The following is a 280,083-nucleotide window of genomic DNA, read 5'->3' on the forward strand; positions in this document are numbered from 1 at the left end:
GTGAGAGGAGGTTTTTGCTGACTCAGTCAGCCTCGTGATCATCTTAACGCCTACTACATCTGAGTCAGAAAGCAGCCTTCCCACATTCAGATAAAAAATAAATAACACTGCAGTGGAGAAACATGGGAGCAGATTAAACTTGCTGCCCCGGCACTTGCCAGACTATGGATCTCACACAGACACGATAAATTTTATTTTATTTACTTAAAACAGGCTTTCCTGGAACAGAACACAATAATAATAATAATATTAGAAATAATAGGCCCCTCTTACACTGAGGGAACCACAGGAGTCTGTATGTTAAGCAGAATATTAGTAACACATACAGACTATGAATTTACAGATAAAACTGAAGATTTTATGCTTCATGCATTCACAACTACTAAAACCGGCTCCATTAAGAAAAACAAGGTAGATAAGAGAGCGTGACCAGTATTTGTACACTGTTCTTCTTCAAGTAAACATCAAATGCACTACAGAAGAATTTTCTTTGTTTTATTTTTGTCTCTGTCCATTTTCTCAATTCTTTCTCATCTTATTAACAACAAAAACAATGTATAATTGCAACTTTGTAGCTGTAACTCTGGAATTTAGCCAATATTTCAAACAATATTTCTTGTGCTTGTAAATTTAGGGTCATCACAGCAGATCATCTGCTTCAAGCTGATCCTATCCTTTGCATCCTTCTAGGTCACACCAACCCTCTATGTGCTCTTCTTCATTACATCCATGAATCTTCTCTGTGGTCTTCCTCTTTTCCTCCTCCCTGACGGTTCTGTCTTGTCTCTCCAAGGTGGAAAAACTGATCAGTCCCTGTGATATGTTAATTTTTAATCCTGTCCATTCTGGTCACTCCCCAACAAAAATCTTAACATTGTCGAAAAATAAATTTCTAGGCCTAATCTTTTAAGGACACAAACAAACAAGGAAACTGGCTCCACAGAAGAGAGACCTGACAGCTGAAACATGTTTCCTATTCCACTTTTATAACATCTAGGAACCTCAGGTAAGCCTGCAGCCTAAGAGGGAAGTGCTCTGTTAGAATAAGGTACTATGGGATGTTTAAGACAAGACAAGGCCTGATTGTTCGTTTTAAAAAAAAGAAGAAAAAAAAAGAAAAAAAAAAAACCTTTTCCAGACCAGAGAAAGATCTTCTAAATCAGGGGCGTCGAACTCCAGGCCTCGAGGGCTGGAGTCGTGCACGGTTTTAGATATCACCCTTTTTCAACACACCTGATTCAAATGATTAGTTCATTACCATTACTTCTGAAGAACTTCAAGACATGTTGGGAAGGTAATTTAGCCATTTAAATCAGCTGTGTTGGATCAAGGACACATCTAAAACCTGCAGGACAGCGGCCCTCAAGGCCTGGAGTTCGACACCACATACACATTTTATAAATTTAAACGCTTTATGATCTCAGTAAATACTTCTCTCATCTTTAATTACATCTAGCTACCCAATTGAATTTGGAGTAGCTGTTTTTTTTTTTTTTAATGGCTACTGGAAAACAGCATTGTATCAGTGAGTCTAGGAGAAACCAAACTGTTGTCCTTAACACTTACCTCGAGTACAAACACCTCAGTGTGGATTTTCTCAATACTCTACCTCTTGAACTCAAAACTGAACACATCCTCTTCATTTTCCCACAGCTTGGCTGAAAACACTTACATATAAACACATGTATGTTCAGAACGCTGCTGGAGATTAGAAACATTTGTGAAACCCAAGTTTTTAATTTTGTTTTTAGACGCTTGTTTGGTTTATAGACACCATTTGTCCTGAAGGTCTCCCATGAGGTCTGTGTCGCAACCTGCTGTATTCATCACAAAAAACAAAGACAATTCTATTTCTATTTTTTTTTTTTTAAATCCCTTAGGGGCTTTATGAGCACCTCCAAGTTTTATGAATAAATATCAGCAATCTGACTTTACAGTTATTCTCAGCTGTACGCAGCATTGATGACTAATTAGCAATTGCTAGCATACTAGCACCAGGATGGTCGTGACAGAAAGATTACCTGTGGTGTCCCGCTGAGTTCGTGGGCCGAGTCGCTTATTTGGTGTCAGTGAATAAAAAAGTCTGTTTTGTAAATGGAGGATTTCCTGTGGTATTAAACTACAAGCTCATTGGCTAATGACTCAATCAAGCGATGCACCTTCACAGTTAGACCCACCCTTCTTCACGTATGATTTTGTACACACTCGACTGCAAAGGTGGAAATATCGAGGCCTTTATAAACCAGTGATTGACATGACAGCTACGTTTTTAACACCCACAGACAATATAAATGTTTAAAATACCTTAACCAATTAGAGTCCCCCCCATTATTTCCCTTTTTCCAGAAAACAAGTCTTTTGTAAATAATACTCATCATGGACAAATAAGCATTTCCTTTGCCAATTATCATCAATCAGGACCAATAATATTCAGCTTTCGCTCAACCACTTTCAGACCACAGTATCAGCAGATACCATTGGACATACCTCGAAGTTGTCTTCAGCATTACCTCCTGACCCCTTTTCTAATTAAGTAGCAGTGACATTGCCTGTTTTTAAACAGGGAAATTATGAAGATGGAGCCATATCAGTAATCTTATGGTTGTTCCTGTAAGCAAGCCAAAATAAACTTTTTATCATCAGTTACTTTTTATATTCTATTCTGTTACCCATTTCCCTTGGATATTAGTCGTTTCCATGCGTTGCTCCTTAACAGATGCCTCATGCCGTCATCTAAAGGTTTAAAAGGTGCTTACTGTGACATCAGTGACTACTGTACCCATAAAACAGGAATCACTTAGCAGTCTTAAGCACAGTGGCTTCTTTTAACTGTGTCTGGAGCAGACAAGTCAATGTCAGACAGTGAGAAAGGTGTTATTACTAGTTGGTGAACACACAAATGAGAGAACATGACAGTGAGTCTTCCTCGTACACTTCCATGGTCAAAGTGGATGCCACTATTTGACTACACAGAGCAATGAATCCATGACAGAAGAGACACGATGGCTATAGAGTAGCTACAACATGGTAAACATCTGTTGTATCCACAGTCTATTTAACAAAGTAGAAGGTAACAAATTAAAGTACTACAACACCTGACTCCAGGATGGTTTTGAAACATTTTCACAACATTTAATTTGCGCTTTTTTCCTTGTTTGCTTTTTTTGTGAAATAAAGAAAAAAAATATCAAGAAAACAAAAAAGGTTATTCCTACAAACAGACATTTTTCCCCCCTCAGCACTCCTACTAACTCAAATTCCAATAGTTGTGACACTGGAAGCAATGCATAAATGTGTCAGTCTTTCTTTCCTTGACTGATAAAAAGGGGGTGTGGGCAGGGGTGTGTGTGTTGGGGCAATGATATGTTGGAGGTCATATACATTGAACAGACGAGGAGAGAGGCGTACCGGCCCCTTCTCCCTCGCCTCGTCATTGAAGTCTACTTGTGACAATCTCACAGTCTCAAAGGGAGGTTTGGAGGAGCGACAGGCAAAGGAAACAAAGATGTAAACTAGGACGTTGCCGGTCCGGCACAGCTTTTCTTCTCCCGCTAGCCAGCTGGCTGCATCCTGGGTCATTGGTCTTTACTGGTTCATTCTCCAAATCTTCCTCCAACTGCACCGAAGCAATCTGGCTCAACAAATGCCTGACTGGCAAGAAGCTGCTGCAATTTATTCTGATTTAAAAAAAAATAAAAAAATAAACCTTCTGGGTGCAGAAAACATGAGGAGCAGCAGAAAGTGCATTTTGTATTTTAGGCCGACAGGGCTGAAATGTTCTAGCTTCTCTCAGACTGTGCGATCAGTCACCTTCCATGTTGGGTATGAGAAACAATCAAATCATCCACGAGTCCCTAAAGAGACATGGCAAGCAGCTAGCAGCTATTTAGCAACCACAGACCAACAAATGCCAAAATTTGGCGGCAGCCAAAAATAACTCTGTGCTGTAAAGTGGCCAACAATAAGTTAAACTATCCACAATTCTGAAGCAAGCCGAGAATAAGCTGACTACTATGACAGAGTAGTAATTACAGATCGATGTGGATGAGTGAATTGCTGTATCTCTGTAAGCTTATCATCTCCTGACCGTCTATTACTACTACCACCACTTTAAGTGTCGTACAGTTCATGCACTGATCAGAAACCCTTTCATATCGAGCTGAAGTCGTTTACAATGGTGAAAAACGTGTTCATCTGGAATGTGAAGAACCCTACAGGATCAAACAGGTCATCAGCTCAAATACAGGTTTGACTTAAAACCTCTGATTTAAAAACCCAAAATTTAAAAAAATTTCAATGTGTGAACTCCATGCTAAATTCAGTTGTATAACACGAAATAAAGACTGGACAAAAAAAATCTTCCTCCAACTCCTCTAATGGTGTCTTGTTGAATTTTTGTATTCACTTTGGACGATGCTCAAACCCGGCAATGCCACAATGAGGACAGAACTGGAGATGTCCTGTGCAGACACAGCATCCTACTGCTGCTCGTCAAAACATCCAATTCCTCAAGTTTTATTTTCCTGTGCTAAAGATATTAAATTCATCTAAGACACCTACTGTTTTTCAAAGGTGTGAGTTGGTAATCTGAACAGTTCTACTACTTCTTAATATGAAAACCAGGAAGTAGTAGTAGAACAAAGTGGATTATGCAAAGATGAGGTAAGTTAGCATGCCAACTTTAGTCTGCAACACCAATATTTCAGCTACTCATTCTTTCAGAGTCCGTGGGTAAGTAGGACTAACCCTAACAGCACGCTCAGCCACAAGGTTAGCAATGAATGGTAGCAATCATGCTAGCACTGAGAAGCAGCGCACAAAGGAGCATTTACTGAAAAGCCCCAACCATTCATTCGCTCTTTTCCATTAACCTGAGGGCATCTTCAAGTTTCCTGTTCAGATATTAACCACAGTGAGTCATCTTCTAATGCCTAGTAACATTTACGCATCACTTACATCATCACACAAGTCTCAGTGTAGTCACATTTACTGATAGAAACACACAAGGTTACAACTCTTAACGTCCATCTTTCAACGTCCTAAACAGCAGCGCGCACATAAAAAGGAGACTCTCTTCTGACTGACAACAGCAGAGAGACCTAAACATTTAGAAATGGGGTCAAATTCCACCAGAATCCGTGCAGGCTCCACATACGGACAACGCTGTGCACATAGAGTCTGAATGTCTGAATGAGACGCTGAACAACATTAATGGAAAGGTGACCTGTTTGAATTGGAGAATGTCGTCATTTTAAAAGACTGGTGATGTCAACAAACAGCAACTTATAGCAGACACCGAGACACTTCTTTATCATGACTCAACATGGAAGGTGATAGAGCAACACCAATGCTTCCAAGCAGAACACGGAGGGTCAGCCTGTCCATGCCACTAAAAAAACAAAAAAAGAAAACAACAACAAAACAAAACAACAAAACACAAAAAAAAATATTTCTACAAGCTCCTCTGGGTGCCAAGACTTGTAGATGGCTTCAGTTTGTGATCCATCCTCCTCCGCCTAAACCCAAACTGCATGAGTAGGAGTAAGCAAGATGCCGTTTGTTTAATGATTTGAGGGGGCTGTTTCATTCGGCACGGCTCAGTCTCTGGGGAAGTGTGGAGGGAACATGGCTGGATCCAGTATGAAAAGCTAAGATGACACCTGTAGAGACGCAGTGATGATGATCATGATAACAGTGTCCTACTGCACAAGTGAAAAGCTTCAGCATCACTCTGGTGTGGAGGTGTGGAGAACCACGGGAACGGACCGATGCTGGTATCTGACAACAAGCGGATTCTTGAGGAAGGACAAACAGTCGGAGGGTCATGACATCTAAATAATGAGCTATAAAGAGAAAATAAGGGAAGTGGAGGGATTGAAATACATATTGAAGGAGGGTGGAAACCCAGTGAGGTCAGATGATAAACTGCTGAGCATCTCAGATGATACAGTCCCAGTGAGGGAGGGGGGAAAGGAAGGCTTCGGCTTTTGGAAAGACAAGAGTCTGGACGGAAACGAGAGTTTTCAACCGTTCATCTAGTGATGATTCAACAGAGCAGAAAGATGGTGGCAAACAAAAAGGAATCTCCAGCACAGAGCTGGTTTTGGTATACTGGTTTTGGCTGCAGTTGGTGATCAATCTGGGTTGGGGAGGGGAAGGGGGGGAGGGGGATTCTTCTCATGCGGGGGCATAGGAGGTCTTTGCGAGGTCTTCGTCTTAACTGCCATAATGCATGGTGTTGCTAGGGATGACCATAGGTGAGGCCATGGAGATGGCAGCGCCCCCCATGGTGAACTGGTTGGTGACAGGATAGTAAGTACCGCTGCTACTGGGGCCGGACTGACCCGTAGTGGCTCCTAAATTGGAAACAAAACATAACAGTCAACATTCACACCGAGAAGACTTGGACAGTAAACGTGTGTTTGTGGACCAGCGGGCTTACCCTGGACAATTCCTGTGCTCATGATTGAGCCCATCCTGGAGTGGGTATGATTTACAATCCCTGTGTTCACTGTGACCAATCAGAGAGGAAAGCACCGTTAAAACCAAGTAGCATCGGGAGTGACAAACCATTTCACCAGCGTCATAAATGCATGCCTTTTCTGTGAAAGAGCCACATCAGCTGCTTTACAAAAATCTGCATATGCCCCAAAACAGACTAAAAGCTGTATTCTGATGTAAATATCAGAAATATCACTAAAACCAAAAGCTCAACTAAAACTGAGTACTTTCAAACGCTTTCAAACTAAAAGCCCTTTGATGTTGCTCAGAGAGGAGCCGAAACAACAGAGTGGGGTTATAAGAGTTAAGGGTGGTTTGATGAACTGGAATGTCAATGTTTTGAGGACTAAAGATGCACTCCAGTAACAGTAAAACGATGCTTTTCAGATGTGATTCATACCCAGGGGGATGAGGTTGTTGTGAGACACTGACGGGCCGCTGCCGATGACTGTGCTGAGGTCATAAGCTGCGGGCATCCCTGAAGAAAGAGGCAGCAAAGAAACCCAAAAAACAACATTTACTATAAACTGTCAAAACCACTCTTTGGGGTTGGTTCCTGAACAAATCCAATGTGGAAGTGATCTTAAAATGTAATGCCAGAGTTGGTAAGTAGTTAGTGATGCACCATGGCAGGAAGTCCTTCTATTGCAGGGGCGGGCAAATAATGACAAACTGGGACTGTTATGGAGGGCTGCACTGTACATTTGGAAGTTTAAAGATTCAGACACGATGTTGTTGCTGTTCATTCCTCATAAATATTTTAGAACAAACTGTTTTAAACTAACCATTCAACCTTTAAAAAAAAACAAAACAAACAAACAGTCTATTAGCATATGTTGCTAGTTTAGCTGTAACCTAGCATTGCTTTCCTCTTGTATCTGCACAGTTACAGCTGGAAAAAGCTGGTGCTGACTACAAGACGCAACTCTGGACTTCAATCTAGCTCCAGGGCAAAGAGGGTCACACCTGGCTATGTCCATCATTATATACAGTCTGCTTCCCAGGTTCTCAGAAACTTGAGCTAATGAAGCTATAGAATAGATGTGCATGAAATTTCAGGCATGTTTACTATAATAAATTCATGCAGACTAGTTTTTACACTGGCTCATGTTTGACACTCATTTTGTCTTTCCTCTGTTTCTACATTGGAGTTTTGCTACTAAAGCAGACTTTTGTGGAACCGCTTCACTTACTCCCAAGAAGCCCAGAGAAGAGGGCAAATCTGAAGAACCACTGCAGCTACACTACTATACAGAACAACTTCATCGCTTGACCAACGTGTTTCAGCTCCTGGTCTTCATCGGGGTCATCATGATTAGTGAGCACCATCCAATGCATTTAATTCTCGGTCCTGCTTTGTTCTAACAGGTAACTATATTTCTTGTTCTTTGGTCTCTGTGTGGCAGCACGGTGGTTTTTCTGTGTGCAGTTTGTTCTCCCCGTGTTTGCATGGTTTCTCTCTGGCTTCCTCCCACAGTCCAAAGATATGCAGTTAATGGGGTTAGGCTAATTGGCCTAAATTGCCCAGGTGTGCATGTGAGTGCGAATGGTTGTCTGTCTCTCTGTGTTAGCCCTGCGACAGACTGGCTACCTGTCCAGGGTGTACTCTGCCTCTGCTCTAAGACAGCTGGGATATGGAGAATGGACATACCAAAGCCATGTCTGAAGTATTTACTTAATCTAGCAGTGTCTGAGTGTGTTCACCTGATACAGCCATCCCCTGACTCATGCTGTAGGCTGCCCCTGTGTTCCACATGTTCTCAGACGGGGAGGTGTAGTGTGAGCCAGGAGGGGGGTTGGGGGTAGTGCCTGTGTACCTGCACAGATAAAAATTCATATAGGAAGTTAGAGAAGACTGTTCACCGACACCAGACATTGTGTCAGTGGTGCAAAGCAGATCAGCTGTGTTTGCTGTGGTCAGGATAAACTCACCTGAAAAAGGGGTTCTTCAAGTCCAGGAGGTTGCTGGACTTTGATCCTGTCTGGTCCACCTGGGCAACAATACTGATGTCGTAGCTTTGTCTGTTAAGAAGTAAATATTGAGACTAATTATCATCATAATAACATGATTAGCATGCAAGCAAGGTTCCTGGAGTGGCCACTTAAGGGACGCTCCCATGTTGATGCCCAACTTCAGCTAGGAAATGAACAGGTTTCCAAAACATGACAACAGGGTTTGCTGTGACGTCAAAGCTTATTCTACAGTTCTTGGTGAATGAAACTCTAGTTTTCATGCATTAATGCAAACATACCTCTTGTTGGCCACCAGCAGCGCAGTGCCGGACAAAGTGTCCCCAGCCTTGGTGAAAAGAGGAGACTGCAAGAGACAGCGCACCTGGTACCAGTGAGTGAGAGGCTCTGTGGGTGCTGTGGATAGCCACACTGTCATCCTACAGGAACACAAATAGATTGATGTTTAAGGAGAAATCTGGCGCACGTCAAAACTTCTTTAGCTTCAACACACTCACGCAGACGTCCTGACTTACACTGATCCAATAAAAGCCACGTCAAACCAGAAAGCCAGGCCGTGCACCAGGCCCGAATGCATCATGTGGAACTTAAAGGGAATCTCTATCCTGAAAGCAAAACCATTTATCATTTATTAGTAGACATTCCTAATGTAATCACAAACACACATTAAACTGGACACACACCTATAAAGATCCTCTTCTTTGGCCTCCAGGAAGTTGACTGTGTATTTGACTGACTTGGCCATCAGAATACGGATATCAAAAGTGTCCTGTGGGGGGAAAGAAATCTGCTTTCATACAACTCTGTTTTCAACAAAACACTGTGCCCACAAAAAGCCAATCAAGAAGTCGATATTACCGTCAGATCGCTTTGCTCATTTGTTTAATTCTGATTTTAAAAATCCTGCACATGCATGTGAAATACATTACTTACCACAATTGGCTGGCGGAAATACTCGTCCACTGCTGCCCCCCGCAGGGCAGAGAGGTCTACACCGTGGAAGGAGGGCTGGTACCTGAGGGGACAGGAAGAAGTGTAGATTCCCACTTTTAGATTGCTTGATTCCTGCCTCAGCAGGGGAATAAAAATGGCTCATCAACACTCTTGACCCTGCAGGAGTCTTAGTGTATTTTAAGATGAACCTGAATTCTGAGTCATAAAAAGCACACGCACCAATGCACATGCCAACGAATGTAACAAAACAAAAGTAATAAAAATCAAATCATTAGCTCATTTCGGGTAGCGAGTACTCCTGCAGGACCAACAAGACCTCATCATTTAAAAAACAAAATCAACAACAAAAACCAAGTGCATTTTGTATTTAGGGACACACCTGTCCAAGGCTCTACTGCTTCTTAAACAGCCTAAACCGGTTTGACGTTAACTCAACAACATTAGCATCGACTCTGCGTCCTACACTCATTCGTGCCTACTGTTATCACACTCGTTTGCATGACTCATACCTCTGAATGTGATAAACACCTTTGCACGCTGCTGAGGCACCAACTCCCTCGCTGATGCAAACAGTCAAACTTCCCGGAAAAGATGATTAAGATTTCAAACGCAATGACAAACATTTTAAGCAATACTCCGCTCTCATAACAGAAACAAATGAATAGTTAAACTCCCAGCAGAGAAGAAAGAAGAAAACTTGGAGCTTAGATGCATGAAGGAGAGTTTCTCAATATGATAAGGCATTAAAAACACATTCATGCATAGAAAAGATTTCTAACCAAATGACTCTGTTTTAGGGAAATGAATCCAACGTTTGTACAGTGGAAACAATGACGCTGACCCAGAGAACCTCCTTCGTTCCCTCCCTCTTTCTGTTCTTACCAGAAGTTGGCTTTGGTGAACTGCTCCATGTACAGCTGCTCATCTGTGAAGGGGGCCAGGTGGACATCTCCAATAGTGGGGAACATTTTACCTGAAACACCCGCACAGATGAAGACAGTAAGCAAAACTCATGTTCATGTACCTTCCACCACAGTGCAAGATTCGTCTAAACTGACATCAAATGATTTGGAACGCCAAAGCCTCTGGATATCTGACAACATGCAAAACTCGCCAGAGGCAGCTACTGTCACTAATCTGTGGCTGTCTGCAGTCTTAGCCTCCATTCTAACTTTTCAAGTACATCTCTTGTTTTTCCAAGACTCACCATTAGGTTTGAGGAACTTCTTAGCATGCAGGTAGCTCTCCAGCATGCGCTCATTGAACAGCATGTAACCCATGGGCTCTGAAATGATGATGTCAACTTGCTCCGGCAGCGTCACCTCCTCCACTTTGCCCGGAATGACGACCACACGCTCCCCCAGACGATTGCTGTTCACCAGCACCTGCAGCACAACACATCAAATTTAGCTTGTCTGATCTTAAGTTAATGTGAACTGTCCAGACAGCCAGAGCTCATAGCTGTTAGCATTTTCAGCAACAGCGAGATTCCCCCAGCTCAAACAACCTCACCTGAATTTAAAACATTTAGTATAGTGAATGCATAGGTCACTGATCTCAGCATGAATCTGTGTGTGTACCTCAGCGTGCTGTGCCATGGTGCTGGCCTCTACAGCATACACCTTCCTAGCTCCAGCTTGAGCTGCAAAGAAAGAGAGGATTCCCGAGCCACAACCCACATCCAGCACCACCTGGAGAAAAGAGAGCAGACAGTACACAGTCACAGCTAGCAGGACAACACTTTAGTCTGTACTTAATGTAAACCAGCTGATTTCAAACATCTGTCAGCCTTATTAAATACCACATATTCAGCTCGCTACCTTGTCCTTAAAGTCAGTGTGGTTCTGGAGAATAGCCCGCTGGTAAGTCCCTGTCCGAACATAGTCCTGCATCATGTTCTGTTGCTGGGAGAGGTAGCCATAAAACTGCAGAAACACAAACACAAGCAAGCTCATGAGTTTGGACTTTTGGCACTTTGACTTGAGCTCAATTTGCAGTTTAGAAAAAAGAAAAACAAATTTAATCTTCTTTAAGTTTCTTTAAAAAAAAAGATAAATAAATAACAGGACCAGCTCAGAAAAATAAAGCACCCACGTTTGTGCTGGGATCTGTAAACAACCAAACCAAGTGGCTTCTCAACAGATGGATGCTTGCAGGTAGCAGTGCTACAGAGCCCTTTTAACTCCTCCTGGAGCTGACTTGCAGCTACTTTTAAACACAAAGTAGTTCAGATGGTGCCCAAAAAAAAGAAGCAGGCTTCATTCTGACTGAATATTCCTGTAATGAGCAGTCTATAAATACTCAGCCAAGAACAAAGTAAGCGTCATTACTGCAGTGTGTTTAAAAGGCAATGTGGATTCAAATTAGTCAGGAGATAACTCAAGAGTCACAAAATTTGTGTGAGAGTGTGAGTGTGTGTGTGACAGTCACCTGGAAATACTGTACAGCAGAGGACTCCTCTGTTCTTTCACTGAAGACAGACTGCTCTCCAACATGCCCACGACAGTTCTTCAGCACGTTATAAAAAGACTGAAAGTCTGAAGCGAAGCACAAACACACTGTAAGTTGGTTTTGTTGAGCTACACTGCAGTTTAATCTTTTTTCACTTCATGTGCTGTCAGCTGTAAACGGTTTGGTTTTCAGTCCTCTCGTGCTGGGAAACAATATTAAATCATGTGCAACACCTGCAGCTTAGGTGTAACAAATAAATGACTAAATAATTAAGTAATTCAATATCACAGTTTTAAGATTTAAGTTAGCATTTCACAAGCATAGAGCATTTTTTAAAACTGCCATATCTCACATACTTTGGTGAGTGTCTGCATTAATCACGAGTGGGTCTACCTCCTCCTCAGTGCACACAGTATTAGCATTTTTAACACACATCATGGAAAATGCACCAATACTGATGCATCCAACAATCACGACATTTCCTTCTTTGTCTGCTTCATTCGTGCATTTATTCCACTTTTTGTTCAAGGTGAACACAGAAATCTCAATTTATTCCGAAATAAAATAAAATAAATAAATAAATAAAAACCACTTCATTGTTTCAGGTTCTCTCAGCTTGATGGCAGTGGCTGGTATTTTTCCAATGTCATCAGATTTGTGGCAGTAGTGAGACGGGGCATATGCACAAGCACACGTGAGCATGTGTGCATGCAAAAGGAGGTATAGAAATACAGTACATATAATCTTTGCCAACAGCACCCCGTTCATCTGAACATGTATCTGTCAGAGTATAGCCAATCACAAGCACAGATGAGTGTACTGCCTGTGGGAAAAATATGAAGCTGTTAAATCCATAAAGCAGCCTGAAAGTAACAGCTGCTGTAGACAAGCCCTGTGTGAGTGTGTGTGTGTGTACATGTTTAGACAGCTTTGTGAGGACAGAAAACTGGCATGCAGCTATATTTGTGGGGACCAACAGTCACTTATGGGGACAAAATGCCCTTCCCTACGAGTCTGGAGACACTTTTGAGGCTCAAAATGTGGTTTTAGTGTCAGGGTCACAGTTAGGTTATGGTTACGTTTAGGCTGAGGGTTAGGATTAGGCATTCATTTTTGATGGTTAGGGTTAAAGTAAGCAGCCAGGGAAAGCATTGTGTAAATGAGATGTCCTCACTGAGATATGAAAACAGATGTGTGTGTGTGTGTGTGTGTGTGTGTGTGTGTGTGTGTGTGTGTGTGTGTGTGTGTGTGTGTGTGTGTGTGTGTGTGTGTGTGTGTGTGTCTATAGTAATATTGTAAAAATGTGTGTTTTAAGCGCTTTGACTAAGACTGAAAAAGACCTCCAATATCAACAAAGATTAGCCTGTTTGAAGCGTGGAAAGAAACCTGGCAAAAATACTGACTAATTAAGTTAACTCAATATGAATATCACAACGCTATGAATGAAATATGGGAGAATCTGATGTAATGAGTATTTCATTAAAAGGCATCTTTAGTTTTTATTCTTTCAGTTGCAGACTGGGAGGTGTTTAAGGGTTTGAGTAATCAATAAAAATAAAGACAGAATTCAAACCAAGGCTTTGTCTATGTACACATCTGATAAGAGGTCAGCAAGTACACCATAGGATCATATATCAATGTTTAAAGAAAAAAATACTTGTTGTAAAACTGTTTGCAGAAGAAATAAATAAAACAGGGAATAAATTTGGGTTTAAGAATCTACACTTATTACTGATGCTCATCGGAGAAACAGACACTCTCCTACACTCCCTGCAGAGGTACGTTTTCCAGGAATGGTGACACAATTTTCATTTGACAACAGATAAACAAACACTATTTTAACTAATACCACTCAATCACTGCACTGTTCCTGAACACACCGTTGACTCACAGTGCAAACTGTAAACATTGTCCTGCAGGTAATAAAAGCAGGTAGTCATGAGATGAATATTTGACTTTGTTGTTAACAAGCTGCACCACGCCCCAGAAACACAGCTCACCATCATCAGCTCCATAAAACTCCACAGACACAAAAAAAAAAAAAACCTTTCAGAGAGTAGACATATTCTTGAGTCCAAACTTGCATAAAATGCAATGTGTAACAGTCTTATTTTGATGGGGTGAATGGTACTTATATTGCACTTTTCTACTCTACTACAAGCTTCATTCACTTACTCACACTCACGCACTTTTTTTCTATTACTAAGCATTAATGCAGTGGGGACAGCTCAGGGTTCAGTATTGCGCCCGAGGACATTTTCACATGCCAACTGGAGTGGCCTGGGATCACCCTACCAACTTTCCAACTGGTAGACAACCCGCTGTACCTCCTGAGCCACAGCTGCCTGTGTGTTTACCTGTAGGTGAGGAGAACTGCAGCAGCACGCTGTTACAGCCCAATGTGATGATGAATGACTGCTTCCCCACGCGACTGCACTCGGTCTCCCTGGAAACCGAACATTTGAACACACTTGCCTCGTCTCCTAGAAAGAAAGGGAGAGAGAACAGAAAGAGTTTATACTCATCTTTACCAAAATATAAACAAGCAGCGAGGTGATGCTGCTTAAATTCTGCTGGTGCTTAAAATCAGCGAGGGCTGAGATCACAGCATGTGAGTGCCAGAGTGCTGAAGGAGGGTAGCAGAAGAAAACACAATGACCACAGCTGATATCCCAAATGTCTCATGTTATTAATGACCAGTAGGCCTGTACCACCTATCATCTGGGATAATACCAGTATAGATTTTTACGCTCTATAAAAATGTCAGATATGATTGCTATAACAATGGCGTATATTTATGTTCCCTACTGTGGCAATCCCAGGCACGTCTGACAGCAAGAGACACGTCAGTCTCTGACAATTTAGGAAGGTTATGAAGGAGGAGATCCTAGTAGTTGGTTATGTGCCACCTAAATGTAAACAATGACTCCACCGAGTGTCTATGACATTTATATACACGACATAAAAACAATCACAACAACATGCAGCACAATATGCAGACAGCTAGCATCTCAGGGATGATTTCGGGGACACCAATTTGTCAACCTGTGTGCTGCTCATGTTCACAAATTTGAAATAAAGGATTGTTCATCAAAAACAGGTCCAAACTAAGGGGGACAATAGTCCTTGTTGTATTTAGGACAAGATTTGCTCTCTCACGCCATTTAATGAAATATTCAAGAACTGGACAGTCCTCATCCTATTTATCGTATAAGAAGCTCACTAAAGCCAATCGAGAGCGCAGTAAAAATTCTTCTGCCACAACTGATGAAAAGTCAACAAAGAAATAAATAAATCTTAGCACAAGTCTTTGCTTTCTCCTAGAGCTGGGCGATAGAACGATAATGATACGTATTGCGAAATAACTTTTTCTCGATAGAAAAATTTAACTATTGCAATAGGCCTCATCTCTCTCTTCCTCTCTTAAAAAAAAGAAAAAAAGAACAGCCAATCCAAATCCAAAAAGCAGCGCAGAGCTGAACCAATCACAGCCGCAGCGTCACATCACGTGACTTGTTACGTACAGCACAAGTGCCAAGCCGCACATGTGTATTTGTTTGGGAAGCAGCCAGCCGCCGTGCAGGCCGGGTAATGGAGGAAATGAGTGTGCCGACTAGAGGAAGGGCCAGAGAAGTTCCGTAGTCTGGAGGTATTTCGGCTATTTGAAGTCTGACAAAAAACAGAGTAGCGCGTCTTTTCCCAAGAGTTAGCTGCCTGGCAAAGCGCTACCTGTGCACCCCCGCAACTTAGTACAGGGGGTAATATTGTGACTTGCCACAGGGCCGCTTTAAAGCCTGAAGCAGTGGATAGACTTGTCTTCCTGTCCCGCAACCTGTAGGCTTTTGTCAGACTAAAGTTTATTTTATATATATATATATATATATATATATATATATATATATATACATATATATATATATATATATATATATATATATATATATATATATATATATATATATATATATATATATATATATATATATATATATATATACACACATATATGTAATTTTGTCTGTTCTTCTGTAAAACAAACTAAGATTTATTTTTAGAATTAAAATTTTGTTTCTAAGTGGAATTGACAATTTAGTGGTCTGTTTTGTTTGTTCTTTTTTGAAACTTAAACGCTTTATCGGCTGCCTTTTGTGTAGTTTGCAATATTTGCCTTTATTCACCTGAAACTGAAGTCTCATGTTCCTTAAGTACATCTACCCTGTTGAACTTATTATGGGAAATAAATATTTAAATCAAAACAAGCTGCTGATTATTTCACATTTTACTTGTGAGCAGCGGCACATTTAAATCTTACAAATATAATTATTTGGCTTATATCGTGATATATATCGTTATCGCCTGAAATGAAAAAACATATCATGATATGAAAAAATCTTATATCGCCCAGCTCTACTTTCTCCTGATGAGTATGTACTACATGCAGCAAAGTTAATATAGCATCTTCCACCCCATGCTGTGTCACTGCTATTGCACTACAATGCTGGTGTCTCAGTAGATTCACACTTAAAATGATTGGAAAAGGAGGATAGAAGAGACCTGGATACAGTGCAGTCTTAGTTTCTTTAGTCTGGTCCACACAGGCTGCAGGAAGATCTCTGCAAGAGCTGAAATTTACTGATTTGCATATATTTGTATGTGTACACAAAACAACCTGAACACAAGTCTGAACTACCTTGTTGACATCATTGTTAAAATGCAACGTTTTACCTGTATCCAACACTTTATTGACAATATCTAAAGAGACTAGAAAAAAAACAAAACTGAGACTAACACTCCTGGTTGCATGTAGCCATCTGTGGGCTGATAAGGGATGAAGTGTGAGCTTGAGCCGCCTTTGGTTTTGTTAACTTTAGCCAGAGCTCTTAGGATGTGCTCTTAGGATGCACCAGTTAAATTAACTGGTGCATCCTAAGAGCACCTATCCCAATGACTTCTATTTAGAAATTCCTTCTGAGCTTTTGTTTCAGTTGTCAAAAAGTTGATTTTACTTACTCTTTACCACTGAGGTCAGAGTGGACGATAAAGACGATAAAGCTAGAATACTGCTTTCTTGTTGCTGGGCTGGCATTCTGCCTCAGTCCATTTATAGTCTGTCTTTTAGAGTTTATTAGGACTAAAAGTGTCTGGTAAAGGTGTGAAGACTCCTGTAATGTGTTTACTGTCACAGAGGAAATACACAACCAAGATGAAAAGCTATTTTAAAAATCAGAACGTACTCCATCAATATAGCAACATAACATGCTCATACTCTACTGTATCTGACTAAAGTTCATTAAGGCCATTTTTCATTTCATTTATTCCATGCTGAGAGCGCTTAGTCTTTTATTTTATGAGTGCCTCAGGGTACAGTCAGCCTGCACCCTCGTGGGACTCGAGTCAAAACATCAGACTGGAAGAGCCCAATACATTTCTTTCAGTTTCTCAGTCGTCTATCCTGTCAGGTAACTGAGCAGAATGAAAAGAAACTGCTTTGCAATGAAAAAGTGGTTTAGTGCAATGGTATATTTTGCTCTTTGCAAGAATGAATGATTGCATGCTGACAACAGCAGAAAGGATACCAGGACACCGAAGCATCAACTTCTATTTTCTGAGGTTTCATTATGAAAAACAGGCCATGTAATAAAAGTCAGGAGGAAGGGAAAAACTGTATAGGGAAGTTTCACAGAATCGCTTCTGTAAAAGTGCCCGATGCAAATATTCCTCCAGGGCCAAACAGCAGGCCCAGTGTGAACTCGTAAAGCAGGCTGAGCTAATCCAGCATCTATTAAAGGATTGAGACCAACACTTCAGATTTAGAGACATGCATCTTCTGGGAGAAAAGCCAGCCAAGCATGTTGGTGAGTTCTCTTCTCAACCACTTAGACTACAGAACAAATGATAGGATACTTTTTTTTAAAAAAAATGTGAGAAGTTACCCATCTCAGTACAAAGACAGATGATCCAGGCAGTCCACTGACCAACTGTAGGGGATCAATGGATCACACAGTTCTTATATTGTTAACAAAAGTGTAGATTCTGATCATTTTTGAAATGTCACACATTCAGTCACCTCAAGTTGAGGTGACCCAGCGCACTTGTGATGTCATTAATGCCTTTTTTTTTTACGAGCTGGCTTCTGCTAGCCATGACCTACATCTTTATGATCCATGCAACTTCCTATTAAATGACAACATGAGATACCAAAGCCCATTTTCTACTAGTACCTGCTCAATAGGGCTGCCACGATTAGTCGACTAGTCACGATTACGTCGACTATCAAAATCGTCGACGACTGATTTAATAGTCGACGCATCGTTTGAAGCTTTGTAAGATCACAAAAGACGCAGGAATAAGTAGTAGGATTTAAGAGTGTAATAACGGACTGAAACAGAAGATGGCAGCACTGCATGTACAAGGATGCCAGCTGCCGTTACACTCGAAGAAGAAGAAGCAGCAGTGTCCCAGAATTCATAGCGCGCGCCCTGCTCAGTTTTCAACAATGGCGGCAGCTAGTTAGTTTTAATATTACTCTTATTAATCTTTCTGGGTCACAAAATAAACGTTTAACATATTTTCAGGCGAGAATGTAGCTGTGTAAACCTCAAATATTTGCTCAGTTTATCAAGACACTGCATATTTTCAAAAGCGCCCGACGTTTTCGGAGACGTCTGTTACCCACTAGCTCGATAGCTAGCCGGGGCAAGGCTCACTAGAGCCCGTGAGAACACCGGACCCGGCAAATCGTTTTCAAACCCACCACTGTCTTTCGCTACTCAGGTTAAACATATATAAGTCAGTTAGATAACTTAAAAATGTTATTGTTTGGCCTTTTTTTTTTGAGTATTTTATTTGTTCCTGAGTAAATCGGTTTGGCTGAGATTAAAGTTATAGTTTATACACGACTGAATAAACGTCAAGCAGACAACTGATTATCAGAAGTGTGAGATGTTCGAGAATATACTCCGGTGTCCCGTTATATTTTAGATAGCAAGGAGTTTATTAAACTTTACCGAAACAATCTGTAAATCTCATTAAATTTAATAAACTATCATCTTGTCTTTATTTTTAGTTAGCACATACCCTAAACACTTAAAACTGTAAGCTAATGTTATATAAGAGCAGATGCTGCTGGTGCAATAAGCTGTACGTTTTACGTCCAATGGATGCATGATCCGATTAGTCGACTAATCGCAAAAATAATCGGTGACTAGTCGACTATCAAAATAATCGTTTGTGGCAGCCCTACTGCTCAACTACTGTCATTTTCTAGTACCACCTAATGAGTTTGGGGTCATTACAGCAACGTGACTGAAATTCCCGTGAAATCATTTGTATGTGACACAAACAAAGCAACAATGGACCACACCGAGGCGATGGTACACCTGCTGCTCAGTCTATAGCTTTGTGTCAGACCACAGTGTTGGTTGTTGTCCAGCCGTTTCCCTCATTGCCAGGTTTCAAAAATGGCGGTTTGATTTTTGTGAAGGAGTTACTCTCATGATGCCATTGACTGGCCAATCGGTTGACCCCGGCCGTGCAGGTAGTTGAAAGACAAAAAAAGTAACTGCTACCCAATGTAAAAGTCGAGCCATGTAGGTACTAGTGGAAAAAGGCTACATGTTTTACAGTGACAGCAATTTCAATAAGGCGGCCTCTGTTAAATAAACATATGAAGGAGCTCAAGTTCTATAACTTTCACACCGTCCTGCTAACATTTCTCCACTGTTCCCTTCATCAATTCAGTGAAAGAAATGAGCATTCTGTTCTGACAATATCTGGAACTCGCACAAAATGATTGTGTGCAGCTGTCGCCTGTGAGCAGAATTAACATTGCTTAGTTTTCACTAAGCTGCTTCCTCTCTAGGTCTCCTCTTACTGTCCACAGTGAGACTGCACCTGCTCAGCTGTGATAAGTGTGATGATTGTTTATGGGGCTTTACGTCATGGATACATGAACCTGACTGGACAGGAAATGACATCACTGCATGGTGAGCCAGTCAGACTACACATCCAGTGTCTATATCAATATCTATCTATCTAGCTATATTTTTTTTTTCATCTATATGGACTTTCAGACTAGAATGAAAGTTAAAGGTTTCTAATTATGACATTTTAAATATATCATTTGAGACAGTAGTCTAAAAAAAGTACAATATTCTTATGTATTTCAGTAAAGCATGAACATTCAACACAGACCTTCTCTCCCTTTAAAACATCTTACAGGGATTGTAAGGCTTACCGCAGCACAAGAAACTTCACTAACAAGTCCTCTGAAAAGTCTTTGGTTGTTCCTGTGTAATGGTGCATTCATGTGGTGCTAAAATTACAGGGAAAAATCTGCTTCACATCTCCAAAAACTGGCATAAATTCCTACTTAAGTCCAAAAAAACCACCATCTTAGTAAGATTGTGGGAGTTTTGGTACAGGAGCTCCCGAGCTGTTACACACAAAGAGACAACAGATGTTTTATTAATGGTACTAATTTGTGTATCAAATATCATTTTTCTAACAATTAAGTTGTTATATTTCATTAGGCTTTTTCCATTATTTACTAATATTTATTATTTCCACGTAGTGACCTGAATTAGTTATAAGAGTTTGTTTTTGTAACGCTTTCCAAGTCAAAGACAAACAAAGACAACATCTTTGTTACATCGAGTGCTTTACACTTAATCTTAAATCATGTGAACCCAACGAAGAGGGCAGAAGACTTCACCATACAGGAAATCCAAGTATCGGAGGAGCACATGAATGCAGGGTCTCCAGCAGAGACGAGCCTGCTGGAGAGGGTTGGTAAAGCACCCTTCTTTCCAACCAAACCCCCAGATGTCGTTCTTTCAAAGCTGGTAGACTTCAGACCTGGCCCATTAGTAATGTAAGTGACATCACTTGTGGAAATTTACTAGACTACACACAGCTCCGGAAAGGTCTGCGTTACCCACACAGCAATACTGCCCAACAATTTGAAACAGACTGTGTGTAAAATCAATGACATAAGTTACTTGCGGCAAACCTCGTTAGTTAGTATTACTTGAGTCCGCATGCAGGCGTGGGGGGATTCTCTGAAAAGCATTTTTAGAAGAAAGAAGCTCTACGGTCTGATATTATACACTGAAACCTGGACGCAGAGTTGTGTTTCTCTTGAACTTGAGCATGTGAAGCAGAAGGCGAGTCCAGCGCAGCCGTTTCTTTTCAGCGGGACATCCCATTCAATAGAAAAGCCGCGGAGGAGTGGAGCGGGTCCGCTGCTGGCTCCACACGGGAGGGAAGGAGGCGGCGGGACCCGGCTATTGTTCCAGCGAGAACAAAGATAAACGCATAAGTAATGAGGGCCCGGTTTCGTCTTGGCACCTTAAATATTACGAACTTATACCAGCACACAGAGTGCAAGTTTTACAAGGGAACGTGCTGATGGCTAAAATAAAGAGCAGCGATGACGGCGAGTCGCCCCAAGGATTACAGCACACCGTAGCGGGTCAGGAGTGATGCCCTCTGCTCTGGGCTCCAAAACAATCGGGGAAGCTAGTCCACGAGCTAAACACTCGAACCCGTCCATCGGGTGTCTCTGGACAACACAAAGTCTATTCGTTTACATAGGAAAATATTGAACATATTTGTGAGACAAAATACACGTTGATGAGACATGAGGGAGAAAAACAGGGAGAAAACACAAAAAGCAAACGTGCGGGACGTTGGCGCATCACCGCTGAGGCCAGGCTAGTGGCATTGTTTAACTAGCATTAAAGTACACATTACTTAGCTACCCTGCTTACTGATGCGCTTAAGCTACGTTGTATGTGTTGCGTTATACGTTTCGCGTGGTCTTCAAAGCACTGAACTCGTGCGAATGGCGAGAGCTTAAAGTTAGCAACATTAAAACACCTACGGGGCGGTGATAAAACTGAGTTTTAAGAGCTTCCTCGTGACAAGCAGGAGGTGGCGACGTGGTCTCTCAAGATGCGTTAGCTTCTCGGCTACTAACGCTGGCAGATTAGCCTGTAAGCATTAACGCTGCAATAGCATTAGCGGCGCGGCAGTTGAGTCAGGCCGACCATCTGCGGCAACTGCGGAAAAGGGTCAACTCACCATTGGAGAGATTGAGGAGGGCAGCATCTTGTGATGTCTTGACTTCTAACCGCAGCGGCTGCTGCTCCGAGTGTCGCTGTATATCTCCGTTCGCGTCTCCAATGGAGAGAAGCCGCACGCCACGGAATACCGAGACCGCCATCTTCGCTCTGGAAGTAGAGACAGATCTGTGGCGCTCACATCCAACCAAGCACTGCTCTCTGCTGGAGGCACACTGGGCACCAACGTGATAAGCCTTTGCAACAGTGCCACCTGGCGGCTAAAAATGGGTATTGCGTAAACACCATCGCGCAATACGGCATGTGAAATAAAATTTTAACATGGAGATTAAAATATATCTAAAATTGACAATTTTTTAAACACTTAAAATCCAAACGAAAACTGTACTTCTGCCCGAAACCCACAGGTGGCTATTTGTTTTTAGGGTCTCTTTATCGCCATGTTACACAAGAGCAAACACAGCATCTCACCCCCTCCCCTAAGCATCGTCACCACCTGCACCCCCCTCTCACTCACACACAGACACACGCCGTAATAGTAAAAAAGCCTTTGATCAGCACCACAGAGATTAACCACAGACAGTAACTCATTTTTCTAGCTGAGGTTATAAACTTACCAGCTTCTTCAACTAGACTAGCACAAGCTCAACACAGATTCAGCCCTACTAAAATAACATAAAGACAACTGTAATGTCTGTAAGCAGGCAACAGGGAGAAGCTTATTACCTGCAGGTGCTCTCCGACTGCATGGGGTCAGCGCACCACAAAACCACTCAGAGAATCACTTCTAGTGGACCAGCTTCTAGATATATTTATGTGAGTGCATATTTTCAAAATATAAGTGGTAACAGTGTTTCATAATCAAATAACCCATCAGAAATTTTTTTGCTTGTTTGTTTTTTGGCTTTGCTCGAGACCAAAGTCCTGGCCTTGTACTTTATTTGAGCATCACTTTTTTGCTTTGGCTTTCTAAACATGATGAACTCCCTGAAAAACAAATTGTTGCATTGTTGAGTTTAACCAATTCATGGGTATTTTCCAAAAATGACCAAGAGCAGGGGCAGGAATTACAAGTAACATACGTATTTCCCAGCATGCATCAGCACTGCAGCATTAACACTTCTCAGAAAAGGCACTTATTTTTAATCAATGGAGCATAAACTGATTGCTCGAACATCTGATATGCAGATTCTCAAGAAGAGCCTGCATCAAGAAAAATAAAGTTGGACTTTAGTTCAAAAGATAGAAGCGCAGCTTAAACATACAGTGGAACTCTTACAATCTGCTCAACTTGAATGTAAAGAAGGGAATATTTACATGTTGCAAACATGAAGGTACTCATATGTTATCTTGATGCATGCTCAATAATCCAGGTAAGTAAAACCCAGAGAGTTGATTCAGCTCATCTGGGCATGTTTTCAGTGAGAGAAACGTGTCATCACTCATCCGAGTTTCAGCTTACTGCAGGTTTCCCCAACCTTCTAAGCACTGCAGATGCACAGTGAGTGAAACAGACATCACAGGCATTGAGTACTATTTATGATAGTGATTCATTACGCTTGCGTCCACCTCCCCATTTCCACGATAGCCGTTCGCTTTTCACATCCTAAACACTGACCGCTACATTATTAATAACGTATAAAAACAGTACATCTTCATTTTTTGAAGATATCTTTTGTACATTTTGTATTACATTTTTAAAAAACGGAGAAAGCAAACAGAAAAAAACAAAGGAGATACAGATTGTTAGGGTAATAATTTAATGTGATACATGCATAGTAGCAATTACATGACAGTGCAAGCAACAGTAGGTGTAAAAAACACAAGGGCCCATATCTGGCACATTTCATTACACTGTAAATAAAGTCAATGTAAAACATTTGCTGTTCTATATGTTATGATATGAATTCAAATACATTTTAGAGAAAGCTTCCTGACACAAACTGATTGCTGGTCATTTGTGTAGTCCGCTCCGTGTCCAATGAGCTTCATTTATGCTCAGTTAGTTCCTTCATATCTGAATTAACTCATGGTCATTTTCAGTGGTAAAAATCGATGATTACAGACATTTCAGTCAGCTTCTGACTGATGATGGGAATACATGCGTCACACTCAGTTGTTTAGAAATGGAGTTATATTGAATGTTTTCATATAGTGCTTAAAAGAGTTGACAAAAATTAATATATAAATAAAAAAATAAAGATTAAAACGATTGTTTTACACCTGTTCTGGACACAGACTAAAGATAAATGTAGCCACTGTGATGTTGCTCAGTGGGTTTGTTAGTTTATGAGAAACAGAAGTTATATTTGGATGAGAGTGTGCCAAGTTATCTACTAACACTAGCAGTTAGCTGCTCGTAGTGTTAAGAAACATAAAAAATGTTTGAATAGTCTGAGTAAACGTTTATTTGTTTATTTCTGTTTTAAATCAAACTAAATGACATTTGGAGCCAAGTGGCCATTAGAGGAACTTCTGTTTCTTAATTTTTAAAGTGTAGAGGTTGCTGCTTGATTCTGGGAAACATCTATAAATGGGAATAATCTCCTATGGTTTGTATTTTACAATGTAATTTTCATGGGAATTGTTCTAGTCATGTTGTTTTCAGCTGTGTGAGTTTTCATCCGCTTCAATTCAGTTGTATTTTATTTATATAGTGACAAATACAATGGCACATCCACTGATAATGACTGTTAAAAATGTTATTCCACAGGTCTTCAAAACAGAAATGCAGAAAGCAGAAACACACATATAATTAAAATAAGATTGGCTAAATGTTTCACCTGAAATCATTATAATTTAATCAATTCCTTCACTGACTAGGCTCTGGTCTTCCTTATCTTCAACAGTGGTGCCGCACATGACAGAAATCCACATTAGAACAATGAGGAGTCTGCCTGAATATCATGCACTCTACAGCTCTACAAAGAGAACAAGTAGATTTAGCTTAGAGGGATACATCTTGTGCTCTAATAAATAACAAGCTTGTTTAGCGTTTCCAAAATTAAAAGAGCACAAATATATATATAAAAAGCTCATACCTCAGAGGAGGACACATGACTTGGGAGGCCTGAAAGGATTATCACTGGAGGGCACCCCGGTGAGGAGAGGGTCTTTGTGGGCATTTTGCAAACAGAAGTTTTTCAGTTCTGCAGCAGCCTGAGAAACCTGAAAGCAAGTGTTAGTGTTAACTAATATTGTTACAATTACCCTAACTAAAAGAAGAGTCCTACAATAACTCGATGTGGAGTTTTGGTTGTTTTGTTTTGTTGGCATGTCCCAAATCACACAGTAAACACAGTGGAGGCCATGTCATAGTCTGGGGCTGGATTTCATCTAATTGTGTTGAGAGTCGTATCAAAACTAACAGAATTATGGACACAGAAAAGTAACATCAGACTTTGATTTATTATGTAGTACCATTTGTAAAGTGACTGATCAATGAGCCCAAACACACTGCCAACGTAGTAAAAGGATAGCTGAATAAAACACACACACTGAAGCTATGTGGGATCATCCTAACAGAGAATGGAATAAAAACCAGCAAACATCCAAAGAAGAACTGTTTTTAGAAAATCTTGGAGAACTTTTCCTGAAGATTACTAATAAAAAAAAAAAGTACAGACTATGTTGAAGAATAAATGTGATCACATAAAAAATTGATTTTGAAGCTTGTCAGAATTTTACAAACTCTGATTTTGCATTATATAAAGGTAAAGTCCTAGCCAAATACAAATAAGTGAGAAGTGGCTAAGGGCTTCTGCACAGTACTGTACATTGCTGACAAGTCAATAGACATGGAATTGTCATTTCCTTTTCCAATAAATAGGTATTGCACACTTTACTAAGCATACCTGTTCAACTGCTTGTTAATGCAAATATCTAATCAGCCAATCACATGGCACCTCAAGTGCCATGTGATTGCAAAAAGCATGTGTAATGCACTTTGGATGTTACACTTTGTGATTTTCCCCACATTTGTTTTGCTTATCAAAATATTTAAAGTAAAAAAACAATGATGCCAGTTTCCATTGCATGAGCTTGAAAATCATCCGCAAGTTGTTTCTGACACAGCGTAAGGTCCTGTTTCATGTGGATTTCCTGTGGGCCCCTCAGCCTCGTGCTTGGTCCCCAATACCCCAGTTTAACACAGAAACCATAAGAAAACGTTACAAAACTAACATCAGGAATTAAATTCTTCTGTGTGTGTTTTGGTCTTCGGACTGTAAGAAATTACAAGAACTTGTCGGCTGAATGAAACTGTTGTGTGATTTTTTTTTAATTCACCAAACACAGACACACTTGAAACTGGTCTGACTTCTGTTCTAAAATAAGTAGCCACCCAACAATCAGACCAGTCACGCAGCACCACAATTAACAAAGCTGCCACTGTGCTTGCTCCTACAGAAAAGTCTGTTTTGCTACCATTTCCACTGCACACCAAGAAATGACACTGTGAATGGCTTTCCACACGCTAACATGGGAATGAATAAAATATAGGTTATTGCAGTGGTGTGCATATCAGGTCATTTGATGTCCTTTGTCAATGCAGGAATAAATAATTCAATAATTCATTTTAGTGAGTGTATAGGCTGTATACCTTTAACAAGAGCAAACAGAGTTTAGTTTTACGCACAGAACACTTATTGAAACACTGAAATAACTTTTGAATTTTAATGTTCCCACTTTGACGCTAATTGACAGATTAATTAGCTGCGTCGGGCGCCACGTTAAGCTTAGGCTGTGCTTCAGGGCGGGAGTCACGCGCAGACAGCGGAGTAATAGTGTTGAGTTCAGCTGCGAAGCGAGGTGTGCTTACCTTTATCCGGCGGACGCTGGCCTCCAGACGAAGCTGTTTCACTGCCTTCTGAGCGATGACTAAACTGCTGTTGGCGGCGCTGTTGTTCGACATGATTGAATCCAAGTAACAGAGTGAGGGGGCAAGTAGACAACTGCACTTATGTTCCAAGTTTGGGCTGTAGGAAAGTACATCTTCCGGTCCAAGCTTTCAAAATAAAAAGCCTGTTCGTGTTCATGACTGAAAAAGTATTTAGACCATTCAGTTTAAAATATGTATATAAAATACTCCATTATAACACAGTAATAAACTTTCTTTTTATGACAGTGATACAAAGTTGCTGCTTCCATGACTAAATAAAACCAAAAGAGTGCAATAAAATAAAAATAAAATGACTTTAGGCACATGCAGGAAGTACAGACAACACATATCACAGAAATTGTAATACAAATTGTATAGAAAAGGTTTAATCTTTAAAAACACACTGTCATGGTCCTGTGTTGGTGACCCAGCTTTTGCGTTTGGATCTTTGGTTCTGTGTCTTCAGCAGGACATAATCAAAGTGCCACCTGAAGCTTCCCTGGGACACTGACAGAATGTGCTGGAGACTTCCCGTTCGGCGAGTCTTTTTCCTTACCCAACCAGCAGGTGGGATAGAGGGGGGTGTGGAGCTTACTCTGTGACATCCTCCAGATATCTGCACAGCTGAAGCACCTGTTCACTTTCGGAGACTCCATGGGTTGACTTCCTTTCTGCTTATTTACAGTCAAGAAATGGTGCTTTATGGGGCTTCAGGTAGCTAGTGGGTAAGTTGAATAGAAACCCACTTCTGTTGCAGTCTTTCCTGCTGGCAGATGGCCTTTCCTAGTCATCCACCAGCCTTTCCCAGTTGTCACCTGTCCTTTTGAAGAGGTAACTGGTTTCCAAGAGTGCTCAGATTCTTTTACAGGTTTGATGTTTCTCCTGCTCTGACACTAAACCTGTGCCAGCGGCAGAAGGGTCAGCTGCACGGTCATCAGCCGGAGGCTACAAACGTTGGATGGTTCGCTCCCTGTCTCAGTACATCTCCCAGTGGCGAGGCAGGCATACAGTTTGACAACCATAAAATTGTATTTCTGCACTCAGAAGGGGATTTCCAGTGAAAGTCACAGGCAACAGTCTTATGTAGCGATGAATCCAAATTTGAAAATTTTGGTGCAAATCATCCCAGTATTTGTACAGGGGACATTAGTAGAGAGGTTCAGTAGTGATTGTCTTCTGTGGAAAACACAATGGATGCTATGTCATAGTTTGGGGCTGAATTTCATCTATTGGTGTTGGGGATCTTATCAAAATAGATGGAATTATGGTCACAGAAAACTGGCATCAGATTATGAGCCAACATCCATTACCATTTGGAAAGCATCTGATTAGTGACAGCGTAATTTTTAAACATGACAATAATTTCAAACACACTCCCAGAGCAGTAAAAGCATACCCCAAAACACAAAGTGCAACACTCAGTCTTCCTCAGAACCCCGATATAAACATTACTGAAGCAGTGTATGATCATCTTCATAGAGAACAAAAGAAAAGCTAGACAACATCCAAAGAAGGGCTTTGGAATGTCTTTCAGTGAGCCTGCAAAACTCCCAGAAAGTTGAGTCTGCTTATACACATGTAGTGTTTTCAGTGGGAGAAACATTTTGTCACTCATCCAAGTGACTTATTCAGTCTCAGCTGACTGCAGGTCAGGTCATATTGACATTAGACTGCTTAAAGAGAGAGCATGCATTGAAAAATAACTGAAAATCAGCATTTACATTTGCTCATTAGAATTCTGCAAACTCTGTTTTTACCTTATATACTGTACTTCTATATAAGCTGACACATTATCAATACATCACAGAACCTGGGGCTCGGGTTCTAGAGTGGGTGTAGCAATGTTTTGAATGCATCCATCAGAGTTTGAGTGTATTTGTGTGGGAATATTAGATAAAAGTGCTTATGTATAGATAAAAATACTGAATGAATGCGTGTGTCAAAGTACTAAAAGAGATTTGCAGTAGAATCCTATTTGAGTGCTAAAATTGAGTAGAAAGGAGCTATGTAAGTACCAGTCCATTCACCTCTATCCTATTATCCTAGCAAAATATGACTCAAGACTTTTCTACAATACTGTACAACAAAACACAAACTAATTTCAAACTAAGGCTCTTAAATGTCTGGTGCTTGATTATTTCACTAATTTGCCTTTTACTAATCCTCAGCATTATTATTTAACACGTGCTTCCTCTTCATACTATATAGATTTGTAGCTGGACTAAGTGCGTCTTCATTTTTAGGCGCTCAAGAAGTTTGAGGAAACAGCATTAACCGGGTTAAATGCATCATTGCGTGGTTTCCCAACTGACAGACGAAGAAAGCCAGCAAGATTAAGTCAGCAGGTGGCGGTATAGCACCTCCAAACTCATTGGATAAGCGCCAACAAGCCCAAAGGAAGAAGAAGTTGAAATTGGTTCCGGAGGAGCTCGGGGGTCACACAGGAGGGGAGTGAAAGCTAAACCCTAAAATCCTTCAAAATGCTGTTACGAGTGAGTACTGAAAACCTTTCCAGTAAGCTTGACTGTCCGCAGACGACACATCACAAACTGGTTATATGTGTACTCGGTGGTTTGTGTTGTTATTCTGTCATGTTGAGGATGTTAGCTAACAGCTTGTGTGACATAAGTCTGATGGCATCACCTTTAGAGCTGCCAGCTCTGTACGCTAACAGCAGAGGATCACAGAGAGCCCGATCAGCAGACAGAACTAGCTTCAAAGCAGTTTGTGGGGCTTTCTCCCCACGCGGTGCGTCTTTAGTTTCTTAGTTTGTATTATTGTTATTATTATTTGATTGTACAAAGAGTGTTCAAAATAGTCGTATGAAAAAAAGTTTCAAATATCACATGATCAGAATTCTAATAGCAAAAAATTTCTCTGGATTTTTTTTTTTTTATCCGAGGACAGCTGTGAAGTTATGAGAATGTTTGCTCCTTAAACAATTTTAGTCTGTGACTTAAAAACAAACTAGTGCTGAAAACATCCCTTAGAGATGTTGGCCTTTATTAACATGATGCATATAGTCACACATGGTGTCATGCACTTGCTGCAGATTTGACAGCTGCACTTTCATGATATGAATCTCTGCTACGTTCCGAAGTGCTCTGTTGGACTGAGATCTAGCGACTCTTGGGGCCATTTGAGTGCAGTGAATCCTTTGTGTTCAAGAAACCAGTCTGAGATCATGCTAGAAGCAGCCATTAAGATGGGCAGATCATAAAAGGCTGTACATAGTCATTTCTGCCCTATAAATGATGCTTAGTTAGTATTAAAGTGCCAAAAATGTCCAGTGAAAGTATCCTCCACACCATTATACCAGCTTGAACAGTTGATACAAAGCAGGATGGAGATATGCTTTTATGTTGTTTACACCAAATTCAGACTCTACCATCTAAATGTCGCAGCAGAAATGAAGACCCATCAAACCGGGCAAAGTTTTTTCCAAACTTCTATTATCTAGTTTTGGTGAGCGTGTGTCAATTAGAGTCTCAGTTTCCTATTGACAGGAGTGGCACTTAGTGTGGTCTTTGCTGTCGTAGCCCCTCTCCTTGAAGGCTACAGAGTATATGGAAGAGCATTCAGAGATGCTGTCCTGAATACCTTGATTATAAAAAGTGATTTATTGAGTTAACGTTCTTATCAGCTGTCCAGTTAACTTAAAGGAGTCCATCCATTCTCCTCTGATCTCTGGCAGGTTTGCTCAGTTGATCATTCTCACTAAACCCTACACATGGTTGTGGGAAAATCCCTCTAGATCTGCAAATTTACAGCAGATCAGTAGATCTGCTGTTTATTTAACTATTGCCATAGTGAAATCGGGTTTTGATAATTGATGATAATGACTGATGGTAGCTTTCTTTCTCTACTCATGCATGTGCTTAACTTACTCTTATCAGTGGTTCTGAAAAGCTCAGGATTCTTGCAACAGGGCCCTGGAGACTAAAAGCTCTCGGCTTTAGTTTTAATTCTTAATTAATGATCAAAACATGATGTTCACTTTGTACTTTATTGTAGCAATTAGTGTCAAAATGGACAATTAGGCAGGTTAGGCTTTCTGTTGGTGTCTACATTTGATTGACGGGTTGCTAACTAATGAGCATCCAGTGTCCTTAGATTGTCAGGTTGGGTATGTGTTCATCATCATCATCATCATCATCTGGATTTAATGTTTAAAAATGGGGTCCATCTTTTTTATACTTCTATACATTGAACACAAAAAACATTAAATATTTAAATTGAGAAAATGTAATATTTTAGGAAAAATATTTATAAAGCTAGGACTGGGCCATGCTTGACACTAGGTGGCAACAACAGTCTGTAAATGTCTGGGAACTGAGGAGACCAGTTACTGAACTTTTGGGAGTGTTGTTGATCCTATATCTTGGTTTGTTTGTGGGGGGTTTTGTCTGTCTTTCAGCGGGTGTTGCGTATCGGTTCTTTGACATTGAAACACAGCAGATCCATCCACCACAGTTCGATATGCCGGACTCCACTCATACCCATAGTTGTGGAGCAAACGGTGAGTGTGATCATTTGAACGGCTGAAGCAGGACTTTCTGTGTTTAGTAGAAGTGTATATAGAGTCAGTATAGAGGTGTATATACAATATGAATACATGATTGTTTCCTTTCTCTTGCAAAATGTTGCAGAAAAGAATTGAAACAGGTGTGAGTCATGAAGATTTAGGATGAGAATTTTTGTTTGCTTGGTAAAGGAAAGACAGACATCTGTATAAGTGGCTTTATTCCTGCTAATATTGATGTAAAAACATGAATTTGTGTTCCTGCAGCATATTTGTGAACTTTCTACATGTATTTGAGATACTGTGCTGTCCAGACCTGTCATCCACAGAGAACAGCTTTGTCATTTGATTCAAAATCCTCTCCTTTTGTTTTGTTTTTTGTTTGTTTTGTTTCAGGGGAGAGGAGAACGAGCATATGACATCTACTCTCGCCTCCTCAGAGAGAGAATCATTTGTGTAATGGGTCCTGTGAGTGTCTTCCTGAAGATTTTTGGAAAAATGTTTTCAGAGTGATTTATATTCAAGCTCTTTCTCTTCCCCGTCTGCTCAGATCGATGACTCCATAGCCAGTCTGGTTATTGCCCAGCTGCTCTTCCTACAGTCAGAAAGCAACAACAAGCCCATCCACATGTACATCAACAGTCCTGGTATGACATAATCAGAACGAGGAGTTCCAATCTGAGAATTTCACTGTGAAGTTTATTGATAAACTTTATGAAAAGAAGGATGAAGGAATGAGACATTTCACCGTCATAAAAATGAAACCAGCAAAGAACTTGTTGAGCACTACTGGTTTTCATTTCTGACCCACGGAGAAAGGCTGAGCTGCGTCAGTGTTACAGTAAACCACTGCTGAGAGTACTCACACTAACTATCAATATTGTGTCGTATATTTGTGTCATTGTCCCAAGGCTCAGTCAGCGCCTACAAGAGTTTGTATTTTGATTACAATCCTTTTGCCAAAAAGTAGTGCAGTTAAAACATTTAAAATTAACTATTATTTTCTATTGCTTATTCAAAATATTGATGTTTTTAATCACAGTATTTATAAAGTAACGGTTTCTTGATTTGTAGTAACTGAAACAAAACTAGCTGGTTCACTGGGGCTTTCACAGGCTGCTGTCATTTTGTTTGTGACTGAAGCTTGCCTGTGTTTGTGGCCATGCTTCAGCTTTGGTCATTGCATGTATGCTTATGGTACAGTTTGTATTAAGTGCCGTAACACTGTTTGTAGGTGTGATAGTTGCACTAGCATTGTATTGAAGTCAAAGTGGACCTCCTATATTCATTGTCAGCTCCATGTTTTACTTTAGAGCAGCTTTGCATGATTCACAATACAAAGTAATCTTTATTTATCTTATACTGGGCTTTGGTGCAGCCAGTTTGTCAATCAACTGTCAAAGCAGCTGTTTTAGCCCCGCCCCTTTAAGCCACCTTTCTTCTGATTGGCTCCCAAACAAACGGTTTGAACAGCAGATGGGCAGAGCTTCCTTTTAGGGATAGCCTCTCTCTTTGACAGCATGCATTCACGGCAATGGAGCTCAAAGGGATTAATATACATAAGGTGGCCTGATTTTTATTTTTATTTTTTATTTGTCTTTTTTAACTTTATCCATGTTTAAAATGAGCATAAATTGCTTTTATTGTGATGAAACTTGAGGAAAAGCATAATAGGTCCACATAAAAGGGCAGCAGCAGATGATCTTGTGTTGTTGGTATCACACAGTCCAAATACTTTGTGATCTGGATCTCACAGATGAAATTTTATGTCTGACATAATTAACGTCTTTGTTGAATGTAGTGTATTTAAGTAAATGAGTAAATTCATGCAAAGGCAGCTCCCATTCTGTCTCTTTTTAAGGTGGTGTGGTGACAGCAGGACTGGCCATTTATGACACCATGCAGTACATTCTGAATCCCATCTCCACCTGGTGTGTTGGCCAAGCGGCAAGCATGGGCAGCTTGCTCCTGGCAGCAGGAACAACAGGCATGAGGCATTCACTGCCCAATGCTCGCATCATGGTTCACCAGCCTTCAGGAGGGGCCAGAGTAAGTTAGTCTCTCTGTGAGTACTGGTCAGTTGGTGTAAAGGAGGGAATAACATTCAGTGTGCTGTGTGTCCAGGGTCAGGCCACTGACATTGCTATCCAGGCTGAAGAGATCCTGAAGCTGAAAAGACAGATCAACAACATCTACGCCAAACACACGGGCCAGTCACTGGAGACCATTGGTATGTTTGTGCAGCTCATTACTGCAACACAGTACAAACTTAGAAGTAGAACAAAAGCAGCACAACGATTTTACCCCTTTGCATGTTTCCTGGCGAAAAAAACATTAGGATTTCAGACAAAGAAGGCTAATCCAGGCCTTGAGTGCATGTCTCAAGTTCGTGGCAATGTGTGACATACAAATAACCAACCGTATGTTATATGTGGATGAGGGTGGCCATAATGTTTTATTCTGAAGAGTGTAGGACTTGCAGGTGTGATGAACATTAATATTTGGAATTCACGGAGGTGTTAGACATCATCTCAAAGAAACTGATTTTCACGTGTTTAAGGAGAGGAGGAAAGTTAGTTTAAATGGTAAATGGTAAATGGACTGATTCTTATATAGCGCTTTTCTACTCTCCTGGAGTACTCAAAGCGCTCTATACAACATATCGCATTCACCCAATCACACCCATTCATACAAGCACTTTATCTGTACTTAGTGCTTTTTCTAACTACATTCACACACATTCATACTCCGATGGATGCATCGGAGAGCAACTTGGGGTTAGTATCTTGCCCAAGGATACTTGACATGCAGACTGGAGGAGCCAAGGATCGAACCACCAACCTTCCGATTAATAGGTGACCTGCTCTACCTCCTGAGCTACAGCCACCCCAGCAAAAACGTTTAAACTATAAAACGCTAACTTCTGTTCGACTTACAGAGAGTGTGATGGAAAGGGATCGCTACATGAGTCCCATGGAGGCACAGGACTTTGGCCTCATCGACCGGGTCCTGGTCCACCCACCACAGGCAGGGCAGGATGAGCCAGAGCTGGTGCAGAAAGAGCCGGCGGCAGCAGCAGCAGCAGCGAGCCCCTCGCCACAGCCAGAGTCCACAGATCCTGAGAAGGCCTCCCCTGGGACAAATCCACCCTCCTCATACAAACCAGAGCCATGAACGCACCACAGTAGAGCTGCTTGCCATCTGTAAGATCATCTTCAGGAGTCAAGAGAGCAAGACCCAGCTTCCCCGTGTTTCTCCTCCACTCAGCAGTAGCTTACACATGAGCAGGACCCAAGCCGGCCTCATGTACAGTCATCACAGTCACATCTTTTTATGATGGTGCTGTTTCGTTTGTTTTTTTACGTAATTTCTGTGAAAGAAATCTTCAAAGTGATATTAAAACATCGTTGGTTTTTATAATTTATACTACAGGAAGGAAAGCAGTGTTTCATCTGGGTGGACTTTGGTCCTTTCTCTCTGATGGCTGAGCTGTACTGTACATGAGCTTGTTTAGGGGGAAAGCTTATTAAGAGTACAGAGACATCTGTTTCTCTCTCCTGGCCGATGTCCACTCGAGACCGGAGAGAACCTGATTTGATGACCTGATGGTGAATATTTGTAATAAATATGATCAGTTAAACATGACTCACAAAATGTACCACTTCTTGATCCAGTAGTGCACCATTAAGTTTTCAGCTGTAGGTAGCTGTGTTTGAAACTTTGTATTTTTATTTTTTATTAATTTTGTCACACAGTGAAACAAAGTAACATTATTAGATGAATTCATGAAAAAACAATGACAGAAACCATCTGCCTGAAACTGTAAAGTTGTTAAAACAGCAACACTGTAAGAAAATGACATAACTTAAGACTGCAGCACAGGAACACGAAGACAGACATCGTTGACATTTAAGATGCGCAGCCATTTAACGCCACAGGATGTCGTCTATAACAACTTACCACACAGTATCATCTTTGTATTTCCATTAAGAAGTTAGAGAAAAATGAATATGTGCACAATAACACAACCAACCTCTAAAAAAATTTTTTTAATTACACTTCTACATGAAATAGTACAAGTTTTATCAGTTGATAGGTCAGAAAGGCAATTTTAGAAAGCTTATGAAAATATAGTGTAACAATTACTCCTATTATCATAAATTATGCTTAACATGTAACACCAAGTGTGTCACATTTGATAGATGAGCTTTTGAGATTTTGAGACCTGAACTGTTAGTGTACTTTTGGTTTCCCACCCAAAAAAGTAAATAAATAGGACAATGCATTTTTAAGCAATGAGTTGTACAAGTGTAGCAAAGATGTAGAAAGACTGATACAAATTAAAACTCATATTCTAATTAGTATTTTTTTTTTTTTTGTAAATGTCAGAAGATTGAATAAACAAAATTAATAACAAAATATATAATTTCCTGGCACTTATAATATGGTTTCGACTTACAGGAGTAAGATACTCAGGAGCATTATTGGTTTAAAGTTGTTAAAATTCCTTGTGTAATTGCATTACTAATACAACTAGAAAGTGCATTTTCTGAAGAAACTGCAGTGTGAATGCTTGGATCTGAATGTATGCACTGAAATAAATTGATTGCTGAATTTTAAGTTAAAAATGTTGAATGAGATGAAAAATACAGAAATTTTCACCTGAAAACAAAAGTGCTGAACTGCTAAAAGCTGACATCCACAGATAAGTTGCCAAGTAGCTGAAAATGTTTTAATTGTAAATTAGAAAAACATAAGAAATAAGAAAAGACAATTTAGAGTCAGAAAACATCTGAATGAATATTAAAAGTTCATATTCTTTGAATCACTGAATGACTAAAATGTGATCCCTCCACTTGAATCCACACAGATTTAAAAGTCTAAATGTCTGAGCTTTAAAAGACACGGTGTTGGAAAGAGAACAACGATGGCGACTGTTCTGTCATCACTAGATGTGGGTGTGATTTAGCTTATCCAGTTTGACAGACAGTGAACAGAATGAGAAGAAGAGAATGCTTTGAACTGAGATTCTTCTTTACTTCGGACTGCATCTCCAGTTTACATGCCATGTTACTAAGGCTTCTCATACATGGTATCCCTTATCCATTTTCATTGTCTCTCCTTTCTCTTTTCTTTTTTCTTTTTTGTAAAACTAAATAAACACAAAACAGATAATTACCTTCTCATTCACTGAGCATACATAATGTACTAATTGAAACTTAGTTTTCATGACAACCAGCAAAAACATAAATCTTAAGGTTGCCTGAATTAAACATAAACATCACCTTCAGTTAACTAGCATTAGTGATCATAGCAAGTTAGCAAACACAAGTAGCTTTACAAATGAGTAATGACCACACAGCTGAAATAGTAACTCAGTATACTCACATTACATATGCATCACAAATCAGATAGTTAAGGTTATAGTACGTAATGGAAACTTACAGGCATGCGTGGGCAAAGGTTTCACCTCCACTGAGCACTTGTAGCAAACTAGCTGGGCATAACAACTTCCCAAGTACCAACTGTGGCCACAAGAGGGTGCCAAATCATACACACAAAAGCATATTACCACATTAAAGTTATACCAACACACTCCCCGCCTGGTATAAATTATTTTATACCACTACTTCTTTTACTTTACTGTTTAGTTTCCTGTATACCTCAGTCTTTCTTTGTAGTTTCCTTGGGGAACAGAAGGATGAGCTGAGAAACTGGGCGTAGGTAAATCCGTGGAGCACCTTGTTTCACAACCCTAACCTCCACCTTTCTGATTTTATTATCTTGACTAGGGATGTTCTTAACAATGAGACCAATAGGCCATTCATTTCGTTTGGTTTGGTCATCCTTCAGTAAGACAATGTCTCCGACTTGCATGTCCCGTTTGTCATTGATCCACTTCTTTCTGGACTGCAGTGTTGTCAAATATTCTTGTCGCCATCGTTTCCAAAAGATGTCAGCTAGACATTGGACATGCCGCCACTGTTTCTTGTATAGGTCTTTCAAGTCAAACACCCCTTCGGGAGCAGACACAACGTTTGCCTTCTGAGTAAGAAGCATTGCTGGTGTCAAGACTGTCGGTGACTCTGGATCTGTACTCACTGGAACCAATGGACGAGCATTCATAATCGCCATCACTTCTGCCATCAAGGTGACAAGGACTTCATGAGAAAGACGGGTAGGCCCCGACTGCAGCAGCATGGCATCTAAGATCCGACGAGCAACACCAATCATTCTTTCCCATGAGCCTCCCATATGGGATGAGTGTGGTGCATTAAAGGTCCATGAGCACCCTTCATTACTAAGGTAATTTCGGACCTCTGAGTCATCTGTAAAGATCCTTAACTCTCTACAGGCACCGACGAAGTTGGTTCCACGGTCAGACCTGAGGACCTTGGAAGGTCCTCGTATGGCAAAAAACCTTCTTAAGGCGTTAATAAAGCTTGAGGTGGACATGGATTCAATCACCTCTATATGCACTGCTCGTGTTCCTAGGCACGTAAACAACACTGCCCATCGCTTGTTGTCTGCTGTGCCTCCTCTCATTCGTCGTGACACTACGCTCCATGGTCCAAAGACATCTAGACCAACTCTGGTGAACGGGGGTTCTATGGAAAGCCTATCCTCAGGCAAGTCAGACATCTTTTGCCCTTGAGGCTTTCCTCTGAGTTTGCGGCATATGACACATTCATAGATCAAGCTAGAAACCAGCTTTCTTGCGCCAATTATCCACAAACCGGCTGAGCGAAGTGCCCCCTCAGTTAAGTGGCGACCTTGGTGGGCAACTTCCTGGTGATGATGTCTCACTAACAAAGTTGTCACGTGGTGTCTCTTTGGGAGTATGACTGGGTGTTTTCATCATATGGAAGGTCAGCTGAAGAGAGCCGTCCACCTACTCTAAGCACTCCATCCTGATCAATAAAGGGGTTCAACCTCCACAGAGGACTTGTTTTGGAAATCTGTTTCCCTCTCTCCAATTGTTTCACTTCTTCCGTGAATGCTAACTGTTGAACACTCCAGATCACTCTAAATTTTGCCTGTGTTTGTGGATTTTGAGGGTCTTGTTTTGAAAGCCTGGACCTGTCTCTTGCCACGCTGATGAGCTTCGCCATTCCCTTTATCAGAGTTTTCCAAGAGGAGAACCGTTCAAATCTCTGTGGACTGAGAGGTCTATCAGTAGCCTTAGTTGTCAGGGCGCTGACTTCTGGGCGAATCTCTGCATCGTGCTGTGGTTCAACAAGGTCAAACTTACTTAATGTCACTGATGGGGATACTTGTTGTTGGACCTGCTTTAGGAACTGAGGACCAGTGAACCAGCTTGTTTTGTGCAGGAGACTTGCTGCAATTGGCCTTGTTGCGATGTCAGCTGGGTTGTTCTCTGTTGCAACATAATTCCACTGCGTGCATGTAGTGGACTTCCTAATTCTGGAGACTCTGTTGGACACATAGATGTAAAACCTTCGCGAAGCATTATAGATGTAGCCTAACACAATCTTGCTGTCTGTGTAATACCTTACAGCATGCAGCTCAAGGTCCATCTCCTGACAAATGAGCTCTGCCACCTCTACAGCAAGAACTGCCGCACACAGCTCCAATCGGGGGATGGTATGTGCAGGCTTGGGTGCTAGCTTGGATTTACCCATGACAAACCCGGTGAAGCACTGTCCTTGTTTATCAATAGCTCGTATGTAGGCAACTGCTGCAATAGCCATTGACGAGGCATCTGAGAAGACACAAAGTTCTTGGTGCTGCATGGAGGACAGAGAAGATGGAATATAAGGCCTGTGTATGTGCAGAAGTTCTACCTCTGACAGGGAGTCTTTCCATGCATTCCATTGTCTTTCTTTGGCAGGTGGAAGAGGATCATCCCATTCACATGGTTCTGTGGTAAGTTCTCTGATGAGGGCTTTGCCTTGGACAGTGATGGGAGCAATAAACCCTAACGGGTCATACAAGCTGTTGACTATAGAGAGTATGCCTCGCTTGGTGAAGGGTCTTTCTTCCTTGGAAACTTGGAAGGTGAAAGAATCTGATTCAAGACTCCAGCTCAGTCCAAGGCTACGCTGAACAGGAAGAGGATCTGTCCCTAGGTCGAGGTTTTTCAGGTCCTTAGCCAGATCATCAGCTGGAAATGCATCCATCACCTTGCTACTGTTTGAGGCAATTTTGTGTAGCCGTAAATTGGACTCAGCTAACATCTTCTGTGTTCTTTGAAGAAGACTGATGGCTTCTGTTTCTGTAGGGAGTGAAGTCAGACCGTCGTCGACATAAAAGTTCCTGGTGACAAACTCCCTTGCATCTTTGCCGTGCTCTGCCTCTCCTGCTTGAGCTGCTTTTCTCAGCCCATAGATTGCCACAGCTGGTGAGGGGCTATTGCCGAACACATGCACTGTCATGCGGAACTCTGTCACATCTTTTGTGAGGTCATTGTCTCGGTACCAGAGAAAACGTAGGTAGTTCCGGTGATCTTGCCTTACAGTAAAGCAGTAGAACATCTGTTCCACATCTGCAGTTATTGCTATAAGCTCTTTTCGAAACCGCAGTAGCACTCCAACCAAAGTGTTGTTCAAGTCTGGACCACTTAAAGGACATCATTTAGCGACACCCCTCGTGTTTGGCGCCGAGTCAAAAACTACCCGTATTTGTCCAGGCTTTTGCGGATGGTATACTCCAAACAATGGAAGATACCAGCACTCTTCCTCAGGCTTCAAAACAGGTGCTAACTCTGCTTGCTGACTGTCAAACATCTTCTGCATGAACTTAACAAAGTGATCTCTCATGTCTGCCTTCCTGTCGAGACTCCGCTTGAGAGTGTGCAGTCGTTTGAGAGCCTGCTGGCGGTTATTTGGCAGTCGCTGCCTATGTGTTACAAAGGGCAGAGGCGCGACCCAACTATTAGACTTGTCTTGGTACATCTCGCTTTGCATGATCTTGAGGAAACATTCATCTTCCAGTGAAAGTCCGGGTCTCTCATCGTCTTCGCTCTTGATGAACACTGTATCACCGAGGTTGTCTGTTTTGACCCCATGATAAGTATCCATGTGGCTTTGAGTAGTGCATCTCTGCTGGACTGCTAACAGCTTTTCCTTTGCATTCACACTGTTGAAGCACGGGCTGAGATATGATGGTCTCCCATTGAGCAGCACGTTAGTTTTATAGGTTCTCACAGCAGAGGTCGGCTTATGTGTGCGTCCCAAACAGACATCTCCTATGACTACCCAGCCGAGGTCGAGCCGTTGAGCAAATGGAGCATCTGCTGGTCCATTGTGTTGTTCTCTCACCTTATGTAAATTCAACACATCCCTTCCTAGGAGCAGAAGGATTTGTGCGTCTGAATCGATGGGAGGGATTTTGTGTGCAATGTCCTTCAAGTGAGGAAAATGTTGTGCAACTTCAGGAGAGGGTATCTCAGACCGGTCCTCTGGAATCATATCACATTCCAGCAGTGGAGGAAGAGGTACCTTGGTGTTGCCATCAATCGACTCTATGATGAAGTGTTTGGCTCGCTTTCCACTCGTTTCCATTATGCCTGAGCACGTCTTGAGTGTGTATGTCTCTGTGTTCCCGTCCACCTTGAAGATGTCGAAAAACATGGATCGTGCGAGAGAGCGGTTGCTCTGATCATCTAAGACTGCATATAGTTTGATTGCTCTCTCTCTTGCCAGAAGGATAAACCAGAGCTAGACAGATTTTGGCACAAGACCTAGGGCTATGCCAATCTCCACAGACCTCAGTGCACATGGCTTTTGCTGAGGTCGACACTGGCATGGTTTGAGGCTCCCCGCCATGCGTTTCTGTCTCTAGTGGCAGTCTGAAGTCGTGAGGTGGTGGGCCTGGATGCAACGCCGAAATGTGCTTGTCGCTTTCACACTCCTTACAAGTAATTTTGGCTGTGCAGTTCTTTGCCAGATGCTTGGTGGATCCACAACATCTAAAACATATGTTTTTCTCCTTTAGGTAAGCTTTTCTTTCTTCAAGAGACTTACTACGAAAACTGCGACATTTCCTAAGAGGGTGTGGTTTCCTATGGAGAGGGCACTGCTTGTCTGGGTCATCCCACTTATCCAGTTCACTTACCCCCTGTTCACATGACACATCTGTCTTTCTTACTGATATCTGTGTTCTGTTGTACCTTATAGGTCGTTCAGCTTTTCCTACGCCTGTTGAGAGAAAAAGAAGCTGGGATCATTCCTGATTCTCGCTTGTTCTCGTACAAACTGGGAAAAGACAGAGAAAGGTGGGAAAGCAACGTTGTGGTTTGTTTTGAACTTAGATGCACATGAAATCCACTTCTCTTGCAATGTGTGTGGTAGTTTCTCTACAATAGGATTGACACCACGTGCCGTGTCGAGGAAAGCGAGCCCAGGTGAGTGTCCTTCTGCTTTGGCTAGTTCCAGTTCAAGTAAGAGGTCACCAAGTTCCCTCAGCCTGCTATTCTCCTTGGCAGATATTTTTGTAAAGTCTTCTATTTTCTTAAAGAGGGCATGTTCAATCACCTCCGGAGCTCCATATGACTCCTCCAAGCGCTGCCAAACCATTTCAAGGCTTGCAGCAACATTATAAATTTGCGCAGCGCTGACTCTCCTTGCTTGCTCAGACGAATGTGGTCCTAACCATTTTATAAGGAGGTCAAGTTCCTCTCTAGGTGACAAAGACAAGTCTTTGATTACATTTAAGAAGGAGGATTTCCATGCGCGGTAGTTTTGGGGTTCATCATCAAATTTCTGTATAGTAGTTGACACAAGCTCTCGTCTCATTAAATATTTTGCCACATCTGTTATAGCAGATGAGTTATTGTGGGTAGGTGGTATTGGTGTGAGTGGTTCAAACTGATGTGCTGGACTTGTGTATGTCCCATGATCGTGGTGATCGCTGGGTGGATGTTGCTGTCTCACCTCCTGATGTGTGAGGTCTTCCTCTTTCCACAAGGGTGCTTTGGGTACAGCCACAGATGAGCTTGGATATCCTTTTTTAAGGTATGGTGATGGCTGTGTGTTATCTTCAGCAGGAGTATTTTCTTGAATATTTTGCACATATGACTGACTGTCAATGTAATCTTGAACTCTTTGCTTACAGTCTGCAGGGATGACTGGGAGTTGCCCGCTTTTCTGGGAATTTTGTTCCTCAAGCTGAACAGCTGCCTCTAAGACCTGTGCTTCAGCTGATGCAGCAGCAGCCATTTTCTTCACCTGGAGAATATGCAGCTGTGCTTGGATTTGAGCTTGTTGTTTCATAGCTTCCGCTTCTTGTTCCGCATAAGCCAACTGCGCTTGTGCAGCCTCTGCTTTGGCACGTGCCCTGAGCGCTGCAACGCTTGCTGTTGACCTGTTGGAAAGTTTTGAGCTGGAACAGTATGATCTTGTCTCCAGAGATCCAAGTGTCTCTACCTGCTCGGCTTGGTTAGCTGATGGCTCAGACATTGTGAATACAGTAGCTGCCTTGAATGGTGAAATCTGCTGAGTTGTATGCCTTTTTACTGTTCTGTCCTCACTAGATGTGGGTGTGATTTAGCTTATCCAGTTTGACAGACAGTGAACAGAATGAGAAGAAGAGAATGCTTTGAACTGAGATTCTTCTTTACTTCGAACTGCATCTCCAGTTTACATGCCATGTTACTAAGGCTTCTCATACATGGTATCCCTTATCCATTTTCATTGTCTCTCCTTTCTCTTTTCTTTTTTGTAAAACTAAATAAACACAAAACAGATAATTACCTTCTCATTCACTAAGCATACATAATGTACTAATTGAAACTTAGTTTTCATGACAACCAGCAAAAACATAAATCTTAAGGTTGCCTGAATTAAACATAAATATCACCTTCAGTTAACTAGCATTAGTGATCATAGCAAGTTAGCAAACACATGCTAATATACAGTCGCTAGCACACAAGTAGCTTTACAAATGAGTAATGACCACACAGCTGAAATAGTAACTCAGTATACTCACATTACACATGCATCACAAATCAGATAGTTAAGGTTATAGTACGTAATGGAAACTTACAGGCATGCGTGGGCAAAGGTTTCACCTCCACTGAGCACTTGTAGCAAACTAGCTGGGCATAACAACTTCCCAAGTACCAACTGTGGCCACAAGAGGGTGCCAAATCATACACACAAAAGCATATTACCACATTAAAGTTATACCAACACAGCGACGTTTTGAGGGTCAAATGATGTCTGTAGAGCAAACACTGTGGACACAGCAGCAGTTGAAAGAGAAGTGTTTAAGATGAATCTTGGCACAGTGAGAGACAGAGCTCGTTAAGCAGGCAGGTGTGAGCCTGGTTGCTATAGTGACTGCACCCAATGGCTCCATACACACGCTCACAGACATGCACCTCACTTTTGCTGCTTAAAATGAACAGAAAAGTCAGCCCGAAACAAATCGCTCCCAAATGAAAAGTACATGTCGTATTGACAAAATTCTTTCACCGTGAGCGGCAGCAATGTCTAGTCTATGGAATTCTCAGTTTTCATGCCTGTGGAGTTTATTATATGGATGTGGTGACAGTGTAAAGACACCATGCTCTTTTGATTTTCAAACGAACCTTCTGAGCCATTTTAACATTAGAGTCTATGGAAGAGTTGGAGAGAGGAGGCTGTGCATTGGTGACATTTATGAAAGAACCATAACATCTAGTACAATAGTAAACACATTGGATGAAAGAGGACACCGATGGCTACGTTTTGAGGGTAAAATCATACCTGTAGACCAAATGCTGCGGACACAGCAGCAGTTTTAAAAAAGATTTTAAGATTAATTTTTTTGCTCCTCTCACTCTAGCAGTTGAGCTGTCTCACTCTAGCCCCAACATTCCGTCCCATACACACCCATTATAAACTCTGAAACGGCTGAAAAAACAGCATGAAACTTAAACTGGAACTGAAGAAAAAGTATAATAGATATTGAAAAGATAAATACAAGTTGAATAGTTGAATGTCTTGGCTTCGTTTTAAAGTTTGAATGGTGGCTCTACGTCAATGTATGTGGAAGTAGATACAGTTTGAAGAGGAGTAAGTTGAATGAGAATTTGAAGGGTCTCCCCATTGAAATACATGGGAAATTTTTGTTGAAAAAAGTTGAACAATTTTAAAAATATAAATGTTATAAATGAAAAAAAATACAAGCAGTCATGTCCAAAAGATTGTGGAATCTAACGGTGTTTGAATGGTTTTTCTAAGTTGAACGGTTTTGAAGGAGTAGCAGTACAAAAAACGTACGGAATATATAATAAAATAGAAAAATAAAGATTAGAAGAACAATACTGTGAATGCTTTTACAAGCATTCACACTAATAACTAGAAAGTGCATTTTCTGAAGAAACTGCAGTGTGAATGCTTGGATCTGAATGTATGCACTGAAATGAATTAATTGCTGAATATTAAGTTAAAAAGTTTGAATGAGATAAAAAAAACAAACAAAAAAAAAAACAGAATTTAACCTGAAAACAAAAGTGCTGAACTGCTAAAAGCTGAAGGTTACACAGAGGAAGAAGTTGGAAAAAAGCTGAAAATGTTTTAATTGTAAATTAGAAAAACCTAAGAAGTGAGAAAAGAACATTTAGAGTCAGAAAACATCTGAATGAATATTAAAAGTTCATATTCTTTGAATCACTGAATGACTAAAATGTGATCCCTCCACTTGAATCCACAGATTTAAAAGTTTAAATGTCTGAGCTTTAAAAGACACGGTGTTGGAAAGAGAACAACGATGGCGACGTTTTGAGGGTCAAATGATGTCTGTAGAGCAAACACTGTGGACACAGCAGCAGTTGAAAGAGAAGTGTTTAAGATGAATCTTGGCACAGTGAGAGACAGAGCTCGTTAAGCAGGCAGGTGTGAGCCTGGTTGCTATAGTGACTGCACCCAATGGCTCCATACACACGCTCACAGACATGCACCTCACTTTTGCTGCTTAAAATGAACAGAAAAGTCAGCCCGAAACAAATCGCTCCCAAATTTCTACATGTCGTATTGACAAAATTCTTTCACCGTGAGAGAGAAAAGTTTGTACTCATGTCTGCCACATCATGAATTTAACCCCAACAACTCTGTGCGTGTGTAGCTACAGGTGACTCCTGTGATTTTAAAAATACTTAAAGCAGAATAGAAGTGTGTGTATAGGCCTCTCTAGCTGTGAGTTCTTGTCTCAATCACTAGTTGCAAGTCTTACTGAAGATGATGTTCACTTTTAATAATGTTCCCTATTTGGAGAGTATTATTACATATGCTCATTGTCAATGCAATGACATTAGTCATTGTACAGTATTACAATTCTGATACATTTCTAACATACAAACACACAGCAAACATCATTTTGAACAAAAAAAAGTCACTTTTATAAAACATTCAGAAAAAGCTCTATCAGATAAACATGGCCAACACCGATTTGGTCTCTGATACATTCTCCCTTCATAATATAAAGATTATGAGAGACAATAATTGTAATTTTTTTTCTTTCCTTTTTTTTTGTTTTTTAAGGCTGTTTGACACGTTTTGTTTTTTTTAAACATTAACCTGACATGTCAGATGTTTTTCAAAACTGTTAGAAAGGCAGGAACTTTTCAAAAAGTACTTGGCACGTGACTTCAAGAACCTCAGTCTGGTACAGTCTAACAGGCCAAGTTAAACCACAGGACTAATACAGCACAGTTTGTAGAGGTAGGACAACAAAGAGGGGAAAAAAGGCAACAAGAAGCATCTTTGATTCCTCGCTTTGAAAGCTGGTAAGTCAGTAATGCAGTTAACATTTCAGCAAATAGTTTGTGCAGAAAATGAGCACTTTGGGAAAAGCCCTTACAAAAGGAAACAATCATACGTTTATCATGTGCATCATCACACCTAAGACATGCCTGATACTGCCACAGGCATAAGAATCCAGTGAGGTAAATAAAACGTCCTCTTTGTTGGGTAACAAAATAAATTTAGAAGAGCTGACTATTTCTTTTTCTGCTTCAATACTAAAATGATTTATTTAAATGCAACTTTATTCATTTTTGAATGAACCTTGACAACATGCAGTGCTCAGTCCAGATGGAGGATCTGTAAAAGCAACAGAAATATTATGAGTATAGCAATAGAGTCATGAACCTTAATAAGAAAATTGTCTATTTAGAGCCATTATTAACAAAAATGAGTTATTTAATAAAAACAGCATAAAAGTAAGTAAGCTGATGTAATTTCTGTACATCTTAGCAGACTGGTGGATGCAAAAAATATAATCGAAGCTTAAGCCTTTGGGACTGACTCCTTCATGGATAAGTCAAACCACAATGAATTTTGATGTCATTACAAATAACTAAGAAACTCAAAGCAACTTCTTAAACATCTAAACTGTTATTAAGTTAGATACAAATGTCTTAACATCTAAATAAACTTATTTACTAAGGCTTATTACAAAAACCTTAATGTGAACCGTTACTCATCATCTCTCACTCTCACTCACACTCTTTCTGCCGGTTATCACATGATTGAGCAGCTCTTGGGCGAGGTGGTCCAGCGCAGCCAGCTCAACTTTTCATCGCTATATGGTGGGTAGCGCAGGGCGTTAAGTTTTTCCAAAGCCCAACCACGCAGCATGACTGCTCGCCGGTGACTGAATGCCTCAAAGCCCCAGTGACCATGGTAGTGACCAAATCCACTGTTTCCTGGATGGACGAAGTGAACACTGGTTATGCATATGACTGCATCTCTTACATCTCTTTCTTAGCAGGCCAGCCTGACACATACCTACACCTCCAAAGGGCAGGCCTGGCAGGGCCATGTGGACAATTCCATCATTAGAGCAGAATCCTCCACTGCTTGAATTTTCCAGCACCTTCTTCACCACCTTAAAGAAATAATGACAATGTTAGCTAAAAGACTAAATGTTATAAATGTTAAGGCAGAAAGTGGAGGTTGCCAAGTTCTGTGTTCTTACAGAGGATTCATCTGAGAAAACATAAAAGGCCAGAGGCTTCTCTTTTCTTTTGGTTAATTTGATGCTTTCCTCCAGAGACTCAATTGTGAGGATCGGCAGGATGGGGCCAAAGATCTCCTCCTCCATTAGAGCATCATCTTCAGCTACATCCACCACTACTGTAGGAGCTGTGGAAAGATTAGGACAAAATATTTTTTTATATATTCATTGTTTTCAGTCAAGGAAATTCAGACTCAAGCTACTTTATAGAAAAGTGTGACAAAAAAGGATCCAAGGAATGAGATGAGATGGAGGCAGTGATGACCTGTAAAGGATGCAGTCAAAAGAAGAACAACATAATGATCTCACTGACAAAAATAATGAAGTGTGTTACCCATGTAACCTGGTTTCTGTTAGTAACTTGGGTACTAAAATACACATGAATCCATTTGTTTGGTTTTTGTTTGTGCTTTTCCCCCTTTCATTCAGATTTTACTAAAATTTTTATATGTAGTTATGTTTGAGTCTTTACTAAGCTAACTACAATGCAGTTTAAAAATAATCATGTTTTATTGCCCAACTCTGCTCAGATCTGCTGGTTGTTGTTTGTTCCATGTTGCCAGCAGGAAAGTTGTAGAGCACCCTCTGGTGGACAAACTTTGCAAAATCAACATGCATAACTTGGTTGAAGGGTGTTTCTCCTGTCTGTTTACTTTTTACATTCTCATTTAATCACTCATCATGGTAATAACGGCGTTACTTTTTCCAGTAATGAGTAATCTAACTAATTAGTATTTCTACCATTACAACGCCGTTACCGTTACTAACAAGAAAATGCAGTGCGGTCCTGTTACTATTTTTCAACAGACGGCTGAAGCTGTGTTCAGCTTACCGCATGCAAGTAATCTGGGCGCTACAGCTTTAAGCAGCTGCACGCGCTCCCGCGGACGGCAATCACTTTCTGGCACACGATCATTTTTTTGGCACAACACCTGGAGCTGAGGGGGCAAAACAATCGCATGTGTGCTGCTGTTTGACTGAGGAACAATAAAGTAGTAGTGGTAAGCCAATCACATGACCAATGATAAAGCAACAAGGTGATATATACCAGTTTTTAAATTGTGTTGATAGGCCACGTAAAACCAGAGTCATGATAAACAATATATACGTGTGTTTTTCCCTGAGTGGTTTTATCACATTTACTGTCTAAGGACAGCGCTAGCAAGCACTCTCTGCGTATGAGCAAAAAAAAACAAAAACAAAAACAAAAAACAGCCCGTTCGTGTTGGTGGAAAAATGCACCATGTCGACCAATCAAAAAATGATATGGCAACATGACATTTGGTTGTTTAGGAGTGACGGCGAGAGAGAGAGAGCGAGAGAGAGCGAGAGAAAGACAGCAGGAAGAGAGAGAGAGAGAGAGAGAGAGAGAGAGAGAGAGAGTTTTGAGATGTGAGACATTTGTGACATTTAGCGTGTTTGGAGTGTGTAGTTAATGTGTTGTCTTGTGTAGTTAGTGTGTGGTGTTGTGGATAGTTTTGTGCTGTGTGTCAGAACAATGAGGTGACTGCTGTCTCCAGGTAGAAACAGGAGCAGTGATACACCTGCTGTTGTCAGGCCTGCAGGTATCAGGCTGTGATGTTCTCCTTAATAATGGACAGAAATTATTTTTTGAGAGTGGCACAAATAATTTGTGTGGCATCTTATTGAATGCAGAACACCTGATTGTTCTGTAAATAGTTTGAAATGGTTATTAATGGTTATTGGTTAAAAGGTAAAATGGCTCCAAATAACTTGATTTGCAAAACTTGTGCATATGATTTTAAAATTGACAATTTATATTTGCATTTAAAGTTATGAAATATGATTCAGTAAACATGTTTGTGGTTGTTACAGTAAAAAATATAACTTTTTCTACTCCGATTTTGTGTTTTTGTTTTTTTGTTTTTTTAGATCAATTGTGTCAATACAGTATGTCAACATGAAAACATAACTGTAAATTCAGACACGTGAGGTTGTGCTGAAAAGAATGATACCAAACAAGGCAAAGAAATAGTTTTTAAAGGTGAAACGTAGAGGGAAAATCAAAAGTGGTTAAAAATGGCCAATTATAACCTGGACCCCACAGGGTTAAACTTTTTTTTTTTTTTTTTAGTAACGCAATAGCTACGCAATAACGCAATAACTCAGTTACTTTTTTGAAGAAGTAACTAGTAACTATAATTAATTACTTTTTCAAAGTAACTTGCCCAACACTGCTCATCATACCAATACATCTCCAAATAGCTAATGTCAGCCAATATATCAGCCCCATCAATACACTGGTCACACTAATATAAAGAGTGCTTTAAGAAAAAGTGAGACTATTGAAACACTACATTACCAAAAGTATTCACTGTCCCATCCAAGTCATTTAATTCAGGTGTTCCAATCACTTTCATGGCAAGGTGGATAAAATCAAGCACTTTTACTTCATTTGTGAAAGAATGAGTCGCTCTCAGGAGCTCAGGGAATTGCAGTGTGTTACCATGATAGGATGCCACCTTTGCAACAAGTCCAGTCATGAAATTTCCTCACTACTAAAAATATTCCACAGTCAACTGTGGCATTATAACCAAGTTGGAGCTAATAGGAACAACAGCAAGTCAGCCCCAAAGTGGTAGGCCATAAAAAATAACAACTGAGGTCCATAGTGCAGAGGTCACCACGTTTCTACAGAGTCAACCGTTACAGAGCCCCAAACTTCATGTGGTGTTCACCACCCTGCCGCTGGACTCTAAAGCAGTGGAGATTTGTTCTCTGGAGAGACGAATCACACTTCTCTGTCACTAGGAGAATGGTACTGGTCTGATTGCACTGTGCCAAGTGTAAAGTTTGGTGGAGGGGGAATTATGGTGTAGTGTTTTTCAGAACTTGGATTCAGTCCCTTAGTTCTAGTGAAAGGAACTCTTAATGCTTCAGCAGAACAAGATATTTTGAACAATTTCATGCTCTAGTTTTGTGGGAACAGTTTTGGGATGGCCCCTTCCTGTTACAACATCACTAAAAGAGCACAAAGCAATTTCCATAAAGATATGGATGACTCCGTTTGGTGTCTAAGAACTGCACAGAGTCCTGACCTCAACCCAAAAGAACACCTTTGAGAAGAATTATGTAGAGCGGAGACTGCGAGTCAGGCCTTCTCACGCAACATCAGTCTCTGACCTCACAAATGTGCTTCTGAGAGAATGGTCAAAAATTCCCAGAAACACACTGCTAAACTTGTGGAAGTTAGATCTGCAAAGGTTAGGCTGATGTCATTTTCAACCATATGGATTGAAATTGGGATGTCACTCAAGTTCATATGCATGTGAAAGCAGACAAGCAAATACTTCTGGCAATATAGTACAGGTCTCAAAGCTGAAAGGCAATTTCTTTTTCTAGGTAAAAGCAGTGCAATGCTAACTCTGGGCTCGGAGAGCGACTTTTTCACAACAAGAATTTCACATGAGAAAATGCTGAATAAACCTTCCCTACATCAATAGTCAAGAAGACTGTTGATTTCCTCTTTTTGTTTTTCCTTGAAACATTAAGTAAAAGTGTGATCTACACACCGATCAGCCACAACAATGAACAAAAACTAGGAAAAGGTAATGTTCTGTGGAGAAATCCTGGGTCCTGACATTGATGTTTATTTACTTTGACTTGTACCACCTACCTAAACATTTTTGTAGACCCAACAGACCTTGCCATGGTAATGGCACTCCCCGATGGCAGCAGTCTCCCCCAGTAGGACAATGTGTCCCATCACACCAGAGAAACTGTTCAAGACCGGTTCAACATGACAAAGAATTTAAGTGTTGACCTGGCCTCCTCACTTTCCAGATCCGAATCCAACTGTGCACCAATGGGAAAGGCTGGAACAAGCCCGATCCACAGGCCCTACCCTGCAACCGCCAGGACCCAAAGGATCGGCTACCAATGTCCCGATACCAGACAGAGATTACTTGTCCACGCCCCAACGGGTCAGAGCTGGTGGAAAGAGAGGACCTACACAATATTAGGCAGGTATTCTTAATGTTGTGGCCGACTGGTGTAACATTTTTTGTATTGTTTATTTAAAAGTAAATGTATACCAGCTAATATACGGTCTTATTCGAAACACCAAATCCTCAAAATACTTTTTAACCCACCTATGTACCTATCCTTCTCATCGTGCTCTCCTCCCACAACGACCTTGCCCTTGGTCCTGTTGAGCAGTCCCATCAGACGAGTCCAGTGTTTAGGTGTTACAATGCGTGACATATCAGGGCTCTTCTGAATGTCACTGCCGTAGAAGTCCTCCAGGACCTGGCGCAACGCAGGCACCAGGGCATCACGAGTGGCTTTCGAGCACAGAACGTAATCCGGTGCCACACAGCTCTGGCCAGCATTGAAAAACTTAGCCCACACCAAGCGGTGAGCAGCAGCAGTGGCATTCACCCGACCATATATTAAGCAGGGGCACTTGCCTCCCAGCTCCAAGGTCACTGGGGTCAAGTGGACTGCAGCAGCCTGGAGGACGACACGTGCCACAGCCTGAGAACCTAACAAAGACGGGTGAAGAGTCAGTTCCCAGAACGGAAAAGGATAATCTACATTTCAGTGTTACTAAGCCAACCAGGGAAAAGAGGAGAGAATTGTGTGTCACTTTACAATTGGAGGACACTATTGTCATGCCGTATTAGACAGTTCATAATTAACTAATAATCATTTAAACCTCTAAACAGTACAGTGAAGCTTTGGGTTTTGGCTATGTACAATTCCTGACATTTGATCCATACGTGTGTTCTCTGAGGTTTTTACCCGTGTAGAAAATGTGGTCAAATCGATTCTTCAGAAGGGCTTGGGTCTCCTTTGGTCCACCACGAACAACTGCATAACAGTCCTGTCAACAGTCATATTGTCACTGTCACATTCACTGTGCCAATCTCTAATCATAACAATTGTGAAAAACTCATTTGTCTGTGACTTCTGGCTGATATTATCATTTATTTTCTAACAGTTATTTCACCTTAGACAGATATTTGGGCATGAGCTCTGTTATCAGATTATCTGTGGCGGCGCTGACTTCGGAGGGCTTGATGACCACACAGTTTCCTAATCAAAGACATCAATAACAGGCAGCATGTAAAGGCACATGAAGTCACAGCAGTTACATTTTCATGTTTATAAAATCATTCGAGGACTCTAGGACTCGTTGCCATGTTTGCAAATTCTATCAGCTCACTTTAAATCTACGGTTCGCTCTTACTTTTAGAAATATTACCAAGTTGAGTTCCACTGTGTCTATGAATTGTAAACTGTTAGTCATCCCTTTATTTCATCACATTTGAATTATTGTACTTCAAAACATCCCTAAGACGTCTGCAGATCGTTCAGAGCGCTCCTGTGAGGTATTCACATGTCACACACGCACACCACCACACCCCTCCCCTTTACATTTTTCCTGAGCTAGCATTAAATCTCTGAAGTTAACTCACTCCAGGTACCTGCTTTTACGTTATTGTCACCAATTTTAATGTTGCCTTTAGGATTTAGTTTTGCTAAAAGCATGTTTGTGGAACTACCTGCAGCAATGGCTCCAATCATGGGTAAGATGAGAAGTTGCATGGGGTAGTTCCATGGCCCGATGATCAAAACAACTCCTAAAGGTTCCCTCCGTACAAAACAGTCATCAAGCTTTGTGGCCTGAGCAACAGAAAACATTACAAAATCAATTATGCAGCAAGAAAAGGCTTTTTAAAATGCAGGAATGCACAGATATATGAAGATATTCTGGATTGCTGTCAATTAATGCTAGACATGTACATTTTATATATTTAACATTAAAAACAGTCTGAAAACTATATGTGCCAATGAGGCACTGGCCATAAATTTCATCTTGCAAAAAATAGAAAGTAGTATGAAGAAAGCACAGCACATGTCAGTCTTACTTTATGTTGTGCCATTTTAAGAGTCTCCTTTCATGGTATCCTTGAAAACAAATATTTATTTTCTAGAGAGGAGTGGGAATTTATTTGGAGACCAGTGAGGGTCAGTGTCTTCACCTACATCTAGCTACATGGATATGAGGCCCAGCCAAAACAATGCAGCTTAGCTGGCTTATCCAGTGCCAGCCTTGTGTAGAAATAAAGCCGCTGTGCGTGTTCAAGTGGTTGACTGGTGGAAGTCAAGCACGTCGCATTTCAGTCTGTGCTCTCTTTGTTTAACAGTGATTTACTAATAAACACGTTTAGAGTGGAGTTGCTACATTTATTCTCATTATTCTGCAATGGTGAATTTCCTTTGGCACTGGCTGAAATCTCTCTGGGAGGTGCCAGGAATTTCTCTCTGCAGGAAAAAGACTGCTAGGACACAAGAGGTTCAACTTGTTTGACATGAGGAGTATTACTTGGGGAATGAAAACAGTTGTGTAATGTTTCCTTTTTTTGTTTAATTTGATCACACACACACACACACTATTAATAAGTTGTTTGTTTTAACTTACCAGGTTTTTGCTCACATACTCCGGCTGCATCCAGCTTGTGAGGTTACTGAGGGCGTAATGGAGCTCATTCATCACTATATCAACCTCAGAGAGGATGGCCTCAAATTTTGGCTATTGTGCAACAACAGCAAGAAGATTAGTGTTTATTTAAGAACAGCAGACAATGCATAAACTACTAATAAAACCATTAGTGAATTTAATCGCTAAATCCAAACTATTCTCACTGTAATGTTTTTTAAAGGAGATGTTAACCACTTCCGTACAGTTGTATTACAGGCTTTAAAATAAACTGTCATGATTGCAAAATCATCATGACAGCAAGACAAGCAAAAGCCTGAGGCTTTAGATTGCGTAATTATGTCTTGGAGAATTACAGTCATGTGTTCATGCTTTGTGTGGAACACGTGAGCACAGTCCTGTACCTTTGTGAGGTCTTTGTGCAGCGCATTTACAATCTGCTCCTCGTTGTCTTTGATCATGGACATTAGGTTGGTCAGCTGTGTCCTGCGAAACTTCTCCGGTATTGTGACACCCGATTCAAACGCTGTGCGCAACCTTTCCAAAACCTGACTCTGGCTCTCCATTTTTTCAAGCTTCACAAAAAGAAAAGAAAGAAAACAAGGATTGATTCCCTAGAAGCTGTAACGGGCAAATGCTTTGTGAAAGGTGGACATTAACTTCTCACATCTTCAACTCAGTGCACGTCGATTACTTATTCCTACTCAGAAACGTTAAACGTAATGAGAAACGTTACAAAAACTGTATTAGGTAAATGATGAATTATAGCAAATGTATGATGTGTATAAAATTTGCATTTTGAAAAGCCAACCATTGGACAGCTCTTCACATATTGTTCCTGTCAGTCTTCTGACAGAATAGTTGACAACGATATTTAAATTTGTGTAATTACTCTGACAGCGTTTGCATGGCTACTGATGTGACAGCCCGTAATAAGGGCAGATGACTCATTAAAAAAGAGATTATGGAGCCCTGTGAGTAACAAGACCAGCGAGTCTGAGAAATTACTGTCACACACAGCTTTTAAACCCACTATTATGGATTTCGCAACATTTCACAGCGGAAATATCAAATATTTGTGTGGCGAAATGACCAGAACACTGATTTTGCGGAATTGGGAAGAAATATTAACTGTGATCATTTCCAACGGACATTCGCACGCTACTGTAGACAATGGCACGCGGACACTAACTGATAAATGCAGTCAAACAGCGCGTGCACACAAACGACGAATTATCAAACAAGAAAATGTCACATAAATATTACAGACTGGCAGATGTCCCACGCGGGATCTGTTTGTGGTTAGGCCGAAAAAAAACTTTGGCGTGGGAAGTAATTCCCGGGAGAGATGAATAATAGGTTCCAGTGTAACCATTTCTTTCAGGGTGGGAGTCAGGATTTTCTCACGATGGTTCAAACTGCTCTAACATTCATTTGCGTGAAGTAGCTAGCATTTTGCAAACAGCAGAAATAAAGCGAACACACTGCTGTGTTTAGCCTACCTGCTACTGGGCTTATCGTCTCTCCAGCTGGCAGACCTGCGAGCAGACACCGTGCCGACGAAATGTTGAAGACTGTTGACGTTTCCGGGCTTCACTCCTTTTTTTCGGAAGTACAGCCACCGGCTTTCTTTGGGAGGGGAAACGCTTTGGTCGAGCTAGAAAAACTAGCCTTAAAACTTGTCAAGCGGCAGAGGTGGCTGTTTTTAGTATACATTTCCGTGTGCGAAGCATTGACTGTATGCGAGTTAAGTGTCGCATTTATTTGGCTCAGTGGTCCCCCGCGGAGGGGTACCTTTGACGTTTTTACGGGTACAGCGGTTATTCCTGTTTTAGCTTGAATAAGACAAATTCTTGTTTAAACCTTATTTACCAAAGCCAGCCTTATGTGCCCAAGGACAACAAAATAAAGGTGTCCACTCTTATACTTTCACACATTTTTCATTGTCTAAACCAACAATGATGTTATTTTGACAATTAGTGTATGCTTGGATTTTGACAACGGGACTAACATCTTAGACAATGGAAGTAAGAGGATTTTTTTAGTCTGCTTTCAGTAACAAGCTGACAACTGTGGATTTATAGCAATCTTTCATAAGGAGGTGCAACTGAATTGATATATCAGCATAGATACAAAACCTTTATTTTCACAATATCAAAATTGACACACCTACAGAGAAGTGTAGATTAAAAGAAATTAAGAGGGCAATGGTTAATACATGACTCGTGTTGGGAGTCGTTACATTTCTGGTGCTAAGATGTGAGGGTGTGGAGCAGCAGCACTTGAGAAGCTCTTGTTAAAAGGAGCACATGTGGCGGGAGACAGTTAAACAGCAAATAAAGAGAAGAGAGGGCATTTTGTTTAATCCTGGCAGCAACAATTATACAAAAATCAAAAACAGAGACAACATATGCATTGAAGGAATTTCTAAAATGATAAAACTGAAGCTTCCTACGGCTGCATACTTTAGAAAAATCATGAAAAAGGAAAAAAAAACAAACAAACAAACAAAAAAAAAAAAACAGCACTCCTTCCAAATACTTCTAAAACTAAATGACAGTGTCTGTCACAGCAGGGGGACAAAAAAAGAGAAAAAAAACAAAAAAAAACAACAACAACTACTACAATTGTAGTGAAAGTTGAGCCAGGAAAGGAGAAATTCATATCTACAGTGAGGAGCAGGAGAACAAATGGAAATGGAAGGAGAGCAGAAAGAAATAGCCACCTTTATGTAGCTGAAGAGAAATGACAACAGTCATGGGCCCATTAACCACCTCGCCCTTACACCTTCCACAGTGACTGCTCTGTCAGGCTTGGGCAGTAGGGCAAAAAAATCCAGCTCTTCAAGCTGAAGCTGTGCAGGAGCTTGGCAGGGTTTGGCAGGTTTTCTGTCTCACTGCTTTGAGTTCACACTGACAGAACGGTCCAGCGGCAGGATGGAGGGCGGCTGATGTGAAACGGTACTGGAAATTTGGATGTGTCATGGCTGTCTGCTCAAAGACTTCACAGGAAATAGTCGGCTACTGGTTTCTTGGAAGGTATGCCTCTGGTCTCTTGTGGTGCGGCTTCAAATATGATGAACTCCCGCTGTAGATGCTCATCCAACTCCAAGATGGCTGCCACATTGCCACATCTGTTAGGAGAGGAACAAACAACGGATTGGTTATACTCTTCATTGGCTTCCTGTTAAATCCAGAATTGAATTCAAAATCCTGCTCCTCACATACAAGGTCTTAAATAATCAGGCCCCATCTTATCTTAATGACCTTGTAGTACCATATCACCCTATTAGAGCACTTTGCTTTCACACTGCAGGCCTACTTGCTGTCCCTAGAGTATTTAAAAGTAGAATGGGAGGGAGAGCCTTCAGTTTTCAGGCCCCTCTTCTGTGGAACCAGCTTCCAGTTTGGATTCGGGAGACAGACACTATCTCTACTTTTAAGATTAGGCTTAAAACTTTCCTTTTTGCTAAAGCATATAGTTAGGGCTGGACCAGGTGACCCTGAATCCTCCCTTAGTTATGCTGCAATAGACGCAGGCTGCCGGGGATTCCCATGATGCATTGAGTTTTTCCTTTCCAGTCACCTTTCTCACTCAGTATGTGTTAATAGACCTCTCTGCATTGAATCATATCTGTTATTAACCTCTGTCTCTCTTCCACAGCATGTCTTTCATCCTGTTTTCCTTCTTTCACCCCAACCAGTCGCAGCAGATGGCCCCGCCCCTCCCTGAGCCTGGTTCTGCCGGAGGTTTCTTCCTGTTAAAAGGGAGTTTTTCCTTCCCACTGTCGCCAAAGTGCTTGCTCATAGGGGGTCATATGATTGTTGGGTTTTTCTCTGTACCTATGAAGCGCCTTGAGGCGACTTTTGTTGTGATTTGGCGCTATATAAATAAAATTGAATTGAATTATACACAAAAAGAGCCTTGTGTATATTTAATTAGCACAGTTTCAAACATTTCTTTGGTAAGAAACAAGACCGAGATGGCCTCACCAGGCCTGAGCACTGGAAACTTTTCCTTTTATCAGTCATGTAATGTATGTAATCCCATCTATTCTGATTGTCAGTGGCCTTTCATACTGCCTGTCAAAAATAGAATGAGTTATATCAACTTTATATAGACCGTGTCTCATATTTAGATCGAGGAATACTTATTTCACTGTAATTATCTTTAGTGTTTTATCACCCAAACATAGCACGATGGTATAAACTGCTCTATAGACACAAGTTTCCTTACTGCTATGCTCGTTAAAATGCATTCCCCAAAGTGAGTGTTGTTTTGCATCTATGCCAATTGGGTCAAAGCAGCAGACTGACGTGTATGAAGCATTATGGGAAATCAAAATGTTACACAACGGCTTTTAATGCTTACTTGTCACAGGGGCAACCATCTCATATTTCAACAGTAGTAAGGTAAACAGAATAAATAGTCTGTTTATAAAGTAATCCGCCATGAATGGAGGCTTGACTGGCCAATTCAGCTGACGTCAGTTGATGCTAGAACAAAACTGGAACATGGTTCAACTTGTTGTACAGCAAGTCTCTACACAGCAGTAGGTATGCCTTTCCAAACATTTGCGATCTTAACATTGCCCTGCATAAGCTGTAGATTTCAATTTATAGTGCTGGAATGTCGCTGGTAATTGCTGCTAATACTGAGATAATATGATCCACCTTTGGAATATTTCAGGGACCAAATCAGTATTTACACAAGGACATCTTTCCCCACTCAATACATCTGAGATTAATGTAGCTATGTACCTGTAGCAGTAATTGGGTGCTGACCACACAGTGAGCACCGTCTCATTGAAGTGCCACTTGTAGCCTTCCATAACTAGCTGATGAGCTCGACAAATCATGTGGATGTCGTTGGCGGCATTGAACTGAGCCACTACGTCACTCCCAAATAAGTAGCCGGCACCTCTAGGACTCACCCCCCAGCCTGTGGTGTCTGAGAGCAGAGAGAATCTGGTCACAAAAACACATCCGTCATACAGTCCTTGAATTCTCCACTGCTGTTTCTTGTTAATGTCAATTTTATTTTATTTTTTTAGATGTCCAAGTGAACAGTCTGTACCTTCAGGGTCTGACCACAGGAGGTCACACATTGGTCCATCATGGGGCACTTCCTGTTTTCTATCAATGGTCCGGATCTGGTCCAGTGTCTGTATGGAGGGAGACAAGCCCCCGTGCACACAGAAAATCTACAGACACAGAATTGTATCAAAAACAAATGAAACAGCTAAGTTACACAGGGAGTTTTAAAAGCAGCAACATGTTCAGGAGAAAACACTACATATGAAGTAAGTGCTGGATGACGTATCTAACCTTCCCATCGATGATAGCAGAGAGGGACAGGTAGTCGAAAATCTCTGTGCAGTATCTCCAGACAGTGACTGAGCCATATTTGCGGAGGCACTCGTCGTAGAAGCCGTAGACCTGGGTGATCTGCCGGGACTCGTGGTTTCCCCGGATCAAGGTAATCCGGTCTGGATAGCGTACCTGGAGAGTACAACAGAGATAAAAGATGAAGAAAAGGGAGTTCTGACAACCCATGGGAAAGTAAATGTAAAAACTGTGACTGGTGCAGCTCAGCAGTGGACAGACAAACTACCTTAAGAGCTAGCAACAGAAGAAAAGTCTCCACACTGTAGAAACCTCTGTCCACAAAGTCACCCATGAACAGATAATTTGTCTCCGGGACATCTCCTCCCACCTGTCAAGCAGAAAAATGAAAAAGAAACTCTTTAACAGATGCATACTGGTAATTTTATGTGCACAAGTCTCTACATCAACAATAAAGAAACTGTGACAACCACTATTAGTGCGACAGGACTGTATCAAACTAAACCTCAATCAGCTCCCCAACTCACAAACAGGTGCCGTTTCTCAATATGCGTACTTGTGCGTACTTGCGTTCTCGTGTACTCGTGATACGTCATCAGTCGGAGACCAAGTACTGTTCCAATTCGAAGTACGCATCAAACCGAGAACGCGAAAAAGTCCCGGATGTGTTCTCGCTCCGCCCGTTTTATCGAGCATGCATCGCTGGTGACTTGTGTGGACTTGGTACAGCTAAATATCCCAGAATGCATTTCGTCCGAAACTCAGACAAAGGCCGTTTCTCAATTCTCAAGTACGTGAGTACATACTCGCGTTCTCGGTGAGTCCGTACTCCCGTGCGTTCTCGGCCAGTACGTACTCGCTGAGAACGCGAGTATGTACTCACGTACTTGAGAATTGAGAAACGGCAATAGCTTCCAAGACTGCAATGCACCAAGATTGAACTGTACCTTATCTCAAAATATCACCTCACATGAGATTAGTAAAAGAAACTAGCATCAATTCAATATTTGGACCACAAATCGGTCCAATACTGACTCAGAAAGCAATACTGGGTATCGATACATAGGAGCAGCAGTGTACTGCTTGCACAGTGTGGAGGGAAGCTGACAGTAAAGAATTAGTTATTTGCAGGTGTTTCATGCCTTTGACACCAACAGGTGTTTGTGCGTTTCCAATAGTTTTTCAGGTAACCCCCAACAGCAGATCTGAACTGAAAAGTTCCAATAATGCTTTCCTTGTTGGCTTCTCTCTTTCACCCACTCTAACTCTTCATTACGTCTGCTGTAATTCTTATTAAAGCCTCTACTGGAGGATTTATGGCAACATAAAATGATGCCAAGTTTCCCGTCAGCTCCACTGTGAGTGGGTGAGGTGGTGTACTCACAGGAAGAGCCATGAAAGGAGAAACTAGGATGTCCATAAATAACAGCAGTATGAAATGAGACTCATGCATATTTTAGCTAAAAAAATAAAAATGTGCTTAGTAGTGCTGTGCAGGATTGCAAATCAGCAACAGAAAAGCATCTCTGTCCAGTATCATACTTAAACATTGAAATATAACCCAATGACAACCAAAAGAGATTTTAAAAACAAACAAAAAGAAAAAAAAAACTTACTCTAAAAAGTTCTTTCAAGTCATAGAACTGACCATGTATATCTCCACAAACCTGTAAGAAATAACAGGAGAAACATTATTACCACATTTAACTGACATTCAGGCAAATTCGGAGACAACAGTGAGTAGATGTTACTTACCGTAACAGGAGAATCTACTCTCTGGACATTGCTTTCTTCAACCAAAATCTCTCTAAAGGAATAAAAATATGTGTATTTATTAAGAAACAAATAATGCACAATAATACAGCACAAGAATAGCAGCAGAACATAAAACAATCCTTGAGTTACAGACAAGCACCCCCTAGTGGCCACATCGACTGTTTCCTAGTGTGACTCCAGAAACACAGCTGATGGGTGATGTAACAACCCAGACCAACAGGACTGTCACATTATCACAAACAAAATTTGACTGCAACTTGAAAAATATCCAACCTAAACAGATTGATTTTTTGCCATCACCTCTGAAGCCCAGTGACAGCTTCTGGCGTGGCCCATCAACTAAGCTCCTCCACCAACCACAATAATCTTTTCAAATTAAGATCAGATTGATCAAATTGTGTCTCCATCATCCTTATCTGAGTTACTTGATTATTTAATAATATCCAGGAGCAACTGATTGGCTAACAAAGGTCAGTCAGGATAAGGCTCCATTTAATGAGCCCGTATGGCAGTTTGCATCCAGTAGACTTATCCCAGTTCTTCCTAGCTCACAATGGGCCTGTGATTGGTCTTGCCTTATCCTATAATGATCGTAGCCCAAATATGTGTTTCTATTTTTTTCCCGGACCCCTCCAAGATCTTCAATCTTGATTAAACTTAGCCTATAAACTACCTAGAGTCCTAAAATTCAATTCTATTATATTTGTATAGCACCAAATAACAACAACACTGCCCTTAAAGTGCTTGATACAGTAAAGATCCTGTCAGATCCCCAGAGAAAACAATCAAATGGGCCTCTATGAGCAAGCACTTGACAGTGGTATTCGTAACATTTATATGGTGATTGATTAAAATATTAACTTTAAATAAAAAATATTGTGTTGTTTACTGTGCATTTGTGTATAGAAACCGCATGATCAAGGCCTACCCAACATACCCAGTAGCATGTTCATATGCACAGTGCACAGACATTTAACAGTCACCAGAGGATTTAGGTTTTAACAACTCGTAAACTATTCCTGTTATATAGTGTTAGTAGATAAATATATTTTCTTTAAAATTCTCAGCTGTAACTGTTCAGAGTCTGATGCAGGTCTTGCTAGTCTAGTTAATCAATTTTTGGCATCTGTAAAACTCTGCCAAATCAAACATGCGGTGCTTGCCCATGTAGTGACCCCTTTGCCGAAGTAGCCATTGGTCTGCATATAGTCAAGACAAAGAGGCTGCCCCATTACTTTTGAACATTACATATAAATATATTTAGGCTCCACTAAATTTCACCCCTCTGAAAGTATGTTTTAATTCGCAATCCTGAAGATTTTCCTTCCCGTTCTTTAAGTATGCAAATACAAGACAACAGCTAAACAGTTTTCTGCCTTGAATCAAGAGTGTATAATTGATGAAATAAAAGTACTGTTGGTCCAAGCACACCGATTCTTACCTAGCTTTGGCACACAGTGCTTTGACTTCATTTTCCTTGATGAGCTCACAGCGTCTGAGCTGCTCTATCTGTCGGTCCAGATCACTAATGTCCCCCATTGTCACACACATAGGGAGAGCTGCTCACACACCAGGCACACACTCCTCTTCTCACACACTGGGCTCGCTTAAATATGTGGCTCCGAGAGCGAACAGCCAAAACAATAACTTCCTCGAAAGCAGCCGGGGGGCTTCAGCTCTTAAACGTCAGGGTATTGCTACGACGATGCTCGGAGTGACGAACTGCAGACAGAAAACATAAATGAGGTTATTCAACCGAAGTAATTCCGAGCTAAACATCGCAATAACAACCTGGTAGGCGGATAATCCAGTTTAGTTAACGTCTGCTGTGTGATAAATAAGACCCGATCGTACATAGAAATTCCTAACTAAACGCCAATTTAACACACCACTATGAAAGTCATAACACTAGTTTGTACACACCTAACATAAAAGTAGTCTTCCACAGAAAACTGATGTTATTCGTTAGGGAATGTAAGGCCTCGGGGCGTAGCAGTAAGCTAATATTAGCACGCTAGCTTACATCACAGCTAACGACGTCAGCGAACAACTGATTCTTTGATAACTTAGCCAACCATTTTGTTTGGGAAATTGAACAGATGCTTCACAAAAATGTCTGACAGTCGATACCAACAAACTACACATAATCTATGTGCTGGAAAAAAACAATGAGTTAAGCGTAGTTGAAATGTTGCATGTTAGCGGGCTAATCGATGCCGACCTGGGCTAACTTACTTGGTTTTCGGCGTCAACGCTGGTTACTGCTAATGTCGCCAGTAAGCTAGCTAATGCGAACAACACAATTTAAAAACGACTCAACTCGAATAACCAAAAACAGCGAGCAAACGAAATGTTAAAGAACCAACGTTAATATGTTTCAGTCCATAGATAGTCGGCTCACTCGCTGTTCACTGGCCCTTCTTCCCCCGGTCTCGTCTTTGCCGGTTTACGCCTGCCGTGCTCATGAACACTTGCAGGTCGGCTGTAACTTCCGGTATAGGAAGCGCACTACCCAGTCTACTCAACCCGACATTCACTGTAGTGGTAATTTACAGATCGCTTACTAGTCCATCCCAAATACAGAATATCATGAAAAAGTTTACTTTTGGTTTCTTTTTTTAAGTGATTATTTTTTAAAATAAACTCTAAATTCATTGTATGTAAAGTATTTCAAAACCCTTTCTTAGAATTTTGGTCAAGTTTAAGGACACGATATAAAGTCAGAAATACAGTATTTAATTTCGAGCCATCCTATGGCCCCACAATAAGCAAGCAGGTTCATGTGGGTCTGGTGCAGTGTGGACTGAGCAGAGGTCAAAAGCAGGCCTTGGCTGTCTGATCCCCTCTTGCTGATGGTGAAACTGGAAAAGAAATATTCTAATATTTTAATACAGGATTTCTGATTACCCTCACCTATAAACCATTATCATTGAAAGCAAACAAATATTGAAATACTGAAATATTTGACTTGTAATGAAGGTATCATATACCCTTTTAATTTAATTATAAAGAATTAAAGTTTTTGTGTGATGGTCTGTGCTCCACTATGAAATGTAATGTAGTTCAAGTAGAAGTTTAACATGAAACGTGTGTTATGCAACAGTAACCTACATTATACATTTTAATTCATTTTGGCTTAGAAACGTCACCTATAGCTTTGGGATACTGCCGTATAAATTCTCCACTCTACAACCATTTATCTGATATATTAGGCACAAAAAGTGGACAGCAGAGAAAATACTGCAGATTGCTGACTATAGCAACCTTACTTTTTCCCCCAAATGATTTTGAATGAAATATTAGGTCAATAAATGGTTTAGGAACCACCCCAGTTAAACACCAACCTATGTTATCTTATATCACTAGAAGTAATAAAGCACAACACATTCCAGTTTCTTACACATACACTTTATATCAAAGAAAAAATAAGTACAATTAGAAATGTCATTGCTCTCTGTGCAAGAAAGGACAACCACATGTTTATAGCTAACTGGCAGTCTAGCAAAGTCAGTGAACCTCATTTCTGATTTCCTGTAAAATTTGATTTGAAGCAAGCTGAAGATTAAAAAACAATATGACGTTGTAACAAGGTTCTTCCAGTTAAGCTTTAGCATTAGCTTTATGTGGTCATTAGAATGTCAGTAGGACTGTGCCTGTCGGTCTGCGTTTGAGTGTTCAGAAGAAAACAGGACACATGAATCAAGTATTTAAGGACATAAATTGCATTCCAAGAAAAGAAAACAAATTCAACAGTCCACAATGTTACAAGAAAAATAACAAAAGTGCTTCCAAGAATTTTAGCAAAATACATGTCAGCATGACGGCATGAGCAACCTCTATTTTCTTTATTTTACAACAAAAATATTAAAATCAACTTTGTTTCACATCTCAGCCATTCCCAGGTGTTCTGTGCTCCACCTGCAGTGACGAACTGTGCCACAGTTTAACAAGCAGTCTTTCATTAGAATCAAAAAAGTCACAGCTAAGCAAAATGATGTCAAGCTGCAAATCTGAAACAAGTGGCATTTTAAAGCTCTGAATGCTCTCCTGGTATTAAAACCTATAAAAGAAGGCATTTTTGCTCACTTTGTTACATATACTCATTATGGACATGAATGTGATGGTAATTTTGGACTTTTAATCATTTCTTTGAATTGTTCTCTTCCCAGAGAGGAATGATTTTACAGCATCCATCTGCAAAAAAAGACTTTAAAAATGAGAATTGGGTGCACATGGTTGAATTTATTTTGGAAAAATTTGCACCTCAATCAGGCATAATTCTGACGTTATATTTGACCATTATTCTTCTCTTGGTTTCCTGGTACCAACCTGGATTTTAAGCATAGTCCACAATTTTTCAGTAAGATTGAAGTCACCTATGTCAAAAAAATAATGAAAATCCCAAATTTCAGATTCATTTCCATGATGAGTGTTTGCAAACGTTTGACTACAACTGAAATAGGAAAGTAATCTCTGCTATTTATGTATTAACATGAATGAAACTCTTAACTATAGAACTAATAATTATAGAAGACACTTACTGAGAGCCCTCAGGCTTCAGCATTATATTTACTCACAGGTTCTTCAAATAATAATAATAATAATAATAATAATAATGTATACCTTATTGATCACCGTGGGGAAATTCCTCTCATTTAACCCATTCACTCAGTGAAGCAGTGGGCAGCCACCAATCTAGTGCCCGGAGAGCAGTACCTTGCTCAGGGTAGCTGGTCAGTGGATTCAAACCCCCGACCTTGCGATCATGGGGCGACAACTCTACCTACTGAGCTATCCTTGCCCCCTGAAATCAATAGTTTTATAATTTCACCTCCCAAAAATATAATTGCAGCATTCAATGACTGAGCTCCCTGACTTTTAAAATAGTTTGAAAATAGTAATGGCACATCCTAGCTGAGTAGTCATTCATAGCACTGTTTCTGAGCCCAGAGCTCAGTTTGAGGAATTAATTTTAAAATGAAGGTCAGTAAAATAACAGTTTAGATTTTAAGGTAAATGTTAGTGTTGAAGGTTGGTGTGCAGTGATTTCCTACACAATACTGGCTGCCTGGTCGCAGCTCAGAGATACTTAATACTTTAAGATGACTCTTTAGTTACAACAATTAAAACAAAGTAAAATTACTCTGATTACATCTCCTGTTCTGTGACTTTAAAATGTGTTGCATTTATATTTCTTTTATTCATTATGTCAAATTGAAATATATCCCGATCTTGTTTCACATTGAAAGCTTTTGTTCTGTGAACCACTGGAAGGTTTTTCATGAAGGAAAGCCACAAAGAAACTGGTCATCAAAACAACACATGAATATTTTCTGTCCTATCGGTTTCGTTGATCTGTGTTTCAGGTTTACCTTCTGTGATCGTAGGTAGGATGTTACTGATATTATTTGATCTCTGGCTGAAGGTAAAAAAAAAATAATCCTTTTTTGGACTCTGGGCTTTCTATAAAGTTCACTTGCTGGTATCTATAAATGCAGCAAGTACAGGATGTGGAGTCAATGACTTCATATTGACATTTTTATGTAATGTCTGCTTTTTGTCTCCAACCCAGTTCCGATTTAAAAATCGAACGCACCCACGTTTTGCTTACTCATCGTGCTGGTCAGTGTGTGGGCTTGGTTATAATGAACAGAAGTAAGTGTGGACAGGAAGAGATATGAGTCCAGCCACAGTTATGCCCAGGCTGTCTCCAACGCTGGCAGCAGCCATGGAGAACTCCCTGTGTCTGTCTTCAGTCTGTAGGAGAAAAGAGAAGACACTCTGAGATGGATGCATACTTACTGTAGGATGAAAACAGCTCAACAGTGCACAGCTGCTTCTGTAATGACCTCCTGAATCTCCTAAAATAATCAAGCTGACATTTGCCGAGTGTGTATGCATCCGTGAATAGATTGAAAATGAAATGCAGCTGTGCACAGAGGTCGAAGAACAGAAAATATGCAATTGTCCAGGTTCCTAAAAATCGAGACTGTCTAGAATACTCTAGATTCTAAACTATATGAATGGGCCTCTGAAGCTGTCCTTTACCTCCTTGCTGATGAAATGGAAGGTGTTGACATATGCTGCTCCACCCAGCAGACCCTCATAGAGGATAAAAGCGAACACCAACCAAACAGTGGGCAGGAACAGGTAACGTACAGCTAACAGAAGAAACACAGCGTTCAGGAACTGAGGAGAGGAGAGAGAAGCAGCTCTGAGAAACAGCAGTGTTTGTAAAGTATACATTTAACAACCCCATATGCATGTGCTGTAGTTATCTGCATCACAAAGCAACACAAATTATTCAATCACCTGAAAACAAACCATAAACTATGTAATGTTTGATGATGTAATGGAAAAAAAAATCATTTATTGAGCTCTCCTATTATTTCAGCCTGGGTGTCACTTTTTCCTAAACAGTTGTTGAAACACTCTGCAAAGCCGCACCTCTCCTGGCTTCTTTCTTTTTCTACAGTCAAATTTTCTCCTTATTTCTTCCTTTAGAGGTGCAGGCTTCTCTCTTATACAACATCATCAGCACTTTCTCTGTTTCACCTGGAAATGGGGCTGGGTCACTGTGTAAATAGTACGAACGTTTCCTTGTAAATATTACTAGATGAGGATCATTGTGTGTGCTGTTGATTTTTTTGAGGACAGCTGCTACACCGTTTTGTTATTGGCTGCTCCTACCAATGCAGCTTCGTCTACTCCCTCATGACTGATTATGGATTTGTACACAACATTCTATATGCACTACATACACACAGATTTGTGTACACACTTTGAGCACAGCAGCCACAAATACCGATGTTCAAATCTATTGTGTGTAATGAGCAGCCAGTCAGAAGAAAGTTGCAGGTTAAGCTCCTCTACCTTGTCCAAAAAAAGGGAGCTGAGCTTAACCCTGACATCCCTCTGGTGCTGATTTGTATTTTATTCTCATTTCTCACCTGCAGAACACTGAGAATCCACACTTTCCTGATCTTCAGCCAGCGCAGAGAGGATCGAGAAAGCAGTACACCAAGCTGGTACAGAGTCTGATACCTGAGGATGCAAACAAGAAACAAGTAGAGCTGCACACCCCAAACAATCTGCATGAAGTCATTCATACTGAATATTCTCTGTAATGGATCACTGACCAGCGATACTGAGCTGCATGGGTCAGGAAAATATTGTGGAAGAACAGGAGTTCCATCTTACAGAGGGGAAAAAATATTCTTGGTTCAATATTCTCACATCGTCACACAAAATCAGAGCCAAGTTTCACTTAATAGCATGCAGTGAGCTGAGTGTGCTGCTAGAGGGCACCAGAGGACTCACCAAACCCTGGTTGATGAAATACTCGGTTAAGTAGACCACTCCCAGTGGAAGCACAAACCTCCACAAGCCCTGCTCACAGAAATCAAGTTCAGTATCAGTTTGACTGAATACAGTTTGAGATCAAACAAGTAAAAAGTGTACTTACTCTGATGACACTCAGTCTCTCTCTGAAACTGAGAGGCCCGGTGGGTTGGTCTTCTGTTACATTCAAGAGGAAGAGAACATGGCCTGTTTAATTTTCCACAACAAGCAGCAGATCTTTAAAATGACAGTTCATTCATATAAACTGTGAAGTCCCACAGAGGGAGATGAAGGCAGTAGCCTAATGTTCTCTGTCTTTGTTAAGCGTTAACAAACACTGCAGTTTCTCCTCAGTTTGCAAAATGAAAGCTGTGATAGCGTGGTCAGAAATTACAAATCAGTGAATCAACGGCTTGTACTTTATGCCGATTTTATTTCTGGGTACTAAATGATACGTATGCACATAGCAGCCTTTCACTGAGGCCACTGTAAAAGGTGACAACTATACAAACTGTTGAGCAGCAATAGGAAGCAATTGCCAATACACTGAGTATCAGTATCAGTCACATGAGTGAGAAAAGAGAGGAACATGTGATCCGTTTAGCTTAGCACGCAAATTTGTGTTCCAAAGGGTGGTCAGAAACTGAGACAGCTACTGCAGAGCCTGTGAGCGCTCGTATGTTACTATGGCTAAAATGTGGCCTCATGGATAAATGTAAAGCTCCTAGAATGCGCAGAGCAACGCACTGCTACTTTCTTCTGTCCTGAGGAAAAAGAAGATTTGGTATCAGCTTTCAATCACATGAAAGAGCCAAGAAAGAATCTGAATGGTCAAAACTGTCAATTGTCAAACTATGTAGAGCCAGATTTACTACAGAGGCCCAGCGTCAGCTGAGCAACCCAAAAGCCTGGACAGTTATTCCACAGATGGTTTTATTGTGTATATATTTTCCTTTCAGAGGACATGAGAGGAGAGAATTTAAATGAGTGACGCAGCAATGAGACACTCATGTTGGCAGAGAAATAAACTGCAAATTGCATCAAATTTAACACTGAAGTCATTCTGTCCTGATGTGGTCGTGACAGCTGCTAGAGGCATCAGTTCATCTGGAACGAGAGAGGGAGATGTTATCATGACGAGTACGAGCGCAGCGGTGGATTGCTCAAATCCGGGAGAGTAGTGAGCGTGCAGCGTAGCTCCTCAGCAACACACATTTCTGGGCCTCATTAATAATACAGATATTTTATTGTAACAGTACTGAAGTGAATTTAGCGTGAAGCAGTGAAGAGACGGAGATACACATTAACATGTTATCGTCTTGTGTTCATCACACAGCTTACACATTGAATTCATCTTCATACTGCAAACTCTAAATAACATAAGCAGCCTCTCCCAGTTAACCCTGCTCTCTTAATAAGATGTCAAATTATTCCAGGAAACAGTAGCCTCAGCTAAAACCTGTCATAACACTGTATTTGTTTTGTTGGTGCATTACCCGCTCCCTCATGGAAACCGTTCATTATCCACTGCTCTTAGCCCTCCTCAAGTTTGAAGTGAACTGGCTACACTGTTGCTCAAAAATGAGCACATTAGAGTAAATTATCTGCTCCTATAAATGCAGTTTTGTAGTAGTGTATTAATGCTAACTTGCTCAGCTTGAAGTGTTCATTGATTCACAGCGTGCACTGTTGCAGTAAACTAGGCTATTTATTTAGCTCAAATACTTAAGATAAATGGACTTTTCTTATGTGGTCCGTTTGCTATAATCAGTCAGTGATGTTGTGGTTCATCGGTCTTTCAGCTGAACCTTTGATGCTTTGCATTATATAAACTCACAGATCGCAATACTTTACAACGGATAGTGAGAAGAGCACACACACACACACACACACACACACGTCACTACCTCAAGCACTTATCTGCACAATGTCATACACACAACCATGCATCAAGCAACATTTTGCACAATGCTCAAGAGTCTTTTGCACAACCAACTGTCATTGTTGCACATTTCTATAGCACTGTTGTGTCTGTATCATTCTGTTCTGTCTGGTGCTGCAATGTTTTTGCAGTTTTTGCACACTTGCACTTTATGTAGTCCTGTGTTGATTGTCTGTTATATGTTGCACCATGGTCCTGGAAGAACATTGTCTCGCTTCACTGTGTACTGTAGCACCGAACATGGTTGAAATGACATTAGAGCCACTTGACTTGACTTAACCTCAGCTTTTCCTGTAAGCGTTTCAAATTAAAAGCACTTTGGTGCTTCACTGGATAGAAACACTTAATTTCTTAACTAGGTTCTTATTCTAAAATATTTATAGGAATCTGTTGTGGAAAACACAAACACCTTTTACTTACCTGTTAAGAACTACAGTAAGTGAGAGAGAGAGGGGAACATGCATAGTTAAAATGGAGGCAGTAAGAGAGTGAGGATGAAGCTGTGCGAAGGACGACTTTCTGCAAGTGAAACTAATGTTTGATGCCCCTGCAGGTATATGTCATTTGATACATGCAAAAACTCAGGTAATCTGCATGCACATGTGCCCTACACCTCTGCCAATGACAGTGACACTTTGCGAAGGTCAAATGCTGATTGGTTAAAGAGGAAACAACATGTTCACCTTGAAGACAGAGAGGCATTAAGAAAAATCAAAGACCAAAAAAGCACACAAGACAAACATGAACAATACTGCAGCAGACAGTTTTCAGGCAGTTTCACTTCCCCACTTCACCAGAGTCTATTATGGCTCTTCTGTGAAACAGAGGCTAAGCTAAAGAACCAACTGAAGGCCAAACATAATCCACAGTAGCCCACATTATTGGCTCTTTCGAGACACTGCACTTAGTGACAATAGACAGCTACAACACATACCTGCAAAACTCATAGCTCCTATGGACTACCAGCACACATCCATCCATTAAAAAAAGACCTTTTAAGAGGTCTGTTGTTTATACTTTAAATGATAAAATAATAAAATTAGCCTTGTTTTGCAATTTGAAAATTTCAAATATGGGCTATAAACCTGCTGACTGACAGATTAATAACATTACATCTACCTTCTTAGCTGAGGTAAATATAAACTAATGTTGTGCTTTAAATCCAATTCTACATCAGTCTTCTCTGTTGAATAAACGTATACATGTGGATTAGTTCAACTGCAGGAATGTCTTAAAGACCTTTAATTTCCTGACCCGGAGTCCTCCCTGAGTTATGCTGAAACAGGCTCATTTTCATCAGCTGAATTCTCCCCTAATGTTGAAACATTTCTCCCACTGAAAGGGCCACGTCCAGATGAACAGAGTCAACATTCTGGGATTTCCTTATCTGGATGTTCAAGCATGCATCCAGACATATACCTTTGAATTATTGTTTTCTTTCTGAACGACACATCTTCCCCTAAGTGATGACCTCCTTTTGTCAATTTCAATAAAAATGTAGAATAGTGCGTTTCCTCTCACCATGTCAAACAGATAAACTGACACGTGTTAATGATCATCTGATTAGATAACAGCAAAGCAACGCTCTCGGATGTTTCAGACGTGTCTATTGGGCAACAGTGTAAAGTCATCATTGTGAGAAAATGGAGTCTCTGTAGACAAACTTCAAACTCAAATGATTTTAAATCTTTATCATATTTGTTACATCTGCCTTTTTTGTGCAAATTGTTGCTTAAAACATTTATGCAGTTTATGTATTCTTGGGGAAAAACAAAACCGATGCCATGGAGGACTCAGAAACTTGCAGGAACTCATGTGTTAGTGTTCAGTTAGTAGATATATCAACCAATGAAACAGGGTTTGTCTTTACGGGATCTGGTCGCTGATCTTTATTTACATTTCAGTTTATTGCTGATTCCATGCTACACCCTTCTAATGTGACATTTACCTGTGGTGGAGCTCTCGGGCTCCTCGTCATCTGAACTGTCCAGAAGTTGCTGTCTGTCCTCAGAGACCAAAGCTGCATACTCAGTCTCCTTGGTCCTCCACTGAGGTAATGAAGGTGGACAAACCAGCAGGAAGAAATAGCTGGTAAAATTATTGGGATGAAGAAGAAGAAAATTCATTTTATGTGTGAGTTTCAGCTTCATTTATACACAGTTTACAGGGAAAAAGTCTCAACAGGAAATACAAACTGCATCCAGTCAATGTCTCGTATGACTGAAATGAACTGGAGTCAACTGAGCTCAATTAAAGTGATTATATGGCCACCACCTCATCTCCACAGATGAAAGCATTGGGCTACCTACACCTTAGACCAGGGGTCGGCAACCTTTCTGATGATGAGTGCCATCTAAAGTTTCCTCAGGAGTCAATGTGCCATATGATTGCATTAGCAATAAATTTAATAACGCTCTATATGAACAGTTACACACTATAAAGAACAACTTTCTAGAATTATATTTGTTCGCAGATGTTGGCAGCTATCAGCGAATAGTTATCAGCTATTTTCAAACTAGAGATGGCACGATACCACTTTTTAATGTCCGATACCGATATCATAAATTTGGATATCGGCCGATACCGATATGAATCCGATATAGTGTTTTTTAATCAATAAAACAGTTTTTTTAATATCTTGCCGCATTTTGTATAAGTTCATACTCAAGTTTAAATAAACAACAACACTAAAGCTATTCTGTTATACCTGTATGTAAAAAATACACTGCACCCAAAATATTTCATAGTTCAGCAACACTGATCAATCTAATAAACTTAAACCTGCTCCATCCTCCCTATTCTGGTATTTTAAAGAGTACTTAGCAGAAATATTAAGCAACCTAACTAATAGGGTTGCAAACTCCCAGCAAAAAAAAAAAAAAAAAAAAAAAAATAGGGAACCACCCCCCACCCTCCACCTCATGATGCTTAATCGACGTAATCAACTTTAATTTGATGTAGCGTGAAAAAAAATGCACAGAAATCAATTATTTTTCAAGAATAATTGAATAGATTCAACATCTTTCATCAACAGAATTGCAGAATTCACAGATGGTACCTTCCCAAAGGAAAAAGTAGTATAGCTTACTAGGGTATATTAGACTTAACAGTTACTATGTACAGTAATGGACTTCTATAGATTTTACATCAGATTAAAACTTTGGGTGTAAGATTCAGATAATTATTTATTAAAAGCTAGACATTTTAAATGAGAATAAGAAAGAAAAGTATGTCTTTGTGCCCCCTTTTCCCTGTTAATACCCTATCGGCCCCCCTGGCTACACTTTGCTAGATCCGCCCCTGCACAGTTACCGGCTGTCAGCTACGTAGAAAAGGATCCTGGTGTAGAAAGTAATATTAAATAAATTCCAACAACAGATTATCAAGCTTAAACGTGCTGCTGTTGTTCAGCCGCTGGTTTCCTCTTTCTGGTGCGAAGTGGGCCAAATACAAAGAAGAGAGACTCGCGACAGAAAAGCCGATCAGCTGATCATTGATCAGTTTCATGATTGAAGTAGCAGCAGGAGAGGGAGGGAGAGAGAAGAGGCAGTCGCTCCATATATCGGTTGTTAAGCTTAACGTGGGAACGCTTTACAAACATTCAGAGATGAACTTACACACTTGCTTTACTTCTCTCTGGGATAACTTCCTCAGAGATGAAATGCTGGTTTGGTAGCGAGGCTAAAAAATACAGCACAGCCGCTCCTATGTGCTACGGTTATGAGCCGAGTTATGCCATGTCGCAAGTTTTGTGAGGTGCTTTTTTGATATATAATGGATCGGATTACATTTTTTATTTCTCTCCGATATCCGATCCAGTAATTTAGGTCAGTATCGGACCCATACCGATAAGTAATATCGGATCAGTCCATCTCTATTTCAAACCAAAAAAAAAAAGACACAAGAACTCCATAACAGCAAATGAACTGTACAACAGAAAATGCAAATGCTATTTATGGTCTCCTCACAACAATGATAAGAAAAATAAGCTGTGCCAACATGGCATGTTTGTTAATACAGAGATACACATGTTAATGTGATCTCTGATCTCCCACTCAGAGACACAGGTCTCCGAGTGTCCAGCATTCAGACGGCTACCTGAGGACTCTCTTCGTGTGAGAGAATTCTCTCACAGATATGTAGAGCCAAATACTGTCAATAACGCCTCTGCAATGTTCTGACGACAGTTAAACTTGTCAGGTAGTGATGTCCAGCAGGTGAAAATGCAGCTCTATGAACACGCACAGCTGTGGATTCCAGCGGCGTTCATAGTTCTGCAAACTTTGACCCCCACAGAGTCGAGGTTTTTATTTCAATCAGCTGCATTTCAATGTCCTCTGTGTCCAGCCAGTTAATGCGAGACAAATCCAGCTGCTCATTAAAGCTTTCTGGTTTGATCAGAAAAGAAAACATTGGTCCATACACCTGAAAGTCCCGAAAACACATCGTGAATTCTGTCTCGAGTCTACGGATGTATCCGTGTATTTCCGTGGTGCTGATGCTGCGCTGAGCGGGCAGCTCCTGAAGCATTTGAAGAGTCGGAATGTGGAAATTTCAACATCGCTTGAAAAAACTGCCAGCTAGCAACGTCCCTCTCACCGGTAGGCTAAGTTATTTTTAGCCAATTACAAGTTGAATCTGGTAGTTGGGGTTGTTAGCTAAGATACCGTCATTAAGAAGCGGCACAACTAATGTGTCTATGCGAGCTAATTTGCGATGTGCACCGCTGGCCCGGCCATTTATTTTTAATGCACCTTCTCAGATTGATTCACTGCATGTCGTGCCATCAGTTAACCTTTCGCGTGCCAGCTGTAGCACGAGTGCCCAGGGTTGCCGACCCCTGCCTTAGACCTACAGGAGCTTAACTGGACCCTTGTTTAGTCTCACTGTGGCATGCAAAACTCTAAAAATGATGGACTAACTGTCTGATCTCTACAAATGTTAAAAACTAATGGCTGCATCACAGAACAATATGTGAAGCGTTGTCCACAAATAAGAAAGCACAAAGAACAAACTAACTAATGTGAGTGAGCGATGAGTCACAACACAAAAATCCAGATTTGTAAGAGAATCTTTGTCCTTGCACACTTACCTTATAAACATAATGATTGGGACCACCAGCATGATAAGCAGTGTAATCCGTGGTGAAAGGCCAGCTTGGATGAGGCCTGAGTAAAGGAAGGCTCCAATAAGACCAGCAGCACCAGTGCCTGAGCCCCAGCCTTCCAGTACACTCCTGAAGCAGGCAGAAAACCACCGTTAATGTTCCAGAGTAAAAATAAAAACACAGTTGGAAGACCATTCACAGCTTCTTAAACTCATTTCTGACCGGGACTTTATCTGCTGTGAGTCTGAGCTGTAGGCAGGATCACTGCTAGAAGGAAACTTGGAGTTACTGTTAAAAAGCTCTGTCATCGTGGATCTTGACATTTAAAGTCAAGCGCCCAAACTACCCAACTTAGTGGAAAATGTCTGATATCAAGAATATCAGAGTGACAACTCCTTCATAACTTTTTTTTTTGCAACCCTGTAGCAGTCCATCTGTTCTCTGCTAGGCGTCAGCACAGCTAGTCACTGATGCCAGCTGATTTGTGCTGTTGAGGTCTTTAAATTATCTGAAAGATCATATAACCTACTCTGTGGTGCAGACTGTCCAAGAAGTCTGGGAATTCTGGTGTTTTTTATTAGTGTGTAATTTATTAATGAGCAGGTGTGTGTGTGTGTGTGTGTGTGTGTGTGTGTGTGTGTGTGTGTGTGTGTGTGTGTGTGTGTGTGTGTGTGTGTGTGTGTGTGTGTGTGTGTGTGTGTGTGTGTACAGCTTATGGAGATCATCTGTAATTCATTTCACTATTTAGTTATTTTAGATAGAATTGTCAACAATCCCAACCCCTCTAAAGTTTTGTTTTTATAAAACAACCCAATACCCTTACTCTCAACTTACATTTAAAGTACTGTAAAATTACTGCAAACCTCCATTAGTACTGTACACTTGGTATTGTTCATTTAATACTTACACATATAATTTGTTTGTTTTTTTCTTCCATTTCTCTTTGTACATAGCAGTTAATTCACTGGGACTCTGTTATATTGACTTAAGAAATTATTATTATATTTATTATTTTTTATCTTTTTACAATTTCTTACTGAGCAAGTGTAACAAAGTAATTTCCTTTCACTGATTCTGCTTTCAAGCTATTCTTACTTCAGTCCTGGCAGAAACAGGATTCCACACAGCAAATAAAATACAAATAAAAGTTTGTTTTTATGCAGGAATTCAAAGACTGCACTGTTTAAACTCTGCCTTGTTCACAAACTTTACCCTACACTTTGGGCATAGACCCAAGTTCTGTCATCTGGACGATCTCTGTTTGAATCTGTTTGAAGCAGCAACTTAATTCAAAATTTGCAAACAAAGGGGAGAGTGAGTGTTTACCTGCTGAAAAAAACTGTTAGAGAGAGGAAGGACAACTCTCCCAGTCCTGAGCTGATACTGGCAAAGATCACTCCTACAAACACAGCGACAGAACGTGATCTGAGTGAGTGATGTGGAAGAATTTATTCTTTTGTTTGAAAGGACAAACTTTAATAAAAAGAGCTCATTTTTCTTACTGGACCTGTGTGGGCAGTCACAATGGTTACATCTCACTTACTCATAATTGAATCAAATTTAGTTGCTCTTTATTGACTCACTTTACTCACATAAAGGCCTGCTTGATTCTAACAGTAATATCTGAAATAGGGTTGTCTATTAAAAAAAGAAAAAAAAAACAACACAATTTCCATCCACTGCTAATGATATTTTGCTGCACAAGCCATTTACAGCGTATTAGGACATTTCTAGGAAGCAGGAGCCATCTTTGCATCTGGTATCCAGTTCTTCCAGTACATCGGTCTACTGCTTTAAAGGTGGCAGCCTTTAGTTTGGGGCTGGTACATTGAGTGTCTTGGAGGGGTGGACTTGACACAAGCGTGAACTGTTACAATAAATTATTATTTATAGCAGCAGTAAAGCTCTATCAAGCTTCTGTGGAACAACCACAGATGCTCACAGTAGATAAGAGGAAATTAAACTGATTAGATTTAGATTTAAACTAAATCTAATCCACCTTCTAAAATCTCATCAGAGCCATATCAGACACCCTTAATGATAAAAGATCTGATCTGAATTATTAACAGATTGCGTTACCGAGAATACTCATCCACACAGCTGAGGAGAAGGACACCAGGAGGAAACTCGTTGCCGCCATGATGGCACAGAACAGCACTCGAACACTGGGATAAAAGAACAGGAATTAACCAGGAAAGCTGGAATGCACCATGGCAGCGATGTTTTTATGCAGACAGCAAGGAGCACTTGGTCTGTTAACAACCGACTTCCTGACTACATACTAAACATATAATGTTGTATTTTTCTTTTCTTTTTGAGCTCTGACTAGTCAGCTGGGGCCACTGAAACCAGGCACAGCCATTAACCAAGTAGGTTTGTTTATTGCTCCTCCAGTTACATATGTTTGGTCACTGCTAAGCTCTCATTAATAAAATTTAACATATTATATTCATTAAAAAATTAAAGTCAGACAAAAACAAATGGAGATCATTATGGCCAAAAAACATCACAGCAGCTTAGCAGCAGTACAAAAAGAGCACCAAGGGTGGGATTGAGTGGAAATAATATGCAAAAAGACAAAGTTCTTGCTGTTTTCTTCTTTCTCTTTTTTTTTTTTTTTTTTTTTTTTTTTTTTTTTAAACCAACCTCAAACCTCATTTTGCCAGTGGGGCTAAAATCCTGAAATCTGATACAAACACATTACTGTAAATCAGGAAGGACGTCACTGTTTTTGTCATTTGCAAGTTTGTCAAAGAAACATCTAATTTTTTTTTTTTTTTTAATCAGTGCGGTGAAATCAGCTCGTACCAATAATGTGAGTGATGATTGTTAGTTACTGTAAAAACACAGCAAGTGCAAACAAAGAACAGCAATCAAAGTAATAATTACCCATAAGGCATTTTATGGATCACGAAGGGAGCAAACAGTTTGATGAAGAGTGTTGGTAGAATGTCAGCTAACAGCACAGCCTGCCAAGAAAAATGTAACAACTGAACATCTGTGGACAAATGATAGGATTAAACCCATCTGTCACTCCTACCACACACCTCACCACTGCTGCCTCATACATCTGTCAATAGTTCTAATGAAGCTGGGAAACAGCCAGAAATAAAACTCAGCATTAATTTTTGGTTTTGTGGATTAAACTAAGAACACATGTTAGACCTTTTTCTTTTCCACACTTTCAAATGTACCAACAAACAGAAGGCATTATTTATGTGGAGTGTGCTATTAGAATGATGGTGTTTGGCTGGTCCACCATAATGTAATGGCCATGACAACTAAATCATATAACAGATAAATGTAGGCGCTCAGTAATGTCTCTATAATGATAATAACATTTTAGGAGTTTTTCACAACCTCCAGGAACCTGAAATATTTATGATCCTCTAAATACTGTTGACTACAAACACACAGCCTAATGAACACGTTTCCTAACTTACTATCTAAGATACAATCTACAGTATATCTGTTATTATACCAAATATTGGATTGTATTGATTGATTGAATATGCTTCTGTTAATATGTACACATTAGTCTTATTAGCGTGGGAAGTTTTCCTGCTGTTATCCTCCTTTGGTTAAATGTACTAGTTTCAGTACCTCATTAATGATGTGACGTTTGTCTTTTTTTAAAAGAAACATTTAAAAGGAAGTCACCGCTTCTAAACGAGAGCACAAACTGTGAACCAGTCAAAAGTTTACAAACAACAAAGTTTACAACAAACGTTTTACTGCATCAGTGCAGTGAACCTTTATTTACCGCAGTAGAGACGGGGTTGCAGTCATAGATGCTACTGTTGCTACTGTTCCCAACTTGGAAGTCCACGTGCAGCGAGGCTGAAGTCTGGGAAACAATAACAGAAATATACAGCTGAGAAGTTCACTTAACCCTAAACATAGAACGACTTTGAAACGTGACCACTGCCAAACTACACTGCTCAAAAAATAAAGGGAACACTTGAATCACACATCACATCACAATGAATGAGATTTTTAACTTGAGAATCTGAACTGCTAAAGTACATCATGCAGTTTATTGTGAAAAAATAAGATGTAACGATGGAAATGGAATCACAGGAAAAGTCATCCTCTGCCTGGGACACGAGTATATGAGCTCTGGCAGCGCTCCTCCTTACATGACAGTCCTGCTGCTGGGTTAGAGCTGTGCACTCTGAATAGACTGCAGGTACCTTCTCTTACTATGAGCAGTGACATAGAAATAATTGTTGTTACTCCTCCAGTGCACCTTACGCCTCTTTCATTTGCACCTAAGCAGGTGAAATGCATTTACAACAGTTTCTGTTTCCTGATTGGACAGATCAACATCCCTAAAGACTTTGTGCCAGAATCCAATGATCAAGTATTCCTTTCATTTGTTTGAGCAGTCCATATTTAAATACACATTTGCTTTCTTACAGACGCCGTTTCATTTCGTGACTCTTGTTTCTCGAGAATGTCATGTGCGGCACTCAGCATCACCACGTAAGCAAAGTTGTTGCACAAACCGAGGAGCCTGTATAGATGTGGAAAGATAAAAACGAGATACGGAGATGTATCAAAAAATAACAACTTCATCAACGGCTGCAAAATTTCTCTTAACAAACCCCCCCCCCAAAAATATCGTACACTCATTATTGTGCACTTTCAAACCTTTTGCATTAGCAAGCATTTATCAGCTACTCATACTTTAGTTTTTAAAATTCATTTAAGGCGTAATTTTTTAAAATACTATTAAAACTGGTTCAACTTAAGTCTTATTCACTCACATGAATAAGACTTTTTCACGGTCTTTGTGCTTTCATGTCGTTAACCTTTGTTCTTTCACGCTTCTTCAAAGTCTTCCTTTTCCAACCTGCCTTCCATCTTCCTCCTGTCCATCCTTTCAGTTTACTTCCTCATTATTTTCTAGCTTTCGTCTTTTTATAGCTTTGTGTATTTTCCCTCCCTCCTTTCTTCTTTGTTTGTTTTCCAGTAGCAGCTACAGTGCATTTTCATTCCACTACCTGCTATGCCACCCTGGTCTTTCCATCTGTGTTCCAGTTTACTTCATGAACGTGAATTATCAGTGTGACAGAATTCTATGACAACTTTTCTTTTGTGACTTATTTGTGGATTTTTGTTTTTACTAGAAGGTTGAATGGCAATAAAGTAAAGAGAGAGATTGAGAGAGAGACATGCAGCAAATGCAAACACAACAGAACTCAGGTCTCTGCAGTGAGTATGCAGGCCTCAGTACTTGGAGCACGAGTACTCGGTCCTTGGCCTTTCCCCTTCGCTCCCTTTCTGTCGTACATGCTCAAGACCTTTGCTCATGTGTGAGTCGCTCTTGTGTGCGTTGAGCGGTGAGGAGGCGAGGAAGAGATGTGATATATGACACTGTGCTTCAGATAAAGTGATTCTCATGCTCAGTCCTGATCTTTGCTTTCTAGTGCCGATTCAAGTCTGTCGTTTTTTCACACAAAGACCTGACTGCACTCTCTCCACACACAGTGAATAGCCAGTCTCAGTGTACCACCTTGCATCTGGTCTTAGGAAGGCTTGCTGGAGGTCCTAAAACATTTCGCAGATCTGTTTTAACCCAAAACACTCAAAAGGGGCGGGGCCCACAGCTGGAAGGTCCGATCCATGGTGAGAGGAGGACTCTACAAATAAAACCTAAAAGCACTTCATCATTTTTGCGCGATTAACATAACAATGACGTGTATCTATAGGTTCTTACCACACTGTGGCATGCTCTGAATTCCATTAAAAGAAGGGAGGAAATGAGAGATGAGGAAGCTGTGGACTTCACTTTCACAGTCAGCAATTCTTGTGATTCATATAAGAAGTGCTTACGAGCGAACATCTTTAACTATAGATAGGACACAATGTATATTTAGATGAAATAAGAGGGATCTTTGTTATCGGTGATTTGTTGAAAATATCGGGACACTCACCAAAATCCAATCCAGTTGCGGATTTGTACGCAACGACCTATAATTGAGAGGATAAAGCAAACGTTAGGGACTCACGGAGCAATAATGCTGATAGTTACACGAGTCCGCTGCTGACACACTCACCGGTACCGTCAAGTCTCTGAAGAGGATCTGAGTTGACACTGGCTGCCTGCTCCATGTTTACAAACCAGTCCAGGCTAAATGAAAGAGAAACTGAGTTGGTCTCAAACCGCTGAAAAGCACACCGCTCTCATTCTAACAGGCTCGTGAGCTCCCAGCAACACTGGCGGGAAGCTGTCACTAAGAACGCGCTGTAGCTGCTTTTACGGTCCTCAGCTCGGCAACTTTCACAAACTTCACCGACGAAGCACCAGAGACGGCGCGTCTACCTAAAACCTCCCCGCGGAAACAATGTCAGCTCTGAACCGACTGACTGTTCCGCCTGACATCTTCTTCATCTATATAGGGTTTATTGGCGGTTGGCAAACAGCAAAATGGTGCATTACCGCCACCAACTGGTGTGGGGTGTGGACCGAAATGATAAAAAATAAATAATTAAACAAATAAATAAATAAATTAAAAGAAAAGAAAATATTCAAATTCTTCCGAACAAATGGGTCTGTCTTAAAAACCAAAATACAGCCTGATAACTTTCACTCAAAGAGCTCACGCGAAATAAATCAAACAAGTCCAACTTCACTTTCATATCGTCGAGCTTTTTGATCAGCTGTCTCCTAAATTTCAATATTATTTTAAACTCTTCTCTGACAATCCTTTTCCGGATAACACTCCCATCATCCGAACTATTCCCCTCCAAACTTCGTTTGCTGCCCTGAGTTCCTATGACACTTTGATCCTCCCTACCTCTTCTCCCTCTCCTCGCCCCTTTCCCACTAACCGGTGTCCAATCTCCTAAATCCATGTCATCATCGTCATCTACTTGAGTTGCCATTCCAGTCCAGTCACACACCAGTTTATGCCAACCGCCAAAATCCGTAATCCAATCCGCAAATCAGAGTCAAAACCAAGCCTTCTCCAAAGTTCAAAATCAGCGCCGCTCCTTGCTTTGACCCCCCTTCCTCCTGACATATTAAGTTTGCTCAGATATAATGTCTTCGTGTCAACCATAAAGTCAAGAACACAGTTGGATTTTAATCTGTCAAAAATATGTCAAACAGATGAGTAAAGAAACATTATTCCTATCAGCAGGTAGAAGCTGCAATCAGTTTGGGCAAAGTGATCGTTATGTTTATTTCATTTATCTGATAAAAAAAAAGTCTACATCAAAAAATGCCTTCTTTAGAGATCGTAACAAATACAAAATCACAGTTCTGTAAACCAAAAAAAGGACTTCTAAAAAGAGGGTTGATTATAATATAGGTACAATAACACATCATAAAGATACTTGCAAAACACGTTATTTTATATTTTAATATAAAATATATTAATAAATCGTGTTCACAACAGTCTGTTTACCAATATAAGTAAAGATATTAGACATAAAAAATTATCGTACATCGTTTTTTAGAATAACATCAATATGACATCATTTCAGTGGAGAATAGGAGAGAGCAATCCCATAGTTGATCTGGTTTAACCTTTTATGCCTTTCACTTTAACTCCATCACCGCCCAGTTCATTATAATTTAAGTGGAAATTAAACATAACAGGTAACCTTTCAAGCACAATGTGTCACACTAACAGGTCTGGAGTGCAGATAAATCGAACAAAAGAGTTAAACTTTTTCGTTAAAGATGGCATTCGATATTTAACATTTATAACCTTGTTCAATATATTATTTTTTTTACACGTTGCAAAAAGGTTCAACCAAAGTCTTCAGTTATTTTTCCACTGTATGTAAAAACGCATGTACATTTTTAGGTGTGGTTTGAGATGTAAAGGGCGGGACTAATGATAGTCATCTCTCCAGCAGTGCATATAAAGCTGCACTTGTTCCCCCCTCACCATGCAGAGATACTGCTACACTGGTCTTCATCACAGCCATGGCTTTCTGCAAACTTCTGCTAACGGTGTTGGTACTGCTCCACAACAGTGGTGGTGAGATAGAAAAATGCTGAACCTTAATTTCATAACTCCAGAGCCCAGATTCCAGAGCGCAGGCTCAATAGACTGATGCTCTTATGTTTATCATCCATTCTGAGCAAAATAGCAAACAGCTTTTACTTTGATGGGATTAAATTTTCTTAGATGCCTCAACCTTACATCCAGTATTTTGTTTGTGTTTTCAGGTCTACTGGGAAATGAAGTGAGGAGCTCCATCATTGGTGCAGAGGATGCTCAAAAGGAAAGATGGCCATGGATGGTCCACCTTAACATGACATCTAGTGGATCGAATAGGGTGAAATGGCGCTGTGGCGGCACCATCGTTGCAAAACACTGGGTGCTGACTTCTGCACACTGCCTGGCTAAGTAAGTCTGTGTGTGTTTGCAGAAATATGTCTCTTTATTTTTATGAACATCTTCCAGAGCAGTCATAACAAAAAGCTTCACACTGCATGTGAGTATTTTAGGGAATAATTACTCAGGGACCTTTACTGTTGGCCAATAAAGAGAAATCATTTCAGGACACTTTCCTACTGGCCTAACTTCTCAGACCTGGAGGCCTCAATCAGTATTTAAATACACCACATGCACATTTCAGCATTTTAAGCTGTGTTTTTAGTGAGTAGCTGCATATTTACACAACCAGCAGATACTGCATCAAGTCCAAACTAATGTAATGTTTACTCCACCCCAGCTCCTTTTCTTTTGGTCTCTACCAACTATGGAAGAACATGTGCAGCCCTTTAAACTGCTGAATGCACCAGTGTCCACAAAACCCATATGTAGTGTTGTTTTGTTGAAGGCTTCGTCATTCCAAAATACATGAGAGTTAATGTGTGTGTTTGTCTTGTCAGCAATCCTGATCATCGTCGATCGTTCGTTACTGTCGGCGCATATCAGCTGCAAAAGGCGGCTAAAAGCTACATGGCTATAGCTAATTTTGTCCCTGAGTTTGACTACCAAGACCTGGGCAACGGCAACTACAAAAATGACATTGCTCTGATCAAGCTGAAGAACCCGATTCAGTTTTCGAAAGATGTTGCACCAGTGGATCTGCCTGACAAGGATGACACCTTTGGTCCATCAGCTGAGTGTTGGATCACTGGCTGGGGGGAAGTGGGAAATGGTGGTAAGTTAAGCACAGAAAGTAGAATTTAAAATGTACACGCTGTATGAAGGCAGGCTCACATATCCATTGTAAATTGCCATACTGTCACCAATAAAACCGATGTTGATAAAGTGCATACTAAAGTACTTTACAGATAAGAAACATCACCTTCTCCGTCACTGTGGAGCTAAATCAAGGTGATTTGAAAATGAAATTCCAAATGTTTATATTAAATAAAGTGTGTGTAAAAAAACAAATGAATTATTTTATTTGGAATAAATTATTCGTTTTCATGGAAATCTTTTGGGGGGTTTTTTAAACATTTTTAAATTTTTTCAGTTTTTGTTTTTCACTTGTTTTTGTTTTCTTTTTCAGTTTCAGACTTTTGAGCCTGATTTTGTGTTGTGGGCGTGTATCAAATCAACAACTGACAATGACTAATTAATATTAAAATCTGTAACATAATGTATTGTTTGGAATTTAGTCTGTTACTGTTACTATTTTTACCATTTCTTATTGGAGCAACTGTAATCCACATTATTTCCTTAGGGATTAATAAAGTATGATTATGATTCTGATTGTTTCAGGATGACCTGCCATTATCCAATGACACGTCTGCTTACCTGTATCTTTTGCTCGTTTCTCCTCCTCTTCTTTTCTCTTTTTTCTAAACTGAGCACCTGATGGCTTTGAACCTTTCTTGTCCATCTTCCATTAGTTTTAATTTTGCACTCCAGTATGAACACAAATCCCCCAACTCGAGGATCACCACAACATAACCTAATAGACCTACACCTTAGTTCACAGATTCACTTTGTCTAAGGTGCATTTCTGGGATTTCACACAACCCAGGATTCAGATCATGAATACATAATGGGCTTGGATTTACATCATTATGAATGAAATGTGCTCTATTTGGAAGCAGCCGGCCCCTCCCCTTTCCACGCATTGCGTGTGAGACTTTAAATCATCAAACTGTAAATTTTAAATTGTTATTGAGCCCTTTACCCCGAGTCCTAAAGTGTATATTTATTTTCTTACTCTTCTTATATTTATTGTTTGTTTACTTGCACTGCTGTAACTGGAGCCTCGTCGTCTCGTCTCTCTATATACTGGACTGTATGTAGCGGAGATGACAATAAAGTTTACTTTGACTTCAGCAGCGAGCAGGCGCACCGAGGGCTCTCGCGCTCACTTTTCGCGTAATGAATTTGGAAAAAACACCGGTGCAAATTATAAGTCTGTATCATGATGTCTGGTGTTTTCGTGTTTGTTGGTTTGTTTTTATTTTGTTTTATTTTGCGAGTTGGTTATTAGATGCTGCTCCAGCCAGCCAGAGAATCCCCCGCCGCCCCGCCCTCTCCTCCCTGTGCCGCAAGCAGCAGGCGCACCTCGCAAACGGAGGGCGCCCTTACTCCCAGCAAATGGGCGATAGAAAACCGATCGGTGCCTATGACATCCTCAATATGCGCTGGCTGATGTCGGGGCAGCATGAGTACGAGTATTTTTTTTATTTTTTTTTGCCGATGCCCGTGATGCCGCCCCCCACCACGATGCCGCCCCGGGCAACCGCCCGTGTCGCCCGTATGAAAAACCGCTACTGGGTGCGACTCACTCCTGGTGGCACCAGGCCCCGCCAATCGGCCACCAGGAGTGAGTCAGTGCATACATGAGCGCCCAGCCCCAGACACCAAGAACCACCAACACGCCAACGTCTGAGGGAATACTGTTTTCTGATTGGCTGGGAATCGAAGACTGGACCTCAAATTCTGTATATTATTTCCAAATTTGAATCCCCCACCTTAATACATCTATAACTTTAGTGTATATCAATATAGTCCAATATAGTATGTCTAACCGTTCGGCTGGTGTCGGCAACATCCCGTGAAGGAGCGTCATCTTTAACCAAAATGCTCATTTTTAACTTTTAACGAACATGACACAGGAGCTGTCAATCATTAGTTTATTCCCCGCCCTTTGATACATGCCCACAGCACAAAATCAGGGTCAAAAGTCTGAAGCACAAAAAAAGACCTGAAATATTAAAGACGGGTTTGAAACTGAACAAATTTAATTTGAAATAAAAAAAGAGAAAGAATTTGAAGTACACATTTGAAGTTGGTGTGTTCCAACTACAGGGGGATCACACTCCTCAGCCTCCCTGGGAAAGTCTATGCCAGGGTGCTGGAAAGGAGAGTTCGTCCGTTAGTCGAACCTCGGATACAGGAGGAACAATGCGGTTTTCGTCCTGGTCGTGGAACACTGGACCAGCTCTTTATCCTCTCAAGGATACTTGAGGGTGCATGGGAGTTTGCCCAACCAGTCTACATGTGTTTTGTGGACTTGGAGAAGGCATTCGACCGTGTCCCTCGGGGTGTCCTGTGGGAGGTGTTGCGGGAGTATGGGGTGTCTGGCCCATTGCTACGGGCCATTCGATCCCTATACAACCGTTGCAAGAGTTTGGTTCGCATTGCCGGCAATAAGTCGGACTCGTTCCCGGTGGGTGATGGGCTCCGCCAGGGCTGCCCTTTGTCACCGGTTCTGTTCATAATTTTTATGGACAGGATTTCTAGGCACAGCCAAGTGGCGGAGGGCTTTCACTTCGGTGGCCTCAGAATCTCATCTCTGCCTTTTGCGGATGATGTGGTTCTGTTGGCTTCATCAGGTGAAGGCCTCCAGCTCCCACTGGAGCGGTTCGCAGCCGAGTGTGAAGCAGCGGGAATGAGGATCAGCACCTCCAAATCTGAGGCCATGGTTCTCAGCCGGAAAAGGGTGGAGTGCCCACTCCGGGTCGGGGATGAGTTCCTGCCCCAAGTGGAGGAGTTCAAGTATCTCGCGGTCTTGTTCGCGAGTGATGGGAGAAGGGAGCCGGAGATCGACAGACGGATTGGTGCTGCGGCTGCAGTGATGCGGACGCTGCACCGGTCCGTCGTGGTGAAGAGGGAGCTGAGTGTAAAAGCGAAGCTCTCAATTTACCGGTCGATCTCGTCCCTACCCTCACCTATGGCCACGAGCTGTGGGTAGTGACCGAAAAGAACGAGATCGCGGATACAAGCGGCAGAAATGAGCTTCCTCCGAAGGGTGGCTGGCCTCTCCCTTAGAGATAGGGTGAGAAGTTCGGCCATCCGGGAGGGGCTCAGAGTAGAGCCGCTGCTCCTCCACATCGAAAGGAGCCAGTTGAGGTGGTTCGGGCATCTGACAAGGATGCCTCCTGGGCGCCTCCTGGGTGAGGTGTTCGGGCATGTCCCACGGGAGGAGGCCCAGGGCAGACCCAGGACACGCTGGAGAGATTATATCTCGGCTGGCCTGGGAACGCCTTGGTGTCCCCCCGGATAAGCTGGAGGAGGTGGCTGGGGAGAGGGAGGTCTGGGCTTCTCTGCTTAGGCTACTGCCCCCGCAACCCGGCCTCGGATAAAGCGGATGAAGATGGATGGATGGAATTTGAAGCCAAAAAACCTGAAACTGCAAAAATAAAAGATTTGCATGAAAACAAATAATTTATTCAGTCTATTTTTTTATTTAGTTTTTGAAAGACATTTTTTAATTTGTTAAATAACAAAATTTCTGTTTCAAATCACTCACTGATTCCACACTTTTCCTGTGTCCATGCAGTTCCACTGCCCGATCCGGAAACCCTTCAGCAGCTGAGCATTTCCATCATGCCTCGGAGTACCTGTAAGAAGACGTATCCTCAGATAGCCTGTAATACACTTTGTGGTGCCAACAGCAAGGGAAGGGATGCCTGCAAAGTGAGTTTTATTTTATGGGACTTTTTTTACTCTTTCATCATTTAATTAAATAGATGGTTATACCTTTGAAATAAAAGAAAACACTTGATTTATCACACATGAAGTACTTTACTTTCACTCAGCTGAATTCACTTGACAGCTGTAGTTATTAGATACTTTATAGTGTATAATTGAATCTGTTGTGTTTTAAATGAGACCTTAATGGGAACACTGACTAGCAGTGTTGTGTTTTATTTCTACAGGGAAACTATGGTGGTCCCCTGGTGTGTCGTAAAGGGGGGAAATTTCTGCAGGTGGGAATTATGAGTCATGGGAGTCCTGGTAGTTGTGGCCTCGCCAACAACCCTGGCGTCTATACTGCTGTTGCAAAGTATCTAAACTTCATAAACGACTATGTCCACTTCTCTGAGAATCCTTCAGCTTTCCTGTATTGCAAAGTCACTGCATCTTAATGGTAGCTGACCCTGATTCAGTTACCAGACTTCTTTGCATTAAAGCATTACTTTTAGGTCCTTTTTGTAATTTGATGAATTCCTGTTCATGTTTCAATAAAAGACACTGATGACACCTGCACATCCATAGCAACACCTTCATCAGGTACACAGTTTCATTACTTGCGCGCTAATGTTCTGGTCTAATTTGTGGCATTTTAATAAGTCTATACAGTAACTTCACCTCAACCAGTGAAACCAGCAAAAATTGTAATGACTTGACATGGAAGCAAAATATAAAGAAAGTAAGGGGTGGTCAAGACTTTTGCACAATAATACATAAATATTTAATACTTACAAGGAGCCAGACTTTCTTGTCAGTTTTTAAAAGTGGTTATGAGCCATAACTCTCTCAGCTTTCTGAAGATATTTTAAGGTTTTTCTTGAACATTGGCTTCTTTTTCACTCATTTTCAGTCCAAGCCTTGTACCTGACTATTTTTAGAGGAACATTTTGTTTGTTTGTTAAGCCACCTGACATTGGCCAATGATTCATTCAAAAAAGGCAACCGAACTAAAGCTAAACTAAATTAATCAGGGTTGTGTATACACATGACACACAACTTAACAAAGAACCTATTTTAAATTAAGCACTTTGTTACTGATAGTCATTGCAAAAATGCCAATGATAACACAGTCTGACTGGCATTGTCATGGTCCTGGGTTTTTTATTCTGCTTTATTCAATACTCTAAGGTTAAGTTTGTGTTGCAGGTTTTGGTTCTTATAGCTCATATCCGCTTAGTGTTTGTATTTTCTGGCCTTTTGTTATCTAGTCTTTAGGTTTATGTTATCATACCTTCCCTGTGTTCCATGTACTATGTTTAGTCACTCTTGTCCAAATGTTTAACTTTTGAATTTGTGTTTGGTATTTCAGCTGTGTTCTCAAGCTGGGTCCTAGTGTGTGTTTCCTGTTTTATTTTGATAGTTTCCTGCCTAGTGTGTGTTGTTAGTAGTGCTTTATGATACTGTACATATCGTAAAGCACAAATACAGATACCGATACTTTTAACCTATAAAGGGAACTCATGAAGGTACCAAATTCAGAAAACATTCTAATGACCACTAAATGACTGACTTTTATATTTGACAATTAGTTTGTCAAATAGTTAAGACAGTGAAACATAACTTTCAACTTTTTCATAGTGCATGTGTGGCGAAGGTGTGGTCTCTGGCCTGTTGCAGAGGAGGGGTGACGCAGTGAGCTCACAGGGCGCCGCGGAGGCGGGGAGCAGCAGGTGTACTGAACTGTCCTAATGAGGGAAACCTTTCTTATGTCTTGCAGTGAGAGGGAGCGGGTTGTTGATGGGGTGACAGCGGATGAGGAGTGCCTGCGTCCAGGCTTGCCGAAACCGCAGAAAATAGCTGCACCTCAAATAAACAAAAAGCATTGCAAACACGTCTGTGTTATTCATTGGGTCCTGTGCTACAACATGTTTGAAGTGTATTTTGCAATTCCAAATAATGATAATTTATTAAAGCTATCCAGTGCACTTGTGGAGTCCAGTGCCCCGGCTCTGCAGATCCCCACTTCCGGGAGGAAGCGGAGATCCTGCCGTCAGGACACCCCACCCTGGGCAGGGATATGTAACTATGTACCAGTGAAACAGTGGCTTCAGTGGCACTGCTGTACCAGCAGTTTCCAGTTCATGGCAGGCTTAAACCACAGCATGTTCAGGAATAACCTAGGAACCACTAACTACTTTCTTCTCACTTGAGGAAACAGTTTGGGTCGTTTTCCAGACCAAGTACTTACGTAAAGATGTTTTAACTAATGTTACAATCTGAAAGCTTCTAGAATATCCTTCATAATGCCCTGTCCTCAACCATATTAAAACATTTGTGAACTTACTGGAAAACGAGCCACAAGTGCAACAACTTAATAAGGGACACACACACACACACACACACACACACACACACACACACACACACACACACACACACACACACACATATATATATAGAAATAAATAAATAAATCCAGGTCCCCGTGGGGTTGAAGGCATTTTTCAGACTCAAAATGTGGCTATAGTGTCAGGGTTACAATTGGGTTATGGTTAGGGTTAGGGTAAGCGGGAAAGCATTATGTCAATGGAATGTCATCATGAGGATAGCAAACCAGACATGCGTGTGTGTGTGTGTTGGGGTGGGGGGTATGTATACTTTTGACCCTGTGCGGAAGAGGGAAGGAAAAAAAATGTTAAAAGAAATCTTCTAAGAACACAATTAAAAGCCAGTTTTTACCATGGGATTTGTTTCCATGAGTGTATTTAAACACACTGACACAAAGGTAAGGTCAAAGTTACACATTTAACTGGAAGAATTCTGCAGCATGACTCTTTGGAGTTAGATTGTAAGAAATAAATCTGTAAAATTACAGAAACACCTCTGGTAGCTCATTGCCCAGACTGTCCAGTTTGATGGTTTTTAGTCACAAAAAACAGAAGTGTCCATAATAGAAAGAAAAACACAGAAACTTTTCTTTTATTTATTGTTTACTGCTTAAATACGTTGTGTAGTATGAATGTCCATAAATGAGGTTTTTATCAGTAAGAAAAGCTGTAAAACTTAAACTGTAAAACCAAAAAAGTCAGCGGAGCACAACATCCCACAAAATCAGAGCCAGGTTTCACTTAATAGCATGCAGTGAGCTGAGTGTGCTGCTAGAGGGCACCAGAGGACTCACCAAACCCTGGTTGATGAAATACTCGGTTAAGTAGACCACTCCCAGTGGAAGCACAAACCTCCACAAGCCCTGCTCACAGAAATCAAGTTCAGTATCAGTTTGACTGAATACAGTTTGAGATCAAACAAGTAAAAAGTGTACTTACTCTGATGACACTCAGTCTCTCTCTGAAACTGAGAGGCCCGGTGGGTTGGTCTTCTGTTACATTCAAGAGGAAGAGAACATGGCCTGTTTAATTTTCCACAACAAGCAGCAGATCTTTAAAATGACAATTCATTCATATAAACTGTGAAGTCCCACAGAGGGAGATGAAGGCAGTAGCCTAATGTTCTCTGTCTTTGTTAAGTGTTAACAAACACTGCAGTTTCTCCTCAGTTTGCAAAAAGAAAGCTGTGATAGCGTGGTCAGAAATTACAAATCAGTGATTAAGTCATACTTTATGCTGATTTCATTTCTGGGTACTAAATGATACGTATGCACATAGCAGCCTTTCACTGAGGCCACTGTAAAAGGTGACAACTATACAAACTGTTGAGCAGCAATAGGAAGCAATTGCCAATACACTGAGTATCAGTATCAGTCACATGAGCAACTCCGGCTAAAATTTGGCCTCATGGATAAATGTAAAGCTCCTAGAATGCACCAGAGCAACGCACTGCTACTTTCTTCTGTCCTGAGGAAAAAGAAGATTTGGTATCAGCTTTCAATCACATGAAAGAGCCAAGAAAGAAACTGAATGGTCAAAACTGTCAATTGTCAAACTATGTAGAGCCAGATTTACTACAGAGGCCCAGCGTCAGCTGAGCAACCCAAAAGCCTGGACAGTTATTCCACAGATGGTTTTATTGTGTATATATTTTCCTTTCAGAGGACATGAGAGGAGAGAATTTAAATGAGTGACGCAGCAATGAGACACTCATGTTGGCAGAGAAATAAACTGCAAATTGCATCAAATTTAACACTGAAGTCATTCTGTCCTGATGTGGTCGTGACAGCTGCTAGAGGCATCAGTTCATCTGGAACGAGAGAGGGAGATGTTATCATGACGAGTACGAGCGCAGCGGTGGATTGCTCAAATCCGGGAGAGTAGTGAGCGTGCAGCGTAGCTCCTCAGCAACACACATTTCTGGGCCTCATTAATAATACAGATATTTTATTGTAACAGTACTGAAGTGAATTTAGCGTGAAGCAGTGAAGAGACGGAGATACACATTAACATGTTATCGTCTTGTGTTCATCACACAGCTTACACATTGAATTCATCTTCATACTGCAAACTCTAAATAACATAAGCAGCCTCTCCCAGTTAACCCTGCTCTCTTAATAAGATGTCAAATTATTCCAGGAAACAGTAGCCTCAGCTAAAACCTGTCATAACACTGTATTTGTTTTGTTGGTGCATTACCCGCTCCCTCATGGAAACAGTTCATTATCCACTGCTCTTAGCCCTCCTCAAGTTTGAAGTGAACTGGCTACACTGTTGCTCAAAAATGAGCACATTAGAGTAAATTATCTGCTCCTATAAATGCAGTTTTGTAGTAGTGTATTAATGCTAACTTGCTCAGCTTGAAGTGTTCATTGATTCACAGCGTGCACTGTTGCAGTAAACTAGGCTATTTATTTAGCTCAAATACTTAAGATAAATGGACTTTTCTTATGTGGTCCGTTTGCTATAATCAGTCAGTGATGTTGTGGTTCATCGGTCTTTCAGCTGAACCTTTGATGCTTTGCATTATATAAACTCACAGATCACAATACTTTACAACGGATAGTGAGAAGAGCTGAGAAGATCATTGGAGCCTCTCTTCCCTCCATCACAGACACAGACCCGCTGCATCTGCAAACCCACCAGCATTATGGAGGAACCCACACACCCCTCACACACACTCTTCACCCTGCTGCCTTCTGGCTAAGATGTACTGGAGCATTCGGGCCCTCACTGCCACACCGTGAAACAGTTTCTTCCCCCAAACGTCAGACTCCTGAACACTCAGTGACTGGACTGACACACACACACACACACACACACACACACACACACACACACACACACACACACACACACACACACACACACACACACACACACATCACTACCTCAAGCATTTATCTGCACAATCTCATACACACAAACATACATCAAGCTACATTTTGCACAAAGCTCAGAGTTTTTTGCACAACCAACTGTCATTGTTGCACATTTCTATAGCACTGCTGTGTCTGTATCATTCTGTTCCGTCTGGTGCTGCAATGATTTTTGCAATTTTTGCACACTTGTACTTTATGTAGTCCTGTGTTGATTGTCTGTTACATGTTATATGTAGCACCATGGTTTTGGAGGAACATTGTCTCGCTTATTCTTTTTATAGGAATCTGTTGTGGAAAACACAAATGCCTTTTATTTACATGTTAAGAACTACCATACAGTGAGGGAGAAAGAAACATGAATAGTTTAAATGGAGGCAGTAAGAGAGTGAGGATGAAGCTGTGCACAGATGACTTTCTGCAAGTAAAACTAATGTTTGATCGTGTAATCAGTTATAGCTGACTAATATATGTACAATGTCAAAGAGGTCTGTTGTTTATACTTTAAATGATAAAATAATAAAATAATAAAATGAAAAACACCACGTCCAGATGAGCAGAGTCAACATTCTGGGATTTCCTTACCTGGATGTTTGAGCATGCATCCAGACATATAGTTAAGCGAAGTTAAGGCCTGGATGGCCTCTAATTTTCTTAATTTCAACGAAAATAAAACCAAAGTGATCATTTTTGGACCAAGTTGGAATTCTAGCATCTCACATTTTAATTTGCACAGTTTAGAACCTTTTATCAAATCGCATGCTAAAAATTTGGGGGTTATAGTTGACAATAAGTTCACCTTTGAGAAACAGATTAGTTTAGTTGTACAGCTGTCTTTCTTTAAACTGAGGCTTTTATCCAAGGTGAGATTTTTTTTGTCTTTTAAAAACCTAGAACGGGCAATTCATGCTTTCATCCTATCCCAACTGGACTTTTGTAATTCTTTATATGTAGGCATTAGCCAGACTTGTCTTGCAAGTGTGGTGTTTGTACAGCACTTTGGTCAATACCACTGTTGTAATTAAAAGTGCTATATAAATAAACTAAACTAAACATACCTTTGAATTATTTCACTATTTTCCATCTAAATGACACACATCTTCCCCTAAGTGATGACCTCCTTTTGTCAATTTCAATAAAAATGTAGAATAGTGCGTTTCCTCTCACCATGTCAAACAGATAAACTGACACGTGTTAATGATCATCTGATTAGATAACAGCAAAGCAACGCTCTCGGATGTTTCAGACGTGTCTATTGGGCAACAGTGTAAAGTCATCATTGTGAGAAAATGGAGTCTCTGTAGACAAACTTCAAACTCAAATGATTTTAAATCTTTATCATATTTGTTACATCTGCCTTTTTTGTGCAAATTGTTGCTTAAAACATTTATGCAGTTTATGTATTCTTGGGGAAAAACAAAACCGATGCCATGGAGGACTCAGAAACTTGCAGGAACTCATGTGTTAGTGTTCAGTTAGTAGATATATCAACCAATGAAACAGGGTTTGTCTTTACGGGATCTGGTCGCTGATCTTTATTTACATTTCAGTTTATTGCTGATTCCATGCTACACCCTTCTAATGTGACATTTACCTGTGGTGGAGCTCTCGGGCTCCTCGTCATCTGAACTGTCCAGAAGTTGCTGTCTGTCCTCAGAGACCAAAGCTGCATACTCAGTCTCCTTGGTCCTCCACTGAGGTAATGAAGGTGGACAAACCAGCAGGAAGAAATAGCTGGTAAAATTATTGGGATGAAGAAGAAGAAAAATCATTTTATGTGTAAGTTTCAGCCTCTTTTATACACAGTTTACAGGGAAAAAGTCTCAACAGGAAATACAAACTGCATCCAGTCAATGTCTCGTATGACTGAAGTGAACTGGAGTCAACTGAGCTCAATTAAAGTGATTATATGGCCACCACCTCATCTCCACAGATGAAAGCATTGGGCTACCTACACCTTAGACCTACAGGAGCTTAATTCAAAATTGGACCCTTGTTTAGTCTCACTGTGGCATGCAGGACTCTAAAAGCAATGAATGGACTGACTGTCTGAGCTTGGAAGCCACCTTGGATGAGGCCTGCGTAAAGGAGGGCTCCATTAAGACCAGCAGCACCAGTGCCTGAGCCCCAGCCTTCCAATACATTCCTGGAGCAGGCAGAAAACCACCGTTAATGTTCCAGAGTAAAAATAAAAACACGTTTGGAAGACCATTCACAGCTTCTTAAACTCATTTCTGACCGGGACTTTATCTGCTGTGAGTCTAAGCTGTAAGCAGGATTACTGTTAGAAGGAAACTTGGCTGATTTTCTTGAAATTACTGTTAAAAAGCTCTGTCACTGTGGATCTTGATATTTAGAGTCACGCGCCCAAACTAGCTAACTCAGTGGAAAATATCTGATATCAAGAATCTCAGAGTGATAACTCCATAACTTTTTTTTTGCAACCCTGTAGCAGTCCATCTGTTCTCTGCTAGGCGTCAGCACAGCTGATCACTGATGGAAGCTGATTTGTGCTGCTGATGTCTTTAAATTATCTGAAAGATCATATAACCTACTCTGTGGTGCAGATGTCCACAGACTGTCCAAGTCAGAAAAATCTGCTGGGTTTTTTTTTTTTTTAGTGTGTAATTTATTAATGAGCAGGGGTGTGTGTGTGTGTGTGTGTGTGTGTGTGTGTGTGTGTGTGTGTGTGTGTGTGTGTGTGTGTGTGGGTGTGTGTGAGTGTGTGTGTGTGTGCGCGCACAGCTTTTGGAGACAGCACTCCAACCTCTGCTTGTTTCTGGCGCCATAAAACACTAAGACGCTCCAGAAACCAATGGGTGACAATGATGAATGGAAATTTATGTAAAATTCATGCATATTTTGTCATCATGCAGGAATTCAAAGATTGTGAAGGAAGTAGAATTTCAAAAGTGCAAACTTACCCTACACTTTGGGCACAGACCCAAGTCATTTCATCTGGACAAGCTCTGTTTGAATCTTCAATAAGAGAGCAGCAACTTAATCAGAATCAGAATCGTGTTTATTGGCCATGTATATGTGCAAACATATACAAGAAATTTGGTTCTGCTAGATGGTGACTCTCAAGCACAGCAATGTAAATCACAACAATATGTAAACAACACAATAGACACACAAATTCAAAATTGGCAAAAAGAATGAGTGAAGAGTGAGTGTTTACCTGCTGAAAAAAACTGTTAGAGGACTGTTAACTGAGAGAGGAAGGACAACTCTCCCAGTCCTGAGCTGATACTGGCAAAGATCACTCCTACAAACACAGCGACAGAGAATGTGATCTGAGTGAGTGAAGTGGAAGACTTTATTCTTTTGTTTGAAAGGACAAACTTTAATATTAATAAAAAGAGCTCATTTTTCTTACTGGACCTGTGTGGGCAGTCACAATGGTTACATCTCACTTACTCATAATTGAATCAAATTTAGTTGCTCTTTATTGACTCACTTTACTCACATAAAGGCCTGCTTGATTCTAACAGTAATATCTGAAATAGGGTTGTCTATTAAAATACAGCATTTCTAATGCTACTGCTAATGATATTTTGACACACTCCACAAAAAACATTACCACTGAGAGAGAACACAGATCTAAAATACTATTTGTGCAAGCATTCACCTTTACCTACTAATACAAATATCAATGCTAAATTCACCCCTCTTTGTGATGTCCATCCATCCATCCATCCATCCATCTTCATCCGCTTTATCCGAGGTCGGGTCGCGGGGGCAGCAGCCTAAGCAGAGAAGCCCACACCTCCCTCTCCCCAGCCACCTCCTCCAGCTTATCCGGGGGAACACCAAGGCGTTCCCAGGCCAGCCGAGAGATATAATCTCTCCAGCGTGTCCTGGGTCTGCCCCGGGGCCTCCTCCCGGTGTGATGTAAAATATCATTTCCAGACTCACCTCTCTATTGTGTTATAAAATATTTCATCAGCTGGGCCCACGTCCGCATTTTGGGTTTGACAGTGGTTTAGTAGGTAATACAAACAGTTAGCCGCACAAGCCCTTTACAGCCTATCAGGACATTTCTAGCAAGCAGGGGGCATTTTTGCATCTCTTATCCAGTTCTTCCAGTACATCTGTGGTGCCAGTATCACTACTGCTTTAAATTAAATGTAAAATGCCAGTTTGGCCCCATTTCAGCAAAAAGGCCACTCATCTTAAAAGGTTTACATGCATACACAGCCAGCAGGATTATTATAAAAACACTAGTACCTACAGTGGCAGCCTTTAGTTTGGGGCTGGTATGTTTGGTGCCTTGGAGCCCCGTTTTTCTGCTGCATCACCTTTAGACTCAGCATTTCCTGAAAGCACTCCCTCATCCACTCTTTAACTGGTACTTTTCCAAACGACAAAGTGTTGGTCATCTTCAATTTGTGATTCCAGCAGAGTGCTCAGTGCTTTGTGGAGTCATTCCAAGTTAAATACAAACCAGAGCGGGAGAAACAGGGTCATTAAAATGGCTCCATTGCTCATTATGGGACATGCTGAAAATTCATCGAAGCATTATCACTGTCCTGTAACCGACTGCTGATTCATATTAAACTTCCTACTTCTCATAAAGTCTTTGATACGTGTATTTGACAGATGCGTGAACTGGTACGATAAATTATTATTTATAGCAGCAGTAAAGCTCTATCAAGTTTCTGTGGAACAACCACAGATGCTCACAGTAGATAAGAGGAAATTAAACCGAAGCAAATAACTCAAATTTTTTATCTAGTCCACCTTCTAAAATCTCATCAGAGCCATATCAGACACCCTTAATGATTAAAAGATCTGATCTGAATTATTAACAGATTGCGTTACCGAGAATACTCATCCACACAGCTGAGGAGAAGGACACCAGGAGGAAACTCGTTGCCGCCATGATGGCACAGAACAGCACTCGAACACTGGGATAAAAGAACAGGAATTAACCAGGAAAGCTGGAATGCACCATGGCAGCGATGTTTTTATGCAGACAGCAAGGAGCACTTGGTCTGTTAACAACCGACTTCCTGACTACATACTAAACATATAATGTTGTATTTTTCTTTTCTTTTTGAGCTCTGATTAGTCAGCTGGGGCCACTGAAACCAGGCACAGCCATTAACCAAGTAGGTTTGTTTATTGCTCCAGTTACATATGTTTGGTCACTGCTAAGCTCTCATTAATGAAATTTAACATCTTATATTCATTAAAAAATTAAAGCCAGTCAAAAACAAATGGAGATCATTATGGCCAAAAAACATCACAGCAGCTTAGCAGCAGTACACAAAGAGCACCAAGGGTGGGATTGAGTGGATTATTGTGCAAATAAAACAAAGTTTGTGTTTTCTTCTTCTTTCTTCTTTTTTTTTTTTAAACCAACCTCAAACCTCATGTTGCCAGTTGGGCTAAAATCCTGACATCTGATACAAACACATTACTGTAAATCAGGAAGGACGTCACTGTTTTTGTCATTTGCAAGTTTGTCAATGAAACGTATTTTTTTTTGTTTTCATTTTCTTGCGGTGAAATCAGCTCGTACCAATAATGTGAGTGATGATTGTTAGTTACTGTAAAAACACAGCAAGTGCAAACAAAGAACAGCAATCAAAATAATAATTACCCATAAGGCATTTTATGGATCACGAAGGGAGCAAACAGTTTGATGAAGAGTGTTGGTAGGATGTCAGCTAACAGCACAGCCTGCCAAAAAAAAACTGTAACAACTGAACATCTGTGGACACAAATGATAGAGCTTTTAGTGTCCTCTTCTGTCACACCAACCGTCCTTATGCCCTCCTCCACTATCATCCATCAATCTCCTCTGAAGTCTTCCTCTTTTCCTCCTGCCTGGCAGCTCCATATCTAACATCCTTTGTCCTGCATATCCAGTTTCTCTCCTCCTCCTGTTATTCTTCTGTCACAAACCGTCCTTTTCACTCGTCTCCACTCCACTCTGTTGTGCACTGCACATTGTCTTGGATGACCAATCTCATGTATTTAACCTTAATCTACCTTCTCCATTTTCACGCTCTCTCTTTCTGACTGATGTTCAGTCCTCATCTCTCCCATGCTTACCTCCACCTGTCCACACTCTGTTCCACCTGCTCTCACTACAGATCATAAAGTCATCTGCAAACATCATCATCCACAGAGACTCCTGCCTGAACATCACAGTCACAATCAAGAATGGGCTCAGAGTAAAAAGTGGGGATGCCACCCCCACCTTAAACCCATCTGTCACTCCTACCACACACCTCACCACTGCTGCCTCATACATGTCCTGCAGTGCATTCTTTTCATTATTACACTGCTGGGGATAATATTGGACTCTGTCAATAGTTTTAGGAAATATTTATGATCCTCTAAATACTGTTGACTACAAACACAGCCTAATGAACACATTTCCTAACTTTCTATCTAAGATACAATCTACAGTATAGCTGTTATTATACCAAATATTGGATTGTATTGATTGATTGAATATGCTTCTGTCACGTTTAGGCTGTGTGAAGGCAGGCAAGAAAGGTGGATCCAAGAGCAGGACTCGCGGAGGCACAGGTGAACTCAAAACCCTCAGCTTTATTTAGGAAAAGCAGACTGAACAAATAACTAACTAGACGGGAATGCAAACAAACTAGCAGGCAGGCAAACAGAACACACAGGGGGGTAAGAGGATGAACAGACGTTAACGACGCGACACCGAGTAGGGGAAGACACAGACACTAAATACAAGAGGTGAACGGAGCAAAGAGGAAACAGCTGGGAGACACGGCTGACGCTGATTACACTGACGAGACAGGGAGAGCACAAAGCTGAACGCACAGACATAGGACACAGACCTACAAAACAAAACAGGAAGCACACGACAGACAGAGACACAGACGCAGACTCATAAGCAGGCATACTGACATCATGGACAGACAGACGGACATACGGGCAGAGAAGACTAAGCACAGGCAACCTAAACTAAACATGAGGGCAAGATAACAAAACCTAAACCAGAAATAGTCATCATCATCATCATCATCATCATCATCAGATAGCTAAAGAATCAGAACATAATTATAATCAAAACAGTATCACCAGAGAATAAGAACTAATCCATAATGCAAAAATAAACCAAAACATAAGAAACTCAAAATGCTGGGTCGAACCGACCCAGGACCGTGACAGCTTCTGTTAATATGTACACATTAGCCTTATTAGCGTGGGAAGTTTTCCTGCTGTTATCCTCCTTTGGTTAAATGTACTAGTTTCAGTACCTCATTAATGATGTGACGTTTGTCTTTTTTTAAAAGAAACATTTAAAAGGAAGTCACCGCTTCTAAACGAGAGCACAAACTGTGAACCAGTCAAAAGTTTACAAACAACAAAGTTTACAACAAACGTTTTACTGCATCAGTGCAGTGAACCTTTATTTACCGCAGTAGAGACGGGGTTGCAGTCATAGATGCTACTGTTGCTACTGTTCCCAACTTGGAAGTCCACGTGCAGCGAGGCTGAAGTCTGGGAAACAATAACAGAAATATACAGCTGAGAAGTTCACTTAACCCTAAACATAGAACGACTTTGAAACGTGACCACTGCCAAACTACACTGCTCAAAAAATAAAGGGAACACTTGAATCACACATCACATCACAATGAATGAGATTTTTAACTTGAGAATCTGAACTGCTAAAGTACATCATGCAGTTTATTGTGAAAAAATAAGATGTAACGATGGAAATGGAATCACAGGAAAAGTCATCCTCTGCCTGGGACACGAGTATATGAGCTCTGGCAGCGCTCCTCCTTACATGACAGTCCTGCTGCTGGGTTAGAGCTGTGCACTCTGAATAGACTGCAGGTACCTTCTCTTACTATGAGCAGTGACATAGAAATAATTGTTGTTACTCCTCCAGTGCACCTTACGCCTCTTTCATTTGCACCTAAGCAGGTGAAATGCATTTACAACAGTTTCTGTTTCCTGATTGGACAGATCAACATCCCTAAAGACTTTGTGCCAGAATCCAATGATCAAGTATTCCTTTCATTTGTTTGAGCAGTCCATATTTAAATACACATTTGCTTTCTTACAGACGCCGTTTCATTTCGTGACTCTTGTTTCTCGAGAATGTCATGTGCGGCACTCAGCATCACCACGTAAGCAAAGTTGTTGCACAAACCGAGGAGCCTGTATAGATGTGGAAAGATAAAAACGAGATACGGAGATGTATCAAAAAATAACAACTTCATCAACGGCTGCAACTCCCCCCTCCCAAAAAAATATCGTGCACTCATTATTGTGCACATTTATCAGCTACTCATACTTTAGTTTTTAAAATTCATTTAAGGCTACATTGTTTAAAATAATATTAAAACTTTTTCAATTAAGCTCTGAATTCCATTAAAAGAAGGGAAGAAATGAGAGATGAGGAAGCACTTTCACAGTCAGCAATTCTTTTGACTCATATAAGAAGTGCTTACGAGCGAACAACGTCTTTAACTATAGATAGGACACAATGTATATTTAGATGAAATAAGAGGGATCTTTGTTATCGGCTGCTCCATGTTTACAAACCAGTCCAGGCTAAATGAAAGAAAAACTGAGTTGGTCTCAAACCGCTGAAAAGCACACCGCTCTCATTCTAACAGTCTCGTGAGCTCCCAGCAACACTGGCGGGAAGCTGTCACTAAGAACGCGCTGTAGCTGCTTTTACGGTCCTCAGCTCGGCAACTTTCACAAACTTCACCGACGAAGCAGTTTGGGCAAAGTGATCGTTATGTTTATTTTATTTATCTGAAAAAAAAAAGTCTCCAGATCGTAACAAATACAAAATCACAGTTGAGTAAACCAAAAAAAGGACTTCAAAAAAGGGTTGATTATAACATTGGTACAATAACACGTGGTCATAAAGATATGGTAATTGTAAATTGTAAACTGAAACATGCTGAATTTCCCTATTTAGCTCAAAACCTTACAAAAACATGTTTTTTCGAGTCATTTTTTACAGCATTTACTAAAATATTTGCAATTTTTTATATTTAAAACACAATATGCTAAATCTGTGTTAAATCTATATGTTAAATCTGAATATAATATTTAAATCTAAGTGTTAAAGCTTTTATTTTGGTATTTCCGTTGACCCGTATAATAAATTTGCATGTTAACTAAAGTTTCCTGTAACATTTAGATTTATTTAGTTTTAACATTTAGATTTAACATTTAAATTTGTGTTTTAAATATAAAAAGCTACAAATGTTTTAGTAAATGTTGTAAAAAATTACTCGAAAAAAACATGTTTTTGTAAGTTTTTGAACTAAATGTGGAAAAATGTTGCAGCGTGTTTCAGTTTACGAACGGCCCCATATAAAGATACTTGCAAAACACGTGATTTTATATTTTAATATAAAATATATTAATGAATCCTGTTCACTGCAGTCTGTTTACCAATATAAGTAAAGATATTAGACATAAGGAAAACACAGAGAATAATTTTAGAATAACATCAATATGCGATCATTTCAGTGGAGAATAGGATAAAGCAATCCCGTAGTTGATCTGGTTTAAACTTTTATGCCTTACACTTTAACTCTATCACCTCCCCGGTTCATAATAATTTAAGTGGAAATTAAACACAGCAGTATCAGGTAACTTGTCAAGCACAATGTGTCACACTAACAGGTCTGGAGTGCAGATAAATCGAACAAAAGAGTTAAACTTTTTCGTTAAAGATGGCATTCGATATTTAACATTTATAACCTTGTTCAATATATTATTTTTTTTACACGTTGCAAAAAGATTCAACCAAAGTCTTCAGTTATTTTTCCACTGTATGTAAAAACGCATGTACATTTTTAGGTGTGGTTTGAGATGTAAAGGGCGGGACTAATGATAGTCATCTCTCCAGCAGTGCATATAAAGCTGCACTTGTTCCCCCCTCACCATGCAGAGATACTGCTACACTGGTCTTCATCACAGCCATGGCTTTCTGCAAACTTCTGCTAACGGTGTTGGTACTGCTCCACAACAGTGGTGGTGAGATAGAAAAATGCTGAACCTTAATTTCATAACTCCAGAGCCCAGATTCCAGAGCGCAGGCTCAATAGACTGATGCTCTTATGTTTATCATCCATTCTGAGCAAAATAGCAAACAGCTTTTACTTTGATGGGATTAAATTTTCTTAGATGCCTCAACCTTACATCCAGTATTTTGTTTGTGTTTTTCAGGTCTACTGGGAAATGAAGTGAGGAGCTCCATCATTGGTGCAGAGGATGCTCAAAAGGAAAGATGGCCATGGATGGTCCACCTTAACATGACATCTAGTGGATCGAATAGGGTGAAATGGCGCTGTGGCGGCACCATCGTTGCAAAACACTGGGTGCTGACTTCTGCACACTGCCTGGCTAAGTAAGTCTGTGTGTGTTTGCAGAAATATGTCTCTTTATTTTTATGAACATCTTCCAGAGCAGTCATAACAAAAAAGCTTCACACTGCATGTGAGTATTTTAGGGGAATAATTACTCAGGGACCTTTACTGTTGGCCAATAAAGAGAAAATCATTTCAGGACACTTTCCTACTGGCCTAACTTCTCAGACCTGGAGGCCTCAATCAGTATTTAAATACACCACATGCACATTTCAGCATTTTAAGCTGTGTTTTTAGTGAGTAGCTGCATATTTACACAACCAGCAGATACTGCATCAAGTCCAAACTAATGTAATGTTTACTCCACCCCAGCTCCTTTTCTTTTGGTCTCTACCAACTATGGAAGAACATGTGCAGCCCTTTAAACTGCTGAATGCACCAGTGTCCACAAAACCCATATGTAGTGTTGTTTTGTTGAAGGCTTCGTCATTCCAAAATACATGAGAGTTAATGTGTGTGTTTGTCTTGTCAGCAATCCTGATCATCGTCGATCGTTCGTTACTGTCGGCGCATATCAGCTGCAAAAGGCGGCTAAAAGCTACATGGCTATAGCTAATTTTGTCCCTGAGTTTGACTACCAAGACCTGGGCAACGGCAACTACAAAAATGACATTGCTCTGATCAAGCTGAAGAACCCGATTCAGTTTTCGAAAGATGTTGCACCAGTGGATCTGCCTGACAAGGATGACACCTTTGGTCCATCAGCTGAGTGTTGGATCACTGGCTGGGGGGAAGTGGGAAATGGTGGTAAGTTAAGCACAGAAAGTAGAATTTAAAATGTACACGCTGTATGAAGGCAGGCTCACATATCCATTGTAAATTGCCATACTGTCACCAGTAAAACCACTGTTTATAAACTGCATATAAACGTAGCCTACGTCCATACATACACTTTGCATACTAAGGTACTTCACAGATAAGAAACATCACCTTTCTGTCACTTCCATACTTTTCCTGTGTGTCCACAGTTCCACTGAAAGATCCAGAAACACTTCAGCAGCTCAAGATTTCCATCATCTCTCAGAGTACCTGTAAGGGGAGGTTTCCTCAGATAGCCCCTAATACACTATGCACAAGTGACAGCATGGGTAGGGGTGCCTGCAAAGTGAGTTTTTCCTTTTTCTGTACTTTTTGCATTTAATCAAACAGATAATTACTACTTTGAAATAAACAAACACTTTTTGATTTATCACACATGAAGTACTTTACATTCACTCAGCTGAATTTACTTGACAGAAACTAGTAACAGTTACTCGTTACTTTGGAGTTTATCGTTGAATCTGCTGTTTTAAATGAGACCTAAAAGGAGAACAAAGTGGACACAGTGGTCTAAGTTGTGTATTTTGTTTCCACAGGGAGACTATGGTGGTCCACTGGTGTGCCGTAAAGGGGGGAAATTCGTTCAGGTGGGAATCATGAGTTCTGGTGGTTGTGGCTCCAACGACCGGCCTGGTGTCTGTACTGAGGTTGCAAAGTATCTGACCTTCATAAATGACTACATCCACCGTACTAAGAAAGCTCCAGCTGAGATGTGAACTCCCCAGAAACCGACACTGCCCGCTGTACTCATCTGATAACCTGTCTTACTTTTAGCTTCTTTCCTGTAAAGCACTGTCACTCCATGTTAATGGTAGCTGACTGTGGTTCAGTTAACAGACTTCTTTGCATTAAAGCTTTAAAGCATCACTTTAGTGTCTCTTTGTGATTTGAAGAATTCCTGTTCACAAGAAAGACACTGATGACACCCCCGCGTCCATAGCAACACCTTCCTCGGATACACAGTTATATGTGTGCAAATTTTTCAAGCAGATTTTTAGAATTTTTGCAAGTCTATATTATATACTGGGCTGGTTCTAGACAGGCATGAGAGGGCAGACCGAAATGTAAAGGGGGGACTTGGTGGCAACGGAGGTGGGAAAGGGGTGGGGTGCTCTGGATAACTGTTCTTGTCATGTAATTGGATTGCACTCAGGCCTCTACCCTAAGACCTGACAGACTTGGGTGTCCCCCCTGAAGTCTAAGCTTCTGCTGATATTTCTCTTAGGGTGACTGATCCACACAAACCCCCTGACCACGTTAAAGTGGCAATCCCTCAGTGGGAAAACTGAAAAATAAAACAACGACAACGACAAAAAAAATCCTCAACAGATTATAACGACTAAAAACGTGACACTTACCTTAATTGGATGGCCTATATCAAATATGTTCAAACCCAAAAATAACACTTCTCACTATTCCCAATATTAACAAAACTAAAAAGGGTAGGCCAAGTTATAAATAAAAAGGCAATTTACCAAGTCTTGAAAAATAAAAATGAAAAATAGAATAAAATATAAAAAATATCCATCCAGATCTTTACAACCAACAGCACAGAATTTATCTTAATCCGATAGTCTCATTCAAATAAATTTTCAAAATAAAGTAAGAATAAAATAAGACCTCTCAATATAGCCAATAGTTAAAACATTTATGATTAGGCAGAGGATCAGTAGGGGGTCCAGGACCCTCTTAGGACACTCCCAATAGGGCTTAAATACCTGGCACTCTCCACCAATTACTCTTAGAACTGAAGAAGCTTCTCGGGTGAGAAGGTGAAACGTCTTCATCAAACTTAAAGAAGTCCAGACATTTTTCTTTCCCAGCTCCTTAGACTACGATGACCTGGATGACTGAGAACCTTCACAGACGTAACTAACAGGTGTGCACTTTGTACAAGACAACACTCTATGTAGTCGTCTTTTCTTGCATCATTTCTCCTTGTGTCCTTTTATCTCCTCCTTCTCCGTCACTAGTACTTATCCCTTTCCTTATTCTTAAGCTTCTGTGCTACCTCATCCACCCAGTTCATTTCTATGTTGTAACTACTCTGTAGTGACTAAATGTCAGAACAACAGTTGGTTAAGTGGGTAAAATCAACAGTTTCTTCTACTTTAGTAAATGTCCAGGTGAACAAAGGTGCTCCATCTTCAGGAGACAAAGCCTCCATATCACTTCCCTTTGACAGCTTGCAGATGGTATAAAACTGTCTTTATACGATGAAAGACTCTTACTGCTTTGTTCTCACTTTTATTTATTTTGTTTTATTAAATACCTTTTAACTTTTCAGAATTTACACTCAAACCCAGCCAATAATAGCCATATACTGCACTGAAAAACATGTCAATCTTTTACACTTTGCAAATCCAACCAGTAGACTCGAGCCTTGGGTGAGCAGGTCTGTATGTTTGACACCCCTTAAATATTACATCATAGAAAGTCTCATTCTTGACACATTTTAAAGAGATTCTTTCCAAATTTCGTTCACAATTTTCACAGTAGCACCTTAATGTGAACTGACCTTGATTTGACCACTAGATGGCACTCTGCTCTCAAAAATATTTACATATCCAACAACAGCCACAGAATAAACTGTTTCTGTTGAATAAACTGTTCAGAAGCACGTCATTCTTTTGACTAATTCTCATATTAACATGTAAAAAAATAAAAACCATCAGTATTCAGTATGGAACAATAACTAAAACAGATGTGTTAAATATTAATTTTGTGTTATTTATAACACAAAAGGTGTGTAAGCACATCAAGTGTGTTAAATAGTTCCACAAACCTGAAGTAAACACACGGGTATGTACAGAAGAGGATTAGGGCCACTGGGGAAAAGAGTGGGGGCGTCTTCAGCCTTAAAATTGAAACAATTTTAGATTTTTTGCATCAAATATTGGACAGCATCATCATCATCACAGAGAAGATATTCATCTTAAAAGCAGTAACATATTACCTTGTTAAGCAGTTTTTAAACAAAGAAAAATTTGGTAATCATTTTAATACCAGCAAAAATATTAAAACAGTAAATTACTTAAGTCCTGCATATAAGGTAAGTGAAGAAGTACTGCATCAAAAAGTATATAAATGTAAGACAAAGTACTTGACTAACAGTTGCTCCAGAAAAGCATCTTTCAGAATCATTTACATTGTATAACATTATAGAAACTGATGCCACATTAATGTCTGAATCACTTAAATGTTATGGTTGGATGTAAGATGCTGCTCAATAGCTTATTCACTAAAAATAACACAATTTACTAGTTTGTTATTAGATAATAGCGTTATAATAACAACAAATATTACTTTTCTACAAAATTAAAATTGATTTGTCAAATTAGTAAAACGTAAAATGATTTTTTCTCTGTTGAAGATGTAAAACCATTTCCCAGGTAGGTGCACTTTTCAGAATTAATTTTCATACGTGTATATGAATGTCCATAACAGACCCTCAAATGTCTCTCACACACATACACTTTTGGAAAGTGTGTCGTTGTAGCGGTGTTTTGTTTTGTTTTGTTTTTCCCAGTAACTTTAATACTGTAAGCATGTGATAAGGGACATATTTAAATTGTAGCCACAACAAGACTATAAGCTGGATTCCACATCTGAATAGACACTGCACTAACAGTCATCATTAGGAAGGCAGAGGGGTATTCAGTGGCAGCAATTTGTTGCCAATAGCTAAACATTATGTTTATCCTCTCTGAATGATTATTTTCACCAGACAACTGAGAATTTTAACAAGATGAATTACCAATCAGTGCAACCAGGAAATGTCCCAAAGTCCTAAAACTCAGAGTCCAGAAAACATTTAAATACATATATGAATGTACAAACCATTATTTTAGTATTGTTTATTTTTATAAACACAATTCATGTTAGCATAGATGACACACCTTGCTTTAAAATACCACATTGTACTGGCTGCAAAGGCTATAAGAAAAACCAATATGAAAAGCAGGAAATAAAACCGATACAGGTTTACCGATTTGTTATAAATTTAAAAAAAAAAAAAAAAAAAAACGTAAACAGGAAGCTACTGGAGGCTGCAATCAGAATTCAGTTTTGGTTTTTTTTAATGAATGTTAAATGTCCCATAACAGTAAAGGCTTTCCGGCTATTTTAGGGCACAAGTAATAAATATTTATCGAAATTAGTTAAAGCATTTTTGGGGCTTGCTTAGGTTGTTCTGTTAGTAAACAAGATAGTTACCAAGGAGACAAAGACATCAGTGCCAACCAAACGGCAAGCTGAAAACATGAAGCCAAAAATTGCAGTTCCTGGATTCGCCACTTGAGGCCGTCAGTCACCAAACACCTTTGCTAAAATGCTTCACAATATTAAAAAGTGCATTTAGGGTCTGCTGTAAAAATGGTTTGGACCTTTATTGTAGTTTCAATACATTTTTCCTCTTAAAAATGAATCTGAACACCTGTAAGACTTAACATTGGGGACTTGACCACAATGTTGAGCAGGAGTCCTGTTACGCCTCTGTCAGTGCGCCCCAGGATGGCTGTGGCTACAATGTAGCTTGCCATCACCAGTGTGTGAATGGGTGGATGACTGGTTGTGTAAAGCGCTTTGGGGCCCTTAGGGACTAGAAAAGCGCTATACAAATACAGGCCATTTACTCCTTTACTCCGAGGTACCTGGATTTAGCATTTTTGTGAGTTTTGCACCTTTCGAAGGATTTTAAATGGCATTAGACCAAGAAGTTTGTGCTAAAGGCTTTTGAGTGCAATTTATGACTCCTTTACCTAATTAGTAGGTTTGTGTGAGAGCTATATGCATGTGGATGAAGCTTGCTAACCAAACCAGAGCTAGTTCACAACTTAACTCTTCCACCCAAAAAGATTTTCTTTTAAATTGAAATGGGAAGAATTAAAATGTATTTTCAAAAATTCAGAGTCAAGAAACCAGAGGGTGACTTCATTATAGCTCCATCCATTACAGATAAAAATCTACATATTTGTTCATCTGTGTTGCCAAATTTACAATTGCCCCCAACCTTTGACAACGTGGGGCTAACTACCACAAAACACACATCCTCTTTGATGTCCATTGTACCTTATTACCCTGTATACACAAGCAGCACCTTTAAATTTCAGGGTGAGCATGTTTTACTCAGCAGCAGAGGGAGCGCTGAATTCTGTCCTTTATGCATAAGTTCTGGACAGACAGTGATATTTTCATTCAAAAGGCACACAGTAAATGCACTATGGGCTAATGTTAATGCAAAATAAAGAAAGTAACCACATTCGTGACTTTAATTAAACCACATATAGACAGGTAGATGCTGCATCCAGTCTTGTCAGAAGAGCTTGCTCAGGTGATACTAAGGCTTCTGACCAGCTCCTGTATGAAACACCACTTATTTTAAATGGATGCCAAAACTAAGAAATAAGTAAAGTTCCACTTGTGAGAACTGGTTTTGTGATATTTTACTTCTCCTGACTGAATTAAGATGAATTCTGTCATGTTTGAACAAGAAGATGAACGCTTTAATCAAAGTAATGTATCAGAGTCTGAAAATGACACTTATCAGTCCCTATGATGGGTTAGGTAGTCCTAACTTATCAGAATGCTTCAAAGCATTAATGTGACAGACATTAACGTGTGTGCTTGAGTTGTAGATACAAAATCAAGCACACAATGCTATTTATATTTGACTAAACATCTCGTACCATAAGTACAGTTGCAGCATTTGAAACAAACCAAACTGCTTCAGAATCATTTTACAGTTCAAGTACTTAGAAGCTCTGTGTTCTGCTTCCACAGAGAAATAAGCAAAAGGAGACCGTGCTCTCCCTGAGCAATATATGTATATATATGTATATATATGTTGGCAGTGTTCCAGTGAACAGCAGTTGAGCAATGCAGCATCTACATGTGTGTATAACACATCTGCTACCAACAAGTTACTAAATCTTTCCCTGTGAAGACTCACCAACAACTTTAGGCAAAATAATGTCTTTATAATATCTATCCTTAAAAAAAATGTAAAAAATAAATAAATTATATTTGAACCATTGCATTTTCAGAAGTCCAGTCCCCCGTCCCAACTGCTTATTCACCTAGAAATCCCTTTTACATAAAAATAAGCTTTATTTTTTGGTCTGTTGATTGATGTCCACACTTCACCAAACAGACTACTTAGCAGCTGTGTACACAGTATGTACTGACTACTGCATGCACTGCTTCCACCCTCCAGTGAGTGTGTGGTTTGTGCACGCAGAGATGGCTGCAGTCCTGCTCATAGCAGCGGCAGAGGCTCCTCCAGTTCCCTTCTTGAATCCTGCAGAGGCTGAGGAATGCGGTCACTTGTCTCCACCTCTGTTGTGGATCTCTCTGCCTGCTCCTTCTCCTCTGCTTTCCGTTTCTCTGCCTTAGTCTTGAACCTCAGCCCGTGGCCTGTTAAACACAGGAAATAAACACATTTATATCACAGATAAGTCTATCTTTTTCATTTCTTTCATCCAATAACAAAGTGAGTAGCTTGGTAGCTTTTATTTCCAGACTGTGGATTCACAGCGATACATCTTGACAAACAACAGGCTGGATAATTGCTGTATTGTATTGTATTGCTGTGGACTGTGTAACCCAGTCTAACACATTAATGTCTTAACAAGTGGCGGTAATAAGCTCTGGGAGTCTTTGTGTCAATAAACCAGCAGACAGTGTGCTTAGAAATCATATCCACTACACAGGATCAACACACAGCACCTCGTGTGTGTGTGTGTGTGTGTGTGTGTGTGTGTGTGTGTGTGTGTGTGTGTGTGTGTGTGTGTGTGTGTGTGTGTGTGTGTGTGTGTGTGTGTGTGTATACACTTACTTGGACAGTCTGCCACTTCTTTGTAAGCTTTCTTCTTACAGCAGCCTCGACACAAGCTGAAGACGCACTTATTTCCCTGCAGAGGAAAGTGAAAGCTCACAGGATTTAGGCTGACGATCAAATAAAAGCAAAACCGTTGCTCAATCTCAAAAGCGGGTGCAAATGGAACGAAACAAAGAATTTCTAACTAAATGTCATGTCTAAACTTTATGAAAATGTACTGGCAACTGAATCTAATATCTCATCTTTTAATCTGTTGTCCAAACTTGAAGGTCGGTGTTTGAATTCTGCTTACCTTTGGGTTACCACATTGTTCACATTTGATGTATTTGGCTGCAGGAAGAAATAAGATGCACATTAGTGACCAGTAACTCACATTTTTAATGAGGAACTTGACAATTTACACAAACATTTTACGACACCCCTGTTTTTCCAGTTATTTATTGCAATTCAAGTCATTCAAGTCCAATGAAAAGCTTAAAATGGTACAAAGGTAAATGGTGAACTGCCAGAAGTTTAAAAAAAAAGGTAAGGTTACCCAAAACTGAAAAATAATGTACATATCAGAATTATACAAGAGGCCTTTTTCAGAGAACACAATGTGGGTAACAATTTAAAGCAGTTCTGCAGCAATGGAGGTTGATCAAGCTGGTGCTACTAATTCCTACAGGTGTTCCAACTTTTCTGGATTACTTACTGTGGCGGGGCGTGGGCGGCGGTGCCACAGCAGGGAAGGCGGATGCACCTGCGCGGCACCGCAATCACACCTCGCCAGCTTCAGAGTGGTGTAGGGTCCTGTCATGGGGTTGCTGTTGATGTGTGTGGCTGGCAGCGGCAGAGCTGCAGCCCATTGTAAGTGTACAGCCACCATGTGTCGGAAAAGTGGTTGAATAAATATGCGACAAAGCATGAATGTACAGCCAGGTCTGCTCTGGTCATTTACACTTACAACCCCCTCTATCTGCATCAAAGCAGTGTTGGAACACACTGTGGTACCATACCCTCGTGAGCATCACCTGAAAGGTACTGTACTGCAGAAAATTCTGTGTTGCTACAAAAATGGCGTGAATAGGGGAATTAATAATGGAAGCGAGACAGACCAAACACTTAAAAATGTTATTCCTACAGAGAAATTGAAAGAAAGTCAAGGTGTCAGTGAGTACAGTTTCCTTCAACATCAAAAGGCCTCAGAAACTGTGACAGGAAGAGGTGTGTCAGACCCAAAGCCACAACTGAATCAGAGGACAAGTTTCTGAGAGTTAACAGCTTGTGTGATATTCAGCTCACAGGACAACAGCTTCAAGCACAGCTTAATAGTGGTCGTAGTAAACAAGTTTCAACTGTGAAGAGAAGACTTCGAGCTGCAGATTTGACAGGACGAGTTGCAGCAAGAAAGCTATCGCTAAGACGTCAGAATAAGACAAAGAGGCTTGTCTGGGCCATGAAACACCGCCAGTGGAAGACTGGAAGTCTTGAATTTGAAATCTTCAACATGTAGGATCTTTGTATGTATGATGGTTCCACAGTGTGTGGCATCAACTGTCAAAGATGGAGGAGGAAGTGTGATGGTCTGGGTCTTTTTTGCTGGATCCAGGGTCGGTACAGAGTGATGAATTAAAATGGCTACCACAGCATTCTGCAGTGCCATGCAATACTCTCTGGTTTGTGCCTAGTTAGTCAGGGGTTCATCCTACAGCAAGATAACGACCCCAAAAATAAGTCCAAGCTATGCCAGAACTACCTCAGGAAAAAGAACAAGATGATAGCTTGAAACCATGAAGTGGCAGCACAGTCTCCAGACTTTAACCCCATCGAGCTGGTTTGAGCTGAACTGGAAAGAAGAGTGAACACAAAGCAACCTACAAGTGCCACATTTATGGGAACTTCTGCAACAGATATGGGAAGAACTTTCTGAAGAATATTTGGTTTCTGTTGTAGAAAAACTCCCACGGGTGTGTTGAGCTGTTATATCTGTCAAAGGTAGATACTTTTTTTTACAACTCCAATTCCGTATTTGTACTATGCTTTCACTTCAGAGTGCAATGATACATTAAACTGCATAATTTTCAATAAAAAACTGGAGAAATTGGGGTGTTCTAAGACTTTTGACCAGCAGGTTAAGTCGACAGTTTAAACTTACGTTTCTGTTCGGGGCAGAAGTTCTTTTTGGGGTTGCGGGATCTCTTCTTCTGCTTGTTTTTGGAGAGTGTGTCAGCTGATCCATCACAGTCCTCCAGTGCCCTCTTCTGACAAACTGTCTTCTTCACCACTGACTCCTGGCTGTTACCATTGGTAACAGTCTCCTTTGGCCTGTAAGATGTGATCATTCAACAGTGAGAAATCTTTTGAGAAGTGCGTCCATGATGTGCATTACTTTCTTTTTACTGAAGTAAGCAGAGATGTGTTGTGACTTACACTGGTCTGACATATGGCTGACAGATCCAGCGGGGGAAAGGAAGTCCGCTTTCTTTATCTTCTGAATCTTTTCCTTTGGCTATCTCCTCCTGAATAGACACAGAAAGCCACAGTCAGAAATCTTTCAGTGCCGTAATGTCTTGATGCATGCTCAATCATCCAGGTAAGTAAATCCCAAAAGGTACTTCCAGATGAACAGAATCAGCCTTTTGGGATGGTGCCATAACATAACATCACACAAACCCATAACAATTTGCTGCATTTCAAACTGAAATATAGCAAAAATGTACAAAGTCTATGCTAATGAAAGCTCTTCTGACACTTGACATTAACATGCAGTACCCTGATGTTGTGTTTTACGCAAAAATGCACAATTAATTAAGTTAATACAGTATACAAACAGTAACAGCGAGCTGATCAGGCAGAACAAAGTGGTACAAAGGGTGTGTGCCCAACTGGGCATTTTTTTTAGAATTACAAAACCTTCCCCAACACGTGGAAAGGACCGTAAACACAAATCAAAGGTCATGTGAACCTGAACAAGCAGCAACTGAACAAGCTGATGCTCTAAACCAGGGGTGGGGAACTCCAGGCCTCAAGGGCCAGTGTCCTGCAGGTTTTAGATCTCACCCTGGGTCAACACACCTGAATCACATGATTAGTTCTTTGCCAGGCCTCTGGAGAACTTCAAGTAGGACCGTGCGATATGACCAAAATCTCATATCCCAATATAAGACATTTATCGTCCCGATAACGATATGTATCACAAACATTTTTTATTTTTTGTAAATTCTGTGAATCTGTGAATTTTTTGCTTCTCATCTGCAAACTCTCTCCGTACTCTTTTACGTGACTCTTGCGTAGATGGTAGAAGAGGTTTGCCATGTTTGAGTCTGTGGTGGGGACCGATTTCTTGCATCATTTGCATAGTACAGTTTTCTGGTCCGAGTCAAACTTTTCATAACCAAACCAGGTCCATGCTACAGAGGTAGCCCCTGGTTTAGAAATAAGGTCGTCGATTTGTTTTGACTGGTCCTTCTGTTTGTCATCATTTCAGTTTATTTTGAAAAATCTCAACAGGATCTTAAGCTTTATTGTGAAAGGTTTATGTGGAAAATAAGCGGATGACGGAGCCACACGCTGGGTTTACCGTCGATGTTGCTAACGACAACGCATAAAAACAGTCGCTTGTCCGTCCGTAGTGTGGTTATTTTAATTATAAGAGAAAGAGAGAACTTTAAGAAATTAATATAGCCGCTACAGTGACCATCAACACGATGAAAAAATATTGCCGTACACAGTTTATGTTGCGACACCACGAAACAAACGATAGCGTAATATGAAATGATAGACGTTTTCGTATCGCCACCCGATATATATCGTTATATTGAACAGCCCCAATTTCAAGGCATGTTGAGGAGGTCATTTAGCCATTTAAATCAGCTGTTTTGGATCAAGGACACATCTTAAACCTGCAGGACGCCGGCCCTTGAGGCCTGGAGTTGGACACCCCTGCTTTAAGCAGTTATACATGGTGTCAGTGCGCTTTCCTTAAAACTTCTTGGCTAAAATGAATCAACAGACAACATCAGGTTAATATCAGCATTTGACTGAAAAATTAGTGTCTGCCTATAAAAAATATAACTTTCTTGCACCTTGCAGGTGTTAAGGCTGTGATGACATCTTGACTACATGTGAAAACTATTGAGAAAATGGGTCATGATGAATTTCTAATGCAACACAAAGTGTACTTGCTACTGAACAATCCACCTCATTATCACATCATTCCACAGATTCTTTGGGAACTCTGTTGTTGAAATGTCTGTGGTACACGGACATGACTGCAGTCTACCCACGACACAGCACAGATCTATATAAAAGAACATGCAATGATTACTTTAATAATGTCAGTCTGCTTCTTGTTTTACCTCTGTCGCTATGGTAATGCTGAGCTCTTAGCTACCTCCTCAGTTGTGCATATTTGAAAGGATGTTTCCTGTTTGTACCTGACAGCGAAGTCTCAGCTGTTTGCTAACGTCAGCCAAACCCTCCAGGGTCTTCACCTTGGCCAACTCCTCCCTCAGGTCCTGGTGGATCTGCAGCCTGAACACACACGTATGCAGCATGCAGGAAGGGTCACGTTTTAAACCAGTACTGCTGAGCTATAGCAGGAAGAAACATTGTGTATGTTTCCTAACCTATACTAGATCACCAAAGTACCACTCAATTAACTTGAAATATGATCTGGTGCAGCTATGTTTAAACTCAGTAACTGGGTAGACACGACGCACTATCAATTAGTCTATTAGGAACTACTGAGACCTTCCTGGTGTCATGCCCGATGTTAAAATGAGCACAGAGGACAGATGTTCATCTATGCTGGCACCTGAAATGTGTTAAGTTCATCACAGAGAAAGTTTGATCCACCACAGCTTGTATAAGAAAAGATGGACACTGTGATGTTACTTATTGGTTTCTGAAGTTCTGATGTTTTAAAACCACACATAATAGACGAGGGGCGGAGCTCCTAAACCAGGCTTTATTGTTTTTTATTACTCCACACTGTGTAAAATTAAAATCATGTTCTATTCAGTAATTTAAACTAATGACTGAGGCAATAAACTCATCAGCAAGTATTTTTTTTTGAGCTTATAAATCAAGGGAGCCATATTTAAAGCCAAGTTAATCTAATTTACAGAACAGATACCGTGAATCAAGCAGGACAAAGACCTTAACAGTTACAGATTCAACAGCTGGGTTTATGCTTCGCTTTTACCAGAAGAAAGACTTTAAGAATAATCAAATTTCTCTTCGACCAGTAGCATGTCTGGAAAACACAGATGGGAATGCACAGCAATGCCAGAATGTCAGCAAAGAGAGACATACGTGTGATGCCAGAGCTTGAAGAGGTGGGCTCGAACGTAGGACAGAGTGCATGGAGGATACCGCTTCACCACCTCTAGATACTCCTCAGCCATTTCCCACACCGGGGGGCTGCGGCCTTCAAACAGCGCTGGGTTATGGAGGTTCCCCTCTAAGAACGATACAACACAGTAATCGTGGTTCCTGTGGTCCTCATCATCACATCAGGGAAGAAAAGTAATAAATAAAACAAACTCCTGCTCCTGACCTGCACTCATCACTCCCTGCACGCCTGTTTCCTGAATGCAGCGCTCCACATCACTGAGGTGCTGGATGTTGCCATTAGCAAATACTGGAATATTTACCGCCTGCCTGTAACAAGTCACAGAAGTCAATATACATTAATGTTATTTGGCTCATCAGCTTCATGGTTCATCTGATTTTGCTTTAATATCAAAGCTACTGCATTTAGTTAGTTAGGAAACACTGGAAACGGGAATATGTCCCACATCAGATACAGAAGACGAGCAGCTCACCGTACAGCCTTTATGTGCTCCCAGCTAGCGATACCTGTCATGGCGCCTTTCTGGTCTTTGGTTCTGCCGTGCACTGTCAGCAGCTGGGAGACACGTCAAGACCGATCAACACAGATTTATTCAAATGCTTCTGGAAACACCATTTAAAGCAAACACACAAATCAACAGTCAGAAATTAAGATAAACTATGCATCTGTGCGTTACGCTTGTTCAGTGAAGCGTAAAACAAAGATGGCTGCGCCATACCAAACATCAGATTTTTGCTGAATTTACTCCTCATAAATGCTCCAGTTTAAAAAATATTTTCTAATGTAACACACTGTTTTCTGTGCATGTAGTTTTCCTTAAAAGCTCTTGTTTGTAAAAGGACTTTACATAAAATTGGAACACATCCTTAAAATTTGCTTATGGTGACTTTTACAATAGTACCAGCTTCAGTCCGTTCATCTGTGTCTTTCTATACAGTGTACGAAGCTCAACTTAGAAAAATCTTTTTTTTCCCCTTACAACAACAGCTAAACTAAAAGGACAATTCTGTTTCTGCTACAGACTGGGAAGTGACAAGCCGGAGAGCTGGCAAACTCATTCAACTTAATGCAGAGGTCATACCTGACATCCAGCTTTCTCGAGCATCTGGGCATAGCGGACTGTCTTTTCAACCTCCTTGAATACGCGGATCTTGCACGTGATTGGCACTTTGAGCTTTTCGTTGGCTAAGCTGACTGACAAATAAGGGGAAAGCTTAGGTGCCTGAGATTAAACTGATTAAACAAACAGAAGATGTGGAAAAAATGTTTTTGCATCATACACAGTCATGAAAATGTTATTTCTCAGACAATGACAGAGTCCAACAACAGTTTTCAGGAATAGCTCCTTAATACAAACACAGACTTACCCATTTTTTCCAAAAGGTCCCATTCATCTTGTAGAAAAACTCCATAGTGTCCTTAAAAAAAAAGAAAAGAAAAAAGAAAAACATCAGTGTCAAGTTCTCCTTTCACTTGTCTGCAAGTTTGGCAACACTATCCTTTCTGATCCAATCTTTAAGAAATGCTAACGTAAGAAATTAATGGGTTCATATATGAATGAAGGGTGTACCTCTCTTAGCGATCATCTGTGGACAGCCCAGGTTGAGATCAATGGCGTCACAATAATCCTGAGCCAGCAAAGCTGCCTGAAGGAACACCTCTGGATCATTGGCACAAAACTGACACACAGAGGATGGAACATTGATTTAGATTAGGCATGAAACAGCAGACGAAAGCGATTAAGGTGATGTAATGGTTACATTTCTTTCTTTCTTTGCCTCTGATAAGGAGGTTTTGAAATTGGCAAAACTGAAAATTTAAATTAAAAATGGGCAAATAACAAAAGCCTGCACTTTGTGGTGCAGTAAAAAAAAAAAATTCAAACGTCTTGAAGTTTAAAAAGAAAATAAATAAATACAAAATACAAAACTATTAAAAGCAAATAGTGAACTGCCTTGGCGAAGGTTTGCACTCTCAGATTGCTTGTTCTTATTTTGTATAGATTTATTTTTAAATTACTGATATTACTATTTCAAAAACAAACAAACAAAAAGCAACTCAACTCAGTGATGATTCTCACCTGTGTAATAAGAGGCCTGTCCTCCTCACAAACTTCACTGTAGAGGTTTTCCCTCCTGTAGTTGGCGTCACGGACAAACACCTGAGCATGCAGCATGGGGGTGTAGCAAAGCTGAGCACCATGCCGGCGGCTAAGCAAACGCCAAGCCAGCTCGCTCTGGTCCACCATGGGAGCCACCACATAGCGTGCCTCCTTCAGAGTTTTCCTCCAAAACTCAAAGCCCTGAAGTTTGGCCATCACAGCTGACTTTGAGAGAAAAGGAAGAATAAGGGGTAAATGGACTGGTTCTTATATAGCTTTTCTACTCTAGCTTAGCATTCCATGCTTTTTCTGTACAAGTGCTTCTCACACATTCATTCAAACAACTGGGGGTTAGCAGCTTGTCCAATGATGTTTGGCATAAAGACTGGAGCAGTCAGGGATCGAACCATCAACCATGTTATTAGTAGATGACCTCCTGAGCTGCACAGGTAAAAAGTTATTTTCCTGCAGTTTCAACACAAAAACTCATCAAGGCATGGGTTTTTGAAAACTGGCCAACTACTCCAAACCCTATCAATATAGCTAAAATAAATAATAAAAACAATAACGTAGAAGCAGGAAGAATAAGCAGAGGTATCCCATCAGGTAAAGGTGTAACAGATACACTTTTTGATTCCCCATGGGGACATTCCCAACCAAATTTCCAGTATTTAGCCTCTGACCCTTCAACGCTATCTGGGGATTTTACTTTCTGCATTCCTGACTGTGTTATTTAGGCTGCAGTATAATTATAATAGTAGTAAACTGTCCGTTGACATTTTTATTTACATTTGGTTTAAATAGTCCACTTATTATTCAAATTAATTAACGAAAATGTACTCTTTGATTTTTCCATGACAATTGGACAAATTGTGGCTCCACTGTTACTAGCATGTATCACTGACTCTTCAACTGTGCCTGAACTGTGTCAACATGTAGCTAGCAAAGCTAACCGCAGGGAACAGACATGTCCCGCATGATGTCTCACCGCAGTAAGAAACACAGCCACGAGTAGCTTAACAGAGAAAATATCCCAACATAATGATACAGCTCTAAGAGATTTACGCATCACCTTGCTCAGGTGTTGACTGCAGCTATTTAAAAATCTAGGAATTAGTTTTTTTCACCTGTAGTCCTGGCGTAGCACTTTCCAACTATGTGTAACAGCGAAATACCGCCGGCCGGAAACCTTTTTTAGTTTCCCCGCTTTTTCTTCTTCTTCTACTTAAAAACAGTTGGCATCAGTCTACGTCAGTGTTTTACTGACGCCGTGTGCTGTGGTGCATGAAAGCACCAGACGAAACAATAACACTACAGTACATGTACAATGAGCGTACATATGTGATTATTTTAAGTGTTCGGCATTTTAAATCTCACTTAAGAAATAGTGCAAAAATGCTTATCATACAAACAATTATATATGCAATTATATTATATATACATATTCATATATACAACAATTGTATATACATCATGGGGAAGTATTTTAACAGTTTAACAGAAATTTCTAATTCCTGTTAACATGCCTACACACATATTTGCAGTTTGTATGAAGTCAGAAAAAAATCACCGGATTGCCTTACTGCATGTAATAGAGTGAAAACCTCTTGAGCCACCTCATTTCTTTGTTTTGCTTCCAAGGAGCCAGACTTTCTTGGCTTGACTTTCTTTTCTTGTTTTAAAGTCATTTCGAGGGTCTTTAAATGTATTTTCATTTGAAAACTGGCTGCTTATTCATTCATTTTGAGTCCATCCTGGTGACTGACCAAAGGTAACACAGTTTGGCAGGCATAAAAATGTCCTTTTGTACCAACAAGGTGATTATAGGTAACTGAAACTAAACTAAAAACTACAACTAGACATGAAAACTATCATGAAAAATTAACTAAACTAAAAATATAGAGGTAATATGTTTAGTTTTAATATCTGTCAGTTTGGTCAAAATGTACAGTTTCCCTGATGAGGTATTTATGGGAATGTTTGGATGTCTACAAGACTGTGAGTCCACTACGTTTTCTAAATCTGCCTGCATCCACACAAAAAGCAAAAACAACACTGAAACTAAATTAAATCTAAATAAAAACTATTAATGGAGAGGCACAGGCGAGAGAACAAGAAAATAGTGAGTGTGTGGTGAAACTGGCATTTCATTCTCTTATTTAATGGTGTTGGGCATTGGTAGGATGGGCCAATCATATTTTAGGTCACCCCGCGGATAACCCATGTGGCCACTGATTTTTGAGTCAATGCTTGTGCAATTCTAAAATGTAATTTTATAAATAAAGTTTTATTACATAAATACATAAATAATGTAGATTTAAACAGACACTTGAACACGGGTATTTTGATTACATTTTTATAGTCAAGACATTTACACAGTCGTAAATAGATTTATTTCTGCATTAGAACATATGGTTTCCACACAAAATAGAGTCAAATCATTTAGAACAAAAGTGTGGATCGGTCGTATTTGACTGATGTGACATTCAGCAGGAATTAGTAGTAAGGTGCGAACAGCGACATCATTCCATTTTCGGATTAACAGTCAACATGGTAACACAGTTAATGGAATAAAAACAAAAATCCAACATGGGCTTGAGAGTATATAAGCTCACATAGTCACATATCTCCTCACCACCTGTTTAACTGCAGCTTCACACAAAAATGCAAATAACTCTACATTCAAATAAAACTGACTCATGTTTTAGCTTTAGACAACAAAATGAAGACAAAGTATAACAATCAGCGACAAGATCTGTTTAAAACACAACATATAACAAACACAATTTAAAAGAAACAAGACGTCCAGCATTCATTGCAGGCAGGTTGTTGTTGTGGTAGACCGTCCTACTAACCAGTCATCCTTTTAAATGATCCAAATGTAACCATTATGGCCCTTTACTAATCCGAGTGGCACACAAAGTCCCACTCACTCTTCTTTGCATGAGAAATCACCCGTCACCATGGATACTGACAGATCTCAATGTTCACCCAGCTGTTGTGTTATATTGCTTTCTCCTTACTGAACTGTAACAATCCCGTTTGATTTCCACGTAGATTTTATTTATTGATTCTTAGCTTTTACTTAAAATAATGGTCTGAGAGAACCGATGGTTATGAATCCAAGTATTAGAAACACAGCTGAGAAAATGTATTTCAGAAAGCACCCTGCAGCTTTTTACAGTTACCGATTTAGACATAGAGCAGTAGTTACAATAGTCACTCTCTTTTAGCTACGTGTTTGGTCTTTATCCAAATCTGACAAATATAATATTTATAACAGAAAATATGTTTCTTTTTTCTGCTCACTGTAAAACAACTTCCTGGTAGGTGCCTGCAAAAGTTAAACAAAATAACACAATAGTAATAGTAATGATGATAAAGTTGTGTTATGATAAGTTTTTCACTGTGACCGACACCTTTCAAATGACACATCACACAAAAATGAAGCCGATTTAAAGATGCCCACTAGGATGTGATGCACACCGCACATAAAGAAGGCTGATTTTAGGACAGTCTACCAAAATGTGATGCATTGCTGGTGTTACTGATGATCATTTCAGACCACAATTCCAACAATTCCTATTTTACCAAATTATTTTGAATTAAAATTCCATACAGTTCCATCCCAGGAGTTCCTTTCATGTTTTCTGCCATCTTTCAAACATTCACTAATTTTGCATCTCTGCACTTATTTCTGTGAAAATTAAAATGAGTGACACAAAGCCAAAACAATCCCTTTAATGTTCTGTTTCACTGAAACACAAACAGTACAGGCAGTACAAAGCATGTAGGCAACATGAGGAAAAAGCTTTATAGTCATCAGTAAATCAATGCTTTAACCACACCTGTTTCAATCTATAAGGGACACACATATAGTCAGCCTGTCCTTTGGTCCATACAAACATACTGCGTCTTTATCCTTTTTGTATATAATTTGCTTTGTAGTGTAACTCGGTGCTTTTGGGGGATAAACAACACAATCAGCACATTAAACCCAACAACAGATACCCACAGTCAAACACATGTACTACAGCGCATTGAAAACATCTGGAGCATGATAGTAGAGGAGGGTAAGAGAGACTGGTACCTTCAACCAAAAGCACTTCAGACTGAACCGACTGCTTCCTTCTTTAAAACATCACACTTTTAACTAATCCTAACACCACAGTGAAGCTGCAAACAACATTTGGAGCCTGCTTCTAATCCACACACAGCTACCACTTTACTGGGAGCAACCTTTAGAAAGTTTGTCCTAAAAAATATAGTTTTATCAATCTCGATGGTGACGACACAGATCAGGTGGGAGGATCGTTTTCAGCTTTGGACATCGGGTGGAGAAGAGCTTTTGGTCATTACACAACCATTATTACATAAAGCTTTCCTGACCCTTTAAAACAAGCTGAAACAACCGTTTATACAACATTTACTGAATTTCTCATGTGTTTTTTTTTTCAAGTAAAAACACAGAATATTCTTTCAAATTATCCCTCAACTTTATTTGCTGGTGGCTTTTAACATGAACTGTATAGACAAGGCAGTGTTGTGACAGCTAACCACACTAAAAACATCTAGAGATAAAATATTGCTCACAGAACTATTGGTATTTGATACAGCAGTGACTTTAATCAGCCATATCAGACACAAACACCTGGGTTAAACACTACATCATGGGGAAAGCATAACTATCCAGTACGGTGTGGTCCCATTCACGTCACTGAGCTGTGTGGAAAACAATCCCGTCCGTCGTCTTCTACCCATTTTCACAGGCATGTTTCAGGACTGGGGGTCACGCCACCATTTAGTTGGGGCTCTTTCAAGAACTTTTCCACTTCCTGTGAGTCCACTGTTACGCTCTTTGGCCTGACCTCGTCTACTTTTTCTTTGTCTTTTTCCTCCTCCTCCTTCAACTCCTTCGATGCCTCCCTCTTTGTTTCCTTCTCTTGCTCCTCTCTCTCTCCCTTCTCCTCTTCATCATTTACCTCCGAAGGCCTGCTGCATACTTCTGTCTTGGTGTCATCTGTGACTGTGATGCACTCAAGTTTGTGAGATGGATCCTGGGGCTTCCTTTTGATAAAGAAGAAGTTGCAGGTAGCTAGAACCACAGCGGAGAGGACCACCTCGCTTCCTGCCAGCAGGAAGACATACATGTATTTCTTGGTGGCATCAAGCAGTCGGCCTGAAACGGGAGAACACAATGAAAGATGCAATGATATAGTAGAAATGATTTAGCTTCATTTGTGGCAATGCTGGTTTAAATAAACATTAAAACTATTTTGACTACATATAGAGACACTTTTATGGATTCTTTATAATTATCTGAATTTCTGCACTCATAACTCATAAAATGTGCTCTAATATTCATGTACAACAAAACTGTAGACAGAAAGTAACTAACCCTAACATATGAACAGTTTTTATGAAGTATACATGCAAAGCAATTAAAAGTGTATGTAGGAGCCAGGTGCTGTTTATCAAATTGTTTTGACTAATTGATCATCAGCAAGTGTGAACACATCTTTAAAAATCATTTTGGCAGTTTACCAGTCTGGTCTTTATTGGCTACAATTAGCATGTTCATGACTGTCCAGTTAGAAAAGGATGAACAAGTATGAACAATGTCCTCTGGACAGATAAAACCAAAGTGGAGATGGCCATTATGTGCTACATTTCATGAAAACTTTCATGCACGGTGGTGGAGGAGTGTGGATTTGTGTTTGTTTTGTGGCCGCGGGACATTAACTCCTCTGTATAACAAAGTATTCTAGAATAAAATGTGAGGCCGCCTCTCTTATAGCTAAATGTTGACCGAGAACGGGTCATCCAGCGGGATGTCAACCCCAAGCACGGCAGCCAAGCTGCAACAGAATGTCTGAAAAAAAAGTGCTGCAATGGATCTCAACCTGATTTAAATGCTGTGGTGGGACCTTAAGAGAACTGTGCTTAAATGAATGCCAGCAAACCTCCATGACCTGAAGTAATGCTCTAAAGACAAGTGGGTGAAAATCTTAAATCTTTCACATGATTTGAGATAGTGATAAAGTCGTACAGAGAACAGTTACTTCAAGTTATTTTTGTTAACAGTGGTTCTACAGCTACTGACTCGTGTATAAGACATGAGTCAATTAAATAATCACTAAAGTCCCAACCATGAACCGTTGGTCTTGGATACAACCTCATATCTTCCTGTTTGGCTCACAATCAACAAAACTACTACCAAATAAAACAAGTCTTCCTTTTAAATTGTGTAAAAAAAAAAAAAAGAAATGAAAAAAGAGAGAAAGAAACTAGAGACATTCAATACGATGAGGACAATCTCAAACATTAGCATAGGCCTTAGAGTCCTATGTGCACTGTGCTCACTGACTGTCACAGAACGGCTGTGTGCAGGCAGGAAAGGACCCAAACGCAGACTTCACGGAGGCCAAAGGTAAACTCAAAATCAGTTGTATTGCTGACACAAGGGAAATGATACAAAACTATACTGGGACATGTATAAACTAGTAAACAAAGAGGCACACTGGGAAACACACAGCCATGAATGAGGGAGACTGCGACACTGGACAGAAGAAAACAAAAGGCTTAAATACACAGGGAATGACGAGGGAACAGGAAGCTCATGAGGAACACAGCTGGGCCAAATTATACACAACGAGACAGAGGACGCAAAGCTAAACATAACACATGAGACAAGGTACCGTCAAAGTAAGAGAAGCAAAGCAAAACATGGCACAGATGGGAGACTACCAAAGTAACAGGAACACACACAGAGACGCTGGGTCAAATGGCCCAGGATGGTGACACTGACCTGCGCCCGGTGGCCCCACCAGCACAGCAATGGCCTCCATGAGAAGCACAAGGCCAATGGCACTGGAGAACTTCTCAGTACCGACAATTGCCATGAGAACCTCAAACTGTAGGGCACCCACCATGCCATAGGAGATGCCAAAAAACACACAGAATACCACCAGAGATGCATAGTCTTTGGCCTGGGAACAAACATGAAATAGTGAAGAGAAACCTTCAATGTTTTCACTTCATTTTCCAGTTCAAGGAAGTATGTGATCACTCACCTGTGAGCCAATCAGGTCAGTGACTCCATTGAAGAGCATAGCAAAGCTGAAGAGGTAGACGCAGCGAGGACGGACCCATTTGAGTCCAGCAATTATACCGCACGTTGGCCGTGCAAAAATATCAATGAATCCCAGGATAGTAAGCAGTAAAGCAGATTTGGTGTCTTCATTTCCCAGCTCCTTGGCATAACTAACAACAAACACAGGAGGCACAAACAGTCCCAGCACCATGATGGATGCCGCCACAGTATAGATGACAAAGCCACCATCTTTAAACACGGAGAAGTCCAGAAGTTTGGCTTTTGGCTTCTTCTTCTCCTCTTTCCCCTCTTCCTCCTTGTCGTTGTCCTCTTCTAAGCTCTTGGCCTTGAGGTTCTTTGGGGCCACCAGAGGCTTCATGAGGGCCCCGCACACACAGCAGTTAAGCAGGATACCACCGAGGATAAGAAATCCTCCCCTCCATCCATACTGATACTGAAGGACCTGTCCCAGTGGCGAGAGGCAGCAAAGGGCCACGGGGCTTCCTGCTGCTGAGAGACCATTGGCCAGAGGACGCTTCTCGCTGAAGTAGCGGTTCAACATAATCAGAGATGGTTGGAAGTTCAGGGCTAATCCAAGACCTGCAGCAAATAAAAGAAAGGGTTACACTCTTCAGCCTTTTTAACATGAACTTACCTGCTTTCATTAACATAGTTTTCTTTTTCCCTACATTTCTACATGATATGGAGACTAGCATTTAAAGATGTTCTTAACCTTACTCTACTGTTTGAGATATGCTCATGCAGAACTTGTTTACATGACATCAGCCATATGATTAAATATCTCGTAATTGGTATAATGATGCAAACTTTCTGACAGCATCTCCTGTAAAGTATTTGTGGTGTTGTTACCTTGTAACCTTTGTACCACTAACCTACATTACGGTTTCAAATGCTGCTCAATGATCCGATAAGCACTTGTGGTGGAGTATACTTTCACTGTAACCTTAACCCAGGCGGCACACCGGGGTGTTCTCATTATCAAAGCTGCAGGCATATCTCAGTTAAACACAAGGTGTCCTTTGGTGAAGGGGCTTGTTTTAGCCCAGACCACAATATTTCCCAAACTTAACCAAGTATTTGTAACCATGTGTACCTTACAAAGCACCTTTTGGTGTTTATAAACCTAAGCAGCTTATAAAGAGCCCAATGGGGGAGGGCGCAGGAAGGAAAAACAAATGCAGAACAAGCAGGAATAATTTGATTATGATGTACTGAAATGTAGGAAAAACATTAATGCATTCTTCTAATAATTGTATTGTAATCTATTCTTAATTTATAGGACGTAAAGTATTGTGTGATTTTATTAGACAATGTACGAGTGTTCGTGACCTGTAATGACTCCAGCAGTGAGGTAGATGTGGATGATACTTGTGGCAAAGGAGGCCAGAATCATTCCCAGAGAGGCAAAGAGGCCCCCCACCATCATGACTGGACGACAGCCGAAGCGGTTCACCAGCACGCTGCACAGGGGACCTGGACAAAGTGTAACATAGTATAACTGCATGCATCAGGCGCAGTGTGCAGCGCATGAAAAGAAAAGATATCTTTGGAGGTTTTGGAAGCCTGCAAGCGAGTATTAAGGTACAAACACAAGCATTTTCCAAAATTTCACATTCCATGTTAATATGATATAAAATATCCCTCTGAGAATAAGAAGATACATTATTTTCAAAAAGAGATCATCAAAGTCTCGAGCTAACCCTTATTTCTTTACACAAAGCTCAAGAAATGAACCAGTGTTTGTGTCTACATGTCAGACAAATTTGCAAAGAAAATTTTTAATTAACACACAATTTGTTCCAATTTCTAAATCTGCATCTTAGGGTGATGCCATAGATTACACAGTTTGACAGCAAAAAAATAATATTTTTGCAACAATAAGTCGATTCCCAAAGAGCTACTAGCTGAAAACATGACATCTCAGCATGGTGTGTGTTTCCCTCTTTCTGTCTTTCTCACGCTTCCGGGATTCCTGTTATGTTTGATCCAGGGCTGCAGACTGTGGAGTTTTGTTCTGTGCAAAACTACACAGGCTACAAAATGTGAATACTGAATAGAACGTGTAGCAGCCTACCTGTGCCATAGAGCATGGCCAGCAGTATGGAGGAGATCCATGCAGTGTCGCTGTATCCAACACCAAACTCCCTGATCAGCTCTTTGAAAAATACGCTGACCGCTTTCGGGAAAGCATAGGAGAAGCCTGTGATGACAAAACAGCCGGCCAGCACTGCCCAGCCCCATCCTCCGTCTGGAGCCTTCACCCTGGAATCACCCACATCCAATGCAACACCTCCCATAGTTCTTTAGGGCTGTATCTTAAAGAAGGCAAATGGAGAAGCTGGAAAAATAAATAAAAGCAACAGCAAGCATGTGGAATTAGTTTGTGTCTAATTCAGTTCTGCATGAAGTGCCTATGTTCTAATAACTGCAACAACATCTGTTCTCTGTAATTATGAGGAATCAGAGAGGTGCATGGTACTCTAAGCATGGCTAGCTCTCAGCTCACAAGTCTTCACTGTGATACATCATCAACAGCTCTAGACTCAAGCTAGGCTGATTGGCAGAGAAGAAAGATTTTTAGTAGACAGGATCTATGAACACCCACAAAGAATCAAAACTGTCAAATGAAACAAAGAGTACACACATTATGTTCACTTTTTTAAAAATGTATTGTCCATCTTGTTAGCCACACACTCTAAAAAAATGTGGCCTCAGTAGTTTAAATACATCGAGGTGACAGATATATCATAATTTAATCATATGTTCCAATATGATAACAAACAGAAAATGTCCCTTTGCCACTGCAGTGTATTTGTGAAAACGTCGTCAGTTTGGTTCCAACAATTATCCCAAACCAAAGACATGGAGGAGTTTTGTTGTTGACTGACCGAGTCTGACACCTGACCTCAATGCATGTTTTTATGTTTTTACCCTCTCCCACTTACACGAGTGGAAAAATAAGATGGTAGTGGTCGCAGACTTTAGACAGATGTCATAACAAACAGTGACTCATGTAATTCATTTTTTATGTCTCCAAAAACTTAGTGGGTTTTTTAAGAACTGACCAGCAAACAGATTTTCTGTGTGTAAAGTAAAAGACCATGAAAACTGTTTAATCTTGAAAATATTATTATATCTTTCCAAGTAAAATTGCTAGAGTAGAGATTAAAGAAACCAAAATAACTCATCATTGTATTTACTATTAACTAACTATGTAAATAAACTACTGGTAAGTGTTAAAACTTGTTCAAATATAAAGAGTTTTATATTATTTTAATATAGCTGTTAATGTTGGTTCAGTTAATGCTTCAATCAGTTGTTATTTATAAGACAGCAGAGAGTTACATGTCATCCTATAATGCTTTGTAATGGCTAGCTCAGAGATTTACAGGCTCACCGGTCCTCTGGAGCGATACATGGTTTTTACCTCACAACCATACATCAGCACCACCACTTACACTCTGATATTTTCATGTATTGTATGTAAATCCAAATTATATATCCATTTTTATTTTGGCGTGGAGGAGGGGTGGGCTTAGCTGCTTAGATGCTCAGCTGCTGGTGGGACAGTGAGGACACAGCCAGCGGCTCCATCAGTTAATTTACGACCCCCTGAAGAAGGAGAAGGATTGAAATGCATGTTTGAAATGCAGACTGGGCTCTTGTTAAACAATCAGCAATCCTGTGTCTCTAGGTAACATGAGCATTTCAAGCCTTGTGCTGTCAGGATTGTGACGTGGCCAGCCTAAAAAAAACAAAAAAAAAACAAAGACCACCAGAGCCTGTGCATTACTCAGTCCCCAGGGCAATATCCTACATTATTACACAGTCACATCACGGAACATATCTTGGGACTATTGTTTGGTCTGTGATATCTGCTTTCCAAAATGTCCTGAGTGTCCTTGAAAAGCAGATAAAGTTACATCTCTGCTAAAATCGACTTGATTTATGCTGCACTGCTTATCCACAAACAACTCAAGCACACTCTGTTGTAGCAGACGGATGAACCAAAATGCCAAAATGTCGCATTTTAATATTTTTCCACTGTGAAAAGTTTTCTGCTGCATGCATTCAAAAAATTGGGGAATGTAGTTTTAAGGCCTTAATGGTAACTGCCCCAAAGTTAAATAAATTATTGAATAAATAAAATCAGAATTTTTCTTTTACAAAAATATTTTAAGGGTATTTTTTTTAAAACTACTTCAGTAACATTTCTTCCATTTTTAGCTTTTCTTTTTCTAAAGCCAAGAAAGATACCAATTAAAAATATATGTGATATTGTATATTCTGTAACTTCATAGGTTGGCCCTCTACTCTGAATTTTTATTTTTATTAATAGGAAGAACAAAGTACTGCTATGGTATAATATCATGAAGGAATGACTGTTTTGTGCTGGGACCTTAAAACTGCACTAATCAATATTTCCATGGTAACAGTGGATCAATTTACGATGTGTACTCACACTGATTAACCCACGATTGTCCCCTTTCCTGTGTTCTGCTCAACAGAGGGTATTTTTTACCGAGGTTAATAACTGCTGATTCCAGTTTCACTCAAACCATAACTTTATTTTCATACAGCTGTTTTCAGCAAAACGCTCTAAGAAACACTTGCTTCACTATGAACACAGCATCCAGCATTTTGAAGCATTTAGCTGCTAAAGAGTTACATGTTTCTCTCAAGAGTTCACAAAAACCCAGAGACTGTATATAAAAGACAGACATAGCCACTGTAATCTGATTTTAGGTGATGGTGTATCAACCCTGTGCCTGGTTCAAAGTGTCTTGACTTGTTTATGTCTTCTTTAGTTAATAGAAATACACTTAAAAAAATCAGTGTTTGTTTTAGACCTTTCTAGCTTTTTATAAGTATATGCACAGCACATCTATAAGTTCAGTTTTTAACAACTCACTGTGTATGCTGCACCCCATGGGTTCATGGTGTCGCAGGCACCCAACATTTGAATCACTCTTTACTCTTTCCAGCAGACTGAGAATAATTTAAGCTCTATTCTACGGCTTCCCTGTGCTAATGTGTTTATATTAGCCTAAAACCATCTTTTTAGCTAGCCACTAGGTAGAACATTATTTTAGCACATGTGTGAACCCTCCCCACATCGCTGCTGTATAGTTTGCCGTCTGTTCCTGTGCAAACTGATAGCAGAGTTGTATTTTTTGTCTGTTTTTTAGTGAGTTAGCAGATGGTATATTATATTTAGATTTAAATTATGTAGCTAACTTCTAACTCAGCTAAATCTTTTGTGTGGATGCCCGGATGTTTATTGCAACACCCTGGAAAAAAACCACACTGAAAATTTTATTGGATTTTCTTCATTGTTATTTTAGCAGCTCTGATCTTTCAGTGGTGCTGTTTTTGATTTTGAGTTGTCAGACTTACCTTAAGATTACTGTTTTAGTATTAGTAGTATTCTAACAGTAATTTTTTTTTTTTTTTTTTTTTTTTTTACCACATTTTAAAGAGACTGAGACCATAAATTACTTTCTTTTTGAAAGCACAAAGTAGCCCTTTGCTGGCCATGAGAAAGAAGCCTTTTAAGCCTCATATTTATCTTTTATCTTTTATATACAGTTTGTGTAAAGACCGAAAAAGAAAGTAAAGTGATTATACTTTATAATTGTTAGAAATATGCCGATGATCATTCATCTTTGCGCCATATATTATATTCAAATATTCAAACCATTTTACATTTCTCACATTTTTATAATAAAATAATGTAAACCAGAAGTCTAAAGTCAGGAAATATATACAAAATATTTTAAACAGTAAGGTTGAGAAAATGTATACAAAATAACTTAAAAAGGGGTGGGTTTATAGCTGTGATGATGTCATTGTTATTGATTTATTTTTAATTAAGAGTTTTTTTGTTTTGTTTATGTCTTTTTTTAAAATAAATTAAATTTAAATTTAGGTGTGAATTCGCCATTAACAATATTTTCATACCAATATAATTTTGATTTCAACATTTTAAGATAAAAGTTTCAAGACTGAAGCAACAAATCCTTGCTCTGTGTATACCAACGTCACTCACATCCCAACAGGGAGGTTACATCTTGAAAAGCCTATAAGCCATTATCCCTGAATACCGACGCACACCTATGTCAAAACACTATCACGACACGCAGTCAGAATCGCGTGAGAAAACCTGCATCAAAATTGAGCTATCACGAGAGATCACTCGTCCCATGAATATGTGTCACTGTGACAGAGACTTTTCTGCTCCAATCGTCTCTAAATGAAGTTGAATTTCTATATAATACATATACTGTATATAACAGGGAGAGTTAATGGTTCCATCAGTGATATCAGGAGCTATCAATGCACACACACTGAATAACTGTTGAGTGTCTTACCGGGTGATGCTGTCCTGCCCTTCCTCCAGCCTTCTGCTTCAGCACCGGAGATGCGCGTTCCTCCCCGCACGTCTGCCTGCAGATCATCACAACGGCAAGGAAGCCCCCATGCTGCTGGGTCCTAAAGCCTACACTCCACTGACGTCACTCAGCAGCATCCAATGATGAGCGTTTGCTATTTTTAGTCCTTTGTTTTTATTGGATAGTCTAGGTGATACCGGAACAGGTGATTACTGTTTTCCTTACGAGTGCATCCCATGAGATTATTATGGGAGTTTCAGATAGGAAGTCTCAATATAGAGATGCAGCTGGATGTAGTACTTCTGATAATAACCATTAAATTAAGCCTAAAATCTGCCTTTAATTATCTAGTTGCACAAAAATAAAGGCTGTGTTTTGAAAAGCCCATAGAATGATTTCCTGGGTGTTGTATGACTGCAACAGCAGTGGCATTGTAGCTGAAATGCAAGATACAGATTCATTTATTATGTACGGGAGACCTTGGAGGACTTTAATAAAAAGGTATTTGATATATTTACCCAGAAAATAGGCCCCTTTAGGCCCTGTGTGAGGGCTCTGTGGGCACACCCACAAATCACCCACAGTATACAGTCCATTGTGCGAGGCCAAACCCTACAGGGTGCCCGTGGACTTCCCATTTGGGGACCCAAAAGGGCAAAACTCCTATGTGGGGCAGTGTAGGCTAACCCATCTGTGGCCCCAAATGAAAAAGACTGCTGTGGACTCTGTGATGGCACACAGTGGGGACCGCATGGGATACGTTTTGGTGTGCCCTGCCCACACAGTCCCATAGTTCACCCATACCTGCTCACAGAACAGTTCAATTGCTCCAGATTTATTGAGTTAGGCACTAAAGATAAGCGTCCAGTCAATCCAAAAGTGCCAACCTAATGTGAAATTTGGTGAAAATCCCGGCTTGTTATAATTCAATCAGAGTGGACGTCTGAAAAAAGAAAATTGAAATTCTCACAAAGTGTTTCAGAGACATTATGTTCATAAAAATAAGATAACAACCTGTAAGCATAACCCCTCAGGCCATGTGTCTCTGGGTTAGGGACACATTGTTTTCATTAAAAAAGCTTTTTTTCACATCCATAGTGCATCACTTAATAAAGGGTTGATCCTTTAAAGCCCACCATAGATCAAGTCCACTAGAGCTTATCTTTATGTTTTTACATGCTGTAGTGCCATTTTTGGAGCATTTTAAGTTGCTATGCATCAATACAACTAATATATCCTAAAGTTTAATAAAATGTGTGCATTAGGCCCATAGTAACTACATAAAGTGCAAAAAAGAGCAATAAACTACAAAAGGCATTGAAAATAGTTTTTAGGGATTTTTTAAAAACATATTTGTAGTTACAGAAATTTCAGAGATCTATCCCTCAAAACTGTAAATGCAAAAAAGTTGCACAAAATAATTTCTAACCACGGGAAATTTATTTTGAGTGTGTCTATAGTTTCATTTTTGAGATACAATAATTTTTATTAACTGCAGGAAAAACGAAAATAATATTATTGTGCACAATTTCCAAAAAAACAGCATCAAAATAAATTATTGCCAGCAGTGCAATTTGAGTTCTAACCATCCCAGAAACTGTAGAGAAAGGCATAAAATCAAACATGACTACGCAAAGAAACAAAGCCTAAACCCTAGAAACAAGAAATACAAAGACTTTAAATGAATAACACTAAATCAGAGAATAAGTAGTTAGTGTTAAGTAGTTTAGCAAATAAAAAGCATTCCTTTGGAAATTTCCAGGTACAAGAAATTGACAAATAATTAGTGAAAAAGTAGCTGCAGAAAAAACTTGAGAAACGACCGTCAGAAATCCTCGACTGTTGCTTCAGATTAGTTTTGTTTGTTAGTTTTTAAAAAAAATGACAAGCAAGTCTATCTCCATGGAAGAAAATTTCAAGAAAGGAGGAGTGTTTCAAGGCTTTTGCACTGTTCCAACTGTATGCAGTAACTTAAAACTTTATTTAATAAAAAGAGAAAAAAAGAAAGGAAAAAAGCTCCAGCTGAATTGCCAACAGTCCACTTCCTATGTACGCATTAAGAGTAATTAACATTTGTTTATTAAATCCAAAGGTAATGCCAGAGATTTGTTTTGTTTTTGTTGATTTTGTGGAGTTGCCTGACTTTTCTGAGAGGGTGCCTTGAGATTTCCATCCACAACAGTATACCCAGTGCATATGTACACAGTAAAAACAAATTCGTGTGCCTAAACAACTCAACTCACAGGACATTATAGATGAAACATTAATAATCCTATTTGAATAAACTGAACCCTGAATGTAAAATTTCAGGCAATTATAGTAACTGTCACGGAGAGCAGGAGTGGAGGACCCAAATGCGGACACGAGAGAACAGAACTCGAGCTTGAACAAAAGGCGAGCCTTTAATGGGCTGATACAAGAGAAACATAAATACAAGGCAAGATCAACGTGGGGCGAAACTAAAACTCAACATAAACTGGAAAAAACGAAATAACTGACAAGCTGTGACGAGACCGTGGAACTGGGAAACAACTATGAACGCTATGATACCTATGAAACTATGATGATGACTATGACAAGAGGTACATGACAAAACGAGATGAACAGACATCCTGACACAGACTGAATAACAGGCACATTGACCAAATACACACAGGAGGTAATTAGGGGAAGTGGAAACACACGGGGACACAGCTGACACAAATAAATGCCATGACACCACAGGGAAAGTGAAACTAAAACAATGAACGTAGAACACAAGACCTCTACAAAACAAAACAGGAAACACGGAGAGACGTAGACATGACACAGGCTTGACAACATGAAACCACACAGACCGGAAATACATGACACAGAAGACCAGGACAGACTTACACCAAGGGACACGAAGAGACTCATAACTAAGGAGACATGAAAGGACCTAAGTAGACTACAGCTCAAGGCAATTAATAATAATACTAATAAGACTTAAAATTATCTCATAAATAATCCAAAAATGCAAAATGGCTCAACAAAACTCTTAACTTAAGAATAGCACATGAATTAAACACAATATTAACATAAGAGAGCAATACAAAATAACACAAACCATCAAAGACCCTGACTGTAATAAAAAGAGGTAGCAAGAAAAGGGTGTGGTATGGGGGATGGGTGTGTGTGGGAGGGGGGTACTACTGACTAACCAGAGCCACAGTGGCAGGAGCAGCTCTTGCAAGACTGGCAAAGTTTGTTTTTGTTTGCATTTTTTTAAAATTTCTAATTACTTTAATAATTAAATCACCTGAATAAATCAATTGTGTGACTACCTTTGATGCCCTCTTCATCCCTCAGAAATGACACAACATGGTTTAGCCCATCAGACACTCCCATGTACAACACAGCTAAATTTGTTGTGTCAAGGTGACTGCTAATGCTCACCATGAGTCATGTCTTTTCCTAAGAAAGCAAGTTCAGGGTATCAAAAAAGAAAAGAAAGACCTAACCCATGGTTTTGCTGCATGTTTTTTTTCCCTGTCTCTCTTCAGTGCTGCACTAAAAAACAAAAGAAAGCTTCAGCCATCAGCAGCTGTTAAACATGGTGAGTCAATGTCTTCTCCAAAGGATGCGATATAAGGTGACCTCATATACTGGCAACTAAAAGCCATTCCAAGCAATTATTTGTGTCCACAGCCTCAACAGAAAGCTTAGCAAGACTAACAACAAGTAGCACTGAGCTTTACTGTATGGGGATCAGCTGTGAGGTAAGCAGGGAATTGCTCTAGTGGATGAAATGGCCTTTTAAAATACCACACTGACACTGCTTCTTAATTTAAAAGAAAAAAGAAAAAAACATATGCAGGTAGTAACTCATATGGCAAGGATGTATTTATTTAGCTTTTACTAGGTCTAATAAAACACTGACATACCCATGTTCTCTCCTGTAAATGTTTTAATCTGTCCATCCCTCCATTTAAAACCGCTTTTCCAGGAAGCTACAGTCTAGGCAGAGATTTCCAGACCTCCTTCTCACCACCCACTTCCTCCCAGTAGAAATGTGATGCGAAACACCCTCCACTCTTGGCTGTGTCTGCGAATTCAGTCCATAAAAATTATGAATAGAATCTGTGACAAAGTGCATTCCCAGTAAGTTGCATTCATTCACTATGAATGAATGCAACTTATTGGTGGCAATGTGAACGAAGCTCTTGCTTGGTTGTACATGGACAGGACTGCACACAACATGAAACTGATACCACATACTCCAGGACTCCAGGATACCCCAAGGGATGTGGTCGAATGCTTTCTCCAAGTACACAAAATACTCGCACATACACTCCAAAAGTTTAAAGCGATGGTTCAGGAATCCAGGGTTCCAGGACCTCAATGAAAACCACATTGTTGTTCAAACATGGTGTTCATTATGAACAAACTATGGTTAGTACAATCCAACAAAAAAACAAAGGAACTGTCAGAAGATTCAAAGATGAGATACACTGGAAACACTTCAAAGATTTTGATGAACACTTAAGTAAATAACAGGTAAAGTTTGCAGTTCTTCAAAAAAGCACTAAGATGAAGTGTCCTTTTTTTTTGTCGGGTCCAATCACCACAAGGTTGTCAGGCTTGTTGTTTCTGTAGGTTGCAGGTTCAGATAAGTTAATACAGGATTCACATGAACAGTCACAGATAGGTCCACAGTGTATTTCACAGGGTTCAGGTAAGGATTTATTGTTTCCCTCAGGCTCGAGTTAAAAGCTCTCTGACTTTACAAGTTTGAACTTGATGAGGGAGGACACCCAGATAAGTATGTTGCACAGCTTACAAATTACTCAGTAAGACTGTGTATATCAACAACCCAGCGAGGGAAAGCAGGAGCAGGGTTACATACTGCTGGTGATTGTAGATGAAAATCTGACATAGTTATGCCAACGTCTGGTGGAGGTAAGCAGAGTTACTTCACTCGAGTCTGCACATGAATGATGAAGAGAGGGAAGAGGACATGAGAGGAACACTAATAGAAAATGTTCATTGCACATATAATAAACCTAATTTAATCTAATGCATTTTACATTCTAACGTTAAGCTTCCTCAACCAAGGTACTGTCATTTTAGAAGAATAATTTGTTAAAGATAACAAGATTTGGACACATATTTAAACTTTCATGGAAATAAATATAATTACATTATTTATGATTAGCAATGTGGTTTGACCTCTGATGTGCCTTACCACCAGAAAGGCTGAAAACAATATTAGACTCTAAGCAGGTTAAAAGGCTAATAAGAGGCTCCTGTATCCTTCAGTCTGGTAGTGGCTCTGTCTGTGTAGCAGATAGTGAGCAAGAAGATGTAATGGAGGATGATGGAAGTGAAGAGAGCAAGCAAAATGAAGGTTGCTCTGGGGGTGATGTCAAAGATAAGGAGAGGACAAAGCATGTTGGAACGGTGCTAAAAAGAAAGAAAAGAAAACACTCTTAAGCTCAAGTTCACTGCTACATTGTTGAGCAGGAGACCGGGGTTTGTCCACATTTCAGCTTCTGATTATGGGATAAACAAATGCATAAACAGGCTGAAGTACCTCCTTTCTGAAGTTTTCCTGTGTTCCATTATTGCATCTTGATGTCACTGATGCTCCGGCTCGGCACTGTCCAACAGTGAAATGGCAAATATAGGGAATCTGTGTCCAACCCGTCTGCTGGGGTCAAATGCAGCACTGATCATTGAGGTCTGCTGCTTTTAACTTTCTTCTTCACTTTCATCAGCTAAAACTGTGAAAACTGTCCCTATTAGATACAATAACACTGGAAGCCCCTTTAAAAAAATCTATAATATTAGTCTAATAATGTAAGTGAAGATTTTTTAAGTTTCAAAATTTTATTATTACGTTTCCCTGTACAATGAAATTCTTGAAATGAAATGCAAAAATGTATACAGTTGTAGACCGGGGTTATGTCAGATGTTTAGGAGTCTGATGGCAATGGGGAAGAAAGAGTTCTTCAAAGCCTTTGTTTTGTTTTACTCACCTTAAACATAAAAAATGATAATAATAAACCGCAGAAGTTTTTCTGGGGCAGTAAGCAGTAACAGTAAAGTTGCACCCTTACACACATACTTATAGCTCTAATGGAGAGTGTAATTATCATGTTGTATTTAGTAAGACTCAAGGCTAAAGACTGAGGCCAGGAATTCATCAGGAAATTGTTTGTACAGGTCATAGAAGAGGGGAGACGAAAGCTAGTTCTTCTAAAGGCCACAAGGGGCCCTGCTGGCCATTCGAAATAATGCAGCTTTACGGCATTGTTTTTCCTCACTGTCTTCACTTTTAAGGACATACGACAGCCTTCTTTTATATTTAGTCTTTGGCATGAACCAAAACATTAAAGTGTCAGCCTACAAAACTAAACAGGCCGTTCACTGTGCAACACTGAAGACAACCGCAGTGCTAGATCTTCATTTTCTGTCCATTTAATGCTCCCTCACATAACCACACTGTAAAATATAACTTGTTGTTTCAACTTAAAAATATGAGGTAAAGGGCTGCCTTAAAATTTTAAGTTAAGTCAAGAAATAGAGTTTGTTCTTATAACACAACCAATTGTTATCTTAATGAAAAATCACATGTTGTCTAAACTTTCATCTTAGTTTAGTTGACTGAGATTTGTTAGTCAGTTCAACTCCTTTAATTGTCATTTTACTTGGGAAAACCCTTTCAGCTAAATTAAAATAATCTATTGTTTAAACTCTTGTCCTAGTTCAGTTGACTTGGGTTTTTAGTTAATTCAAATACTTTAGTAGTTCTTTTAACTTAGGAATCTATTTTAGCTTAACTAACATAATCTGTTAGCTAAGTTGATTTAAGTTTATTAATTAACTGAGCTCCTTAAGGTAGCTGAGTGAACTTGTAAATCAGTTTCATTTTAATTATCAGAGTTGATTGACTGGATGTAAAGAAAATGTGTATTAAACATCTTAAGTTTTGTTTTGTTTTTTTAGCTTTCTAACATCCATTTCAGCAAAACTACCTGTTAGGTTCATCTTAGAGCTCAGGTTTAAATACCTACATTCCTTTAAATTAATTTTCTGTTGTTTACAGAAAAAAAATAAACCCCACAGATTCCATTAAAGTCTATCTGATCATTTCATACAGAAAGTTTGTTTTAAGAACATGACAAGACAATTACTCATGAGCACCCAACATTCACCATTTATTGTGCCATCTTAGTCATCTGAGAAACAGAAAAATCAGTGGCGTAGCTCATCAGGCTCACAATCCATCAAAACTCAAAGGCTGCTCCCTGTGAAACAATAAATTTGAACTTGGTCTTGAGCCCAGTTTGGGTGAAGATTAAATTCTGACCAATACTCTAGGAGCAGTAGTGATTCTTGTGAAGTAACAACATAAAGTCTGCATTAATGTAATGTATCAATGGAACACTTGCTATTTTAGAAAAGTTATTCTTTACATTTACAAAATTTTAAACTTCATTGTGCTCAGTCACACCTGTTAGCATAAAACTTGAAATATTAAAATAGTACAAAACCTTTGATAAGTGACAGTAAAGATCAGTTTATAACAACTAAGACATCAAACTCTTGTATTTGTCTTCGTTTACAATTGCAACAAATTCCACAGAACCAATATCTCTGAAAATGAGTGCATGCTTCTGAAACATTTGATAATATGGATATTTCAGAAACATTAGTTTGAGTCTGCTCAATTGCAAAACAAAGGAAAAACTACTGACTTGCATGAGATAAGCATCTGCAAAGTCCAGCATTATATTGTTGTTCACATAAGTTTCTTAAACCATGAACAAATGAGTAATTGTCTAATCTGGAATGTAAAGTGTAGTCATTTAGTGACATACAAAAGTGAGAATGAGAACTTGCAAGAATAAAAAAACAAACAGTAAAATAAAAACTGTCCTTAACACTAAGGATCATACAATTACAGTTCTGCATGGCTTTCTGCAAGAGTCTGTTTCTTAGACCATGCACTAGTGAGATGCACTGCCTTCCACCAATGTTCATTAGGATGTTCTGAATGACTTCAAAGATGTCCTTAAGTTCCTTTGGATAGTCTATGTTGAGGGCAAAAGAAGGCCCATCAGCATGGAAATGGCACTTGAGACATCCCTCAGATTAGACAGGATTACTGCCGCCTCAAGGACAACCAACACATCGATGATGTCTTCTTCTTTCACCATCGCAATGCCAACTTTCATCCTCTTAGAAAACGTGTCTTCAATACCTGTCGGCTATAAAAGGGTTCAAAGACAAAAAAAAAAAATAAATTACACAATTACAATTACACAACATTCTTTGTGCTTAAGAATTCATGTCTTTCCAAAGAAGAGCCATACTGATGCTTTGGATGATGGTGATTGGCTTTGGGTAACACTTATTAGTTGTTAAAGTTTTTTCAGAATGAGATATGCACCCCATGTTACAAATCCATTTCTTGCTTTAAACAAAGACCATGTTCATAAATAACTGAGCATGTCTTCAATTGCAGAAATCAAACAAAATTTTCAATTTAAATGGTAAATGGCCTGTATTTGTATAGCGCTTTACTAGTCCCCTAAGGACTCCAAAGTGCTTTACACATTCAGTCATTCACACACATGGGTGGATGACTGAATCGTGACTCAAGAGTTGACAGTTCGTCTTATAATTGGAAGGTTGCGGTTCGAGCCCGGCTCCGACAGTTTCAGTCGTTGTGTCCTTGGGCAAGACACTTCACCTGTTGCCTACTGGTGGTGGCCAGAGGGCCCGGTGGTGCCAATGTCCGGCAGCCTCGCCTCTGTCAGTGCGCCCCAGGGCGGCTGTGGCTACAATGTAGCTTGCCATCACCAGTGTGTGAATTTAAATCTAGTTATGCTAAATATTGGCTGTGCTCTAAACCAAATCTGGCTGAGAATACATGAAATGTGCAAACTGCAGCTACACTACAGGATCAGATTATGGCTCCATAGACAATGCTTCTTTAATCAGTTTATTGATTAAAGTTTATTTTTCCCCTATATTAACAGCATGAAAAAGAGCATATAGGCGTGGCTGAACAGGTTGCATAATTGGCACTGAATATCAACATCCACCTTTACCCAGCTGCCCAATGACTCTCGGCCAGTAACCTTTAATTGCTTACCCAGTCTACACAGTCTCTTTTCCAGGGTCCAGGACATTTCACCAAAGTATTGCCCCCCACAGCTGTAGCAGCCACTGCAGCCCCTTAAATATCCTAATATCTCTGCCATTACAATATACAATGTGAGAAATCAAACGTAAAGCTGAAGTGAACAGTACAGCAGCGAAATGTCAAAGACCCTGGTGAAGACATGAATAAACACAAGACACTAATAATATCAATGCTAGCTTGCCAGTTAGTTTCTCTGAAACCCAGACCAACTCCAGTGTCAAAGATCTTGTAATAATACATTTGGTGAGGAAAAAGTACACATGTTATCATGTGGCATCTATTGTTTCATAGATGCCACATGTTTCATTAAAATCCACTGTGGTGCTGTCATTATTAAATTTACTAAAAGAAACAATGCTAACCTTCACAGTCTTGAAAGTGTGTGAGGGATCTTCCTTTAGAAAATGAGGTCCTCTGTCCTCTTCCTTTGTGTAGGGCTCTGGTCAAAGAAGTCAAAAAGAAAACAAAAACACTTTTTAAACAGTGTTTATGAAGCATGTAGACAGCTCCAAATTCACAGCTTTTTGATACATAATTCCATCAATATATGATTATCATTGGAGATTTTGAATCAGGCTTATCAGGACATTCAAGTAGAATATGATATCCAACCTACCACCAATATACACAGATTCTGTAAAAGTTACCACACTAAATGTCCAGTTGTGAAATATGATGACAGACTTTACTTATCAGCTTTCTTTCAATGAGTTCATCAGTTGAACTGGATAACCTAAAACTTAAACAAAGGAGAACATTTCGCAGTTGAACACTTACATCATCATTGAAGCATTTTATGAGCCTAGTTAGCCCTCCTATGCCGCTCTTGATTTTGTACAGCTCCACGAACCTCTCCATAATGGTCAAGCACAGCAAAAGGAACCCTTTCAGGTCAACAGATGTAAGACGGGCAAATTCTGCTTCAACCTGAGCAATAGAAGAAGAGGGTGGAGAGTACAGGCAGAATAAAAAAAAGATTCTTTGAGACCCAAATTTAAGCAAACAGTCATCTGAGGCCCATTAGAGAAAACACAAACACACAAAAGCAAACAAACAAAAGATGCACTTTACCTGCCGTTCAGCAAACAAGGAAGTTCAGAGAACAATAAGCTCTGTCTTGAAATCTTTTAAAGTAGAATGATTGTGAAAATGACTTATGTGATGTAAAACTTTAGTAAGCGTGCGATTAAAAAAAGAACACTAAAAGGACAAGTAACAATTTCCTTATTCCTCAGATGTTTACCTTGATGAGCAATACTGTTTTAGTCCAACTGCCTCATTAAAGTTACACAACAGGCTTTTTACATTAAAGCCAGCAAGTCCATTACATACTCCCTTTTAGATCTGAAATACTGTGCACATTCTGTGTATATGTAGTGGACAGCAATTTACCCAAAAGAGCGCAAAGTTTGCAAGTCCACCTCATTTAAATGACAAAGACAGGTGTGATCATCTAGACCTGTGAAAATAAATTAATGACAAACTTGCAGTTATGGATGTTATTACAACCACAAGAACCTAAACAGTCTGCTCCATTGCTTTTGTTAATGAATCATTTGTTGGTAACACGTCTGAATATTTAGTTTATGCCACCTGCATGTGATCATCAATAGTGCCATATTACTTCTTAAGAAGTACCCTGACACTACAATCTTTATATCATTTGTTCTACAGAGCTATTAAGTTACAATATAATCTGTGGTGTTCCCAGTATGACAAAATGCACAAATTGTAACTTACCATTTGACTCCACTGACAAAAATAAATCCCCAGCATCAAGTTTGGCTTCACAGACCTAAAATAAGTAAAATAAAAATATATGTTATAATTATATTGTTTTCGCCATTTATTCATGTTTGCTAATTTTCTGACATATAAACAATGTTAGTTTTGTTACAATACAGAGAATGCAGTTTAATTAAAAGGTAAATTATGCAAAAAAAAAAAAACTTCTGCAGTATACCATGCCAAAAATCAGTGTCTCTGATGCCAATTATTTTATCACTACAGCTCTTTTAGTATGGAAACTCACACAACCTAGTCATACTGATCACAAGAGTTCAAAAATAAGTCAAAATAGTGAGCTGTTGTTAAGCATAAAGCATTTCAGGGTAACAAATAACTGCACAATAGAATTAAAGCAAAAACTAAACACACTGGAGGACTATCTGATAAAAACTAATATAATGCTGGTTTGTAGACCATATTTTGTCTCAGTCCTCAGTGCACTCTTGCAGCTTAGCATGCAGCAGTTCATAACAACTTAAGTGATTACATAGGGGTAAACAGATGACAACAAGCATCCGAGTCCTGCCAAAAAGTTCTTTTGAACCCAGCCAGTTATTGGAAATATTGCCAAAATGAACTTCCACCAAAATACAACAGCCTGTGAACTTGAAAGAAATTTACACGTACAGAGACAATATGAAATAAGCTTTATTAATTAGCTGAGTTAGCTTGCTAATATCGCAACAGTGGTTGAGTGCACAACCTTAAAGCTAGCGGCACAATACTTGTGATTTGGTCAGTGCCACATTAAACCCATAAAAAGGCCATGTGTCAGTTTATTAGGTCAAGTTTGGTTATGACACACAAGCTGGACCTTGTCCGCTAAAGCTACATTAGCTAAAGCAAACATTTCGGTAAAAGAGAAAACACACATCATGCCATAGATTCAAAACATGTTCCAACTTTTGTAGCTCTCTTTCCTTATAGTTATAACCAATGTTACTCACCTTGAAAGCATATTCCAAAGAAGACGATTAGAAAACGTCCAAGTAAAGTGAGCATGTCGTTAACCGCCAATTCCCCATGATGCACCTCGGTAGCAGTCACGTGAGGCAGTTTTGAATCCTGCTGTGCTCAACTTACCCACATTGTCAAGTTCACATAAGTTGCTGATTTAGCTGGACATGAGTTTTCAAGTTAGCTTTTTTTGGTGTAATTGGGACGTTTTTAACTTGTAATTCTATGTTATAACAACAACTTCAGTCATCTATCGTCAAACTGATAAAGAATAATATGTTGAAATAACAAACATCTAGAATTACATTTTACAGTGCAGTTGATTAGTGTCAGTATAAAAATACTGACTGACTGGAGCTTTAAGGATTTATGAGGCTCGTGCTTTGGAGCAGCTTACTTGATTGACAGGTGTCTTCCTTTATTACGATAGGCCGTGGTGATTACTTGGTCGCCACCTCAGCTCCACACTGACCAAAGAAAACTTGCATTCACACATCACCATCATTCTGTTTTTCTGATGACCTTCCTGTCAGTTAGTCCTTGTCGGCCACATGACCTGTTTGTGGAGCCAGGAAAGGCCTTTAGAAAGCTGACATCAGGATTGACTGCCATAATTCATCATTCAAGCAGCTGTAACACATTCTATATTTTCTCATACTATGTCTTATCTGTGACTATGTGCAGGACTAAACAGCAAAAACACAAAGGAAATGATTGTGCACCTGAAGGCGAGCGGGTTTGCTGTGATTCTGCTCCCATGCCTTAAGTGACAGAGTGTTAATAACAGGGGAATAAATAAACTGCAGCGCTGTTGCTGTGGGCTGGAGACTATGGGTTGCTGACGTCAACGATCCCCCTGCCCCACTTTAACCCTAGACAGGGAGCATGTGTGCGTGTTCAGACTCATGCATCTCACCTCTTCATCCTCTAGTTCCCTTAGGATTTCACTCCATTTGCCCTGACTGATAATGAACGAGCACATGTTCTAAAAGCACGCCCAACAGTTTGTTTAATATATAACACCATGCTCCAAAAACCACCTCTGTTTTTCCCACCTAGCTTTGTATCTGCTTTAGGAGTTTTCACCACCACAGCCATGCTTGTCTTGGATGCCTTAACCTCTGCACAATCTACAGGGAGCAGCTACGTGGTGTGTTGTATAACTGTCATGGATGTGCAGTGGCATGGAAACTGTCTGACAGCACCGCCCACTGGTTTCACTGTGGCACTGAGCAGTGAAAATACAAACATACAATCCTGACATTGTTTTCACCAATAAAATAATATTTTACCAGCATTCGTGGTGTTACAACTTTGCTATTTTAGGGTAAACATAAATTAAATACAACCTGAGCAACTGAAATATAGAAATAATGGAACAAACGGACTCAACTCAGTATGATGGAGCTTTTTGTGGCTATCATTATAATATCATTATTGTAAATTCTTTTGACCAGAATATTTATGAAATGGCAATCCTATGTGTAAAATGTGAAACTAGTAGCCTACATTCTAGAGAGTATGAATAAAGAGGCAAGTGGACTTCTGTTACTTTGTGCAGACATTTGAAGAGTCATCCAGGAGACTTCCCCAAAAAAACAAATGGTGGAGAATGCTCTGGTTTGGGTTGTCCTCTTGGACATGGTTCTGGGGGTCGTTGACCCGCCAAAGTGGGAAAAAAGTCATGAGTCATTACCATCACTGGGGGTTAAGGGTAAAACCACAGTGAGACCATGACCCACCACATCACATAACCTATTGAGCTCACCTGGGGCGTGGTGTGAGTGGGGGTCGGTGCTTCTGGGGTGCCTAGTGGTCATTCACAGTAGGCATAGATGGCCTCCTTTACTCCTCTTTCAAACCATCTGTCTCGTCATCTGAAATACGATCATAGCCATTCTCCAAAAAAATGACCTTTGTCCTTTAGTGCAGATGGCACTCCTATGTTGTGCCACGAGTTTGTGGAGTGGCTGTTTGATTTCTTCTATGTTGAGGCCTGAACACTCCTCACTGCACTGCACACCACAAAATTCTCTGGTCTGATGAACGCTCTGGCCTTTATCTTCTAACAGGACAACGGCCCTAAGCACGCAGCCAAGAGTACAAAGGCATGTCTTCAGGACCAGCCAGAGCCCAGACTCGACGCTCCCCATCCAAGCTGATGGAGCGTGAGAGCTTTTGCATTGGCTTCCTGTTAAATCCAGAATTGAATTCAAAATCCTGCTCCTCACATACAAGGTCTTAAATAATCAGGCCCCATCTTATCTTAATGACCTTGTAGTGCCATATCACCCTATTAGAGCACTTCGCTCTCACACTGCAGGCCTACTTGCTGTCCCTAGAGTATTTAAAAGTAGAATGGGAGGGAGAGCCTTCAGTTTTCAGGCCCCTCTTCTGTGGAACCAGCTTCCAGTTTGGATTCGGGAGACAGACACTATCTCTACTTTCAAGATTAGGCTTAAAACTTTCCTTTTTGCTAAAGCATATAGTTAGGGCTGGACCAGGTGACCCTGAATCCTCCCTTAGTTCTGCTGCAATAGACGTAGGCTGCCGGGGATTCCCATGATGCATTGAGTTTTTCCTTTCCAGTCACCTTTCTCACTCACTATGTGTTAATAGACCTCTCTGCATCGAATCATATCTGTTATTAATCTCTGTCTCTCTCCCACAGCATGTCTTTATCCTGTTTTCCTTCTCTGATGGCCCCGCCCCTCCCTGAGCCTGGTTCTGCCGGAGGTTTCTTCCTGTTAAAAGGGAGTTTTTCCTTCCCACTGTCGCCAAAGTGCTTTCTCATAGGGGGTCATATGATTGTTGGGTTTTTCCTCTGTACCTATGAAGCGCCTTGAGGCGACTTTTGTTGTGATTTGGCGCTATATAAATAAAATTGAATTGAATTGAACTGAATTGAATTGAATTGAAGAATGGGAGAGATTGCCCAAAAACATGTGTGCCAAGCTTGTCACATCATACTCACAAAGATGTGACTGTAATTGCTGCCAAAGTGCTTCAAAAACTTTTGAGCTAAATCTGTGAATACTTATGTACATATTATATTTTTGTTTTGTTTTTAACATTTTTAATCAATTTGCATAAATTTTAACCAAACATTTTCCCCCTTTGTCATAATGCGGTATTGCGTGTAGAATTCTGAGGTGAAAATCTCACTTTAATCCATTTTGGAATCAGGCTGTATCATGAAAAAGAATGGAAGCGCTGTGAATACTTTCCAGGTGCATTGCTTGGAAATGGTGTCACTAACGAAAGTGACAGGAAGTGAAGGTAGCATTTTCATTGGGAGTGACTAGGATGGACAACATTAGAAATGAATCTATGGACATATGCAGAGGAGGGATAGTACATGTACTGGACAAAGGATATAAGGTATAGAGCAGCTAGCCGGGAGGAAGAGAGACAGACTGACTTTGTCATTCAGTATACAAGCGTACAAGGAACACACAGAAAAGATTCCCAGATTTAGTGAAAGACGATCCAGGGATAGATAGAGGAAGCACTGCAAAATAAGAAACAGACGCCCATTTATAAAAGCACAGTTGTTCCAAGATTAGCTTTAAGATTGTTCCCTTAAAAATGTAAAGAAACTGAACAACAGGAGGACAAAAGTGTCAGACCTAAAGAAAACCCACAGCAGATGAAATGAAATCAGGTCCTTAAGAAACAGGAAAAAAAACTCGGAATGATGTGAGAAATGCATCTCAGCACCTTTAGCTGGTCCAGCTACTAGTTGCTGAAGCAGTCTTTGAAGTTGTGTGTCTCAAAGAATTCAGCTTTATTTCCTGTCATTGATTAGTTTCCTAAACAGCTCTCAGTGCATCTTTGTGCAGTCTAGCCCTTCTCTTGTTTTTGTGTGTTCCTTGTTGCTGTTATTTTTTTTTTTTTTACTTTTGAATTTCACAGTTTGTAATTTATTTTTATTAATCAATTATAGATGGTGCTTTTCTACTCACACAAGCTAGTGTTTTCTATGTGACATTCACACACATTCATACATCTGAAAGCATTTTGGGGTTAGTAATTTGCCCAAGGACATTTGGCACGCAGACTGGAATGGCCAGGGCTCAAACCACCAACCTTCCAGTTAATAGATGCCCTGCTCTACCTCCTAAGCCACATTTCTTTCTGCATTCCGCAAATAGTTTGATTTCTCGTTTACATAATCTCCCTGACAGCCTTGCCTTTGGGTCCACTTTTTGCCTACTTATGACAATAGTCTGTGTAACTGATCCTACATCTTGTCTTCCTGGCATTCTGTCTACTTTGGAAAATTTTAGCTCCTTTTCTGGGTATAATATAAACCACTAAAGAAAGTGGTTTCCACATAAATACAACAGCTCTGTCCTTTAACTTTACATGTGCTGGGCTAAAATATCTGGGCATTAATGTGACACGTACATTATGTCTATTCAGATAGTTATGCCTCTCTTATGACTTCCATCTGATTTTTGTTTCTTTTTGAGGGAACAATCATCCTCTCTTTGACTGGAATGAGGATATTGTCATATACGTTTTTCAGACACTGCTGTTAGTTTTACCAAATCCTTTTTTGGCAGTTCCTTTATTCGAGATGCAGAGCCTCCACGGGGGAGTCCAGGCCTTGAGGGCCGGGGTCCTGCAGGTTTTAGATGTGTCCTTGATCCAACACAGCTTATTTAAATGGATAAATTACCTCCTCAGCATAACTGTGCCTAAGGGTCTCACAGTGAAACACACTGACACAATATAAAAAAATAATAAAAATAAAAAAAAAATAATAAAAAAAATAAAAACCACACACACATACAAGTACTTAATTTATTTAAACAATTTTAAAATACACAAATACAGTGGTATTACAAATGAGGAGCAAAAGTTTTGAGGTGGGAGTGAAAAGAAACGATTTCCCATGATCCACAGAAAGACGCATTTTGGGACATGAGCAACCATCTCCACAACGCACAGTTCAAAGCAAAACTGACAAAAAGAAGAGAACTGAGTGAGGCAGACTGCAAAATCTATCCCATGTAAATTGTACTTGCATTTATTATAGCCATCAGTGAAACGAACAAGTTAATGCATCACTTTTTTGATTTTCAAGCCCACAGGTGAAGTGTACGAAAGAAAAACTGCCTTAGCGGGAATTCTAATGGAGTGAGGCATTCTCATTCCCTCCATACACTGTCGTCATCATCCAAAACCACACAGCGGCTCATGTGGACCTGGTAGACAAAGTAGGCGCATCCTATACACAACGACGAGTACAAAATACCACGACAACCCCTTTCCCCTTTAACTACAGAAAATCGGCCTACGTTACATTGCAATCAGTGTACCACATCAACAGTTTTCTACTTTAAAATGTGCACGATTCAGATCGAGCCACAGAGATGAGCCGTGCGTGGCTTTTAGTACCACTGGGACTCGTCCAACCCGCCCCGCCCCCCACCCGCCCTTTTTTAATTAATACTTGCTTCATTTGTCTCCAAAATCATCCTTTTTAAACCAATCCTGTCCATTTTCTACACAAACTTTCAGATTATTTGCCAGACCCTCTGATGTGGGTCAGCACTAGATTGAAACTAATGATCTTTATTTTCTTTAAATCAAGCTCCATCTATGCCAGTTACTTTTAAAAGTTACTGCAACATAGGCTGCACATTAGAATTCTAAACTGGGAAGGAAAAAACGAAACAAACGGAGGATCAAATACTACCAGGAGGTACAAACTGAGGCCATGACTTCTGAAGAGTTGTGGCATTTTTCATTTTATATTTAACTTGGCAGAATAGATCCCAGCTTCAGGAAAGTACATTACCAGAATCTACCTTTTTAAAAGGTAACCTCAGTAATTTAGTCTTTAGCTCACAGAAAGTTGTGGCACTTGCAAAATCAGATTTAAAGATGAATGGTTAAAACGTACAGCTGTTTTTGTCACACATAAGACACGGCAGCACAGTCGGCTCAGAGACGTCCGCTGTGTTTAGGTGACCCAGTGCATTCTGGAGGCAGCACCCACCACCCCACTGGTGGGGAACACACTGGAATATTAGCTGCAATCCAACACCACACACATGGACTGGAGAGCGGGCAGGTTAAACAGCAGCTAATGTGTGATCTCTACCAGGTGAGGGCTGCAGTGCACGTATGAAATCAGGTTTGAAGGTCAAAGCGTGTTTTCACAGTTCAAGTAGCTGTTCCACCCCCAGACTTTAACATTGATTTGTTAAAAAACTGTGAAACACCCATTTAAGGCAAATCAAAGACATCTTATCCAACTGGCTTCAGCTGCACTGTGCAACCATGATGTAAAATACTTTGCAATGTAACAAACTGGGTATCAGTAAAATCCAAGTCATTAAACTGCCTTGGAGCCTTTCCTCCAATGTAATTAATCCTTTAAGTTTCTGTCTTGCAGTTCTGCTGTGTTTACTTAAAACGTTTGAGAGATTCGTTTTTGTGGCTTCTACTAGTGACGCACGTGGAGACAAGGAGGGTGCAACATCTTGTGAATTCTGGTTGAAATCATCCATGAGTGTTTATTAAGGTTTACGAAGAAAGCTGTCAAAGTACGCGTGAAAAACAAAACAAAAAAATCTTTGGAAGCAGATGGACAGATGGTCTAGAGTGAGGTTGAGGAGGCAAAGGAGACAAAAAAAAAAAAAAAAAAAAAAAATACCCTCAACATGTTTATCCCACAACCATTTGAAGCTTGTACAACCCTAAGATAACCCTAAGACAGAACCACACAAACACACAAAAACCACATCACTATGCACTGAGTTTAAAAACAATTTCTCATCCGTTCGGTGCGGACACACCAGCCTCCAGACTAGATCATCGTTTCATTCACAGCTTTTCCCACCGCAGCCACAAACCTGAAGACACACTATATGTGCTGTATGGTTTTTTTGGATTTACTACAATGTCCTGGTTGCAACGCACCTGAGGTGGACGCAGACAAAAACAGAAAAACCCAAAAACATCTACTCATACCATTGGGATCATTGCAAAGAGAACATCAAATCCCCTGTTAATATAACTGTAGAGCTAAACCTCAAACACCTAAAATACAAAATAAAAGAAAAATATGTCCACTTGTGGGATTTAAACAGTCTTTCAGGACACAAAAATAGAGTTGAGGCACTGCTCTTCAACACTGCCACGATGGATCACGTGTCTCTGGTAGTTTTAATAAATCCCACAGGCTAATTTTGACAGCTAACAGACATGTCATTCTCTCTTGTGAAGTCTGACCAGCTGGTGCAGTACAATTTCTCTTAATGGTTAAAAATAAGTAAAAACAAAAGTTGGGGAGAAAAAAAAGGAAGATGATGCCACAGAGAAGTGAATCCATGGCTTCATCAACAGCGAGGGGGAGGCAGGAGGAGGAGGGGGGGGTTTCCAAATCTTCCCACGGAGAAGAAGAGATGCTGCGGCTGCTACTTTGCCCAAATTGTTGTTAAGGCAACCAAACCGTACTCCACCTGCCCATCTCTCTCTCTTTGTCACATACACACACTCACACTCATTTCTGGCTGTGCACCTCTTCTTCTGTCGAGTGAACAGGGGCGTAGCCAGATACTTGTGCAATCGTGGGTAAGTCCTCCGTGTAATCTGCAAAGTCCTGTTCATATGTGTAAGTGTGTTGTGTGTAAAGTGTTTGTGTGTTTGTGTGTGTGTGTGTGTGTGGCTGCAGGTGGTGCATGTTGAGGCCTCCATGGTGCACAGCTGGATGAGAGGTTTTCACCGAGGGGCTGCAGACTGGAGGCCGCTTGGTGTGACCCGGGAGAGAGCCTGAAAGAAAAACAACGTCACTGTTTCAGCAGGGAGCACATCACTGGAAGTTACAGTTACTGCACGGTTACTATGATGCTATAGCCAGCAGCCTAGCTTAGCACAAACACTGCATACTACCGTTCTGCTGACAACCTTGGGCTAGAATGAACACTAAAATAGCCCATTATTTTTTATTTATTTTACCAAATATCAATACTAATAAGATTCAGTTAATATTAAATGCCCCATCATAGTTTGATGTAGGCAAGGAGCAACCTCAGAGGCTAAAAAAATAAAGACAGCAAGAAATGCCCAAACTGCAGATCCTCTCCAACAGTGAGCCATAACACTCCTGTGTTAAAAAGGCTAACGTTATATTTAAAAGTGAAAATGTTTACAGACTGATACAAACACGTGGACGTGACTGCCTTCATTAACAAAAGGGGGAGGAGGAGCTGTAACACACAGCTGTCTGCTAAGACTCACTTTCACTAAATTTTGTCCCAAATCCCATCCAAGAAGTTTGTACTTTAGTTTCAGTGAATTACAAAGAAAGATTTGATTCATTACCTGGCACTAATTAGCAGATATCTGTGTCTGTGGATTACAAAAGTACAGTTTCAGCCCAGCCTGCTAAACAAGCTTGGCTGTATTAGCTGAGAACCACTCTCACCCACAGACAAACCTGACTCCAAAAACAAATAAAACAAGATGACTGCAGCCACAACAACAGTACAGTCCTGAACTGTGCAGCCCCGAAGCAAACAGGTGACAGCATGTTGGCTACATCCACCCATGCAGACCATGCTTGCATATTTGCACCCTTGGAAATGAATATGACCATCACTGCAAAAAAGACTAGCACTGATGAAGCTTCTGTGTGCAGAGCTGAATCTAAACTGTGTTTGCACCGTTTCTCCTCCCCACTCATTCTTACATTCTGTGTAGAGGAGACACTGTTCAAGTAAAGATAACACTTGGGCTTGATTTAGACTTCAGCGGGAAATTCTACGTCCCAATTTGCAATGTAGCTGGAAACACCACTTCCCCCCACACCACAGCCTTCACTGTTCAGGTTGCTGCAGGCTACGTCGACCCGACGTGTGATTACATTTCCCAGGAGGTGCGCGTCAGCTTCCAGCTTAAAAGAAGTTTCTGGTTACTCCATAAGTTGCGATGCAGCTTTCCCGCTGAAGTATAATTCACACTGAAGTTTATGTACTACTTTGACTGTGTTTCCCTGTGAATAAACTCTTGTATATATACACTGAAGAAGCCAGTGCAGCAGGTACAAACTGCCCAATCAGGAGCCAGCCAGAAGCATAAATGAGCTGGATTCCTACCTAAGGACAAATCACCGGCCTCCATTGGTTGTCCTTGGAAACACTTCTTTGTTTTTGTTCTGAATAAACAAAAGTTGCATTTAACTTTCCTATTTTCATATTTTCACAACAGACTTTGTGTTCTATATTTGAATTTTCTCTCTTCATCCTACTGCCACAACATTAAACGAATGCTCCATAAAGCTATAGTAACAAGTTAACTATGGTTCATTTTATTCATGGATAAATGTAACTAGTATGAAACTGACATGCAATGTTTTATCCCGTGTCTGTGTGTGGAATAATACACAGAAATGTTTCACTTTTTAAACACTCAATTAAGAAAAAAGAAACTAAAACGTCAAAGTGACTGGAGGAGACTGATTCTTTTCATTCGTTCAGCAGTTCTCCACTTTGCCCTCTGGGGGGCGTCGAGGTCCATGCAAAGAAGAGAACAAAGGACTTAATGAAGCCTTTAAACAATGACCTCCTATGCTCCATCACGCAGTGAGTGCTTTTACGCTTATTTTACAAACTGGGAAGGACTGCGTGCACGTCAGTGGAAATGAACCAGTACAGATACTGTCTGTTCAGTTTGAACAGAGGGAAAAGGAGAACAAACATGCATGTGCTGTCTGCACAAACACTATGTTCTCTTATGCTAGACGCTTCCTGTTTTCAGGATTTGTTGGGCAACTGAGTACAAATGATTCAAGTTCTTCTTATTAACTGACACGCAATCATAAAGTCCTCCCAGTAAACCGATTGTTTCTAACAACAATGTTTTATGGTCTGCCAACCTGCACAGCGTGTACCCTGCTACTCAGTCACTTTAAGATATACCACGGCCTAAAGAAATGTGGCTGCAAACCGCTGTCTCCTGTGGATTTTCAACATGATATTTGTAACGCAGTTCGTGTTACCTGTGAGGACATGCGGGATGTTTCCTGGCGTCCTGTCAGGTCTGACGAGGAAATGTTGACAGGGGCTCCACGATGAAGGCGCATGCTCACCTTCCTCTCCTTCTCCATACCTGAAAGACAAAGAAAACATGGTACAAGGTAGGCTAAATATTTCAGCGACTGTTTAAAGAGAAGGGAAAACAAAACATATTTTTTGCTCACCTGTGTGTGAGGCGGGGTTGAGCGGGGAGGGGGCTGCTACTTCCTGAGGGGCTCTGGCTCTTCCTGAGGCCGAGGCCATACCTCTGGCCCCGGGGTTCCTGCTGTGCCTCATTCTCTCATCCCGTTCCCGACGCTCCCGCTCTGCATCCTCCACGGCCCTATTGGCACCCTGACACACAAGACAGTTAAGGTTATTAACCTTTAAGACAGTTGCAAACTTAAAAAAAAGGAAAGAAAATAACAAAACATGCTGCATGAAAATGCGTCTCGGCAGAATGACGGTGGATTAAGCAGTTTACACAAGGCCATTTAACAGTGGAAGGTTAACTTAAAATTATGTGTTACACAACATGTTTATAACTGCGTTTATGTCACTGAGAATGCTGATGTTCCAGTTGTAAACAGAAAGTACACATCACCCAGTTCTTCTAAAGTTGGACTCACATTCTGCTTGCCAATGAAATTCCTAAGAAACACAGTTTGTTTTTGGCACAACCTTCTAACGAAAGCACTTACATAACCAAAGTAAGACAGTAGTTAAAAGCACAAAGAAAGTCTTCTTAGATGTGAAGCTATAACTTACAAATTTCAGCATGTTCCAGTCAAAGACGTAGTCGTAGGAGAATCCCTGTCTGTGGAAGAGGTTCCTGAAGAGCTGGCGCAAGTATGAGTAGTCGGGCTTATCGTCGAACCGCAGAGATCGGCAGAAGTTCAGGTAGGTGGCAAACTCGGCTTTGGGGACAAAAAGGTGTTTAAAACATTAGTGTTGGCTAACACTGTGATGTGGTGCCTTTATTCATAGGTACATGAGAGTACTAGAACCTACACGGGTAGCCTTTGCAGAGGACCTCAATGGGTGTCGACATTTTTTTCTCACTGATGCGTTCATACTTCTGCCTCTTGGTGGCAGCTTTAAGGCCTTGCCAAGGCAGAGACCCCAGGTTGAAGTACATAAGGACGTATCCCAGTGACTCCAAGTCATCCCGCCTGGACTGCTCTGTAAACGCAGAGAGAGGGCCAGGTCAGTCGGGATCTGGACAAATCAGAGTTATTAATCATCAGCTTTGTGGAGTTCGGTCTTACCAATGCCCAGATGTGTGTTAATGGAGGCGTAGCGGGCGGTGCCTGTCAGGTTCTTGTTCTCGCGGTAGGGGATGTGTTGGTGTGTGCGTGCGTCACGATATTTCTTGGCCAGGCCAAAGTCAATGATGTAGACGAGATTTCCCTTCTTACCCAGGCCCATCAGGAAGTTGTCTGGCTTTACGTCTCTGTGGATGAAGTTCTTGGAGTGGATGTACTCGATTCGGCTGATCTGGAAGGAAAAACGGTGGTTAAAAATTAACATGAGGGCTCATTCTAGGAGCTTAACCAAAGTAAATATTTGAAATCAGTGACGACATTAGACCGTCCTGCACTACTGTACATACAATTTGTGATGCATCTTTAGCATCAAGTGTAGGACCAGCATTCCTCATTTTATTCCCATTCTTTTTCCTTTTGGGAACTCACCATCTGGTCAGCCAGCAGCAGGACTGTCTTAAGGCTGAACTTGCGAGAGCAAAAGTTGAACAAGTCTTCCAGACTGGGACCCAGCAGCTCCATGACCATCACATTGTAGTCACCCTCAGCGCCACACCATTTTATCGTGGGAATACCCACTGCAAGAAATGTAGGGAACACAAGGGTTACATTTATAGTTTGGTTTGGTGCCATTTTGTTTATATTGGCACTTCAGTGAGAACCACAAGCTGACACTAAACTGTAATAACTTGATGAAACTGCAGCCACCATTAAGGCTGGAATGTGCAAGTCCTCAAATCAGAATCCTAAAAGTCAAATACAGGACTTTGGCTTCCTTATACAGACCTGTATAAGGAAGCCAAAGGTCAAGCGTGTTTAGTACTGACAGCTGTGACTCCTCCACAATCATGTCTTCTGTTAAAGCAACCCAACAGCAAGTCTCATGGTTGCACACACATTAACACATTATGCTCATAATTACATGTTTGTCAATATGCTATATGGGGCAGTGATCAGAAAAAACAAGAACAACAAACCTTTGGTAAACTAAAACTAAAATTGTTGTCATTTTTGGTTTCAAAATCTGTCTGCCATAATGTGCCAATCTGTGATGCAACCATGAGGTTTGCTGTTGGCTTGTTTATTTCAGTGCTTGAGAGGGGGACCGTGGGCAAACCATTTTTGATTAATTGGCATTCACTTAGGTAAACTTGATGCTGGTCCATCATGTTTTTTGTGTTAAGGGATTAAAATTATAAACTTTCTCCTGAACAAAGTAGATTTCCCTCCTTGTGTATGCATAACAGTATTTCCACTCCGTTTTTATTTTTGTCGTTTTAAACATGTGCACTGGTAAACACATTTCAGGGTAAAATCTGCACAAGTCTACAGACATATGTGAGTCCGATCAACCGTCACTGCTGATGGCAGTGTTTAGCAATGATGTCAGGTCTTCACACTATGAACTTGTGCAATGTCATTTCCCTTTTCTGTGGATCGTCTTAGAGAGAAGCTTGTGTGTTTTGAGGTTTTTGAGCAAACACAATTAGTGCAGCGCACGTACACACTTTTCTGATTTCTGTCATGAAGGGGTTTTTCCAGGTAAGCAAGTCACACTGTGTACATGTAAACAGGCAATGCATAACACATTTACCTTGCATGCATTATTTATTAAAAAAAAAAACAAAAAACAACTTCCTGAAACAAACTTATGCAACTCCAAATAATAAAAATGGCTCGACTCCTGCCCTCATACACAGAGGCCAGCTGGTTTCGTAGGAGCCGGTAACTGACCCTGCCAAGGCGAATAGGCCATCTGGCATTTCCTTCTACAGGCAAGCAGCAACAAAATGCTGGTGCTCAGCAACACACACACAGCACAAGCTATTTATATACATACAAACACAAATACATCTCACAGACTGGGTCGGCTACTGTGCCCTAATAAATCTAACTATGCTGGAACTAAAATACAAATGCATGTGGGGACATAGCTGTGCATACGGACAAACTGCTGACTTCTAAAGTTTACTGTTTTCAAGGCAGACGCCAGTAGAATAGACGACATAAATCAATAAGCCACCAAAGAAAAATACATTTCAAGATGTACATTTCATCCCACACAGTAATAGTTTAGTAATATACAGTATGAGGTACAGAAATACAAACATGCAAGCAAGTCTACCCTAGGTATGATGTTGCAGACACTACTGAGCAGGGAGAACAATAAAACAAACTTTACCCATGCTTACTGACTCAAAGCAGCAAGTCCTTTCTTGCTTCTTTCACGGTGGAAGTGTGTGAGCATGTTTCAGAGTCAGATGTTCTTTTCCTTTGCTCTTGGTACCTTTGCAGTGGCACAAGGGGTTCTTTAAGCTATGCTAGTAGTCAGGCTCTAAGCCAGTTAGCTAGACTGAATGATTACTTTGGTTTAAACTAATGAAAATAAAAAATATCAACAGGAACATTCACGGTGTCTATCGACATGGTAACAGTAAATATTTTTCCCCAAACAGAAATTTCTCCTAAATACAAACTATATGCAAATCGTTTTCTTTTGGTTTCTTCAATACCAACAGGAGATAAGTACAGTGTTAAGTGTTTAGCGTGCCACGATACTGTGCAAATTTGAATATTTTTTTGTATCACTGGTGCATTTTGAGGATGGCCCGCTTCCATGAAAATGTAGTTGTGACCTGTTACCTAATACGATAGAAAAGAGGTGTTACTTGTGTTTTTCCAACAGTCTCCACGTCAGTCCTCGATTTATGAAGCTTGAAACTGTAAAGAGCTTTTCAGCTTTACTGAAGTAAATAACTTTCTCTTGCATGGCTCAACACTCGTGTATTTATCTTTTATGTGATTTAAACTCTTAATCTTAGTGTGTACGTGTGTGTGTGTGTGTGTACATGTCTATACATAGGAATAGTAGTGGTAGAATAGTTATGTTAAGCTATATAGTTTATGTCTTGCATATTTCCACAACCGTATCCATAATCACATACTGTGTATGCTACCGTTGTATATAGTGTATTATCTTACTTATTTTTTTATTTGTTTGTATTTTATTTGTGATATCCTTCTGATATCTGTACCTGAGCTGAGGGAACGCAAAAATTTCCCCATTGTGGGATCAATAAAGTCTTATCTTATCTTAATCTCTACTCTTTGTTTAAAGTCAAAGTGGTGAAACAACAGCTATGACAGATGAGTTGAAACTGTATGACATGTTTGCAAAAATTACAGGAAAAACTGACCATTCAACAAGTGATTTGACAACAAGGTACACGAGGAGGAGATACCAGCAGCTGATGATGTGAGAGCCAACGGTAAACAAATGACTCAAGAGTATCGCTGGAGCACTCGGTAACTCTATTCCATAATGTCAGATAGCCCAAATAGTTCATGGACATTATCATTACAATTACAATGCTAATTTTATGCTTACAAAAAACTGGTGTCAGAAGTGATTAATAGAGGGAATGGAGGAAAAAGGAAGGGAAAAAATCATTTGGTGTGTGCTTTAAGCACCCAGCTATTGGGTGGTGTTCAGTTCAGGAGGGTCACTTTAATAACAGAAAAAAATGAATGAACAAACACATCCTTTACCAATGTCTACCAGACAGCCAGTACGGAGCATTTTCTTTGTGGCCTATGGTTTATAATGACAGAAGTGTAAACCAGCCTCCATCCAACTACTTTAAAATGACGAGGAACTTATAAAAGCTGCATGAATGCATGTGTGTAAAGTGAGTGTCATAGTGTACAGTACCTCCACCCTGCATCATCTTGTAGATTTTGCTCTCTATGTGGAGCTGTGGGTGTTTGGTCTTGACACATTCCAATTTGATGGCGACCTCCTCTCCAACAGAGATATCAGTACCTAGGCAAGACAGCAGAGGGGTTAGCTGCATGAAGATGCATTACACATTCAGTCTGAACCTATATTTAATTAATAAAACCCAACAGCATCTAATCAACAATATGAACAATGGGCACTGCATCAGGGGTCAACACAATCAAGGGAGTATTACTGTCATGTCAAAGTCCAACCTAATTCTATCATGGTTATACAATTTAATGATGAAGATAACTAAAGTCGTTTTTATTATCATCTTATTGTCCTTCATTTATGCCGCTTTTCCAAGACGGACCTGGGCAATAGGGCAGCAGGAGTTACAACAACACAACACATTATATAGCAAGAAACAAATACAAATGATATTTAGTACAGACAAGTGGATACAAACATGTGAATTAGGGCTGCACGATTTTGCATAAAATGAGAATCACGATTTTCTTTGCTTAGAATTGAGATCACGATTCTCTCACGATTTTCGTTTCCAATATAAATATTTATTGCACTGATTAACTGCACATCAACTTCGTAACAGTTGAGACTGAACATAAAAACAATAAATGTCTCACTTGTCTACTCTTACGTACAAAACCTTAAAATACTTTTAACAATAACATTTTGAACAGTATTCTTTCTGTGTGTAAGGTGATGAGAGAGGTAAGTGATAGCCTCCGTAATTTCTTTGTGCCTGCGGGAGTTCGACGGGTATGGGGAAGCGCTGTATAAGGTTCCCGTTATTGATGTTTGGGTGGTTGACCGGGGCAGATTTTCTCCTGTCACTTTCTTGGCCTTTACAGCTTCGTTATATTGTACTTTATGGTGACGTTTAAGGTGGTTATACAAATTCGTAGTCTTAGCTTGCAGTGCTGCTACTATGGCAAAACACAGCTTGCAAATGATATCTTTTTGACTCTCATCGTCTTCTTTGAAACCAAAAAACTTCCACACGGAGAAATGAGAACCTTTTCTTGGAATTAATGTTAGAGTGGGGTTGTCATTCTCACCGCCATCAGCGAGCTTTTCCTCTGGGCTCATTGTGTTTTCTCCCCTCAGGCAGTTTCTCTCACGTGCTCTCCGTTGTTTTTTCCCTGCCAGCTGGCTTCTGTATCACGTGGTATAAGGCTCCGCCCTTGTCATTTGTTGAGCAGGAAGAGTAAGCGCTTGTTTTCATGCAGATTATGTCCCGGATCAAAATGCGGTACAATCGTCATCTTTTTTTTTTCTCTCTCTCTTTTTTTAAAATCGTTGTCATTTGGAAATGATATCGCACATAAGTATGAATTGAGATCGCAATTTTCTGACGATTGATTGTGCAGCCCTAATGTGAATCGTACAAAATAACCGATTATTACAACAGCAACCTTAAAACTCTGTATGCTGTACCGTTTGCGTTTTTTACACATACAGATAAGGAGGAACTAGCGACAATTTATAGCTAAAAAACAACCAATGGGGAAATCTGTAGATAAACAGAGATTGCAACTTTGAAACAGCACACAGAATGATGTAGGACAGGACAGCTAGCAATAACATAAAAAGCACAATGACACACACAATCCAACTTCCTTAGGTCTGGCCTGGTGCATTTTTCAGCTTTACTGACAGTGAAGAGATGACAGGAAAGTGGAGAGAGAGAGAGAGAGAGAAAGGGGAAGGGCCGCGGGTCGGACTCAAATCCGGGCGCCGGTGGAGCAGATCGCCATAATCCAATAAAGGTTAAAAAAAACCAAAAAAAAAAAACCTTCAGAGATCAAGTTTCCTCACTTGGACAGAGAAACAAGATTTAGTCTTAAAGAATGCCTTTCAGTGTGAGTTTTAAATGACACGTAGTGATCTGATGATACGCAAATACTGCATATCATTTGCATAAAAATAGAAGCAATTGATTAATTTTTAAGGTTCTTAATATATATAGAGAGAAGAGCAGTGGTCCTGATATGGAGCAATAGTAAAGTCTTGTGGATATTGGGAAAAATGAGGAAAGGACAAAGTAGAAAGTTGGACTGTTCTAGCTGACAAGTAATTTAGAAAAACCAAGTTACAGCATTAACAGATAAACCAATATTGCATCATCAGCTGTGCCATAAGCCTCTGATAAATCAAGAAAACAAGTAACCAGTCCATTGGATCAATGTCATTCACTACTTTAAAAGCAGCAGTTAATGTGCTGCGTTGTCATTTAAAGATTTGCTTTATCAACATGTCACAGAAAAATCATAAACCAGCGCTTGGCTGGTGGATGAAGTTAGGAAGCCCTGCTTGGGTACACAAGGAAATATCAGTGGTTATTAACACAGCAAAGGCAGCCAAAGTGTAAGATACACCAGCCAATTTTGTGTACTGGATGTACTTGTACCCTGCTCTTCTTTCATACATCTACGCTCTTATTCCTCACAACTATCCTTACATTTAGATACGGTTTCACACAGTCGAGCATTTTGGGAAACGGCTCTCAAACTGAAAAACTTGTTTCTTCCCAAACACAGTCATAGAAGCCAGTTCCCTCCACATGAAAACAGCAACTGGACACCAGGTTATGTAATGCCATTACACGCACTCTCACGCATACAGAATCTCACACAAGGAACTGTTCAATCATGTAGGCCAACCAATGGTGTATCAGACAACTCTAAATGATGTCATTCGCCTGGAACGAGTAGCATTCATGGGTGGGGCTTCCAACTTACACCATAACTGTTTAATCAAAGTTTTTAATACAAGAACAATACAAACAGGGTGAAGAGGACTTCATGTTTATTTCTGGTTTTTTAAAGTTGCATTAGCATGCATGATGCACCTGCTGCTCCTCATCTATGCAGTTAAATTAGACTTTGATCTACTCCAAGCTAGCAATCCAAACCCATTGTCAAATCATTCGAGACAGTTAATTTAAAGTTTATCCAAATCGCTTGGTCATCTGCACTCACAGAAATATTTTTCTCTCTTAGCATACATTTTCTTACATATCCTATAAAACTAGAAGCAGAACCAATGTTGCATCATCAATGTCACTTTTTCCTCAACAAGCAGAGAAATTTTTATTATGATTTCTTTCAGACAACAGTATATTCTCCCTGCTTGGTTAAAAACAGCCACCTGCATTTGGCTTCTCCCATTTTTTCCTGGCTAACTCTTTTTAAATGCAGTTTCTCAGAATTGTTCCTCATGTACACACAATCCATTGTATCAGTATTTTAGTCTAACAGATACCGACTTCTGTTCACAGTAAACAATACTGATAATGCATTAACATCATACACTTTTCAGGTACATATATGTGGACTGAAATGCTGTAACTTGCTGTATGTGATTTCATTGCATGGAATGTAATATACGAATATTTGCATGCATATACATGTTGTATATGTGGATCCCAGGCAGAATACATGAGATCTATCTGGCACAGAGAACCCACAACAAGCTAAATAAACATTTCTTTATGGATTTCCCCGCAGAATTAATGTTCTCCTATTTGAAATGCCAAAGTAGTTCCTGAACATGCAGTGATCTATTATTCATTGGTGGACTGTCATAATTTTATAGAAATCCAGCTGCATAGTTATGCAATATGTTTAGTTTTTTAAAAACACACCCTTAGCGTTTCTACCCTATTAAAGGTTTCAGTACAACACAAAGACACTTAACTCGAAATGATTATTTAATCCAGTATGTGCTCGGCCAATCGATCGATAAATCAATCAGCAGCCACAATGAAAAGGCTTCAAAGCCTCTTTATGGGGAGAACTAGTGTGTGTTTGACTGTGGCGTCTGCTCTCTTGCATCATAGGAATGTGATTTGCCTGGACACATTTCCTAGAGCAGGGGTGTCAAACTCAAACACACAGTGGGCCAAAATTCAAAACTGGAACAAAGTCGCGGGCTAACATTAATGTTTATTGAAAAAAAAATCTTCCTCCAGAAATGAGAATAAATCTTTTCTTATGGACTCAAACAAGTTTTGCTGAAAAACTGAATATGGAACAAGCAAAGCTCAATACTAAGCAATATATATATTAGCTGTATAATACCAGTAGGCCAGCTCTAATAGTAATTTGGTATGGCTTCGCGGGCCAAATGTAATTAGGCTGCGGGCCAGAGTTTGACACCTATGTCCTAGAGAATGTAGTCCCCCCACCTCCACCCACCCACCCACAACCCCCTTCTCTCAACCACATCATCTTATAGGTGAGGCTGGGGGCATTTATGTGTTTGTCAGTGGGAAAAAAAACAAAAAGAACCCCCCAAAAAACACACACACAAAAACGTGTGTATGTACATGGTGTGTGTTTCAATCAAGTGTAGTCCTGCTTGTGAAACGTGTTCTGACATGTCCCTCCACACTGGCTCACAAACAAACACAGGCAGGCTACTGAGACTCTAAATATGCAAATATTTGACGAGATTTGCAAAGAGACCAGCGCACAAAACTGTGCTGTAGTGACTATATAGGAATAAAAACAAAACTCAGCATTGACACACTTTATAGAATCAAAGCTGTTTTTTGTCATAAGTGTAATAGAAATACATTACAGACTACCATGATTGAGGCAAACAGGCAGAGAGTAAATCAGAGAAACTGACAGCACAGGCAACACGATCCAAGTAAAACCAGTCAGACCAGCGATCCCCAATAATGCTGAAGCATAGTGTGGCAGGTCTAAGCTGGCATTTCACACAGAAGATGACCAAGACTGCAGTGGTTCAAGTCTTCAGTGCGAGGACTCCATTGAACTAAGGCTTAATTTAGGCTGCATTAAAATATTCTACGCTCAGTTAAAAAGACTCAAGATTGCTCAACACCAAAGTTTCTGGCCTGGATGAGACGGCGTCATTATAGCTACTGTTGACACCATAACACGGCAGATGGGAAGCAACGAAACACGTCATCAGTTTGAAGACTGACTCACTGCCAGCATTAGTTCTGAGCACGTCTTAGGTTCTTTGTTATTATGGCAGCCTTATAGCAACCTCACTGTTATTTTTCCTTGTGTAAGCAGACCCATCCCTTTTGGTATACTCTACTGGAAGCTTTTCAAAAATCAAAAGCTGGGAAAATGTTGGACAAGACTCAGGTAGCTAGGTAACAGGCTGAGGTAGAGTTTGGAACTCTGAACACTTTGAAAAACAGGTTTCATTCTTACTGATAGTGATCAATAATGTGGTGTAAAAGAAATACATCCATGGTTAAATTTACGTCAATACAACAAATCATCACAGAATATCAGTATGGCTAATTTGGTGACATTTTTCCACAAACTCACTCAAGTTTTTCATTTTAACTTTACGCTGATTACGTACGAGAGTGTTCAGTGCCTCTGGGTCAAGGGGTGTGGTAATTGCCCTACAATTAAAAAATATTAGTCATAAATACAGAGTACAATGATACAGAATAGGGATGTCATAGAACCAATACTTCTATGCAGTGTATGTACTGAAGCAGCAACTCTTCCAGATCTGAAGGGTGTTCAGGTCATTCAAGCTGCCACGATAGCGTTTAATACGAACGGGCAGAGCTATGAAGGTACTTTGCATTTATAAGGTGGATTCTTATATTAAAAAGGCCACTAATAAGGCAAGTGTATTTACAAGCAGTCATTGTGAAACAAAAGCTCAGGCTCCATGCTGCTGTCAGAGAGGAAATTTCAAAAATTGTTTTTGGCAAATTTAGACCAACACCAAGGCCCCAAAACAACAGGATTATTTTAAAACCTCAACTTTGTAGACTACTCTAGTAAATTCAAAGCATAAAAATATTTTGCTGAAAATAAGTATAAAGACAGTCATTTTAAATAACTCTACAGAAAGTCGATAAGTCTTATTTTTAAATTGTTGATTAAAATAATTGTACAACAGAAAGACATAACAGAACTTTGCCTAAGTTAGAATCTGTAATTGGCCACAGAACTCCAATGAAAGACAAACATGTCTGTCCATCTGTCAAGTTTAAACTTTAGATATTGGCAATACTTGAATGCTCCTTTTCAGGCGATACCAAACAAGTATTGACGTCTGGTGCTGTGATGAGGGGAAAATCTTTCCAGTTCAAGGAGTTTGGACAATGATAAAGGCCACATCCTGATTTTTGAACCGTGTTTCAACATGCACATCACCCAGCAGATAACACAGCAAGAAGAGATTCAAACGGGAGATCTTTGGAAATACAAGATGACTCAGACCTTGAGTAAGCGCTTGTGTGCTCTGTGCATAACTGGCATTTTGTCGTGACAGCCTCTCAAAAGTGGAAAAGCTATTCTACCACTTCTATCCGAATATTTGACAGTCCACATTTGCGTCCAGTCACAGCACACAGAGTACAAGGCTTCACTCCAAGAGCTGACCTCAACTCCTGCTAACAACAACCGATCTCTCGCACAATCCACTGCTCAGCCAAGCTGCTCACACATTGTCAGCATTATTAACACGCTGTTTTCACACACTGTGTGGGAGCCTTAATGTGGGAATGACTGTGAAATCCAGTTGCCTAAACTGTCAAACTTTCATTTTCTCAAGACTTTTAAGAATTTGTTTACTTCCTGGAGATTTTACTTCTCCAAATGTGTTTGACTTGTTCAATTCAATTATTCACTTAAAGCACAAATTCTTGCTGTGAGACTTCGAAAAACAGCTTTGCACAATGGGTGACACTCTGGCTGATTAACAATGTTACATCACATTATCCACCAGCCAATCAGAGAAGAAAAGAGGAAGGGAGGGAGAGACAAAACCACAAAGCGATTATGCAAGCAGCTGGCCGAGCTCACTATCAGTCGTAACAACGCATCACATGGAAAGCAAACTGGATACAGTTGATGCATTAACTTCCACTTTGCTCCGTTTCAAACTTTGCGTTTTAAAAATAAACGCATTTATGAATCTGAATCAAAACACTTTGTTTAACCTGCAGTCCACCCTGTATAATTTCTGATTTCACAGATTAAAAAGTCATCTGCTATACTGCAGAGGGCAACCTGATTAAATCATATAATGTAACAGCCGTCAGACACCAAATCTTTAGGCATTCGCAAGTTGTTATTAGTTTTTTCCACAAAGAAAAATGTCAAAAACCAAGAAGTCTGGGTAAAACGCTATATAAACTATGTACACAGGTTGGTCCCAACAGGAAACTGGGCTTGTTAACCAATAATCAAACACATACTTTATCCTTTCAAGTAAAATTAAAATATGAATAACCTAATAAGTCAGCTGCTCCTGTGTTCATACGGAGTAAATATGTCCTGTCAGACTGAGACCTGAACACACTACATGAAAAAAAACAAAACAAAAACAAAACAAATTCAAGAAGGAACAATAAATGCTGCTTGTGTAATTCTACATGTTGTGCTGTTTAACACTTTATCATTTACTTAAAAATACTTTAAAATAACAGAAAATGTTACAAATTAGCCTAAAAATTTAACAGAGACTCAGTGTATTTATTACACACGGACTGATCGTGTTGACTTTCATGTCATACAATCACAGGGAAACCACAATTCCAACTTACACAGCAAATTCAAAATGCTTAGTGATTAAATTAAACTGATGATGAAACATTTACCCAATCATATGTACCTCTCTCTCAGACCGTTTCCTGAGTAAGCGTAAACGTTCCACTTAATACTGTGTAACATATACTCAATTGTTACCAAGTCCCAGCAGTCAGAGCTGACCATTTTCTCTCCTGGTTGATTAGATCGCCGTCAGTCACAGAATAATCACTCCACCACTAGTGAAAAAGACTCCAGTGAACAACCTCTACTGTTGTTTAGATGACTAGGTTTTAAGCTCAAAAATGTGATCAGCTGTTCTCCACTGCTGATGCCAAAAACCTCCAACATGGCCAAAAGAGAACACATTACAGCAGCCGGCGAAGCCCTGTTAGAGAATTTTTTTTGCATATTTATATTCATAGCTCAGTTGGAGAGCTCAAAGAAGATACACTTCCCTCTGCCACTATCAACTTCCCCCATCACACAATAAATTACATCATTGCTAGCAGCCAGTATTTGCCCACACAGCCTGTGCAGTAAATAATATTTAACATCTACTGTTCACCTAAGCCAGAGGAAGGACATCCAGTTCATTATAGTAAGGACTGATCCACCAGTAGTCCAAAAGTGTAGAGGAAAAACTATGTGAACGTATACCTTGAACCAAACAACCAGTACTATACTCAAAGTTACTCCCGCCTGTCTCAGCAGGCCATAGAGCCTCCTTTGATCAAATGTACTCCCAAATATACCATCCTTACAGATTTAATAACTAGGTTACCATTTTATTAAATAAAGATATCCTCAAAAGTATCTATAGGATATAAAGGATCATACAGTCCTACTCACTTCTCAAGAACACTAAGGTAGTCTTTTTAGTGCATTTATGAACAGGAGGAGGAAATTAAACCGGTCTGTTGTGTTTAAAGAAGGATGTTCAGTTTAAGTAAATAAACGCTGGATATCAGTTACCAGCTCAGGGGCTTAAATGAAAGCCTGTGGCCTGATCTGCTATTTTGTTCGAGACTATCACTGCTGCTGCAGCTGCTTCCGGGGGAGCAAAGACTGGAAACCTATACCCTATACATTAGCTATCTATAGGCAACAGACATTTAGCTACACAAGAGCAGTCAGTGTCAATTCCTATCGTCAAGACGATTTATTTGGACAATAATTGAATCTTGTAACAGACAAAATGCTCCCGAAGTCAAAGACAATGAAGAATGACATCGTTTATTATCAAATGTTTTATGGCAGCGGATGTCACTGCTAGCTCCTTTGCTACACAGACTGATAGCTTAGTAGCTAACGTTGCTAGGACTAAACACAGAACAGCTGATTGATTGTAAGCTCGATTAGGAAACCCGGAGAAGAAGATAACTTGTTGTTAAAGACGTCTTTATTATAACGAGACTAACAACGGGAAACACTACAAAAATGCTGTCCGCCAATAACTTACCTAGGTAGATGTCTCCAAAAGATCCACTTCCAATTTTCCTCCCCAGTCTGTATCGGTTACCCACTCTCAACTCCATGGTAAGCAAGCTTCAGTCGGCTAGCAAGCACGCTCGCTAGCTCGGAAACAGCCAAAATACGTCCTGGTTTAGAGCTCGGCCTTATTTAAAAGCACCACAGCCAAAAGCATCCAACGCAAACGAGCTAATCAAGCGAAGGACTGACTCTTCTCTACGCTGTCGCCGGATGAGGTCGATACTCACAATCTTTCGCCTCTTGTTTTAAAGTATTCCTAACTTCATAATGTGACAATATGAGGCTCGCTGGAAAGATTAATCTTTGTACTTTCTGCTCCTGGTGTTTTCTGTGCCGATACACTTTAATTCTCCACGGATGAAGGCGGATTTTGAGCAGGTTACTTTTACGGTTCCGCTCTGGTCCTCTTCCTCTGGCTGCCTTGTCTGCTCTCTGTGAGGACCCTGTTCACCACTTCTCTGTATGTGTCTGACATCACTTCCCTGCAGGGTGATGTGGGGGAGGACGCTTATCAGAGAGCCTATTGCTGTAGAGTTCCCAACAGATACCACTAACGATAACGGACCCAACCACATATCCAGCCTTGGTAGTTTCTTCACTTTGAACAGTTACAAAAGATAAAATTTTAAAACTTTTGCTTTTAAATAACCCGGAAATACAATGTAAAGAAAAATAAATGGAAATAATTCACAGGGGGCAAGAGTGTGAGGTTTCGCCTGATCCGTAGCCGCCATTTTTACCTTCTCCGGGGCTCTGTGTTGTTGCGCCTGTATTTTCTGTTAGTGACTAATCTTTACAAAGCGAAAGAGTCTGGTCCTGCACATAAACAAAAGATGTACTCTTTTGTCCAGCTGGCCGCTGTCCACCTTCTCATAAACAAATTAAGCAAATACAGTCATTTGCAGTATAACATGGTAAAGAAAAGTTCTCAATAGCTATTTATTTTAAAATAAAACCGTTAATACAAAATGTTACTGATCGGGCATTGAGTTTAATGTTTAATCTAACCCGTTTCTTAAAATTGTTAAAATAAATAAATAAAATAAATTAGAGCATCAATTCTTTAATAGCTGTTTGGTAATTAATAGTGGCTTAAATTGAGTGTTTTCAACTGGATTTGACGCCTATAGGTTTCGTATACCAACATAGTCGAGAATAGTGACATCAAAAAGTACAAACCATATTTTTTTAATCACATTATATTAAACAGAACCGACGTTGTCCAGCTTTGTCGTTTTAGTTTGTGAAATTGTAATGGAAATGAAAATGCCGATAAGTTAGCAAAAGGTGCTTTGCTAAAAGAAATAACAATACCCATTCCACTTGGAAAATGTGAAGGAAGGGCAGTTATTAATAAGATAAGGATGGAACTGAAAAGAAAAGATAGGATGAGGATAAGAAAGGAAATAATATTTCAAAAATGTGAAATACACTAGTGCACTACAATACAACTAAAAGAGAAAGGGGGAAACAGGAAACAGAGAAGGGAATGGTCATTGAAGGGGATTTGGGGGACAGATGGGCGGGGCAGAATGTGTAAATAGAACTAGGAAAGCAATTTTTTGAGAGAAACACGGCTGGTTGGGAGCTGATTTAGTTTGTTAATAACATAATGTTACGTAACATAACATACTGTACACTAGGTGGCGGTGTGCACCTTTCAGCTGTGTGCAACCGCCTATTAACTTGAGGGAGAGAGAGAGCGAGAATGACGTCCTCGCTGGTTGAAAAGCCGTTTCAGTTTCCATTTCTTCAGATAATTTGACACTTCCTTACTCTTTGCACGAAATTCAGGGACATGGCCTCGAGTGGTGAAGAAATCCAGCTTCCTTTACGAAGGAAAAGAGAGAACGGAGAGGACAGTGATGGTGTCGCACGAAAGAGGTACAACATTTAGTCAGGAGAGCCCTTCTGACTGCTTATATTAGCTGTGTGAAAATTAGGCCTAAAAGTGATTCCCGATATACGTATTTGGGTTTTTATGTCTTATATCTTTATTTATTTATGGTAAATAGGCCGTAGTCAACATAACCTGCGACGTTAAATATAAAATAAAGAACAGTTTTGCAAGTATCTTTAACAGTCTGCTATTCTTCCTGCTCTGCGTTTTATATTATAATTAATCCAGTCCTTTTTGCCACTTAAAATGTCTTTATTGAAATACTATGTTATATTTGTTAGGTGTCTTTTGTAAAACAGATTTTTAAATCTCAAAGAGAGGATAGGAAATGATCGATCACGTTGCCAAAAAAGTTTTTACGTTAGAGAACTTCCTGTCAAGATCTTCTGTCTTGTCAAGTTAAGCTCTGTCTTCACCCTAGGAAAAGGGAAAGGAGAAAACTACAGGACACAGTACTGGAAGCAGGAAGGGAATGGTCATTTATGGGGATCATGCCAGATACATTGGGGTTCTCATCGGTGGATGAGACGGTTGCTTCCCTGCACCTTCGGGTCAGGAAACGATTCCTGACTGTCATTTGTGCTTATGCATCAAACCCACAGTTCAGAGTAACCAGGCTTATTGAAGTCATTGAATGGGCAATGACAAGGAGACATCTAGGAGCGTGACTGGGAGGAACGACCTCTCTAAACTGATCCCGAGCTGTGTTTTGTTATTGGAATTTTTCATAAATCACAGTTTGTTTGTTTGAAAGGGAGACCGTTTGTTAGTTGAACCGCAGATACAGGAGGAACAACGTGGCTTTTGTCCTAGTCGCAGAATACTGAACCAGCTCTTTATCCCCTCAATAATATTTGAGGGTGTGTGGAAAAGGCATTGGAGTGTCCCATGGGGGATGCTTCAAGAGGAGTTTCCACATTACCGGTGTTGTGCCAAAAGATGATCGTCTGCCAAAAATTGATTTCCGGTATTTGCCAAAAACTGATTGCTCGTATTTAAACTGCTATAAATAACTTGTTGGTCTATAATATGTGAGACATATGTCAAATATATGTATGTATGAATGATATCAAGTCATCTTGAGCCACAAACAACATTGTTGTAACAAGGTAGAAGCCGTAATCAGTTTTTTGGAGTGACTTTTATATATCCTTTATTTATCCAGTTAAAAAATAAAGTTAAAAATGTGTTTTTTAAGAATAATCTGGCCAAGAGGACAGAAGATATTGCAACAAATAACAACACTTCTGTAAACATATTTTAAGTGGACAAAAAGGACTGGATTGGTTATAATGTAAGTACAATAACACAGAGTTATAAAGATTCTTGAAAAACATGTAATTTTTACATTTTGTATATAACCTCTTTGTAAACCCTGTTCACCGAAGTCTTTTTACCAACATACGTAAAGACATTACACATAAAAAAAACAGGAAACATTGGAAATCAGGTTTTGGCAGGCGATCACTTTCTGGCACAACACCGGCAAAACTTCAGACTCATTTCCAGTGGATGTTGGACTCTTCCAGGACTCTTGCTCTGGAAGAGTCCTGGAACTTTTTTCACGTTAAGGGAATCTTCTCTGTCTGGGAATTGATGAATTGCAATATTGTCAGAAATTTTTTGATGTCTGGGAACCTTTTTCGGAAATACCGTCACATCAGATTATTTTATAAACCACAAAAAATCCTTTCCCTGGTTTCTTATCCTTTATCAGGTTGGAATCTTGTTTGGATCAGCCCACGGACTCAGTTATTTGTGAAGTCGTCACGTATACAGCGTCACCGCTACCTGGTAAGGTTACAAGTCTAAAAAGATCTGAGTTAAAGCTGGTATCTTGTAAATTCTTGTACATACTGTTTCCTGTTGTCTTCAAGAGAAACATTATGATGCTGACACCACTGAACCAATCACCTGTGGTCTTGAATCAATGGAGGATGTGTTGTCGTGGACAAGAAGTAAGGCAAACCCCTTCAGTGTGGCAGTTGTCCCCTTGGCACCTCGGGAGCCTCCTCTGGACCGTTGTCTGCGACGGACCTTGGTGTCTCATGACATGATGGGTGGCTACCTTGATGACAGGTATGAAGCGAGTGAGGGCGCAAGTTTGGATGCATACCAACATGTGATATGTACTTTCTTTGTCCATGCTTCACGTTTCTAAATCATAAGCTTCAGTGCGGTGATTTCTGGCTAATCTTGCTGACAGACCTTAATGTGACACCGTGTGATATGAACCTAAAACAAAGCACCCAAACCTTGTGCATGCTGACCTTATAAAAAGGGTTAAAGCCACTGGGGTTAAGAGTGCAGCTAAAATTGTTGTCCTGGCAAATATCTATACTCAGTTAGCTTGTTGAAATACAAAACTGTAATTAAAGTCAGATATGTGTCTGTCTTAATAATAGGGTGTGATAGTTTTATTCGTATTTTAACTTAGACACTCAGTACAGCAGTTTACTATGGTGCTTTAAATAATAACCTTCTTCTGTCCATGCATGTTAAGCACAAAAAGGATATGTGTGGGTGTGTTATGGTGTTAAATCCTGATTGTTTGGTACTCTTACACAAGGACCACACTCAATCAGTAGTCCTCGTATATTAGTCCTTTTCCATATAACCGCTTTCAGTGGCATTTTTGCTTCATTTACCCTAACACTAGCAATCATGCTAAGTACGCATGAAAGTGCAAAAGCTATGTTTATGAGGACGCATAGCTTTAGAAAAAGAGTGGCATTTGCTATATATCAGCAGTGGCATATTTTTACAATAATAATGAGCTGCAGCCAAAACAGCAAAGTGTGAGAGGAAGCAGGCCATGCAGCAGCCTAATAGTTAAATTATCCTGTCCGTGCATTTCAAGCACAGACCGCGTATGTGACAGGGAAGGCTAATCCATCGACAGTAGCTGCTTTTGTCTCAGTGCAGACAGTCAGAAAACATGCAAACAGGTGATAAGAGCTGGGGGGGGGTTTGTCTTTTTTCCTTACCAGCAATTTTTGGAAAGCATAATTTCTTTGTGGCTTTAGTAAGCATAGACCCCATATTTCATATATAATATATATAGCTGTTGGCACATACAGCATTTTAGTTTCTTCCTAGAATAGAATAGAATAGAATAGAATAGAATAGAATAGAATAGCCTTTATTGTCATTGTACAGGGTACAACGAAATTGGAGTGCCACTCCCTTGGTGCAAAATACAATAATAAATATAAATGTAAAATATAAAAGGTACAATAAAACAATCGTAAGTACTCAAACAATAGTAAGTACGATATATATACAGGATAGCAGCATTAACATAATGACAGTATGAATAGCAGCATAATATAATGACAGTGACAGTATGATATAGCTAAGCAGGTTCAATTGTTTTTGTGCTTATTTACTACGGTGATAGCTCTGGGAAAGAAGCTATCCCTGAATCTGTTTGTCCTGGTTTTATGTGACCTGTACTGTCGGCCTGACGGTAATAGTTCAAACAGTTGATTGCTGGGGTGAGTTTTAGGAGTGAGTTTTAGTTTTATTCCTGTTTTAGGCTAGCAGGACATTTAGAACAAGCATTATTGTATGCTTAAGAGATTGTAACAATATTGGACATATTCTCCTCTTATCTACTTTGAAAAGTTTTGGTCAACACAACTAATCCCCTGCCTTTGATTTAATAACTAAAGGGTCCACCTTAAAACCAGTGTATTATATTCAGAATGAATACATTCACACTAAGGGCCAGCCCACAAACTATGCCCTAGACCAGACTACTTAAGAAAACTGCAGCAAAGGGCACTGTATGACAGTTTTTAGTAAGGCTCCATGGTGTAAAATAACCATAACACACTTAGAGTTTCATGACTACGTTAAATTATGATTTTAGATGAGATTGACACATTTTCTTCGTCTGAAGAAAAGATGTCAGGACCACTTGTCAAATGTGTTCCCAGCTAGAAGAAAATTCTAAATGCTTGAAAATTCCGTCACACATGCAATTACAACCAACTACATGTACTGTAAATGCTACAGTTTGATACACCTTACCTAGAACAGCCTAAACTTGTGGCTTAAGCTTTTATTTCTTTGGTTTAAGTCCATTATTCACACAGAGATGTTGTGAGAGTCACACTGTTGTACTGGCTTTCTTCTGTTTCCTCTCTAAGGTTTGTTCAGGGCACAAATGCAGAGGCTCCATATGCTTTCTACCACTGGCAGTACATCGATATTTTTAACTACTTTTCACACCACCTGGTAACTATTCCTCCTGCCGTGTGGACCAACGCTGCACACAAACACGGAGTCATCGTTATTGGTGAGCAGAAAGTCTCAATAAAGCAGAACCAGACCCAGTTTAGTACGTCTGAAATGGCATTATACATTTTAAATGTAGAATATACTAAAAGAAATGGAGTTTGTTGGCAGAAAGAAAAATGGTATCTTTTCTTGTCTTGAAATGTTAAACTGCTGTGGCCTACAGGGACTTTCATCACAGAGTGGATAAGTGGAGCTGCGATGTGTGAAGACTTCCTGAAAGATGAGGAGTCATACCGGAGAGTAGCTGATAAACTTGTCCAGATTAGCCACTGTTATGGGTTTGACGGCTGGCTCATTAACATAGAGAACAAGCTCAGTGTGAGTAAAGCTTCTGTGCTCACCTCTAAAACAAACTGTTTAGGAATTACAGCCATGTTTAATCCATCTCCCAACCGGCACCAAGTTTTACCCCTAGTCAGCTCTTCCAGCTCATCCAGGGTACTCAGAGGTGTTTTCCAAGCTAGCCAAGAGATATAATCCCTCCAGTGTGTCCTGTGTTTATCCTGGGGTTTCCTCGCAACACCTCATCCAGGAGGAATTGTAGACGGATGCCCGAATCACCTAAATCGGGTTATTTGGATGTGGAGGAGTAGCAGCTCCACTCGAAGTCCCCTCCTCAGCCACACTTCAGAGGAAGCTCATTTCTGCTGCTTGTGCTCTACTCACCCCTCATTTATGAACAAGACCCTCAGGTACATAAACTCCTCCACTTGATCAAGAACTTGTCCTGGATTCAGAGTGGGCAATCCACTCTTTTCTAATTGAGGACCATAGCTTGGAATGGCATGGATTAGGAGGCAGTCAGGGACAGAGTTCCTGATGATTACAAAGCCAACATATTGGGTGCCAGTTTATCTGACATGATGAACTTGTTTAATGCAGTGGCCCAGGTTTGACTTTAACCGGATGCCATTTGTTCCATCTTCCCGGTCTCTCTGTCTCCAGTTTCTATTCTTAACTATCTAAAAAAAAGTTTTAAAAAAAAGCCTAAATTACTGTTTGTTTATTTTTTTAATAACACTTGAAATGAATGACTGAGAGCAAAAACTCAAGGCTCTATGGAGTCCTGAGCCAAGGGAGCCAAGGGGACCATTTTCCGACCTACTTCTATACAACAGGACTTCTTTTTGAAACGTAGCGCCCCGGCTGGACTGAGACGAATTAGTCATCTTTTACACAATACCTAATTGTAGGCTGTAAGTCTTAATGTACTGTTTTCCCAGAAATGGCAGTGCCAGCAGTCTTTGTCAGTAGATGTAGAGGGGACAGATTCCAGATAGCTCTAATGTAATCTTATTGAAAACCTATTAAATCACTGAAAAAGCCACAGAAGCAAAAATAAATCCTACATCTGTCATTAATAACAGGCTGTGAGTATTTAGCTTTTACTCTACCATCTATTGGAGCAGACCAAAGAAATGGTTTAATCATAAACAGTGGTGACTCGTTTATGGCGGGAGTTATGTTCTAAAAATAACCCGCAATACGTGAAATCCGCAAAGTAGCCAGCTTTATTTTTTACAATTATTATAGATGTTTTAATGTAAGTAAGATGTAAAACCCCTCACTACTCACTTTATACACTTTTCTCAGACAGGCACAAACATTTTCACACTTTTCTCTCTTGTTTAAACACAAGTTCAAACCTTCATAGAAAAATAAGTCCAGTAGTATAAAACGTTTCGTTGACATTGTTGTGTATGTTGGGGAGAAAACTTACAAACGTACAGTACAGCGCTAGAGTCACACTGCTAGCGATTGAAGATTTATGTAAATTTGACAAGCTGAACGCATTCTGTACTGTACAGGAGACACGGCACGATTGACAATGGTCTACAGCCAATCAGGGTGCTGAACACAATGTGCTGTGTATTACAAAAAAAAAAAAAAAAAAAAGCACGCAAAATTGCACAAAAAAAAAAAATCAGTGAGGCCGCAAAATGTGAACGATGTTATAGTGAGGGACCACTGTACTACTGATGTATGCTTTGATTTGTGCTTACCTTTTGGAAAAAAGTAAACAGATCGCATAACAGTGTCGGCCTTAGCACCTGTAGCAGATGGATCATGTGTGCTGCTCTCTGCTTACAGGAGGTTGCGGTGCGAAATGCGCCGCTGTTCCTGCGCTATCTGACAGACCAGATGCACGAGAGAGTGTCCGGCAGCCTTGTGCTGTGGTACGACAGTGTACTTGACAATGGAGAGCTAAAATGGCAGAATGAGCTCAACCAGTCCAACAGGTAGGGGAAAAAAAAAAAAACGTGTTTCCTTTATAGCATCTGATCAAAAACAAAGACTGAAAAAGAAAGAACTTTTGTCCACAGAAGTGTGTCAGACCTTTTAGATCACGATTGCGTCTAGCCTGTCAGTTCCTGGCAAACAGTTATGTATCTGTGTCAATGTCTCCATATCAGGGTGTTTTTTGATGCTTGTGATGGCTTCTTTACCAACTACAACTGGAAGGAGGAGAACCTAGTGGGGATGAAGAACCTGGCGCTCCAAGACCGCCAAGCTGACATCTATGTTGGAGTGGATGTGTTTGCTCGAGGAGAGGTAGTAGGAGGAATGTTTGAGACAAATAAGGTAAGAAACTGTGAATTGTGTTTGCCAGCTTGTGCTTGTACCGTGCAGCGTCTGATTTTGGTTGTCTGCAGGCGCTGGAGATCATTCGAAGGCACAACTTCTCTGTAGCCATCTTTGCTCCTGGCTGGGTATACGAGACTCATGAGGATAAGAGTGAATTCCGCAAGAATCAAGACAAGTGAGACTAGTGCAACATCTACTCTGTGGAAAAAAAAAATCATAGACTGTATTTATAGACTGGTGTAGGAACCATAAGTTGAAGGCTTTAGACACTCACTGTCTTCATGTCTTTTAACAGTGAGCAGCAGAAATGAGATGTGCACTGAGAGGCTAGTGACTTCTCACTTGTCAGGACTTGTCAGTCCTTTTGGGCTCTAATGAGAACCATAATTACAAAAAGAGCAAAGTGTTATGTTGATTGAGAGCTACCACTTGAAACTACCACTTCAGCCCACAAATTCAGTGAGGTACTAGGGGAAGGAAGCTGAGAGTCTTTTTCACATTGAGACTTGCAATCACACCTTGCAGGCTGTTGGAATAAATGCTTAGTTAAGGTTCTTGTGCACTGGCAACACTTTTGAGAAGTGGACACAGTGTCCATCTTTCAAATATAGACAATTTGTGGAAAAATTGATGTGGGGCATGTTAGTCAGTGTAAAGACTGAGATGGTCTGTCCTGTGTGCAGGTTCTGGGCTCTTCTGTCAAACTACCTGTACATCCACCGACTAGCCTCACCGCTCCCCTTCGTCTCCTCCTTCTGCCAGGGCTTTGGGAATGCCGTCTACTGGCAAGGACAGGTACTGAAGTAAAGCATTATTTATGTATTACACTACTTCCTGTATTACCTTTGCATTACTCCCTGTGTAAATGCCAATAACAGCATAACCAAGGGCGTAGATTTGGTTTTGGCATTGGTGGGGACGGATGATTCAACCACCGAACCCTGCCCTGTTTCTGTTTTTTTCCTTTTTGTCTTTGCTTCTTGATTAAAAAAAAAAAAAAAAGGAGAAATACACTTGCCTACATATGCTATTCTACATGCTTTTAAACCATTTAAAATTACAATTCATAGTTTTATATGTGAATTATATAATGTTAAATTACTATTAAACAAATGACTAAGTATTTTAGGCTTTAGTTTACTTCAGCCATATTCCATATAACTCGGGTATCATACAAAAATAAAAATAGTTTCAAATACAGTCATGACAATAAAAGAATATGACTTTAACAACATTAGTTCAGTTATAGTACACCAACATCTGTTATACTTTGGCACTAAGACGACTAAGGGAAGACTGAATGACCTGCTGGTTTTTGTCCTCAAAACTACTCATCTAAGATTACCACAAAGTAAAAGATCTCTCAGCAAAATTATGCAACATTTTAGGCACTATTGCCCCGATCAAATCAGTGAGCTGGGATGTTTTATTCTAAACATGAACTACTGTTACAGCAACAGACATGGACTACTGGTGCCCCACACAACAACTCAATGTCCACTATGTGAAGGAGCCAAACACATGCCTTCTCCTCTCGTTAACTGAGATAAACTGCTGGCATATTGGTTTTCCATCTATACTGTCCAGTCTCTCCTGGTGGACATGGCATACAGCAGCATTGTTTAATCTCATTTGAGTCATTGTTAACCTTAGCCATCTTTTTAGTCTTCTGAGAGCACTGAAGCTTCTTTCAGCCTCAGTACATGCGTTTTATCCTCAGATTAAAATTATTATTATGTGCTTGATGTGCCTCACCTTTGGCCCTGGCTCTTCCCCTCTGACTGCACTAGGACATTGCCACCTGATAAAATAACACATTGATTTGTGCCATATAAAAAGTGAGACATGTCAATTCAGATTCTTTGTCAAATATTCAATTCAATTCAGTTCAATTCAATTTTATTTATATAGCGCCAAATCACAACAAAAGTCGCCTCAAGGCGCTTTATATTGTACAGTACATCGCACAATAATAAATACAGAGAAAAACCCAACAATCATATGACCCCCTATGAGCAAGCACTTTGGCGACAGTGGGAAGGAAAAACTCCCTTTTAACAGGAAGAAACCTCCAGCAGAACCAGGCTCAGGGAGGGGCGGGGCCATCTGCTGCGACCGGTTGGGGTGAAAGAAGGAAAACAGGATAAAGACATGCTGTGGAAGAGAGACAGAGATTAATAACAGATATGATTCGATGCAGAGAGGTCTATTAACACATAGTGAGTGAGAAAGGTGACTGGAAAGGAAAAACTCAATGCATCATGGGAATCCCGGCAGCCTCACGTCTATTGCAGCATAACTAAGGGAGGATTCAGGGTCACCTGGTCCAGCCCTAACTATATGCTTTAGCAAAAGGAAAGTTTTAAGCCTAATCTTGAAAGTAGAGATAGTGTCTGTCTCCCAAATCCAAACTGGAAGCTGGTTCCACAGAAGAGGGGCCTGAAAACTGAAGGCTCTCCCTCCCATTCTACTTTTAAATACTCTAGGGACAGCAAGTAGGCCTGCAGTGTGAGAGCGAAGTGCTCTAATAGGGTGATATGCAGTGTTGGGTAAGTTACTTTAAATTAGTAACTTAGTTACATTACTAGTTACTTCTCTAAAAAAGTAACTCAGTTACTTCAAGTTACTCGTTACTTTCAAAGTAACTAGTTACTAGGGAAAGTAACTTTGGTTTTACTCAGAATTCTCTCGTTAATGTGTTGCTTCCGTAACTGGATACCCAGCAAGACTGCCAGTCTTCTATCTTGCTTACATGCCACAAGTGCACTGTGCCACCTACCAATAGAAAGGAAAAAATAATGTGCACATTTCCACGAGAGAAATCCCACGCCTGGACCGTTGTTGACCGCCGCCATGATTCTAGCCTGCTTTTTACATCCAACACAAAAACTGCAGTCGTGGTGCTTTTGATTGTACTCAGAACTTGGAAATTCTGCCTTCTGAATAGGAAGATGTAGGTAACACCAGACTGCAGATGAGCTGCATACAGAGCTGGACTGGGACAAAACAATCGTCCCGGGCATTTTGACTAGAGACCGGCCCACCATTATAGGAAAAATCATAAAGTGAAAATAAACACTGTTGTGACAGTGATGTACACTGTTCTGATGGTATATATGTATCAATCTATCAATTGTTTGTTGTAAGACTCAGATAATTATTTTTTTTTTAAAGCGAGACATTTTAAATGAGAATAATAAAGAAAAGTATTTCCTTGTGCCCCCCTTTCCCTGTTAATGCCCTACCTGGCCCCCTGGCAAAACTTTGCTAGATCCGCCCCTGCACAGTTACCAGCTGTCAGCTACACAGAAAAGGATCCTGGTGTTATTTGTCTCTCAGAAACAGCTCATAACTTCCCTTCAACTCATTCATGTGACCTAAAAGGTAAACCTGTTTCTCCATCACCTGTTCAGCTCTGATGATTCAGTAAGGACATCTCCTGGTTTCATCTGCATGTTTCCCTCTCACCAGATAACCAAACCGATATCATGACCAGCAGCTTTACAGCTGTGGCTCCAGCAAACATCAGCTGATACTAGAAATTAATATTAAATAAATTCTAACAACAGCTGATCAAGCTTAAACGTGCTGCTGTTGTTTAACGCGACATCCGCTGGTTTCCTCTTTCTGGCGCAAAGTGGGCGATAAATAAACAAGAGAGAAAAGCCGATCAGCTGATCATTGATCAGTTTCGTGATTGAAGTAGAAACAGGAGAGGGAGAGAATGAGAGAAGAAGAGGCAGCTGTGCAGCTTCAGCTTTGTGTCTTTTCATTGTAGCTGAAGTCCGGGACAAACTGTGTTCCTTTTCACCTCAGTACTTAAACGCGTAATATTTTCTCTGAATACCAGACGATTCTGTTTTTCACGGGACGGTTGGCAACTCTAATAATTAACCGTATGAACAAAATAAAGTTCAACATCAGTAACATAGCACCCACCCAGCTGTATAGAAACTCCATCAGCTAGCACGCAGTACGAAAATGTCAGCATACCGAAAATAAACTCCACCTAAACTTGGTTTATATCTGACCCAGATAGACTGCAGGTCATAACTTCTTACCTGAAGTTCAGTTCACCTGACACGCGGACCGGCGGCCGCTCGGGTCTCTCCTCTTGCCTCCCTTTTCCTTCATCCACCTGCTGGCCTCCACCACTTGCTAATGTTACTGAATCTGTGGAAGCTCCGCGATATCCACCACACGTAAGTAAGCAGTAACGAGCCTATCTAAATCCCAGTAACGAGTAACGGCGTTCCTGGTTTTGGCATAATAACTAGTTACCGTGCTCGTTACCACAATAATAACGTAGTTACTGTAACGCGTTACTTAATAACGCGTTAGTCCCAACACTGGTGATATGGCACTACAAGGTCATTAAGATAAGATGGGGCCTGATTATTTAAGACCTTGTATGTGAGGAGCAGGATTTTGAATTCAATTCTGGATTTAACAGGAAGCCAATGAAGGAAGCCAAAACAGGAGAAATATGCTCTCTTTCTAGTCCCTGTCAGTACTCTTGCTGCAGCATTTTGGATCAGCTGAAGGCTTTTCAGTGAGTTTTTAGGACATCCTGATAATAAAGAATTACAGTAGTCCAGCCTGGAAGTAATAAATGCATGAACTAGTTTTTCAGCATCACTCTGAGACAGGATATTTCTAATTTTAGAGATGTTGCGCAAATGGAAGAAAGCAGTCTTACATAGTTGTTTAATATGTGCGTTGAAGGGCATGTCCTGGTCAAAAATGACTCCAAGGTTCCTCACAGCGTTACTGGAGGCCAAGGTAATGCCATCCAGAGTAAGAATCTGGTTAGATACCATATTTCTAAGATTTTCAGGGCCGAGTACAATAACCTCAGTTTTATCTGAATTAAGAAGCAGAAAGTTAGCGGCCATCCAGGTCTTTATGTCTTTAAGACATTCCTGCAGTTTAACTAATTGGTGTGTGTTACCTGGCTTCATGGATAGATAGAGCTGCGTGTCATCTGCATAGCAGTGAAAATTTATGCTGTCTTCTAATGATGCTGCCTACGGGAAGCATGTATAATGTAAATAGAATTGGTCCTAGCACTGAACCCTGTGGAACACCATAATTGACCTTAGTGTGTGAAGAGGACTCTCCATTTGCTTGAACAAATTGGAGTCTATTAGATAGATATGATACAAACCACTGCAGCGCAGTACCTGTAATACCTACAGCATGTTCTAATCGCTCTAATAGGATATTATGGTCAACAGTATCAAACGCAGCACTGAGGTCTAGCAGGACAAGCACAGAGATGAGTCCACTGTCAGAGGCCATAAGAAGATCATTTGTAACCTTCACTAAAGCTGTTTCTGTGCTGTGATGAGCTCTGAAACCTGACTGAAACTCTTCAAATAAGCCATTCCTCTGCAGATGATCTGTTAGCTGTTTGACAACTACTCTTTCAAGGATGTTTGATATGAAAGGAAGGTTGGAGATTGGCCTATAATTAGCTAAGACAGCTGGGTCTAGAGATGCTTTTTAAGTAAAGGTTTAACTACAGCCACCTTGAAGGCCTGTGGTACATAGCCGATTATTAGAGATAGGTTGATCATATTTAAGATTGAAGCATTAATTAATGGCAGGACTTCTTTGAGCAATTTTGTAGGAATGGGGTCTAAAAGACACGTTGATGGTTTGGAGGAATTAATTATTGAAGTTAACTCAGAAAGATCAATTGGAGAAAAAGAGTCTAACTTAACATCAATGGTACTAAAAGTAGCTGTAGATAATATTACATCTGTGGGATGATTATTGGTAATTTTTTCTCTAATGATAAAAATTTTATTTGTAAAGAAGTTCATGAAGTCATTACTAGTTAACGTTAAAGGGATTGTTGGCTCAGTAGAGCTCTGACTTACACACTGTTACGTCCCTCTGCAGCCCCTAATCTCCTCAGTGTTTTCAGCTGGTGCTAGTTGGCCACACCTGGTCAGGTGTGGATAAAAGCATACCTGAGGCAAGCTTCCGAGAGACCTCACTTGCCTTTGCCTTGGTGGCACCAGCCATTTTAGCCAACCTGCTATGCATTTTAGGATTTAAAACCTCTTCTCACTAACACTCTGGTATTCATCTCCTTTTTTATGTTGCAGCTTTTGAGCCAGGTCATAACAACACTAATGAATCAATTTACATCAGCAGCCTAACAATTGTCATGATAATAAATACTAGTTAATCTATCGCACCAAATCGTCAGTCAGTCACCTGTGACCTTGCCTCTTCACCTCTGAGCTACAACATGGCAGAGCTGCCTCTGTCAGCTGATAAATAACAGTGAGACATTCCAAATACATGCAGTCACACATGTGCTTCAAATACAGTCATGAACCAACAAGTCATCATCCAATTTCACCTGTGATCTTGTATCACCATTGTTCTCTGAGCTTTGTGTTGGTTCTTCTGTCATCTGACAAATAGGACATACATGACAATAAGAATAAAATGGGTAGCTGCTTTAGTGTGTCTGTCACTTTGTGCAGATCTTGACTCATCAGTAATGTTTGTAGGGTGAGTGCATTTTTAAAACAATTTGTGCAAACTGCACTACAAGGTGGAATATTTGCAAAATCATGACTACCTCATGATATTTTGTCTCAAAAATCAACCCTATGAATATGTCAGTACCATTAGGATGAAATTATTGTGTCACCAACATTTTAACGTTAGACATATAATTTTAACAGCCTCTGTAAACTAATATCCTGGCTTGCTCGAGGCTGCCGTTTTCTGACACTTTCAATCAATATTAGAAATGCTACTCTGAGACTGAGAGAACTAATAGTGCTGCCTGCTGTGCAGTTAGTTTCCAAAACACGTTATTCATGGTTACATACAATTTTAGACTGATGTGGGCCAAAGTCTAGCATAGCCTGTAACGTTATTAAGACGGACACATTTTATGAGTGAACTTGACTTTAAGTGACTTACAGGTTTCTTTGAAAAATACTTTCTTATATCAGGTTCTTCCTTTTTGCTGCCGTCCTCCTCTCCTCCCTGCAGGTCTTCGCAGCGCAGGGTTGCCGCTGCTAAAACTAAACAGAGCTCCCTGAAAGGCACAGCCAATCACATTGGCCATATTTGTCACATGACGTAGGACTTAAGTAGAGAACGTAATTTAACTCTTTTTTTGCACCGCTGGGTGAATGAGACGTTGACAGATCATTTTTTTCTTTCTATCTGGTTTGTTTTTCTTTCCTCGAGATCAAGAGATCAAATTATTGGTGGGGACAATTCAATAATTGCTGGATATTGGTGGGGACATGTCCCTTCCGTCCATGCCAAATCTACACCCTTGAGCATAACACTAAACTTTCATTTGCTCATCCAATCCAATCCAGTCCAATTTTATTTATAAAGCACTTTAAAATACCCAGCACAGGACCAAAGTGCTGTACAGAAAATAAGTTAAAAACAACAGAATAACACAAAACAGCACAAATAAATAAATAAAACACATAATACATAAAAATTAAAACAGCCCTATATTAAAAAACAAGATAAAACAGCATAGAAACAACTAAAATAAAAACCAACATCTCACGTGGTGTCAAAGGCCAGGGTGAAGAGGTGGGTTTCCAGGAGTGATTTAAAAACAGGTAGAGAAGAAGCCTGTCTAATCTCTAAAGGAAGATCGTTCCACAGTTTTGGAGCATGATCTCCTCTAAATTTATGCTCAGTCCTGGGTACATTCAGGAACAGCTGATCAGCTGACCTGATACAGCAGGTGGGTGTATAAGGCTGTAGCAGGTGAGCGAGATAAGATGGGGCTAGGCCATGGAGGGCTTTAAAAGGAAATAAAAGAATTTTAAAATGAATCCTAAAAGAAATGCTCATACATACTTGCACATATTTCTATCCTAATAAGGAGAACTTCCATAAGATATTTCTTTGAAGTTTTACCACAAAGCTAACAGCAAAGTCAAAAACAGCCCTGGAGCACTTTACAGGGCTGACAGTGATTTGAGTACACTTGGAACAAGGTGTGATTCTACAAGCTGTTGCACCCCTTTTTTGTTTTGTTTTCAACCCCAGTCAAGTTTCATCTGCTTGGCTAGTGTGGAAGAGTGTGCTAACTTTGTGTTAGCATCATAGATTGTGTAGAAAAGTGTTGATTTCTCAGGTGTTGTTGAGCTTTGATGTACACCCTTTGCCATTTTTGTCCCGTCTCCCATTCTTCTAAACAGAGCTTTTCCTCACAACCATTGCAACAAGCCATACTTGTTCAGTCTTAGTCTAATTGTATGGTCATGAACTTTAACAATAACATGCTTACAGAGGTTTGTAACATGTAAAGTTTTACAGGTCCTCGTTAAGCTGTAAGCGGCTCAAAGCTTACTTGTTACTCAAATGTTTACCTGTTAAACCTATTAAAGTGTATTATTTGCTTTGTTGGTTTATTAACATTATTTAAAAATGTGCAGAGTAATTTTGTATTTTTTACTCTTTTTTTTTTTTTCTGTATGTAGCATGAGACAAATAGCAGCTGGTTCAACCTGACAGCCCAGGAGATTCAGCCTTTGTACTACCACCAGACTCTAGGGGGTGTTGGCTGGCTGAGAAGCTCTGGCTGCCCGAAGGACGCCTGGAATGGAAGTTGTTCGTTGCTGCTCGAAGGACTCATCCCTGCAAGCCACACCACTCCAGTTTGTGCCAAGTGTGTGGGTTTGTTTGATTTAGCCTTTATTTTGTTTTAGTTTCTACCTTATTTTCACATAGAAAACTCAGAACTGTAGTCTATGGCACATATGCACCCTCTTACATACAGTATTCCCATTTTTTCTTGATTCAGGATCTTCTCCATCCATGTACCCCTGCCGTCCAGTACACTGGTGAGCCTCATCTACAAGGCGTCTCCTGGGATCGCAGTCTCCTTGGAGCTGAAGACGACTGATGCCAGTCAGTGCAGACAGGTCGATGTCCAGGAAGTCCAACGTGAGTTTCTTAAGACCCTTCAAAAAATCTTTTTGAATCACCACCAATAAGCCTGACAGGGAATCACTACTCATTTCGAACAGTCACATTTCTGCTTTAGTTTGGTTTACATTATAGTTGAGAGCATGTAAGGAGCAGACTGATTAAAAACTGACTGATTTTCATGTGTGAAATTAAGTTTGTGCAGCTGTTGGTTGTTGTTATAAACTGTTACCTTATTGAGTTTCATTATAGACAGTTTACCCATTGGACTTTGCAAGTCCACACTATATGAAATTACTATTCCTCAATGGCTGGAAACTATAGACTGTATACAAAAGATGGATGAAGAGACTCATCCATTGGTTTCTGGATTCCACAGTTTGACATCTCAGCGTTGGCACTGAGCTGTTTGAATATTAAACTGTCCGATTGTGAGAATAGTTCCGGCTTATAGACGCTCTGCTAAGCAAAACTCTTGCGTAAATCAGAGTACCGTATTTTTTCCATTCCATTTTTATTAGAGACGTGTTTTCCTTTTTTGCTTTTGACGCCTCGATTCTCTCTTGATTTCTTAAAGAGACGGAAGGCAAAATTAAGTTCGTCAAAAGAAGTGTTGCAGTGATGTTCTGGATGAGAAAAATGTGTTTTTTGAACATTACAGTGTGCGAACCTGTTCTGGCAGACCTGCAAATAAAAAATTTTAAACATGTTTTACAGCACAATATGGGCACTTCAAGGTCATTAGGTCTCATACGAAAACCAATATTCAATAAACAAAACCATCCTATTGGTCCCTAATTCATTTAGTAGCACATCATCCATCCAGAGTCATAAAGGAGTATCCTCCTAATTTAGGGCATTTATTATGTTTGGTTTTTTTAACTTAATTTTTAACTGCTATTTTAAAAAAATCTAACATTGGGATAAATGAAATATTTGTTATCTTATTTTAAGAAGAACAAAGAGCCTGGCAACAGATGGTGTGGCCCCACAGAGCCCTGATCTGAACATCAGGGATTATGTCTGGGATTACGTGAGGAGACAGAAGATACTGAGACATTTTAAATCCACAGAAGAACTGTGGCAAGTTCTCCAAGATGCTGAACAGGCCTTAAAAACAGTGTACTGAGGTGAACTGGTGCTATAAAAGGCACCAGTTCATTATATATATATGTGTTTGCAGTGTATATATAAAAATTCTCCTTTGAAAATGAATATTTATTAAAAAGAAAGTGCCCTTCATTCTCACGTTACTATTAATGTCTCAAATTATTACATAGTGCTGTTTGTCAGGCTTAGGGGCTTTAGTTTCACACAGTTGCAGATACTTAGTGGATTCATCATTTATTGTGATCCTGCCTCCAAATCACACAGCAAGTCGAGTTGTTGTTGTTGGGTGTTTTTGTGTCTATAGTTAACAGTGTATCCCCTGAAGTACTGGATGACGAGCACCAGTTAGTGAACAAGTTCACTCAGCTATGTGGAAACTTGAACCACAATGGTTGGACCATGAGGTATGTGGAGCGCTAACAGCTGAGTGATTTTAATTTCTCCAAAGAGTTGAAGTTCTTGGACTTAATCTTTTATTCCCCATGTTTGTGAGCAGGTGTTCACAGCTGGGGCTTCACGGCTGCACACTTCGAGAAGTTTGTGTGAAGATCGAACGCATCGGACAGCCTAAGGACACGCCCTTCAGCTGCAGGGTGGGAGAACTCATGGTGAGACAGTGGGAACAAGTACTCCTCGATGTATTATTCTGTGCCTGCTGTTAGAGATTAGAATGTAAGCTTGGATCCATAAATAATAATGATAATACATTTTACTTACAGGCCCCTTTAAAGACCTTCAAGGTCACCTTACGTTAGTACAACAAAATAAAAGTATAAGGTAAACAACAAAAAATAAGCCCTACACAATGGGCTTGTGTGGGGTTACTTTGTGGTATTTGGTACACATTTTATTAGCTACACATGACGTGAAGACAAATGTAAAGTTACTGATAAATATTTTTATTCCAGTCCACTTGAGATTAAACTGGGAGAATACACTCTCCAAGTTTGAAGCGGATTAAATGAACAGGTTTCAAGACAGACAAAGAAATGATGGACAGAGGGTTTTTTTTCCAACTACCACAATATCAGCAGTAAGGTTGCCAGTTTTCTTTGAGAAGTAATCTAGTAAAAATTTGAACTTAAATCTGGTACTACCATGTTTCTTATTTGTCACTTTCTACAAGGTCTTAGATGTAGCTAGCCTGCAGGTGCCCCCAGACAGGATTCAAGGTGTGTGCATTGATGACGTGGTGTGGCTGCGTGGGGCTGGAACCTCACTCCTCAACGCCACTCTGCGCTGGGACTACCCTGGCAACCTCGTACGTCACTTCAAGGTGTACTGGCGACAGCTGAGAGGACCTCATCCCAGCATCCCCCCCGGTCAGTTGGTTCTGGTGGGTCGCTCGTATTCCAATTTGTTCAGGGTGACGGAGCTGAGAGTGGCAGAACCTCCCGGCCTGTTGGAGCTGGTGGTGGAGCCAGTGATCAAGATGGGTTTCTCAGTCCCAGAGAGCCACTGGGGAAGAAGAAGCCTCAGCTACACGAAGGAATCCTCAAAATGAATTTTACACAAATACCAACCAGTAGCATCTTCATTTACTCTCATGCTACGACTGTTACTATCACACCTGTGAAGCAGAATGTGGAGAAATGCCTTAATTTGTTTCAGGATCAGTGGGCATCACTGATGTAATCAGCAATCTCATCCCCGTGTAGAAGAAGCTTAAAGAAACATTTCAAACATTTTGTGAAATGTGAATTGAGGCTGTGTAAGTATACTTATGAATACAGCTTTGTCTGTAACATTTTACACCCTGTTCTAGTTCTAGTTATTAACAAGAATGTTCAACAATTAAACTGGATAACTGAAGGATAATTTCAAAAATTTAAATTGAAGGGATAAAAGCAAAATGTATCCTGTACGAAAATGCAAACGTGATCCAAATTTGGGTCAAATAAGTCTGGTGTCTGGGCATTGCAGACCTTTTTTTTTTTAAAGAAATTTGTTAAATTTGATAGTTTTGATCAGTTATAGCCAATAGCATTCTAAACAAATGAAAGGTGCACCTTACCCTTATACTGTTTTATGTCTTTGTCTGAATATCTAATCACAGTCTGTATAAGTGAATATAATCAAATCTACAGCCATGCTAACTGCTTTAATAACTAAGCTAATACAATGCTAATATTAGCATGCTAACATACTATATATGTACATGCGTGTCACAGGTGTTGTTTACATATTAACATTTACATACTAACATTTGCTAACTAACACTCGACTCATAGTACCCCTGTGCCTAATGGGAATTATGGAATGGAATTCGCTAAACTTTGGTGCTATCCTGGACCAGAGCCAAGGGGTGGCTAAGGTCTATCATCCCACCTAGACAATGGTGAAGCCAGTGCTTAATACCAGCCAAAAAGTAAAGGCTCTACAATATTCATTTTTGTGTTATTATTCTTTGGGAGCAAACATACAGAGATTCATACAGTACAACATTATTGCATGAAGATGATGACTGCATTTGCTATGTTTCCTTGCATGACAAGGAAAGTTCATTTTAAATATCAAAGGGTAAACAGATCTTCTCACTCTGTGCTCAGTGATGGAAGTTTTGGTTGTAATTTAAGGATTGAAATCTAGACAATAATGGAAAAAGGTCTCAAGCCACCCACTGTTTGTGTCTATTGTATTTTTTTTTAAGTGGTCTTAAGCAAATTTCCTTGGACACTGGCTGCTTTTTCATTCATGTTCAGTCCAGCTCTTGTACCTGACCATTTTCAAAATGTTTTTGTCAAGCCTCTTAACCATGAATCATAAACAGAGTATAAATGCTCGTTCAAGTATAAAAAAGGAACCAAATCAAGGTATGAACCAGTTTTGTGTTCATACACAACAGACAACTTAGCAAAGGACCAATTTTAAATTGTCTTTATGCACCAGAAGCTTGTCACAAATGAAACCAAAACAAATTACAATTTATGGAATTATTATTGTAGTAAAACACCATTAGATTGTTAGTCACCATCCAGGATTGTTTTTTAAAAAAATGACTGACAGCAGCTTAATTGTTCAGATTGACAATGACACACACACACACAAAAATGAATGCCTAAACCTACCCATAACCCTGACACTAAAACCACATTTTGAGCCTTGAAAATGCCTTCAAACTTCTACGAACTGGGATTTTGTTCCCCATAAGTATAGTAAACTTCCCATTTTTGGTCCCCACAAAGATATTAATACATGTACAAAAACACAAGAACATGAAGATCCCAGGCCTCATCATTACTGAAGCAGTGTGGGATCATCTTAACAAAAAAAGGCAGCTAAGATCCCAAGAAGCACCTCAGGATGTCGTTCTTCTACTTAAAGAACTTTCATGAATACTTGCCTAAGAGAGTTCAGACTGTATTGAAGAATAAACTCTGTTTTTGCTTTATATGCAGCATTTCCATTTGTTTACACATTTTAATAAATCACTGCATCCGTGTCCCCATTTTATAAAATGTCAAATATAAAATGAGGGGAGGCTCAGGACTCTGTACTGTACAACTGTTACTTGACACTCTGTACAACATCTAAATAAAGACAACATGAAGTAGCCTTTGTGAAACAAATGTCTTTATTGCTTTTTAATGGGTTAAAATGTTACACGGTGTATTGTAATCAACTGCACTTTGGAGTTTGGTTTAGCAGGGAGTGAAATTTATATATTTTTTAAAAAAGTAATGTGATCATTATGATTGTCAGTGCACTTCCAGCTTGTATCACAGAAAGGTGTTTAGGCCTGCTGGGTGATCATCTTCAGCATCTGCAAGGCCATAGGTCCCTGATCAGAAGGAATCTGTGAGGACAGACAAAAAGGTGACATTTTACGTTAAATATTACTATTAATAAAAAGAAATTAGGTTCTATTTATCTACATTTCATCAACTGACTCATTCTAGCTTACCATGTGACCAGCTTTTAGAATCCAATAAAAGGCAAAGTTCTTATAAGTCTTGCAGAAAGCTCCAGTAATGCCCGGGGTGGCAGGATCATCGAGGGGAGTCCACTTAAGCTCGTTAAAATTACGAATCCCCTCCCACTTTAGCTGCTTCACCCACAGCTCCTGACCTGTGAGAAGACAAAGATCCAAGTGATTAGACTCAACAGAGACATATACCTGGTGCTTCACCCATCTTCAGAATTTACTGAGTAACTAACCCATAGTGTCCACGATGAGATCAAGCTGTCCATTATAGACTGTGACTTTAACTCCAGCAGTCAGCAGCTGGTCAACTATGTCCACCACTGGCTTCATAAAGTCTCCTGCCATGTTAGTGAAGACCTCATCAGCCTGACCTGAGGTCACAGCAAAAACAGGAGAGGGAACAAGGTTGGGGATTTATGTTGTTTAGTATTTTCAAGCATCTAAAATGAAGGGACAAACAGTTCCTTCCTCTTTCACTTAAAGAAACGGTACCTCCCCATGTGACATTCTCAGGAATGATACCCAGCTTCTTCCTTATTGGTCCATTCATCAGCTGACTCAGGGACTGGCTGTGGAGGGGGCGAATGTGACGATGTTTCTGCAGACCTGGTATAAAGTAGGAAGAGCATCAGTAGATAGTCATCGAAAAAAAAAATATTTTAAAACTTTACATTTAGACTTAAGTAGGACAGGTTTATTTTAAATCACCAAACCCATTTACTGACTAGATGGAATCATTTAGATCAGAGTCTTACTGATAAAGTCCAGCCCTGCAGAAGAGGTCAGCTTCTCATCTGAACTCTGAGTTAGGATGTTGTAGAAGTTGACTCCATTGGTATTCTTAAGGAAAACCAAAAATAAGACAAAACAATACATAAATATAGCTAAAACTACTTTATTAACTTTTTGTTTATACAAAAATATAACATGTCTTCAGTTCAGTCAGTTTTGTATGCTCCTAGCCAAAGCGGTATGCCTGAGGTGACCATATTAATATATAGTTGTACTAATAGTCATCTCAGTTAAATAGGTTATGCATGTATAACAGAATAAAAGCAACAGCAATTCCATACACACCATCTTAAAACACTATTGGAGAGATTAGAAAATAAGAAAAAGACATTGATCCTTGGCCAGTCTTGGCAGCCGGGGATCAGTCCGCCAGGGCCTCCGCTCCTGGCCGCTGCCCGGCACACAATGCACCCGACCCCTATGGCGCCTCCTGCTGGTGGTGGGCCTGCGGGAGGATGGCCCCATGTCTCCTCTTCGGGCTGTGCCCGGCCGGGCCCCATGGACTAAGGCCCGGCCACCAGATGCTCGCCTTCGGGCACCCTCCCCGGGCCTGGCTCCAGGGCGAGGCCCCGGTAACCCTATCCCGGGCAGGGTAAACTGTTCCCTCGATGTTCTCTTCATAAGGGTCTTCTGAATCGCTCTTTGTCTGGTCCCTCACCCAGGACCAATTTGCCATGGGAAACCCTACCAGGGGGCAAAAGCCCCCAGACAACATAGCCCCTGGGATCCCTGGGACACACAAACCCCTCCACCACGATAAGGTAGCGATTCACGGAGAGGTCAGAGGTCCTCAGCCTCCCTGGGAAAGTCTATGCCAGGGTGCTGGAAAGGAGAGTTCGTCCGCTAGTCGAACCTCGGATACAGGAGGAACAATGCGGTTTTCGTCCTGGTCGCGGAACACTGGACCAGCTCTTTAGCCTCTCAAGGATACTTGAGGGTGCATGGGAGTTTGCCCAACCAGTCTACATGTGTTTTGTGGACTTGGAGAAGGCATTCGACCGTGTCCCTCGGGGTGTCCTGTGGGAGGTGTTGGGGGAGTATGGGGTGTCTGGCCCATTGCTACGGGCCATTCGATCCCTATACAACCGTTGCAAGAGCTTGGTTCGCATTGCGGCAATAAGTCGGACTCGTTTCCAGTGGGTGATGGGCTCCGCCAGGGCTGCCCTTGTCACCGGTTCTGTTCATAATTTTATGGACAGGATTTCTAGGCGCAGCTAAGTGGCAGAGGGCTTTCACTTCGGTGGCCTCAGAATCTCATCTCTGCTTTTTGCGGATGATGTGGTTCTGTTGGCTTCATCGGTGAAGGCCTCCAGCTCGCACTGGAGCGATTCGCAGCCGAGTGTGAAGCAGCGGGAATGAGGATCAGCACCTCCAAATCTGAGGCCATGGTTCTCAGCCGGAAAAGGGTGGAGTGCCCACTCCGGGTCGGGATGAGTTCCTGCCCCAAGTGGAGGAGTTCAAGTATCTCGGGGTCTTGTTCGCGAGTGATGGGAGAAGGGAGCGGAGATCGACAGACGGATTGGTGCTGCGGCTGCAGTGATGCGGACGCTGCACCGGTCCGTTGTGGTGAAGAGGAGCTAAGTGTAAAAGCGAAGCTCTCAATTTACCGGTCGATCACGTCCCTACCCTCACCTATGGCCACGAGCTGTGGGTAGTGACCGAAAGAACGAGATCGCGGCTACAAGCGGCAGAAATGAGCTTCCTCCGAAGGGTGGCTGGCCTCTCCCTTAGAGATAGGGTGAGAAGTTCGGCCATCCGGGAGGGGCTCAGAGTAGAGCCGCTGCTCCTCCACATCGAAAGGAGCCAGTTGAGGTGGTTCGGGCATCTGACAAGGATGCCTCCTGGGCGCCTCCTGGGTTAGGTGTTCGGGCATGTCCCACCGGGAGGAGGCCCAGGGCAGACCCAGGACACGCTGGAGAGATTACATCTCTCGGCTGGCCTGGGAGCGCCTTGGTGTTCCCCCGGATAAGCTGGAGGAGGTGACTGGGGAGAGGGAGGTCTGGGCTTCCCTGCTTAGGCTACTGCCCCCGCGACCCGGCCTTGGATAAAGCGGATGAAGATGGATGGATGGATGGACATTGATCCTAAAAACTTCCTTTGCTAACGTGCTAAAGTTGTCCAAGGTTATTACTAAAAGGAAACATATGTTTCTATTATACTGATCTCCTATCAGTTTCCACTATCAGTCAGAGAGTAGAAGTTTATTATGTACATATGCAAACAACGACAAAAGGCTGCTGGCTTCTCAGCTTGACAGGGTGAAGCCATTTTTATTGGGACACAGATTTGCCCATGACAACATTGGTCGATGCAGATTCCAAAGAATGGAGTCAAGCGGAGTTAATTCTGCTTCCAGAGGCATGAACCAACTATGGCCACAAGATGGCAGTAACTTCAAGAAAAATGCAAACAGGTGAGAAGTTTTACGGCAAAGTTGTTTGAGATGAAAGGAGAAATACTTTCTCTTTTGTATGTTTAAATTAATGTCTGTTGGTAGATTTTACTAGACAAGTACTGCTTGCCCCGATTGCCCCAGTGGAACACCACTTCCATAAAGCAATTTAAGATTAGACAATACATTAAATATCCAGCAAGCATTTTCTCCAAATTATGTAGTGTTGTACAAACCCGCTCTACAGCAGACTCAGTCACAGACCACAGCTCAGTCGCTTTAAGAAACTGGCCCTGCTCCACAGCTTGCTTCACTGCCTCTGCTGCCTTACTGACATCTGCCAGGCCGTAATCATCCAGGAGGGACTGCACACAGAATCATATGGAAGCTCAACACAATGGACAACTAGACTCTTACCTGTGTGTTACATACACTGAATATAAAACATCATCGTAGCTTCATAATCTCAACAGTGTCATCTTTTTTTGTAAATGATGACACTATGGGATTAGATGCTAGTTTCAGGTCATAGTGAATGCAAAATGGAGTTCATTTAGTAAGTTATGATCACTATTAGAAACCGAAAGGAGGAAAAAACAGATTATGCTTAAGGAAAAAGACCCCAACGATAAGTGGTAGCCAATGAGCTTGCAACGTTTTTCAGTCAGATCCATGTTTCACTCATCACATCCAGTTTTAAAATGCCAAGATCACAATGGTGAAAATGCAGGATTTAACCAACTGGTGACATCAAGAGAGGTTCATATATGCAGTCTATGGTGTGTTACTTACAGTGGTGTAGAGATATGGTCCCCATGTCATAACAGAGTCTGTGGATGAAACAAAAGTGTATTCAAGATAAACACTCCCACTGTATTAACAGAAATTCAATCAGCCTTGCTTGAAGTTTTACATAAAAGTTCTCAGTTTTTAAACCCCAACAGCAATAAACTGCCATTTGTTCTCATCCTATGATTAAAATGAAGTCTTCCTTGGCACATGGTGTTGATACTTAATATCTGATACTGACCCAGTGGTGAAATCCATGAGTCTCCAAGTGCCACACCAGAAAAGTTGCATTTGACTGTCCCTTGGGCTATGGCCTATAAACAGATGAGAGACACAAGTGAATGGTTTTATTTATTTTTACTACTTTCTACATTGTAGATACATACTGAAGACATCAAATATATGAAGCAAGATATATGGAATCATGTAACAAAGACAAAAAAACAAAAACAAAAAAAAATGATAAATAAATGTGTTTTATATTTTAGATTGTTCAAAGTAGCCACTCCTTTGCTTTGTTGACAGTGCTGCAAACCCTTGGCCTTCTCTCAGTGAGCTTCATGATGTAGTCACCTGAAATGGTTTCACTTCACAGATGTGCCTTGTAAGGGTTCATTTGTAGAATTTCGTGCCTTCATAATGGGGTTGAGACCATCAGTTGTGTTGGACAGAAGTCAGGTTAGTACACAGCTGACAGCCCTATTTGATAACTGCTAGAATTCATATTATCGCAAGAACCAATCAGCTAAGTAAAGAGAAACAGCAGCCCATCATTACTTTAAGAACTGAAGGTCAGTCAGTCCAGAACATTGCTAACTTTGAATGTGTCCCCAAGTGCAGTCGCAAAATCATCAAGTGCTTCGATGAAACTGGCTCACATGAGGACCGTCCCAGGAAAGGAAGACCAAGAGTCACCTCTGCTGCTCAGGATAAATTCTTCCGAGTCACCAGCCTCAGAAATTGCAAGTTAACAGCACCTCAGATTAGAGCCCAGATAAATGCCACACAGAGTTCCAGTAGCAGACACATCTCTACATCAACTGGTCAGAGGGGACGGCATGAATCAGGCCTTTATGGTCAAATAGCTGCTAAGAAACCACAACTAAGAAAAAGCAACAAGCAGAAGAGATTAGTTTGGGCCAAGAAACACAAGGAATGGACATTAGACCAGTGGAAATCTGTGCTTTGGTCTGATGAGTCCAAATTAGAGATCTTTGGTTCCACCCGCCGTGTCTTTGTGCGACACAGGTGAATGGATGCATTCACAGTGGGAATGCATGGTTCCCACTGTGAAGCACGGAGGAGGAGGTGTGATGGTGTGTGAGTGCTTTGCTGTTGACTCTGATGGGGATCCAGCATGGCTACCACAGCATCCTGCAGCAACATGCCATCTCATCCAGTTTGTGTTTCATTGGACCATCATTTATTTTTCAACAATGACCCCAAACCAACCTCCAGGCTGTGTAAGGGCTATTTGACCAAGAAGGAGAGTGATGGCCTGGCCTCCACAGTCACCTGACCTAAACCCAGTCAAGATGGTTTGGGATGAGATGGATCGCAGAGTGAAGCCAAAAGGACCAAGAAGTGCTCAGCATCTCTGGGAACTCCTTCAAGACTAGTGGAAAACCATTTCAGGCGACTACCTCATGAAGCTCATCTAGAGAATGCCAAGAGTGTGCAAAGCAGTAATCAAAGCAAAGGTTGGCTATTTGGAAGGATCTAAAATATAAAACATGCTTTAAGTTGTTTACTACATAATTCCATATGTGTTCATTCATAGTTTTGATGCCTTCAGTGAGAATCTACAATGTAAACAGTCATGAAAATAAAGAAAAACCATTAAATGAGAAGGTGTGTCCAAACTTTTGACTGGTGGTATAAATGGGCATCATAATCTGATTTCATACAGCATACCCATCAATTTAACATTGCTAAAGTCAGCTATATTTATAAAGCACATTTCATGTTACTTAATCAATGTGCTTTAAACAGAAGATAAATCATTAACAGCTCTAAATCTCTCTCTCTCCAAAAATAAAATAAAAAATGTGACCAGCTAAAAAATAAAAACAAACTACAATAAAAGTTATTGCTTAATTCTCTGGAAGAGAAGGCTTTACAAGCTGTCAGACAGTTTTTTTTTTTTCCTTTAAATGTCATGTTGTCTCTACTTCCCTTTTCTATCACATGACATCTTTAGCACTGGGACTTTTCAATAGCAGTGAGCTCACATTGAACTGAATGCTGTGCCAAGAACAACAGAAACATCCAAAAATAAGTCTCCTCACCTTGGTGAGCTCTAAGGAGATAGCAGCTGCCATCTTCCCTCCATATGACTCAGAGAAAATGTAGAAGGCGATGCTCTGAAAAGAACAGAACAGTACACTTTAGGTCCTTTAATATTAATGTGTTTTGGAGTCACTTCAGTGTTTAGACAACGTTTGATGAGCCCATCTTTCTGACAAACAGGCAAAAAAATGCAATAATGGACATACCTGGAACTCAGGCTTTTCTGAGAAGAAGTGTTTGAGCAGCACCAGCATGTCTGAGGCCACGGTGGACACATTGGTAGCATAGGCATCTGGCCTGTCTGTGTAGCTAAAGCCAGTGCCCACAGGGTTATCTACAAATAACAAATTGGCTGCCTGGACCTAAAGGTGACACACACACACACACACACACACACACACACACACACACACACACACACACACACACACACACACACACACACACACACACACACACACACACACACACACACACACACACACACACACACACACACACACACACACACACACACACACACACACACACACTACATGTCAGCATGCTAATCTGCATTTTTATTCATTTATACTTTCTTTGAAGAACTCTTCAGTTACAATAAATCTTTACCCAGCTTGTTTTTCTGGGCTCTAGATCTCTGTTCAAGGGTCCAATTTCCTCAAAGTTGCCAAAGCCAGTTCCAGATCCTCCTGGGCCACCCTAAAACACACACACAGGTAAACATTGTTATATTTGCCATTTAGCTCGGCACAAGCCACATTCGTATTAAATGAGCCATTAAAGTACACGTCTCTATTACTGTTTGTTTGTTTTTGGTGGCAGGGGGTGGGATCAGAAAAATAATGCAATACAATGTCACAAGGTAGAAAGTTTAAAATTAGACCAGAGTTGTTCCTCTTTTGTAGTTAGAAGTAAAAACAACACTGCCATTACTCACTCTTACCACCTCTCCTACAGTCTAAGCACCATTCCATTTTTAACCAAAGGCCTGATCATTTGATCAGACGGGGACACAATCTGTGAACATCACAACTTCCTGCAGACATCACTGTACAGGAAGATGGAATGGTAGCATGATGCTGCACATGTTTGAGAATGCAACCATGCATGTGCTCGATTTGTCACAGACTTGTTACAGACCTAACTATTCAATCAGTATTTAATACAATGGGCAAGACAGACATTTGATATGGGATGAGAATCACTAAATAAGACATAAATACTTGAAGCATTATTAGTTTTGTGGACTTTTGTTCCCCCTCAGAAACATGCAGACAAGACTGACCCCCACTTTCCAGTCTTACTCCAACTAATAGTTGAAAGCTTGAGTGTCTGGGGATGGATCACTCTCTGTGTCCAGTACAAAAAACTTCTGCATGCTTTAACTTGAATGAACTACAAAAATATATAAGACCCTACAGACCGTGTTCAACAGGTATTATAGGTACAGACTGTAGACAGCCTACTGCCTAAATGAAAAATAACTTTTTAAGCTGTCAGCATAAGGTCGTGGTTGACAATTCGGGGGAAGTTGCAGGCAAAGTTAGTAATTCACAGTTTAAATTCCTATTTAGGCAATTTATTTATTTGTGTAAAAAGAAAATCTCACTGACAATTTATTTGGTCTAAACGTAATCGGACTGATACTAAACAACTAAACACGCGTAAAATATTCGTAAATGGGACGAATCTGGAGTTTGATTAAATTGCTGACATCACTGGAAGCCCAGTTAAGGTGGAAAACAAAAATCATGACGTCCTACCTGCAGCCACATGACCAGAGGCAGGTCCTTGTACTGGGCTTGTACACTGTCAGCATAATAGAGCCACCAGAACATGTGGGCCCCGTCTCTCACCTCCACATAGTTCCAGGCTTCTTTGCTCGCCAGAGCAGAGGGGAGCCCTGCGCAGAATTCAATCACATCCACTTTGTTAACTTGGTGTTCGGTTACAGTGTGACAGTGTTACATCGTCATTCTACTAGAAACAATAAACCAGTCTGTAATGAGCGATCAAAACGTTACTTTCGTTTTGAAGTCAAAGCGAGAGGTAGGAAAACCGAGAAGAAGTCTGTAAGAGCCTCGTCCACAGTGCGGATATCTTACCTTTGGACAGCACAACGCTGAGTAAGAAACACAAAGTAAAGTCTACTCGGAAGGAACCCATCGTTAAAGTGTCTAGCTCCAAAGGGTCCGCATAATTTCAACTGCAACGAGAAGTCACATGACCAAACCCGTGGTCAGCTGACCGACACTTTTTTTTAAATATTGCGTCACAAAGTAAAGTTAGAATAACCTCAGAGCACTGGAAAGAGTAAAGTGACTTAAGGGCTCTGAAAAACCTCAATGAACATCAAAAGAAAAGAAGAAAAGACGATGAGTTTGATCTAACATTCATTTCAAATCCCAGAAACATATTTATCCCCAAGGGGCAATTAACAATTAAAACAGGCAGAACACTGACATAAAGCATCAATATAAATGCACACAGTTCAGACAAAGTGAGCACTTCAGTTATAAAAGAAACGGCAAGGAGGCTATTTAATACAGAGGTAGGAAAGGCTCAGAGTTCAGGTGCAGAACTGCTGTAGGGATAAAAGTGACTCTCCTACTCTGTGTCCTACAGAGACATACACGCTGATAATGGTTTGAACCATTTTAGATTTGACTTGTTTCCCCTCATTTTCAATCCAGTTTTTGTGTACTGTGACATACTGCAGCCTTTCCATCCTGTACCCTTCCTTAGGAATGGCTTACAGCGACCTTTTCATTCAGACCATTTCCGACAAGAGTTTGGCCAAGAATAGATGGATCAAGGTCTTAATATGTCTATTTTTTATTTTTCCAGGTCTCGCTGGATTTTTCCTATTTCTAGCAGACATGGATTCCAGAAACTGGTCATCTGATGTGGACAGTGTTCTAGGCTTGCCACTTCTTCTTTGGTCCTAATTTTTTTCTTTTTCGTTTTTTAAGGAAAATCTGATAACCATGCTGATATAAGTTGTCTATTATGTGTAGACAGACCAGTGGTTCAACCCGTTAGTTAAGTGCCTTTTTAATGCTTGAATGAGTCATAAAGTCAGTTTTAAGGACTTTAACAAAAAAAAATCCCAAGAAGAATGAAGATAAGCTTTTATTCAAGTCATTTTTTAGTTACGTTTGAGTTTAGTTTCAATTAACGACAAGAGCCTCTGGTGAATATTTGTCGATCATTTGGCTGCGATGGAGCTCTGTAATAATTCAGTCCTTCCTCCACGCCAGCAGAGGTCAATATTGCAAACGAGGGTCTTGACAGCGCCAAACACGTGCGCCTCACTTCCGTTGAAAACTGATAATTTAAATAAAAGTCATACGAATACGTTTTTTTCTCAAAAAATCGACCTAAAATAAGGAAATAATAAATACTTTATTTCTCCCATATTTAGGAAATAATTTTACAGCAGGAAATAATTTCACAGCAGTTGAAATAAAATACAATAAAATAATAGTAAAATATACACTCGGTAAATTAGCATTTTATTTAGTGTATTCAGTATGGAAAGCCGAATTGTCATGCTAAGCTGTAATCAATGTTTAATTAAACAAATATTCACCTGTTGTAAAAAAAAAAAAAAAGTTTAAAGAATGTCTTTATTTTCTTTATTATGATAAGTTAATATGATATGGGTATAGTTGTCATTAAAGAGTTATTATTACTATAATACTCTTTTCTTTGAATAGGGAAAGGAAATACGTTTGGGTTTGAACTCTTATTTTGAAGAGCCTGGGCGGAAGTGTCGTCTTTGAGCTTGCAGAGGGAGTACGACAGCCGGTGTTTTGGTACTGTAGCCGTCATGGCTTCCCACAGTAATAACTTTATCCGACTGCGCCTGTACTTTGACTACCCGCCGCCGGCTGTCGTCGGTTGCCGCATGTGCTGGCTGCTCGTAGACCTAAACGTGTGTCGCGTGGTGGCCGACCTGGAGAGCGTCATCAGGGAGAAGTTTGAATTCAGCGGCGGGAGCATCCTCAGCCTGTTCATAGAAGACTGCTACCTGCCGCACACGGAGAGCATCTACGTGGTGCGGGACAACGACAGCGTCAGGTGCGCGTGTTTTGTTAGTTGTAACTTTCAAAGCGCTGACAGATCCTGGCATATGTAATACGAGTTATTTAGTTACAGCATGTCTCTAAACACTCAGCTCAGTACCATGTGGACGCTGCTTGGTATTCCCGAAGCCTTCCTCTGGGTGGTATGAACAAAAAACTGGATCATGGCGCGGTATATCATAATTTTTTAGACCCTTTGTCGTCATATAAGTACGGAGCCCCTCTGATGACATGGTCCAAAAAATAAATAAATTGTGGCCACAAAATACTACTTCGTGCCCTCGAAATAGTATAACGTGCCCACGAAATACTTATTTGTGGCCACGAAATACTATTTCGAGGGCACGAAATAGGTATAACGTGCGCACGAAATGCTCATTTGTGGGCACAAATTGGGTATAACATGGCAACGAATTACGCATTTGTGGCAACGAAATAGATAACGTGCGCACATCATATTGATACAACTCCTGGACAGCTGCGTAGAGACATAAGCATAAGAGTAGGCTAAACCTATACACCATGGACAGAGACAGTATGATTGAGTTTTGTTTTAGGCTGGGAATGAGCTACAAATGCATTTTGAAAAGCCTGGCAATGCAAGGAACCATTATTACGGAGAGACATTTAAACAGTATATTGAGAGCCCAGTTGCTTTACAGACGTAAGTACGACCTGGACACCGGGATAGATTTTATTGTCAACCAACTGCAAGGGCCTGGGAAGGATCACGGTTATCAGTCAAGTGTTTCGTGCCCACAAATTAGCATTTCATGCACACGTTATACCCATTTCGTGCCCACGAAGTAGTATTTTGTGGCCATAATTTATTTATTTTTTGGACCATGTCATCAGAGGGGCTCCGTATATAAGAGAAACAAGAACGTTAATAAAATTTAACCAAAACATCCTTTCAGTGTTATCTATTCTTAGGCTTTGTTTGCGAAAATGAGATACGCGTATTTGGCACAGGGCAATTGAGTGAAGTGTGGATTTGAAACTTCACGAAGACTTCATTTTTCAAACTTTGTGGCACCACTTATTCTCTTGGCACCCCAGAGTCTTGAGTCTGTACTAATTTGCACCTAATTTGAAGTATGCACCTATGTAAGATACTTCAAATGACCAACACACCTAAAGTTTGTTAAGTTTAAGTCTTAACATAAGGAACACAATATTTAAATTCACACATATTCATTTTGTTAGTTCAAAAGCTACAACATACAATGCTATATGCTTTACAACAGTCAGTTTTTCAGTATTCTGCACTGTCGTCTGACAGTGAGACAGTTCTGGGGTTCAGATCTGTGTGGGTTTCCTCTCACAACCCAGAGATCTGCATGTTGGGCGAACTGCTGATTCTAAATCATGTGTAGGTTTAAATGTGCTTTTGTGGTTGCCTGCTGTTTCTCAGTGTTAGCCCTGTGTCATCAAGAGTGTGTCTCAACTTAAGGTTCCAACTTCCTGTAAGGGTTGGATAACTAGGTAAGTAAACAGGTTTGACGTCATTTGTGTCATCTGTCCGTCTGTGAGAAGCAGGGTACACCCTGGATAGTTTGCCAGTGTGTTGCGGGGCTAACACGGTGAGACAGACACGCATTCACACGGACATTCACACAACCAATTTAGAATCAGTGTGGGAGGAGGCTGGAGTACCCAGTGAGAAATGGGCACAGTTAACATACAGAGATACTGAGTCAGGCTCTCTCAAATTAATATATACTCCCACAGTATATATTTGTCTTGAGAGGTGCCTGAATTCTTTGTTCCATAGATTTAACATGGTACTAGAAAGCATCATGCAGTTCCTGCAGATTTCCCACACTACCACACGTCTCAGTCCAATAAGTCACCTTTAAAGGTGACTTATTGGACTGAGATCTTGAGTCTGAGGGTCATTTGAGTGCACTGCCAACTTCATCAAGAACTAACCCAGAGCTTTCAGCAGCATCTCCCAGTCTACAAGAAATTGACCTTTTTTTGTGTCGAGTAAATTTGGCATAATAAATCCATTCGTATAATGTTCAACTCTTCCTTTAAGATGTGTTCTGTTTTTGTGTTAGGGTGAAGGTGAGCTGGATGAATGAGTTGAATGGATACAGCAGTCATCCAGATGCAGCAAGTGAAAGCGGCAGAAAGAGACGGCGAGCCACAGAAGACACTGTGCCAGAAGAAAATGGAGTGAGTGTCGAATGGAAGAAGAAAAAGAGGAAGAAAAATAACGAGGACAGAATGACAGACGGTGCCAACCTAGTGGCAAGTGATGACCAGAATAAGAATGTACAAGGAAAACCCACAGAGAAGAAAGAGAAGAAGAAAAAGAAGCCAAAGGAAAAAGGTGCTCTTGCTTCTCCCAAACCAGCTGATTTTCGAAAAAAGGTTACTGCTACCGTCAGCCAGCCGAGTAAAAGCACCAAGAAGCTCCAAGCATCAAAACCAAAACCACAAAAAGCCTCCTCTTCAGATTCCAGTTGTAGCAGCAGTGATGAAGATGTCGTACCCAAAAAAACAACAAAAGCACCCACCTCCACTCCTGCTCCCTCCAAGGTCCCATCAAACACAAAACCTGCCCCCAAAAAACCTCCACTGTCATCGTCATCCTCTTCAGAAACAGAGTCTTCTTCTGATGAGGCTGCCAGTGTCAAAATCCAGCCTAGAAACAAACCTTTAAAATCCACGGCTGCCAACTCAGAATCAAGTCGGTCTCCTTCAGCCCCGCAGCCTACAAACGATAATCCGGAACAAACCGCCAGCATAGTGGAGTCGTCTCATACAGCAGCAAAGGGTGCCAACTCGGACAGTGAAGACGAGATCCAGCTGGTGATACGAAGGCCGCTGCAGCAGCCCAGAGGTGGCATAGGTATTCAGTTTCCTTGGCGAGGTGGCTGCAGAGGGAAAGCCAGATGTGGCGGTGGTCAGGGAGCAAGTGTTAGGGGTGGAGGTAGAGGAGGAGCAAGCAGAGGGAACAGTAGCAGCTTTGGGTCCAGCTATAATGGAGCCACAGAGCCGTCTTACCAGAATGATTCACTGACCAACACCTCAGTGATCCTCCAGGTTTGTCTGCATCTGAAGCCTAAGATGTAAATGTAATATCTGCTCTTAATTAAAATGAATTAAAAGCCATTCTTGACTTTCTGTCTCCATTTATAGAATGAAGCAGTAAGTGTACCCAAGCAGGACTACAACTCCATGCCCCTGTTAGCTGCTCCTCCACAGGTGGGGCAGAGGATTGCCTTTAAGGTGGGTGTTGTAAGCTGCAGTCGTCTCCAGGTTAAAAATGAAAGCTATTAGCCCTCATAGTGTTGTTCTAAAGGAGTTTTAGGGCTACACTAAGAAAAAATTACTATTGATGATTTTGAAAATAATCTCATAATTTTTGGGGGGATAATTTTTTGCCTTCTGTAGATGAGTTAGTGAAACAGGCTGATCAGCCGTCTTACAATACAACATACTCCCTCTTTATTGCATGAGGGTGTAGCCATCGATGACCTTGCATCTGTCCGCTGCAAGCCATTTCAGTTTGTACAAATTAGGTCAACTCTTCCAAGTTTGCGTGGCTTTTCCTTCTGATCAGATGCAGCTTTCTGCACCATGTTTTTTCAACATCCTTATCAGCTGTAGTACACTGTTGTAGCTAATATACTGTAGAACACACAAAATTAGCTTAACTTTGGGGCGGGGGAACAGTTATCAAAGATTTTATGTTCAGGTGTAAACTTATGTGAAAAATGAAAATGCTTCACAGACATATAAGCCATGAGTTTATCTTACAGTACAGTATTTTATGTAATGTTTAAATCCACAGTTCTCTAAGCAAATACAGTGTTAGTGAGCCTCTGGGGTTTTTTTTCTCCCCTGCAACTTTTTAGAGAGAAGTCAAAAAAGCTGCTGTGACTGAATAGCAGTAGTTTGCCCTGCCTAGCTAGAGGCTAGCTCGTTAGCTACAGTGGTTCAAAAGCTAACCACTATGGGTAGTAGTCACTAAGAATTAGGAACCATGTCTTACAAAGATTTTTGTGAACCCATTATTAGCAGCTTTTTATGTTGTTTAAAACTGCTGGAAGCAATTACTGTGTTGCCCATATCTTTGAAGCTGATTGCAGGTCACCTTTGAGTATTTCAGTTGCCTAGGTAACCCACTAATATATTTAAGTAGCTCATATCTCAATCACCAGCGTTTTTTCATAGGTAGTCCTTTAATTGTTCACCTGGAAACAGAGGATTGTTTATCCTGTCCACTTTGCATCACCAGTGGTTATTTTGCCCATAATTGCCTGCAGTTGCTTGTAGCACACACACCTCCCACCTCAGGTCCCAACATGTCTTTTATCCGGGAGCCATGGCTAGATGATGGAGCTCAGGTGTGTGTCAGACTCCACTGACACTGCACCCTGAACCCGCTGCTCCACCCGTCCCCTGCGGCTGAGCCACAAACCACACCCTGCCACACTCACATTTTTACAGCTTATTGAAACCAAAGATTTCGGCCATTTCTGCTTCAATTTTATTGGTAAAGATAATAAAATACATCATTTTAGTGTGTAATGCTTAAAGGTCAAAGGTCAGACATCAGTGTGTTCTTATAAAAGCTGGGTAATATTATAATTATCAGGGCATATTGTAATAAAATAAAATAAATACATGGCTGGCTGCTTCATGTCAAATTTCCTTGGGGAAGATACTAAGTTGCTCTCCGATGCATTGTAATAAAAACATCATAAAGCAACACAGTTGTATTACAGCCCTCGCCCTTCGAGGGGAGTTGTGCTCTCAGAGTACTCTTGTTTCCTCTGCCTTACAGCATAAAGCCCCCTTAAAGCGACTGCTGTTGTGATTTGAAGCTATATAAATAAAAATGAAGTGAATTGCATTCACTTCTTAATTCTATGTGTTTATATGCAGCTGCTGGAGCTAACTGAAAACTACACGCCAGAGGTATCTGAATACAAGGTGAGTGCAGTCAGTTCTGATGACATAATCAAAAATGTTTGCCACAACCTTGGAATGATGTTAGTAATGAAAGCTTATTTAATACAGACTATGGTATAAACTGTTATTCGTACTCCATGACCAACTATGGTTCTGTTTATATTAGGAGGGAAAGATTGTGAGCTTTGACCCAATCAACAGACAGATTGAACTTGAACTCTTTAATGTCTCTCAAGGTAGGAGATCAATTCACCGCTGATATACAATATCATAACTGTGTATAATCATGCCTTTTTTTAAATAATGTGTCTTGTCAGTAATTATATCAAAATGTAAAAGACGACTCCTGATGTCTTTGAATTGTCAGCACCTAATTAGACTGGTCATGTCACTGGTAGTGATATATAATACGTTACGGCAAAAACCTTTTATTTTTCAGAGAACTGAACACTTTCTCAGAAGAAGTTAAGAGATTTAAGAATTAACCTTCCTAATTTATTTCTGTTTCTAATGATTCCTAACTTGTTGCTTCTTCCATAGCTTCCGTAGAACCTGGAAAATTTGATCTAGTCTATCAAAATCCAGATGGCTCTGAGAGGGTGGAGTATGCTGTGTCCAGAGGGTCTTGGGTAAGACTTTATGTGGCTATGTTCTTGTTAATAACCCTCTGAAGCCACAGGTAGTGTAAAAGATGCTAAAAGTAAAGCCAGTGTGGGTGTGCTTTAAATCTGCTGTTTTTTAATGGAGCTGGTCACATAGTGCACAGCAGATTTATCAGAGCTACTTGATTCAATATGCTGCTGCTGAATGTGACATTGATAAGAGCAAAATAAAACCTTAAGAGGCTAAATATATACGTATGGATGTTAAGTAGGGTGATAATTCTGTGGGTGTGACCCTTTGTCACCCTTTTTACATTACATACATTAGGTCATGTTACTTTATTCTTATTATTTTTTCCCCCCAAAAATAAAATAAATTATTACCCCCCTCCCCCCAAAAAAGAAAAAACCCCAAAAGGTCTGATTGTTTTAGACATTTCTCTTTTTTCCATGAGTTAACAGGACCACATATCACTCGTCTTAGCTGCCAGTCAGTTTGAGATTGATTTTAAGGTTTTACTGTTTGTTTTTAAGTATTTGCGTGGGTAAGTGCTGTTTTGGTTTTTGTAAAGCCTTTACACTCCGAATAGATCAAAATCAAAGTACTTTATTAATCCCTGTGAAAATTATGTGGTTACAAGTTTTATTTTCGACCCCCTGGATTGAAACATGGGTCACTGGTTTCCTGGTCCTTCTCAAGTCCACAATCATTTCCTTGGTCTTTGTCACGTTGAGCTGCAGATGATTCTGCTCGCACCACTTGACAAAGGAGACCACCACGGCCCAGTACTCTCTCATCGCCCCCACTGATGCATCCAGCTACCATCCTACAACAATCATCTGAAGATGGCAGGTCTCTGTGGTGTGAAAGGGGAGAGCACAGTCCCTTGTGGTGCTCCAGTGTTGTCAGACCCAGACAGTGCTTGCCTGCTGGTCTACATCATCGTAGACACGATTGAATTTATTGTCTTACATTGTTCTGTTCTCTTAGCTGCACAGCTCTTATTTTTAATTGTGCTATATAAACAAATCTTGTCACTTGACTAGTCCTTAAAGTAACATGTTCACTTTCTTCTTATAGGTGACAGAACGGTGGGAGTCTCTGCTGGAGCCAAGACTCATCATTTAAGTTTGAGAAAAAGAGTGAATTCATACACCCACATAGTTATTTTTTTAATGACTTGGACTTATCTTTTAAAAACTAAAACATCCAGTGGTTTTGATTCTAGTCCATTTAAACTTTATTATCTGTGCTTCTCTGTTAGCATATTTTTAACAGCTCTGTTTAAACTGGGTTTAGAGATGAAATGGTTTTTATGCTTAAATCAGCTGAAGAGATGAGCACTGGGGCACACTGTAATTGTTTTATTTTTTGTACAGAGATGTGACTGTGATAAGTCTTGTATAAACTGTTTTTCCAATAAAAAAACTGCATCCTCAGCCACACATGAGGGCAAAATTGTAGCGGGCAATGTTTTGTGGATAACATTATCTGACTGTTTTATTTCATAACAAAAAGACCTTGCCCAGCATGCATTTTGAAAAAGTGTAGAACCTAAAATGTAATTATGCTGATAATTAACAAAACAGACACTCTTCAACTCTAACTAATATTGTGATTTTCTTTTCCCCCCCAAATCCAGCACTTAAACAATTGTGTTTTCACTGACTGCTGTCATTTTGTTCTCAACAAATTACCTAATGTATATCAGTGAAGGTTTTCAACATGAACATTTCATTCATCTACAGGGTGGGCCATTTATATGGATACACCGTAATAAAATGGGAATGGTTGGTGATATTAAAGTCCTGTTTGTGGCACATTAGTATAAGTGAGGGGGCAAACTCCTCAAGATGGGTGGTGACCATGGTGGCCATTTAGAAGTCGGCCATCTTGGATACAACTTTTGTTTTTTCAATAGGAAGAGAGCCATGTGACACATCAAACTTATTGGTTGGCCCTCTTCCTATTCTAAATGGCCACCATGGTCACCACCCATCTTGAGGAGTTTGCCCCCTCACTTATACTAATGTGCCACAAACAGGACTTTAATATCACCAACCATTCCCATTTTATTACAGTGTCTCCATATAAATGGCCCACCCTGTAGATTCAACCTGTGATTTATGTGTTCCTTTAATTTTTTTAGCAGTATTTTTCCGCTTGAAATATTACCGTTTCCAAATAATACATCAATTCTTAAGTTTTCTTATTCACTTTTCTGGAAGCCAGTCATATACTAAAAATTTTTTTTACAATGTGGTTAGTTCAGAGTTCAGTTATAGTAGCCAATATTTATGTTAATTTATACTATTTATATTAATTTTATGTTTAAATGAAGTCGACTTTTTTGTTTCCCAATGTTAATTAAAAATTCTTATTGCTTAGTTTTCATGTGTGGGGTAAATAGTCTTACATGGTATGATTTAGTATTTTAATCTTGTGTTTCATACAGGTCTTTTATTATTGGCCAAACTGGGCTTCCATACAGTCGTATACATTGTCGTCAAAAGCGGGAGGAAAGTGACAGCACACCTGGATTATGAATTAAGCAGCAGGCCTGTGACGTAATGCCTCGTGTCGAACTCGTAAGTCATCGCATACTTCCGAGACGCCTCGCGCCTCTTGAGCGTGCCGTGCTGCTTGTATAACAGTAGCGGTACCAGTCGGTCCGGCGGAGCTGAAGGCTGGGATGGTGATGGCGACCGTCGCAGTCGTTGTCTTACAGTCCGTTTGATTGAGGAAAACTAGAATATAAGCTGTGTGTGTGTGTACAGCACGAAGCCTGTATAATGGAAGGACGTGCCTTTCCCGAACAAGAACAGCTCCTACAGTTTTTGAGGAGGCTCAAGGAGGTTTTCGACGTCTGTGACGAGGATGCTGACGGCTTCATCCGGGTGGAGCACTTGGTGGACCTCGGTATTCAATTCGGTCAAGGAGACGAGGTAAGAGACTGGGTAACAAGGATAAATAGCACATCTGCATTCATATTCATATAATGTTTCCAATATGGTGAATCTGTAATACGTGGAGCTTTTAACAACAGACAACCTGTCCTGCTTATTAACAGTCACAGGTGTGTTAAAGGTGCCAGCAGCTTATTTGCTGCGGTATGACATAGGACAGGCTACAGGAGACTTGTCGTCCTCGGTGGTGTGGGCTGACATGCTTTGTCCTGCGTTTCCCATTGAGTTAAATTGTTCCAGCCTCACAACATAAGGAAAGCTGAAGACTGACCACAATGGGGGCATTAGAGCCTGTAAAATTAGAAAGCCTAATAATGCAGCTTTACTGCTAATAGCTACACGTTTTACTATTGAGGAAGGTCTTCTGTAATCCCCCCTAACCAATAGGGGTTAACCAATACATCAGTCTCAGTGGCTGTGTAAAGTCAGTGTGGAAAAAAACAATTCTGAAATATTTTACTTCTGATTTTTGCAGCGTCATAAAATACATTGTTTAATACAGGTGCTCTGATTTTGTCAGCATAAGAAACATGTTTGGCTATTTTAAAAACAATATTGTAATATTATCCTAGATACTGACTGTACTAATAGAAGAAAGTGGGCAAATGCAGGATCATGAGCAGTGCTTTGTTCTCCAGTGTGAATGTTTAGACTGGAGTGAAGAATTTCATTTGTCATTTAAACCTTGATAAGAAACATACAAAGTGAAATGGCTTTACATTCTGTGTGCAAGATCAGATATCAGCATGTTTGTGTTGTTCCTAAAACACTGTGATAAATGTCCCCCTGAAACCTTCACTGCAGCTAAACAACATGTCCACACCTGGGACAAGCGTGTTTAGGGGGATTATGCCAGAAAGTCAAGCCACACGTAGATTTCCACACATAGTTACTGTGGTTAACCAACGATGAGCCTTGCTTCAGTGGTCAGAGTTGATCATTTAAAGGGTTGGTCCTGGAGATGCACCATGTCTTTGTCATACTTCTGACCCGCTGAGCTGTCAGGGAGGAGCTAATGAAAAATGTGATGCTTTGTAACATTTTATTACAGCCCCAAATATGTGAAGTGATGTAGCATTTTATCAAAGAGTATTTAATATTTTCTGTAGCAGAATTATTTAATTTTCCATATTGGATGATGATTTTTCTGTGTCATGATAATAACCCCAAGCAGGGCTATAGTCCCGAACCATATATATATATATATATATATATCACAGTGTATATCTTCAATTTATTTAGAAATATGCTTGTTGTTGTTGTTCAGTTTTATATAAATAGGAAAGCTATATAAATAATAACTGATGACTTTAAGTGGGCTTAGTCTGCAAGTGTTTCCAGTCTGTTGCTGATTGAGTTTACATATTTGAAAAGGTGGAGTGATGTCTGCATGTGACTGTGGAGTTTGCTTTAAAGTGCAACAGTGGCTGAAAACCCAGGACACATCACTAAAAATAGCTCAGCCATGCTAAAATGAAGCTACTTCCTCATGTCGCTCCTCCCCTCGTGCACTTCCACTCATCTCTGTGCTCTGTCACCATGGGAACGGGAGCTTCACTAGATCTCCGCAAGTGGATTGGTTGATTATTAAGTAATTAAATGATCTGCTCAGCTGCTCAAAACAACTCATGAGTACACCAGCAGCTCTGCATTTCTGTTTGTTCCAGCAGCGTCTGTGGATCGTGGGTTATACACACATCCTGTATTATTTCATCATATTTTTGAAGACGTTTCTGTATGTTTTGTGTAGAAATTTACTGCAAAAGATGTACATTTTTATATTTTATCATCTAAAATAAACAAATCCTATTGTGCTCATTTCAACCATACACTTGCATGCCTCTTTATTAGGTATACCTCGTTACTACTGGGTTGGATGTCATTTTGCTTTCAGAACTCCCTTAATCCTGCATGGCATAGAATTATCACGCTGCAGGAAACACCATATTGACATGATAATGGTAAATGGCCTGTATTTGTGTAGTGCTTTACTTAGTCCCTAAGGACCCCAAACCGCTTTACACTACATTCAGTCATTCACACACTGGTGATGGCAAGCTACATTGTAGCCACAGCTGCCCTGGGGCGCACTGACAGAGTTGAGGCTGCCAGACACTGGCGCCACCGGGCCCTCTGACCACCACCAGTAGGTGAAGTGTCTTGCCCAAGGACACAACGACTGAGACTGTCCGAGCCGGGGCTTGAACCAGCAACTGCCAGCTCTTGAGCCACGATCGCACAGTTGCTACAGATCCCCTATTCGACCCCATCCTATGCTTTATTGGACTGATGTCTGGTGACTGTGGGCCATTTAAGTACAGTGAACTCCCTGTCATGTTCAAGAAACCAGTTTGAAATTTGTGACGTGTTACATTCTGCTGCTCATAAAGGGATGCACATGATCAGCAACAACTCTCAGGTACAATGTAGGATTTATGCTCAGTTGCTACTAAAGGGCCCAAAGTGTGATAAGAAAATATTCCCACACTATTAAACCACCAATAGCACCAACCTGAAGGCAGAGCAGGATAGAGCCATGCTTTTATGTTGTTTATACAAAATTATGAGCCTACAATCTGAACGTCACGATTAGACCAGGCAATATTCTTCTGATCTTCTGCTGTCCAGTTTTGGTGAGTCTGTGTGAACCGTATCCTGTTCTTAGCTGGCAGGATTGGCACCCAGTTTGACCTGCTGCTGCTGCTGCTGCTGTCCTGCTTCACTGTTTGACATGTTGTGAAGTCAGAGATGCTCTGCTGCATGCCTTGGTTACAACAAGTGATTATTTGAGTTAGCATTGCCTTCCTTAGCTCAAAGCAGTCTGGCCTCTGACCTCTGGCATCAACAAGGCATTCTGACCCTGTTAATTGGATATTTTGGACCATTCTCTGTAAAAGCTAGACATGGTTGTGTGGGAAAATCCCAGTAATGCCAATACTCAGGCCTTCTGGCACAAATAACCCTGTATGTTTGAAATCACTTAAATCACATTTCTTTCCCATTGTGGTACTTGATTAGGACTCAAGCAGGCTGTCTTTATTGCCGTTCGATCTGATCAGATTATTTGCACTGATGTTCAGTTTGAACAGCTTTATCTAAGTGGCTGGTGAGTGTATGTGCATGCAACACTAATGTAGCGTTTTCATTGATCTGCTTCTGACCATGGATAATATAAAGGAGAATGTACCTATAGTAACACCCAGAGGCACTAACAGCATAGAGATGAGCATTTCTGTCATCGCCACTTTGGTCTTTAGAAAATAGATGTAATGAGTGAGAGATGGGTCTTACTATGAATATGCATGCTTTCGTTAATGATTTGTTATTGAATATACTCGAGTTATCCTCTTTTTGACAATTAGAATGATCAGAATTTACAAAATAAATTTCATGTTTTATTCAGCGTGACCCAAAACGATTGGTTTATTCTTTTCAATGCAATACGTGCAAAACATGCTCATTTTAATACATAGGCCACCAATAATTCATTGCTGTTGATTTCTTTTTATACATACAAAAACACCTGATATCTTTTCATCTATGTCCACTCAACATGGCAGACTAAACTATTCATCGCTTTAATGTGGACACGACCAACTGGGATCTGGTGAGCTTTCTATTCTATATTTAGACGTTACTTTCTTCCCTCCTCTCACTGTTCTCTCTGAAGCGTTGCACATTTCATGTTAAGTAGATGGACACCACTATGTGAAACAAGTGTGACGTTTATTAGCACAGAATCCCTCTGGTCTCTCTTGTCGCAGTCGCTGGGTCTAATACGTTTCCTGGCTGAAAGCCTGACACTGAATATGTTGTTTTCCCTTTTGGCAGAATTATCTTGTCACTGTATGGTAAAACAATTTGCAGACCAATTGGAAAGGTCTACCGCTGATGTATTGTGTTGTTAAATGTTTGTGAAACACACAAATCTGAGATATGAGAGCTGGCTGGCAAAGAGCACTCCACTCAGAGCTTTTATTTGGGGAAATTAAAAGCAGCATCCATAAGCCTAATATGAATCCTTTTAGTTTATTAGCTTCTTGTGCTTTTCTTTAGCCATTGATGTACTACATTTCCATCTCTTTTACTTTTTTATAGAGCTGGGCGATATAACGATATGTATTGCGAAATAACTTTTTCTCGATAGAAAAATTTAACTATTGCGATAGGCCTCATCTCTCTTGTCCTCTTAAAAGGAAAAAAAAAGAACAGCCAATCCAAATTAAGCAGCGCAGAACCGAACCAATCACAGCCGCAGCGTCACCTCACGTGACTTGTTACGTACAGCACAACTGTCAAGGCGCACATGTGTATTTGTTTGGGAAGCAGCCAGTCGGGCTGCCCAGGTAATGGAGGAAATGAGTGTGCCGACTAGAGAAAAATCAACCGAGAGCGTGACCGAAGGTTACCGAAGAAAAAACAGATGATGGTTCCAATGCCGGAGAGATTGTCGAACGGAAAGGCCACAGAAGTTCCGTAGTGTGAAGGTATTTCGGCTATTTCAAGTCTGACAAAAAACAGAGTGCGCGCACTGTAAATTGTGCCGAAAGCACAATTTACCGTCATTCGGCTTTTGTCAGACTAAAGTAACTGTTAAAAACTGTTTGAAAAGCTAAGCTATACAACAAGGAGAGATTGAGAATTTCCTTTTAGTTCTCAGTTTATTTGATATTGACAAAAGTTAGTCAATTTTGTCTGTTCTTCTGTAAAACAAACTAAGATTTATTTTTAGAATTAAAATTTTGTTTCTAAGTGGAATTGACAATTTAGTGGTCTGTTTTGTTTTTTCTGTTTTGAAACTTAAACGCTTTAGCGGCTGCGTTTTGTGTAGTTTGCAATATTTGCCTTTATTTATCTGAAACTGAAGTCTCATGTTCCTTAAGTACATCTACCCTGTTGAACTTATTATGGGAAATAAATATTTAAATCAAAACAAGCTGCTGATTATTTCACATTTTACTTGTGAGCAACGGCACATTTAAATCTTACAAATATAGTTATTTGGCTTATATCGTGATATATATCGTTATCGTCTGAAATGAAAAAAACATATCGTGATATGAAAAAAATCTTATATCGCCCAGCTCTACTTTTTTATATTTTGCACGTTTGCACTATTTTAATGTACTCGGTACTACTGTATGAAGGTACATGAATGAAAACTTATCTTTGTAAGGTACAGGCAGCAAAGCTAAAAGTGCCCCAAGCAGCAGCAGTCCCTAGTGACAGATCGAGGTACCTGTAAGTACAATGAGGTGCTATATTTTTCTAAGGGTGTTCTGTGTATGTCATGGCGTGTGGACTTGGTTCCCCAGTAGCCTCTCGTTGTCTTCCTTTGTTCTTGTTATTAGTTTGAGCTTGCAGCCTCGTTACCCTGAGGTAAAATTAAATTATTGATAATTGTGTCAGGTTTGTGGTCTCGGTCTAACTTTCCTCACATTTTTCCGACTACATAAAAAAAACCCACCTAATTTAAAAAAAAAAAAAAAAAAAAAAAAAAAAGTTTTAACCCTAATTTAAAGATGCCAAAGTAAGTTATAGTCAGTGACATTCTTCAAGTGGGCTGCATTTCTAGTGTGCTCCTGTTGGCTGCAGTCTGTATTTCTGTTTTGAGTATTTGTTCCTGAAGCTCTCTCCTGTCTAACCGTCCTGTGAGTGTCAGATCCACAGTGACGCCACTTTCTGGTTTTGTACAAAATACTGTTGTCATGGTTTTATTACATACATGCATTAAGTTTTGTTGGCGTTGGATGGACCTTTTTTGTCTTGTGGATTAAAGTTGTGAATTCTAATGTTGTAAGAGGTTCGTAGTATCTGGTTTCTGCTTGTGTGACATTAAAGAGTCTTCAGGTTTTTGAAGTCAAACCGGTTAGACAGCTGCTGACGTTTACGTTTAATCCTCTGTGATAACGTGACACTGAACTCCAGGACGTGTCCGCTTGTGCTTCTATAGATGCTGACATAACACAACCTGTCCCACAGTATACCCTCAGCTCTCAACTGGTTATTTTCATCTTTTCTATCCTCGCTGAGAAAGCTGAGCGCAAGATCAAAGCCTGTTTCACATAGTAGTTCCTCCACTTTCCAGAACCGGAGCTATAATCCTCTTTTGACTTTTTTCATCTTTGTGTCAACAGAACAGCGATCCTAAGGGCTTCCATACTTTTACAAATAAAACTACAAATTTGTCACATTTTAGATTTTAGTTGTCAGAGGGAGGGTCTCACTCCATTTGAGCCTCCAAGGGGCCACTCTGACAGGCTGATAGTCTATATCAGAGTAGTAGTAGTAGTACTGTCACTCATTGTTGCATATGAGGTTAAACATCCCAGATAATTTCTTTTTTCCAGGAAATTTTTTCTTTACAACATAGATTTTCAATTATTTTAATAAAATTTTTATATTTTTTATTTTTTTCAGTAATGTAGATACAAATAAATAGAAAAAGTGTTTTAAGTTTCATTTTCATGTATCAAGATCAAATGGGAGAAAAAAACAGCTCTAATCTAAGGACATCACTAACAGCTGTGCAGCTTATTATTAATTTTATGCAATAGGATGTTTCCTACTGTATTTACCGTTGCTGTAAGACAGGCATCTTCTGGAGGGGAAAACAGGGACTCGATACTTTTACTCAGTCTGCCATTTTTTTCAGAAAACTAGGATAAATTCTTTGTGAAGTCTGGCTGTTTGGTTTATGTAATCCATAGTTACAGGCAGTCTTTGTGAAACTGGACCCTGGTGTCTCTTCAGACGCCTCTAACAGTAAAACGTGGTTGATGTACTTGTGTGAATCGTCTAATATTTTTCTATGCACACCTTTAAGATTTTTGCTGATGTCAGTTAACAACGGTACGAGTTACCCTTCTGTGTTTTTAGTAAAGTGGGTTTCCTTTAGAAAAGACTGACTTTACTTTTGTGTCTTGCAGGTGAAGAAGTTGACAAGGTACCTGGATCCTAACGCTCATGGGAAAATCAACTTCAAAGACTTTTGCCACGGAGTGTTTGCTATCAAAGGTGAGACATGGACTTTGATTGTCCTGCTCTCTGTCATGAGAAGATGTATGAGCTTTGTAACTTCGTAACCTTGTCACATTTAGTTAAAGCTCGGCTAACTGTTTTCTTCTATTTAGTTTTCTTGCTAAGCTAAGACAAACATCTGCTGACTTCACACTTGTGTTGTTTATACAGACATCACAGTGTTGTCAGCACTTTCATGTAACTGTCAGAATGGAAACAATCTGCTCCATACTCTTCTTCTAATGCTACATGGCTCATTTTACCTTGAAAATGACAAAAAGAGTTTGGATATTATAAAATGAAATATGTAAACATTGAAGATGATACCACTTTATTCACATAGCTCAAATTAGAACAAATATTCTTACTGGTTTTATTACAGAGGAAACAGTCTGCTGCTCATGTTATTTCCCCTCTTATTATTTACTTTCCTCCCCACACTTGTCCTCCTAGGTTGTGAAGAAATAATGAAGATGACTGTGGGTCCTCGCAGCCATGCCTCCAGCCAGCCATCTGTCACAGACAATGGCTATATATACCAGGTACAGTGACTGGATCTTCAATGGTGCTCATAATTTCTGGCACATAATTCTGTGGCATGATGTGAAAACACACCCTGAACCGTCTCCATTAATACTGCAAATAAGCCCCTTTTTTGTTTTTGTAAATATGCCAGATGTCAGGATGAAAGTGGACATTGTTTACATGGAGTGAAACAGCAATAATTCAGCAGTGAAGCTAAGATCATAGATAACTGTTCATTTAGAACAGTGTTTCTTAAGATTTTGATTTATATTCATAATAAATGAAAATCACGAGGCACTGATGAAGTGTCAAAAATGTGATACAGTGACTGACTTTTCAGAAACAAACCTGTACTGCTGGGCTTCCATACAGCTCTAATAATGCTGTTGGTTTCTAGCATCTACCTTAAATATATCTCAATTATTTTTGTATCATAAATTTACTGTGTGAAATGTATGTTGCTTTACGTGGCTGATTATGTCCCTCATAGAGATTAGCCTAACTGGATCGTTGCTTAGCAACAAGAGGACGAGCGAGACGAGAGCGAGACGGAGAGCGAGAGAGCCGAGGTGTGGTTTTGTCCCAGCTAAAGCATCGCCGTGCTTTCTAAATTACTGCTGGAGCTGCAGTCGTATTTATTTGTGTCTACGCTCTGAGGACACTGAGCCTTCAGGCACTGGGAATACAGTAGATTTTTGTTTTTAGCTCCACCAGAGCAGATGCCATACATTCACACATACACACTCATTAGTGTGATTTGTGACTTTGTATTGGAGATGAGTGAGATGGTGTCCACACTTATTTGGTAAGTTGTACGAATGTGTCAGACCAACTGATTTCTAACTTTTTGAAAGAGACGATTAGTCCAATAAAGGAAAAGCACACAGACTGGCAGAAGGCTTAAAGTTGTGTTTAATTTTATGTGGTGTTGCTGTGTGTGGATCTGCATTGGACTATATTATGTTATTTTTTTTATATATATATATATATATATATATATATATATATATATATATATATATATATATGCTCCCACACTTCTTCATCACAGACAAAAATGTGTATAATTCATGAGTGAAAGGTGGGTAGCAGTCCCTCAGATGCCATATTATATCTGTCTTGTGTCTTTATATGTGAACGTACTTCCACAGTCCAGCAAAATCTTAAGTAAAAACAGAGTATGGAGCCACTGCTTTTACTGGTAATGATGAGAAACTTGACTTTGTGTGTGTGAAAGAGAGCTTGGGTGTGACCTTGTCATGGTACCACAGTGGGGTTAAGCCAGACAGCAGCATGATTTATTAATAATATACGTATCTGGGGCACGCTAACTCCCCTATGATAAATCAGCCCAAGAGGCTACCTCAAATACAACTTCATCATATTCTGTACAAATCATGATAGCAGGTCAGAATACCGGCTGTGCTGCTGTTTCTCTCTTAAAGCCGTCGCTTTGTGTCGCTGATTTAAACTCCCCTCTTTGCTTTAGTGATTTCTGGGGGAAAATGTTTGGCTCACACCTAAAGCTAACCTTAATGCTAATCACAAAGGTCCAAACATTGGATATTGTTAGTAATATCCAGTGTTTGGACAATTAAAGTCATCTTGAATATCTTGAGATTAAACTTAAACATCTGTCGTGGAAATTCTTTGAGTTTGTACCTCTCATACTGTTAGTATGTGATCGGGTATTGAAACAACAGTAAATTATAAGCAGAAACATTTTTAAATTTCTATTTAAACTACGGTTTAACCCTTAAAACTCAGTTGTTTTATTAAAACTGCTAAAATGAGCCTGGAAGGCAAGACTGATTTCTCTAAATAGCCTTTTAATAAATGTAGGCTGACATTCCTGGATCTTATTCCTGAGTTCGTCTAAATGCAGCGGGATTCTTTCTAGTTTGAGGTCATCTTTGTATTAGGTTTCTTTTATTGATAGTATTTAGTTTTCTGTTTGTATTGTTGCTGTTAATTCCTTTGTAATTTAAGTCTTGTCATTTTTGCCTTAGTTTTTAGTTTTAGTTACTAGTGACCCTGAGCTTATTTTGGCTCCTCGTGTCTTATATGTAGTTGTCTTTGCCTTTTGTTACCTTATTGTGTGTGTATTTTGGCCTGTTTTCTTCCTTTAGCTACTTCCTGCCTTTACTTTGAAAGGTTCAGTTTTCCTGCCGCTCTTATTACCTGATTATTCTCAGCTGTGTTTCTTTGCCACTCTTCACCTTTTTGTGTTTTTACACACGGTGGTTCATGACAGTTTCCTTGTAAGCAAGATTATAATCTTGGCATTTTTTATTTGAAATGTTTATTTTTAAGAACTATATATTAAGATGCTGATGAGCCGTTGTCTATGTTCAGTGTAATCAGTGAATAGACACTGTATAGGACTTGTATGTCATGCATGATTTTAACTGTTCTTTGAATAACTGTTTACATTTGTTTTTAGTAAACATCTCTGCGTGATGAATGTGATTTTGAACTCAAGGTTTTCTGCTTTGAAATGGAAAAAAATGTAAAGTGAACTTATAATTCAATTTGTCCTCTTTTGCTACTGTATGAAGCGATGCCTTGTGTTGGCACTGACAGTCGGTAAATATGCAGATGAAGTTAGAGAAGTGTCTAATGTGACTGTTACTTCTATTTCTGAAGTCCTGTAAAGTTCAGTTGTGAATCCTAATTCACATAATTTTGCTTGTATGTTCAGAATGGTGAGGCAAAGCTTGGTCCTCCGATTATCATGTGTACACGGTCCTACCAGGAAAGCACGTGTGCTGATGGCGAGTGTGACATGGACAGCAGCACTGAAAATGCCAACAGCTCTGACTCACTTCACCCAACACAGCAACGCAGGTCAGTCATAACCAGTATGAGTTGGGACTTTAGGAAGGCTTAGAATTTCTTTTGATTGTGGGTTTGCTCTTTTATTGTTTTGTTTTGGAATGCAACCCTAGCCGCCTGATTGGCTCAGCGTCTGCGTCCGTCATCTCTAGAGAGGAGCAGTTTGAAGACTACGGTGAAGGGGAGGATGTAGATTTTACTCCCAGCAGCCCTTGCCCTGAAGAAGAAACACGAACAAATGGTTTCTCAGATCTTGGATCCTCGCTTCCCTCCAGGTTGGTGTCTGATGATAAGGAAGCACACCCTTAATCATATGCACACGCAGAATTACATACAAACATATCTTAAGACACAGTTTTCATGCAGAAAAAGACAAATCTCAGACTTTTTGGCTGTTTGCTTGTCCTAAAGGCAAAAGCACAGGACTGTTAACAATGGGCCTGTTTGATTTGAAAGCAGTGCATTGTTTTAGACAGTACTGCAAGTTTTCTGAACCATGGCTTGAAAAAGTAGAGATTGGAAGACATTTCATTGACGCATGCCAATATGCTCTGCAGACATTGCAAATATCTATGTGTTGCTAACAGCGAGAAGCTGACTTTTACTTGCTTATTTATTTATTTTCTTATTTATATTTGATTATATATGTGGACATTAATCAATTCATTCTTTATAATTCCAGTGCTGGCCACACCCCTCAAAAGATGCGGCAGCTGTATAACAGTGAGCTGCTGGACATCTACTGTTCTCAGTGCTGCAAGAAAGTGAATCTACTCAATGACTTGGAGGCTCGACTGAGAAACCTCAAGGCCAACAGGTGGAGCTCACATTCACTGATGTTCATTTCTGGGAGTGACCTGGAACTGTCTTCATTCTAAGACTGAATGAATTTCAGATTTTTAAAAAAGAAAAAATGGTGTGTGTTCATCATTGGAGTATCACACTGCTCAGCCTTGAACCCCGGGTCCAAGAGGACCAACGTGGCTACCATGCTAGCCGTGGAACACCTGATTACCCTTTCAAGACAGGGAAGTGCTTCCAAGTATGAGGCCTTCATTTTCAGTGAGAAAACGGTGGATTCGACCCTCTGGGTTTAGATAGAGATGTTTCATGTACGCTGCAGTCTTGTTTGTAAGACTGATGGTGTAGCATCAGTACTAATGCAGACAGGGAGGAGAGAGCTTAGCCTAAAAGATCAAGCTTTAATTTACCAGTTAGTATAGCACATTTGTACAGTTATCTATTTTTTGGAGCTATTGATAATGATAGAAGGAATGAAGTGAAATGACTCTTGCTGCCTCAGCATCGCCCTAATGTAACAAAGCTTGGATTAGCTCTCTTAGACATCCAGCTAAATCCCCTCTTATTCATTCTTGGCATCAGATGCTGCATCCACATCAAAGGGTGAGCTCGAGTTGTTGCTATAGCAACTGTATCCCAATGGGGCGGGATGACTGGTTGTGAGTTTTTGTGTCTTGTGCGCGATGCTACAGCAATACAGCTGAAACAAGAACACTGACTGTGGTTAAAACTGTAGCGTACGGCAACCACAGAAGAACATGGTTTGAAACCACTGTGTGAATGAAAGCAGGTGTCATTGCACTAATTTTACTACCAGCAAATAGAGTTGTAGCAAGGGCTTTTGGATTATTAAAATGGATAGTTGAAGCCTGTGTTACTGTCAGTATGTGTGACTCTGTTCCTCTCCTGTTTTTTCAGTCCTAACAGGAAGATTTCCAGCACAGCATTTGGACGGTGAGTGACCTGACATTCCTCCAAAGCACCTTTTTAAATTCTTGCTGCTCTAAATCATCTGTGCTCATTACAATGTAAAAAAGCAGCCACTGAAGAACATGGTGGTAGTAAACACTAATGCAAAGCACATACAGGATTTACATGTGTATGCAGTGTAAATATGATGTTTATATTGTAGATAATGTCTCCTGTTTCTCGGGTGTCTGCTCTCTCCCTGCAGTCAGCTGTTCCAGGCCAATCACAGTGTGTTTGGGTCCAGTCAGGGCAGCAGCACAGAGGATCTGTTCACAGACAGTATCGACTCCTGTGACCTTGACATCACAGAGAAAGTAAACGCATAATTATTCCATAAGACTGGTATAAGGTGGTACTCCACAAATTCTTTGTGATAAATAAGTAATGGACTAATATGATCAGCTTCCTGCCAGTGCGTTTCTAGACTTTGCTGACTTGAACTGAAGCTGACAGTGGTGGATTTGGTCTGCCATGCAGCGTCGGTGAGCTTGGTGCAGCAGCACATCGAGCAGCTCCTCTAGTTCATAGCACATCTCCAGAGCAGAACAAGGACTACTGTCACAAACTAAGAGTCTAACTGGTGAAGCAGCAGCCTAGTTTTAGCTAATGAAAAATAAAAACAATGCTGAAATAAATTGAAGTCTGTGTGGTGGGTGAAAATAGTGTTAGTGTGTAGGAGGATGGATCAATTTAAAACAGGCGATTAATTTCCTGTTAACAACAGGCTGTGTAGAGGCGTACTGGGAATGTCTGTATGCAAATGAAGAAGATGCTCTTTAACCTTTAGGCCTTACCTGTGTGATGTGTCACTCAGGTCAGCTACCTGGAGAAAAAGGTGACAGAACTGGAAAGTGACAGTCTGGCCAACAATGACCTCAAGTCTAAACTCAAGCATGACAACACCCACCTTGTGCACAGGTAAGAATACTTGAGCTGGGTTTGGTTCCTGTACAAAAAGGCGTGGTATTTATTTTCACACAAATAACATTAATTGCACCTGTTTGATCATTCTTTACATGTGGTGCAGATATGAGATATATGTGATGTGAATTAGTCCACAGATCTTGTATAAACCTGTGCAGTATTTTGGTTCTAGCTAACTAGTCTGTACCTGTCTGAATGACCTCTGTGTTTTTGCCTCCAAGGGTTCATGAGCTAGAGGAGCAGGTGAAGGATGCAGAGACAAAGTCTGCAGAGAGTCTCAAAGAAGAGGTGAAGAAACACCGGGAGGCTTACACCAAGATGGAGAGAGATAGAAACACGGAGATAGAGCTGCTCTGTAACAGGTAAACTAACCAGCAATTTACCTGAAGGGAAGTTTTTTCCCCCATAATCCAAATCCTAAAAAGGCTGCTGCTAGATTTGGCTCTGACACAAGATCAACTACACATCTGCTATTAAGGCAGGTATTCTGTAACCATAAACTACCACAGACGCTGATTGGCTATAGGTCTTTTGAAATGAAACTGCCGTTACCCTTGTTACCCTGTTACCTTACCCTGACGTTGCCTGCTATTAAGAGGTGACAGGAAATAAGGAAATGTACAGCGCAATTTTACAAGCTGCTGTGCTGATCAAAGACAGTGAGCGTTCTGGCACTTTAAAAACACCTAGCCTTACTCATGTCTTTTAAAGTTCAATGGTGTACCTGTGATACCAAACTAAAGCTGTGTTTGCGTTTGTTCACCCTAAGGTTACAGCAGTTAGAAGAAGAGAATACAGAGATGAAGTTGAATGTGTGCAGACTCAAGTCTCAGACTGAAAAAATGGATCAGGTATGCTGAAGTATCTTCCTGTGTCATCATGATGTAATCCTTTTATTATTTTATATAAACTTCATGAGTAGTTTCACCCTGACAAGCTTTTTTTCTTTTAGTTTGTCTGTACTGATCTTGGTTGCTGCTAGGTTTCCATATCTCAAATGTTGCGTAATTTCCTACATGTATCATAAAAGCATGAGTGGTTATTTTTCTCAGCCACTGTTTCCTGACTTGTTTCTTTTGCAGGAGAAGCAGAGGGTGACAGACAAACTGGAGGACACTAGTTTGAGGCTGAAAGATGAGATGGACCTGTACAGGAAGATAATGGACAAGCTCTGGCAAAACCGCCATGAGTTTCAGAAGGAAAAAGAGTCCATGCAGGAGGTGAGACACTCCTCCCAGGCAATCATTTCTATGAAAATAACGTCATTTCCCGCTGTAGTCACCAGGTAAGATAAGAAAAGGTTAATGTGGAACATGTTAGAGTTGTGTTTGACCGACTGTTTTGTCAGCAGCTGATTGATGATCTCCGTCGAGAGCTCGAGTATCTGCAATTGTTTAAACTGGAGATGGAACATCCTGGGAAAGGCAAGGGGCTGTCTGAGTTTAACGCCAAAACCAGGGAGATGGAAATGGAACATGAAGTGAAGAGACTGAAACAGGTCCACACAGAACACACTCATCCTTGTTCTTCCTCATTGCATTAAAGACTTTCTCTTCTACTTTTAATTCCACAATGGTCAGATTTGTGTCATTTCATTTATTTCTATTTAATCCACACAAAAAATAAATTCTTGAAACTTGCATATATCCAAAAAAGGAGCTGCTTGAGCCCCGTTAATGTGTATTGGCAAGTAGCATACTGAAGTAGAGAACTCCCAAACCTGTGTTGATACACTGATGGACCGCTCAGTCCTGCTAACTTTACTTTGCTGTGTAAAAGTCCTATTCTGACCACCTGTAACGTGCGCTCCATTTCGCAACTGCTCTCACATCGATTTCTGTTTCAAACTTTTATGTTTATGTTGATCTGAAATCAGACAAAAAACATAAAATCAGAGTTGAAAAAAGTTTCATTTTTTACTGTAACAACCACAAACGAATCATTTTCATAACTTGAAATGCAAATATAAATTGTAAACTTTAAAAATCTATGCACAAGTTTTGCAAATCACAAAGTTATATGCAGCTATTTACCAAAAAAAAAAAAAAAAAAAAAATTATTAACCATTTCAAACTATTTACAGAACAATCAGGTGTTCTGTATCAAATAAGATGCCACACAAACTATTTGTGCGAAAATAATTTCTGTTCACTATAAGATAAAGGAAAACATCACAGGCCTGATACCTGCAGGCCTGACAGCAGGAGGTGTATCACTTGTCCTGTTTTCTACCTGGAGACACAGTTTACACTGTTATCACCCTTTGGTGGTTTTTTGGCAGCAACTGTGACATTCAGCAGTCGCCTCATTGTTCTGACACACACAACAAAACTATCCACTACACACTAACTAGGATTTGCTATGTCATCTTAAATTGGTCATGTGATTGGTTTAACCATGACTATTCTTCCCCAGCCAATCAGCAGCACTTGTGCGATTGTTTCGCCCCCGTAGCTCCCAGTAAGCTGAAGACAGCTTCAACAGTCTGTGTTGAAAAATAGTTACTGAAAAAAGTAACACTGTTACTTTTAACGCCGTTATTCCCATCACTGGTAATGACCATTCATTTGGGCTACCCTGCATTTCCCTGTTAATACCAAGTTTTGCCAAACTGGCATTGGTCAGCGGTGGTTTCATACTTGATTAAATAATTAAAACAATATTTTCATAAAGTAAAAATCTTCCTTTCAACTCAGAAAAATTGAAGAGAAACCCAAGTGTGTGTGATGTTTGGAGGGAGAGTGAGACATGCACCCACAGTCAAAGGCAGGCAGTCCTAATCACATGTAATGGATATGGCTCAGTTATATTTGTGAGATTCTCATTAAAGCTCACTGCTTTCTCAAATTCACACACACATCGAGTCAGGACTGGGTCTAAGGAAACCTTCTCTCTTTGTGTCTGTAGGAGAACCACAAGCTGCGCGATCAAAACGACGACCTGAACGCTCAGATTCTCAGTCTGAGCTTGTACGAGGCCAAGAACCTGTTCTCCTGTCACACCAAGGCCCAGTGCCTGGCAGCTGAGATTGACAACGCTTCCAGAGATGAGGTTGGTCTGTTACTGTTGGTTGGATGAAACGGTTATTCTTGATATAACTGCGCTTGTAATGCATTCCTCTTCTCTCTCAGCTTGTGGATGCTTTGAAGGAGCAGGAGGAGATCAACCTGCGTCTGAGGCAGTACATGGACAAAATCATTTTGGCCATTCTCGACCACAATCCTTCCATCCTGGAGATCAAGAATTAAACACAATGCACATTTGTATTAGTGAAGTTGTGCTGATTACCTTTAGTCCGTAAAGTTGTAATCCATAAGATTCCTGTCCTAGCTGAAGCTGATGGAGCTGTTTACACTACAGACAAACACATTTGCATTGTTCACTCAATGATGTTTTTTTCACAGATATTGTGCACGTTTGGTCCCCCCTGTGAGATGTAAATCTTAAGCTGCAGTACAAAATGCAGGAAATGTTCTATTGGCGGACATAAATATTTTTTCCTGGTGAACTGCAGTACAGCAAACAGTTCACATTAAAGCTTTCCTGCATTTCAGCATCAACTCTTTGGGTATCATTGCTTTTACTTGGAGAGTAAAGGGTGACACTAACCCTGGATATTTAATCCCTTTAATGTGTGACCGCTTTGAATCTGGTAACACATTTTAATGTGTGCTCCTTACCACAAATTACTGATAATGCAGTAAATGGGCAGTTTTTAGTTTGGGTACAATCAGAATCTGATGTCACAAAAATTTAAAGGATTACAACTTTACATTGCAGCTAACATTCTGAATGTTTGACACTTGCACACAAATGTATGTACATTACCACAGCAGCTGGTCTCCACATCCACCCGAAGTAAACGCGTCTTTATAAGGAATCACTGTAGAGCAACTTTGCCATTTTCATCTTATCCACCGGTGTTTATCACTGTGTGTTTGAAAGTACATAAAGCATCTTTCCTGTATTTTATGTAATTTGGACAACTGTCTTTGACTCACCTACAGGCACCGAGCAGAAAACAGCTTTAAGATTTAAGAAGTGAAGCAAATAAAATGGGAAGGTGAACCGTTTCTGTAGTAAAATCAGAAACTACAGGGTGGGCCATTTATATGGAGACACCGTAATAACATGGGAATGGTTGGTGATATTAAAGTCCTGTTTGTGGCACATTAGTATATGTGAGGGGGCAAACTCCTCAAGATGGGTGGTGACCATGGTGGCCATTTAGAAGTCGGCCATCTTGGATACAACTTTTGTTTTTTCAATAGGAAGAGGGCCATGTGACACATCAAACTTATTGGTAATGTCACAAGAAAAACAATGGTGTCCTTGGTTTCAACGTAACTTTATTCTTTCATGAGTTATTTACAAGTTTCTGACCACTTATAAAATGTGTTCAATGTGCTGCCCATTGTGTTGGATTGTCAATGCAACCCTCTTCTCCCACTCTTCACATACTGATAGCAACACCGCAGGAGAAATGCCAGCACAGGCATCCAGTATCCGTAGTTTCAGGTGCTGCACATCTCGTATCTTCACACCATAGACAATTGCCTTCAGATGACCCCAAAGATAAAAGTGTAAGGGGGTCAGATCGGGAGACCTTGGGGGCCATTCAACCAGCCCACGACAACCAATCCACTTTCCAGGAAACTGTTCATCTAGGAATGCTCGGACCTGGCACCCATAATGTGGTGGTGCACCATCTTGCTGGAAAAACTCAGGGAACGTGCCAGCTTCAGTGCATAAAGAGGGAAACACATCATCATGTAGCAATTTCAAATATCCAGTGGCCTTGAGGTTTCCATTGATGAAGAATGGACCCACTATCGTTGTACCCCATATACCACACCAAACCATCACTTTTGTTGTTCCAACAGTCTTGGAGGGATCCATCCAATGTGGGTTAGTGTCAGACCAATAGCGGTGGTTTTGTTTGTTAACTTCACCATTCACATAAAAGTTTGCCTCATCACTGAACAAAATCTTCTGCGTGAACTGAGGGTCCTGTTCCAAGTTTTGTTTTGCCCATTCTGCAAATTCTGTGCGCCGATCTGGGTTGAGATGCTGCAGTAGCTGGAGTTTGTAAGGGTGCCATTTGTGAGTAGCTAATATCCACCAAAGGGATGTTCGACTAATGCCACTCTCCAGTGACATGCGGCGAGTGCTACGCTGTGGGCTCTTGCTGAATGAAGCTAGGACAGCCACTGATGTTTCTTCATTAGTGACAGTTTTCTTGCGTCCACATTTTGGCAAATCCAACACTGGACCAGTTTCACGAAACTTAGCAAGCAGTTTGCTAACTGTAGCATGGGAGATGGGTGGTCTCGTAGGGTGTCTTGCATTGAAATCTGCTGCAATGACCCGGTTACTGCGTTCACCAGATATCAACACAATTTCGATCCGCTCCTCACGTGTTAACCTCTTCGACATGTCAATGGCTGTGAACAAAGAGAAACTTGTAAATAACTCATGAAAGAATAAAGTTACGTTGAAACCAAGGACACCATTGTTTTTCTTGTGACATTACCAATAAGTTTGATGTGTCACATGGCCCTCTTCCTATTGAAAAAACAAAAGTTGTATCCAAGATGGCCGACTTCTAAATGGCCACCATGGTCACCACCCATCTTGAGGAGTTTGCCCCCTCACATATACTAATGTGCCACAAACAGGACTTTAATATCACCAACCATTCCCATGTTATTACGGTGTATCCATATAAATGGCCCACCCTGTAGTTGTTCTGTAGAGATTGTAGATAGCTACACAGTACATGAACGCTGATGTAAGCCTTTCTGGTGACACTCAACTTTTCAGTTCTTGTGATCATTTGATTGCGTTTCTAACCCTTTAATTTAGCTGTTTGAACACAGCCGAATGTTTACATTGAACCATATGCTTTTATATCGGTTTTCAGTAGTAGTTCCAAATGTTAATGTCAGTAACTACATGAAGCCTTTGCTTTCTGAAGACTTTTCACAATAGAGATATTTAAAGGCGCCAATGGACAGAATTATGTGCCAAATCATTTGTGTTTTCCACAAATAATCTAGTAGATGAAGAGCATCATACTGCAGAGCTGGATGGCTTACATGTGATTGTATATCAGCCAAATTAGCATGTGTATCTATGAATCCAGAACTGTAACACGCATTTATTAATAGATGTGTAGAAATGTGCGCACACCATAAAAACTGCAAGTCCAGATCGTACCGTGCTGTTCTGATCTGAGCTTATTCCAAATTTTCTCACCAAATATGAAAATATTCAGGTTCAGGAAATTCTATTTAGCTTTGCAAGGAAATGAATCCATGTGACACGTGGTGAAGCTCGAGGATTTTAACAGCTTGAACTAATGATGTTCTTTGCATAGAATATAGATTACAAGAAAACTCCATGGGGCGCCTTTAAAATCGGGTTGTGCACTGTAGCCCAACTATGAAATCACATAGCATGTGATATAGTAACACACTTGTTTCGTAGGCAAAGTATATATACCTGGAACAATGATTTTAAAATAGGGTGTAAACATTCTTGTTCTGTCAAAATTCACATGTTCACATTGATTTCTTTTATTTTTGTACCACACATGGAGCAATGGGTGACTAGATGTGTAAATAAAATCCATTCGCTTAGCACCACAAAGTTGGTCCTGGTTGCTTATTCGTAGTTTTTTTGTCTTGTTACTGGGTACAAAGTAACAAATATGTTAATGCAGGTGTGATTTCATGTTGTACACAGAATGATAGGAATTCTGTCCAACCTCAGTTGGGACATACATACAGTCACTTTAATATGTTTAATGAAGTCATGTGAATTATTAACTGGGTGTTTGTCCCCACGTTACAGCGTTGAAATTTGATTCCTTTTGGGTATTCTTTTTCTTTTTAGCCCTCATTTTTACATACAGGAACTGGTCACATGAAAGCATATTTAAGCTCTGTGAAAGCTGCAATTAAGTCACCATATCTAAATAACTTAACAGGATTTATTCTTAAGTTTGGCATTAATATTATTAGGTCTTATATACGTTGGAGTTTGTCAGGAATAGAAATATTGTCCTGCTATTAGTTGCTGCTATTTTATAATCATCATTAACATTTCATGTTAATAGGGATGTTGCATTCAGATGCACTCAGATGTTCAAAATATATTGGTATTATATTAGTCTTTATTACAGGTTCAGTTATAATCAGTTGAATCTATAATTTAAAGGTTTCTGAATGTTTTATATTCTTACACATAGTCTTCAGTGGGGGAGAAGCTGATTGCAGGCTGACAGGAAACGGTGTGCTTTTGCAAAAGTGAAACCAAAACCAGAGTCTGGGTTTGTATAATGAGTTTATACATTTTACATAGAAGTTAAGATCATCACAACACAGGATGGCCTTAGCCTGGTTGCCTACGTGAGGTCAACTAAGGTTCAGAAAGCAGATGCACACTCTGTGCACGCGAGACATACACACACACACTGTTAGGGTGTAGGTGAGAGTTGACTGATGAAGCAGTAGATGCACGATGCGAGAGCTGAGCTGGCTTTACGGGAAACCACCGGGAGAAGATGGAAGCCAGTGTACTTTTAATTGTGCCTTAAGCTGTCAAATAGAACATTTGTGGTTTTGAAGCTGATGTATGTGATGACGCAATGAGGGGGCGTCACTAAATATACTCTGATGCATATAAAACTGTATTTTGATGTTAGGAGGATGAGATTGTGGGGCTGTCTGCTTACAGAGTCCGCTCATTCTCCCACGCGTGTCATTTCATTAAAATCATCGTCTTTACCCTTTGGACCAGTGTGGTTACTTGCATTCCTCCTGTGTTTCCTTCCCTATATTTTTGAACCTTAACATTTGGGGGCTTCGTCCGAGGGGAAGTGAGACAGGATGGAGAAAGGTCCGAGGCGTCAGGCGCTCAGGCATTGGTCAGTGGTCAAAGTGAGTGACAAGCCGGCATATAACAAAAAGGTAGGCACCACCTGTTGATCTTATGAACCAAAGTGTGTCAAATTGGGCTGTGTAAATTGAAAGTCTACTCACTGAAACTACTGGTAGATGTCTGCTTTGATTTTGGTGAAAAGTTGAAGGTTGAAGTAATGATAATGATAAGGAAGTATAAGTGACAGTACTGAGTAATGAGAATAAAGGAATGAAAAGAGAATTAAAGCAGTTGGACTGCGAAGTGAACTTTAGAATGATAGGGAATTTGGTTATTGTGTGGGTTCAAGTCCCATTGGTTATGCAACCCTTAAGAACTTTCTCGGAGGTGACGCTCCCTGCTGGATAGAGAAATTTATCCTTCACCTAGCGATGACTAGGGATAGTTTCGGGCAACATTCGAGGAGGACTCGGGAATCTCCAAAACTGTTGAGGGTTGTCCTTAATCTTAATCCTGTTTTGGGTGTAGATTGTTGTTTCAAATTATTCTAAAATTACTTGAGGACGAGGAGTCTGGGACCCTTAAGAAGCGCATTTTCTCCTTGGTAACGCTTGCGCTAAGACAGGACGCTGATCTTAGACCTACTAGGACAGTAGGGATAGTACCGTCGACAGCGGGAGAGAACTTGGGAACCTCTGAAATTGCTAGGAGTTAGAGTCTCCTATTTGCGCTTTTTGGCTACGATAAATTTGGTTAGGGCATTAGCAATCGGGCCACCGTCAGGGACGGAATACTGGCTAAATTGGTCGTAAAAAAGTCAGGGACTTTTATCGGTTGGACCGTTATGGATAAATTTGTCGAAATTTGTAGGAGCGACAAGGCCTAAAAAAATCTGTGCAGTTGTAATTAATAAGACGTCTGTAATATAAAATATGAGATCTATGAGTAAGATCAGTCTCTGTGTCAGTCATGCACAGCCGGATGTGCACTGATGGTGTGTGTAAATGCAAATGAGCAGCAGTGACGCGCAGCAGAGAGGGTGGTTTCAGTTTTCGAGAGGACTGAGCTTTTTGCTAAATGCCTGTATATAAGAAGTTGGTTTTGATTATTATGAGAGTGTAAATACAGTGTGAATATATTAGTGTGGATGTATAGTAAATGACTGAATTTTGATAGATGTATATTTCGTGAGCCATAAAGGTTGGTGTGTTTTATTTTCAGTTATGTGTGTGTGGGGAGAAGCGGCGAGACGATGAGAGGTTTCAGTTTTCTTTTTCTTTTTCTTTTGACTTGCTCTTTCTGATCATGGAAGGCATGTCCAAAATACTCGTATGAAAGCGTATTTTGCGTGATTTTAACTGTGTGAAGGCTGTCAGTATTTGATTTGAGTGACTCTGCATGATTTGTCTGAGTGAGTGGAAAATGGCAGTTTGAGAGAGAAAAGGCAGTGTGTGAGACGATTACTGAATGACTAAAGAGGTTAGAACTTTTAAAGGTGTGTATGGAATAAAGGAGTGTGAAATATATTTCTTGTGTGAGGAAAAGTAGGATGTTTTAAAGTTTGAAAGTGCTTTTAATTCAAGAAATCCATGAGAGATGTTATGACAGGTTGAGTGTATTTTTTCCGATTGAAAATACATAAGTATATGTACTTGGGAAACCCAGTTAAGAGATTATTGGGTGACTGATGCTATAAAACTGACCTAAAGAATGGTCCTGTCCGTGGAGAAGTGTTAGTTGTCCTGATGTTTGGAAGAGCTCTATTTAAAAGTGTGTGTGAGAGGAAGGTGTGTGTGACTGATGATGTCAGGGGAGCACCCAGAGAAATAGACAGAGTTAAATTCTAAGAAGATGAAGCGAATGCATGTGTTAAGAAAAAGTAATAAAGTAATAAAATTATATTAATTACAGGGTTTAGAAAAGAGACAGACTGAGAGAAATAAATACAGGAACTAACAATTACATTAAGGAATTGAAAATGCACGTACACAAACTGTTACATGTGAAATTATTGTTGGAAAGTTTAATAAAGAAAGCAGTTTACACTCCTTTAATTTCCAGAACCAGTGTGTCCCCTAGACCTGATAACACTCTTGCCCAGTTGGCTCCTGTAGTAGGCGGGCATGGAAGGCTGGACAGCCCATGACGGGTAAGATCCCACCTCGAAACCCTGGGACAACCTAAGGCAAGGCGCAGTCACGATTGCTCGAACCTAAGTCCCGGAGTGACCTTGGAGTCACTGGAGGAGACGGATTTAACAGGTAAGGCCACTGGGCACAGGCGGAGGGAAATGTCATTAACAATGACCAGTGATGAACCAGAGAGAGAAAATACACCCTGTCAAAAGGAGTTTGAAACACTGCAAAAGAAACATTTATAAAAACCACACATACAAACAGAAAATGCACTAACCTTACAGAGACAAGCTCATGAAGATTAATGAACAGATAATGACTTAAAACCTGGCTAAGAACACAAACATACGTAATTAAATCAGCCTGCTAATTTCATGAGGGTTAAAATGGTGTGAATGGTTAATACAATTGATGGAAAGATTTAAAAAGATGGAAAAACAAAAGAAAAGTCTCTATAAGAGTGACTCAGGAGTGCTCTTGCACTGATTGATCAAAGTAAGTGATTAGTATAGAAAGAAAATGAAAATAATTCAATAATGTGATAAGGTTTAAACATGTATTCCTCTTGTTAAGTTGGCTGTTGAGCTGTGGGTTTATGCAAATTAGCTGGAGTGAGTGAGTGACAAAGACACTTCCTGTGTGCGTGTGTGTTGGAGGCTTTCAGTTCAAGAGAGATCGGGGCTGATGAAGAGTATGGGGAGAAATATATAATGGTAAAGTATCAGGATATTTGATTACGGTGGTCAGGTCTGTTCAGAGGGCAGATTTGGACAGGAAATTTATAATTTAAGGATGATACGTTGTTGAAATTGGTTTTATCTTGTGCTGAATGAAAACGGTCTTTGATCTTTTGACGAGGTTTTCGTGTGTTGAACGGGTGAAATTTAAGATTGTTTCAGATTTTTGAGGCCGTTGTTTTATTTCCAGAGAGGGTGTTTAATTAAGACATGGATATGTGTGAGAGGGGCCCCAAAAATTTTTTTGTAGTAGTGCACTCAGGAAAAAACCTGTCAGGTGATTTTGTTTTGTACTTTGATGAGCTAATAATCAGCTCTCTTTTTCATTTTTGTTCTAAGCAGGCCTGGAAGAGAGTGAATGGACGGCGCTGACAAAATTACCAAGTACGAAAATCAGGTGGGCATTACGGAATTATAATTGATTACAATCAGAGACTGATTGGCGGCGAGTCTCTGTCTAAAAATGGGTTGTATCGATTCAATCCAGTCAAAAGTATAGAGAACTATTTTCCTAAAAAGGAAAACGAAACGAAACAAATGCAAATGATTGAGCTCATTTTGCTGATGTGGAGCATCTGATGACGCGTCTTGCGGGAGGCTGCAGATCAGCAAAATATATCATGTGTGAATGCATGTGAGTGAATGTGAGTGGTTGGACCAAGGGGAAATAAATAAAAGGTTGACAAACAGGAGAAGTGGAAGACTTAAATCTGGGGATGCTGATGTTCCTTTGGGTGAATTTCTGCTTTGTTGATTTGGGTTAGACCATATTGATACATTATAAAATGCTAAAAGGAAACATTGATGTAACTTAAGTTACCATTAACTGAGGTAACACATGATTAATAACTGTTCTGTTTAAGTTTATTTTGTGTCATGACACAGATTGGATCATATAGGGGAGAGTTGAGTAAAGGTTTTGTTTTCAGGAAATTCAAGGATCCAGACTTTGCATGGAGCAACGAGTTGGAGGATTTGACATGATGATTGAATTGATTTTGTTCCTTAAACACAGGTTTTCAGGGCTGGAGCAAAACACCGGAGAGGAGAATTGCTGAGCTGTTCTGGGAAATGAAATGACTAACCTTTTTCCTTTTGATTTGTTAAGCTTGGGTGAAGCATGTTGAGTTTTTTTGCCACATGAGATGTGTCAAAAAAAGAGAGGATTTAAGATTTAATTTGTTTAATTTGAAAGGGGTTTTACTAGGATTTTATAATGATCGGGGTTGTTTGATAATTTAGAGATGGTAAAACTGAGGCAGAGATTGTTAATTCTAAAGAAAGGAGTAAAATGAACCGAATTCTGTTTAGAAGATAAATTGCTGGGGTTAATAAGAAGTTGTACACCAAATTTAAAGGGGAAACTGTGGGAATAAAGGATATGCTTTGGGGAAAATAGTGAAGATTTTATGAGTAGAAAATGTGGGATTTCTTTTTGATTTTTAGGATAAGTTGTAACAGTGACATAATGTTAGAATGTTGTTATAATGTAGTAAATAGATTTATTTTTAGGGTAGAGGAGAGCTTTTTATGAGGATGTTAAAAGTCTCGCTGACTCAAATGAATAATATTGGAGATTATATATGTAGAAATGATTTTTCATACACATTGCATTTTTGTGCATTTTGTGGCTCAGAGAGTCGTCTCTTGAGGGTCACAAACTTTTGGTTAACGTTATGATTAGCCAATCTACTGTGAGAATGACCTGAGTTATTGAAGGATTGCACACGCTTACAGACATATAGAGTTCATTAAGACCTGACAGTATTGATTCCAGGCAAAAGGCCTGAAATCCATTTAGCATTTAACTGAATAGGAGTTTCGTTTGTAACTAAATTGGGTGACATGTAAAATATGGAGATAACACATGCAGTTCTAAATTAGTCCTCTTATATAAAATGCAGTTACAGGATAACAAATACTTGTTGAAGGGATCAAGTTTTTGCTTTAAACCAGGTCCAAAGGGGAAAAGCTTATGTATTTTGGTTAAAACTGATAAAATATAATGACTGATAAAATATAATTAGAATGTACCATTACATTAAAAGCAGCAAAATGAAATAAAATGATATATTCAAACAGGTTATCACCCAGGAAATGGGAGTTCAAAATACTGTTAGAGTTCAGCTTTTAGCTATGATGAAAGTTATTTAGGAGTAATTGATTATATGCTTAAACTTAGTTGATTAAAATGGTTGTTTTTCTTTGATCCTTTCAGTAGAATAAGCCCTTATAATGATTTTATGATGATTTTGCTTGTGAAAGGTGACTTTAGATGAGAGGCCCTTGCAGCAGTGGCAGTTTTGTGTACAGGATGTTGATGATCAGATAAGGAAAACAGGAACGTATGACAGCAGTGCTGTAAGACTGTTAGAAAGCTGTAGATTGAGATGAGTGATGTTTAAGATTATATAGGAATAAAAGTCAAAAACCAAATACGAAATTAGGTTCATGTTTTGAGAGAACAATCGAGGAATAGAGTAACTTAGAGCATAGTAGGGAGAAAGTGTTTTGTTTCCTTTGCAGGAGGCCCAGAAGAGAGTGGGACCCAGAAGAGGAGCAGAGACCACTTAAGCATGAAGTGTTCTCAAGTGGGAGAGGGCATTTTATAACTAAGACCACCTAGATGACATGAGGTTGTCTGATTTGTTAAGTCACAGGATGCCAAGAGAGAGTCAGAGCTAAGAACAGTGATCCTAAATGTCCATGACGTCAGGGGTGGACAGGGAAGCAGTTGAATGGGCCAAGGGTGACCCAACACACAGTATGGTGACCTCTTGTGGTCAAGAGGTCAAGAGAGGAGTGTCAGGAATAGAAATATTGTCCTGCTATTAGTTGCTGCTATTTTATAATCATCATTAACATTTCATGTTAATAGGGATGTTGCATTCAGATGCACTCAGATGTTCAAAATATATTGGTATTATATTAGTCTTTATTACAGGTTCAGTTATAATCAGTTGAATCTATAATTTAAAGGTTTCTGAATGTTTTATATTCTTACACATAGTCTTCAGTGGGGAGAAGCTGATTGCAGGCTGACAGGAAACGGTGTGCTTTTGCAAAAGTGAAACCAAAACCAGAGTCTGGGTTTGTATAATGAGTTTATACATTTTACATAGAAGTTAAGATCATCACAACACAGGATGGCCTTAGCCTGGTTGCCTACGTGAGGTCAACTAAGGTTCAGAAAGCAGATGCACACTCTGTGCACGCGCAGAGAGACATACACACACACACTGTTAGGGTGTAGGTGAGAGTTGACTGATGAAGCAGTAGATGCACGATGCGAGAGCTGAGCTGGCTTACGGAAACCACCGGGAGAAGATGGAAGCCAGTGTACTTTTAATTGTGCCTTAAGCTGTCAAATAGAACATTTGTGGTTTTGAAGCTGATGTATGTGATGACGCAATGAGGGGGCGTCACTAAATATACTCTGATGCATATAAAACTGTATTTTGATGTTAGGAGGATGAGATTGTGGGGCTGTCTGCTTACAGAGTCCGCTCATTCTCCCACGCGTGTCATTTCATTAAAATCATCGTCTTTACCCTTTGGACCAGTGTGGTTACTTGCATTCCTCCTGTGTTTCCTTCCCTATATTTTTGAACCTTAACAAGTTTCAATAGCAGAACCCCTTAAAAAATTGTATATATATTAAATGGGTGTTGTTTTCCTATTTAAACGATGAGGGATCAAAATTACTGGAAAAAATACAGCAAATTTTAACACATACTTCGTAGGCCTGTAACTTGGACCATTTACATGCAAAGGTAAAATTTAGTGTGGCTCTGTTAGTTTTAGTAAATAAGTTAATTACCTTAAATGAAATACTGTCATGTTATTACTCAAAAAAATTCAAGGAAACACATAAAAAGTATTTCTCATGTAATTATAAAACCAGTTCTCAAAGAGTTGATGATATTGTTTTGGCAGCTGTTGGGTCATTTTGTTCTCAAAAAATTACACACACTGTATTATGGTAAAGATTTTCGTCAGCATCCGATGTGTAAATAAACTGCTCGCTTAGTCTTAAAAACCATTGCAAAGAAATATGAAGCTTTGGGTGAAATTTAGCGTCTATGCGTTCATTTCGCTGTCATACTCCGGTCCAGGAGGCGGCAGTAATGCTCTATACGCTTTGATATATCCGCCGCCAAAACGCTCATTTCACAGAAACAATATTTTTCTTTTCGGAAGAAGATCCCGACAAAGCGGCCCTGTTTCTTTTCAGCTTAAAAAAAAATAAAACATAGTCGAAAATCTGAAAACCGACGATGTACGCTCGGACAAATACCAGCAGCACACATGGAGACTTCCAAGATAGAAACGGGGTGAACTATGTTACATCGACAGAGTCTTTCGGCCACTGCTCTCAATTGTTCTGGAAAAAGGACCCCAACGACTCCGGAGTAAGAAAGCCAGCAGCTGCCATCACTGTTAGCTAGCGACCATGGGTAGAAATAGCTGCACCAAATAACTAGTGGAACGACAATTTTACAGCTAAGCATTTAGCGCAGCCTCTCTGTTACACGTGGTTTTTGGTTGAGTGTCTGTGGGTGAGCTGAAGCTGCAGGCTGTGTCACAGAGCAGCTTCGTTAGCATTCGGCTAACGTCATGCTGAGCGGTTTCTGGCCTAGTTTGACTCATAGCTGCAGAGCTAAGTGGCTAATAACTCGTTCCTTTTGAATTTCGTTTCTGTTACAACTCCACAAACGGTTTGGCGAAATTGGACGTTTATGTCCACGCATGCTGTCATTGCTGTCTTGGAAAGAGAAACACCAAGTGACTACCTGCTAGGAAAATAATGATGGAGCAGCTAAGCACTGCGGTTAAGCTAACTTCTCACAACACTGTCTCAGTCAAAGCCGAGTACGTTTAGCCAGCAGCAGTCTTTGCACATTATGACAAGACTGGAAAAATAGTTTAAATGTGTACACCTCCACACGTTAACCTGTCTTTGGTGTAAGACCAAACACAAGCGTGCATTTCTGGACAGTGGAACCAGTTTTACATGTATCAGGCCTACAATATTGTTAGCGAGCAGCGCAAAGTAAACACGGCTGGCTACCTCGCAGGAAACGGGAGCGGAAGACGCCCCGCTGAGGACTGCACTTCATTCAGTCTCCGACAGATTATCAGCGACCACAACCACACTTTAATCTTTAGAATCGAAACATAATAGTCTGTGGGACGGCCTGCGGGGCTATGAACCGTTGCATCTGAGTTCACTGTAGCTCTCATAGCGTCCCGTAGCTTTGGGGTCCAAGGCATCTGTTGTGATTTGTGACTTGTGGAAGCCGTTATGCGGTGTGTCACTCTGTATTCCTTCCCTCTCTCCCTTAGTGTCCAACAGTGTAAAGTGGACACACCAGCATGATATTTGTCTCACAGTGTATACTCTTCCACAGATGCTCCTTAGGAGTTGATATGTAAAAACAATAAAACGCTTGCTGGTGTGTTGTCACGTAGCATCTCAAACATGTAGTGCCAAATATGGAAGTTTAATGTTTACATTTCTGTGTTTGTCCTGATGTTTTAGTCACTCTGGGGCCGAGAAAACAAGTTGTCACACCAGCAGACAGTTCTGGTGTTCATCTCAGATTCTTACAACTAACATAGTGAATTTTTGGAGGATGCACTAGCTGTAAGAATGATCATAGTGATACTGAGCATTAAAATCACCATTTTGCTGCCGTCATGTATGTGCTTTGTTTTTTTCTTTAATTACCCCCTTTGTGGCAGGGGGCAAGGAAAACTTGATGTGGCACAACAGATAAACAGAGACTCCCATTGATAGATCACATCTTATTTAGGGATACACATTAGAGGCTGATATTAGGCCTGTGTTTGAATTGTCAAAGCATCACAAGCATTGATTTATCTCATTACTCCATTTTGCTCTATGCTTGGTGTCAGTCTAATCAATGACCTGAGGATTTTGAGTTTTTATTGTCTCCACAGAAGCTGTGTGTCTGTTTGGTTCTAATGTTTCTATGCCCACAGTGTAGTTCTACATGTGGTACTGCAGTAGTTTTTCAGAATTTACTCTCAACATACTGATTGAACTTACATGAAGATGCGTACGTGTGAAAGAGTAAAATTATATGTATTAAATACATAATAAGAGTCGTTAGCTGTCATTTAATGCAAATGTAATTAAATGTTGTTTAAGTTTAATACATATTAATAAATATTTAAGAAGTGCTATACCCTTTATTTGAAGTGTCTAGATGTTCCCACTAGGTACTGAAGCTATGTCAGATCTGTGCTCTGATTGGCTGGAATTGTATTCCTAGCAATTTTCTTGTGTAAAGCTTTGTCTCAGAACTATCTGTCATCCCAGATATCCACATATCACACCAGGCAGCTGCATGTGCAGGTTTGTCAGGTGTTTCAAGTTTTCAGAAAGATAGAGCAGCTAACAGTCAATGCTGAATTAAATATCAAGAATATCCAGTGCTATGAACAAGTGTTTAACCCCTTAAAGATTTAATTTTTTGCATAATGAATTCATTTAAGGGAAGAAAACCTCGCCCTGTATAAGAAAGTAATTCACAGTCAATGGTTGCACCTTGGTAGCAGTAACTGCAATCAAGTGTTTGCACCTATCGATGCGTCTTTTGCATCGCTGTTGAGGAGTTTTTCTTCATTCTTCTTTAATGTATGAATGTAGTTAATGTTAACATTTCCTTTATATTTCTGTCACAGCCAAGTTCAACGATCAGCTGGTGCGATCAGCTTCCTTCATCCTCAGCAGCTCTCTCCACCTCCAGCCTCTCCTCAGCATCGCTCTCCAGCTCCAGCCTTTCCTCAGCGTCGCTCTCCAGCTCCAGGCTCTCTATGGAGTCCCAAGCACCAGCACCGGCGCCGCCGCCACCAGCAACAACAGTGTCAGACGACATGGAATCGGACGAGAGGCCGTACGTCTGCGACCTGTGCAGCTGCGCCTACAAACACGCCAGCTCCCTGCTGAACCACAAACTCACCCACAAGACCGGAGACTTCAGGTTGGGACGTGAGGCTTGTTTGCATAAAGGCATGAAACGTTCTACTCCTTTCCTTGTTACTAATGTTCACGCCATTTTCAACTCCAAAACTCAGGTGCGACTTTTGCAGTAAGCCCTACACCAACTACATGTCCTTGCGCAACCACATGCGAATCCACGGTCAGAAGCGCTACATGTGCGACCTGTGCGGGAAGGCCTTTCGCCTGGCCCGGTACCTCCGTAACCATCAGAGGATCCACGACGATGGGCCCAACCGCTTTGACTGTCCCTCCTGCTGCAAGAGCTACAGAACCATGTTAGAGCTGGCTCAGCATCGCTGTAGCGCTGCTGCGTCCAACCAGGTAGGTCTGTGACGAGACGGTTGCCGTTTCTGGTGATAATGTGGGCTTAACTGATGTGACTAACACTGTAGTTCTCTCGAAGCGGTTTTTTGTGTTGTATTTGAAAGAAATGTAAAATGCAGCTGCGTTTAAATGTGACTTGTTTTGCTACAAAAACACATCCCACTGATGAGTGTGTCTATTCTACAGCGTGATCTAAAAGAAAAAGGATCAGTGTTTTCCTGAAACACCTGGGTATCGTAGTTGTTTAACTTTACTCACAGGAGGAAATGTAGTTCGTTAGGGATTATTTTCAGTGGTAAAGTAATTACACAATTAGAGCAATATAGAATATCATTAAAGGGAAGTCTGCTTTCTCTTTTTTCCTAGCATGAATTAATGAATACACAGACTGGTTACAAATTAACCTTTGACCCTTGTGTTGATGTGTTGTGGGAGTTGTGCATTTTGGGTCCATTTGTCCTCTTAACTATAAACCAGCGGTCCCCAACCTTTTTTGGACCACAGACCGGTTTATGTCTGACAATATTTTCATGGACCGGCCTTTAAGGTGTCGTGGATAAATACAACAAAATAAAACCAATACCAGTACCAAAAAAGAAGAAGATTCATTCATAACACACGGGAAAAGACCCAGGGAACCGAGTTAACGCTAAAAACTATAACAAAATAATGCTAAAAACGATAAAAACCCTGAAAACCATACATTTCCCACCCGAGCCTCAACTCATGCGGCCTGGTACCAAACGACTTATGGACCGGTACCGGTCTGTGGGCCGGGGGTTGGGGACCACTGCTATAAGGGACACTGCACATCAATACAAAGCTGTTCTGTGTGATCACTTTCATGATAAAATGCTATACCATCATCAGAAAAACTAACAGTTATTACAGCTTACCTTTTAGTTGGTCCTAAAAGTAAGTGTACCTGCATAAGAGTGAAAAAGCCAGACCCTGCTAGCTCAATGCACTGATGTAATGTGAGCTCCATGTAAGCCAACCTGATTGTATCTGCTGGGCCCTCTGTTACAAACTCCCAGCTTTACTATGCACATAAAATACACATTAGTAAACCAGCTGTTCCCAGTAACTAGTTGGTGGAATAACATCACACTCATTAGCTAATCTCTTAAAGGGTAATCTTGCAATTTAGTGTTGTGCTTCATGTTAGGGAACTTGAAAAGGATTGATTAAAAGACTCAAATGATGAAGCAGTGGCAGGGAGATCCTGACTTGTAGCTTTGGTATGCTGTAGCTTACACTTTGCTAACAAAGCTAGTATCTTTTTTAATAAAACATAAAGAATAATATGAAAGATCATTTATATAATTTTTTTTCCGTTACCTGGCATTACCCCTTACTCCCCTTATGTTCAAGTAGCTATAGAGCTCGATAGAGATGCTCCTGAACAGACAAAAAACACACTTGATGTCTAATCAAACATAACGTATGTTATGTTGTTCATCACTCATTTTACAGCTGTTAATCTTTAACATTAGGGATGCACTCATTTTAGCTACTGACGCTTTATCTGTTGTGTCACACCAGTTTTGCATTGGGTGAATATTTGAAGTGAAGAGTAAAAGAAGACTTTGATATTTCAGAAAATGTGTTTTTCTTGTAAAGACGTTTCGTTGATTTTGCTGGAACAGAGGTGGGGATCAATAATATATATATATGTATATAATAATATATGTATGTACAGTGGAACCTCGACTTACGAATACCCCATTTAACGAAAAATTCAAGTTATGAAGGCAGTTAACGGCAATATTTCTGCCCACGTTACGGCAAAATGCCCGCATAACGAAATCCGCTGGCTCTGATTGGCTGAGCCCAGAATGCCCACAATGCCTTCCGATTCATGTGACAACCCCTTGGCTTTCGTACTTGCGCTTTGCTGTTCCACTTGAACGACGTATTGTTGTTGCAGTTAGCAGTTAGCCTATAGCCTATCATTCACTCAAAAGGCGCGATGGGTGCTTCGACTTACGAAAGACGAATTAATTTCGTAAGTCAGGGTTCCACTGTATATGTATATTAGTGGAAACACTGGCATGTATGGATGTTGATGTGTATGGCTAGGACTTTTTCTACACTGAAGTGTGTGTGCATGTAATACAGTGTAGTTTGTACTGTGTTTTCCTTCCTCACTCCACTGACCTGCTTGGGAGAATGTTTATCCAGTCATCCTGGTAGTGGAAGTGTGCCGCGGCACTAGGGTTAGACTAGGTTTAGGCTGAGATTAGGGAAAGGCTCAGGGCTCAGATGACAGAGAATGAATACATTTCAGCTGATTTTCCTAACAAGTACAGTAATCCAAACTTATATGTGTGTGTCTGTGTGTGTCTGTGTGTGCATGGGGTTGGTTCATAAGAACCGATTCAACTGCCCGTCCTGCTTTAAGAGCTACCGAACCATGCTGGACCTGGCCCAGCACCGCTGCAGCGCCGCGGCCAAAAACCAGGTTGGTGTGAGCGTGAGTGAGCATGTGTGTGAATGTGGCGTGTGAGGCAGAATCGGCAGTTTCAGGGAGAAGCAGCGCATACGGGCATTTTAGACGTGATGGCCAGGATCGAATTCCTGATGCAGCCTGCCTCTAATGTACGCGCGGCTCTTTAGTATAAAAACCATCACAATGTTCTTTTTAGGATCGGATCTTTTTCCTGGGCGCTGTCTTCACAGACTGTATACTCTACACTTTTGGATTCCATATTTGGAGCTTGCTGTTGACTATAACATCTAAAATCTCATAACAGAAATACTCGAGTCCTTTTTTCCTAACACTTGACTGCTGATATTGGAGATGGAGTGCGAGGTGGGCAAAGTGGGTAACTTCAGCTAGTACTAGCATCAATGTTCGAACTCTCAAACTAAACCTTAGTCATGGGACACATCGCAATCCAACTTCAATCAAAAGTAGAGACGGTGACCAGCAGGCACAGCCTTATGGGTTCCACTTTTTTCCACTTATTTTGGCGTGCAGGTGTGTAACAATACTTCTTTGACCATATTTAAGTAGAGTTGGTGTCAGTTTACTTAGCAAACCTTTTGACCTTTTTGTAGAGCTGTGAGATCAGCGGTAACTGAAAAAACAGCACAAGTATGGAACAGTAAAGACTACTGCAGTCATCTTCTTTAAAACAAAACCACCAAGCAAAAATGAGATCCAGTGCAAACCCTGTCAGGTAGAGCTAACACATCCACAAGTCTACCCCAGCTTTGCACAGCCGTTTGATGAATGGTGAATATTGAGCAGTATCTCTGCTTGAAGTGTGCATTGCTTGTAGGGATGCAGCGACGTATCAGCAGATTATAACAAGCATCAGCCAGTATCAGTCCTGGAAACTGCAGAAAAGAAATTAAGGAAACAAAAAAAATATTGATACCAAAAGAGGCCATGAGCTAAATTATTATTTTAAACAACTCCTAATTTTGCTGTTCTCAGACCTGTGGTTTATTTACTTTGGTCTGAATTAGTTGATATGTTTGTGTACTTGTAGCGTTTTCCCACGGTTTGGTTTCTTTTCATACACAGAAAACAGCAGGCGAACCAAAATGTGTGACTACAAACCACATCAGGATGTTCAGTCTGCCAGATATGTCTGAGGTCTGTGCAGACACAAGTAAAAACAGGAAGTTGGGTGTTGAATTGTGGACTAGTGGATAGCTCCTAATTTACTTAATGGGCATTATTTAAGGCAAAAGTGTACTGGACATCTGCTGCATCCAGCTACCATAACTAGTAGTTGGGTTGAGGTCCGATCATGTTTTCACCATCAAGGCAACATCGCTGTTCTAGAGTTTGTTGGAACAGGGCTGAGACCACCAAAGGGTCACGCTGTGGCTGTTTTGGTCCACACCTGGAATTGTAACTGTTTGTTTGCACAAATGAATAGCATCAAAGTCAAACACTGTCCAGACTTTGGTTTAAATGGACTGAATCTGAGAGTTTGTGAAAACACAATATCAGTACATTGATCTCTAGTGCTTTGCAGCTCGTAATGTATTGATTACACGTGTGGTTTTTCTGCTGTGGAAAGCCATATTTTGAATATTTTGTATGTAGCCCATACTGTAATTTAGCACAGGCTACATTAAGCTTTCAGACAAGCTCAGTCATGTCGATTTAAATTTCTGTTACTGATTAGAAAATCAGCAGCTCAGGAAACATCTGGCTGTTAAAGCTGAAGACAGCTGCTGGAGCAGCGGACGTCAGCGGGCTGAAGTCACACAGCTTTGTTCAGCTTTGTTCCTGACTGGCTCACCTTTATCAGCTGGGCTAAATTCAGTGCAACAGTTACTTTGTTTGTACTTACTGTTGCCATGGCAGCACAACACAGAATCCCAATGCTACATTTTAATATCTCATTATTAAAAACACATTAGTGTCTGTATTTCTAAATACTCAAACATACTTTAATACTACCCGCGTTTCATACATTCGCATTCGTTTTCACTGCCACGTCACTGCTTTGTATAACAGTAGACAAAAGTAAATATGAGAGATATCCACAAAGATGAGAAGGTTGTAAAACAGACAGAAAGAATCAACCAACCACAAATTCCCATAAAATACCTCGTTTTGTTAGAGGTGTGAGGAGGCAAAGATATGGTTGAGAGGTGTTTATGTGCTGCTCAGGGAAAACGTCAGAGAGCATGTTAGGTTTAAATTAATGTCAGCAGAAATCCTGACGCTGTCAGGGTTGGAGGACTGCACGATGAGACGACGGTGTCTTCCATGATTAAATGACAGAGACGAGATTGGAGTCGACTGTCCCGTTTTAGGAGCGGCAACCTTAATAGAAATACTGGATTTCTGTTTGAGTGTGTGCGTGTGTGTGTGTGTGTGTGTGTGTGTGTGTATATGTTTTTGCGTGCGTGGGTATGTGTGTGTAACTTTACCACTTCATCTTCATCATATTAATAGGTTTAGACAGGGCAGTGAAAGGTGTGAGATAGATGTGGAAGAATTAGGTCTGAACAGCACAAGAGGTTTGAGACGAACCTCGACAGTAACATCACATTCATCTGTCACCTCTTCTGTTTATCAGCGTGTCTAACGACAGGTAAAATCACCCTTTCTTGTGTCTTCTCTCCTACCCTTGCTTCCATCCAGTCCGGCGGTCGTCGCTCCAACTTCTCAGCTACACCTCGTCGCCAGCAACAACAACAACAACAACAGCAACAGCAGCAGCAGAATAATGCTAACTCCATGATGCAACCGCATGGCGGACATGGCCAGCCGGAACCTCTCCCCTCTCACTGCGTCTCACCAATGTCCCAAGGAGGGCAGGGTGGGGGCGTGGCTAGTCAGCCTGTGCCTGACCCCCACCAGGTATTGTCAGGAGGAGCTCTGGTGAACGATTGTTTCTTCGTAGCTCTGTTGTTGTTGGAGTTTACGTCGAGCTTTCTTTGTGTCTCAGCAGGGCCGCCCCAGCTCGGTGTCCTCTCAGGGCAGCCAGCAGAACATGAGGAGCTCGTCCTCCAATAAACATGTCTCCTCGTCCAACGCTACCCCGTCCTCCTCCTACTCCCTTCTTCAGCCCCTGGTGCCTGAGGTAAAGGAGATGAGCTCGGGATACACTAGGCTGAGCGCCAACCCCATGGTATGAGAGAGCACCGCCACACACTCGCTGTTTGCTTTCTGCTGGCTAGCTGCCTTTCCTCTATCTTACCTAATAACGCCAGGAGAGAGAGACTAGTGCTATAATGCTCTCTCTACCAGGAGCTTCTCCTCACAGGTCTTTCTAACTCTTGACAAAGTCACAGAGAAACATTTTCTGTTGCTATTAGGAAACAGTTTCATCTCTAAGAGACAGAAATGAGTTTCTGTTATGATAAAGGTGGCAAGTTCGTGGCTTCCTCTTTGCAAAGTGAAGCGGACCAGCAGAGTGGCGAGTCTGTCTGCACAACGCCAAATTAGTGTCAGTTAACTGTACGTGTCATTTTCAGCTTTGTTGGTTGTAGCTTAAAAGCAGAACTGCGCACAGCTATCACTGAGCCAGACTTCAAGATGCTCCCCTTCAGTGTCCACTCTCTGTGAAGTGCTCCCACTGTGGAAGTTCTTCAGTGGCAAATCTGTGACCCACGCTGGATCTTAAAGCGCTGTCTGAAGAGAACAACTGTAGGCTTTTAGAGTTTATTACTGGGTAACAGGAAGAAGTTCTCATCGTGCCAACGATGAGTGAGTCCCGTGTTAGAACGCTCAACTTCAGAAATGAAATGAACAAGTTTACAGCATGGTACAAAAATGATTTGGGCATCTGTGAATAGCTTCCCCCTTCATAACTGTACAGGGTGTGATTTAGAGCTGACCTTTAGCTGACCCTCTGCTCAACGTGGTCACTTGTAACTTAGGTTAGGATGTAAAATTCTAAGCTTTCTAATTTAAGGAAAATTATTAAAAGAATCCAGGTAGTTTCACAGTCTGTAACCTTACGTACACAGGCAGTGATTCACTGTATATAGTGTATTATTATACTACATGTTAGTGTTAACTTGGTCTTTACAGTAATGCTGTAACAATACAGCAATAAAGGGCTTCAGTCATTGCTTGGTTGTACGCAATAAAACCAGTTTAATGCTGATGGATCTTCTTCCATGTCCTTTGTAGTCAGCTGATAAGCCCATCTGAGCAGCAGTCCTGGTTTTAATTTAAACCTTTATCATTGTATTGAATCAAATAAAGACATTTCATAAGAAGGATGTTTATTACTAACGGCCTGCAATTATGGTAGGAATTTCATTTTTCAATGAGTCAGCCAGCAAAGAAAGGCTAAAATGTGGCTGCTAAGGTGATCCTTTGTCGTGGGCTGTGACCTGTGGATCTTCACTGGCGGTATGAGGCTCTCTAACATTAGTAACCTGGGGCTGTGCCTTCTGCTCTTTCACACCAGTCACCCTGTGAGCTTGTGTTGCACGTTTCCATGTTGTATTTTAGGCTTTACACCATCACATACTGAAACATATTTATTAACTTCTCTCTGACATCCATGTTCATACAGCAGTCCAAAACTAAGTTAAAAAAAAGTTGGACATCTGCAACATAGATCTGTCGTAATTGCAAACACTTCTAAAAACCCTGGAGGAACACGCTCCAGGTCAGACAGACAGGACCTGTGAATAAAAGGCAGAAAAATCAGTGTAAAAACACAGTTTTGTTAGGTCATTGTGTAGAAAACCTTTTAAAAGCAGTACAGTGCTACATCTTCTCTGTCAGCTGCTCAGCGGTGCTGCTTTAGTGGCTAGAAGTTCAAGTTTAAGCCCCACTGAGCAGCAGCTCAGAATTTTTAAAAGAAGAAATAAAAACTGGCTTGTCTTAAATTTAAACAGTGCATGATTAAATTACATTAAAGAGAACAAATCCTCGTACACCCTTGTTCCAGAGAAAACCAGTGTTTCTTAGCTGATGATAAGGAACCAGTGGCTCTATTAATAAATGTGCTTGCTTCCATAAGGCTCCTCTTGTAAATGAAAACAGAAAAGTTCTTTATGTCTCAGAATTAATAATCATCCAGTTAATTTAAAGGTTTTCCTTCTATGGAGTAGTATATGATTAAAAGAATAAATGCCTTCTATCTGGTAAATATTTTGACTAGTTCTTCTAAACAAGGCATACAAATAAGATTGGAGTATTTACAATATATTTATGCTGCTATAATTTGTCATATTGTCTAAAGAAATGAGAAAGCTTGCTGAAGACTGTAGGATTTGAACCCAGAGCCTTCTTCTAACCAACATTCCACTTTGGTGCCATTATTTTATTAGATTGTCCAGGCTTAGTCTTTCATAGAGTGGTCGACTGTTTCAACACGCTGTTTGTAAAAACAATAACATCAACAGGACTGACTGTGAAGTTTATTTAACACTGGCTCTTGTTCTGATACCACCTGTGAGAGTGTTGATGAAGGAAAGCAGTGAAATAACCAAAGATTTTTCAATGGTAAACTAAAATAAACAGTAAGTGTGGAAGCTAACGAAAACTAGAAACACTGTCGACCAAAAACTAAACTCTAGTCATTAAATCAGTTAGGAAACGTTGCTCGCCAGGTAACGTCAGGAGGAGCCGACGTTACCTGGCAGGCAGGTAATGTCAGCTCCTTCTGTGTAGCGCGTCCACTCGTGCACATTCCCACAGCAAGTGAAAAATGGAGTTTACCTCTCAGTACGAGTTACTGTGCCCTGATGGTTTAATTCCACTTGAGTAAGAAGGTACAATATATATCACAGCAGTCAGGTGTTGTGTTGCAGCTTTGCACCACCATTGCTTTGTGTGTTTTGTGCCCTTGCAGCAGCTTTTTCCACTGTTCATGCATCGCTGTGACTTTTTTCCTTTTACCTTCTCCTCGTCCATCCACTGCATTATTCATGACTGTCGTTTTATTTTATCCACCAACTCTTTATCTGCACCAGTGACACAATTCTTTGTCTCTCCACCTCCCTCTCCAGCCGAAGCACCAGGACACTTTCTCTCTGCCCCCCCAGCGACCTCTCACCACCATCAACCCCATCGGCCACTCCCTTCATCCGAACGGAGCGCCCACACTCAAGCCCTCCCCCGTGCCACGCACCATCCAGGCCATGCCCTGGGAACAGCGCTCCCTCTACAACCAATGAGACACCTGGGGAACCAACACCTCCCTGTTCGCGTCACATCTATGACCACGCACCCTCCTTCTCCACCCCGACCCTCTCAGATCCAGCGTCAAGGACGGACGACTGCCGGACGCCTGCCTTTTCCTTCAGTCCTCCTCTGGAACGTTGTTTGGGATTGGGGGAGGGCACCGTTGAGAACTAGTTGAGATTGATTACTGAGTAGTTAGGTTTAAAACGATGTGTTGCCTTGACCCTCATGTATGATCTATGCCATGTACTGGATATAAGTTAAAATGTCTGTCTCCTAATCTGTCCTCACTAAGAATTTATCTCCCTCATCCTCCTCTACCACCCTAGTTATGAAATATTTATCCTTCCCATTATGAGTAGTGTCTCCCCACCACCTTTTCCGTATGTTAAATGAAGCCTATTTTTATTAAGAGTGTGTTCCAAACCCATGATAATGGATTCCTGGCGCCAAGTTGTAAAAATAATTGTTAAAGGTTTTTAACATAACACCCTTTTATTTTATTTTTCGTCCAATGAGGTTTCTGGAAAAGTATGGACGGGGGAAACATGAACAGTTTCTTTGTATTTTTTTTTTCACCCTCCCCTCGGACGAGCTCCAGAACGAACATTGTGTATATTGTGCGTTAGGGGGTGTAATGAATTCCGTTCTCTCAGCAAGGACCACAAAAGAAACATTTCTGCAAAAAACCCATTTCTCCCTGTTCCTGCCCGTTCGGCTCAGGTGTGCTGTGGAGACTGAAGCCACCGAACAAGGACAGTCGGGGGCGCTGTTCTTTTAACACACAACTGAAAGCTCACATTTTTTCTAAACTTGCATCTGACTGGTGGTTTGTGGTTATTGTAGTTTTAATAATATGTTGGCTGGGAATCGAATCTAGAAGATAACAGAGCGAGTCTCCATCCCTTTTGTTCCAAACTGACTGTTACGAGGTTTGTTCCTTTCACTTTGAGGCATTTGAAGAAGTGCTGTATAATTATCACTGTCTCACTTCCACCCCTCTACCGAGAGCTGTGTCTGCTGTAAAGATGTGACATTGCCTTACATCGCACCCCCTCCCACCACCACTCACTCATGCCATCACCAGTGACTTAGCAGTCACACCGGGCCTGGCTCCCACACACCTCCAGCTCCTGTAGGGAAAAATCAAACACACACAAGACACCGCCTGACTCTCACTACTCCCAGGGTTTAGTTAAAGCTTAGATTTCAGTAAGCAGCCAATCACCTCTGGCCAAGTTAATAAGAATTTAGTCCAATCTGACAGTGAAATAATGGCTCCAGTATGTAGTTCTGTTAGATTATCTCTCGCTAACATGGTGTTCATTGAAATACCCACAGTTCTACTGACATTGTATTTTCTCTTTTTAAAGTTGTTTCTATTTTTATTCATATGTTTTCATTGTTGCTTTCTCTATCCTTGTAAAGTGTCTTTGAGTATTTAGAAAAGTGCTATACAAATAAAATGTTTTATTATTATCACCATAAGTGCTGCTCTTCTCACAGAGAGGACATAGATGTAAATATTTGACTTGGAAGTAGAATTTCTGCTTTGCTCAACAGCAGGTGTTGAGAGATCACGATCACACTGGTCACGCTCCACTTTACAGTCTAAAAGTTGCCTGAAGTTTTGGAAAGTATTAAATTCTGTCTCACAGAAATGCCAACCCCTGCTGAAGACGGTGATGTAGCTACAATTGCAGAATAAGTAAGTTTATCCTGTGGGAGAAACGCATCTCTTCATCGTTATCATCATAGTCCACACATGAGCAAAATGGGACCCGAGGAATCGGACCTGTGATGTAAATGAGGTAGTAGTGGTGTGCTGCTATTTAACATCAGTCCAGTCCGCTGTGTTTTCTTAGCGACCTATCCACGGGTGTGTATATTTGCAAGATGTGGGTTAATTTAAATGATTATGTTGCATTTAGGTGGATTTTTATGTTTGAAATATTCAGAGGTTAAACCTGTGCTCTTTGTAATGCCCAGCAGGGGGATGTTATTCCAATTCTAAAGACCTCCGTGGAAAAACGGCACTTCATTTCTCTCGTTCTGTGACCTCCGTAAACTTTTTAACGATGGGTTTTTGGATTCTACGTGTTTATTTTCTGAATTTTGGGGGATAAAATGAGAGCAAAGCAAACAGATGTGAGCTACACATCTGTTTGCTCATCACATCACATCACTGGCTGAAATGCACCCAAAGCACTGATTTATATTTTAATCCAAATAAAAGTGAACTTTTCGAATGAATGGCTGATCAGATGAAGATGCCTGGTCTTCTGCATGGACATGATCACATGACAAATGGTCTTCAGGTAAGTGTCTGTAGTTTAACAGTTAAGCCACAAAGGTTTTCCCACAAAGACTTTTTGACTTTGTCAGAAAGTCCTTATGCTAAATCTGTCAATTTTCATATAACAGTTCAATATTCCAAGTCATTCTTGTCCAAATTCATACTAGGATTTGATGTCAAATACATCCAGGTGATGAACTTTTCTTCCCACATGAATGTGAAAACAAACGGCACAGTGCAGCTTGAATGTTAGTCTGATAAGTATAAGAAAAGAAAATCATTGAATGGTAAGGTGCTTCAAACCTCGTGTTTGCCTCATATGAAGCAATGGGCACTTTAGGATGTTTGCATTTAGCTTTTTGTGGGTAAAAGCTGTCTCTCTAGCGTTAGCATGTATTATATCTTAAAGGATCCAGTCAGTCAGGACTGCAGCCACGTGATAAGAGACCGCTGTACTGGGATGGAAGGACGTTACGTTACTTGGAGGAATTTGTAAAAAAAAAAATTAATATACTGAACTCTAAAAACAAAAGGGGGGAGGTAGACTATTTAAATGGAGAGTAATTAAATGCCTTGGTCGTGAAAGTAGGCTAAAGTTGTACAACAAAGACGTGGGCGTTTACACTGCAGCGACGTCTTTTAATCGAATAATCACAATCATTAACGTGATCAATCGGAAACCCGGGAAACCTTACGGTAAGAGATTAAATATTTATAATGAGGGGAATGATTTGATTTATTATGTCAGTCTAAGGTCTGCAAGTGTCGTCAGTTTAAGTCTGATCAGTCCATATAGTATATAAGACTGCGTGCACATGCCGGGAACGCGCATTGTATTCTCTGTGCTGAAGTAGTGAATGAGCCGGTCGCGCGTCCTTGTCGGACCTCCTGGAGCCTGTGAACTTCGCCGCCGCGCGACACTCCGGCGCGGGTGGCAGTGAATTAATTTCCACTCGTCAGTGGATGGAGCGTTTGCTCCATGTGGACGCTGGTCACTGATGAAAAATCGTTTGCCGTTTCGATGGCCAGGCTCGGATTTTTCAGCGTGTGTGGGCCTCGGTGGATCCGACTCCCGTGTATAAACGGCTCCAAATTGTCCCCTTTTCGCTGACTTACCTACAGACCGGTGTGCCATACCTGACCCCGACAGCCAATGATGTACGAACCAGGGCGTGTAATACTAGCAGCTGTGTTGTTGCGTTAAACGACTCAAAAACGTGTTTTTCTTTGTTTGTTTAATAAAAAATCGAAATGTGCGTTGAATATAAGTTGGTTGTTACAAATTAAATATTATAAATGCTATAAAACAATCTTATTTAATGCGTGATAATAATCTAGATAATTTTTCTATAAGTAATCCGTTTAATAACGAAGAAACATGACCGCCGAAAAGGGCCGTTTAAAAAAAATGAAAAAGTCAAAAGTCATTATTTAAATATGTTTTACGAAGAAAAAAGTTTTTTTTTAAGTACTTTGTTTCAGGCTAATAATTACGTTTCTGCGTTACTTGGTTGAGACTGTTGCGTCTCGACAGGCCTCCCGGCTGAAGGCCTCGACTTCCTCTTTCAGGCCTAACGACACGGTGCAGCGGCCTGAGTCAGCCGCTTGGTGGCGGTAATAGGCCGGAGAAGAGGACAGAAGCCGCATGCAGGCAAATTTACTGTGGGCTGTTTTACTTTGCAACCTCAAATCACAAGCAGAACACAAAGCTAATGTCATTTTAGGCTTCATTGACAAGATTTAAATGCGGCAGTGTGAGATTAAAAAAATAAAATGAAATGTTCGTACAGCATATGAGGCGGGAAGATTCTTGTCTAAAGGATTTATAAGGATAAAAAGGAAGTTGAACTAAGACTAACAGTTTTAGAGAGTACATAGTTCCGCCTACATCCATGTGCTGCTTTCTTTTCTGACTTCTAAATCTTGATGCTACTTCATGCTATTTGTAAACACAACATTTTCAAACAATAGCCCACTCCAAGGAGTTTACAGCTCAATAAAAACGCCCATTTCCGTTCATGAAATTGTTCTTATTACGTTATCCCGCCTCGTTTTCAGTGGACAGGGTAATTCAGTCGTCATGGCTTTTTTGTTTCTTCAAATCAGCGGGTTCTTCAGAGTGGAGCCCCCGTCTCTCCATTTAGTGTGCTTGCTCAAAGGTCTCGCCCCCGGGTCTTCTCGTTGTCCACCGCGTGAGGGATATTAGACTATTATTCTGATCGAGGTCGTAGCCGGTGAGTCCGATACACAAACAGTTAAAGTCCCTTCTTCTTCTTCTTTTTTTTTAATTCGGTCATCCAATCCTGTGCGACCATAATGACAACACGCTGTTTGATCTAGGATCCGAGATGCACGAGGACTCCACATCTTAAATGAAAAAGATTGAAATCAACGCGCATTTTCCCCTCTGTTTAACCTATTTCACATGAACTAAAATCTAACCAGCCTTGTCTCTTTTTATTTGACCAAAGGCAGTTAGTTGTTTCATCGTAAAAATGTGGAGCTGCATCTGTTTTGGACACAAGCGATGCTTTTGATCGTGCTAATTCACACGGAGCTGTGATTCGTGATCAATGCTTTCATCTCATTTCACGTAGAAATTCGTTTTCCCGTTTGAGTTCCTTTTTGTCCCGAGAAACGTGGAAAAGGCTTCAGTGAAGTGCTCTCAGGCAACATCCTGTTTACTCATGAATTCACACGGCTTCCCATTCAGCTTTAACGAAGTTAGTTAAGTTGCATTAACTTTGGGGTTTGATGCGCGTCTGTTTTCCTCTGTACAATCTTTTCCCGAAAAACTTTCTGTTTGACTCTGCAGCTCTGTAAAGCTCACTCTGCTCGGTTGTACAAATACAATCCTTCACATCGCTTATAGCAGCTGCACACTTCCCAGGAAAAAGCCGCCGGGTAACAAGAAAAACTTTACCACAGTTTCATCATCAGACATCAGTGAGACATACACACGGTGCAGATGTGTTTCAGCTCCGGTGTGCACGCACAGGTCTGTATTTTTCATTCATTCCACAACGAAATAGTCTTTATTCAGTCCCCCGTGCACAGATAATACAGTGTTTGCTGTAAATCTTGCTTTGACATATGCACAGCATCTTCAGTCATTTCACTTATTATTTCCGTAAAGTTTCAAATACACTTGCATACGTTTGTATGTACGCATACATACATGTTTCTGTTCTTCACAGCTTGTTTGCAGCCCTGTATAAAATCAGTTGCACATTACCACATAATTATACATGCGTTTGTTTTTCCTTGAAACGAAGAAACAGGATTTCACTCGAACACAAAGGATTTGTCATCCTCCCGATGATGATCCTTCTCTTAGTGGCAGGCAGCACATCCTGTTTCCATGTCGACACAGGAAGTGAGAGTATTGTGTCATAAGATGTTTCATTTGGTTTTAAAATCCTAAACATGTTTGAAAGTTAACATTCGACCTCCAAAAACGGAAGCAAACACTGACAGCCTGCTATTGTGAGAATTTCAAAATATTATTTCAGTATCGCTGAATATTGAAATATTAATTTTTAGTTATTTTGCACAATTTGGGCAGATAAAAATATGTAGTTTTTTTCATAATCAAGTCTGCCATGTTTGACAAAAACCACAAGCATCAGATTGACAGCAACATCACGCTACAAATCAAACGTTGTAGAAATGATTCCTGAGACTGAACTATAAATGATCTGTATGACACACACACACACACACACACACGTTTAAAAAACAAGGTTTGTGGAGTAAATATTGACCAAAAAGCTTCGAATTTATCCTTTTTGTCAATACTAGTTAGTAAATGAAAACGTGTATTCGGGCTCATTTTATTCAACATGAGCATAAATTTTTCCCAACTTTTTTGTGGAACTTTTACTTGGTTGCAATAAGCTCAGGTTGGTAGTTTTTCTTTGACCATTTATTGTTGTATCTTTCTAATAAGACCTGTTCTCCATTCTTTTTACACTGACCAGTGAGCAAAGAGACAATACAATAAAAAGTTAAACAAATGTCCTGGTTCCTCCAGGAATGTGGTTTGACAATTCCACCCTGCTGGGATTTCAAGATTTTTTTTTATTAGGTAAATCCACAGATACAGCAAAAATTTAAATAGTTGGATCTCAAAACATGGACGAGGCCTTCACCACTGAATGATACTGCAAAAACAAGGCAGACAAACAAAACATAAATTTTCTTCCAGATCTAAAACGTGAAACATTCCTAAATAAGTTGATGAGAGGAAAAACTTCAAACTGTTTTTTCCACAGTTCCACGTGGATCTCTTCAAAACACGAGGAGACATTCAGGACAGTTTCCTCCTTTCTGTTTTATTTGTAGCTTTCAACAACTTTTACTTTTTGTTTGTCTGACTGCACACAGAACAGTCACATATATATCAAATCTACAGCAATACTAAGGAAGTAAAAGTGTTCCTGTGGTCATTTTTGTCTTCCTTAAAACCGATCAAATTAAAACAAGAAGTGATGAGGTTATAAATGACACTTTCTCCTTCTTTCCCATTTTATACATTTTCCAGGAGTTCCCCTGAAGCCTTTTTCACATTCCTGTCACGTTTCATCAAACATCTTTTTAAAAACATGCAGACTCTACTCTGCTTGAGTACTTTTCATTACTTACATTTCTACCTACTGTTTTTTAAAATAGAAAAAACCAACATAGCAAAGAAATATATACAGCTGATTTGTTTGTCTCTTTTCTCCCTCAGTGCTTGTGGTAAAACTTGAAGCAAACAATACTGGCAGAGGGATGTTTCCTCCAGGTCCATTTAGCAGCCGATGAGGAGCTTTCGGTCACGATGGGAGCCCAGTGGTCATCGAAGTCCTTTCAAAATATCCTTTCTGTCTGATCGCTTCTGAGGCTGCTGCAGAAAAATGAAAACACCAGAGCAGGTCTTCATAGAAGCAGTGGAAAATAACTATGTACTCAACTTTAGTGCTAAGGATTTAAAAAAGTGTACTTTCCCCCATTTTCATTTCTGTGAGTGCTTTAGTTACTCTGGAGTTTCAGATTAAACGTCCAACATCGGAATGCTTGTTTCATTTTCTCATTTCTAATTTTCTGATATTATAAAGCATTCTAATCAGAATAGATCAGTCAGAAACAAATATTTAAAGGTGCAAACATTTGTTTCTGGACCAGATTACAGAGGTGTTGGCAGGTGGCAGAGGCACATCTGGAACGAAACAACTGCCTCTTGGCTCACATCTGTATCGCTTTCACTACACTGAAGAAATCTGTGCTGTTTAAGCACATGGAGCAGATACTTACACTCCACTGTGTGCACACAAACAGTGCAGAGTGTGAATGCTGGTACTTCCACATTTACATATTAAGACTCTTCGCTGTCCAGCAGGTCACATGACTTACTTTCCTACACTGTAATGGTCCCAATCAGCCAACAGCAAACAGCAACGAGGCCAGAGGTCAGAGCAGCTGGAAAATAAGTCTGAGGTCATAATTATGAAAAAGCAATATGGGGAAGAAGTAATGGGGAGAAAGGCCGAGATGAACAGGACTAACGTACAGGCTGTGCACACTGATGGTGGAGCTCATTAATCCAGCAGCAGCAGCACATCCTCCATCGGCTCTGCGTGTGCAGCAGATAGCATGGAGATCATCTGCATAGATGTGTTTTGAACTGCAGACAGGAAGAGCAGTAACACATGACTGACATGCATGTTTGCTCTGTGCAACCCAGAGAGAGGGCACTAAGAAGGAAGTGGTGGAAGAAGCATAACTGAAACTCTTCAAACGTGACATAAACAAAATGACTATTATACAGTTTGAATGAAAGACGGGAGTGCTCTCTTTACATTGAATAGCAAAAATGTTTCATAGCATATTTAGCTGACTTTGTAGAGAAAATGGGAATCTGCTGTCAAACTCTGTTGCTCATTTCTGAAGAAAGGCAAATAAATAAATAAATAAATAAAAGCTCAGACCTCATTATTTGATTTTGAACAAGGTCTCCTCTCTTCTCCTGACTTTTCCTGCCTGAGCAAACTCATCATTACAGTAATGAGGACTGTTCCTCTCAGCTTGTTGTTTGTCTTTTTGTTTTTCACGTTTTCTCCACAAAGATGCTGAAGTAACACGAGATGTTTCCTACCTGCAGGCTCTGCAAGGAGGAGCACTGGGCCTAATACCGGCACAAAGAAGAAGACGAGAGGTCCGACTTTTCTTCTTAAACTTTTTGGACATAAACGCCCTCGCAGCCTCTCAGAACAGTGATTGTGTATTTTGTTTTTTTAAGTGATGAATAAAAACTTCATTTTGTGGATTCTGCAGCAAACTGAAGCCTTCATGCAGTATCAGAGGTTGGTGTGTGTACAGTAATAACCATGTTCTTACTTCTTGCCTTATTCTGACAGCATCACTCATTGAAGGGCTGCTCTGGTTGCTCCTCAGGCTTCCATGAAAACACTGAGACAACAGCGTGTTACTGCATCTCTAACAAACACTTTACCTGCAGCTTTTAGGCCCGTGCACATTTGTTAGGCTGGGGTTGTAGCTCAGTGGCACAGAGTGGCCTTTCATAGACACACACACTGATGGTTTTGATTTTTAACAGTGAGTAGATTAAAATAATTTGTATTTTCACCTCACGCTTAAAAGGTTGTAATTAATGTAATTAGAGAACGTTCTGAATAAAAATGATCTTAACTTTCAGTTCAAAGTGGAACGAGGTTCCTGCGATGGTTCAGCTCTGGCAGAAATTCGTCTTTTGCCGGCTGCTGACGATCATGGACACACAGCAGCTAACTGAACTTCCACTGGAATGTGGTTGGAGGGCAGAATGTTTCATACAGACAGGCTGTTTCTGAGTTGTGTCTTCACAAAGTTAGTTCCAAAAATCAAACATCATCATTTGTCCATCCGGGTGATTTTGAAGAACAACTGTATCACCTGCAATGCAGTGATCTCACATTACAAGTGTGGCAGGAAATAACAGAAGACATTTACTCATTCACATTTCCTTAGCCTGTTCCCCTCCTCCTGCAGTTCCTCTACTGCATTTGACCTCCGCCCATCAACCCTTCTGCCTCCAACAAACACACACACGGAAGAGTAACTGCAGACAGGGTCTTGTGATACAGTTTGTAGAAAGTTTCAGAGTACAAAGGAAGGCATTTGTTGATTTGTAGGAGGAATCTGGTGGTTAGCAGCAAACTTCATCAACCTAATTACTCACATTTTCATTTAGATGGTTCAGCTCCAGGTAAGCACAGGAGGACACTATTACAGTTTTCATGGAAAACTGAATACAGAGGACAGACGCTCTGAGACGGCTGAGAGTTATCTAGACAGTGTAACAACCCCCCACACACTAAAAAAAAAGTATATTTTAACTCTGACACAATGAAAATTTGGATTTTAGAGGTTTGACTTCATAAAAACAATGTTCACCTCGTCAGCCAAACAAACAATTCTGTTTAAAAAAATAATTTCCATAAAGCGTAAAGGTGTCTGTTTTAACGGTACACAACAAAAACACGAGATTATGTTTGAATCTTAAACAGCCACGTTTTAGTTCCTGGTCTTAATCACAGCTGAGGCTTTAATGGACAAGTGGGGGTTGGGTGGAGGTGTCCTTTGTGCCTTATCCATCTCAGGACAAAACCCCACCAAGGCTATTGTGACGTTTCCTGCTGAGTTAAGGTGAACTAAGGCACTAAGCACACTGAGCACTTTAACATTTGTTTTTAAATTCAGCTAAACTCCAATAAATGGTTGTTGTGACTGATGTTTGTCTGTGATTAAGACTGCAGTCGTGGACTTAATCTGACTGAATTAAAACTGGTGACAAATTTGTTGATTCCTGAAAGGAATATGTTAGTGCAGAAGTATTTAACCATGGCTGTACTAAACTACACCTAAACTAAATGTCAAACGACACTGAGGAAAAAGTGGACAAATTAAATATATTAAATATATTGTTGTTAAATATATTGTTACAAAATACAGCCAGTAGGCCTAGTTTGAAAAAAAAAAAAGGGGGGGGGGGGTGATGTGCTTTTCAGATTTAATGTCTTCCCCTGTAAAAAACAAAACACTCCTGATGATTCAAAAGCTACTGGCGAGAGCTCCATTTCTCTTTGAGGGTTTGGATCCATTTTGTGAGTGGAAGCCATTTTCTAACTAAAGCGAGCCTCACCAGAGTGCCACGTATCCCCCCGGGCGTGTGCAGTATGGCTAAAAAGTCCAAACCTAGTGCACAGAGAAAAGGGGCCCCTTTAAAAGCCAAGTCCAAGCTCGTCAAAATTAGAAAACCATGAGACGAGACTGGCACAACCTGGAGAGCACGGAGCCGATATCCGCAGCCAAACTCCAGCGTGATGAGTGAGTGGGGGAGAGGCAGGCCTGCATCACGCACTGCCTCCATTTTGAGCAGACACCCACCCAGAGGGGCACGCGGTGTGTGTGTGTGAAGCGTAGCGAGCGACTTCTCCATGGTATCACTTCCTGTGCGCCCCACACCGAGAAATGTGCAGAAATTGCTGGAGAAGAAGCTAGCGCGCCATGTTCCCGCTGTACGTTAACTCTGGGTATCGCCTGTTGGGAGCCATGACCTCACAGGGAAACTACAACACACAGTAAAGTGTTTAAAGCGAGACGTCATCTCCGAGATTGTAGCCTGGTGGCACTGCATCGACGCCATGGCTGACACATTGTTCCAGTTGGTGGGGAAAAGGACGTTGGCGACAACGTATGAAAACGAGGAGATGGGTTTCCTCCAAGTTCCAACTACAGCACACTTGTGGCCCCTGAAACAAAATGGAGGCCCCGTTCCACTGTTTGACAGCCACCATGGGTTCACCATAGGTCATTTATGTAACGTCACAAGGACAACTTCTTTAACTTTAGCACAAATCATATCCATCCAGAGGGCGGGAACAGCAACAACAGGGGTGGGGGTGCTACGCAGTAAAGTGAGCGGGCGGCGCCTTGTTATTTAAATGTGAAACGGCTATGGCCACCGAGGCCTTCCACTAGACTGAAGAGTGGAGGAAAATAACCCCCCAAACAAAATAAATACCAACAAAGTAGACGCTCACACGCTGTCCACTATCAGCTTTTAGCTGCAATTCTCCATATTCGCCCGCATTAAGCGCGGGTGTCTACATCTACATCGTGATGCATACCCCCACCCCTCAGGAAAACACGCAAACTGTACTGTTGTCCACTACTGTACGGCACGGAGGGAGGACAGCACGGAATTGGGAGTCTCAGCTTGTGTTACCATGCGCGCGCACATACGCGCTCATCTGGTGAATACCCTGGGATGAGAGGGGGATGCCCCCTCCCTTCCTCCTTGCTTACCTACTCCAACTACACCACGTGGTTTCCTCTCTCTCTCTCAAAAAAAAAAAAAAAACCGAAAAAAACCCCCGTGAATTGGAGTGGACGAGGGGCGGCGTCACCCCTCTGCCGGCAGCAGGCGGATCGCCGAAAGAGGGAAGGATAGAAAACTAGAGAGAGAGGCGGAGAGAGAGGAAAACATTTCTCCCGATCTGATCCCGCCATAGTTTTTCCCACTCTTCTGCCATAGACCCATCATCAGAATACACCCAGTCCAACCCACCTCCTCCACAGCGCGATAGAGGCTATAGGCTGCTGCTTTATTCGTCTGTTGGGGCCGGCTGCAAGTCAGGGGATTTCATTTCTTCTCCTGCTCCACTTATTCAACTGGATTTACAGCAATATTCAACCTTACCACCTGATTATACTTTTTTACATTTTTTTTTATTTGAATTTGTGATCGTGAATTCAAATTTATTTCGTACTTTTGTCCTCTAGCGTGATTTACACTTTCTGTTTGAGTGGCAAGTGTGACAATATCTTGTTGCGCTATTAGCACATTCAGCAGAAACTTTTTGCTGGCTCCAATCTTAGTTATTTTGGGCTTTATTTTTTGTTTTCTTTTTTGGGCTCGGGAAAACAATTTCCACAATGCACAAGCTATACATTGGGAATCTAGGCGAAAGCGTGACTGCCGAGGACTTAGGAAAAACCTTTGACGAACACAAGATCCCATACACCGGACAGTTTCTAATGAAAACCGGCTATGCGTTTGTGGATTGTCCGGACGATCACTGGGCCATGAAGGCTATCGAGACATTTTCTGGTGAGTTAAGGTGGACTACAAGTCACCAAAAAAAGCCTTCTCTTATTTCCACCTTTAATTTCATTCATTCTATATATAGGGAAGCGGTAGACGCCGGCGCACAGCCCCGGTTGCATGCTCACCTTCAGCGGTGTATCCCAGTTTTATTGTCCGTTCGCCTCCCGAGGCTCCACGCGAGATTAAAAAATAAATAAATTCCTGAAATTATTTTATTGGTGTTAGCATAAGGAATAATAGTGTGTGGAAAGCTACACACCCACGGGAGCCATTCAACTTTTGCAGGGGGAGGGACGCACGTAGTGTAAAGCTATACTGTAAAACACAGCCGTTGGCGAAGCTTTCCTTGATACCGTTGTAATTTATCAAAGGAGATTCTAACAGTACTGTGCTAATTATGGCACGTGCATTTCAAGCTAATGTGTGCTTCTGGTAGGCGTTTTGATATCTTGCACCCCTAGCACTGGATAGAGTAGCCTACTCTCTTGTGATATAGGATGAAGCCTTGCTGCTTCCCCTCCCCCTTTAAGCCGGGAGTCCACTATGACAAAGGCAGAAACAAATAAATTAGCCCTTACCAAACCTGGCCTCAGACCAACCCAGAATTTACACAAACCTACCCCGGTATGGTGCAGCTCGCTTTCCTGCGTGGCGACAGCTCTGTGGCCCATTTCTCATGGTTTCCTACACATGTAACGTGAGGAGGCAAGGTCGCCATGCCAGTCAGCTCTCTCTGATCCTTCCTGAACCCTCACCAAACTCTCCAAACAACCCTCTCACACTACAACCATGTGGGCTTGAAACCTTTTAACTGCCACTCAGAGTTAAACTGATAAACGTATAGTTATCGCTTGGTATTTCTGAGGGATTCAAGCAGTGCATTATAAGACGGAAAGTGACGTGATGTACACTATTCACTTGCTCCCTGACTTTTAAGGCATGTTTTGAGCACTTTCAACACAGCTGCTTTTTAGTACTTTTCATGAGCGCTTGAACGATCACCAGGTTTAATTGGGAATAAGTGAACCGCAAGGCAACCCACACTTTAGCTGTGTTCCCTGAATACAGTAGATTCCCTTCGTAGGCCTTTACAGCTAGTACACAGTTAGCATTTAGCCACACTTTGTTCTGAACCAGTTTTCCTTTTTTCAGGTAAAGTGGAACTTCATGGGAAACGTATTGAGGTCGAGCACTCCGTCCCCAAGAAGCAAAGGTACATTGAGCACTTGTATCACCCCTCCCCCTCCTCTCTCAAAAAGAAAAGGGGGAAAAAACCTTTCATGTGTTGCATCACCTTATGTGGGTCTTTCTGCCATGTAATAAGTGAAAACAACGAGTTCACTGAATGATTTGCTATTAGTGGGACACAGATATCTGCCCTTGCGCCCACTTGACGTTAAAAGCCATTGTGAGGCTAGCAGTGGCTAGCTTGGCTGTGTTTGTTGGTGTGGGAGTGTAGCGTAGACCCTCAACTTTGTCGGCCATTGCTGTGGAGCTGAACTGTGACAGCTTTAGCTAGGTGCCTGCCGTTCTGTGCAGTGTGGTTGGATTTTTACTCGTCCTTTTAAAACGCTGCTGTGTTTTTAGAGTGAGCTCAACAAGCACGTAGATATAGGTTCTTCGTAAAGTCACAGTGTTGATGTGAGCACGTCCTGTGGTTTACTATATGCTCTAGGCCCAGCCTTTTATGTAGTTACTCTTTCCTTATACTACAGTCACTGCACAATTTCTTTAACACGATTTAAAAAATACACTGGCATATATGTATTTTAGAAATGTATACGTGGTGTGGTTTCACGTGTTGGACAACCTTTCAGTGCTTTAATGTATGCATGGATAATATTCGCTTGTACACATTATTCCCAAGCTTTTTGCTTTTATTAAAACTCTTCGGTTTAACGTTCAAACTCTGAAAAGAAATCAGTTTTTAATGATACTGTGAGTTGTGACGGAAATACGGTGTGTTGATTATTTTATTTCGTTTATAGGTTTCTTTTAGAAGGTATTTGACGAGGAAATTGTGATTTAATGGAGCTGTTAATTTTATGTTAAATTAATTACACATCTTTCCATTTAAAAACACAGCGGTACTGTTTATTAATTGTAGTATTTCTTTTTAAATATATAATGCTCGTTTTAACCCAGAATAGGTACTGGGTGTGAATATTTCACATTTAAATGCCTTTTGCTTCATGCCAACTCGGACACATTTAAGTGGCAGCCTGATAGTGTACCTGTAGCTTTGGCTTCTTTGTAATTGGGTGAGTGTCAATGAAATTTCTGCGGTTCAGTAGTAGCTCTAACTGGTGTCCATTGTGCTCATTTGACCTGCTTCATTCAAACAACACTATGCAATTCTCTTATAGCCCATCATTTATGCCCGTAACCTTTGGCACAGATACGAGGTGAGCACAGTTCTCCATGTTCCGCCATTTAGTCACATGTGTGCTTATGTATGTATGTATGTGTGTGTGTATGTATGTATGTGTGTGTGTATTCACTATGAGCCAAAATGGCCAGGAAACGTAGAAGATTCCACCCCATTTCCACACTTGTTGGCTTTTAATAAATGCTACGATTTGGCGTAATCGCTATTCGCGTGGTTTTGTATGAAACAGGCCAAATATTTCAAATAGAGCTGGCTTTTGGGGCGCCCGCCCTGCGCCACGAAAGCAGAGTAAAAACGTTGCAACATGGCTGTGGCACACATCCCAGCAGCGTGGTCTTTGTGTGGATGAGTGGGGCCGAGTGTGGTCAATTATTGCCAAACTCGCCTTACACGCAGAGCTAACATGGCTGTAGGCTGTAATGCCTTCACATGTCTTAGCGGGTGCGTGAAGAGTCCCAGACCTTGACTGTGATCATCTTAAAGAACCATAATGATAAAGGTGATTTGTGAGTAGGGGGACGAGCTTGTGGCCCTTCGTGACTTCACAACACGTGGTGCGTCCACGCAAAGAGGAGTTGCACCACGTCAGGCATGGAGGGCAAAATGGCGAAGCCTTGAAGGAAGCAGCCACTGTACAGATTGCTCCTTATTCTTTTTTTCTTTCTTTCACAGTGTGTCACTTTGGGTCTCGTCAGCGCCCGGGTCGCCCCGTGGCCTACATCACGTGTTCCTGTGTGTGTGTGTGTGTGTGTGTGCTTTTCTTTTCAATTTAAATAAATTAAAAAAATTAGAAAAGTGTTAATATGACGGAAAACTGTATTTGTGGAAGCCCTATCTTAAAATGGCTGTTCGTGCAGTCCGTCAGCCAGAGCTAAATTATCCAAATTATGTCGCAAAATGATCGCGTTTAAATATTTATGAAAAACATCTGCTCATCTCCAGCATCCAAGCGTGTGCAAGCTGTTTGAGCAAACGCTAATTTTACGAAATTATTTTGTAAATGTTTAAAATCCTCCAGTTGTCAAACAAAGACTGTGGGGCAACGAATTAGGCGTTTTCTGGCGACGTGCGCATTTGGGCAAAAACACTCAAAATAATAGATTCCAGCATATATTTTATTTTTACCTACTTTCACTCAATAAGCTGCTTGTTTTGATACCGTTTTGAATATTTCTCATTTATTGTGACTCTAACGTGGAACTAAAAGTTTTCAGGGGTGCTTGCGTTTCTACTCGTGTTTAAAATAAAGTTGCCAGAGTATATACGTTTAAACGTCTTAAAACTGCTCTCCTGCAGTTGCTTCTGAACCTCAAGGAGGGTGTGTGTGTTTGTGTGGGAGTGGCGGCTGTTCTGAAGGAACAAGCCCTTTGGGCTATTTGAAGGAGGTGGGGTGGGGGTGTCAGTCCCTTAACTAAAAGAATGAAGGTTCAATTCCTTCTTTAGATTCCACAAGTCTCAGTGCCAAATGCATTTTAGGCGCAGGGGGCGCTGGCCCTGGCTGCCCTGACCCCTGACGTGTTTTGAACGGGTACCTTTTGCGTTTGTATATATGGACGTTAAAGATGGACGAGTTGTAAGTTTCAGAGAGAGCTGTTTGGTTACTGTGTAAGGCTGCAGAGGGTTTGGCGAGGTGGAAAGCTGGGGTTGTATAGCTACAGGAAGAGAAGGGAGGGGAGTTTTTGTGTGTGTGGGTTCTCAGAGAGAACAAGCCTCCCTCTTTGGAGAGGGGAAATGTATAGAACGCTCACTGTTGGCGTAAAGCAAATCAGTGGTGACGCCCACCAAAAATCCCGTTAAACCCAGTTGAAATATAAATGGCATGGGTAGGTGTGGGCGTGTGTGCATTTTTTATCTGTTACCCATGCTCTGCAAAATTCTGATGGCAATCTGGCACATAAAAAAATAAAATAAAATAAAATAAAAAGTTTTGTTGGATGTCACAGAGAGAGCTGCTACAGACTATAGGCTAGCTTATTTATGGTAGTGTTTTTGTTTTTTTGTTTTTTTAACGTCTTTAGAGTCTTGTAATAATTGTCTTACACTGATTCTACAAATCAAAATTAGCTTTTGATTTTAGGGGCATTCCTGCCAAGTTCACATTTTTGTATTACGCTCCCTCTAAACATTCGCATGGGCTACTTGCAGAATATCACTATCAATTGGTATTAGCCCTGATGACTGATATCAGGAAATATAATGGTATTTACAGAGGTCATTGGCCAGTACTTAGTTGTTGGGTCAGTTTTATGCAAACAATTGTACTTTAAAATAGACCAGTTATTTATTTATTTTCCACTGAAGACTTTTTCTTCCTTGCACTAAAACTATAAACAACAAACAAAGTAAAAAGAAAAAGACTGGAATTTTGAATAAACATAATTCACCTATAATTAGCATGTTGCTAAAAACAATTATAATAATAATTATTATTCCCACTTTGGAGTATTTTTGCATGTCCTTGGTTATGGAGGCAGGGTTTAGTGTCTGATTCTGGTAAGCTGTGACCTTTGGCACCAAAATGTTATCTGTAGCGTTCAGTGTGCTAGGATTTGCACCCCGCCTTTACCGCTGCATGAGGCTATTATGCACAGCACACCAAAATTTTGTAATTTCATAATTGTGGGATTTAATTCCAGTCGCCTTTGAATCTCGACCCATTTTTCCATTTGCCATTTGTAGCCAAAAAAGAAATGATGATGTTGGCTCATTTCAAAACAGGAAAAATTGCATTGGAGGCTGCAACCTGTTCTACTTTCTTCATGCATTAGTCTTCATGTGTTACAGGTTTCTGTTTGCATTTCCTTCAAAAGGGAAAAAAAATGCATGGAATCCTGAATACTGCTGCACATGAAGCATGCCAACATATCTGCTGTCATTGTTTCACTGTTTAAGAATCTTTTTTAAAATAACAATAATTATTATTATTTTTCACTGAATTGCTTTAAACCTCAAAAAGAGAAAAAGATGACGTTCCAGTTTTCCTGCGACCCATAGACAGACTGATAGATCACATCCAAATAACATCACAGTGTTAGCAGTTAAAAGTCCAACCCATGGCTGGGAATATCCTCTGAAATACTGATATCCTTCCATTTTTCTTATGAAATGTCATTTCCTCTCTTTATGTAATGGTGTTACAAATTTTGTATTGGCTTTTTTTTAGCAGCTGAGTGAAGTTACTGTACACGTTGTGTCCCCCCCCACTTTTTGTCCTTTAATGGATGCAACAGCTATATTCTAGATATTTTAGGCACAATTTTTTTGTCCATTCTTTTAATTGAGTTTGACGTATATAAAATAATTTCCACAACAAGCTTGGCTGTAAATGCTTTTGTAATAAACCTGCTACCTGGTTTAATGGGGCACTGTTTAGCATGCATTTAAAGAAGTGTCCAAATCAGACTGTGAAGACGAGGAGGTGGTTTTAGATTTGACAAAAAAAAAAAAAAAATCTTAACACTTTCCCATTCTAGTTGTTTTTTTTCTCTGAAGTGGACAAAACAGTTCCTATGATCAAAACTGCTCTTCTACTTCTGACAAGTCTAAGAAGTCTTTCAAAGTTTGTATGTACATCATTAGGTGATGTTGTCTTCATCACATTAGTTATTCCCAAACTCACTGACCTGTAACGTTTAAACATCCCTCTTCCTGGCCACTGTGTCGGGTCTTCTGGGGAGATGTTAAGACCAAAGTCAGAATGTCCTGAGTCTGCCCCAGACGTCTAACGTTCAAGCCATCGTAATTAGATGCCTGAACTACCTTAACTGGCTCCTTTTACTGTGGATGAGCGGTAGCTCTACTATGAGCCCCTCCCAAGTGACAGCACTCATAACAATCTCTAATGGGCCCATTTCACTCAAGTTTTGCTGCACACTAAAAGCGATGTCACCTCCGGCAGTGCAAGCTGCGTTTTGGTGTCATGTTGGCTGGTTGTGCAGTCCTCAGTTTTTTTGAAGACATGAGTGTGTGATCATGTGACCATCATTTTAGAGGGAGATCTTGCAACAGTTTGAAAAGAGATGATTTTCTGGGGAAAAAAACTGTTTTGTCTGAGTGTTGACATTTGTTTGGGAAATACTGCAGGACTAGTACTCATGCCCTCAGCACTGGTATAAATGGTATGGAGCTATGGTGACATCACCGTTTGCATGCAACACGACCAGTTCAGTGAGCATTGTGGGCTCATTAGGGTGAATCTGGACATCCCTTGGAGGAAGTTAATTTTTGCCATTGTATGCATAATCTTGGTGACTACCCACAGCCCGTGGCCATAATCCACAGTTTCTCCATCACGCTGGTGTCTTCACCACAACAGACTGGTGCAGCCTCTCCTGCAGACACCAGTCTGTCAATCAATTTTCTGTTCTACTCTTTCCCCACTCATGAACACGACCCTGAGATACCCAAGCTCAACCTCGAGGAAGCAAGTTGTTCTGAACCCAGAGCATGCAATCTATCCTTTTCTGGCTCAGAACCATGGCCTCAGACTTTGTCCTACCTGCTTTTAAAGTTTGAATCTCTTGGTGAAGCTAACATGCAGTGGTGTGAAAAAGTTTTCGTCAAAGCTGGAATTGTTGGTATGTTGCAGATCACTGCTGTGCTGCTTAACTGAAGCGGACTTGAGCTTCAGGGCACAATCTGACTGCTGGACATTCTCCTGTATGATTTTTCTGATAGAGAGCACAATTCATGGTTCCATCAATTACCACAAGTCATTCCAACTCCTGAAAGCAGCAAAACAGTCATAGTCATCATGCTTCCACCACCATGTTTGACTGTTATGCTTGTATGAAATGCTGTATTGGTTTTATGCCAGAAGTAACAGGACACTTTATGACATTTCTTAGCCTTCTTCACCGGTCAGACGCGTTCTATTTAAGCAGTTCCTAAATTTAACAAGTTGTATTTCCAGTAGTCTGGATGCATCTTAAGCAGACCCTTTCCCATCGAGAGATGATGACTGTGTAAAACATCCCAATTTTATTCTTCCAAATTATCCAAAATGTCAGGATGGCGCAAGTTTACCAGTTTCCTCCATGGTGTTGAATCACTGGTCATTTGTAGCCTTGTTGGTAAGTTTGCTAAACCAGCCAGTATTCTCTTCTCCTTAAATAAATGAATGGTTTTTCCAACATTTGGATCATTAAGGTACATGAATGCAAATGTTATATTTTCTACATGATTCCAACAAAATGTATGGGCAGTGAATGGAGTACAGAGAAGGAATCAATTAGTGACATTTTATAACTCCATTAGCGTCCAAAAATGTGTGTTATGAGTTTGTAAACTACCGGAAAGCCCAGAAAATCCTGCATACGTGATGGGGCTGTAGGTTTTGCACCACAGTTGAACACTGTTCATAAAAAGCAGTGTTTAAAATATCTGATACCTGAATATCTGCTGACAAAGTGTTGTTGGAGTATAGATCTTGTATATCAGTGAACACTATGCTATCGAAACATTAAAGTTTTTTTTAACAGATTTCTTTGTTTTTTCTTAGCTATGAAATGTATGCAGTGTGTGTAAATCTTTGCTCTAGTTTTTTTTCCCTCTGTGTAATTTCACTAGCTGAAGCTGTGTTCCTTTTCCCCCATGTAAAGTGTGCTGCAGCTTTAAATGCACCCAAACGATCATGCATGTGAGGAACTGGATGTGTGTGTGTGTGTGTGTGTGTGTGGGGAGTGGGGGGGGGGGCCTAGCACGTTCACACAGCAGTACACAGAGTTGAAGGAGAGAGGCGAGCTGTGGTTTTATTTCTTCCTCTCTCATGGCTGGCAAAGGAGGAGGGGACAAGTGGGCGGAGGGAGCAAGAGGGGTGCGACCAATCGTCTGGTAGCAGCACTGTGCCTCGCTCACCCACATGCATGCTCTGACTTTATACTTTATCCTCGCTCTCTGCTCTCTCTCTCTCGCTCACTCTCTGCTCAGCGTGTTCATGGTTTCATTGTGCTGTTTTGGTTACTCTCTGGTACAGTGTGTTCGTTTCGCCCTCTTGTTTTTTGCCTCTCCTTCTTGCTCTGCCTTTGGCATATGGCCGTGATCCCCGAACCATTTCAGCCCTGTCTGCACAAGAGCTGAGACCGGGTAAGAGAATGAGGAGCAGACGGACAGACAAACCAAAAGGATCCAGAGAGAGTTACAGGCAGGAGGATGAATGTGGTTTAAATTTTGATGTCAGCTGAACTGCATTGCTCGGGGATGTTGGACACACAGTTTTGAGAGATAGCTCAGTTGTAATCTGATTAGACAGGCTACTGCTGCTGCTCTGCAGTGGTTGATGCACTGAGAGGTAAACCGTGCATTCAAACTAAAAGAATAGCTGTGGATAATTTTGAGACGGCATGAATAGATTTCTCAACTCAACTGCAGCTACGCGAAGGGAAATGAAGGCCAGCATTTGTCTATGCCAGTTACAACTTCACAGAAACAAGAATAATCATTTTACTGTTCTAACTGGCATTCATCATCAGTTTTATACTTCTGTTCTACTGCAGGGAGATAATGTCCCACATACTTGTGTAATTCATTTCTTCCTGCAATAGATACAATCTGCTCCTGAAATGCAAATTATTGAAGCTACAGTTACAAAAAAACCACAAAAACAAAAACAAAACATCTCCACTTGGCAGCAACAGTATTAACATACATCAGTACTGCAATTTCTACTACTATACTACTACTACTAGTAATTTGCCGTCTTACACAAATGGAAGCTACCAGTATAAACAATTTTCCGTTTGCTGATTAAGTCAGATGTCATTTCACAGAGCTGCTGTTGTGTGCATCTAGTGCAGTCTGCACTCTTCTATGAAAAGTATTCCAACATCCAGACTGGGTGTATTGTGGAAGTTCAGTTTTCAGTGTGTTCTGTATTTCATTACTTTTACAGTGAGAATAGCAAAACATTAATGAGGGTATTTAGTCATTGAGGGTCACTGTAGTCACACAGAAGCACACAAAACGCTGCTCTTTGTTTTCTTTTAGGTGAATATAGAAGTGTTTTGGTGATGCTCACTGCATTGAAATAATAGGAACTGCAGTGAAGTCAATAATTTGCTATAAAGTAATGGAATTACACTGATGATCTGTTTTTATTTTTGTGAAAATCTAATCACTGATTATGAAAGCTAATAATGAATAAAAATGTTTGTGCTTTATTTTAACTTTAATTAGTGCATCAATGATCTAATCAGACAACGTAAAATCATTTTGCATTGTGTGATATGACTGTGATATTTGAGTTCTTGCAGTAACTGGTTTCGCTTGGTCTACATTTTTGGGCCAAACTGGTGTCGTATATATTCATGCTGAAAGTCTTCCTATCTGTGTAAAAGCTTTGTTTCATATGGGTGTTTGTGTTGCCAGAGCTGTTTAATGCTTTTATCCCATGTAGTTATTATTTCTGTCAGCATAGATGCAGAAATGGTGTTTTGTGCAAACACAAGGACGTGCTTAACAAAGTATTTCGATTTCAAAGTTTTTACTCTGTAAAATCAAACTGTACTGAGCCAACTATAAAAAGTTTAATTTCTACATGCACAATTCTATTATATGAACTGGTCTATTTCCTGGCCTATGACTGCTTAAAATCTTCTGTGGAGCATTGTCAGAGATTTTTTTTGTTTTGTTTCTAAATTCAAATGTAACAAAAGGAAAGAAGCAGCATTAGCAGTGTTATCTGAGCAGTTTGGGCAATAGAAATGGCTACATGTGAGCTTAAGCGAAATTTAAATATGTAAGAAAAAAGGGGAAAAAAAGCCAATAATGTCATAATGATTGTGCCCTGACAATACAAATGTCTAGCGAAACATTAGAGAATTACATCTCAACCAACTTCAAAGTCAATCTGAGTCTTTATCTGCTAGTTTTATGTTAAGATGACTGATAGAATTTTGGAAGTTTGTTTTGTTTTTGTTTTTTTTAATGAGAAATGGCTCATACCTCCCCCGCTTTTTTTCTGTGTAAGTTTGATCCTGCAGTAGTTGTACAGTGATGTTAGGTAGTCACCGTGAATGGCACTGAACAGCTAGTTGAGCTGAAGCCTTTAAAACATTTCCTTTTGCATTTTCCTTTACTTTCTTATTCTGAATGGCAAAAAAAGAAACTTAGCTAACCACTGGTTCTTCATTTCTAAGTCTATAAAAGAGAGAAAAGACATTTCAACTTAAAGAACAATATTAATGTAGAATGTAATTACAAAGGCCCAAGCCAAAATAAGATGAGGAGAGCGTGTAAAAATGAAGGGATGAGGACAGTGGAGGCACGCGTGTAATGTAGGTGAAGGGGTAAATGAGATCTGTCTCTTTAAGAAGACCCCCACCTCCCCCCTCCACCCCATCTTTCTGATTGTTTCTTCTCTCTGGTTCAAACCATCTGTCCTCTCCCTACATTAGTTGGTGCACACACATTGAAGGGGTTGGGGGAAGAAGGAGTGATCAAGAAAAGAAGACAACGAAAGTAGGAAAGGGAGGAGGGTTGTTGGGGCCAGGGGTCGGGTCTGCATGGTAGATGGGGCCCCTCATGTTTACGTGTGTGTGTGTGTGTGTGTGTGTGTGTGTGTGTGTGTGTGTGTGTGTGTGTGTGTGTGTGTGTGTGCATATATACGTGAGTCCTGCTTCACTTGCACACAGTCATGGCATGAAATAGGACAGATTTTTTTTCCCCCCATTCTTAGTCACTTGCTGTTTTTAGTTTTTTCTAAAAAACTAAAACGTGCACATTTAATCCCATAATTTGGTCGAACGGGTACTGGAGTTGTATGAACTGCACCTATTATTCCTCCAAAATGTTAGTGCTGTATATTGCATATGATTACAATTGTGCTCTATTTATAAAAAAAGAGTAAAAACTATTACTACCATTTCACAAAGATTGCAATAAAATCAATAAACTGAAAATTAAAACAGAAAAGAAAAGTCGAGTTAAATAGAAGCAATGCTGTCACAAGATTGGTACATCTAGTCTGTAGTTGTTAAGAATGTCGTAGTTATTCTCTTTGAATGATTTTACAGTCCTGTAAAGAATTGCTTAAATTGTACTATGGCCCGTTATTGACTGACAATAATGTCAATAGTTTTTTTTTTTTTTTAACCTTTTTAATTTTTATTTATTATATGACATATATATTTAGAAGCTGACTGCTTAGGCTGAAAAGCTAAAGCTAAGCTAAAACTTTACCAACTAGTAAAAACAAGCCACAAAACCAGTGCTGACCAAATATAATACATGCCTTCAATACAGATAATGCGTTTCTTTAGCAAAGCAGAAGCTTCCCTACAAATATTGGCTAGCCAGGTTGCTAAAGCATTTGTTCTATACATTGAGTGGAAATCTGCAAATTAAATTCGTATTTTTCAGCTTTTGGTTGAATGTGGAAGCACTAAAATAATGTTTTACATGATGTAAGTCACTGTCATGTATTTTGAGCTGGTGTTTTCACCCCAATCATTTCAGGGTGTTACAAAGCTCAGTGAACATTAACCCTGACAGCAGACACAGTTACACAAATAAAAATGCGACACCACAGAGAACACAGTTCAAAAATGCTGTAAAATTGCAAAAATCCTACATGTTGAAATTGATTAATAACATTTAAATACAAAAGCTAGTTTAATTTTGTAATTTTGCATAAAACAATCGGAGCGACATTTGTTTTAATTAGGAACTGTGATTTCGAAGGGAACTGTAGCGTGAGATCAGTTATCTGCAAAGGCGAATGACCCTTTCATGTATTTCTAACAGGTCAGAAATGGAAGTCTTCCTTCATGCTTATGCAAGGAAACTGAACTGCATTGATTGCAGACATTTTCCTTCAGCTCCTCCACTTCCGCTTCTGTTTTCTGAGAACAACAGGCCTCTTGTATAAACAGTCAGACAAAGAGCACAAAGCTTCACTTAATCTCCCGACCAAAGTGGATTTTACGTAAACCAACGAGTAGAAATCCATAACTTTACAGCACAGTTTGGATGCTTTTAGTTTTATAGAATCCGTACATCAAACGTCTATGAGGAAAAAACTAAACTTTAAAAAAAAACAAACAAACAAAACAAAAACAAAATCCTTGTCCTTCAATTAAAAATTTTCAAACATTTACCCAGCTGCTGTAAAACAATATGTTGAGAATGGTCACCTAATCTAAATCAAACTGCACACTCTTTCTTATTATTTCCCTAACTTTTTTTATTTCAATCAATGAATTTTTAGTAGCTTTTTATGACCTTTTACAAACTTTGGCTCATCACCAACAGGTGACAAAAACCTGTTCCTAAAGGGGATGAAAACGCGTCTGTGTTTGCGTGCGTGTCTGTCAGATGGAGCCGAGGGAGCTGGGGCCCAACGCCATTGCCCACTAGATCTGAATTCTTGAAATTTTTGTCATCGGTAATGAGAAAGAACGTGGCCATTAGGGACCCGACAGGACACACGTTTGTAGACCGGAGGCATCAGCCTTGATGCAATTTGTCTTTATCTTTTGCTTTTTTGTGGGGGGCATTTTATTTCTTTAGGTTTGGGTAATATAGTCTCAAACATTATCACAACACAGCATTATATCCAGTGACACAACGTAAGTGAACCATCACGTTTAGTGTAACTAGCAATTGCTCCAGCAGCGCTCGGTGGAGTCATTTGTTTACATTTGGGTCGTACATCACCACCTACTAGCATCTCCTCCTTTGTAGCCGGGTTGTACCTTAATGTGTTTCTGCCTCTGGTGAAACGTGCTTGCTGCTTCAATCTTTAGGATCAGTTTTCCTACACATTTTGCAAAATGCAGTGCTTCCTGGGAGGTGTTTGAAGTAGCTTCCTTTTAGGTACTAAATCGTCATCGGTGGCTGACATGAAGCTTTCAGACATGCCCAGGCTTTTCTTGCTGATCTGCATTAGGGAGCATAAAAGCACGGTGTTGCTATAGCAGCGATATCACTATCACACTTTTATATCATGAAAAAATGTATACCGGTACTATTTTGTATGATATGATATCCTTTCCTATGTGCTGCAAAAAATTGTATTAGAAAGACTGAAAGTAAATTAGACCTGGTGTGTTTTAATTGGAACTCTGCTCAAGCTGAAAGGGTTTAATTTCATTTATTTTTAGTCTAATTTGTCTAGAAAAGTTTGCAGCCACTCAAAGTGTTTTGGAAAGCAAAATAGTGATGTAGAAACAAATTTAAAAAAAAAACAAAACATGCTAATGATATAAAACAATCAATTAAATGGCGGATTTTTAAATTGTTTTGAAGTATCACACCTTCCACAATTCATAATTTAAGCAATACATCTGTTAGATCCTGCAATTCCCAAATGCAGCTGTCAGTAAGAGGTCATTTCACAGCTGTTTTCAAGGGCTAGTAGTACTAGTAGCAGCATGTCAAATAATCTGATTATGTAAAATGGGCCTTGCCTATTTAATAAATATCTGTAAGAACACACATGAGAGTGAGTAGTTTAGAGTCTTGTGTCTGCAGACCCTCGTAAAATTCAGTGTCTAAATATTAAAATGAAAATTTAAAATGTCAGGAAAGTGAAGAAGATCTACTGATTAATAATCAGAGGACTTGGGACAAATACATGCATTTAATAAGATTGTTGCCAAGTGTTAAACACTTCTCAGTATCTTGTAGTGATGGGATTTCCCTTGGTGGTGGCGGTGGGGGAACCAATCAGAACATTTACACCACTTTTCCATAATGGAACTCGTGAGTTCCATAATTCAGGAATTATGTGATTTTGGGTTTTCTATTTTTTTTTTTTCAACCTTTGATAGAAGACTAAACTTAATGTGTGGTCTGCTCTGTTTTTTTTTCTCCTTCTTCTTCTTTTTAAATGATTCTTTAGACATTTTGGCCTTTATTTGATAGTAGAGCAGTGAAGATGTGGAATACAGGCAGCAAAGGGCCACAGGTTGTACTTGAACCACTCTAGCCATGTGCAGTATAGTTGCCTGCTCACCCACTGAGCCCCACTGAAGCATTGAGCTCCCATTGGTCTCCCCCTTCGGCTGTAACTAATTTAAGGATTCTTAACTTTTTAAAATTGAACATTAATTTGAAAGTGTTTTTTCTGCACGCCACTTTCTTGTATTTCCTCTTGCCACCAACCAGCCGCAGTAAGTGGGTGTCCTTACCTGTGCCTCGTTCTGAGAGGGGCCTTTTCCTGTTAAAAGGGCGTTCTTCCTCTCCACTGTCACTTAAGTGTTTGCTTGTCAGGGACCATGTGATTCCTGGAATGTTGTAAGATGTTAAAGAGTTTCACTCTTTCTGCTTTCTCACTTGATTAACTTCTGTGTGAAATTGAGCATAATTTGCAAAAGTTGTTGAAATGCTCTCTTTGGATGAATGTTTGTGCCACATAAATGCGTTGCAGGCAAGTCTTTTACCTTTGATCAGCAAAATACGTTGACGGGCTGCATGCTCTATATTTAGACTCAGAATGATGGTTTTTAAATTTCTGAGTGTTTTGGTTTTTCTAAAGTTTTTTTTTTTTTTTTTTTTGCATTTTAGCCTTTATTGGATAGAGACAGTGTGGATAGACAGGAAAACAGAGAGGGGGGGGGGGGGGGATGTGCAGCAAAGGGGTGTGTGGGACTCGAACCTGGGCCTACTCTGTCTATCAATACGACATATGGTCACCCACTGAGCTAAACTAGCAACCTTTCTTTCTTTTAATGTGACCCACTGACTCTGTCCAACATGGCTTCACTATGTCTGACTGTCTGCGACTTGAGTTTCCACTGCTGAGAATCTGCATGAGTGCTAGGTTCATCACATTCGGAGTGAAAGGAATAAAGAGCAAGCAAAAGCAAAAGCCATTGTCCTTGGGAGAAGGATTGGTTTTTTTGTGTGTGTGTGTGTGTGTGTGTGTGTGTGTGTGTGTGTGTGTGTGTGTGTGTGTGTAAATTGTGATTCTGTGTCAAGGTTTACGACATATACATTTATCCTAGGTATCCAGCAATCAGTATCAGTGCAGAAATTCTGTACCAAAACTTTTTTGTTGACTAATATCAACAAATGGGATGACACTAACCAATATTTTGGCCAATAATGTGCATAAATGAATGGTTAAAGACATGATGGAAAGCTGAAAACCTTTTGTGTGTCACTATCACAGCTGCGATTGGCCAAACAGTTTAACGTCTGAATATCAGTCTTGGAGACTGATAAGAGACCAAGACACGGTTCATGTATTTGTATTTATCATGCTAAATGTTAATAAATAGTGGAATGAAGAGCCGAGATACTTTGAAACTCTTATTAATCGAAGTAAAGGCTTATTGACGAATTATTAGTCTCAACCAGGGATTTCACTGTCCTGCATCCTTTGTTTAGTTCTGTTTGGGAGTACTGGGAACCATCCTGGGAACCAGATGTGTTTTACTTGCTGTGGGAGAATCCTTCTGGATACAGCCTGAATGACTACTTGTACTGCTATTTATCATATAACTAAACTGTAGTACTCAGCTCAGCCAGTACTCAACTTTCCACAGACGTGATTCCAAAGGTCCTCCAAAACTGTCCCTGCAAGAGAAGCTGGTACATCTGTAGGTTTAGGAACTCAGAGAAGCCAACATTTGGTCAAATCCACTAGTGTTTTCTGCAGTATTGCTCTAAACTGCAGCAGCAACTCGTGGCTGACAGTTAGGGGAAGTGGGCAGAGATTTTGAAGTAGTAGTCCAGGCTTCATTGTCCAAAGGATGACGGTGGGGATTTGTGATCATCACGCTTTTGATGTGTCAACGCTGTGATTTATCGAATCATCCTGTGGCTTGAGCCCTGCTGTCGACACATAAATCTGGGTGAACTTTTAACCCTGAGGGTTTCTGGACATCACTTTGTGGGAACTTGTGTATAAATGTTACTTCAGTTTTAAATGCTTTGCCTCCGAATGAAGGTTAAATGAACTGAAATACATAAAGCTTTTTCCTGAGCTACATTATAGATTTTGATTGCTTTCTGTCAACTTTCCTCTCCTTTCTCCTTTTAATCTGCCGTTCTCAGAGTTAAAATAGAAGCTATGCCTGCTGGTCACATGTCTGACACACAGGCATGCGGTGTGGCCGTGCATATGCATACGCACACTCGCGCAGACATGAGCTGCAGAGGGAAGAAGGAGAAGGGCTGAGAGAGAAAGAAAGAGGAAACCCCTCCCCCAGCAATAAAAGTGTGCTATGCCACTCTCCCTCCTCCCTTCACTGAAGTGGGTGTGTGCAAGTCTGGGGGTGTGCCATATCACATCCACTGCACTAGCTCACGTGATGCCGAGGCATGTGTGTATGTGGAAGGAGGTGCCACGGTTGTATGCTGTGATGTTGGGTGAGAACCTTCGAGAAGATACTGTGACAGTTTGAGGGGTTTGCACAGGTCAGAGTCGTCCTAACAGAGTAGTCTGTTATTCTGAAACTAAATCAAGCAGGCCTCAGTTCCTCTGTCAGGGTGATGGAGAGTTGCCATGTGCATGGCCACTACGAGAGCGTATTTATTGGCTCTGCATTTCAGCAGCATGTGATGGTGAAGCTTAGGGAATGAGTCTCAGACGAGGTGTATGAGAGAGATGATCTTCATGGTGTTGGTAATGAGTTAGCAGAGAAACGGCCGGCAGACTCAGACTAAGTGAGCACCAGTTGATATAACGACAGCCACTGCCCAGACTCCTGCCATAAACTTTAGAGTATTCTGATGATGAATGTTTACCATCTTCATGTCTGTGTTCTTGACTGGACTGGCTTTCATTTTGAAATTACCATTTTTGGAGGAGATTTTTTTTTTTTTCCCTCTTAAAATTATTTTTTAAATGAAAGAAAGCGGTGATAATGGTATAGAAGATGTTTATGCCTTTTCTAATTTGTGTTAGTTATTTAATTAGTATTTTCCTGCATATTTATTCATTTTAAAATTGTTTTAAAAATCTTTGTTATTTTTTAATTTTATTTTTGAGTACACTGCCCTATTAATGCAGCTGGTTTTTGTTACATTTGCAACATGAATTTGTATTTTTACTAATTCTTTTCATTCACTTAAATCTGATGTAGCTGTTTGCTACCAAATAAGGTTTATATGAAATACAACGTGAAGACAAGTGGTTTAAATAAAGTTGGAATGAAAGCTCCCCTCGTGTCTCACAAAAATATTTTAAAAAGTGTTTCATGGTGACGATTAGGTATCACTCTGCAAAACATTGTGTGTGCAGGAAATTTTCCTTTTTCCCCACCGTACTCGCTGAAGTTCGGTTTACAGCTTACTGTTCTACACCTGGATTTATGAAGCATGACTTAGTTTGTACACGAGAAACTTAATTATACATCTGAGTCTGGATAATATTTGCACACAAAGGGAGAGGTCATTTTGTTAAAACTGGGTGAGGAGTTTTTCTTTTATTTTTAGATCAAACTTTACTTGACTTAAATTG

General features: G+C 40.3%; 18 protein-coding genes and 1 long non-coding RNA gene across 26 annotated transcripts in view; 8 read left to right on the forward strand and 11 right to left on the reverse strand.

Moving 5' to 3' along the window:
- Positions 1-2,858: 2,858 nt before the first annotated feature.
- On the reverse strand, positions 2,859-22,167 carry carm1 (coactivator-associated arginine methyltransferase 1). The gene is made up of 16 exons (XM_031729532.2): positions 21,961-22,167; positions 14,235-14,360; positions 11,857-11,963; positions 11,247-11,351; positions 11,007-11,117; positions 10,634-10,811; positions 10,309-10,399; positions 9,406-9,487; positions 9,156-9,241; positions 8,988-9,077; positions 8,754-8,891; positions 8,434-8,523; positions 8,206-8,318; positions 6,902-6,979; positions 6,443-6,511; positions 2,859-6,356 (listed from the first exon to the last, which is right to left on the reverse strand). The coding sequence occupies exons 1-16, from the start codon at positions 22,100-22,102 to the stop codon at positions 6,217-6,219; spliced, it is 1,746 nt and encodes a 581-aa protein (XP_031585392.1). The 5' UTR covers positions 22,103-22,167; the 3' UTR covers positions 2,859-6,216.
- Positions 22,168-23,710: 1,543 nt separating this feature from the next.
- si:dkey-204f11.64 (uncharacterized protein LOC100537752 homolog) lies at positions 23,711-26,944 on the reverse strand. Its single transcript, XM_031729540.2, has 3 exons — positions 26,779-26,944; positions 25,001-25,127; positions 23,711-24,880 (listed from the first exon to the last, which is right to left on the reverse strand). Exons 1-2 carry the CDS (start codon positions 26,869-26,871, stop codon positions 25,002-25,004), a joined length of 219 nt encoding a protein of 72 aa, XP_031585400.1. The 5' UTR covers positions 26,872-26,944; the 3' UTR covers positions 23,711-24,880; position 25,001.
- A 2,241-nt stretch (positions 26,945-29,185) lies between these two features.
- On the forward strand, positions 29,186-35,005 carry LOC116312173 (caseinolytic mitochondrial matrix peptidase proteolytic subunit). Its single transcript, XM_031729531.2, has 7 exons — positions 29,186-29,330; positions 31,256-31,357; positions 31,757-31,828; positions 31,911-32,007; positions 33,222-33,409; positions 33,485-33,590; positions 34,299-35,005. The coding sequence occupies exons 1-7, from the start codon at positions 29,319-29,321 to the stop codon at positions 34,532-34,534; spliced, it is 813 nt and encodes a 270-aa protein (XP_031585391.1). The 5' UTR covers positions 29,186-29,318; the 3' UTR covers positions 34,535-35,005.
- A 10,529-nt stretch (positions 35,006-45,534) lies between these two features.
- Positions 45,535-55,630, reverse strand: aldh3b1 (aldehyde dehydrogenase 3 family, member B1). The gene is made up of 11 exons (XM_031729530.2): positions 55,292-55,630; positions 54,194-54,364; positions 53,772-53,882; positions 52,852-52,972; positions 52,296-52,381; positions 52,088-52,169; positions 51,436-51,828; positions 47,285-47,451; positions 47,095-47,194; positions 46,811-47,012; positions 45,535-46,407 (listed from the first exon to the last, which is right to left on the reverse strand). Exons 2-10 carry the CDS (start codon positions 54,353-54,355, stop codon positions 46,828-46,830), a joined length of 1,407 nt encoding a protein of 468 aa, XP_031585390.1. The 5' UTR covers positions 54,356-54,364; positions 55,292-55,630; the 3' UTR covers positions 45,535-46,407; positions 46,811-46,827.
- Positions 55,631-55,907: 277 nt separating this feature from the next.
- On the reverse strand, positions 55,908-63,424 carry LOC116312171 (serine/threonine-protein phosphatase 4 catalytic subunit B). 3 transcript variants are annotated; one of them, XM_031729527.2, is made up of 9 exons: positions 63,277-63,424; positions 62,352-62,632; positions 60,890-60,941; positions 60,751-60,801; positions 59,403-59,504; positions 59,117-59,290; positions 58,866-58,992; positions 58,550-58,739; positions 55,908-56,922 (listed from the first exon to the last, which is right to left on the reverse strand). In XM_031729527.2, the coding sequence occupies exons 2-9, from the start codon at positions 62,459-62,461 to the stop codon at positions 56,793-56,795; spliced, it is 936 nt and encodes a 311-aa protein (XP_031585387.1). In that variant the 5' UTR covers positions 62,462-62,632; positions 63,277-63,424; the 3' UTR covers positions 55,908-56,792. The 3 variants fall into 3 exon arrangements, with proteins under 3 accessions (XP_031585387.1, XP_031585389.1, XP_031585388.1); XM_031729529.2 differs by having other exon boundaries at positions 63,312-63,422; XM_031729528.2 differs by having other exon boundaries at positions 63,146-63,419.
- An 872-nt stretch (positions 63,425-64,296) lies between these two features.
- On the reverse strand, positions 64,297-81,666 carry cln3 (CLN3 lysosomal/endosomal transmembrane protein, battenin). The gene is made up of 15 exons (XM_039611080.1): positions 81,363-81,666; positions 81,240-81,276; positions 79,720-79,816; positions 79,064-79,147; positions 78,190-78,269; positions 77,380-77,465; positions 76,627-76,699; positions 75,286-75,429; positions 72,142-72,281; positions 68,376-68,428; positions 68,231-68,299; positions 68,050-68,105; positions 67,861-67,954; positions 66,959-67,099; positions 64,297-66,667 (listed from the first exon to the last, which is right to left on the reverse strand). Exons 1-15 carry the CDS (start codon positions 81,415-81,417, stop codon positions 66,551-66,553), a joined length of 1,326 nt encoding a protein of 441 aa, XP_039467014.1. The 5' UTR covers positions 81,418-81,666; the 3' UTR covers positions 64,297-66,550.
- A 1,546-nt stretch (positions 81,667-83,212) lies between these two features.
- LOC120440043 (tryptase-2-like) lies at positions 83,213-84,800 on the forward strand. Its single transcript, XM_039611602.1, has 4 exons — positions 83,213-83,297; positions 83,489-83,669; positions 84,158-84,432; positions 84,787-84,800. Exons 1-4 carry the CDS (start codon positions 83,243-83,245, stop codon positions 84,798-84,800), a joined length of 525 nt encoding a protein of 174 aa, XP_039467536.1. The 5' UTR covers positions 83,213-83,242.
- Positions 84,801-91,288: 6,488 nt separating this feature from the next.
- LOC120439828 lies at positions 91,289-95,159 on the reverse strand. The gene is made up of 3 exons (XR_005612805.1): positions 95,018-95,159; positions 91,484-91,536; positions 91,289-91,407 (listed from the first exon to the last, which is right to left on the reverse strand). It is a non-coding gene; the product is annotated as an uncharacterized LOC120439828 (long non-coding RNA).
- A 1,461-nt stretch (positions 95,160-96,620) lies between these two features.
- Positions 96,621-101,636, reverse strand: LOC116319675 (battenin-like). Its single transcript, XM_039611603.1, has 5 exons — positions 101,490-101,636; positions 100,834-100,917; positions 99,032-99,111; positions 98,248-98,333; positions 96,621-96,691 (listed from the first exon to the last, which is right to left on the reverse strand). Exons 1-5 carry the CDS (start codon positions 101,547-101,549, stop codon positions 96,621-96,623), a joined length of 381 nt encoding a protein of 126 aa, XP_039467537.1. The 5' UTR covers positions 101,550-101,636.
- Positions 101,637-103,346: 1,710 nt separating this feature from the next.
- On the forward strand, positions 103,347-105,509 carry LOC116320197 (tryptase-2-like). The gene is made up of 5 exons (XM_031739738.2): positions 103,347-103,431; positions 103,624-103,804; positions 104,296-104,570; positions 104,792-104,928; positions 105,179-105,509. The coding sequence occupies exons 1-5, from the start codon at positions 103,377-103,379 to the stop codon at positions 105,356-105,358; spliced, it is 828 nt and encodes a 275-aa protein (XP_031595598.2). The 5' UTR covers positions 103,347-103,376; the 3' UTR covers positions 105,359-105,509.
- Positions 105,510-108,493: 2,984 nt separating this feature from the next.
- Positions 108,494-120,130, reverse strand: dus1l (dihydrouridine synthase 1-like (S. cerevisiae)). 2 transcript variants are annotated; one of them, XM_039611567.1, is made up of 14 exons: positions 120,047-120,130; positions 118,899-119,140; positions 118,389-118,497; positions 118,186-118,236; positions 117,900-118,012; positions 117,291-117,373; positions 117,023-117,126; positions 116,779-116,926; positions 115,899-115,995; positions 113,893-113,981; positions 113,618-113,787; positions 111,773-111,810; positions 111,478-111,553; positions 108,494-111,056 (listed from the first exon to the last, which is right to left on the reverse strand). In XM_039611567.1, the coding sequence occupies exons 2-14, from the start codon at positions 119,133-119,135 to the stop codon at positions 110,899-110,901; spliced, it is 1,473 nt and encodes a 490-aa protein (XP_039467501.1). In that variant the 5' UTR covers positions 119,136-119,140; positions 120,047-120,130; the 3' UTR covers positions 108,494-110,898. The 2 variants fall into 2 exon arrangements, with proteins under 2 accessions (XP_039467501.1, XP_039467500.1); XM_039611566.1 differs by having other exon boundaries at positions 118,899-119,144.
- Positions 120,131-122,114: 1,984 nt separating this feature from the next.
- si:ch211-234h8.7 (uncharacterized protein LOC561627 homolog) lies at positions 122,115-132,483 on the reverse strand. The gene is made up of 6 exons (XM_031739740.2): positions 132,405-132,483; positions 128,108-128,371; positions 127,363-127,506; positions 125,993-126,612; positions 125,728-125,908; positions 122,115-124,098 (listed from the first exon to the last, which is right to left on the reverse strand). Exons 2-6 carry the CDS (start codon positions 128,328-128,330, stop codon positions 123,683-123,685), a joined length of 1,584 nt encoding a protein of 527 aa, XP_031595600.1. The 5' UTR covers positions 128,331-128,371; positions 132,405-132,483; the 3' UTR covers positions 122,115-123,682.
- A 16,657-nt stretch (positions 132,484-149,140) lies between these two features.
- Positions 149,141-168,465, reverse strand: csnk1da (casein kinase 1, delta a). The gene is made up of 9 exons (XM_031739746.2): positions 168,390-168,465; positions 159,354-159,464; positions 156,071-156,219; positions 155,645-155,873; positions 155,388-155,558; positions 155,145-155,293; positions 154,562-154,730; positions 154,361-154,470; positions 149,141-152,133 (listed from the first exon to the last, which is right to left on the reverse strand). The coding sequence occupies exons 1-9, from the start codon at positions 168,463-168,465 to the stop codon at positions 152,083-152,085; spliced, it is 1,215 nt and encodes a 404-aa protein (XP_031595606.1). The 3' UTR covers positions 149,141-152,082.
- Positions 168,466-170,129: 1,664 nt separating this feature from the next.
- On the forward strand, positions 170,130-190,824 carry engase (endo-beta-N-acetylglucosaminidase). Its single transcript, XM_031739743.2, has 14 exons — positions 170,130-170,305; positions 172,039-172,115; positions 172,199-172,400; positions 174,476-174,624; positions 174,790-174,944; positions 176,718-176,866; positions 177,041-177,209; positions 177,281-177,387; positions 177,896-178,007; positions 185,702-185,889; positions 186,025-186,167; positions 187,564-187,663; positions 187,756-187,867; positions 188,386-190,824. Exons 1-14 carry the CDS (start codon positions 170,220-170,222, stop codon positions 188,761-188,763), a joined length of 2,127 nt encoding a protein of 708 aa, XP_031595603.2. The 5' UTR covers positions 170,130-170,219; the 3' UTR covers positions 188,764-190,824.
- On the reverse strand, positions 190,816-199,694 carry scpep1 (serine carboxypeptidase 1). Its single transcript, XM_031739742.2, has 13 exons — positions 199,555-199,694; positions 199,213-199,352; positions 198,059-198,148; positions 197,653-197,808; positions 197,446-197,520; positions 195,399-195,471; positions 195,161-195,198; positions 194,605-194,733; positions 191,940-192,024; positions 191,677-191,790; positions 191,418-191,555; positions 191,164-191,327; positions 190,816-191,055 (listed from the first exon to the last, which is right to left on the reverse strand). The coding sequence occupies exons 1-13, from the start codon at positions 199,613-199,615 to the stop codon at positions 190,993-190,995; spliced, it is 1,326 nt and encodes a 441-aa protein (XP_031595602.1). The 5' UTR covers positions 199,616-199,694; the 3' UTR covers positions 190,816-190,992.
- Positions 199,695-201,217: 1,523 nt separating this feature from the next.
- On the forward strand, positions 201,218-208,532 carry coil (coilin p80). Its single transcript, XM_031739747.2, has 7 exons — positions 201,218-201,532; positions 203,601-204,591; positions 204,688-204,777; positions 206,440-206,487; positions 206,633-206,702; positions 207,007-207,095; positions 208,150-208,532. Exons 1-7 carry the CDS (start codon positions 201,282-201,284, stop codon positions 208,195-208,197), a joined length of 1,587 nt encoding a protein of 528 aa, XP_031595607.2. The 5' UTR covers positions 201,218-201,281; the 3' UTR covers positions 208,198-208,532.
- Positions 208,533-209,651: 1,119 nt separating this feature from the next.
- rab11fip4a (RAB11 family interacting protein 4 (class II) a) lies at positions 209,652-227,237 on the forward strand. Of its 3 annotated transcripts, none has more exons than XM_031739727.2 (15): positions 209,652-210,014; positions 216,965-217,052; positions 217,509-217,597; positions 220,282-220,427; positions 220,568-220,690; positions 221,098-221,232; positions 222,135-222,170; positions 222,391-222,499; positions 223,000-223,103; positions 223,331-223,471; positions 223,879-223,960; positions 224,192-224,329; positions 224,461-224,607; positions 226,017-226,160; positions 226,241-227,237. In XM_031739727.2, the coding sequence occupies exons 1-15, from the start codon at positions 209,862-209,864 to the stop codon at positions 226,355-226,357; spliced, it is 1,752 nt and encodes a 583-aa protein (XP_031595587.2). In that variant the 5' UTR covers positions 209,652-209,861; the 3' UTR covers positions 226,358-227,237. The 3 variants fall into 3 exon arrangements, with proteins under 3 accessions (XP_031595587.2, XP_031595586.2, XP_031595588.1); XM_031739726.2 differs by having other exon boundaries at positions 209,655-210,014; positions 220,529-220,690; positions 226,241-227,235; XM_031739728.2 differs by lacking the exons at positions 209,652-210,014; positions 216,965-217,052; positions 217,509-217,597 and adding an exon at positions 219,524-219,841 and having other exon boundaries at positions 220,529-220,690; positions 226,241-227,232.
- Positions 227,238-238,025: 10,788 nt separating this feature from the next.
- LOC116320196 (zinc finger protein 646-like) lies at positions 238,026-251,324 on the forward strand. 3 transcript variants are annotated; one of them, XM_031739735.2, is made up of 7 exons: positions 238,026-238,277; positions 240,577-240,875; positions 240,970-241,216; positions 243,594-243,683; positions 246,336-246,554; positions 246,643-246,825; positions 249,668-251,324. In XM_031739735.2, exons 1-7 carry the CDS (start codon positions 238,143-238,145, stop codon positions 249,833-249,835), a joined length of 1,341 nt encoding a protein of 446 aa, XP_031595595.2. In that variant the 5' UTR covers positions 238,026-238,142; the 3' UTR covers positions 249,836-251,324. The 3 variants fall into 3 exon arrangements, with proteins under 3 accessions (XP_031595595.2, XP_031595596.2, XP_031595597.2); XM_031739736.2 differs by having other exon boundaries at positions 246,646-246,825; XM_031739737.2 differs by lacking the exon at positions 243,594-243,683.
- Positions 251,325-261,521: 10,197 nt separating this feature from the next.
- igf2bp1 (insulin-like growth factor 2 mRNA binding protein 1) overlaps positions 261,522-280,083 on the forward strand; it is a 44,871-nt gene continuing 26,309 nt past the window's right edge. The window contains exons 1-2 of the mRNA XM_039611212.1: positions 261,522-262,291; positions 263,441-263,501. Coding sequence (XP_039467146.1) covers positions 262,117-262,291; positions 263,441-263,501 — 236 coding nt within the window. The 5' untranslated portion in view covers positions 261,522-262,116. The remainder of the gene's footprint in view (positions 262,292-263,440; positions 263,502-280,083) is intronic.

This window comes from Oreochromis aureus, linkage group 4 (assembly GCF_013358895.1).
Source record: "Oreochromis aureus strain Israel breed Guangdong linkage group 4, ZZ_aureus, whole genome shotgun sequence".
In the NCBI taxonomy this organism is placed as follows: domain Eukaryota; kingdom Metazoa; phylum Chordata; class Actinopteri; order Cichliformes; family Cichlidae; genus Oreochromis; species Oreochromis aureus.

Bases quoted from the DNA above. Each gene is read 5' to 3' on its own strand.
- carm1 (XM_031729532.2), bottom strand. From the start codon at position 22,102: ATGGCGGTCTCGGTATTCCGTGGCGTGCGGCTTCTCTCCATTGGAGAC. The intron at 9,078-9,155 runs GTGTGTGTCCAG...TTTTGCTTTCAG, and splicing joins AAAGAAGAGGATCTTTATAG to GATAGAGATTCCCTTTAAGT. The intron at 6,357-6,442 runs GTAAGCCCGCTG...TTTCCAATTTAG, and splicing joins GAGCACAGGAATTGTCCAGG to GAGCCACTACGGGTCAGTCC.
- si:dkey-204f11.64 (XM_031729540.2), bottom strand. From the start codon at position 26,871: ATGTCGAACAACAGCGCCGCCAACAGCAGTTTAGTCATCGCTCAGAAG. The intron at 25,128-26,778 runs GTAAGCACACCT...ACTTGCTTTCAG, and splicing joins CCAGCGTCCGCCGGATAAAG to GTTTCTCAGGCTGCTGCAGA.
- LOC116312173 (XM_031729531.2), top strand. The intron at 31,358-31,756 runs GTGAGTGTGATC...GTTTTGTTTCAG, and splicing joins CCATAGTTGTGGAGCAAACG to GGGAGAGGAGAACGAGCATA. The intron at 32,008-33,221 runs GTATGACATAAT...TCTCTTTTTAAG, and splicing joins CATGTACATCAACAGTCCTG to GTGGTGTGGTGACAGCAGGA.
- aldh3b1 (XM_031729530.2), bottom strand. From the start codon at position 54,355: ATGGAGAGCCAGAGTCAGGTTTTGGAAAGGTTGCGCACAGCGTTTGAA. The intron at 47,452-51,435 runs GTGGGTTAAAAA...ATCTTTCCACAG, and splicing joins TGAGAAGGATAGGTACATAG to CTCCTACAGTAGTGGTGGAT. The intron at 47,195-47,284 runs GTAAGAACACAG...TATTTCTTTAAG, and splicing joins TTTTCTCAGATGAATCCTCT to GTGGTGAAGAAGGTGCTGGA.
- LOC116312171 (XM_031729527.2), bottom strand. From the start codon at position 62,461: ATGTGTGTGACAATGGGGGACATTAGTGATCTGGACCGACAGATAGAG. The intron at 60,942-62,351 runs GTAAGAATCGGT...TTATTCCTTTAG, and splicing joins GCACTGTGTGCCAAAGCTAG to AGAGATTTTGGTTGAAGAAA. The intron at 59,291-59,402 runs GTAGTTTGTCTG...TGTACTCTCCAG, and splicing joins TTCTGTTGCTAGCTCTTAAG to GTACGCTATCCAGACCGGAT.
- cln3 (XM_039611080.1), bottom strand. From the start codon at position 81,417: ATGGAGCAGGCAGCCAGTGTCAACTCAGATCCTCTTCAGAGACTTGAC. The intron at 79,148-79,719 runs GTAAGAAAGCAA...ATTGTTTCCCAG, and splicing joins CACGAAATGAAACGGCGTCT to ACTTCAGCCTCGCTGCACGT. The intron at 75,430-76,626 runs GTAAACACTCAC...TGCCTGCTTCAG, and splicing joins CTAACAGTTTTTTTCAGCAG to GAGTGTACTGGAAGGCTGGG.
- LOC120440043 (XM_039611602.1), top strand. From the start codon at position 83,243: ATGGCTTTCTGCAAACTTCTGCTAACGGTGTTGGTACTGCTCCACAAC. The intron at 83,298-83,488 runs GTGAGATAGAAA...TTGTGTTTTCAG, and splicing joins ACTGCTCCACAACAGTGGTG to GTCTACTGGGAAATGAAGTG. The intron at 83,670-84,157 runs GTAAGTCTGTGT...TTGTCTTGTCAG, and splicing joins TCTGCACACTGCCTGGCTAA to CAATCCTGATCATCGTCGAT.
- LOC116319675 (XM_039611603.1), bottom strand. From the start codon at position 101,549: ATGCTGAGTGCCGCACATGACATTCTCGAGAAACAAGAGTCACGAAAT. The intron at 99,112-100,833 runs GTAAATAAAGGT...TTTTTTTGGCAG, and splicing joins GCAACCCCGTCTCTACTGCG to GCTGTGCTGTTAGCTGACAT. The intron at 96,692-98,247 runs GTAACGCAATCT...CTGTGTTTGTAG, and splicing joins TGTGTGGATGAGTATTCTCG to GAGTGATCTTTGCCAGTATC.
- LOC116320197 (XM_031739738.2), top strand. From the start codon at position 103,377: ATGGCTTTCTGCAAACTTCTGCTAACGGTGTTGGTACTGCTCCACAAC. The intron at 103,805-104,295 runs GTAAGTCTGTGT...TTGTCTTGTCAG, and splicing joins TCTGCACACTGCCTGGCTAA to CAATCCTGATCATCGTCGAT. The intron at 104,929-105,178 runs GTGAGTTTTTCC...TTGTTTCCACAG, and splicing joins TGGGTAGGGGTGCCTGCAAA to GGAGACTATGGTGGTCCACT.
- dus1l (XM_039611567.1), bottom strand. From the start codon at position 119,135: ATGGCCAAACTTCAGGGCTTTGAGTTTTGGAGGAAAACTCTGAAGGAG. The intron at 118,013-118,185 runs GTAAGTCTGTGT...CTTATTTGTCAG, and splicing joins GGACCTTTTGGAAAAAATGG to TCAGCTTAGCCAACGAAAAG. The intron at 117,127-117,290 runs GTGAGCTGCTCG...GACTTGTTACAG, and splicing joins GAGCACATAAAGGCTGTACG to GCAGGCGGTAAATATTCCAG.
- si:ch211-234h8.7 (XM_031739740.2), bottom strand. From the start codon at position 128,330: ATGGGAGGTGTTGCATTGGATGTGGGTGATTCCAGGGTGAAGGCTCCA. The intron at 126,613-127,362 runs GTCACGAACACT...TATTTGCTGCAG, and splicing joins CACTGCTGGAGTCATTACAG to GTCTTGGATTAGCCCTGAAC. The intron at 124,099-125,727 runs GTCAGTGTCACC...CTCCCGTTTCAG, and splicing joins GGTGGGGCCACCGGGCGCAG to GCCGACTGCTTGATGCCACC.
- csnk1da (XM_031739746.2), bottom strand. From the start codon at position 168,465: ATGGAGTTGAGAGTGGGTAACCGATACAGACTGGGGAGGAAAATTGGA. The intron at 155,559-155,644 runs GTAAGACCGAAC...CTGCGTTTACAG, and splicing joins TAACACACATCTGGGCATTG to AGCAGTCCAGGCGGGATGAC. The intron at 155,294-155,387 runs GTAGGTTCTAGT...TTGTCCCCAAAG, and splicing joins CCTCTGCAAAGGCTACCCGT to CCGAGTTTGCCACCTACCTG.
- engase (XM_031739743.2), top strand. From the start codon at position 170,220: ATGGCCTCGAGTGGTGAAGAAATCCAGCTTCCTTTACGAAGGAAAAGA. The intron at 170,306-172,038 runs GTACAACATTTA...ATCCTTTATCAG, and splicing joins GATGGTGTCGCACGAAAGAG to GTTGGAATCTTGTTTGGATC. The intron at 172,401-174,475 runs GTATGAAGCGAG...TTCCTCTCTAAG, and splicing joins GGTGGCTACCTTGATGACAG to GTTTGTTCAGGGCACAAATG.
- scpep1 (XM_031739742.2), bottom strand. From the start codon at position 199,615: ATGGGTTCCTTCCGAGTAGACTTTACTTTGTGTTTCTTACTCAGCGTT. The intron at 197,521-197,652 runs GTATGTCCATTA...TGTTCTTTTCAG, and splicing joins CAGAAAAGCCTGAGTTCCAG to AGCATCGCCTTCTACATTTT. The intron at 192,025-194,604 runs GTTTGTACAACA...GTTTTCCTTAAG, and splicing joins CTGAGTCTGCTGTAGAGCGG to AATACCAATGGAGTCAACTT.
- coil (XM_031739747.2), top strand. From the start codon at position 201,282: ATGGCTTCCCACAGTAATAACTTTATCCGACTGCGCCTGTACTTTGAC. The intron at 201,533-203,600 runs GTGCGCGTGTTT...TTTTTGTGTTAG, and splicing joins CGGGACAACGACAGCGTCAG to GGTGAAGGTGAGCTGGATGA. The intron at 206,488-206,632 runs GTGAGTGCAGTC...TGTTTATATTAG, and splicing joins CAGAGGTATCTGAATACAAG to GAGGGAAAGATTGTGAGCTT.
- rab11fip4a (XM_031739726.2), top strand. From the start codon at position 209,862: ATGGAAGGACGTGCCTTTCCCGAACAAGAACAGCTCCTACAGTTTTTG. The intron at 220,428-220,528 runs GTCAGTCATAAC...ATGCAACCCTAG, and splicing joins CACCCAACACAGCAACGCAG to CCGCCTGATTGGCTCAGCGT. The intron at 220,691-221,097 runs GTTGGTGTCTGA...TTATAATTCCAG, and splicing joins GGATCCTCGCTTCCCTCCAG to TGCTGGCCACACCCCTCAAA.
- LOC116320196 (XM_031739735.2), top strand. From the start codon at position 238,143: ATGTACGCTCGGACAAATACCAGCAGCACACATGGAGACTTCCAAGAT. The intron at 238,278-240,576 runs GTAAGAAAGCCA...TTTCTGTCACAG, and splicing joins AGGACCCCAACGACTCCGGA to CCAAGTTCAACGATCAGCTG. The intron at 240,876-240,969 runs GTTGGGACGTGA...TCCAAAACTCAG, and splicing joins CACAAGACCGGAGACTTCAG to GTGCGACTTTTGCAGTAAGC.